A 288,358-nucleotide genomic window follows, 5' to 3' on the forward strand; every position below is an offset into this window, starting at 1 on the left:
GCGAATCGCCTGCAAATGGGGTAGAGGGAGAGCTCACAAATTCAAAGACTGGCTGCAAGATCTTATATATCACATATTCCACAGGGCCGCCCCTGCCATTGCACCCGAACTAGGATGGATCATCCACACTTCCTTCAGGTCAGGCACCTTCCCAGACGACTGGAAGCAGGCGGAGATTAAACCCCTCCTCAAGAAACCATTGCCCGACCCAACGGACATGAAAAACTACCAGCCCATCTCTCTCCTCCCCCTTCGCTGCCAAAGTCACAGAGAGACTCGTAAACAATCAACTGACTGTCTTCATCGAAGAGAACTCCATCCTGGACTCCTCCCAGTCCGGATTCTGCAGCAACCACAGCACAGAGAACGCCCTCCTTGCAGCTACTCGACTAGGGACACACAGCAGGTCTCATCCTCCTGGACCAGCCTTCAACACAGTTTCACATCGCACTCTCACAGCCAGACTTCACGGAGCGGGGATACAATGAACCACCATCGACTGGATACAATCCTTCCTCTCCGGCCAAACACAGAGGATCAGACTCCCTCCCTTCTTCTCCGAACTCACAGATACCAACTGCTGAGTTCCCCAAGGATCATCGCTCAGCCCCACGCTCTTCAACATTGACATGGCACCCCTCGCCGCCATCGTCAGACAGCATGGGTTCAGCATTGTATCCTATGCTGATGACACCCAGCTCATCCTCTCACTCACGAAGAAGTCCGAAGGCACCAGACTCTGTTTTCAGGAAGAAATGAAGAATATGGCAGCCTGGATGAAAGACAGCTGTTTGAAGCTCAACTCTGAGAAGACCGAAGTCCTCATTCTCAGACCCCGCACCTCTGCCTCAGACAACACCTGGTGACCCACCGCCCTCTGGATCCCGCTCAACCCCACAGACCACGCACAAAACCTCTGCATCATCTTCGACTCCTCCCTCTCCATGAACCGCCAGACCAACGCCGTCGCCTCCACCAGTTTCAAATGCCTATGCATCCTCCGAAAGATTTTCAAATGGATCCCCCCCGACTGCAGGAAAACTGCCACCCACGCACTCATGACCAGCAGACTGGACTAAAGCAACACGCTATACGCCGGTATCAGCAGAACCCTTCTACACAAACTCCAAACCATCAAGAACGCCGCAGCCAGACTCATCCTCAGGGCACCACGTCACGAACACATGACCCAACACCTACAAGACCTCCACTGGCTCGAGAAGAGGATCACCTTCAAACTCCTCACCCACCCCTACAATTCACTCAACAACATCGGACCCAAATACCTCAACGAAAGATTATCCTTACATGCACCCAAGAGGAACCTCCGAGTCAACAACATCGGACCCAAATACCTCAACTAAAGATTATCCTTACATGCACCCAAGAGGAACCTCCGAGCCGCAGACCTAGCCCTGGGAGAGGTTCCCTGCATCTGCAGAAACAGAACAGGTGAGAGAGCCTTCTCTCACATCACAGCCAAGACCTGGAATGAACTCTTTGTGAACATCAGACGCTCTCCAACCCGACACACGTTCAGGAAAGGTCTCAAGACCTGGCTCTTCAACTGATCCGGAGCTGCCGCTCCCCCCCAGTGCCTTGAGACCCTCACGGGTTAGTAGCCCGCTATATAAAACCCTGATTGATTGATTGATTTATTAATTGATTAATTTATTGCCAAGACCAATTACACATTTATGCGGCGTTCTTGCCACCTTCCTCCCGCCCGCCCGTGCAACATATGGTCTTTTCCTCCAAACATATCTCCTGGAGCAGACTGATACCGACGACGCAAACTCCGAACCTCGGCCTGGGGGCAAAGCACTTAACACACAAGATGTGACTTGTAACATGTAAGGCCTCAATCTGACTGGGGGACAAGAACAAGGGCAACAGTCTAAGTTGGGATTGTGTACGTTTCACTCATGGTGCTCATAGTACTTTCACGCTGTCTGAAAGGTCAGCTTCTAATGTCAATGATACCAAGTAGTCATGTTTATCTCTTAATGCTTGTGTTTTATGCTCAAAACTCAATAAAGAAATTTAAAAAAGGGAAAAAAAATACCTGGCTGGTACGCTTGGTCTTTTCCACTCTGTAGGTGCTCACTATTGAAACCGGGGGAAAATATGCATTGGAAGCTCAAAAAAGCCCAGATGGGGGAATGTTGAACTCTTCCATATTTATTTCCACAGAACTTGAGAAATGATTGCAAGGCAGGTGGTATAAGTATATAAACCTTTTATCAGCATGCATTAACATTTTTGTCTAGTATATGACATTAGGAGTGGAACCAGGCAATTACAATAGTAGTGATTTCCCTAGGTCCTGAAGAATAGCCAGTAGGGGTATGGCTAGAAACATGTCTACCTTTTAGAAATTAGGAACATCACCCCTTCTTTCCTAATAAATTCCCCCCTGCTTTTAATTATACTGACTAGAGGTCAGAATAAAAAAACAATCCTACTAGCCAGGTATTTTTAAAAAGTTTTACCATCCACCCCACCACTCTTCTCTCCAAATCCATCTTCTTTTGTCATTGCATAGTCACTCAAAGTGTCCTGCGTAATCCGTAGGTCGCATCACGCCCCTTTCTGCCGCGGAACAGATTGACCCAATGATGAAGCATGCCACCAAGTGGTAACCCTGATGCGGAGGGTTTTAAGAAAAATCTCATGTTTTTTCCTAGGAAAGGGTTATAGTCTTCAGAATTGCTGGGTGCTTGTTTTGCATTATAAATCTGTTTTAGAGGATGCACTCAGCTCATTCTCTCCTTCCTCTCACTCCTCTCACTCCCTCTTTAAATTTTGTTACATGAAATGAAGGTGTCATGCTTCTGTCTGTGTTTGGCCCTTCCCCAGAGCATAGACCAAGTACTTGAGTCCATCCACTGCGCCACTGCTCCTGTTTTAGGAACTACTTTTTTCTTTGTCTTGGAGCACTCCATACACGTGTTCGTGTTTCACTTGCTCCGTCTCCTGTGTTTTTTTTTTAACCGAAGTTTAATGTAGTGCGAACACCACCTGAAGGTATTATTGGAACGCTTTACATGACTACCAGTTACTTTACAAAAGGACACATCAAAGCATCCTTCTAAGTCTATATGGACACATATGGTTATCATATCAGAGCAGGCCAAAGGGATACATAGAACTGACCCTGGTTTATTGCTTGTGTTTCTTTTTGTAAAATGCAGTTTTATATGGTGCAAACACCACCCGGAGATATTATTGGAGCGCTTTACATGAGCAGCAGTTACTTTACACAAGGACTCTTTCCTTTTTGTAGGCACAGAGAGATCAGAGATTTGCCCAGGATCACAGGATTTGAGCCAATGCTGAGACTTGTACCTGGTTTCCCAGCTCCATAGTCGGCAGCACTGGCCATAATGCCATCCCTGTCCTCCTTTTGCTTAGAAGTGGCCTGAACCTCCGACAGCAAGTGCCATTAATGGTTCCATTAAACCCCTCTGTTCATGCTCGCAGCATTTAGAAGAAGGAGGAAACAGAAAATATTGAGATTATTAGTCCTGGCCCCTTGATATACCACCATAAAAAAAATATATATATTTTTGATTTGTATTTTTGTATTGGTCGAGAAGTAATTTAGCTTGGTTAAACATTGCAATTTCGGCCGAATTTTTATGGATGGCATTTGTAAAAATGGGGGATGTGTTGCAGTGATGATGTAATATTTCAGGAAACATGAGACCCCTATATACGTTATTTTGGTGTCAAAACATAGGTTTTGGGAGTCAATTAGTCATATAAAGAAAGCAGATAACTCATCAAAGCAACTCTTCTGACATTTTCCAAAGTGGCAGCTCCATAATGATGTGTTTTAACCATCTTACTGGTAACCTATTTTAATATTTTTTTTCCAGGTTTTCTGTTGATTCAAATTGGGAAACATGAGCAAAGTAGGTGGTAGCAGAGGATCTTTACCTCCTGAGTGTTGCTAACTACAAAATCTGAGTACTTCAACAAAAAAAATGTGCCTAATGCCAAACTAATCCAAAAAAAGAGCTAACAACAACTGCGGCTAGACATAAAAGCGTTTGAGATGCACTAGTAATATGGCAAAATAAAGTTGACAAAAGATTGAACCTAATGGGTGAAGAGGATCAAATATTTTATCATGTAATAACAAGTGCTACAAGTTGTATACAGAGGAAAAAATCCTGAAAAAAATCAAAAATAGCAGAAACCAGTGAATTACAACATGAATCCACATTTTCTGAGAAATGTCTCAAATGGCAGACATGTTTTTATCTGCAACTCGTTTCTTCCAACATGAAGTTTACAGCCAAGTAGCTTTTGTAAACTGCAAGGTGAATGCATTTGTAGCGGATTTGTATGCCCACCCGAACTGCATACGTGCATACATTTGAAAAAATGAATGTACAATATAGCCACCAGCCTCTTGAGTTCTGGCTAGGGGTTCACACTCAGTGAGATCCGAGAAATAATGGTCAACATCGATGAAACTGTATTGATCGATAATAATGAAATGAAGATTGTTCTGTTAAAAATGTACAATGACAGAATTCGTTTTTGTCAGTCTAACAAAAAGAATGAGCCACTTATGGTGTTCTCAGCTGATTTGACTCTGGAGTTCTTGTTGCCAAAATTAGATCACAGGATGCAGTAAATTTATCAAGAACCATTTTAAGAAGCGCCCTGTAAGATTCAGATTTTAGGATTAATTACAAATTTTGTGATGCCCCGGAGCTCCACAAATCATGGGAGTCAACAAGAAGACCTGATGTTACCATGTCATTTTTCCATCATTGTTTAATATCAGAAAAGCAAAACTGTTACAAACTAAAGCTCTTGAGTTAAGAACAGATGCCAACAACATTCTGAAAGCTTTGAAGACATAAGCGAAGAAGTGGAGGAAAATTCAGTGAATCGACCGGCTTATGCTGTACAAATGTACTGTCTTTTCCAAATCATGTTTGATTAATTACATCAAGGCAAAAACAAGACTCCGCTACACATGATGACTGCCCTCTCAGTCTATGGCAAGTGCAAAAGTATAGAGCTAATTACTTGCATGAATATGATTGATGTATCAACAAGTTATAATTACATTGTATGGAGGAGGAACTTGTTAGCAGCTCCTACTGTAAAATCTTGTGAATCCGACAGCACACAACTTTGAAGTCACTTTACTAGGAAAGGATTTACAATTGCTTCTCTTGATCATTTTGATTTTGAAGACAGCTCTTCTTTGTATGGAACATCCAGAACACATGATACTGCCATGGTGCTTTTTCAAGACTGTACCAATGAAGTAGCTGCTGGAAAACAAGCTTTTTCAACTGTATATATAAACAAACGCAGCTGTAAAATTATTTCTCAACTGCCTTGCCAACATGTTGCAAAATCACTACAAGCCATCAACATGTCCCAGTCTACCAGAAAGTTTCAAAGTGTCCTAAAGACATGGATCTTCTTCTACTGGTGCTGCGGTCAGCAAAGCCGATCTAACTGAATTTATCATAGTGCTTATTCAGGCTGACGGATGAAAAAAAGCCAGTTCCTCTGTGGGTTGGAATTCATGCTCTTACCCTCCCACTGAATAAGGTTGAGGTTTTGCCAATAAACCCATCTCCAGTCCAAAACTATGTAACAGTATACACAGCTCTAAAAAAGTTCCAGAATTTGTGTTCTCAGTTGAAGACCAGCCAATCCTGTCAATTTTCTAAGATTAAGGTGTTTTCCATATTGTAGCAGAAATGAGTAATCCATTAGAATTTGATGATCTTTATACAACGATAGGTGTTTTGCACATGACAAAAGTTGCGTTGTGGTGTTCAGGAAGTTATTTCAGTGAATGTGGCATAGACAATAAACTTATTGAGGCTGAAATCTTTGGAAGCAAAACAGTCCAGTTAGTATTGAGTGGAACTCATTATGTTCATTTGTTCCAAGGTATGCTCATCATATCTGAGGCTATGAAAACATTGTGTTGGAATGCTTTCTAGAACAAGAATGGCAAATTAGGTTTTGCATATCTTATCTCAGAAGTGAACAAGGCCCAGGGTGCACTTCTTTAAGACAGTCAATTATCAATACACTCAGTTCAAATCTGGAATACCGGAAAGCCAAGTTCATAGAGTGTGTCAAAGAATGTGAAGAAAAATCAGAACTTTGCAAGTAGGGGAAATGTTTTACACATGATAGCTCTCGTGAAAAACTTTGTATATGGTCATTGGGAGCTGCACATGAAGACTGGGGAGTCACTGATTACTGTGTGTTTTGCAAATTCTATTGCATATACTTCCTGAGATATGGGTCTTGGTATTTGGAAAGAGTGAAGAAGCTAGAGGTGGAAAAACCATACCTCTATAGAAAATGCATCCAAAGACAGTTTGTGGTGAAAGACAGAGAGGTGAGGTTCAGTGTGGTGGCTCCAGATATGAAACTGGAACATACGATCTTAAGATCACAGAAAAGCTCCAAGAGAATTGTTGGTTAGACACGTAAAAGTGAATATGTTGCTCAATGGCAGCTAGTTTACCACAAAGTCCTTTCTATTTGAAGTGTTTTCAGAGAGATGACAAATTCAAAATTAATAGACCATCATGAAACTGTTCCTCACCATGAAATTGTGGGAAAGAGAGGAGAACATTTCAATGAACATGTGACAGCCTTCTACATTTCTTGCAGCATCAAGAAAACCCCCTTGAAATGACAGAGCCTGTGCGACTACACTACTTTATGACCAAGCAATATGTGAATAATGATATAAAGACACGTCTACTAGAAGCAGGAGAGATTTGTATTGAAAGAGAAAAAGCTGTTTGACATAATCACTGAAGCTAAACTTCCACACTTGAATTGCCATAATAAGAGTTTTGTCCAACCAGCCACTACAAAACAGTTTACAAAAAAACAACTTTCGCAAGCACATAGAGAGATGGACTTAGCAAAAGAAAGGTGGTGAATTTATCAAGGACATTCTTTCACTTAACCTTCCAACAAAAGCATTATTTGATGGAGATTGTGCAACCAAACCAGTGAAGCCCTGACTCATACAAGAGCTCGAAAAAAAACTTTTATCTGAAGAATTTCGATTCTATAATGTGTCCTCATTGAAAACTTCTGTTGTTGTGGACAATATGTCACAATTGTGAATGTTCAAGTTTTCATTCATACAAAACTTCGGAGAAGTCATTCAGACTGTTCTATAGATGTCAAAGTCAGTGTGTACCTTTCAAGGACTGCACATTGTCTTTGACAGTTATCTTGAACTATCTGCCAAATATTGTGAGTGAATCAGACAAATGTCTACAAGTGGAACAATTGACCTTGCCTTCATCAAAAATTCAACACCTATACCAGTGCAATTTGATACATTCTGATCATCAACATCGAGCAAGATGAACTTAGAGATGTTTACTCACCAAAACATTGCTGATGCTTCAGTGAACACTGAATTTCCAATTATTGCAAGTGGAATGATTGCCAATGAGGAGTTGTTGCCTGCAGAGATACATTCAAAAGGTACAGGCTATATTGTTCAAGAACGTTAACAGCAAATTGGAAGAAGCTGACCTTCATATTGTGCCACATGTTGAGTGGACTATTCGAAATAGTTCCAATCGAGTCATTGTACTGTCACAATAAAGCAATAGAGGTAGTGGTGGTTTAGACTGTCGCACTTTCCAATCCTATATTAAGTGTTTTCATTAGAACGGATTATATCAACGCAAATTGTTTCTTATATGAATAACGGTGCCCCTCAAGGTAACATTGACATCCCACTACCACAGATGTCGGCTTCCACTCAAATCCCAAACGGGATCAGTTGTGAGAGACTATTGTAAAAATGGATCGTACCTCGGCACTCAGATGCTTGTTTATCATAGAAGCAAGTGCTTCTAAGGGAGTTTATTCCCTGTCCTGACCTGTTTAAAGAGTCATGACTGCCAATTGCTCATGTACACAGCACCAATATTTAACCATATAGAGAGAACATCCGAAACATGAAATTCCTTTGATGTTTTAATATCTTGTTTTACACAGTTAATATCTGTACAGTCCTTTGTAATGGTACATGATACAAAAGTTGTTGCTGAAAGTTCTCCTATATTGAAATCCCAAAAAGAAAACGGATGAAACAGGCAGCCGACATGTGTTTCGTTACTGAAAAGTAACTTCCTCAAGGCTTATAAGTTTCGTAGTTGGGAAGTGTCAAACCAGTCTAGAATTTTCAATGGTGAATGGATTATAATTGTAATTGTAATTGTAAAGGTTTTTCTATAGCGCACGGCTACTCGGAAGCATCCCAGCACTTGATATTAAACAGAGGAAAATAGATATTAGAAACCTAAAAGTACAGAGGACCTACTTGTCTAAATCTTAGGGAACAGTACTGTTTTTAACTTTTTGCGGAATGCGAGCAAGTTAGGTTCTTGGCGTAGTGGTAAAGGGAGAGCATTCCACAACTTGGCCGCATTTCGCGAAAAGAGACGGCCCCCTGTTCGGGCCCTGTTGGTCCTGGGGATTATTAGAAGGTTTTGCTGGTTTGAACGAAGATCCCTAGATGGTTTATATGGTCTGACCATGTCATTTAGAATGGGAGGGCCCTTCCCATAGAGAGTTTTATGGACCAGACAGAGGGTCTTAAAGTGGACCCGTTCTTTTACTGGAAGCCAATGCAGGGTCCTTAGCGAGGGTGCAGCTGATGCACGGCGGCTGGTACCAGTAAGTAACCTTGCTGAGGAGTTCTGGGCAATCTGGAGTTGTCGAATGACTGATTGCGACACCTTGATTTTAAAAGGTGGATTGCCTCCCAATCCTGTGAGTAAACCTGCTGTACCCCCAAGCGTAATAAAATGTGGATCTGGAAAAACAACGGCGTGTGCAAACAAATGTTTCTGATATTTAGAATTCCAAACAATCCTATGTGCAAGTACGACGATAGAGTGCTGCGCTGGGTGTCTCAATATGTATATCCTTCGGCAAGGCGAGGGGAACTCTAATAGGTCCCTAAAAAGTTTTGATAGTGAGTCTTTTGCCGAGGCAATGGGGACTACAGTACACCCGATAGACCGTCTTTCGTTATGACAGTGGGAGCTATAATAGGCCCTTTGGAAGCCGTCTGGGGTGTTCCGGAACACCCCAGAATCCCGTGCCGCGAGACGGCTTCCGAAGGGCCTATTATAGCCTTTACGGCCAGCATTTAATCCTCGCTCTGGGAGTGGCTCCCACACAGCTGGGAGAGAGCCGGCGCTTTTAAGCGCAAGGCAACGCCTCCTGTTTCAGTCACGGCAGGTGTGGTGTAGCAGTGCACCCTGGGTGATGTAGTCCTGGCCCCAGGTGCAGTCGCAGTAGGTAGCATTCTTGAGTGCGCAGGCATCCCGCTTCAAAGAAAGAGCACTCTCGGGCACTCAAGCAGCCCGTATTCGACGATAGCTCCCAAACAAATAGAATTCTCGGGCCAAAGAAAACAGCCCGTTTTCGACCAGCAATTAATCCTCGCTCTCGAAGTGGTTAAATAGTGGTGCTGTGTATATGAGCAATTGGCAGTCGTGACACCTTAAACAGGTCAGGACAGGGAATAAACTCCCTCATTGTACTGTGACATTACGCAGATATTGTTGTGCTACTTAGATTCATTGCAATGTTCATAAGTCAAGGATTGTTAGAGTTATGAATACTTTATAAAACAGACGAGGAAAAACACTTATTACCACTTCATATTCTGTTCAAGAAACTTGACCCAGAGATGCCAATTCTTCTTATCAAGGCACATATTCTTACAGGTGATGACACTATGAGTAGAATTGGTACAAAGCTTGGAGCTTGAACTTCTGAACCTGTGAAGCATCTAAAAGGATTTGCTGAGACAGAAGAAGAATGTGACTTTAAAGACGTAGAAAAGTACCTTCTGCGTGTATGGAAAACGAGTTTTGACTGTCACATATTTGACGATCTTCGGTACAGTGAGTTCAAGAGATCATTCCCGCTAAGTGACCTTACACCGATTTCATATTCTGTATGTGGACACAATAAAAGAGAGTTCTTCTTGATCAGTGGATGTGTAAATGTTTTGGATCATGCATATGTAGAGAAAGATCTGTGTGAATTTGGTTGGGAAGATATTGATGGGGTTCTAAAATCTTTACTAATAGAACTTATTATTACATGTGCTTGTAAAACCAGTGCTACAAAAAGATGTCCCTGTTGATATACTCTTCTCAAATGTTCAACATTCTGCAGATGTATCACAAGCTATTGCCAAAACAAATAAATAAAGTGAACTATGAAAATCTGTCTAAAACAGGAGTGATCAACATACATTTGTTCATAATCAGATCATGAACATTGTTTGGTGCATACATAAACGGATTAAGAACGTTTTTATATGTTTCATTTCTATATTTGTCTCTTCCTCCTTTATTATAGCCACCATTTTGGAGAAGTTTTGCTTTGAGGAGTTATTTTCTGTCTCTATAAGACCAATTGACACCCAAAACCTAAGTTTTGACACCAAAATGAAGTTTATAGGTCTCATGGTTCCTGAGATACTATATTATCACTACAACACATCTGCCCTTTTTTTTAAAATGTCGTCCAGAAAAATTTGCCATGGATCAGTATTGTCTACCTAAGCTAAATTACTTCTCTAATGATTTAAATATACAAAATGAAAATCTCTGGACTACAATTTTGTTTACGGAGGTATATCAGGGGGCGGGGTTTTATGTAGTTAGGCCAGAATCATTATGTGCTCGAGGGGAGGCTCCGTAATAAAAATGCACCCCATGTATTCAGCATTTTATTCACCCTTAAAGATATTGTGCCAAGCAGGAACAAGTAACAGAACTGTCCCCATGGCCTCCATCAGGTTATATTTTTATTTCTCCAGCAAGTGCATCAACCCACCAGGCTATGTTGTGCCTTATGGTACGAAGGTAAAGTTGCTCTGAGGCTGTAGAGCTTCGGCATTGATTGCACTTCCTGGATACCAAATACAGAATGCGCATTCATGGAGGCGTAGGGCAGGGCTGCCGTAACACTGTTTGTACAAAACAGAAAAAAAAGAGGCAAACCCAGAAAACGAGGATAAATCATAGGTTCCCTGCTTAAATTATGTGCTCTTGGGGCTACACGACTAAAAGACATTAACATTAACAAAGCCATTGGATCTCTTTGCTAGTGTCTTTCTATGTGGAAGCAGTTCAGGACCCCATGCGGGTCCACAAAGCCTACTAAGGCGGTCTGTGACTAATTAGAAAGTAAAATGTAACTAACAGATTAATAAAGTGTATATAAATAAAGAAGCAAATTGTACCACTGAAATGTTAAAACATTCAATTAATGTGAAAACTTTGAAATTGGAGGCTACAAATGAAGTTAATATCCTCTGACTGAATTTTGGGAGCAGTGCTAGTGCATCAAGGAGAATATATAGTTTGCACAATAAATACCATCAAATGAATTTAGAAAACCACCAACCTTCCTTTTAAAAGAAAATTATATTTTTTAAATTTGTGTGTGAATTAAATCAAATATTTCATAATTTGCGTATGTGTTTGATGAATGCTTGTTTCTGTATTTTTTATGTATTGTTTTGCAGTTTAAATTATCAATAATGCGTAGGCCCGGATCCCTGCATTTCAAAAATAACTCTATGGAGGTCCCTGGATTCCAATAATAATTTACTGAAGGTCCCCATATTCCAGTGTTTATTAAGTGGAGGTCCAGAGGAGTCAAAAGGTTATAAACCGCTGATTTAGACAACTGATTTTAGGATCGATCACACAAATTCTTTTATCTGATTTCTCCTCAAGTTATTGCTCTTTTCCTCGGGTAATACGGCTTGATATCAGTGTGCATGTTTATGCTCTCAATTAGCCTGGTTATCACTGGGTAAACATTACATACCTACTAAAGTTTGACATACTCTTTCAGAAAATACAACAGATCAGCAATCATGCCCTGCCCGGTCACCCATGTGGGTCACACAACAATTAGAAAGCACCTGTTAGATATGAACTGGTGAATGGAAAGGAAGAAAAGCAGAGAGTGGACATCAAAAGGGACTAGAAAAAACTAGAAGAGAGAGAGTAGGGGCACAGGAGCACCGAGTGGGAGGGAGAAGGGACAGGAACATTCCAAACAAAATGAGCACCATGTGTGGCAGATATGACATGTCAACAGGACCAGGAGATAGGTGAAAGGGCATAGAGGTGGGATGGAAAGAGAATGAAAAGAACATAAGGGGGAAAGCTGACTTCCAGGAGGGAAGATAGAGGAGTGAACGTTTAAAGGAGAGTGCACTGGAGAAAGAGAGGAAGGATTTGGATGAAGAAGCTGGAGATAGAGGCACAGCGTAACGTTGGCACAGGTTGGAATTGTGAAGAGGAAAGGGTTGTCTGTTGAGAGAAATTCGAGTGGAAAGGGGGACTGGAGGGGAATGAAAGGGGTAGGTCATTGTATGCGGAAACTGGCTATGCAATTGGGTAAAACAAGATGGCTGTGCAGTTAGCAAAACAGAAATAAAGCTGACACTGGAAACAAAGCTAACAGCTAATGAGCGCTGACCCATTACCACATTTTAGCAATAGACTTGAAGGCATACTCAACCTTTAATTAACATTATATCTAGGCAATGGCAGGAGAAGGCTAAGAGCCTTAATTAGGTTTCCCAGTTTTATGGTATTTATTTTTGCTATTTCTGCCTGTATTTATCCATATTTATGTTTTGCTAATTGTATCTGTATTTATCAATATTTATTTTGGGTTCTGGGAAAAAACAGAAGCTGAAACCAGTTAATTTCTAATTATATTCACCCAATAAATGTACTGTCATCCTTGAATGCCTGACAGGTTTCAAAGATGTGAACACCCACAGATGATACATCAATGCACTCTTGAGAAAACATGCACATATTATTATTAGCCTATTCACATCTACAGCTATTCAAGCTTCATTGAAAATCATCTCTCTTCTAACCCCTTTACTAGACAATCTGCACTTAAATAAAAACACTATTCAGCATCTTACAGAGCAAGCCAACCTCAGGTCCATTGTCATAAAACATAATTACTGAGACTTGACAGACAACTGTTTTATCAGAGGTACCCAGTATAAACAAATAAGCTGAAATGTTTCCATTAACATCTGCTCAGTGAATATCTTTGATTAGAAGTTGAAAATAAAAAAGGTTTCACAAAAAATAACAATCCCAGAGCCCACAGACATGAACAGATGGTCATCAGCTAATGGAACATAACCCTCATGTCCTGTCACCCTGTGCCGAGGGCCTACCAGAAGCTATCCGCAGTCAGAGGAACAACTGGGTGTGCACCCCATAAAACAGCATACAGTGATATCCTGTATGCTGTAATACGGCATACAGGATATCACTCACATTTGTGACGGAGTATCCTATCCTCCAAACTCTAACTCTAAATCAGGCCCTAAATCAAAACCATTTTATCTCTATCTCTAATGAAGCCTTATAGCCCGCCGTAACGGGTTAAACCACCTATTAAAGGCCCGCTCCAGCGTTAAAGGTCTGAGCCGAAGGCGAGGGCCTTTTACTACGGACCAGGACTTTAATAGCCGGTAAAGCCCTGCTACGAAGGGCTATAAGGCTATTAGAACATTCTGCCACTAGAGGGCAGAATGTTTTAACAAGTAAAACAAAGGCCTCTCTGAGCTCAATGGGATTTAAATCCCCTCCAGCTCCAAGAGGCCTTTGTAAAACATTGGAATGTTGCTCTGCGGGCCTATACCGCCCCGTAGAAGCACAGAGCACTCCGTTGTCCTCAATGGAGTGCTCCACATTTCAATGTTCTAATTATGTATTACGGTTTTTGGAAACAGCTGATGCTGTCGTTAAAAAAGACCAAACATATGTCTTTGATTATTCACAAGCAGGCGATTGTGACAGCTAATGAGCTAATTAAGAAAGACCAGTGTCTATTTATAACATACTGATCACCACCACGGATTTCCTTTACCTTTGGTGTTGTTAGACCTGCTCTGTGACTCATGTTATTCCCTTGATCTATAGGTTTTACATTTAATGATGCGTGGAATTGCTGCCATACTTTTGAGTTGTTTTTCTCCCACCCTCACCCAATTGTAGGAGCCCATATTAGTGAGTGGGGAGCTGTGCACAGGGTATACACATTTTTGTGACACTATTTTGGTTGAGCTTTAAGTGGTGTTTTCCTATAAGTTAGGCTTTGGAATAATGGTCCCTCCTCTGTCCTTTCCCTGAAGTCTAGCCGCTTGTGTTTAGTGTGATGGTCGGAAGGAGGAAGCAAGTAGCGCAGCTGGATTGCCTTGGGCTCCAATACAAATCAGCAAAATGGGACCCACCCCGGTTGTCGACTGCAGTGCCTCACATACCCCCACTGAGGCTTTGCATCTGTGCTAACATCTTATTTGTACTGATTGCACGATGACAACACTCACCTAACATAACTCTTTGGAAGCTGATCCGGTAATCTCCTCCACAGAAGTCCTGTAGCATAGAGATTGCATCTTTTCCTCTATTGTTATGAACTTTAAGAATGATGTAACAGAATTCCCTACCCAAAACTCATCTAATATAGTTGAGAATTTACATTGAAGGTACCGAATGGGGAAACAAAAAAATTATATTGGTCTTACACTTTCATTGGTTTGTAGCGCAGCCTCTCCAGGAACTTTCCATGGTCAGACTGCTGACATATTCTTTAGGTTACACTGTCTGAAATGTTTTCCATCATATTAAAATAATTTGTTCATGGCACAGAAGTACAACAATTGGGATGTCAAAACTACTGAAATATATTCTGAAATGTTTGTTATTAGCTTTTTAAATGTGTGTTAGAAACAACCTCATACCCTACAGCCTTTAATTTCACACTTCTACAGCAGGTCAGACAGTTTACTCTGCAAAATCCTGAACCTCTGCAGTTAGAGGAGGAAAAGTAATTGTAAACTGACTTCTGACCTCTGTCCCTATACACAGAGCAAATGTGACAAGGTAAAAACAAGATTTGAATGCATCTTTATTGCTCCTTCACTTTCTGACTTGAACAATACACCAGTTCTTTGTCTGCTTATCACAGTGTACGTGCAGGTCCTAAATATAGCTCGACCTGGTAAAATCTGACTCCCCATGGCCAGTGGGTGAGTAGATTTTTCAAGGCCTGATACTGGGCACAATATATGCAGGACTCAGGCTCATTTGGCAGTCTGAAAATATGAATTTAGTAATGACTCAGCTTATCAATGAGTGAGAGGACCTGGTGAATCTTTGCTCATTGGAGGTGTTTGGGCCTACTGCTGTAACATCTAGCTTTACATATTTCACCTTGGCATTAAGGATATGTTTTCGAGGTCTATACAGAATAAAGCAAGACGCAGTAAGTCATGGTTCGACCAGTCTGCCAATGTTAAGTTGCTCTGGGTACTGAAGCATTCTCTCAGGGATCAGGAGGCAATTAGTGCATTAGAAAAGCTTACAACCTGGCCCTTAAAAAAGTAAATCAGAGCTTAGGGACGAGAATTGGGAAAACCTTGTAGCTACTTATGAAACCAACGGCATTGTGGAAGGCAGACCGTGTGGGTTTCGCCCCAGGAGTCTTCTCAGACAAAGTGAGTACCCATATTGGCCCCGAAAGCTGGATACAACTTTTCTGTGGATGGGGTGTCCAAAGTCATCCTTAATAGCACTTCTAAAAAGGCTCCTGGACTGGACGGGGTACCCCCAGATGGTATACAGTCATAATATGGAATAAAAAATATCAACTGGACAAAATATCGAGTTAAAAATATAGAATGGACACAATATCGAAAGGACAGAATATAGACTACAAAAATATCGAATAGAATAGCATTAATATCGAATCCAAAATATAGAATGGACAAAATATCGAATGGACAGAATATAAACAACAAAAATATTGAATTTGAGGTAAGTAATTTAATATGAATTTTTAAAGTGTTTTTTATGTTACTATATGTGTGAAAAGTGTATATTTATTTTATAATTCATTTTAATTAATTAATTTAATTGTATTTAATTTTTGCGTAATATAATTCTGTAGCAGGTTGTGGGGTTTATAGGGGAATAGGGTGGGAAGTAATTTAAATATAATTAATTAAATATGTTTATTTATTGGTATTTATGTTGAATTAATTGGTAATGAATTATTAATTGGTAATGAATTAAAATATAAATGGTAATTAATTGTAATTAATTGATTAATTGATAATTATGTTAATTAAGTTCATGTATTTTCTGCAGCGGGTTGTGGGGTTTATAGGGGAAGAGGGTGGGAAGTAATTTAAATATAATTAATTAAATATGTTAAGTTATTTATTGGTATTTATTTTGAATTAATTGTTAATTAATTATTAATTGGTAATTATTAAAATATAATTGGTCAATAGTTTTAAATAATTGATTAATTGATAATTATGTTAATTTTATTAATTTCTTTTCAGTAGTGGGTTGTGCGTTTATAGGGGAATAGTGTGGGGAAGAAATTGAAATATAAATAATAAAAATAATTAATTTATTTATAGCTTATTTTTGTTGTAATATTTAATTTTTTATTAATTGTTAAATAATTTAGTGTTAATTAGTAAATAATTTGTATTAGTAGGTAATTTTTTTATTTATTACATTTTATTTGTATTTTTAATTGATTAATTAATATATTATATAAAATTGTTAAATATTTTTATAATATTTGTAATTGGTATTAATATTTAATTTAATTCATATATGAAGTATTTACTTTCCCTACTGTTGCACTCACTGGAGTGGGAATAGTAATTTTTACCCGTACGCTATCCAACGCTTTCTCTACTGTTGCACTCTCTGGAGTGGGAATAGTAATTTGTACCTCTACGCTATCCAACGCTTTCTCTACTGTTGCACTCACTGGAGTGGGAATAGTAATTTTTACCCCTACGCTATCCAACGCTTTCCCTACTGTTGCACTCTCTGGAGTGGGAATAGTCATTTTTACCCGTACGCTATTCAACGCTTTCCCTACTGTTGCCCTCTCTGGAGTGGGAAAAGTAATTTTTACTCTCCCGCTATCCAATGCTTTCCCTACTGTTGCACTCATTGGAGTGGGAATAGTAATTTATACCCTCCCGCTATCCAACGCTTTCCCTACTGTTGCACTCACTGGAGTGGGAATAGTACATTTTATGCCTACGCTATCCAACGCTTTCCCTACTGTTGCACTCTCTGGAGTTGGAATAGTAATTTTTACCTCTACGCTATCCAATGCTTTCCCTATTGTTGCACTCTCTGGAGTGGGATAGTAATGTTTACCCCTACGCTATCCAATGCTTTCCCTACTGTTGCACTCACTGGTGTGGGAATAGTAATTTTTAATCTCCCGCTATCCAACGATTTTCCTACTGTTGGACTCACTGGAGTGGGAATAGTAATATTTACCCCTACACTATCCAATGCTTTCCCTACTGTTGCACTCTCTGGAGTGGGAATAGTAATTTTACCTCTACTGCATCCGATGCTTTCCCTACTGTTGCACTCACCGGAGTGGTAATAGTAAATTTAACCCTCTACGTTGAAAATATTGTATATGTTTTGTTAATAATATGTATGTGTATATATATATATATATATATATATATATATATATATATATATATATATATATATATATATATATATATATATATATATATATATATATATATATATATATATATATGTATTAAAAATATTAAAAAACATTTTTAAGTTACATTAATTATGTATTAATTTTAAGTTTATTAAAGTATTTTAAGTATGTTTAAATTAATTATATTTATTATTATATTAATTTTAGATTACTTTTAAGACATTTAAAAAATTCGATATTTTGACTGTCTATATTTTTTACAACGATATTTTGGAGTCGATATTTTTGTACTTACCTGTTTGAAGATAGGAATTCGATATTCTGGCATTCTATATTTTCTCCACAATATTTTGGCAGGTCGATATTTTGCTCCTCGATATTCTGTCAGTGATCCCCCATGGATATATTCAAGGTAAACTCAGGGTTGTGGCCACCTCTACACAATAATGTCATTAACTCTGCTTGCAAGACTGGTATCCCTCACTCTTGGCGTAAGTACACAATTGTCCCAGTCTTTAAAAAGGGGAATATGCATGATCCCAAGGGCTACCGCCCAGTCTCACTTCTTGACTCTGTTACTAAAATAATTGGGTACATTATACTGGATCGTCTGCTTCTGTGGACTTCTGAGAGAAATATCATCTCCCCAGCACAATCTGGATTCAGGAAAGGCATTGGCATCATTGAACAGTGTCTAAATCTCCATCTTCTTGTTTCCAAATACAAGTTTGCCAAGGGCAGCTCTCTACAGCCTGTGTCTATGGACCTAACAAGCGCCTTTGACTCTTTGATCTAAATTGTGGGACATTTTAACTTCCATGGGCCTTGAGGCGGACCTGGTTGCTTTTTTATGACACCTTCAGTGAGATCTAATGACAATGGAGAGTGCTCTCATATTTTTGGTCAACCAGGGTGTCCGCCGGCGCTGCAACCTTGCCCTGATATTATTTTTGTTATACACAAATGATCTAGATTCTGTTCTTTTGAATGTGATGGCAGATGTTCCCCTGGTAACTGGCTAAGTGCTTGCGAAGCCACTAACCGGAAGCTGCAGTGCGCAGACCAGCATCAAGGTGTGTCAGGATTTGTTGAACTGGGCTGGTTGTCACATCGAGATGTATCATCTTGGGTCAGTGCTTGCGAGGTTGCCAAATTGGAGCTGCGATGCGCGGTTCTGCAGCAAAATGTGACTTGTCTCATCACAGAGGAGCTTTTTATGTCTTTGTAGCTCGGAAGAGGAGGCCAGCTAGCTAGACTTTGGAGACTCTCTAGTGGTTCTAGGTTCAAGTTTGTAAATTCAGACCTTCTTCTTCAGACAACAGGTCAACAGATCTGGCCCATACAGAGGTGTCTGGAATTTCCCTTATCCCTGTCCTGGCCACAGACTGCCTGGGGTCACAATTGACTAGTTTGAAACCCATTTGTGAGTGTGCTGGGGCAGTGTCTCTAAAGTGCAAATGTGGTAGGTAACAGCTTCTCCCATTCATACTGACAGAGATGGCCCATTCTGTCTACAGCCATTCCCCCTATGTCTCACTACCTGAAAAAAATACACGAAGCCCAACTGCCAGGTGCACCTACTCATGTGATCCGCGATACAGGCTACAGGCACCAAATAGTTAGGACAAGAAAATGGCAACTTTTCATTTTCAGAATTGTGACTTAAAATCTGACTTTACTCTTAAAAAGGTCTTAAAACTACAATTGATCAGACACAAAACATAACGTTTCTACCTGGTCCCGAACAAAGGTCATTACGGATTAAATGTAATAAGGTAATTCAGAGTTATCCAATGGTAGAGGTAGGCATTGCAGTAGTAAAAAAACAAATGTAAGAGTTTTTCACTACCAGGACATGCTAATCTTAAATATACATGTCCAACTATGTAAATGTTCTGCACCCTCCCTATGGGCAGTTTGGGGCCTACCCTCAGGATGACTAATATGTACTAAAAAAGGAACGTTTTGGCATCTCCAAATGGCTGTGTAAAACTACACACACAGGCTGCTGTGGCAGGCTTGAGACATGATTCAAAGGCTACTTAAGTGGGTGGCACAAATAGTGCTGCAGGCCCACTAGTAGCATTTAATTTACAGGCCCTGGTTGTATGAATTACCACTTACAAGTAAATCAAATGTGCCACTTGGGTGTAAGGCAATTTCACAGTATTTATGGGAGAGAGCACATGCACTTTGGCACTAGGTAGTAGCAGTAAAGTGCATAAAGTCCTAATACTCAAGAAAAATAGGTTCAGAAAACAGGACGGTGAAGACAAAAGGTTTGTGGAAAGACCACCCTAAGGCTGATAGGTTTAACACTAGGTATAACATATGATATCATAACAAAATGATTGTATCATAGCTGGTAAAGGGGAAATATATATGTTGAATAAGCAGAGAATCTTGTGGTATGCCTCAATTGAGTGAGAACGGTATTGTCTGATAGGGTGTGAGGAACATAATTTGCTGCTTGTTTGAGAAAAAGGATTGTAACCAGTTTATTGCCAAACCACTGAACTCAAATTCCCTCAGTCTGGCTAGTACCACTGTGTGAGACACGGTGTCAAATGGGGTGCATCGATTAAGTAGGACGAGGGTGGCTGCGATGCCTTAGACATCCGCAAGGTGAAAGCCAGGCATCCCACCACGAGGGGCCGTTGTGGAGATTAAGCAGGCTATTGCGCAGAGTGTGAACCCATGAATCGAGGTGGCACCGGAGCGAGAATTGTCGAGTCCATGGACATTTTTGGGACTCAAGGCCGAGCCGGGAATTGAACCCTGGTCCCGGGATGACCTCTGCTTCCAGGTCTGCCTTCTCTAATTAGTGAGCCACACTACTCCACAATATTGATGCTATTAAAGGACAGGAGGACAGGGGGTCCATCGGGGAACTTTGTTTAATATTATGCAAGATCGTTTGAACTGGTTCTTCCCAAAGGGGTAACATTCTTGAAACCTCAAACTAGACTGTATAGACAGACTATTACTCTGGTCGAGTACCTTAGAGTTAGCAGAGCAGAAGGAGAGATTCTTAAGTATGGTTCTAATTTTCTTTAAAGAAAAAGGTACAATTATCACATAGTGACCGAGTCGGAGGTACTGGAATTTTCTGTGTCAAGGTCACTTAGCTGTTTGTCCACAGAGAAAAGTTCTTTAGAAGGTCTGTTAGATTCTACTATTGGGGCAGTATAATATAATGCTATGGCAGTGTTAATAGCTGGTTTAAAGCTTTTTATAGGCTGCCTTGACTGCTATATCATGGTTTTATCACAATTGCCTTTCTAATTTCCTGCAGTTTCTTAAGATCGATAAAATTATCTGTATTCCGGTGGTGCAGATGTGGACTGTATTTTGGAGGTGACTGTTTTTAAAGGGGCAAAGGTGTCTAGGGCCCTCGTGATCCAATTGTTAAAATCTTGTGTGGTGATTTCCATATGATTGGAGTTAGGGAAATAAGGTGGGTGGCCAAGGGCTACTACCACATCTGGTAGCTTTATTTTAGACCATCATCTAGCATTGCGTGTCCGCAATGATTTTCTAACGTAGCTAGCTGGTCGAGGAATTTGCATTTAAAAAGGGATGCCTGTGTGATTGCCATAGGTGTCTTTGGCTGGATTAGGTTATGATTTACAAAAATGAGGTCCAAAATTTACCCTGCCATATAGGTATTTTGAAGCTACAGTGGGTTCTGTTGGGAAGAACAATTTATTTAAGAATACTGTGTATGCCGAATAACTTGAACAAATTAATAAATGATTGACACAAAATACGAGTCTGTAGTTGTCAGTATATATGTAATCATATTCCTAAGGTATGCAATAATATGAGATATAAAGTCTCAAACGAGGTTGTTATACAAAAGGGACATACAAGGGACTCACAGACAAAGTGACACAGTGTGATCATGTGAATCTGACAACAAAAACAAATGACATTATCACAATGTGTGGACAAATGATTTGACAAGATGTCCATATTTCTTTTTAACTTTAGCTCAACAGGCAATACCTATTGTATTATTTGCAGGCATTTCAGGCATGTTGGGCAAGGATACGGAACCTTTAGGGTGAATATCGTCGACGTTTCAACCCTAATGGTATCTGTTTCTATTCAACCCTCACAACAGCCTCCATAGCAAAGGATGTAATGGGTATCAGACTGTATGGTGCGTCTACTGTGTGGAATATCACAGGGGAGTGAAGGAACAACTCACCTGGATACTGAAAGAACAGCATATTGTTTGGTGTTCTGATTAAGCAAATGTAACCCCACTCTACCAGAATAGAGCACAGAAAATCGATCTAGCGTATCCAAATCCTAAATTAAAAACATGTGAAATGAATTAAAAAACGGAGTAAAAAAGGGATAGGGTGTTATATCAGTCACAAAAGATCGCGCTAACGTGAAGCGCTTACCTATCTTGGACCACTGGATTGTGTAACACTATCTCTGGGTTGTAAGAAGATTGCCATAAGTGTAATACTCCTTCAAGCTCCCCTTGAGATGCTCTGTGAAAAGATTTCAAGGACTGTACTATTTTGTACAAATGAGATTTAGATAATTACTGATATATATAAGAGCAATCACTAAAGATTGTCTCCTAAACTATTCATATTGCTGCTGACCTTCCATCTTAGCTGCCAGATATGTCATTCACCAGGGAATGCGGCAGAGGCGATCGGATGGATAAGGACTAGATCAGGACAGCGGCTGCTAAGCGAGCGAGCAGGCTGAAACGGTTGAACTGAGTGCATGCAGTAAGATGGCCTCTCGAGAGGTGACGGCCCAGTCTCAATAAAGCTATGAGGAAGTGCTACATTGTAACGGTGTATGAGCATTGCAAAATCACAGCGTGAGACGTCTGTCTACACATACTCGGAGCACGCTACATTGCTGCAATGTATTGACGTATTGTCAGCGTGTAAAAACAGCTTCGTGTATGTATCAGCATACACCATCCAGCGATCAGCAATTCAAGAATCTGTCCGATAAATAGCACGATCGCCACTAAGAATTAAACATTATTATATTAAAATGTGGTTTGCAAACATTAGACTGTTTCTAAATTACATCCCTCCCCATTACAAAAGAAGGCGACTTGTCAAAACTAGCTGATGAGTAATACATGAAAAGGCGCACATACGCCATACATCTTTAACCCCTTTGGTGCTCATGACGAGCTCAGCTCGTCATGAGGCACAGTGCTCGTGTGCTCATGACGAGCTGAGCTCGTCATGACCACACCCATTTCTATTAGGGCCCAGCACAGGAGAAGAATATCTCAAGCAGCCAAGGTGTTCAAAAAAATGTTTGCATACTTATATAGCGCAAACTCGACCCGAAGGTATTGGAGCGCTTTACATGATCCCCGGTTACTTACATATTCAGGCACGGGCAGATTAAGTGATTTGACCAGAATCACAGGATGTGGATGCAACCCTGAGGCTTGAACCCTGGTTTCCAGCACCAAAGTCTGCAGTCTAGCCAACGGACCACATCCTCTCCCTATTGGTTCACACAAACGTCTAAAGCCTTGTTAACAAGACTCAAATGCAAATGTATAGCCCTGTAATGTAAACAAATGTGTTAAGTAAGGCTGCTTGCCTTGCGATCTCTTCATATTCTTCGAGTTCTTGGTTTACAGTATCAAGTGTATGCATCCATTTACATTCCCTTAAACTCGGGGTGGACAACGCATCTCTTTCTCTAGGATTGCTAATTATTTTTTTTAGGACCCACCACCTCAGACTGTCAGTTTGGTGTTCCAGAGCATGAAAGTGTTTAACCAGGGGACTTCCAGTACCCCACATCTTATTCTGCTACAATGCTGGATGATTGTAGCCTTCGCGTTTTGCGGTGTCTGACTAACAAAGAACTTGTCACAAGAACATGTCATTGTATACACCACCAGGGGCGGCTCCTCCATAATGGAGGAGGAGTGTTGCTCCACTGCCCAGAGACAGCAGATGATAAATAAAATGATAACAACACAATGTTATTATCATTGTATTTATCGCTGTCTGAGCCACACAGTGAGTATATGGCTGGGCCGGGTATGTCAGGAAGGAGAAGTAGTGTGCACCTATAAGAGTGAATGTCAGTTTGGCTGGCCTTCTTAGGCCGGCCAAACAGACGTGTGCACTTATGTTTCTACAACCCAGCTGTGTAGCTCAGCCGGGTTATAGAAAATCCAGTCTCCCAGGCACTGTCTGAGCAGCAAACGAGGCCGCTCAGACCAATCCTGGCGCTGCTCTAATGCTAGGGATAGCATGAGAGCAGAGTCTGGATTGGGTGGGGAGTCTGTGCTTTGAGGCCCATTCACTTCAGGCCGGTGGAGAGGAGAAACAAGGCGGCCGGTAGTGTCAGCAGAAGCTAAGTGGTAGGTAAGTCTTTTTATGTTTATTTTGCCACCTGTAGGTCATATTCTCTCCCCGTTCCACCGCAGCTTGTGCTGTTTGTGTGGAGGGAGCCTGTTACGACCTAGTTCTCCGCTCTCCCTCACTTCCGGTGGCATTCTTAGCGGTAGCCATCTTGGTGGAGTGACGGACTAGTCTTTTCTAGATCCCACGCAAATCATTATAAAAATGGCAATGGCGCCGACGTGCAGCAGAAAAGCTGACATTTGATATTAACACTGTCAGGTGTTAGTGGTGTTCGAGTGTTTTATGTGCTATTTCCTGTTTTTAATCCACATGCAACATATTTGTCTTAATGCTCGTGACTTTGGACAGTGCTGTTTTCTTTTAAAATTTAATTTGCTCCCTTGTTGGTCGCATTCTTTCCCCGTTTCACCGCAGCTTGTGCTGTTAGTGTGGAGGGAGCCTGTTACAACCTAGTTCTCCGCTCTCCCTTATTTCCGGTGGCATACTTAGCGATAGCCATCTTGGTGGAGTGACGAACTAGTCTTTCCTAGATCCCACGCAAATCATTATAAAAATGGCAATGACGCTGACGCGCAGCGGACGCGCTGGCGGCGCGCCAAATTCAAGCCCATCTGCGCACGTCCGGGCTAGTCCGCCAGTATTGCTGCCCCTTTTTACGAAGGACAGTCTAACTTACATGCGAATCGATCTGCTAAAGATTAGGAATGCGGTGAGTGGCTGCAGACAGGTCTATGGGGATGCCGTGGAGGGACCATTCTGTTGCCTACAGTGTGGCTTTGACGCAGCATATATCCTGTCACCACATCGCTACTTCCCCGGGTCCAGGAAGCATATTAGCATGCTTAGTCTTAACTGCCGCTCCTTAGCTAAACACTATGCTGATGTTTATACCCTTTTAGAGCTCGCCTCTCCGGACGCCCTCTTTCTTACTGAGACATGGCTCTCTGAAGTCATGATAGCTGAGCCAAGCCTTGCGCTTCCTGCGGGCTATTGCATCCTCTCTCTTAACAGGGCGTCTAGAGGTGGGGGCATAGCGGTTATTTTTAAATCCTGCTACCCCTGTACCTTCAGAAAACAGGTGGTAACCGGTTGCGAATGTGCATATTTTAAGGTCACACTGAGCCTGAATTATACGATGTCAGGGCTCCTAATATACCGGCCTCCGGGGCCATCCTCAGATTTCACGGAAGCCCTCGTGGAAACGGTCAGCATATTGGCGGTTAACACCACCAATTTTACAGTCATTGGGGATTTGAACCTTCATTTGGACAATCTCGATGATACTGACATAGCAAATTTTGTAGCTGACCTTTCAGCATTCCAGCTGGTGCAACTGGTTTCGGGTCCAACACACATTACTGGGCATCTGTTAGACCCAGTTTTTACTATGGGATAGGATGGAATAGACGGACCACTTCTTGGTCTTGATGTCACTCCAGGGCTTAATCTCCGCTCAGACGGAGGATCAGATAACCTCCCTCAAACGCCCCTGGCACAAATTGAACTGGGAGCAATTTGATGCCTGCCTCTTGGCTACTTGTTAGAGCTTGCCAGAAGATCCCAACAAGGCACATAGGGTGTTCTTTGAGGGGATCAGCCAGCCGTTAGACAGCCTAATCCCTAAGAAATGGTCTGTCAACCGTAAAGCAAAAACGCAACCATGGTACAACAGTGAACTTGCCAATATGCGCAAGGGCTGTAAGAGGCTGGAGCGAATATGGAGAAGGGACTATAGTCCTGCGGCAAAGGATATCTGTCGGGCGGCAATTAGTAGGTATCATAAGGCTGTACCCTTGGCACGAGCAGCATTTTACACCAATCAAATCCGCTAGAGTGATAAACCATCTAAGAGCATTTTCTCAATACTCTCCAGACTGCAATCCCGGCAAACCACCGCTGGGTCGACTATTAAGTATAATGAGAAGTATGAGGACCTCGCAACCTTTTTTGGTAAAAAGGTGGATGACATCTGCAGGTCCTGTCTGACTGCACATAGTAAAGTGCAGGCTGCACGGTGCTGTCAAAAGGCTAATACCCTAGTTACCTTTCCGCCAATCCCGGTTGATCAGTTGCTAGTCCTGTGCAGTAGGATTAAGTCAGGATCCCCTGCAGATCCGCTTAAACCAGACCAAGTCAGGAAAGTACTTCCTGCAATCTTACCCACCCTGAGTCAGGTGATAAACGGGTCCCTTGCCATGGCCACCATGCCTAGGGCATGGACAGGCTAAGGTACTTCCACTGCTTAAAAAAACCTGTGCTCGATCCAGCCAAACCAGAGAACTACTGCACTATTTCTTTGCTCCCTTGAGCGGCAAAGAGGCATATGTGAACTCCCTCCTGTCGGATTTTCTGACCATGAATAACACACTGGACCGCTCCCAGAATGGCTTTCGACGAGGTCGCAGCACGGAGTCTGCCCTCCTGGCCGTGACAGAACATCTCTGGTCTGCACTGGGTGCTGGACGAACGTCGGCACTGATCCTGTTGGATCTGAGTGCCGCGTTTGACACTTTGTCTCATGCCAATCTGCTGAGACGCCTGGAGGAAGTGCCAATTACTGTCTCAGTCCTGGAGTGGCTTGCCTCATTCCTCCATGAGAGGTCATTCATGGTAACAGCCCCTCCGTTTGCCATTGGCGAACACCCTATTAAACAAGGGGTGCCACAGGGTTCCTCCCTTAGCCCCCTGCTATTTAATATCTATGTTCAACCCCTAGCTGCAGTAGCCATGAGCAGGGGCCTGACCATGATCTTCTACGCTGACGATACACAGTTGGTGGTGGCACTCTCGAATAACACAGAGTGGGACACCCTTAAGTTTCAGGGCGACCTTGCTGCGGTCGCCTGGTGGATGACCGCCAACTGTCTCCAGCTGAATTCTAAAAAGTCGGAGGTATTGTTAGTGGGAAAGGACCATGGTCAGTGGAGTGAACGCTGGTGACCAGCTAGCCTCGGCAGGCCCCCTCCCCAAGAAGGTAGTGAAAAATCTGACCTGTTTTGGACTTCTACGGGGGCTCTTTGATGCACCTACACGTCAGGTTATCATTCAGGAGTCTGTATTGTCTAGACTTGATTATGCCTGGTCTTTATATCTGAGGTCCAATGAGGCGGAAGTTCTGAGGCTACAAAGGGCACAGAACGCGGCAATAAGAACCCTTTTAGGCTTGCGCAGGTCCTGTCCGGTGTCCGAAGCCATTCGCCATCTCCACTGGTTGCCTGTGGCCAGGCAAATTGAATTCAAAGTCTTATGTATCTCCTTCAAAGCCTTGAAACTGACCACCCCCACTATTTGGGCTAATCTCTTCTTGCCATATGTCCCTGCACGACATCTCCGCTCACAGGGTCAGCACCTGGTGGTGGTCCCCCGGACACGAAGAGTTCGTGCTGGAGGCCGCTCTTTTCGCAGTAGAGCGTCCATCCTTTGTAACGCACTTCCTGGGCATATCCGTGGCCTTAGTTATTACTTCGAATTCAGGAAGGCCAACAAGACTCACCTTTTCCCTGCATCATAGTCCTTGTCCGGTCCATCTGCTTATGCCAGTCTTTTCTTGGTATCAGTGCCGGGACGCCTCTTTGCCGGGGCAGCTGTAGCACTCTATATGTCTCAGTAACATAACATAATATTTGTCAAACCCCTCTCTCCCTCCCCCCTCTTGGCCTACCTACCACTTCAGGGAGACGACCGCCGCCACTGTACTCCACATCAGTGCTGTTGCAGTTATCAGTGATAGTTGAGTCTGAGACCAGGTGTTCTGGCAGCTACAAACTCTTTATCATGCATATTGCTTTTAGCTGAGTCAGGAAGTAACTAAAATAGACAGCACAGCCAGGGAAAAAGACGAGCAGCAGAGGATGGAAGAATTTCATAGCTGACTAAATGGATGCCACCAACTAGATGGTTTCAGCTTATGCTAACAGAGATCATTTGTGAATTTCCATACATCGTAGTTGAACGTTTGGCCAATATCAATGCCAAGCTAGTAAATTGGTATTGTACCACTTGCTTCTTGCATTTACAGCGCAGCCCCAATATACAGTATGCTGCTGTGTCTCCCCCTTATATATTTGTTACAGCCCTTAGGACCTTTATCACATTTTCCCAGAAAGGCGCTAGTCATGGACAGGCCCATAGCATGTGTAATAAATCAACATTTTGTGTAAAGCAACGGGGACATCGGTCTACGATTTCCGGAAACATCTTGTTTAATCAGTGCTGTGTAAGATAGACCCTATGTAAAATCATATATTGAATACATTTAAATTTGGGGCTGCGGGATACTTTCTTGGGATGTTCCATTATAGATTCCCATTCCTTGTCAGTTATTTCTCTTCCTATATCAGTGTTCCATTTGTCCCTGAGCATCTCAAGTGGAGTTGCCGCATGAGAGCTTATTCCTCTATAAAGCCATCAGGTTAGGTGTCCTACATAAGATATAATGTATGCACTAAATCGTGTGGGGGGGGTTTCACTATAATCTGGCCCCAAAGTACGTTTAATGTGTCTACTAATGCTCAAGTGTAGCATATAAAGGTAATTAGGTACTCATTGCTCCCTGGCAAAGTTTTCATGATCGAATTCCATGCTGTTAGCAAATAGCATCCCGACAGTATTCACTCCCTCGTGTGACCAACTGGCAATGCATCTAGCGTGACTACTCTGGTCAGTGTTGGTATCCCTATTAATGGAACATTAGGGGCATAAGGGAGTAATACACTAGTATTCTGAATTGCTTTCTTCCAGTATAACAGGGCTATTTTTAGCAGAGGAGGAGCCGCTATTGGAGCCCTCCCTTTCTGCAGTAAGAGTATGGTGGACTTCCTTGTTCAGTGTTTGTTGCGTCATCCCTATCTCCTGCAGGTTATGGTCTGCGGTCCAGTATGATAGCCACAGCAGTTGGCTCGCAAAGCAGTATGCCTTAAAGTCAGGGACACCCAATCTCCCCCAAATCCACCCACCCCCTCGGTCAGTGCTCAGTTGGATTTTTTTAGAGACCCATACTCTTTGCTGCCCTTACCCCATATTAATTCTAATAGGAGCGTGTTTAAGGTTTTGAATATGTGTGTCGGTCCACTATGGGTAGATTTGTGAAAAAAGTATAGCAGTCTAGGGAGCATAACCATATTTGAGATGGCTACTCTCCCTGCCACAGAGAGCGGTAGTGTGACCCAAAATGCTATTTGATTTTTAAGTGATTTATTAGCACGTACAAGGTTGCCGTCCAACAATTCCTGTGCTCCCTTATATATTTGTATACCAAGGTATTTGAATGTAGTGGGGGCAGTTGAGAATACCCAGGTGCCAAATTGAATCGGTTCTGTTTGTGCCATATCATTGAAAAAGTAGGCATACGATTTATACTCGTTAATGAATAGGCCTGAGAGGCTTTAAAAATAGGTGAATATGCTGGGGATGGGCTTGGGTCACCTTGAAGGTTGTTGAGATAGAGAATAATATCATCTGCATAAGCAGAGAGGGTGTGGGTGGTATTTCCGATCGTCATACCAATACATGCGGCAACTGTTTGAAGTTTGATAGCTAATGGTTAGAGCGCTAAATACAAAAAGAAGTGGGGAAAGTGGACATCCCTGATGTGTGCCCCGGCCTATCAGGTAGGACTGTCAGGTGTGGGCTCCAGTCCGGGCCTGTGCCATAGGGTCCGTATACAGTAGGCTGACCCACCGCACAAACTCTTGTGGTATACCAAATTGTGAAAGGGCTTTTAACATGTATTTCCAATTCAGCGTAACAAATGCTTGTGTAAGGTCTAGGGAAATGCAGCCAGCTCCCGGCCCTTCGCCGATGTAGAGGTTAATACATGATACAGTCGTCCAATATTGAGGAAGGTGCTACTTCCATGCTCAAAATCGCATTGGTCTATGTGTATCAATTTTGGTAAATGATGAAGTAACTTTATAAATAAAATAAATAAATAAAATATTCTATGGGATAATATTTTTCCTAAAATCTTGTACTCTGTGTTTAGTAATGAAAGAGGCCCGTATCCGGACATGTCTGAAGGGCTCCTTTCATACTTCGATAGGAATGTGAAAAGTGTCTGCTGTGTAGTGGGCGGGAGGGCACCCTGTGTCCAGTGCTGCCTGGTACAAGCACTCTAATTGGGATACCAAGGCTGATGAGAACGTCTCATAAAATTCTATCGGGGGACCCTCAAGTCCCGGGGTTTTGTTCCTTGGGAGATCTTTGATCGTTTCTTTAATTTCGTTTTTCGAAATTGATTCCACTGGGTCTTTTTTATGTGATCCTAGTAATGTAACTGGCGGAATACTAAATCTTTTAAGAATTCCTCTAATACTTTCTCCTCGAAATCTCTAGTTGGTGTGTAGCATTTTCATAGAACTTCCTGAATGCTGTGTTTATTGTCTAATTGCATGTTTGTTGTCCTTCCCTCAAGTGTAACAATCTCCTGAATAGGAGCAGGGCACATCTTTTAAAATCTTGGCCAGGAGGGTACCGGCCCTATCAGGCTCCGCCTGTTGTCTGTGCATATAGAAATGGTAGTTTATAACCCGTAACCGTTTTAGAAATTCAACGTGTGTAATGCGAGATTCTTGCAAAGCCAAATCCTTTGTGGTATCAGCAATTGCTGCCTGCTCTAGTCACCCTAGTTTGTCTTCCAGTTCTCGTAGCTATTTATCAATCATATGACGGGCACCTACTCTTCCACTGATAGCTACCCCTCTAATGAATGTCTTAAAAGCCCCCCATTCTATTTGTCGTGAAGTTGCAGTATCTGCATTTTCAGAGAAATAGTTAGAGATGGTTGTGGCTACGGTGTCGCGAAACACAAAGGGTCATTGTGAGAAAGTGTCATCTTTCTTGCATTGGTATGCCCCCACTTTTTTCTGACTGCTGATGTGCTTTGACTGAGTGTGCCCTGGGCTCCTGCCAACCAGGTACCCAGGGCTTGTGTTCCTTTCCTAAAACTGTGTTGAAACTAAAACTCAATTGGCATCTCTGGCCACCTGTCAGCCCCTAGTAAATGGTACCCTAGGTACCTAGGGCATGGTGACCAGAGAAGACCCTGAGGGCTGCAGTACTTATTGTGCCACCCTTAGGGGCCCTGTACCCTGACACCCACACACTGCCTTTGCAGGCAGAGTGCCTAAGTACAGAACTAAACAAAGCGTCAACATGGCAAATGCCCCTGTGTGCATGCCCACAAACCCACTGCCCTAGCATATATCAGTCACCCCTCTAGCTGGATGCCCTATGCCAGTGGTGTGGGCACAGGTGCATGTGCCCTGTGCCCCTACAGTACCCAGGGCCATTCCTGGGCACTGTAAGTGCAGTAATGCCATTAAGAGTATATGGTGCTGGGGGTCGACATTACGAACTCCACAACACCATAATGGCTACACCGAAGACTGATAAGTTTGGTATCGAACTTCTCAGCACATTAAATCCACACTGATGCCAGCATGGGATTTAATGAAAAAATGCACCACAGAGGGCATCTTAGAGATGTCCCCTGAAACCTAACCACAATCCATGTCTGGACTGAGAGGCTGCCTAGGCTGCCACACAGCAGACATGTTGCTGGACCCCTGGGTGGAGAGCCCCCCGCTCTCCTGGGCCTGCAACAAAGCCCATCCTGGGCGAGGTGTTAGGTCTCCTCCCCCAGTATGGGCAGGGGGAAGCTTCAAAGGCCTGCCGCCTCTGTGAGATTCTCCAGACCATTTGCTGTACCCAGCAACTGACCCCCACCAGTCCTGACCCCCACTCTGGTGGGAAGACTGGCGGGAAAAAGTACGTCAGGAAGGGGGGGGTGCCAGCCAGTGCCAACCCCAACCCTCAGGTGGGGGAGACGAGGTGAAGCACGACCCCGGGCTCCGGCCATTGTGAAGATGGGTAGCCCTGCCCAATCACAGCTAGGCTCCTGCCCGCCTCCCACAGGAGAGGAGCAGGCTAGTGGGTGTACCCACTCCAGGACAGGGACCTATTGGTCCCTGCCTTTTCCCTACCTGTAACGCCCCTAAATTCAGTATTTAGGGGCTCCCTGAACCTTCCTTCCTCCGATCCCGATAAGAAAAAAAGAAAGAAGATCAAGAGGAGGAAGACCCGCCGTGCAGCTGCTAACAACAGGACAACCACAACTGACTTGGCTCCAGCCCTACTGGCCTGTCGATTCTGGAACCTGCTCCTGCCCAAACCCCGGCGACTCCAGAGGACAGCAACCTTGGGACACCCAGAGGACCTGCCTGCCTTGACCCTCTTAAAGACTGGGACTCCCATCAGCAGAGGCTCTGCTGCAACAACACCCCTGGTGCCAGCCAGGAAGCTCTGGACCAGCCCACTCTGCACCCGCCGAGCCCGGCCCCTGCCCAAGTGATCCAAGACCACGAGGACGTCCCCCCTAGCAACTGGGACCCATAGTCCAGTGCCCAAAGACCCTCCTCGGCGAACCAGACGACGCCTGCAGACTCAGAACCAGGGGCCCCTCCAACCGCGACCAGCCGAGGGTAAGCATTCCCGACACCTAAGGACACCCCTGAACCCGGTGCCCTACAGCCCCCTGTGCCTTCCTTTGGGGTACCTACCTGTGCTCCGAGATCCCAACTTACCTCTGAAAGTGGTGGTCGCCCCTGAAGAGTCTCCATCTCCGAGCCTGCAGCCTTTGTTCGCTTGTGACCTTTCCCATTGAACAACATTGAGCCCGACAGCTTAAAAGCACCCTGCACCCAGCCGCCTGAGTGCCACTGGCCGTGCCACCTTTGCCCTATCCTACTTCCCCATTTGCACTGAGCAAGCGACCAGGTGCTCAGCTCCCACAGCCGCGTGGCCTGCTAGCCAGCAGCCACCAACCGGAGGCCCCCTGCCCCTCATTGGATAACATTTGGCCTAACTACCTCTGCACCCGGCCGCCCCTGTTCCGCTGAGGGTTAACCAACTGTAGCTACCTGACCCTGGGAGACCCCTGAGTCTATGCCCAGAACCTTAACTTCACCAACCGAGTACTTAACCTGGAAACCGGTAACTCACTTACCTGCCATTGGATAACATTGACTGGTTTGACTCGAAAAATCTTCTGAGTGCCTACTTTTGAAAACTCAAAATATTCCTGTAAAATAAGCAGAGTAACAAATTCCGAAGTACTCACCTGCGATCAGGAGAGAAGCCAATACTGTACCTTGTAGCCCAGTATTGAACCCCAAAAGTAATCCGAACCGGGTTTACCCATAATCTGTATTTTATCCATAGGAATCCATTGTCTGCTTTTCTATGAAATTTCTTCTGTCTACTTTTGAAAACTCGAAATATTCTTTAAAAATCATGGGAAATACTGAAACGTAATTACTTACCTGTTTTGAGTTGAGACCCCAGTGCTGGACCCAGGAGCCCAGTCCTGGATTTCAAAAGTAACGAGACTGTACTTTACCTGCAACCTGAATTTTCTCCCATTGGATAACATTGCCAGATTTCTGTTGAAAAGTTTCTAAATGTGAACTTTTAAAATAGCTTTATATTCCTGAAAAATCACTGCAACCACAAAACGTTTTTGAGGAATTATTTTTAGCTTAGACCCCAGGACTGAATCTAGGATCCAGTCCTGGAACCACCAAAGTAATCTACAAGGTAATAAACTGTGTTTACATAGAATAACCCACTGAGCTCAATGCTAAATTGGGTGTAGAATTGTGTTGCCTACTGCAACCCGTGTACCTATTGTGTTTACAAAGTCTATTGTCTTTCTGCATAGTACTCATCTGAGACCTCTCATATTGAGAGCAGTATATTTTGATATCGGTTGGTTCTAAAAATAAAACAACTATATCTTTTGATATAAAAACAATTGGCCTGGAGTTCAGTCTTTGAGTGTGTGAAACCCTTTGCTGACTGAGTGTGTACAACAAATGCTTTATACTGTCCTCTGGTACTGCCTTACTGCTCGACCAAGCTACCACTTTAGAGAGTAAGGTCACACCAGGCTTTAACCTCTATTATACCTCTGGGGTTTGTGGACTCTATACACACTGTACCTTGTTCTGGTCCAGTATATATACAGCCACTTTCTCCAAGTCATATGTATAAAGCCCATTTCCCATTCGCAAAAGGGCTGATTCTCAGAATCGGCCCGTTGCGAATGCATTTAAGGAATTGTAAATTGCGATTCCTTAAATGCGATGTAGAAAGCATTCAAGTTGTGCGATTTCTCCTTAAGAAATCGCAAATTACCACCAACTTCAAGTTGGTGGTCATTTGCGACTTCCTTGAAAAATTCGCTTTTTGGCATTTTTCAAAGTGCCATGTGGTGCGCATACATGCCCTTAGGGCATGTATGTGCGCCACATGTGCTCACATGCTCATTTCAGGGGTGCAACAGGGTGTCCTTATGACATCCTTGCACCCTTGAAATTGCATTTGCAATTTGCGAGTACCTAATGGGTACTCGCAAATTGCAAATGTCTTCCCATTCAGTCAGTCAGAAATACTTTTATTTGATTTCAATTAAAAAATCATAAAAGGGTGGGGAACCACCTTAAATAAAAAAATACATTTTAAATTATAAAACAGTGGAATTTAAAACATTAAGACTGTGCCATTGATGAGTATGCTGGAACTAATTAAATTAGTGAATGGTTTCCTTTTTATTCAGCTCTCTTGCTGCCATTTTGAAAAATGTTATTGCCCTACAGGACAGTTGGATTGATGACCCTCCAAGGCATTGGATGACAGCTGCTCTACATGTCCGTATTTCTTCCTTCCTTAAGGCTTCCCGAAGGACCGTTCTTCGGGTAGCTGCCAGGGAGGGGCATATGCATAGCAGGTGTAGAAGGGACTCTTCCTGACCTCCGCATAAGCGACATTCCTTAGACTGCCAGAGGTGTTTCCATTTTGGTGTCAGATCTTTTGATGGAAATCACCCCAGCCGCAGTAACGTTAAGTACTGTTTTCTCTCCTGGGAGAAATGATCAAGTAAATATGATTGAGGTTTCAGCCGCTGATAGCCTTGAATCACGGTCCAGGCGTGTTTTTTTTTTTAAACAGTTCTTTTGTCCATTAATAGGGAGGTCCTTTTAATTGCGTTGTTCACTACGATTTTGAAACTGGAGTAAGTAGGGAGGGTAAGCCAAGCCTCCTCGACTTGCAGTGCTGCGAGAGAGTCTTTCAGAACGCTAAACGTTGAATTACTTAGCCTGGATTGGGTTTCAATTTCCTTCCAGCAGTAGTGTGCTAAGGTGTTATCGTCTGCGTCCTTCATTCTCCAGTAGTATTTTGCTAATGCCCCTTGTCTGTCGGGGATCTGGTTTCTCAAGACGAATTTGGGATGGTGAAATGTGTCGGGGGATTGAGAACAGGGCCTTGAAGAGAGTTGATTGTGCTGAGTTTAAGGAGATGACGTCTTTCATGTTTAGAATTTCCGAGCCGTATGAAATTGAGGGTAAAAATTTTGCTGAAATGGCTTTGAGCAAATGGCCTGTAGAGCACCCCGTAAGTTTTTTCTTTAGGACACTGAAGGCGAACTGCAGTTGTTTAGCTCTGATACGGCCTTGCCCCAGTTGTAAATTGAAGTTGAGGTTACGGTCAATAGTGAAACCTAGATATTTGTAGGAGTCTACTGGGGACAGGGGTTGCCCGTCCAGGTGCCAGGTAAATTTGCGGTGAGCCTTAGAATTAACTCTTTTGGCGAAACACATCACTTTTGTTTTTTGATGGTTGATGGTTAATTGGGCATTGGTGGTATAAGCTCCTAATTTGGTGATGAGTCGCTGCAGGCCTACTGGTGTTAGAGCGAGGAGCACAATGGCGTCCGCGTATTGAAGACTGGGTATAGGGACGTTACCCAGTTTTGGGGGGTCTGATGGGATTGACCGTAGTTGGTTATCTAGGTCGGCGATATAGATGTTGAACAGGCAGGGTGCCAGCACACACCCTTGTTTTAGCCCGTTAAGGGTTTGAATCTTCCCATTCATTCCTATGTGCCTCTATTAACACCTTGGCTGCTAGGTGTTTTCCCCCCCTGTGCTGGAAATTGCTCTTAGTATGTATTCATGACGAGCTCAGCTCGTCATCAGCACAGCTCAACTGTGCATCATGACGAGCTGAGCTCGTCATCAGCATCGAAAGGGTTAAGGTATTCCTCAATTGCGATTCGCAATTTGCGAATTGCAATAAAAGAATGCCAAGGAATCACAAAATATTTGCGAATTTTTATTACATTCCATTTTGCAATTCTCAAATAGCGATTCTCTCAAAATCGCTATTTGAGAATTGCAATAACGGTATTTCATAAATATGGCCCTGAGTCCTCAAGTGTTTGGGGCTGCAGTCTCCATGTTGGTACAGGTGTAGGAATTTTCCCTCAAGAGAGTGTTACCTCCAGGGACTTATGATCTGACAAAATTTTCCCGAGATATGCGGTATGGGCAATTTTTGCAGCCAGGGGTAGAGAGCAGAAAATCCTATCTATTTGTGTATGTAACATGTGGAGGCGAATAAAACGAGTATTCCCGACAATTCGAGTTCTTAATGTGCCACCCATCAAGTAGTGTGCATCCCGCCACCCAACCCATTCAGAAAGGCCACTTGTTTCTTGGTGCTAATTCCCTGTAATGGTGGGTGGGAACAGTCCAGATCTACACCCAATACTGTGTTGAAATCCCCTCCCATGAGCCAGGGGTACTCAACCCAGTTGGCTAGCACCGTATACAGGGGCAGATTAGGATTGCGGTTTTTCCGCATCCTCGGGGCCGGCGGAAGCCACCGCCGGCCCAGAGGATGCGGAAAAACCGCAGCGGACTGACCAAAGACCCACTGTCACATTAGGATGGCTGGTGGGTCCTGGTTTCCGTCTGCAGCTTTTCCGCCGCAGTTGGCTTACAACTTCGGCGGAAAAGCTCTAATATGGTGACGTGTCTGCCATATTAGGATGGGCTGTCAAATATGCTTTTCCGCGGCGAGTTTTCTGCCGTGGAAAAGCATACGGATCTACACTGCGGGGGCCCGTTGCGGGCCCCCTAGGTGAAGGGGGGTGGGGGGTGCACATGGGGGGTACCCATGGTACCCCCCTGCATTTGTATGCAGAAAGCGGCAGGCACCGCGCGGTGCCTGCCTCTTTCTGCATGCAAATGCAATAACTGCATTTTTAACATTGCCGCGGGTGCAGCTTGAAGCCGCACCCGCCGCAATGTTAAAATTAGAGGATGTGACCGCCAGGGTGGCGGTCACATCCTAATCGCACTGGAGGGGACTCCGCAGCCCATTCGGACGTCCCCTCCTCCTCAGTGATCGTGGACAGACGCAAGTCCGTCCGCGATCATAATCGGCCCCTAAGTCTTGTTCAGTATTAGGGCCGTATATACTACGGAGCACTTTCTGTGTGCCATCTAATGTACCATGAATCAATACGTATCTGCCCTTTACATCTATTCTTTGGTCTAGCGCAGTAAAAGGAATGCTTTTTCTGATCCACATAGTTGCACAATAATGGGGTAAACCCAGACACGTCACTAGGTATGTTATGTTATTTATTCTTTTGTATAGCGCACGGCTACTCAAAAAGAGTGTCCCGGCGCTTTTTGGAAAAGAAAGGCTGCAACACAATAACATAACACCATTAAAAAAAGAAGGAGAAAGGCAGAACGAGCAAATACACAAAAGAAACGGGCTACTGGGTAAACAGCCAGGTTTTAAGGCCTTTTCTAAAGGCAAGTAGACTAGTAGCTCCCCGCAAAGTGAGCGGCAGAGAATTCCACAGCTGTGGCGCCAGTAGTCCAAAAGAGCGGCCTCCCAGGCGAGCTCTCTTCACACGTGGGACAGCCGCCAAGAGCAGGGATTCCGACCTCAGAGAGCGTGTCGGATGATAGAAGGCCAGTCTCTTTTGAAGGTACTTTGCTCCCACAGCGTGGAGGGCCTTATAGGCCAGAATCAGAGCCTTAAAGGCAATCCGCTTCCGGATTGGGAGCCAATGCAGGGTTTTCAACAGGCCCGACGCACTGGCCCGTCTATTTAAACCAAAAATTGCTCTCGCGGCAGCGTTCTGCACCACTTGGAGCCGCTGCAGCAGATACTCTGGCAGGCCCAGGTAAAGAATGTTAGAATAATCTAACCTGGACCCGATGAGAGCCTGCACTGTCAGTTTCCTATGCTCCTCCGATAGCAGGGGCAGGAACCTCCGCAGCATCCTTAGGATGCCAAAAGCAAGTGCCCGACACCCCAAGGATCTGGGATTTCATCGTTAATCCCTTATCCATCTTGACCCCCAGGTTCTTGGCAATTTGGGAGGAGCAAGACGGAGGAAACATATTAATGGGCCACCAGGTCTGCCAATCTGGCTACGTGTCACACCCAAAGAAGAGTACCTCGGATTTGTCGGAATTGCACTTGAGGCTGTTCAGTTGGAACCATTGGAAAACAGCCCCAAGGCAATCCCGGATACTCTCCCCATCAAAGTCTCCTCCTCTCTTACACGAGAAGAGGAGCTGGGTGTCGTTGGCATAGGATACGATCTGGGCCCCATACGACTCCGCCAACGCCGCCAACGGGGTCATGAAGATGTTAAAAAGTGTCGGGCTCAGAATCGAGCCCTGTGGGACCCCGACTCCCAAAGGCGGCATAACAGCGGAATCTGGCGAGGCCCAGACCGTTTGCTGGCGGCCGGCTAGAAAGGAAGAAAACCACTCGAGCACCGTCCCCGTAGACCTATCTCATAAAGTCTTACGAGAAGACCATCATGGGGGACGGTGTCGAAAGCCGCCGACAAGTCCAGCATCACCAGTATGGCTTTGCCCCCAGAGTCCAGAACCCCTTTAATGGTTTCTGAGACCTCGAGAAGCGCAGTCTCCGTGCTGAGATGGGGACGAAAACCCGACTGGGTGGCATGCAGGATCTCATTGGTCTCAAGAAAATTGGAAAGCACCACTTGAACGTGCTTTTCCACAATCTTTGTGAGAGCCGGCAACAGAGAGATGGGCCTATAGTTGACCGGGGCCTTTGGATCAAGGCCTGGCTTCTTAAGCAATGGGATCACCATCGCCTGCTAGGACCTGGGTGAAACTTGGTACAACAAGCATGGGCCATGCCAATTGGTTCCGCCATATTAGTGTATTATGAAAATATGTCCTTGGTGCAGTGCAGAGTTGGAAAAGCATTCCAATGACACATGCATGGCTCAGATAGGGCGGGAAGGGAACCCTTGCCCACTTGTAGTTGTCAATGAAACACAATCGGATTTTGTACAACAGGTGCTCTAAACTCACATTTTTTAAAGTGCTTTTATAATGGTTAAATAAAATGTTTGCCTAAAATCACACTATTTAAGCAGGTAAGATGCAATTTATACTGGTTTTCTGGTTTCACTTTGTACAAACCATTTGTCTTTCCTTATGGTTATTTTTTTATCCTTGTGTCTTTTTTTGCAGTATTTATATAGCCAAAGTCGATGGGAAGGTTATGAAGCAATGTTGAGCTGATGCTAGACTTGAACCTGGATTTATAGTAATAATACAGTATGTTCGAGATAGTTGCTTATATTTAAAAGCACAATGCGTCAGATATTAAACATTTAGCTTATGAAGCCATTTGAGTGTTTATGATGCCAGTACGCCAGTATATTTTAAAAATGTAGAACCTGCTCCACCTTTACCACTAACAAAAGGAGAAATAAAATTAAGCAATGTGATTGTGGAGAAAGCGTGCATTAAAGCTGAAACAAAGCACAAATACTGCTGGGAAGTGCAATGTAAATAAAGTAGATAAAGCACTCCGAACGTAAAGTGGGCACCGCGTTAATTATGAAAAAACGCAGTGACCAGAGAAGCTTAAATCCTAAACAAATGTAAAAAACATAAACACAAATATAAAAAAGACAATAAGTGAAAGCTTTTTGCAGTGTAATATACCCACGGAAACACATACATTGTAAGCAGAAGGCCCGTCCGAACCCCTGGTGTTCCTAAACCATGGCGGCTCGTAGCCCCCTGTGCTACTAGCAGATGTACCCTCTCAAGAAGATACTCGCATGTGGTGCTTTTAATACTTCCAACAGCCCCAGTTATACCTCTGATACTCACAAGGCCTTAAGTCTGTATCTTCTATTCAGGGGTCACCGATAACACGTATCAGTTCACACATATTGCCCAGGTTAATATATACATTTCTAACTATACATACCATTAAACTGCAAATGTATTTTTTGTTTTGATTTTGCTGTACCCGAACCACCAGACAATGGAAGTAGTATCTAGATGCAAAATATGCCACGCAGATGAGGGAAAAGGATACGATTTCAGGATATATGTCCAACAGTGCAGTGGTTAATCTGGCTTCTGGTGAGAATGCACAATTGTGTCCCCTATGTATCGAATTCACTTAGATCCTTGCATGCTTTACTTGTAACAAGTACTTTTAATCCTGAACACTGAGCTTGGTGAAATACTCTCTTAGATGCTAAAAGAAAGAAGGTATGTTTGCATTCCAGTGATGTATGGCAGAAAACAGACCAATTCGATCTACATTCCTGCATGAGACAAATATCATGCCTAAAAGAAACCACGAGGGGAATACTTACTATTAGAGGTGTGGCTGATTTTATTTGGCATTCATATATTACACAAGCATTAAATGTGGCACTCTGTAATCCATGATGACTTTCCAAATGGTTATTAAGATTCCATTGCACACTGAATTCTGATTAAGGCTGGTCGAAAACTGCATTATGCTGACTAAATGTTATGTTATTTTGTTAATTTCACTTTACATTTGTTATGCAAAATAATCAAAATTACGCTACTGTGCCATGTCACGTAATTACGTACCATTCACTGTAAAAATGTAACGCACAGGAAGAAGTTTCTCCCGCTCGTTGAAATCTCACAAATAAAGGAGATTTGACAGGCCCAGCTTTAGTGCACTCACTATTCCTAAAATTGGAAGGGAAGGTACTAAACACTACTTTACATTTAGTAAACCGTGGTGGAGACTGAAGTTAAAATCAAAGGTTCTTGCATGCACGTAGGCCACTTCCAATGACTACTACTTGAAGGCAGATAAAAAGCACAGTGTAGTTAGTGACCACGGCTCCGTGCATGCAAGACCCTTTGATTTTAAAATTAGCTGCCTCCTCGCTTTACATCTAGTAAGCTTGCACCGAGCTACTTGCAATGAGCTGCATGTACTCAGCCGCCTTACATCTCTAGTAACCGTGCTTAACATCTAGCAAAGCGTGGTGGGAGCCGATGTTGAAATCAAAGGGCCATCCGTGCATTGAGCCGCTTTCACCGACTGCAGATCTATAGCCTGATCAGTGAAAGCTGCTCAGTGCACAAAAGGCTCTCTGATTTTAACGTCGACTCCCACCACGCTTTACTATGAAAGGCACCCCGTTAAAATCAAGGCCTTGCATGCACGGAGCCACTCTACTAAAAACCGCACTTTACATCTAGAAGGCGCGGTGGCAACCAAAGTTAACAAGCATTTACAATGCAACGGTCTCTCGCCTTTGCAAAAGGTAGAGCTATTGGCATTGTAAGTGACAACATTTTTATTTATGTGTTGATTTTGAAAATAGATAAATAAATGGCATTGTCATTTACAAAGCCAATAGCTTAATCTCTCGCAAATGCGAGACCTATTGCATTTGCACCCACACTGAGCAACACACAGTGCCACATGCACCCACACACAGACAGAACCACACACACAGACAGAACCACACACAGACAGAACCCCACACACACAGACAGAACCCCCCCCCACACACAGACAGAACCCCACACACACACAGACAGAACCCCCCACACACACACACACAGAACCTGTGTGAAAATTGGACTATAATAACAAGACTTGAACCTGCTTCTCCAGCTATAAAGTTAGCAGCTTTGAGAGAGGGAAGGAGGGCGGAGGAGAAGAGACTGCTGGAGTGATAGCATGAGACGAGAGCGGAGGTACGAATGGCTGATGTCAGCAGCAAAGAGTTAAAGAGAGAAGCCGGCTTCAAGAGGGAATGGATGCAACAAGCTCTGAAGACTGAAGACGAGAAAGGTAAGAAGGGTGGAGGAGTAGAGACTGCTGTAGTGACAGCATGAGACGAGAGTGGAGGTATGAGAGGCTGATGACAGCAGCAAGAGGTTAAGGAGAGAAGCCGGCTTCAAAGGAAATGGAAGCAACAAGCTCTGAAGACTGAAAGGGAGAGAGGGAAGAAGGGCAGAGTAAAAGAGATAGCATGAGCCGAGAGCGGAGGTACGAATGGCTGATGTCAGCAGCTAGGAGTTAAGGAGAGAAGCCGGCTTCAAGAGGGAATGGAAGCAACAAGCTCTGAAGACTGAAGGGGAGAGAGGAAATAAAGGCGGAGGAGAAAAGACTGCTCAACAGACAAACACTAGGCAGAAACTAGACAAACACCAGCAAACAAGCTTTGACAAAACCAATAGATCTGGACTTGATGGCTGTTTTTTTTTGTTTAACAGATTTACGGAAGAAGATTTTCTGACCGAAGCCCCTCTAAGTGGATAGATTATGAGGGAAATGTTTAGAGAAAACAAATGTCTTAAAGGCCAGACCGAACAAAAAAAAAACCAGTAGACTGGTGAGGAGAAGACTACGAATTACCATTGAGTGAATAGAATAGCCCTTGTCCTTAGCTGAACTCCTGTGTGTGTGGCTCCTATAATCCTGGCTGGTAAAAAGGCACGAATTATGTGGCATGGGGGTTTAATTATGCCCGTTGTTTACTGTCAGGCATAGTGAATAGTCCCTGAAAGATTTCTTTTAGCCCTGTCTGTTGGGTACCCATTGTCAGAGGCCTCAGAGGTGCATTGTGGGACGTGACACCCATGGTCCACTGTTTTCCGGGGCAGAATCCTGCTGGTCACTTACCTGCATGCCCCTCTAGATCGCCCTCAGGACTCACAGCAGCACAGAAAGGTGGTGGCGCGGTGTTAACTTCAAGAAGCTGCTTCTTCTACAACACTTCCGTTCTGCCACGCCCACCCACACTTCCGGTTTGGGAATGCTATGCTACTCCTGGGAGTGCAGTCAGCAGGTCAGACTCAAATAAAGCAAAAACAACCCCCAATCCAACAGGGCGCTTACCTCGAGTCTTCAGCTCTAAGGTATTAGCCCCGTATTTTAGAACAGTCTTCTTCACTGAAGAGTCTCTGCCGCTGTTTTACGGTCGCATGGTTTGCTTAGAAATTCACCCTGCGGAGATCGGCTCACTTTTAGGAGCCAAGTACCTCGCTCATAATGTGATTCATAAGAACTAAACAATAGGGACACTTTTATCCGTCATTCCTCGGCTCGCCCCTCCGTTGTCTTCTCCCCCAGGATTGCTCTCTCAGGCTTGGGTCGTTTCGGCACATGCAAAGAAGGGAGGACAATGTCAGTGCCTCATACTGTAAGCGGTAGAGGGAAGGTAGTGAGGAAACACCCATCAAGTGCCGCCACAACCCTCCCAAAGCGGCGCTTAACCCGCACCGAGGGCGTTACCTGAAGAGATGAAGCTCTTCATCAGTGCGCAGCTCCAGGAACAGGGGCACTTTGCTCACGTTGGCGCTGCACGGGTGAGGAGCGAGGCAGCCCCTCCCGTCCCAAGCGCGGCTCTTCCTTCAGCTGCAGGCAGGTTCGTGGGTGCGAGGTCGGGTTGCCTGGCGACGCCTCGCACTTACTGGGCTTCAGCGTGTTTCCTATTCCTGACTAGCCCCTCGTTACCGGGCAGGTCCCCTGCAGTTGCACCAATCCCAGCGCAGCCAATTGCTGACATCAGAAGTGCAGAACACAGAGGTCCTGAGGCTCCCGGCCCGGATGTGGTGATTCCTGCAGTGATTGGAGAGAGTGAACATCGATGTGCCCTTGGGACAGCGAGTCAACAGCGTGTCTTGCTCATGCTCCCTGTACACGCCAGTAGGCTCTCTGATTGGCTGACAAGGTCCACCAATCACAAAGCATATTTGGTAGTTGCCAACCAATTAGAGAGCCGACTGGCCCGTGCAGACAGCGTGAGCAAGACACTCCGTAGAGATGAAAGACTTGCCATCTGTTTTCATTCAGCAAAATTAACTCCTGGCGAAGGCACGGACAACGGGAGGGAGGGCGGGGGATAAACAAGGCACAACAACGGCACGATAACTCCTCGGCGAGAGGGAGGGTGTGGGGGCGGGACTTAAAAAAAGACACGGAAATGCCCCCAAATTGCGTTGTGACGGGGGATTGAGTGATTGACAACCAACAAAGAAGGAAACGTAATGAAGAGGTGTCACCTGAACACAACAGGAATGTTTTACATAGCGCAAACAAGATCCTTGCAGATATCAGAGCGCTTTACACATACATGGGATCAGAAAAACAAGAGAGTGATTAACAAAGGTTTTGTGCAAAGAGGAGCAGAAGGTTATCAGTGGAGAGCAAAGTAAGGTCTAAAACACAAGAGCCAAGACTCGCTCAGTTCTCGAAGACGGGGTGTGCCCAGATGGATTACCATGGAATCATGATGTTGGCCCTCCAAGAGCGTTTCTCCATCTCCTTGGTGACTGGGACGTCCAGTGCGTAGCAGAAAAAAGATAATCAGGATACCTGCTATTAGAAACAGGATCAGCAGAAACCCTCCAAAAAAACTTTCAAATACGGAGTGCAAAAAGTTGATAATTACTCTGTGGATTGTCTGAAAGGTGCTTAATAGTCCAGAACCTATGGTCTTAAGTATGTGGACAAAACCCGTCGTATCAGACATCTTAAAGATACATTTACAATTTCTGGTAAATGGAAAGGGCAGTTTGTTCATACTAGTTCCTGTATCTCAACTGAGGACCTTGCAACCTGACGATCATAAGTTTCTCGGGCGGAGGTTGAGGGCATGGTTTGCTATGGAAGCATGGCTTTCATTCCGCTCAGAGTATCAAACTGTATAAAGGAAACATTCAAATAAGGCTATAACGGCACCACCCTGCCTGTATGGGTTGGTGGAAACAAAATCTGCATACAGCAATTAACCCTGGAGCTTCCAGTGACAAGATTTGCGATGCCCGGGTGCATCCCACAACAACCTTGATCAATCAGCATCAAGTAACTCCCATTTGAAAGTAACTTAAACACCGGATTAGCTGGGAATCCTTTCAAGTGACAGGATAAATAAGCAACTGAACAATTACAGGCCCGGTGAAGCATTATATCCTGGCATATGAAAGATCCACTTAAGGAATTCTCGCAGTTGGTACTACTAAGGAACACTTCCATATCCCCATTCCTACATCTAAATCTGTAAGGCAATTTGCAAGATTCCTTGATTACTTCCTTACCCCTTGCTTCATATCTGCCTGCCTGTTGTTGTTCTAGGCATTACTGAAACTGGAAAGTTGTGACCGGTAGTGTTATATGGCCATAGACTAACCATTATGTGGATGGTGACGGTGGCTAAGCACGCAATGGCGGAGGACGCACTAGGGTAGAGCTCCGTGCTAAGCTCCCCTTCCCTGAGCCGTTTCTCCGCCACATTTAACCCTAGCCGCCCGAAACTGCTGGCGGACCTTCCCGGAGCTCTCCTCGGCAATCTGGCCGACTTTTGTCTCGGGGCTCCGACGAGGCTGACCCCGACCTATCCTGCGGACCTCCTGCGGGATCCGCTGACACCTGGCCGGCGGGGCAACTAAGGGAGACCGAGGCTTGGGCCCAGCTCACAGGCCCCAACTGGTAGGCCACACCACACTGTCCACGGCCCCCTGGCCGGCTGCTGCCGCGCTGTGGGCGACCTCCGGTGGCCCGGCGATCGCCTTGATTCGCAGTAGGACCCCAGCGGAGGGCCCGGACCAAGCGGAAAGCGGGACCCCAGCCCCCACATCGCGGCCGCCGCGCGACTGCTGCCATGCGAGTTGGCGGGCTCCTTGGATTTCCTGAAGACACACCTGGGGCACCGGAGAGGCGCCGGTGACGTGGCGGCCCCGACCAGCGGGGGCCCCTCTCCGAGATACTGCGCAGCCATCGGAGCCACCCGGTGAGTCCCTCCTGCGCCCACCAGCATAGAGGAGCCCACACGGAGTGACAGCCCGGGCATTGCAGCCCCAAGGCCCGCAGTACGGCAGACCGCCCCTCCCCTCGCCTGGTCGCCACACCACTGCCGGAGACAGGCTGACCGCCCCCCCCTGAGACGGAGACACGCGACGGTGTGCTCCACGCCGGGCCCACCTGCGGGGCCCCCCCACGGGGACAACTACTGCCTGAAGGTCAGCGAGGCACACGAGAGGCTGTGACCCGGGCCGGAACTGGTGCCCAGACCCGTCCGCGGCGCCTGGACCCCTCGGACTCACACACGGTGCTGCCCCCCCCGGCCCCCGCTACAACTGGGGCGGAGTGGCAGGGCCGTGACCCGCTAGCGCTCCGGAGGGCAACCGGCGCGGCCACAGACTGCCAGGGACGAGCACGGGCGAAGGAGAGGACAGGACCCCCCCGCCTGCGCCGAGGCCCCCACACAAGGCCACCCGCTGGAGGACCCCCCCCCTGGGAGACAACGACGACGGCCTAACCTGAGGGACCAACCAGCACTAGCGGGGCCCCAACCCAGGAGCGCAGCACTTCAGGGGGCACCGTCACTGGAGTAACGCCAGGGGCCGACCCTGCAGGACAGGCGCCACCCGCACATGTCCGGGGGAGTGCGGACCCGCACTGGGACTGGAGGGGCCCCGCCGAAGGGGAAGACGGACAAACAGGTGCACAAAATGGCCGCCGAGCAACTGGCTCCGAGGCTTGACAGCGTGCTGGCAGCGGTGGAACGGATGGAGCAGTCCCTCCAGCAAACTAGAACCTCCCTGGAGTCCAAAATCGATGGGGTCGCTGTGGACCTGACCCTCCTGCGTGATGACCATAGAAAATTGTCCGACCGAACCAAGACCCTGGAAGGCGCAGTGAAGGAGATCGAGCCCAAGGTCACCCAGACAGACAGACACGTGCAGGACCTCCTGAACAGAGTGGAGTTCCTGGAGGACAGGGCTGAGGACGCAGAAGGGAGGGCGAGACGCAACAACATTAGACTTGTGGGGGTTCCGGAGAAATGGGAAGGGGCCCGCCCGGCCGAACATGTGGAAGACTGGCTGCGGACACTTTTGCCCGAAGGCTCGTTGTCACCACACTTCGTCGTGGAGCGCGCACATCGGGTGCCAACGAGGCCCTATACCACCGGCACCAACCCGAGGCCGTTGCTCTTCAGAATACTGAACTATAGGGACAGAGACACGGTGCTGCGAGAGGCACGGCGATTGGGCGAGGTGCGCATAGATAACGCGTCGATCATGTTCTTCCCCGACTACACCATCCAGGTGCAGCGCCAGAGACACGACTTCATGGCAGTGAAGAGGAGACTACGCACCGCGGGCCTCAAGTACTCCCTACTATTCCCTGCCAAGCTGAGAGTGGTGGCGGGAGACAGCACTTACTTCTTCAACACACCCGAGGAGGCCGACGAGTGGCTGGACGGAGGCACGGACACGGCACCGAAGCACTCTCGCGGAGGCGAGACGAGGACCAGGCCGCGAGCACCGCGACGACGCCGCAGGCACAGGACCCAACAGTCCCAACACGCGGAGGAGGGGGCGGGACTCTCCCCCACACTGGACCAGATGCTCCGAGAACAACGTGATGCACTGCGGAAGGTCTCCCAAATAAGCAACTCATCCTCCCATGAGACGGCCCAGGAAGACGGCCAACAGCCGGTACCTAGCGACGACGACGAGGCCATATACGGGATCCCGAACTCACAGATCTCGATGGAACTGCCCATCGTCACGCCGCAAACCTCGGACCTGATCCACTGACCCTACGGGGGATGTCTGCACTGGCCTAGCCATGACGAGGGAAGGGCTGGCAGTGGCCGCCTGGACGATGGTGCGCGATCGGCGCCCGCCACTGCTGGGGCCACATCCCCCCCCCCCCCCCCCCCCCTGCCAGCTGATCGAACTGTGGACACCTGGAACAGTGAGTAATGCCCTTATGGCACTAGTGGTAAGCTGGGAGGGCACTGAAGGGGTGGTCTTTTAGCACGCATCTGTGCCTGGTCGCACACAGGATGGGCAACTTGGAGCACTGGACCGCAGTGGGCGGCCACTATTGTCCTGTATTGTATGGCTCAGGGAAGCGGCCTGCTTCCCCTAAACTGACTATATATCCATCCTGCCGAACTTGTGCTTAGCACACACTGCCCCTTAAACAAAGTAAGAATGTTCCTCTCTCTTGAGAGTATGGACGGTGGCCCGTTCCGCCACTGCCCTTTTGGTATTTTAGTGGGGTTAGCCCGCTGTTGGTTGTTGTTCTTTACTGTTTTTTTTCCCTGTCCTTATGTTTTCCCAAACTTTGCTGAGTGTAATGTGGGGGGTGGGAACGGAAGAGCTGGGGGAGCCACTGCTGGGGCCTTTGGTGATGCCGCTGCTATTGGGAGGGTCAGGGGGGAATGTGTATTGCTGAAATGTCTGCCATAAAAATATGCACGTGGAACATTAGAGGTATGCACACACCCGCGCGCAGGTACCAAATCTACTCCTACTTGAAGAGGCAGAACGTGCAGGTCGCGCTATTGCAGGAAACACACCTGAGTGGGGCGGAGGTGACAGCGCTGAGGCGGAGATGGAGGGGACAACTGTACGCCACTGAATACTCCTCGTACGCCCGCGGGGCACTGCTATGGGTAAAGCCGGGAACCCCCTTCGTAATGTCGGAAGTACACATAGATCCGGAGGGGAGGTATGTCCTGGTGAAGGGGCGCATAGACGGGCAACCAGTGGTCCTGGCGTCCATTTACGCTCCAAACACGGATCAGGGCACCTTCCTGGCGCGTATCTCAGGGAAATTAGCGCCCTGGCACGGCGTCACATGGATCCTGGGGGGCGACTATAACGTGGTACTAGACCCAGTGCTGGACCGTTCGGTCCCGCCGAGGCCAGAGGCGACATCCCAGGGGGCCACGAGGACACTCACACAGTGGGCGACGCAGTGGGGTCTGAAGGATGCATGGCGTGCGCACAATCCGAACGCTAGGGTGTACTCATACTTCTCGGGAGCACATGCATTACATGTTCGCCTCGACAGATACATGGTGTCAGCGGACATGTTGCCCCATATCACTGACTCACAATACCTGGGTAGGACACACTCCGACCACAACCCCCATACACTGCACATGGCCTGGGAACGCCCGCGCCCGCCAATCCCCACGTGGCGACTGCAACCTGCATTACTGCTAGATGCCCCCTTCAGAGATTCCCTGCAGGCCAGCGTAGCGCAATACTTCGAAGACAATTCAGATACAGCATCCTCCCCGAGAGTAGAGTGGGACGCATTCAAGGTGGTGGTACGGGGACATTGCTTGAGCACTCAGGGGAGCATACGGTGGAAGTTGGAGGAGGACTTGCGCAGGGTGGAGGCGGACCTACTCGGCGGGGAGCAGGAGGCGGTGGGGGGTGCAGGTGACCGGCTGCAGGCGGCCCGGGCGGAGCACGAAACGCTACTGGAACGGCTGCGGCACGTCCACTTTGCGGCCCATTCGGCGCGAGTGCACCAGCACAGTGACAAGCCCGGTAGGCTATTGGCCTGGTTAGTCAGGCAGGAGGAACGCACGGAGCCGGTCTCCGTCATCCGCACGGCTGAGGGAGAACTAGTGTACACCCAAAATAGGATACACCAAGCGTTTGTGGGACACTACCGGGCCCTATACAAGTCGCAACTGAGAGTAACTGCGGCCTACATAGCAGAATACCTGTCGGACATCCCGCTGCCCTCCCTTATAGGCTCACAGCAGGACGCCCTGGGGGCGCCATTCTCCGCGGACGAAATACGCGAGGCCATCTTCGCACTGTCCAACGGCAAATCACCTGGCCCGGATGGACTGCCCGCCGAATTTTTTAAGGCGTGTTCAGACACGCTGGTTCCGGAGTTGCTCAAGTTGTACAATACAGCAATAGAAGAATCTGCACTCCCAGACTCGCTTAACGAGGCAAACTTGGTCTCGCTGCTGAAGCCGGGCAGAGATGGCGCACTCATGGGGTCCTATAGGCCGTTGGCCATGCTAAATACTGATCATAAAATTTTCACCTCACTCTTGGCCCGCCGCCTGGCCCTGGAGGCACCAACTCTGGTACACGCCGATCAAAATGGCTTCATGCCGGCGCGGAGCACGTCTCGTAATCTACGCCGCCTCTTCCGGATTCAGGAAGCGGCTCTGACGCATTGGCCTAGATCGGGGGTCCTGGACCTGGAGAAGGCCTTCGATTCAGTAGAATGGCCATACCTGGGGGCCGTGCTGGACAGATTTGAGGTGGGAGAAGCATTTGCTGACATGGTCGGTCTGATCTACCAGAGACCCAGTGTCCGAGTGAGGACGGGAAGGCTGCTGTCGGAGAAGATCGGGGTGCGTAGAGGCACCAGGCAAGGCTGCCCCCTGTCCCCCCTCCTCTTCTCCTTAGCCATTGAGCCACTAGCAGCTCTGCTACGGGACAGAGGAGCGGAATGGGGGATCCCATTGGCTGACGGAACGCACATAGTCTCACTCTACGCAGACGACCTGCTGCTTTATGTGCGGGACCTCACCGCGGTGCCAGCCGAGCTATCGGACGTCTTCCAGACCTTCGCAGAGGTCTCGGGCCTCAGGGTCAACTGGGCCAAGTCCGGGGCATACTCGTTTAGCCGTGATCAGGAGGAATGCGATGTGCATCTTGGAGGGGCCAGGCTCGCTTGGTACCCGACCACGTTTAAATACCTAGGACTGCACATCTATAGAGACCCACAGGACTTACTGGAGGGCAACCTGGTGCGCGCCATTTCTTCTCTGCGAGCTCAGATGTCCTTCTGGAAAACCCTTCCGCTGAACGTGCCCAGCCGCATAGCTCTTACTAAAATGATAGCGCTCCCTAGGCTGCTATACTACTTCGCAAATATCCCCACGTATGTCCCCACGCGGATATTCCGTGATCTGGAATCAATGCTTCGTGGCTTGATCTGGAACACGGGGCGACCGCGAGTGGCGCTGGCTAAACTGTACTCCCCGACCGCGGAGGGAGGATTGGCTGTCCCCAACATGGAGCTGTATTACCTGGCCGCACAGCTCCAATGGGTGACGTACTGGCTCAGCGATGCACATCTGGACGATACGGCCACTGCGGACTACCAGTGGACGCATCCCCAGACCTGCGCCCTGTTTCACCCATTGACCAAGGGACCCCGTCCCCTGCCCATGCATGTGGCCGTGGCCCGCAAATACTTTCTCCGCAGCCTGAAGCTGACGCAAAACACCAGACCATATGCTCCTGCCCTCCCCCTGCTGGGCACCCCCAGGAGGAGCGGGACGGTTACGCAGCGCAATCTGGACCACTGGGTCACGGCTGGAGTGGAGACCATGGGTGACCTGTATGTTGACGGGGCCCTGCTCTCATTTGCGGAGTTATCTGACACCACGGGACTCCCGGCCGGGCAGTTCCTACTCCATGCGTCGGTACTGCGGGCATACACTGACTCCTGGGGTGACATCCAGGATGAACCGCCGATGCACCACCTGGTCCAATATCTACATGTAATGGGCAGAGGCTCGCACATCACGCATTGGTTAGCGCAGGCGCTTCTCATCCACACGCAAAAACCCACGCAGCAGATTAGGGCTAAATGGGCGGCGCACCGTGGGAGGGATTGGACGGACAAGGAGTGGAACCTAGTACTAGCTAGCCCCGTGAACATCCCCCGCAATTCCCGCTTCCGTGTCATCCAACTGTACATATTGCACCAGGCATACCTAACGCCAGATAGAATAAACAGATACTTCGCGATCGACACTGCCGTTTGCCCCAGATGTGACCTGTTAGGCGCAGATATCCTGCACATGCTTTGGCACTGCCCAACCCTGACCACGTACTGGGGGGAGGTGACCTCACTCCTGAATCACAGCACGGGCCCGGGCCTGCCGGACACGTGGGAGGCGTGCATTCTCGGCCTCTACAAAAGAACCAAGCTGAACAAAACGCAGGCACGGTTCTGGGATCTGGGCCTCGTTACGGCCAAACGGCTGATTACGCGACACTGGAAACGGCGGGAACCGCCTACCCCAAAACACTGGTTCGCATCCTTTACAAACTGGGCCGGGGCGGAAGGCACGGCGCTCCACCGGGAAGAAACAGCGGGCCTGCGGCAGTTCCCGATAGCTCAGCTCTGGGATGGCATCCTGGGGTCCCTGAAGGGGGAGGGCACTGTCAGGGGGCTCACGTAGACTGGGTGAAGCCGGAGGTGGGTCACAGAGGCTAATGCTGTATCGCAGGAATCATCGCAAGCGGCGCCCCCCCCCCCTGACACAGACAAGAAACAGCCAGCGCGCAAACCTCGGACACGACCCAACGCCCACGCAGGCGCCCATCAGTGGCCATTGCCTAGCAGCGCGCCCCTAGCACAAAGTTGCTGACATCGCCCCCGCAAGCACACTCCATCCCCCCCCCCCCCCACCCACTATCACATATATGTTTACATGTTTGCAGTATCGGACCCCTGCTCACGGACGGTGGCCTCTTTGACCCCTCGTGTTGAAGTGGGCAGAAGCCGCTGACGACACTACAGATGGCGACTGCTGGCGTAGACGCTGATAGCCACACCGACAGCAAGGCTCCTCCACCTGAATGCCACATGCTCCACTAACAAGGCCGGCGACCAATAACACACCATAGCCCGCAGGGGCCGTCCCACTCCAGGTTCAGGCACACTTGCGCACGCGCACCTCTGACCTCTGGTTGCACTGTAACAGCATCGGCAAACAACACACCGTTCAGAGGTGGCACCTACTAACACCGTGCCAGTGGGACGGACTTCGAGTGGGGAAACCGCGATAGGAACATTGGGACATACCGATACGAACTGTTTTGTTTAGTTTGCCGATTTCATGGCTCAGTTCTAGAAAAAACTGAAAAATAAGGCGTCATTTATGGACTTCTCCTTTCTTGACTTAAGAAAATGTGACTATCTTCTCCAAGTCCTAGCACACCGGGGACACAAGGGACGCAATGACATGCCCTTTTTATGATGGCCCACACCCCCACGATTCACCGTTCATTTGCAGCCGGCCCGCAGGGTTGTAGGCTTCGCTATGTGTACTGCACCTTTGAACATTAATAAACGTCTTAAAAAAAAAAAAAAAAAAAAAAAAAAAAATTATGTGGATGGTGACACTGCCACACTAAAAGGTAAATTGTCCAGTTTTTTAATATGCAGCATTGTGGAGACGAGTCTAGCCGGTGGCAGTGGCTGATTCTTTCCGCTAACGCTGTGTGTAACAAGACCTGCACTGCGAGCGCTGAATACAGAGCGTCTTTTTAAACTTAGCGATCTGCTGCTAATTTTAATTGTAACAGTGTATTTCTTGTGTATAATTTTAAACTGTGCCTCACCTGTGGGCTGACTCAATTTTGCTTGGTGATTCACTCATTAGACTCCCGCCCCGGTCCGCCGCGTCCATTATGGGCGTTTGAAGCGGAGGGTGGAGGAGGAGCCCAGCACTTCCGGGCTCAGGGCTGCAAGGTCAGCGCTCTAGCTGCGCTGTATGAGAGAGTGAATAAAAGACCTGCATTTGCACCCCCACGTGGTGGAGACAAGTCTAGCCGGTGGCAGTGGCTGATTCTTTCCGCTAACGCTGTCAGGGCTCGACAAATCCACTCGCCCGCTCGCATTTGCGAGGGAGAATGGATGAGGACGAGCTATTTTTAGGTCCTACTCGCCCTTTCTGGCGAGTAGGAAGTCAAACTAACTTTTGCCCTCTGTCTTTGAAAACAGAGCAAAAGTGACAAGATAACATGATTTAAAGGCATTTTTATTGCTCATTAAGGGAATGAGCAATAAAGATGCCTTTAAATCTTGTTAACTTGTCACTTTTGCTCCGTTTTCAGAGACGGAGGTCAAGTGGGTTGCAGTCAGGTCGAGGGGATTTTCCATGGTACTAGACCAGCAGGACTAGTACCATTTTTCGGATTTGTCGAGCCCTGGCTGTGTGTAACAAGACCTGCACTGCGAGCGCTGAATACAGAGCGTCTTTTTAAACTTAGCGATCTGCTGCTAATTTTAAATGTAACAGTGTATTTCTTGTGTATAATTTTAAACTGTGCCTCACCTGTGGGCTGACTCAATTTTGCTTGGTGATTCACTCATTAGACTCCCGCCCCGGTCCGCCGCGTCCATTATGGGCGTTTGAAGCGGAGGGTGGAGGAGGAGCCCAGCACTTCCGGGCTCAGGGCTGCAAGGTCAGCGCTCTAGCTGCCCCTACCTCTCCCATAAATGTGCGTGGGACCGCGACCGCGCAGCGGACGCGTGCAGCAGGCGCGCCGGAAGCGCGCCGAAGTCGAGCCAAAGTCAAGCCCGTCTGCGCCCGTCCGCGGCCGGACGGGGATCGGGGCCAGAAATCCTGGTCGTCCAATGTCCCCCTATTTACGGTTTGGTAGACAGGAACTGTTGGATCTTTGTCCCACTTTCACCTTACCCTGTAAACACACTATGGAGGCGATATCGCTGCATAGCTGCTCAGTATGTCCTTTTACACCGGATAAAGTACCGACTAATGAGCCCGCTAAAGGGCAGATAAAGGCGGGACTGATAAACTGCCGATCTCTTAGTAAACATAGCATGCAAATATATCACTTACTTGAGGATGAGGCACTTGACATCCTGTTCTTTACTGAGACCTGGCTAGGAGAATATTCAGACCCTGACATAATAGAGGCCATGCCACCTGGCTACTCCCTCTCCAGACTGGACAGGAAGGACGGCAGAAGTGGAGGGATTGCAATCGCGATTAAAGCTCCTATGGAATGCTCCCTATCACCCCTGACGATCGATCATTGTGAAGCTGGCTCTTTCACTATTATAATAGGGCCTCAACACTCCCTCTCGGGTATTCTTGTATATAGACCCCCAGGTAGGCTGTATGATTTCACGGCTAGCCTGGTGGAAGCTACAGCACACCTAGCCATAAGAAAGAGTAGATTCATGGTGCTTGGAGACATGAATGTTCATTTTGATGATCTCCTCGACAAAGATGCTAAGGACATCAGGTTAGAACTACACTCCCTTCAATTAGACCGTAAAAATCGTGATCCCTCACATAGACTAGGACATTTGTTGGACCCTATCTTCGGGAATTGGACCGGAGTGCAAGTTCAACCTCCGCAACTGGTACCCTGGTCTGATCACTCCTTAATTCCGTTCCACATACGGATATCTGAGACTGACCCAAAAAAAGACTGTGAACACCGCTACCAGTGTCGGAAATGGAAACATTTCTCTCAAGACACTTTTATCAAAAGACTCGAAACAGGAGGACCTCCAGGAGGTTTAGACTGTGAAACAGCTTATAGTCGACTACAGAACCGTATTTTAACCGCCCTAGAAAGCACTGCCCCTATTCGAAACAAGAAAAAATCTAAGAATGTGAAGAAATCCACCCCGTGGTTCACTCCTGAACTTCAGATAGCTAAATCCGCCTGTAAAAAACTAGAACGGGAATGGCGCATCAACTTCTGCCCGACAATTAAAACTCAATATAAAAAAGCGCAAAAGGATTATAATAAAAAGATACGCACCACTAAAGCATTGCATTATAAAATACGCATTGGGGAAGCAGAGAACTCTTCTAAAGAGCTTTTTAAAATCTTTAAGGAAATCTCTGTGCTAACCACTGATAATACGTCCCACACTGACTCTGTGGATACATGCAACAAAATTGCCAAATACTTTTCTGGAAAGATAACAGACATCTATGCCAACTTTTCTGGAAACTTGACATCTGGTAATGATTTTATGGAAAGTGAAGGAGTTAGTCTCATAGAGTCATGCCTACATTGTTTTTCGGTTCCCCCTCCTGAAATACTCACGAACATTTGCAAAAGTATCAAGTCGGGTTCCCCCCGTGACCCAGCTCCTCCTAAGGTACTAGGAGCAAGTTTAACAGTATTGGAACCTTACTTTAGACATGTGCTCCAAGTCTCCTTTGCATCGGCCTGTCTTCCTGAAGAGTGGAAGAAAGCTATTGTACTCCCTATTAAAAAGAAACCCAATGTGAGCCAGGATATCCTGGAAAACGTACGACCCATCTCTCTGCTACCTTACCTAGCGAAAGTGGCGGAGAAAATAGCCAATAAACAACTTATGGCCCATCTGGAATCTAACAATCTCCTTCATAGTTCTCAATCTGGCTTTCGGACGGGCTACTCCACAGAGACAGCTCTCTTGAGAGCGACCGAAACTCTACGAGCAGGAGCAGATGAGGGTCATACTATGGCACTTATTATGCTGGACCTCAGTGCCGCGTTTGACACTGTAGCACACTCCATCCTGCTACAGTGTCTAAACAAAGCCGGGGTCACCAAGGCGGCACTGGGTTGGTTGAAAGCGTTCCTCACCGACCGCTGCTTTCAGGTTCAGAGAGGCACCTACCTCTCAGACAGCATAGCCTTAGAACAGGGGGTGCCTCAGGGCTCTGCCCTGAGCCCCACCCTGTTCAATCTATACATGGCTCCTTTGGCAGATGTGGTTCAATCGTACAGTGTAGAATTAGTCTCCTACACCGACGATACCCAACTGCTTATCTCCCTGTCCCAAGCTCCCACCATAGCAGCTGCCAACTTCAAAACTTGTATGCAGGATCTTGCGGGTTGGATGAACTAACACTGCTTGAAGCTAAATGGCTCTAAAACGGAGGTTCTAGTGATAGGAGGAAATGATGCTAGTTGGACTAAAGAATGGTGGCCACCTTGTCTTGGTCCTTTACCCATTCCTTGTAAGGAAGCAAAGAATTTGGGTATTTGGGTTGATCCCAAACTTTCTTTTGATGGTCATATTCATAAAGTAGTAGGGAAATGCTTCGGGGTTCTGAAGACCCTTAACCGTACTCTGGACCTTCTTCCTTTAGAGGCCAGACGAACCATGACACAAGCCCTAGTGACCTCCCGGATAGACTACGGCAATGTGCTACTTTTAGGAACTACGGAAAAGAACATCAGGAGATTGCAGGTTCTCCAAAACACGGCAGCACAATTAGTCCTTAGACTACCCAAAAGAGCAGCCTCCAAATCTACCCTGGCCGCTCTACACTGGCTTCCAATAAAAAAGAGGATCTTATTCAAAGCGCTCTTAATGTGCTATAGGATTACCTCGCACAAAGCCCCTCCTTACCTGGCGGATTTAGCCATCACCTACGAGCCTAATAGAACACTACGCTCTAGGGGAACTGGTCTACTTAAAATCCCCCGGATAAAAAAAAGCCAGAATGGGAGGCCGCTCCTTTCGTGTGTTAGCAGCCAACAAATGGAACTCTCTTCCTATGTATATCAGGCTAGCGGACACTGAAACTAAATTTAGGAAACTATTAAAGACCTACCTGTATACCCTCTAGTTTCCAGCCTCTCACTCTCGTCGGCATCTCTCTCTACACACACGCGGGGACACGCCGGGATGGCGTCACCATGCGCTTTACAAACCCCTTTATTATTATTATTATTATTATCTCTTCCAATGGCTAGCCTCCATTTATGGAGCTAGCCAATGGAAGAGAGAGGCGGGACAAAGCCCCATACTGTAGATCAAAAGATTTCGCCTGCGCGAGCACTGCTGTGCAGTGCTACGGCCAGGCGAAACCTAAAAAGCAAAGGGCCTTGCGTGCACTTAGCTACTTTCACTGACAGGACATCTAAAGCACGGTTACTAGAGATTTAAAGCAGCTCAGTGCACGCAAGGCCCTTTGCTGTTATTGTCAGCTGCCACTGCACTTTACTATGGATTGCAGGTATAAAGCGCAGTGCCAGTCGACGTTAAAATCAAAGCCGCTTTTAATGGATAGAAGTAAGTAGCCAGGGACTCACTCACCGATCTGCTACTCTGCTCCGCTTAGGATCAAAAGGCAGATTTATAGCGTGGTGCCAGCCTGGAAAAGGCCAGTTGCATGGTTCCTGATTATGCTGGACTTCGGGTAGAACGTCATGTTCTTTAGCTTACCCTGCACCAGCTAAGCTCAGTTCAGTTTGCCAGAGCAGCTGGTTTGGGGGAAGGCGGGCAAACATGATTAACAGGATAACAAACAGAATTACAAACCTAAAAAGGCAATGAATGGCTAATAAATAAATTACGGAGTTACGACTGAAGCCTTAATTATTAGATGCTGGCTGCGAGCTACTTCCAAGGGGGCGGCGGCGACCCCTCCTCTACAACAATAGATGCATAAAAGAAACATAACAGTGCTGATGCTCAGGTCAGCTTTCTTTGGTAAGCTAAATTGATTAATACAAAGGAAAGAACGTTTTCAAACTGAAATGGCATCTCCTTTTTCAGATTCAACTTATCTCTACCTAAATAACTAATCAGGTTCAATTTAGGACATAGGGTAGAAACCGATAGAGAGTGCAGGGAATGGTATAGAGTCCCCTCTCCACCACAACCCAGATATGTACTTTCCTCTTGCTGCTTGATATGTGGGCTACTTCTGCATCACGCTTGGTCTTCGTTGCTGGTGTGGGGGCACATTCGCTTTACTGTATTCCTTGAGGGCGTGACTGCCCCCGGTCGGTGCTGGTGATGCAGCGCTCCTCCGGAAATAATTTCTAAAGACATTTCATCTTTCCCTGAAGCATAATTTCTAACATACTATCAGACAGTGGGGCCCATATCACTGCGAATCACTCCTAAACACTTACATTTTACTTCATGAAATTCAAAGGAAAAGCTTCTGTATCTTAGTGGAATGCCTAAAACTAAACTGCTTATTTATACTATTTACACCTGCAGTTTACATATATTTACCATGGTTTCATAAAACACGACACACCACCATTGAGATCAATAGATCTGCTAGTAGGAAAATTGGGTGTAGGAAAACTCAAGACCAGCTTGATTCTCTATTTATCTAATTTTTATTAATAGCAAATTCAGCATGTCTAAAAATTATTCACTTTTATTTATTTTATTTCAGTAAATTTGACATTTAAAATATAAAGATTCAGATTAAAGACAGTTAAATCATTTATTTAAGGAAAATCAAGAATAGACATTTTCATTATTTTAATAGATCAGATATTAGAAAAAAGACAGATAGTTCCCAAGCATTTACCTATTCTCCTAACCTCCCTATCTAGACTCTCAGATAAAGTGCATTTCCCTGTAAAAGAAAAAACAGAGTTAGGCAGGTTTCTTACATCTCAGGAAAAATCATCAGTCCGGCAGCATCTCGAGAGGAAATTGAAGGAAGCGATACCCTTCAGTACAATCAGCACTTTTTATACCTTTTTCACTAGCTCTATCTAACTAAAAGTGTATCTTTTTACTTAAATGCGAGTTTTGATTGGACAATTTTAGGGTGGATGAGCATTATCTAGTCATCTAAACTTATGTTTGCTTCCGTCCGCAATTTTTCTATCGGCCTATTGTTTTATTAAATGCCCAGCCTAGTCCGGTTCCCTATTCGCAACGTTCGGCCTCTTTCCCACGTTCTGTACCACTGTGCTCATCACTTGGCAGCCATCTGCACTTCCAGGACAGTCTGTCCTTGAACTGTTCTCACTCCAGGCACAAGCAGCCCGCTTTCGAATTTAGTCTTTGACTCGTGCATGCTCAGTTCATTTGTGGCCACAATAATCGAGTGACTCCATTTTCTCTTAGGCCTCATGACTCAGAAATGGGAACTATCATAGAAACAAACACAAACGAACGTTAATTTAAATCCATTAACCCTTCTGTTTACCTTACTAAGGTTTTCCCAATTAGTATTTACCTAGCAAAAAGCTACATTTAAGCGCATTATACTTACTTTATCTTCGCGTTTTTACACAGACACATAGACAAGATCACATATATGTCGCATTCCATTAATTTAAAGCTGCTTATTAATTTAGGACATGACAAAATCCCATAATTAGTTGATTATGATTGCAACACAATCAAGATTAATTTCCCACGTGTATTCATGTAGGTGCATTTCTTATTCTGCGTTGGTTATACATGCACGACGTTTCAATAATACGAGTTATTGTTATTGGAGTATGATTTCACAAGGGGTACACAAAATTTTGTTTCACCACCTTGCTCCATCACAGGCTATGACATATGGAAGATGTACAAAAGATGCAATTGTGCACTGCTGGTGGTTAAATCACACACTGACGTGTATTCCATGCTCCAGAAAATGGCTCCCCGCTCGGGAGTGTATCAAATCAATAAACAAGTAGCACCTATACAGACGTGTAGGTGTCTTCCTGGGCACTGGATTCTAAATGCTGTGGGTCACAGCCAAGTTCAATCGAAAAAGTTCTCAAATATAAATGTGGAAGTATAGGTTTGTATTATTATCGAACATAAATCCTTGTAAAGATGTCAGTATTTCTTGAATCTTCAATCCATGTAACCATTATGGTACTATGGTTTATAGAGAAACCGCTAAAGCCGAGAGGAGACACCTTACTCCACACGCCTCTTCACGGATCGTCCCTGATATCACTGAGACGGATACGATAAGCCACTTGGCGGCAACTCATCAGGCGGAATATCCTCCTGATCCACACTGTCAACCATTCCACACCTGTCTTGATAAAGACCTGCAGCGACCACCGACTGGGGCGCATTAGGGTCGAAACGTCGACGCTTACCTTAGGTCCAGAAACTCCAGGATCCCTCAAAAATCATTAGGACTCCTTGGAGACCAATCAATCCCTGGCCTTTCAATTACTTTTGTATATAGCTGTATTTATTTATCTCACTGTATATATCTTCATGCACTGAGCACTTTTTTCACCAATTGTCACTGAATTTCACTTGTGTTTGACGGTCATATCCTGTATCAATTGTTTATCACTGAATGAGGTAATTCAGTACAAACTTGATTGAATTCTGATATAAAGTTACATGAATTCACCATTTGGCTACATGAATATTTTCCTATTGCCTGAGCATTTATTTCTCATTTGCATACGTGTATCAGAGAGTTCTCATTGATATGATATTTTAATTGCATCTACTAGCATTGTTAAAGTATTGTGTCTTACCCGACAGAACCACTTGTTTGTTTAACCATTATGGTACTATGACATGCATAATCAATATCTATGATGCAAACATCAATTCCCAATGCTTTTCGGCACCAGGGCCTTCATCAGGGGAATATCTATAACGAAAATCAAATGAAAAGACCATAATTTTAAGAGAAAAAAAAACTGGAAATGGCCTCACCAGATTAAAGACACACTCCACAATATTGTGTGTAGAGATTAGGGCAGTTTGGGTGTATGTATAGATGTGATAACTGACAAAAAAAATAAAATTCAAGGTGTTTTGCAAAAGAAATGGTGCCGATGTATTTCGAACAGTGATGTGCACAAGATTACGATAACGGTAGTAAGTGGAGAACCAACCACGGTTGTGAAATTAACCGCGTAGCAAACGTGCATTCTACGAAAATCAATGGCTGTTAATAACAGAGGAACACAAAAACATGATGGCAACATGCTGTAAAAAAGACGCAGTGAACGGAACATGCTTAAACGATTCTCAAATACAAAGATCCAAGCAATGTGCTTACCAGACAAACACTATGTAAGCTCCCAAAGTGTAGGAAGTGATAGGCGGTTTCACGGCCGTCCATGCGAAGTTCAGGTGGGGTGTGACGTATTATCAGTGGATGTGGTTTAAATGCGGAACTGGCGTAACACGTATCCCGGGCTTAAAGGGATAGCTGTTAGTGATACACTATGTGTGTGAAGTGAATGAATAAAAACGAACATGCTGCGTTTTGGGTGCTTAAAGGAGTGCGCAATAAAGTATGTCAAAAAGAAAAAAGTTCCTACACATTACGATATCCCAGATAGCAGGTAACACCAACTCGTACATACTTAATGAACATACTGGTTGAAACAGTTAGGAGCAGTAAAGCAAAGAAACTGAAATAAAAACAGAAATAAAAACAGAAATAGCAGTAAATGTCAGACAATATTAAACACACAACGTGTGTCCGGAGCACGCTGTGGATAAACACTTAAGTATAGACAATAATGAACGCTATCCTGATGGTATAAAATCAAATTACAAGTAACAAGAAAATTCTGTCCTATCATTCATCCCATGAGGCTTCAGGGTGTTAAGATGATAAATTCTAAAATTCTCACACATCAGTAAACATTTTTTTATTGTCTCTTCCTTCTCGGCGTTCGATGATTTCCATTACAAAGCTTTGATTTCACTGATGTGATGATTTGGCTCCAAAAAATGAGTTGCGACAACTGAGTTTAATGCTTTGGTTCTTATGTTACTTTTGTGCTCGTTCAGGCGTATTTTCAATTTGCATTCTGTTTGGTCAAAATACGCCATGCCACACAGGCATTTAAAAAGATATACGATGTTGGAGGTGTCGCAGGTAGCATTAACTCGTAATGGAATTTTATGTCCCTTCATTGGGTGAGAAATAAAGTTACCCTGAAGTATGTTGTGGAAAATATTACAGTTCCAACAGGGAACAGTCCCTTTGTAGATTTGAATTTCTTTATAGTCGCTAGACTGTTTAATCATTTTGCCAACATTTTTTGATCTGCTAAATGCAAACAACAGGTATTCTGAAAGATGTTGTTGAAGTCAGGTTCTGTTTGTAAGAGAGTCCAGTGTTTCCTAATAATTCTCTTATATTGTGAACTGATAGTGGAAAATTTACTCACACATGTAATTCTAGATTTGTTCCTTGTAGTTTGTGCAGACAATAATTGGATCGATTTCTGGTTTTGACTTTCTCTAAGTACTGAGATAAGATTTCTTCCGGATACCCTCTGTCCCGAAAACGTTGAATCATATTCTGAGATTGTTCATCACTCGACGATTCTTTTGACACGGATAAGGTATTGTTGCGAACTGTAGGTTTGACAAATAGGTTAGTTTCAAGTCCAGTTGAAGTTTTGGTAATTGACACATCCAAAAAATTGATCATTTCATGTTGTATATCATGTGTGAATTGTATGCGATCATCAATCAGGATGAGATCCATGACGTTTGCTATCAAGTTCTCTTCTGTGCCTTTCCATAAAATGAAAATGTCGTCTATATATCGCAAATATAGACGTAGGTTGTTCATCCACTTAAAGGAACTGAGAATATGTTGACTTTCATACTTGTGCATTAAAATGTTCGCATAAGTTGGAGCTGCACAATTACCCATCGACGTGCCACTATTTTGAAGGTACCAGTTCTCTTCCCATTTGAAATAGCTGTGCATTAATGTAAATACAAGAAGTTCCATGAGAAACACTTTAATTTGTTCATCATAGTCCATCCCTATGAGAGCTTTTTCCACAGCTTCTATGCCTGACTGGTGAGGTATCGAAGTATATAGGGATTTAACATCGATGCTGCACAAGAGTATGTTTTCATCTTTATCTATTTGTATTCCACCCAGTTTGTTTAGAAAATCAGTTGTGTCTTTAATAAACGATCCCATGCTTTGTACAAATGGTTGAAGGTACCTATCCAACAATTTCCACACAGGTGCATGAATGCTACCACGTGTAGAAACAATAGGACGACCAGGTGGTCTTACAGGGTCCTTATGAATTTTAGGCATCATGTAGAAGCTCGGGCTTTTGGGGTTGTTGGTGGTTAGATAGTTTCTCATTTTGTCACTAATGGTGCCGTTGACCATGGCTTTTTGGATGATGTCTGAAAGAGTATTCTGAATCTCTGATGTAGGGTTAAAGTCAAGTCGCATTTCTTCTCTTAAAGTTATGGTCTTTTCATTTGATTTTCGTTATAGATATTCCCCTGATGAAGGCCCTGGGGCAGAAATGCCTTGGGAATTGATGTTCACATCATAGATATTGATTATGCATGTCATAGTACCATAGTACCATAATGGTTACATGGATTGAAGATTCAAGAAGATTCAAGAAATATTGACATCTTTACATGGATTTATGTTCGATAATAAAAGAATGTACATAAGAAAGAAGGACGTAACAATGACGTTTCAGAGCGGCGACGGGTTCATGTACGAGGATATGAGTGTGCTCAAACGTATGTTCCCTGACGAAGGACCCACAAAGGGTCCGAAATGCATTGGATAAATAAACAAACTGCTTGAATGGAACGATGCATTAGTACGTGTTTTTGGTTGAGAGGTTCGGATGGCCCGCCATTACATGAGAAACCTGGATAATTTGCATTTGCCTTGCATGAGAAGGAGTTCAAGAAAGATGATTGAAAGTAAAATGATCGCGCAGCGCACAACATAAGGAGTAAAACATGAAGAGAAAAAGTTTGAGAAGAAATAATGGAAGCATTGGCATTTTTTTAAAAATGAGGCTGTCGCCGCTGCGGTGGGGTCAAAGAAATACCCCACCATTTTTTGTGGTTTTTTTTGTTTTTTTGCGATAATAAAAGAAACCTATACTTCGACATTTATATTTGAGAACTTTTTCGATTGAACTTGGCTGTGACCCACAGCATTTAGAATCCAGTGACTAGGAAGACACCTACACGTCTGTATAGGTGCTACTTGTTTATATGGGAGATGCATGCCATCCTTTCTGAGGCATAAATATTGTGGTTGACAACCACTTCTGCAAAACCGGTTTACATGAAGCTGTGCTCCCGTGTGTTATATAGGTTTATCCAGGATGGCAGAACGGTCTTTGAGGTAGAAGAGTTGGTGGAAGGCAAGGCCAGTGCACTCTTCTGTGACCCTTGCTCGGCACCTACAGGAACTCTCGCCTAGCAAGCGAGCCAAGTCCAACAGGGTTCTAAAAATAAGACGCATTCCTCAGGAAAAATTGTCAGTGGTTCATCAGCTGAACAATATAAAAGGTGCAAAGAAGAGGGTGTCCAGAAGCTAAAGGCAACTGTCTCTCATCAAACGTGAAATGCTTACGCACCAGACGCCCATAAATCCCAGTTTCTGTAAATCTGAAACTATAAGCAGTAGATTTATAATCACACTATTGCAGTGGCGTCACTAGGGTTGGTGTCACCCAGTGCGGGTAACTCATGGTGTCACCCCCTCACGACTTACCCCATGAATCCATGATGGACCTCCTTGAGGAGATGTATTCATCTGTGCAGCACCCACGGAGTGGGTCCTTCTTCTTCTGGGGCCTTTCCAAGCCCACTCCTCTACACCGGAGTCTAAAGCACCTCATATGTTTTACCCATCCTTTCATAACTCCTCCCCTAGCTCCTTGGAGGCCATGCGTTCTACTCAGAGTATTTCCGTGCTTGCTTTTGTTATTCCCTGCAGTGTTGCCACATTCCTGTCCACCCCAGCTTGCTATCACTACCCTCCCTGCTTCACTTCCGTCTCTCTCGCTTCCCTTCACCTGCCCTCCAGTCTGGCGTGACACCAACCCTAGTAACGCCACTGCTGCTAATTCGAGCCAGAGCTGATGATGTAAAATAGAGGCAATGCGAAGCCTTGTCATAGCACATAAGGTTGAGTTTCAAATTGTGCAGGCACTCAACATTCATGCTTACTTGCACACATCGAACATGTACACATTAATACCGAACACACACCGGCAGGCATACATTTCAGTAAATGCAGCAGATATAAAATCATCCATATGTGCAGGTCAACAAATATAGAGCTGAACAGAGACTAAAAGCTTTTCTTTACAATATGCAGCATGAGTCATAGTGATATGCGTGGAAGGAGACACAAGGTAATGTGAACAGGGACAGACAGGGTGATGTGCAGCAGAAATAGAAAGGACTAGGACTTACCCTCAGATGAGCCCCCTGTTTGATGCACATTACAAGAGCATGGATGCCCCCACTGTTGATGTTGAGCATGAGATCTGCGCTGCCCTGGCTGCTGCACCACACCTCTCCCACTGCACTGAGTGGTCTTTACACGAGGGGCTCAAGACTGCATTCATCATGGAGGCCGATGGCGATATTAATAGAGGAAGCAAGCATGGAAAATCTGTCCACAACTGATAACTCCGCACCCCCCTAGTGACGCCACTGGTTTTGTCTAGAATTTTGACCTTCTGTGCTGAATTTTGACCCTTTGCCCTGAATTTTTACACCTACTGTCCTGAATTTGCACCCATACCAGTTGGTCATCCTATGCGGGAGGTGGGCAGGCTACTTTACGGGGGACCACATTTTCCATCACAAAGGTGAGCACTCAAGTTTTGAAAAATCTTAGTTTTGAGAACCTAATAGTATATTTCATGACATCACAGAAAGTGATGTCACATATTCACTGAAGTCAATGACAACAAAAGTGATGTTAAAATAATCTAAATAAATGTAAACATTAATGACTATAAAGAAGACTCGCGGATTACATAAAGTAGTGAAACAGGACTGCGACTTGCGATTCCTCCCATTAAATTAAGGAATCTGGGGGTGAGGTGCCTGCTGGGACGAGGGTTGCGTATGGTGACCACCTCCTTCCGGGTCATTAGGGACACTGTTTCTAGCCCCGGACTTTTGTGTGACAGCCTAATGCATTCTAATTGTTGTAGCCCTCTTTTGCACCCATTTCACTAATGGGGCTAACACTCTTGAAATTAATGATTTGTATGGCAAATGTTGAGGACTCAGAACGGTGTTCTTGGTGCCTTGGAGTGAGGTGGTACACTGTGGCTGAGTCTTCTCGGGCCTCTACCTAGAGCATCTCTCTTACGTCTACTGGAGGGTACCAACAAAGCAGAATCAACAGAGGATCCGGATGTGAGGCAAACATTGGGTGCGCCTCATGCGGCACGGATTTCCTGTGCTACATTCAGCTCTGCCAAGTGCCATGCATTGCGGGTAACACTAACACTTTTTGTACTTGAGCTCTGCCTCAGCGCACTCAAATATGTCATGCTTATTGTAGCTCCTCTTCCCTTTTGCCCGAGGAGGTGCTTTCTGGTAACTGAGTTCGCGAGTCACGGTATTTGAGCTGCTGGGAAACGGCTGCGCTGCTTTGGTTGCAAAGAAGAGTTTGAGGCAAGGAAAAAATAATTTGCCTAAAAGCCTGGCAATGTAAGGAGGTGGGAAGTATATTTACTGCTCACGATTCAATGAAACGTTGACGTCATTATGGGACAAACCGCAGTCACTATTATGACGAAATAATGAACTTGTCCCAGAAAATATGACAAGTGAGGCTACAGAACCAGAAGTACACAGCGGAATGGGTTATGAGGGACTTTTGGAGAGGGTTGTTCAGGTGTATGTGTGGAAGATTATTTGGACTGTAGGAAGTCTCTGCGGTAGTGCAGTGTTTAAGTATGGATTCAGGCAGGCTGGTGAGTCACTAGTGTCTGAAGGTGACAAGTTAACATGCCTTCGGAAAGCCCCCACGCTCTTACCTGTTATCTCGAATCGAGAGCGAGGAACAGACAACCGGAGCGGAAATTATATTTTTGCAGTAAATAGTGAAAGAGAAAATGCTTATGCTGCTGCATACAATGTAATTGAATGCTCTTGCATGTAGTTTGGAGATGAAAGGATGCTCACTGACTGTCACGGTCACGGTGTCACCCCATGTGATGGTGTCACCTGGTGCAGTCCGCACCCCCCGCACCCTCCTAGTGACGCCACTGCACTGTTGTGTGAAGTGCCCCTCACAAAGACAGCGAATGGTCTGAAACAAGTGAGGTACTATGGTGCACATGAAGGGCACACTGAGAGCGAAACTCAAAGGAACCACTGGGTGGGTGTATAAGATAAGGATTGGGGAATGGGATACAGAGGGGAGAATAACACAACACTAGGGTGTAAAAGTAATAATGAGGTTTATGATTAGGGTTGTAGACTGCGTTGCGGAACACAGCACACTAATTCCAAGACTGCCTCATCCTGTGACTGTCTGTTGTAGTTCCCGCTCTTGACCCTATGGGCTCTACGTTTCAGTCAGTGTGCTCCTCTCCCGTTAACATTTCCTTCTCGCCTCCAATCTTACCACTGGGATACCGTCAAGCACCCATGTCTTGGTTTTGATTTCAGAAAGGGGGCATGAATCAGCTGCAGTTCAGCCTGGGTACTAGATGGAGTGGCTTTACTAGAAGGTGAAGCACCTACAGAGAATGGAGGCCCAGGAAACCCCACCCGAAGACGCAAGTCATAAATGCCAACTTACGAGTGTGCCGCAACAGGAAAAGACAACACGCTCGGAGGAAAACGCTGAATGTGTAAGAAAGCAACACAAACCATAAATTACTCCCAAAAACATGGCTAACTTTTACCTGGTATCGGAGCCGGTACAGCCACAGAAACGGATCTGATTCCTGTTCACCAGAATCCTAGAACACCAGAAAACAATGCCCAACCAAATGCCACTGTATTGCATTTTCAATGTAAGTGTGAACATGAAATGGGAGGGGGTGGAGAGGGTGTGCTGGTCCAAGAAGTAACAGACTACGGGAGGGAATGGGAAAAGGCAGGGGAACCAAACTGTTTTTTAAGTAAAAGGGCCAATAGCCTCGGAAGGAAATACATGACGACATAGCCGTGAGGAGGCGGGAGTAACAATCTAAACACCAATCACATTTCAGAATTCAAGACTGAAGCCAATCAAAAATATTGCTGGAAAGTGGGCGGAGCTTGCCTCGCTATACTGGATATAGAATCTCTCGTCGAGACAGCACATGCGCTGTCTAGGCGAAACATAAAAAAAGAGGGGTGGTCCCAGTGGAAACACAATTTTTACTTCTGCACATTGATGCACTAATTTCCTCTCTTCTCCCCTAAGGGGCACCTATGAACAAACTTTTTTGATGAATATAATGTGTTTTGAACATGATGGATATATGTCAACTTCTATGGAATAATTTCAATATGTATAAATATTGTTTGTAATTGATTGAACAGGTGATGTTGATGTCTATGTAAAATTGTGTTTCCACTGTTTCTGATCCATATGTCAGCCCCTCTCGCAAATGCAGAATATGTTGTGTGATATAACTGCCCCTTCCACTTTTTCCACAACTTGTTGGCCTCTGAGTTGGTAAGGTGCGTCTCCTGCATAAAAACAATGTACATTTTCCTACTATTTAGTTGAGCGTATATTCTGTGTCACGTGTGCATAGATCCCATCCCCCTAACTTTCTAGGTTGTCACTGTGTACTTTCCTGATGTAACAATTCATTTGTAAGTGTTTTGTTTTCGGGCTTGCCGTACATTTGGCACTTTGAGCAGCTGGCGGATTTACCTAGAAGTGAGTCAGCTTTATAATTACCCTTAACGTTTCTCAATACAAGGTCCCCCAGAAAACTACTGAGGACCAAACTATTGAAATGATTTAAATATTAAATAACTTAAAATTTGGTGCAGTTGCATTGGGGAGGTGGGTGTACCATGGTCTATTGTGGGTGAATGGGTGTAACTCTCAAAGCTCTGATACTGCTGGTCGGGCTCAGGCCTTTTATAACACTGTGGGAAACATTGATGAGCCAAATGGGCCTATAATTTGGTGGTTCATCTAACTTAAAATGTTGTGCGAGACCAGTATGAACATAAATCAGGTGTATTATCCCAGATAGTCATTTACTGTCTGTGGGGTAATTGAAGGGAAGAGAGCCATGTTGTTCTCAGAGTCCGAATGCAGGTTATTGTCTTCTGATGATTCAATTGACTCAGCCTTCAAACCTATTTCTTGATCATCTAATGCTGCCGCCGCCATTATTGCTGATTTTTGGCTTTCTATTATTTGTTTCGGAGAAGAGCTTGATTTCTTGTCTATGCAGAACTTTCTCCTTTGGACTGATCTTTCTTTACTTGACGTTTGTGATTTTATTGGTTTCTGTTAGGCGGATTGTGAAGACCTTTGTGAGGAGCCAGGGGATAGTGTGACCTTCACCCACTCCGCAGCTTCTTCTGGATTGTCAAAGAAGAGAGATTTCTGTTTGTGTATAACTTTTAGACGGGCTGGTGGTCTCGTAGGGATTCTATGTGCTCTTTCCACGCTGAAGAATGTAGTTAGTTCCTCTGAGGCGATCGTGTCCCGCAGCCATTGTTCTATAAATTGTGTTGGGTTAGATCAGGGGTCTCCAAACCAGTCCTGGAGCGCCGGATCCATGCCAGATTTTTAAAATTACTACATGTATCTCAATGGGGATGTCCAAAAAATCTGGCATGGATCCAGCCCTCCAAGACCGGTTTGGGGACCCCTGGGTTAGATCCTTTGCTGCGTTCCGGTAGGCCCACTATTCTCACATTATTGCTTCGTCAACGGCCCTCGGCGTCATCCACCCTGTCTTGTGGCCCGGACACCTGGTGGCGTAGTTGTTCAATCTGTTCTGAATGGGCTTTATGCTGTGGTATCATCTCGGTGAGGAGCGATTTATCCTTTTTCACAGTCACTGCTCTTTTATCATGATCAGCTTTTAAGAATGTGAAGCACGTTGTTAATGCAATCATTTGTTGCTTAATCGCCTTCACTGATTCAAGGACTTCTTGTAGGATGAGGTCCAGTTTATCTGGAGGGTTCCCTACAGCCGTCGGCGGAATACAGTCAGGGTCAGGTGTCTGGGCTGTATCATCCTGTTGGCTTTGCTCTGGTCCCCCTGTTGTGAGTGGGTCTGGCTGTTTCCCTCTTGTAAAACTCATTTCTGATTATGTTTGAGCGCAAGAGAAAATTAAATGTGGGCCCCTGACGCTATGCACAGCTGGTCGCTGCGCTTCTAGTTGCACTCTTCTCCTATCCGCTACCACCGATGACCACAGTAAGGGATCTAATGCTCAAGGGGTAATCCTTCGCCCAGCTTCCAGTGTTCCCTTCTTCTCTTCGGCTTATGGGGGACTCCAGTAGATTGGGGTCGACCGTGGGTGTGATATGGTTCCCGGTGCTAAGGAGCAGGCCTCACGCCACGTTCGTAATTGATTAAGGCCTGGTAAAAGCTCGGCTCGGTACAGCCAGTTCAGCCGCTCAAGTTTGTGCTCAGCCTAGTTGGTTGAGGCCTAGTACAACAGATCCCGGCTGACAACTGTGGGCCAACCTCTAGTGGTTCACGCTAGTCGTCTCATCCTGCTTCGTGGCAGATCTGCCAGGGGTCACGCTGAGGTCATCATTAACCCAGTCTAAGTTCAGGACGATTTCCGTGAGTGTGACCGGAGCAACTTAGTCCAGCACTGTATGCGCATTCTGTGTCCAGTGAACCATACTCCGTAACCAAGGGCGTGATTCCCATACCGCTATGGCCGCTCCCACTCCACCCACCACCAACCAGCCCTCCGCGGTGGCAACCTAGCCCAGGCACCAGGACAATGTATTTTCATCACGCAGGTGACTACACATGGATTGGTCGCTGCAGTTTCTTACTTGTTACAGCAGCCGCCGTGTCCGTTGTTGCTGCAGGGCTGTATACTTCGCCTTCATCAGTATTTCCTGAGCACTGGGTGTCATGTCGACTCACTGTCATCAGGGCAAGGCGGGAGGTCTTGGGCAGGTTATGTCGCAGTCCTCTGTATGAGGACCGTGTCGCAGTCAGCGCAGGTCGTGGTCTGGTCCGGCGCACGCCTGGAGGCCCCAGGGACTGCCGCTCCATTTAGTACTGCAGCAGCGGCTCAGTGTCAGTAAGCCCTGCTTGGGAGCCCCCAGTCTAAGGCCGGTCACCACGCCCTTCTCTGCCACCAGAGCGGCCGTCGCAGCAGAGGCAGGGGATCAGCTGGGCTCCTCGGCGGCAGGGCAGCGCACAGCGTATCTTTCCTCTCTCAGTGTGGTCACGGTAGGGTCCGAGGGGTCGCAGCGGCCTCCTCTACCGCAGAGTGTATTATATTGGTAACGTTACTTTGATAAATGCTGCTATACACACCTACACCAGAGTTCTTTCTTCCTGGTCTGTCTGGCCGTGGAATTCAGGTGTCCATCAGTCGGTTTGTAGCCTCTGGATGGCGTGGTAATAGCAAGATTTCTGACAGGATTTAAGGCCTGGCCCTGTTTGACGGTAAGCCACGCCCCCCACATTGTTACGTTCTTAGCCTATGTTTTTTTTTTTGTTTGACCATTTTATTAAAAGTGAAATAGATTCTGTGACAGTATCATGTTTTATATTTAGTGTCAGGGCTAAAGAAAGATATTTAGAACTGGTAGGTTAAGGGTCCCGGAAGGGTACATCAAAGCATGGGAATGGATGAAGTGGAGAATTTATGTTCGGGACAAGGTTTAGATTTATAGGGTTGGAGGGTTAGGTGATAGGTTATAAGTAAGGTTAGGGGTTAGGGTTAATAGTTAGAATTGGGGTACTTCACAGTATTAGCGATAGTGATGAGATAACCGTTAAGGTTAGAGGGTTTAATTTTTAGCCTTTTAAATGTATGAACTCGAACTTTCAACAAAGATTCGTTTTTAGCAGGTTTTATATTTCCTCACTTCCGTAAAGCACCGAAAATAGTTATTGAGATTTAGAACATGTTGCAAAGAAAGCACATGATTAACGTCACTTTTTTTCACTTGGTTTATATAGTTGCCTTAAAGAGAAACGAGCCTAAAATAAGCCAGGAGAGAGAGAGGAGTCAGCGGTTCTCGCATTTGTAAACAGCCCTCCTGCTAAAGGAGCGGCAGGAGTAGGTTTCCTCCGAGTCCACCGCACCTCTCACACGGGTCTAACCCGAAGCATGATCCCTCCTGATGCAAGCGTGCCCTTGAGAAGGAAAGGTTAAACCTATGTTACATCAATAGTTGATAGGTTTGAGGAGGAATGAATTAATCATGTGTGACATGGGGTGTTACTGCCAAATGCGGCTCTTAAATTTAATATGTGGATGGCAGTGCCGTTTTCAAGTATGTGACTTAAATGCACAATATGCTCTATTTTGCAGTGCAAAGCCTTCTCAAAATGTGACCTTGCAGTCATAATATCTTCTAAAAGTGTGCAGTGCTATCCTGTTGTGTATTATTGTGACTGAATAAATCCCACTCAAAGGTTGGCATTTGGGCATTCTAAAGCATGGGTTTGTGTAATATTGTGAGTAAATCCCACTCAAAGGTGGCATTGGTCATTCCAAGGCATGGTTTTGCCTGATATTGTGAGTGAATCCCACTCAAAGGTTGGGATTGGGCATTCTAGGGGGAACATCCATTACCACGCGGTTTTTACACCGCACTACCATTACAACGCAGGCTTTACAACGCAAGTCGTGGTCGCTGGAGGGCGCTCTAGGCTAAGGAATAGTAGATCTACTATTCCAACACCTTCCCTACTGTACGTAGGCTGGTGTTGGAATAGTACATCTTACTATTCCTAAGTCCAGCACCCTACAGCGCAAGTCGTGGTAACAACTTGCGATGTAAAGCCCGCGTTGTAATGGCACGCGGGGTAAAAGCCCGCGTTGTGTTGACATACAACCGCATTCTAGGGCATAATTTGCATGGAAAGCTTGTAAACGCCCACAAACGTGAGTCTGTAGGTATTCTGGAACACTCTCTAGCCCCTTCCCCTTCTAGAAATGGTTGGAGATGTATTGCTGCCAGAGGCAGTAGTGAATACTTTTCCTGAATTTAAGAGGGGAAAGGAACACCTCCCAAAACCGCATGTTCTAAGGGAAGGGTTTTACACTTGGCTAGAAAAATTACCTTACTTAAAAAACTGGTATGTGCCCCTGCAAAAAAGAGATGACATTATTTGAGGCGTAATTACACACCATATACAATTCCCCTGCCCGAAATGTCCACACACAGGTGTAGCCTGTAACTTGAAAAGTATGCTAAGGAGGTCTGACTGGTGCAGTTTGCAATCCATAACCTTGAAAGGTTGTGTACATTTCTCAAGTTTGTACATTAGCACCCAGGTGCGGTTGTCGACCTGCAGTTGTAAACTTACAATGTTTTGTGAATTGGGCCCTGTGGGAGAAGTTTCTATGATGCCTTATCGCGATAGGAACTATTTAGTATCTCAAATAGTAACGTTTTGAAAGAAATGTTGGTAACTGCATGTCGAACTAGAACGGGCCATGTGCTATCCTGACAATAGTGTTGTAAATTGAGGCCTATGGTATCTGTGCCCATTGAAGCACTAGCGCATGTTTACAACTGTGATCAAATTGTATTTGCTCGCAGTTTGTGCGTGCATTAGCAGGTAGATTCATCAAAGACCCGTTTTGCGAGTCTGTAATAGCGAATCATAAGGAATCGCTATTACAGACTCGCAAAATGGGATTCATGTAGGAATCACAAAATTAAATGCGATTCCTACACATTCCTTATTTGCGATTAGCAAATTGCTAATCGCAAATAAGGAATAACTCCCAATTCATTCCTATGGGCTTTTGGCCCATAGGAATGAATGGGGAGTTATTCCTTATTTGCGATTAGCAATTTGCTAATCGCAAATAAGATAGCGATTTAAAGGGTGCCAGGGGTGTCCAAAGGACACCCTGTAGCACCCCTTAAATGCAAATTCAAACAGGTGTTGTGCACACACATGTCCAAAGGACATGTGTGTGTGTAACATGCACAAGAAAAAAATGCACTAAAGTGCTTTTTACTCTATTTTCGCAATTTACCACGAAGTCAGATTTCGTGGTAAATTGCGACCAAATATTGCGAATTCGCAATTTCAAATTGGGTGATGAATTGCATTTAAGGAATCTCTATTAGAGATTCCTTAAATCCAATTCCTCGCAAATATGCGATTTCGCAAATAGCGATTTTTGCATTTGGGATGATGAATCCCAAATGCAAAAATCGCACTCGCAAAGGGCCAGATTCTCAGAATCTGGCCCTTTGCGAGCGCAATTTCGTTTCATGAATCGGGCTGTTACTCTTCACCTGGAGCGCAGTTTGTGAAGAATACAGAAATAACGTGTGCAACATTTGCGAAAATGCCATTTGTTTGTTTCACTCTCCAGTTTTTGCAAATAAAGTAAAAACCAGAATCTCAAAGTTAATATTTTATATTCTTGGAAGTTAGATTACTTGGGTAGATTTCTAGCACATGGAGGAAGGAAGCAGTATCTGAGGCATTTTCTGAAACAATATTTCTTGTGAGCATTCACACACTACTTTCTGTGCTTATTGCGTTTTTTCCTGTGGGTCGTCCTTTGCCAGTTCCGGTTCATGTGGGCACAAGTCTCTAGTCGTGAGCCAGTCTGCTTCCTGCACAGCTCTGCAATTATGCAAATACGTACATGCCAAGAAGCGAATGCCCTGGGCCTGGAGGTAAGCTTTTACACCAGTGGGGCGTGTGCACGGGCACTGGAGCACAAATGTGCCCTTGTGTGACCAGTGTGACTGGACTTACATTGATATATTTACATTATATACAGGTATTAGTTCATGAATATGTGCATCTTAACTTGCAAAAACAGCAGCAAAATGGATACCGTTTGGCTTTGCTAGAAATACCTCTCCAATTGCGAATAGAAAATGTCTGGACAGTGTAGTATCGGTGCTTTTACATTTGTTTGTCTACTGAGGCTGATGTAAAAATGTACTTGACGTCATAGATTGCTCAAGTAATTCGACCCATAACGGCTTAATATGAACAAACATCTACTTTATTCTTGTGCCCTTTAGGTAACCAGTCCACCGGTCAATTTTCAAGAAGGCTGCGGCTCACAAAGACGTCTCAAGTAAATCAAGGTGAGCTGCACTGACGTCGCGAGGCTTGAGCCGGCCGCGCCCTGGCAGGGCCCGGCCTCCTCGGCAGCGGGTCTGACCTCAGAGGCTGAGGAATGAACACGGACGGCGGCGGCAAGAGGGACTACAGACCGGAGCTCGAGAGCGGAGACACTGCAATCGAGCCGAACCCTGCCAGCCTACAAAATGTAGGCCAGAAATAAACAACGCGCCGATTTCTGGACTGGGGCTTGAACAGAAGAGGCTTTTGGAGATTCTTCCGCAAGGACAGCTGTCCTGCCCTGTACGGATGGACAGAGCGCCCGAGCCTGCACACGGCCAGCGCTGTTCTCCGAAAGGAGCCATTTAAATAGGTACAGAGTATGTGCCTGCCAGGCTAGTCATCTTTTAAATGTGAGCTATTTAATTGGGTTTTATGGAACCGACAAGCACCACTACTATGTTGAATCAATTTTAAATCCCAACTTTCAAGGCCTTACTGTGCCATCTGCTCTTCCAAAGCTCCTTCTCACCCGAGAAGAGGGCCATCTTGGCACATTGACCATCTGCCAACGCGACGTGGCCACCCTGACGATCTTCCAACGCCACTTGGCCACACTGACCATCTTCCAACGCGACTTGGCCACGCTGACGATCTTCCAACGCCACTTGGCCACACTGACCATCTTCGATTACATTGACTACAGGGGCCTCAGAACCAAAGGCACCCTGATGTTGTCTATGACCGCAGTGTACATGAATGGAGGGAGCATAGGAAACCAGCGCTATGCCCGGTGGCACAAGCAGGACAGCCTGGAGGACTACGTACGAACGGAGAGCTATGGTGAAGATGAGGAGGGCAAACCGCGCCGGCTGACACCCTTCGAGAAGCTCAACCAGGACATGTCCCAGGATGAAAAGGTGGTAAAGGAGTTAACACTGGGAAAAAGAATTGGATTTTACAGAGTCCGGGGGGAAATAGGAAGTGGTAACTTCTCCCAAGTGAAGCTCGGAATCCATTCTTTGACCAAAGGTAGGTGTGGTGCTTGCCATTGTATTGCTCCTTGTTCTTCATAAAATGTCGTACACTCTGTTGATGAGCTATGTCTACATTAGCTTCATTGTATTTTTATTGGTAAGACATTCCTCAAAATACTACCAGATATGCACATTTTTGATTTATGTTTGTCTCATTATTCCTAACAGGAGATGCATTGTTACGGCGTAGTATGAGCTAATGGCTCAGTGGTGACTACATGAATTTCCCCTCATTGCCAATTGCTCATATCTGTTGGCAAATGTTTGCTCGCTGGCATTCTCTTAATTTAGCTTTATGAAAAATCTGAAACAAGTTTCCAGTGGAGAGGTACCCAAATTACATAAGCGTGCCATTTGATTACCATACCTGCTGTTTGTCTTTTCGGAGAGTCCCAGACTAGATGCCGACTAGATGCATCATGGAATCCGAATTTACCCGATACCCTCCACAGTAGGCTAGTGTGACTGGTTGAAAGTACACTGGAGTTCTAACTACTCTAGAAGACTTAAAGAACCTAAAGTCTGTATCCAGATCCTCATTAACACTAACATGCACACTGAATTAAAAAAAAAATTTTTAAACATATTTATTGTTTTACATTGCAACATTCAGGTAGCTTGCTCTTTATTCTTAAAGCCCACCCCATCCTTCCAGAGTAGCCATAGATTAACATATCAAACAATTGTTTCATCCTGTTCCGGTTCTTATTGCAATTATAGACTTAACATTCCGCCCACAATTGCCATTTACATCCTATTTCTAGTCACATTATACAAACTATCAATTATTCTAACCCCCTACCTAACCCCCCCATTTCCCCCTCCCCCGCCTACTTCTTCCTACCCCTTTCCCCCCCACCCCACCCCCCATCACCGGTGTGTTCGTACTGTCCGCAGATGTATTACTCATAGGGCATATTAATTGATAATCAGGATTCCCTCATTGGGTGTTTCAGTGTCCTTCCTGCGCTTGATCGCTTCGTTCCTGAGCTTCTTTTGATTGTTGGTCGGCCAGGGACTGAACTATTCTTCAACAAAAGTAAATTCTCTCACGGCCTATATACTTTATATACTGAAACATGGTTCATATCATTTTTTATGTCCTTCAAAACACGAAACCAGCAATACTGGTGGTAGAAAGTGAATGTAGGAAGAATACTGACATATGTAAAGACATATTACCAATCTACAATTTGTCATCCACATTTCTCAACAATGAAGAATCCCCCCTTTTGAGTTGTAGTTTATCTTTTGTCCCTTGCACCCCCCTAAACAAATTTAAACTTCATGAGGACCTTTTTGCTTTTTTCAGAAAGGTTAGATTAAAAAAAATATTTTTGGAGAGACCAGTTGAACAGGAGAATGACAATCTATCCAAATGTAAACCCCTTCCACCTTTACTCCCACCTTGGACATGGTTGGGCCCAAAGTCCACATCTTTGAGCAAAAGGTTTTGCAGGATATTGATCGTTTATTGAAAGGCTCCAGAAAACCCCACTTCAATTTATCAAAAAAGGAAAATGTAGCCTTGAAAAAAATCGAAACAAATGCAAACTTGGTGATCAAACCCTGTGACAAGGGTGGGGTTATAACAATCTTCAACAAAATGGAATATGATAGAAAAATGCTGGAAATGCTTGCCATTACAGAGCACTATAGACCAGCCAAGCCCAGGGAGCTCATAAGACTGAATTCATCTATAAGAGAAATAACACAAGAAGCATTGAGGGATGGTTTCATCTGTGATGATAAGTACATATTCCTCAATAAAAGATGTTCTGTAGTCCCGGCGATGTATGGTCTTCCAAAGACACATAAAAGTGAATGTCAGCCTCCTATGCGACCGATCATTTCAACAATAGGCTCAAGTACCGAACCACTCTCAAAATATGTGGACACATTTTTGTGCCCCTTGACACAGAAGTATGAATCTTTCATTCGAGACACCGGAGATATGATTGCGAAGATAGAGGGTACCCCCTTTAATTCGGCTATGGACATCTTAGTAACGCTTGACATTGAGGCGTTGTACACCAACATACCTCAATGTCACTTGCAGTGGCATCCCTCTTAGAGAGATATCCCAGCAATAGACCAGATGACTTCATACTACAATGCTTGGAAGTCGTTCTCCTTAATAATTTCTTTGATTTTAATGGGTCCCTGTTTAAGCAGATAAAGGGTACGAGCATGGGGGCTTCCTGTGCCCCTAGTGTGGCGAACACATACATGGGGGAGTGGGAATTGAAGAATGTTTTTAACGAGGTTGCCGCATTTTTTGAGAATGTTTTTTGTGGAGGAGATTTATTGATGATATTTTTTTTGTTTGGCGAGGTGATGTGATGCAGTTAGAGGATTAGATTATGTGGTTGAACGCAAGTGACAAAAATCTCAAGTTCACCTCAAATTACAATACGAGAAGAGTGGAATTCCTCGACATTACAGTTGATGGGAGTTGTGGTATCTTGCAGGTAAGTCTGTTTAGAAAACCAACTGCCAAGAACACGGTATTACAATTTGGAAGTTTTCATGCTCACTGCCAAAAGGATTCCATTCCCTTTGGGGAATTACTCCGCATTAGACGAAACTGTATGAATTTGGCCGACTTCCATATACATGGCGATGCACTGAAGAAAAGACTCATAAATCAAGGCTATCCACACCGCCTTGTACGACAGGCTTTTAAAAGAGCCAAATATTATGACAGGGATGCCCTACTTAAAGGGACTAAACATGAACCACATGGCAGGATCCCCTGTGTGATCAGCCATTCGTCACTAAATTACATGATTAAAAAAATGTGATCAATAAAAACTGGAGAATCCTAAATGTAGAAGATGAGGAGATTCGGTTTCTGAAACCCTTGATAGTATATAGAAGGAATAGGAACCTCAGGGATCTGTCGGTTCATACCAGAAATTCACCCAAGTTACAGGAAATTCAAACATCCATGACTGGCCTCCCGATTATATTGGGAAACCATAAATGTGGTTCATGCCACGCGTGCGATGCAGCTATGGTAACAGACTCTTTTTGTTTCAACAACATCAATGTGAAGTTTAAATCTCTTACAAATTGTAGGAGTAGTAATATCATCTATGTACTCCTATGCCCTTGCGGCCTGGCCTATATAGGGGAGACAGGTCGGGAGTTTCGTACTCGTTTTAGCTAACATAAATCCGCTATAAGAACGAAAAGAATGACAGCCCCACTAGTACAACACTGTATAGATACTAACCATAAAGAATCTGATCTGAAGTGGTGTATACTGGAAAAGGTTCAAAATAAAATGGGTCAATTAGTAGAGATAACTCGTAAAAAACTAGAGAGTTTTTGGATTTTCCACTTGGATTGCATACGCAAAGGACTAAGGGCCCGATGTAGGTAGGGCGTTACCGATCGGTAACGGCCGAAAATACCGATTTTTGGCCCTTACCGATCGGTAAACAGCCATCGAGATGTAGGGAACGAAAAACATAACGAATCGGAGTGAAAACCGAATCGGAATGAGTACCGAATGGGAAAGAATCCGATACGTACATACCGAAAATCGGATATGTAACGAATCGGAAAAACACCGAATCGGATGCAAAGACCGATTCGGTCCATGTACCGATTCGTTAGTGACACCGAATCGGAAAATCACCGATTCGGTCCATGTACCGATTCGTTAGTGACACCGAATCGGAAAATCACCGATTCGGTCCATGTACCGATTCGTTAGTGACACCGAATCGGAAAATCACCGATTCGGTCCATGTACCAAATCGTTAGTGACACCGAATCGGAAAATCACCGAATCGGTCCATGTACCGAATCGGTAGAAAGACCGATTCGGACATGAGCCGAATCGGAAAACATGCCGATTCGTATGAATCGCCGATCGGGAAATTCCCCGATTCCGACAGTTGGGGAGATGTAGGGAGGCACAGAAACACCGAAATCGGCTCAAAATCGGTAGAATTCACTCGGTATTTACCATGGATTGCAATCAGGTGGTAACCAACTCCAACCCATATAAACAGTCCCAAAATGCATTGCAACTTGCAGGATGGCAGCTTTCTATGTCATTGCGAGGCGGCTACGGCTACAGCAGGAAGGACAGAGGGAATGGCTAAGAAATGAACAGGTCTACAGACAGAGGATAACCCTGTTCATGCTCACAGAGGCAGAGATACTACAGAGATACAGGCTGGACTCTGACACCATACTTGAGCTCATCAGGGATCTCAAGCCATTCTTGGACCACCACACCCCAAGGGCACACGCCATCCCTGCGCACATCCAGGTGCTATGCAGCCTACACCTGCTAGCGTCTGGCAGCTATCAAAGTGGTGTAGCAGCAGCAGGAGGGGTGAGCCAGAGCAGCCTGTCAAGGTTCTTCCACACATTCCTTGACGCCATGATACACAGGATGGACCAATACATCTCTTTCCCTGCAACCCATGCAGAACTGCTACAAACCAAAGCTGACTTCTACTAGATGGCACAATTTCCCCAAATCATCGGTTGCATAGATGGCACGCACATTCCGATTTGCCCACCAGCGGACACCGAATACATATACCGCAATCGCAAGTCTACACACACCATCAACGTGCAGGTGATCTACAATGCAAAGTGCACCATCACAGACCTGGTAGCAAAATTTCCAGGGAGTACCCATGACTCCTATATTTTCCAACAGAGCGGCATATATGCACGGCTGATGGCTGGCGAATTTGGAGAAGGATACCTCCTAGGTGAGACACATCATCAGACCCCCATAACACATAGTAGGTAGGTGGAATACATGTATGCATGTGTCTAATGTGACCCCTTTCTCTTCCAGGCGACAGTGCATATGCCCTCCGCTCATTCATACTCACCCCCTACCTCAACCCCTCCACACCCAGCCAAAGGAGGTATAACCGGGCCCACATACGCACAAGGAATGTTGTCGAACGGACCTTTGGCATCTGGAAAAGTAGATTCAGATGCCTGCACAAGAGTGGAGGTGCAAGGCAGTATACCCCCATCACCTGCTGCAAGATCATAGCTGTATGTGCAATGTTACACAACCTTGCGGTGAAGAAGGGCACTGAGGTGGAGTTGTCTGACTACGAGGACCATGACGACGACGAAGCTGTGCCACTGACACAGCCAGCTGGGGTGTGTACGCCAAGTGATGGCAGATACAGACGTGAGGAGATCACTGAGAACTATTTCTGACTGAGTACAGATGCAAAGACAGCTAAATGTTGATTGGAAAAAACAAATTTTAATAGTGTTGCAACACAGTTACAGCACTGATGTGCAACAAAAAATGGTGTATGGTAAATAAAATAAAGTCCAAGGTTCTGGTTGCCTCACCCGCCCTTGCAAGGCTATTTTTTTGCCCGCTTGCCAGACCCACTGGGGTGTCCCTCAGCCCCCTCTGAATGCCCAGCAGCATCAGCGGAGCGCCTGGTGCTCCTCCGTGGCTCAGACGCAGCGCTGGCCGGGCTGCTGCGGCTGCTGCTGTCCCCAGCATCACCCAGGTCCAGGGCAGGATTGGAGGCGGTGTTTGAAATAATCATGGCCTCCATAGCAGTGGTGATCCGGGCCATCCCCCTAGTAAGCTCAGCCGTATGCTGACTAAGGACAGATTCCTGGTTGGCGCTGCGATGGCACAGTTGTGCCGTCGCCGCTGCAAGGCGGCCCATGGCGCGGTTCAGCACCCGGGCATCCCGCCTGCGCACCAGCTCATGCTCCTCCTGTCTGCTAGATGAGTGGGTGATGGCAGTGGTCAGCCTGCCTAACCCTGCTGCCACCTCCTTGTTCGATTCCACGACGGCCTGGAATCCCTTGACCAACTCTCCCATCTGCATGTTGTGTTGCAGGAGCTGGCGTTGGCAGGCCATAGTGGATCTTGCCTGTTGCCTCTGAATTTTCACCATCTGTCCCTCCAGGCCCAGGAATACACTGCCCTCCCGTGCTGGTGCAGCAGTGGTGGTGATGGTACGGCTCCGGGCACTGCTGCTTCCGGCCTGCTGAGTGGGCTGGGGTGCCACTGGTGGGGGTGTGAAGCTGGCCGGTCCCTGAGCCCCTGCTCCCAGGACAGGTTGAACAGGTGGCAAGGCCACGGTTGTGGCAGGAGCTGGTGTAGGCGGAATGGTGTCCCTTGTAGGGGAGTTCTCTGGGGAGAACTGCAAGGGGGGTGTGCTGGCCATTACTGGGGAGTGCAGTGCATCGAAGTCAATGACCAGGACTCCCTCCATACCTAGCCCTGGGGTGTCTCCTTCCTCCTCCTCCTCCTGGCCAGCCTGGCTGGTGCTCGGCCCTGCGACTGCAGTGTCGGACGGTGCTGCTCCCTCTGATGTCACTGTTGTTCCGCCTGATGGGGCCCCTAGGTACAAAGAAGCATTTGTAAACTGAGTGCCGATGTATTACAGTCAGTACAATTATAGCATTCCACATGTCCTTGCATCTCCTTACACTGTGTCACACTGTTTCCTGTCTTGTGATTCTGCACTGCCATATTTAGCTAACTTCTGCTGACTACATGTACCATGATGCTTGTCTCTTGTATGTTGGTGACAGTACTGTGCTGGGGTTTGCCTATGCATTGTGTCTAATGGGGAGGTGTCTGGTAGGGTGTGTCATGATGCGCATGCTTCTTACCTGTAGCTTTAGCTCTCGCAGAGCTGTCCAGGGTCCCGATTCCACTGACACTCTCCCTCTCAATGGTGCTGGAGACCAGGTCCTCCAGCTCGGTGAGGGCTGGTGCCGGGTTCGTGCCTCCTCCAGTGAGTCCAGCCTGCCTCTGTATCTCAGCCATCTTCCTCTTAGTGAGGCTGCGGATGTCATAGAATCTCTTTTTCAGTTCTTCTACAGACCTGGGGGTGACACCCGCAGCATTCACCTTCTGGGCGATGTCGGCCCAGATTCTCCTCTTGGTGCTGTCTGGCACGTTGAGGGACAGCTTGCCAAACAGCTGGCGGTGCACCCTCACCACCTCCTCGACCAGCACCTGAAGTTCGGTGGTGGTGAACTTCGGCTTCCTCTTCTGGGAGGACTTCTGGCTTTCTGACTGCTCTGCCATGTTCTCCAGTTCAGTTGGCAACCTCCTACTCCCACTGCTGCTAACTGTGAGTGTTGAGCTCAGGCTGGCTCTCCAGAAACTTCTTAATTAGCTGCACCTGCCAGTGTTGCCACTCCCTGTTTGGGTGGGGGAGGGGGAGCCACCTCATTGGCTGAATCGGCTTTTGCCGAATCGGCTTTTACCAATTCGGTAATATCCGATTCGGTAAAATCCGATTCGGTAAAAGCCGAATCGGTTCCTTCAATGCATTCCTATGGGCTTTTTCGCCATGGGTGTGTTTTCATGGCTACGAATCTATGATTGCCGAATCGGCTTTTACCGAATCGGCTTTTACCGAATCGGTATTCGCCGATTCGGGACTATCCGATTCGGTGGTAGCCGAATCGGTAATTTCCGATTCGTTGTTAGCCGATTCGGTACTTTCCAATTCGGACCGAGCCGATTCGGAACGTACCGATTCTCATTACCGATGCCGACCGATTCGGTATTCATTCGCTTTTTTTTCCCTACATCTCGTTTTCCGATTTCAGAATACCGATTCGGCCCGCCTCGGTATTTTGAAATCGGAAAATCGCGTTTACCTACATCGGGCCCTAAATGAGGATATAGCCTGGTATGTAACCAAGAAATCCTAAAAATTCTGCTTCCCTGGGCAGCTTATTTCAGTATCCACAGCTTAGCATACTCACACTGTATATTGATATTATCCACACGCTAAGCTGTGTAAAACATGGTACCCTTATGGTGTCTCTTAGAAAGAGTCACATGGAATTGTAAACAACACTTCATGGAGATATTTTTTTCCATATTGTATGAATCTGAAAAGGAATATGGTGTGCATACACTTGCAAGAATATATGGAGAGACTAGTTCTGTATTGGCCAATTTTGGTCCTAATATTTTACTAAAAAAAATTGTTAGGCCTATAAGGTATATTGATGTTGATATTAGTTGTCGGCATTTATAAGCACAGTGAAATGAAAACTCTTTGACGGTTGACACCGTATGAATTACCAGGCGGTATTACACACGTGGTATTTATCTCTTGGTATTGTAGAAACTCCAATATGGGGCCATATACGCTACGAGGTGTTGACCTACTTTTATTTTCATAATCTCATTGGTCCCTCTATGTGAAACATCTGATGCGCCAAATGAGAGGCGTAATCTCTTTGCTGTCTCCATGTAAAACACCTGATGAGCTAAATGAGAAACGTAAGTTTGTAATTTACATCGATGATAACTGGGGCACTATATGCGTAATAAATTATGCCAGACAGGTCTTAATCGATAATTAGTGTGAATTATGCGAGTGCTCTAAGTGATATTAATGCGCAACGAAAATAGACAAGATACATGTCCCAGTAGAGGTACAAAGGGGGGTGGTGATGGACGGAGCATCTGAATCAATCAAACACTCACACCCAGTCAAAAGATCTGGGTTTGATCCATCAACGTTCTTTAGCCCACTCTGCCACCCCAGTTCAGACATGGCTATATGCAAATCAGTCTGACCCTGTGCCTCATGGGAACAGTCTAGCCCGAACCGCCAAGCCATGTCTTCCCTGGACCGGAAACAAGCTTCCGAGGACCGGTTTCTGACATTCCAGCCGTCTTCAGCCCGGCTTGCTTGAATCCAGTGGCAAAGTGAGCAAGGGACTCACGTCTGAGCATACCCTGCCACACTTATGGCGGCCAAAAGCGGTACAAACGGGGGTGGTGATGGACGGAGCATCTGAATTAATCAAACACTCACACCCAGTCAAAAGATCTGGGTTTGATCCATCAACGTTCTTTAGCCCACTCTGCCACCCCAGTTCAGACATGGCTATATGCAAATCAGTCTGACCCTGTGCCTCATGGGAACAGTCCAGCCCGAACCGCCAAGCCATGTCTTCCCTGGACCGGAAACAAGCTTCCGAGGACCGGTTTCTGGCATTCCAGCCGTCTTCAGCCCGGCTTGCTTGAATCCAGTGGCAAAGTGAGCAAGGGACTCACGTCTGAGCATACCCTGCCACACTTATGGCGGCCAAAAGCGGTACAAAAGGGGGTGGTGATGAACGGAGCATCTGAATCAATCAAACACTCACACCCAGTCAAAAGATCTGGGTTTGATCCATCAACGCTCTTTAGCCCACTCTGCCACCCCAGTTCAGACATGGCTATATGCAAATCAGTCTGATCCTGTGCCTCATGGGAACAGTCCAGCCCGAACTGCCAAGCCATGTCTTCCCTGGACCGGAAACAAGCTTCCGAGGACCGGTTTCTGGCATTCCAGCCGTCTTTAGCCCGGCTTGCTTGAATCCAGTGGCAAAGTGAGCAAGGGACTCACGTCTGAGCACACCCTGCCACACTTATGGCGGCCAAAAGCGGTACAAAAGGGGGTGGTGATGGACGGAGCATCTGAATCAATCAAACACTCACACCCAGTCAAAAGATCTGGGTTTGATCCATCAACGTTCTTTAGCCCACTCTGCCACCCCAGTTCAGACATGGTTATATGCAAATCAGTCTGACCCTGTGCCTCATGGGAACAGTCCAGCCCGAACCGCCAAGCCATGTCTTCCCTGGACCGGAAACAAGCTTCCGAGGACCGATTTCTGGCATTCCAGCCGTCTTCAGCCCGGCTTGCTTGAATCCAGTGGCAAAGTGAGCAAGGGACTCACGTCTGAGCATACCCTGCCACACTTATGGCGGCCAAAAGCGGTACAAAAGGGGGTGGTGATGAACGGAGCATCTGAATCAATAAAACACTCACACCCAGTCAAAAGATCTGGGTTTGATCCATCAACGTTCTTTAGCCCACTCTGCCACCCCAGTTCAGACATGGCTATATGCAAATCAGTCTGACCCTGTGCCTCATGGGAACAGTCCAGCCCGAACCGCCAAGCCATGTCTTCCCTGGACCCATGTCCCAGTAGAACCTAAAATTTTTTTGGGGGGGGTCTCCTGACACTATAATAGATTTTTACATTGGGAGATGCACATTTAAAGATGGCGCCCTTTGTTGTCTATGTAAGCGTGTCAGGCTTCCACTATACACCTTGATTAGTCACCTCCCTCTCCGCAGTCTCACGTGAACGCAAATTCGCTCCACGCAAGCTATTTAAACTTTGGTGTATTTTTCATCTACACCCACATTGTTATTTTGATCAGGCGGAAGGATATCGGAGACTCTGCTGGAGAAAATGGTGAGTTCAGTAGTACGCGGGGGTAACCTTTTTTTGAGAAATATTAACTTGGGGTTTGGGATGCCTGTTACTTCTCCCCTCTGTTGTTAAAAACTAGTATACCTGTACTGTTCTTAAATTCATACCCCTTTTTTTGTACAGGGTCTTAGACCTGGCAATAGTATCGCTCTATTTGTATAAACCACCCAGGCACTACGTCGACTATAAACCTTTAAACGTAATTAGTGGGTGTAAAACTATCGTTGGGGTTGGGAAAATTACCCGAGACCCATAAGGTGCATGATATTTGGTAGTCCTTGTCCACAAAGGTGGACTTTATAGAGCGTTGTCGTGAAATGAATTAAACCTTGTGCACATTTCACGCATGAGCAGATGGCTAGATATAAACAGCAATATACCGATAAGATTAGTGTCTGCTTCGGTAGGCTAATTACAACTGGAGAATACCTCATGCGCCAGCACAAATCTAAGATGTTACCCGGCGTATAAGTTTGTGTGGACGATAAGCTGTGTTTAAATGAGGCCTTGACCCAGGATCAGCTGGCCAAATGCATTTCCCTTTTCTTGTGTACCCTTTTAGGAATTAAAAAAATAAAACCTTTATACTGTTTTTGGCCGTCACAATGGATTTTGTGATTGGTACAAAAAGAAGAATGTAGAAACAACGAAGGTCTATTGATCAGAAAAAGGTTGGTTTTGGGGTATTATATCGGAAACCATAGTTTTTCTGTAGAAATGTGGAATCCTATAGGCTTATGTATCTATATTTACTTTTTTAGAATTCATGAAAAGACAGCGTGTGATTTATCCAAGAAGCTGAGATCTATTTAAAATGACTGCAAAATAATTGTCACTTTATTAGGTAAGGATAAGTCTCGGATCTTTCTGTCCTTTATTGAATTATCACCCAGGGTCCCCCTCTGAGAAATGTTTTTCATGATTATAGGACTAATATCTGAACAAGTTCATCTTTGGACATCGATAGGCTTTTAGGCCTACAACTGTAGTCCTCAGAGGGAGGGAATATTTCCCCCCCTTTTTTTAGTGTGTAAGTAAATAAAAGACATGTCTTAACAGAAATGTCTTGCTTTGTTCTTGTTCTTCCTTTTCTTTTGGTCAAAATTATGGCTTGAACTTTTGCCTTGTCTTTGTTTTTCTCTCTTTCTGGTTAAAATTGTGCTTTGAACTTTTGTCTTCTTTCGGGTGTTCTCTTGGGATGAAAAGGGGGTAGTTCTTTATTTTGTGATTATGAGTGTTGATTGAATCACTCCACGTCTCATACATAATAAGTTGGAGGTATTCGTTGGACGAGTCACTATTTATAATTAATGTGCAACTCCCAGAATTATGGCATTTGTTTGCGCATCAGCTCCAAGGAAATCTTGGTTATAAAAATATTGTCATGTTTAGAAAATTGTCCTTCAATTGTAGTAATTTGGGATATATGCAATAAGTTGTATTTGTAATTACAGATGCCCTGCTTCCACACAAAAAGAAAAGAGCATATCTGTTGAGGTCCTGAGGAAGGTGGTAAAAACCCACCGAAACGCGCGTGGAATCCCACAAAACATGCTGTGGTCCTCATCTAGAAAGAGTTTTTCTCTGCTGAATAGCACATCTTGTGGAGAAGTGTGGCTCAATGGTTAGAGCGGCAGACCCTGATGTAGAGGTCTAGCCTGGGACCAGGGTTCAATTCTCCGCCTCGGCGGGTCTTGGGCTCAAAATTCCATGGACCTGATAATTCTCGCCTCGGTGCCTCTTCCAATCATGGAGTCCCACTCTGCAACTCTGGGCAATAGCTTGCTTAATCTCCACAACGGCCCCCACAACGCTAAGGATGCCTGGCCTCCACCTTGGGGGTGCCCAGGAGTGGACGCCTCACAGGGAAAGCCAGGACGGGTTCCACAGCGGTATTCGTACAAGCGCCTTGAGACCCTTGCGGGTGAGTAGTGCGCTATACAAGTATCAAATTACATTAAAATTACATTACCTTATGCTCAGATTATTTTGATTGGAAGTGATTAGTGTGCAAGTGTAAGTGTGATTAGCGTTGTGGAACCAGGGTTGTCTTACTTTTTCCTTCTTGGAAAAAGGATAATACTTATTGGTATTATATGAAAAATGTGTTGAACTATAAATGTATTTAAATGATGAAAACATGTTTTTATGCTATATCTGTTTAAACTGATCAAAAGAATAGAATAAATTCAAAAAGAGTAATTTATTTAAAAAAATAAGAAAAAAGTTTTGAAGTATAAAAAAGAAATAAACTCTTGAAAATATAAACAAAGAAATTGTTATTGTTGTGTTTTGAAGGACATAAAAAATTATATGAACCATGTTTCAGTATATAAAGTATATAGGCAATGAGGGAATTTACTTTTGTTGCGTTTATACTTTCTTCTCTTTTCCCTGGCTTTAAGTATCTTGAGAGAGGGTCCCCCTGTTTATGTTACTGAACTATTCTTCCCCATGCCTTTGCCGTTTCGAATGCTTTCTCATTATTCAATTGTCGCGCCTGCCTAAGTCGAATGGAGTCTTCCGCTCCGGCCCATTTAAGCAGCTCTGCTCTCCACCTCCCAACACTGGGGCCCTCTCTCGATTTCCAGTGCATTGTTATTTCTCTTTTCGCCAACACCAGCCCCATATCTACAAATTTGCTCGTCACCTTTGTTTTGGGGGTATGTGGGAACCAATGTAATATGCACGTGGCCATGTCATATTCTAAGTCGCTCTCTGTAACTAGCCTTAAAAGACCTCCCACTTTGCTACAATAATCCCCCAGCCTCGGGCGTTCCCACAACATGTGCTCTAATTCTACTCCTGCTCCGGCACACCTAGGACATAGCGCATTATCGATGTTAAAATATCTCATGATCTTACCCGGGGTCAAATATGCTCTATGTTTTATGAAAAAATGCACCACTTGGAATCAGGCGTTTCTGGTGTTTTTCCACGCCCTATGCAAAATTTGTCCCCATACAGTTTCCGGTATAGGTTTCCCAATGCCCTCTTCCCATTTTAGTCGTAGGGTATCTAGTGGGGTCAGTCCTTCATTCAACATTCTCGAATATAGGCATGTAACTGCCTTATATGTGCCTGCCACCATCACCACATACTGACATGCCATCGTCGTCTTAGGTTCCGTCAATCCCCCCTTTCAGTGTTTCTGTAGCGCCCGTACCAGGGCTGCGTGCACCAGGAATCCTCCCCTAGGGAGATCGTATCATTCCTGCAGCGCTTGGTAGGGGAGTAACGTGCCATCCTCATACAAGTCCCCCAGCACCGGAATCCCCGCTTGTTCCCAGTCCTGCAAAGACGACCAGTCTCCACCATGGGGCAATGCTGTAACCATCCCCAGTGGAATTTCCGGGGCATATTGGTGTGAAACACATGCTCTCCGCTGACTCCGATTTCAGCACAACCTCAGCGTTTTCTCGTCCAATGAGAGATCCCTAAGGTCCAGCCGCTGCTCTAGTACGATAAAAGATAGGATATGCCTCAGTATACCTCTACCCCTCAGGTACTCTGGGCCATTAAATTCTTTTGCAACCGATTGTGTGAGGACCTGGAGCTGTGCTGCTATGTAGTAGAGTTCCAAATCGAGGACTGCCAGCCCACCCTCAGCTTTCGGTCTCATCAGTGTCTTTTGCGCCACCCTACGTCTACCTGATCCCCAAAGGAACCCCACTACCATGTACTTCAGAAGCTTGAACAGCGAGCACGGCACCCACACCGGTAACGTTCTAAACAAGTACAACAGCCTAGGAAGTGCCACCATTTTCAACAGGGCTATTCTCCCCATCACGGACAACGGCAGTTTACTCCAGAATGTCATGCTACCTTTCAGAGCCCGGATACATCTCCCTATGTTTCCGTCCAGAATAGCATCGGCCTCATGATATATATGCACAACTAGATATACCAGACAAGATGGTTCCCACCTCTTTGCTCTCGGCATCGCAGAAGCCACCCTCCCCGGCTGCACCGGAAACAAGCATGTCTTAGTCCAATTCACTTTTAGTCCGGAAATGCTTCCAAAGTCTAGAAGCAACCTTATCGCCCCTGCTAGCTCATTCTCCGCGTCCGCCAAAAACATCAACAAATCATCCGCATAGAGCGAAATATATTGTTGCTCCCCCCTGAACGTCAGGCCCGTACCATTGTCCTAGCCGGGCTCGCGCTGCGAGAGGTTCTATAGCCAATGCGAGTAATAGTGGGGACAGTGGACAACCCTGCCAGGTCCCACGAGCCACTCCATACGGGGTGAGATCATTGTTCCCACCTTCACTCTCGCCACTGCCGAAGTGTATAGCACTGTTGTCCATCCCACAAAGGCGTCTCCCAATCAAAAGCCCCTCATTGTTTTATAAAGAAATGGCCATTCTAAACTATCAAAAGCCTTTTCTATGTCTACTGACAGTATCGCTGCCATGGGTGAATCAATGCGGGCCTCCTCTAAGATTTTCACCAACCTCCGTATATTCGTAGTGGTATTTCTAGTCGGGATAAATCCGGCTTGATCCTCATGTATTAAGCTGGTCATATGCTGCAGCAGGCGTGAAGCCAGAATTCGACTGAGGATCTTATAATCCGTGGACAACATTGACAACGGGCGATACGCAGCTGTATCCATACTTTCCTGTCCTGGCTTTAGCAGTGGAATAATGAGTGCCTCTCGCATTGACATCGGCAGATGGCCCAATTCTCAGGCTTCGCTATAGACCTCCAATAGTTTTGGTGCCAGCAAGTCTACGTACTGCAAGTAAAACTCTATTGGCAATCCGTCTACTCCTGGGGTCTTATTACATGCCATATGCTTGACAGCACTCTGAACCTCCTCGATCGTTATATCTCTACCTAGGTGTTTCGCCTGTTCCTCTTCGAGCTGTGGCAATAGCAGGTTCCCCTGAAAGGAGTCAATATCCTCCTCTCCTGCCTCCAACGTACTCTCATACAGCATCTCATAATACTCTTGAAACTGAGTCACAATCTCTTTCTGCGTATGTACTGTGCCACCATCCTCCGTCGCCAGCGCCAGAATCGGGGAACCCCTCGGGTTCGGATTAGCCAGGCATGCCAACAGCGTACTCGCTTTATCTCCTTCCGAGTGGGTCTTCTCAACATAACTCCTATAATCAAAACAGTGTAATCTTTCTACTTCCTGGGCCACTGCTTCCCTAGCTTCCTCCACTTCTACTTGCATTTCCGGTCGCTCAGGTTTGCTAGTTCTGCTGTTCATATTGTAAGTTCTGCCCTGTCTACGTCCTGCAACAGGACCTTCCGCACCCCAGCATATTTGCTAATACAAAGACCCCTTACCACCACCTTAAATGCATCCCACTCCAGTGCTCTGGTAGAAGCCGTACCTGCATTTTTAGTAAAATAATGCGTTATCCCTTCTCCCACTTCTCGCTGGAACACTGGAACCAGTGTCTCAGGTCTCAGTCGCCAAGTCGGGATGTCAGACCTCTCTCTCATCCAGTGCATAGTGACCAACAATGGATTGTGGTCAGACAGTGTCCTCGTAAGGTACTCAGAGTGGGTTATGGCGGACACTACAGTCTTTGAGCATAATATCGCGTCCAGCCGAACATGAAGTTCGTGCAGCGCTGAAAAATAGGAATAGTCCCTTTCCTGCGGATGGTCCGATCTCCACACATCAACCAGGTTCCATCTGGTCTGCCAATCCGATCTATATTTGGATAGCCTGTGTACTGGGGACTCCCGCAAGGGACGGTGTGACTGATCCGAGATGGATCCGCTATTGAATTGAAGTCTCCTCCCAATACTATCAGGCCCGCCAAATAGTGCATTCGATCCTGAAAGCGCGCCTGGTCCACATTCGGTGCGTAAATACTACAGAACGCTACATCCCTGCCATGTAAGCGACCTTCAACTGCCACAAACCTACCTTCAGCGTCTATTGTTTGTCTAGTCACCTGAAATGCTGAATATGATGTCCTGAAAACCTGTCCTCTCCATCTACGCTGCAACGCTAGTCCCTCCGCTTTACTAAGGTGTGTTTCTTGAAGCAATGCTACATGCATACCTCTCCTAACTAAATATGCATGGACCTTGTGGTGCCTTGTCATTGTGTGTAGTCCCCGTACATTCCATGTGATACAACGCAAATCAGGTACTGCCCCCATCACCATACCACAACCATTCCTCCCCTCCTTGCAAAAAGCTGAGCACACCAGTGATTATCAAGTCCCACCCCTTCCCCGAACCTCCTTTATCCCTCCCCCTCCCCAAGAACAGGACCTAGAACAGAACGGCTAGTCCCCATCCAAACCATTCCAACTGGCAACACATACCTAAGCCTAGCAGTAGTCACTGCAGGCATGCCTTATGGGCTGTGCGGGGGTCCCAACGCCAACGGGTGACTGCCTGCGTCCGAATAGTAACTTCACCCCCATCCCCCAAACAATCGCAGCAAACCCCACTGACCCTTGTACCTTATTATTCATCCGCAGGTTACTGCTTATAGTGGTGCTTTCCCACCCCTACTAGGATTCCTAAGAGACTCCACTGGTCCTCCTCCCATCAACCTTCCACAACTGATGCGGGGTCCACAAACAAGTCTCCTCCGCTCAACCCACACCACTATCCATCATTCACTGTAACCTAGATCATCATTCATCCATGAGTCCATCCGCCGTTGCCGGAGTAACCTGCGGCATCTTAACACTCCCCGTTTCCGAAGCCTCTGCATCCGACTGCTCTTTGTCCTTCTCAGAGTCCGTGCTCCCAGGTGACTGCAGCTCTGGTTCAGCTGACAACGCCATTACCACATCCAGCACTTCCTGCCTCTCCAGCTCCGTTTGTGCCTGCAATGCTTTCCGTCTCTCCTGTCTCTTGCATCTAAGGCACTACGATTGGCGCTGGGGAAGGCCTCTTTCAGACTCCCGGAAGCGCTGTTCCATGCTGTCTTCTGGTGTGTCATGGAAATGCGTGCCGCCATCCATCATTATCTTCAAGCTCGCTGGAAATAACAGCGCATACTGAATGCCTTCTGATCGTAGTTCTTTCTTAATTGTCAGGAAGGATGCGCCTCGGCGTTGGATTTCCAACGTATAATCTGGGAATATCGACACTTTGCTATTGTCAACTTGATAAGGCCCATCTGTTCTCGCTTTCTGGACTAATAGATCCCTGTCCCTTTAGTGTAGGAGCCTAGCCACCACTGGGCGGGGGGGTGGGGGGGAGCGTCCCGGCTGCAGTGGCTTAGCTGGCACCCAATGCGGACGTTCCAGAGTGTAGAAGGGTGATAACCCCTCCGCCGCCACCACCGTGCTCAACCAATGTTCCAGGTACCGTACCATGTCCGTTTCCTCCACTTTTTCGGGCAGGCCCACCACTCAAATGTTATTTCTTCTATTCCGGCTCTCCGCATCCTCCGCTCTCTTCTCTAATGCTTGTATACATTCCAGGGCGTTTGTAATTTTGCTGTCTAGCAACATTGTGGGCCGGTGCCACCTCCTGTAATGTAACCTCCATGTGTTTCACCCTGTCCACCAGCTTAGAGTGGTCCGCTCTCAGGAGCCCCAGCCCCGTTGCCACCTGTGCAATGTCTTGTTGTAGGGCGGTGCGCGAGTCCGCTATTGCCGCTAGTATCTTGTCGAACTGCTGTTGCATACCAGGATCTTGAGATGTGCTAGCTTCATCGTGGTCGTCCTGATCTCGTGTCGCTGTCCGGTGGTTGGTTTCCCGCTCCCGGTTTCCCTCGTGGTTTCCCCATGTCCTGGGTCTCTGGAGCGTGGTCGGGTTCGAGTGGACCAACCGCGACGCCCTGACTTCCCGGGGAGTTAGCAATCAATGGCCCTGGCCTTCGCAGGCAAATTCAGATGTCTTGTTTGCCGGAAGAATCTCCTACACGCTTTCAAATTGCCTAATACACCTGTTGTCTGCCTCCGTTGATAGCCCTAACCAGCGACTTCAAACAGGTTCAGGCCCACTGTTCCCCGGTCTCAATCACCAATACATCTCAGTTCTTCCAACTGGCCTCTTTCAGTGCAAGGGAGTGACAAGTCCGATCCCCGCAGGTCGTCAATTCTCTACTTCTTCGCTGCTTTGCGTGTTCCTCCTTACTTGCTCACAGAAGAGTCGCTCCCCTTGTCCTTTTCACCCTCACAGGAGAAAATGCTGCGTTCGTTCTCCCCTCTCCCTGGCGACCCGGAGCCTCCTCTGATCCTATCCACCCAAAGCTGCTCCAGTGCTCAAGCCAGGCTCTCACCGCTCAGTGGCTGCTCTGTTTATTTGCTCTCCGCTCTCCTCCCCTGTGGAGTGTGTGGTCGCGGGGCCAGGTTCGATTCCCCCCAATCCAGTGGGGTGTTCCCCAGTCCAAAGGCACAGCCCAGCTCTACTGTTCAAGCAGTCCTTTCAGCTGGGGCCCCCTCTGTCTACCGGCTCTCTCCCCCCACCCCCACCACAGCTTGCGGGCCACAGCCGCCTCCACAGCCCCACGACCGCCTGCGCGGCCCGGGGCCACAGTGCAGGCCGCCCCCCACTTACCGCGGTAGGATTGGGGTTGCCTCAGTTCCCTCTCGTAGTGCCCAGCTGCCGCTCTCCGCCGTTCGCCGCTTAGCCTCTGCAACGCCACCTTTAGAGATCAGGACTACAGGCCCTGCGCTGACTCCACCCGCCTGCCTCGTCCTGCAGTCTTCGCCCTCTTTGCTCAATACCTCATTTCCGGATCTCCTTGGGCTCCACCACACGAGTTACATCTCGCCTCCCTCGGCCCAGCTGGTCTGAAGTCCTCGCTGCTCCGCCATATGTCGCCCAGCAGCTACTTCTTACTGCTCGCCTCGCTGCTGTAAAGGCGCCGTCTGCAGGGGTCAGGTCTGCAGGCTCCGTTCTCTTTCCGCTCACCTGTCACTCTTTGGGGTCCGCTCTCACACCTTGTCCTTGCGCCGCCGAGCACCTCCTGTCACGATCACGTTTCGCTCCACGACAGGCAGACCTCCCGTCTGTCCCTCCATGTACAAGCGCGCTGGTCCCAGCTGTGACTCTTTCTTCTATCGGGCAGTTCTGTCCGATCTCTGTGGCAGATTCAGTGTTCTTCCATCCGCGTCGCCGCCATTTTAGGTTTCGAGATTGCCAGCGCACTCAAGGCCAAATAATGATTAAAATTCGCATCTCGCAGTTCGTCCGCCGTCTGGCAGAAGTCGGGAAAGGTCCGGACTCCACTGCAAGTCTAAGGTGATATTGGGCATATCAGAGTGCTGATTTAATACAGGATTATGCGGGCATGGGAGCGGAGCTTAGCGCTCACGCAGCCACCTCTATCGGCCTCCAGGCCACGCCCCACATGCACACTGAATTCATGAAAGTATTTTGCGTAGATACATCTGTCGACCATTGACTTCCTTTGAATTATTCCTAATAGCCTAGTCATTATCACTTACATTACAAGCTGTTTTATTTATGGTAATCCGTTGAGTGTTCACAACTCCCCAATGCCTTTTCTGGAAGGGGAGGTGGAGAAACGGAAGGCATTGAGATCATCTCTGACACTAATAGATGTCTACTGCCGTAGGTCATGTGGAACAGTAGTGCCTTCAGAGCCCTTCTGAATTTCAGATTTGGCTCTTATCTAATGTAAAGTAGAAGAAAGTTCTATATGGAGAAGATTTAAAAAATATATTGTTCCCACAGAGTAAATGCTAACTTCTCTGATGGATGGACAATATGTTTGGAAATTTAACCTCAAGTACGTGGGCAGCTGCACTGCTGAAGTGCTCTAAGCATTGTGAGCTATGCAATGTATCTTTATTACAACGTGCTTCTTTATCAGCAACAAATGTATGATGAGGACTTTATTTCTGAGAAGATGAGGTCCAAATAATTTTGGTCAATGAAGTGGTTTTCTGATAGCTGAAATTTCTTAAACATGATAACTGGCAAACCAACCCCTATTTAGTTGCAATAATTGAGACATAATGTAACCGTATGAGCATAGTGGGGGCGGTTGAAGGTGGTAGAAATGTATGTCAGAGTAGATGTGTCAGAAAGATCATCTGACATAAATATTGCTTCCTAAATATTGTCTACAAAAATATTTTCCCACTATTTGTAGATTTTCTATTACCAACTGCTTCAATGTAATGGACGATCCGTTGATGTCCACCACGTTACCCTTGCAGAGCAAAATACATTAACAGGTTTTCCAAGGCATTAACCCCTTCCCTGCTCGCGTCTGCCGTTGGCCGACGCAAGCACTACCTCCCTGGTGCTGCGCATGACCAGCGGCCGACGCAGGCCCGCCCTCTCCGTCGAACAGCCAAACTGCGGCAAACGGGTTAAAGAAGAAAATACTTCTGGTGCTTCCTTTGATGAATTGCTGCATGGTCGGTAAAAAATGAAACATCATTATAAGCTGCAGCTCAATTGCTGGCTCTACGTATAGCGGTTTGTACAACCACCAAACACTGTATATCCTTGTGACCAGAAGGATCTGACACACGTAACAGTATATTTTGTAAATCAGTTCAGATCAGTTGACTGGGGGTGAGTGTTTGTATTGTCAATGCTCCGTCCATCATCCCCTTTGGTTTTTCTCTATTTTGTAAATTGACCATTGGGCAAAAAATTGCACATGAAAAAGGGTCACCATTTTCTTCCTCCTGATTTTCATTACTTTTTATTTCAATGATTAGACAAATTTTGTCTATTTCAGTATCGCTTTCTGGGGCCCCCATTGGTTCTACCCCAAACTGCAAGTAGGTAGAAACAAAAAACAACAAAAATAGTAACAAGCACTGGCGTTGCCAATAGGTCTCGCAGTAGGAAAGTTGGAGCTATTGGTTTTGTAAATGACATTTTATATTTATGTTTTGTGATTTACAATGCCAATACTTTTAACTTTAGCAAATGTGACACTTTTAGCATTTGTAATGCCACATGTTTTGTATTGACGTGACTTAGATGTATTGATATTACAAATAACAATGGCTTTGAATTTTTTTAAATAATTAATACTTAAATAAAAGTGATTGTAATTTATAATGGCAATGGTCCGAAGTAGATAAAATAGTGGCAAAATAGAAAAACTGTGGCACAGAAAACAGGGCAGAAATTCGGAATGGAAAAGGCGAGACCTAAAAACATGTCGCCTATCTCACAGTTTTTTTCACACCCGTTTGCTCCCAGAAGCCATTCATAATTACCCACGTATGTAAAGAGTACAATGGAGGTTTGTGGGGGTAGGGCGATTGAGAGGACGGGTCTCCCCGGTGAAAACAAGTGTCAAAAGATCAAGGGAATCGCAAACACGGCGAACGAGCTTGGACGTCGATGGCCGCGTTTCATGTAGGGCACGGGGAATGCCCACCTTACAAACCCTCTAAAAGAAAATTTGTTCCTTGTGCAGGTTCGTGCGCGTGCGAGTTTCAGAAACGCTGTTGATACACAAGTGCGTACAAACGTGTAAGCACATCCCAGCGCACGAAAGAAGAATGCGAACACAATTAGTAACATTTCCAGTTTTCACATTCGTTTTCCCGTTTACTGTCCCGAATTTACTGCTGCGTTCTCAGCGTTTCGATAGCTGCCACAACCTATAGAAAATATGTCGTATACATTGAACATGCCCATAGCCACCATACTAAATCGGGACATTCGGTGGCTAATGCAGGGCACACACGATAAACTGCTTGCTCTTAGGCGTGGGGCAACTGATCTTGTTTTTTCCGCTTATAGATTTGGCGTTCGATTTTTGTAATGTGCGGATTTGAACAGCAATTCGTAAACAAAGACGATTTTTGTTTGTAATGTATAGCTTTGAACTGCAATTCGTAAAAAGGCGACGAAAAGGCTGTCAATGAATTTATTTAAGTCTTGCTTAGTGAAAAAAACTGGGTTAACCGCCTCGCATAAGTTTGGTTATTCTTTTGAACAAAAAATAGTTATTGCTATCGTTACAATTAACTGGTATGTTGTGTTTTCTTCTTTAAAAACGCGGCAGCTAAATAAATAAAATACGTTCTTTAAATTATAAATTTTTTTACAGTTATTTAAAACAACTAAAAAATGCACTTGTATTCTTCATGTGTTTTACAAAAAGAGTATCCAGTGCTTTGCCTGGAGCGAAATTATATCTTCTATAGCTGTTCCTAAAGATGAAAGGAAACACGTCGTTGTTTGTATGAAAGAAGGGACAGAGAGGAGGAAAGGTGGGAGGGAACACGGCCTGGGGGAAGCTGGCAAGATGAAAGGAAACACGTTGTTGTTTGAATGAAAGAAGGGACAGAGAGGAGGAAAGGTGGGAGGGAACATGGCCTGGGGGAAGCTGGCTGGGGATGGGGAGGAGAAATCCAAGTAAGGCTGTGTGCGGGGAGAGAGAGGGGAGGTGCTGGAGCTGGGGAACAGATGGCCGTGAAAGTTTATGGCCCAAAAGCGCGTGCCTGTGGCCACGTGAACTCGAAGAAAACCGCACCAAAAAACCCTTGGTTTGACGAGTATTTTGAGCACTTGAATTCTCTCCATTTTCCATTCCTTCGGAATGGAAAAGGCAAGACCTAAAAATGGACTACTACCTAGAAAATAAATGAAAAAACTGTGATAAATAATTGGTTTTCTTTTATAACTCTGCATTTTCCTGAAAACTGTGAAGATGAAGCTCTTAGCACAGCAAATCCTTGGTTGGTGCCATTTTAGGGAACCAAAAATACCCTTTCTTGCACAGCACTAAAACTTGTATGTTTGCTATTTTTCGGTTCCCTCCTGGAGAATACACAAACCCTGGGTACTTTAGAATCCCCAAGATGATGAGGGGGTGTGTGGGGGGGGAACGACACAAATGTTGCCTGGGTTCCTTTTGTGGAACAGAAACTTATTAAGGCTTAGGCGCCCCAAAGATGAAAAAAACAGTATTCAGCATTCTGGCAGGAAAAGCTTTAGCAACTAAGGAGTTAACTCCAGTAGGGCAATATTTTTGGAAACAGTTTTTAGGACTTTATATGTTGCTAAAACATATGATATTCCAGTGCAATATCTGCTATAAGGCAGACTTCATGACAACCTTGACTAATAGGAATAATGTCACGTCTGAATCAGAAGTTGATTATATGGTGCAAAAGTGGTATATTGGGGCTACGGATATGTAAATCAGGGCAGAACTGTGGTTAGAAGGCTGAACAGGATTACCTCTATTAAAACAGTAACATTATGCAGTCAGGGGTAGGTTGTAAGTTGATGCCCTCCAACTCCTTCTTATAGCTTGAGGTGAAGGTAATGGTCATTTGTACATGTGTAGCTGGTCTTGTAGCTGCACGATTGAGGCAACGGGGTAACATTGATGAGGCTTTGTGATAAGTTTCATCCTTGGAGCACTCCACATATGAGGGTCGTAGTCAAATACCTGAAGGTTGGAAATTTTTGCAGTTGGAGAAGAAGGAGGCAACCCATTTTTGAGAAGCGCCTATGGGTTTATTGAGGTTACAGAGCGGTGCCACGGAGGACAGTACTGAAGGCTGGGAAGACACTGATCAAGATCAGGAATCGTTAGAGTGCCCAATCTCTGTCATTCAGCATCTCTTCCCTAACAGCTATGAGGTGATTCCATGCCAAATAGGGTATGAAATTCCAATTAGTAATTACTCTGAAGCATTTGATTTTGTGTAGGAAAAGGAGAGTGCTCGGGAGTGGCCTGAGTTGCTGTAACATTTAGAGTATTTACAAGCTACTGAGATGGTGAGGTGGTGGATTGGAAGACTTAACACTTGTAGTTCAAGAATTTTAGAGCTGTCAAATGAGACAGATGTCAGCTAATGTAAAGTGCCAAAGAGTTCTATTGTTGAGTTTTCTGTTGCGTTGATTCACAAATGTTTTTTTCACTGCCTTGCCTCTACACATGGTAGATTTATCATTTCTGTTGTAGGTGCAGCCGGTTGTCAGGTCATTTGTGGACTTCGACATAGTCATCTTTTTTTTAAGTGTTCTATTTAGCAGTGATTTTGACTTTAACCCATGCTTTGGATTCTACTTTCTTTGGCTTAGGCCTGTGACATGGCATGGGATTCAACATTGCCAATAGATTGGCACTCATACTTTTCATGTGAGTTCAGTTCTTCAGTGATCGTTCTTGATAGCAATTTGTGATTCCCTAAGGCAGATACTGGCCCACATGCATCATTGTTACATTTTGCACTTCCTAATTTGCGAAAAATAAGGAATTGCAAATTAAGAAGTGCAAAATGCTATGCATCATTATTTTCGGTATTCATTTGTGATTCGGTAAAAATCGCAATTTTTACCGAATCCCAAATGAATACCGAATTCTTTAGTTACTTTTCGCAATTCCCATTGATTCCTATGGGCCAAAAGGCCCATAGGAGTGAATAGGAAGGCATCAGCAAATTGCGAGTGGCACTTTGAAAATTTCATGGGTGCAGGGGGGGGTCCAAAGGACCCCCCATGCACCCCTGAAATGTATTTTTCGCATCATGTTTCACACACACATGTCCTAAGGACATGTGTGTGTGATACATGAATGTTGAAAAAAAAACATTTTATGCATTTTAAACACTTTTTCCAAATTTACCGAGTGGTTCAACCACTCGGTAAATTTGGCACCCTAATTGCGAATTTGCACTTGTAAAACTAATGATGCATTGCTTTTAAGAAATCGCACATCTGCGACTTCTTAAAAGCACCCGCAATTTTAGAACTCGCAAAAATGTTACGAATTCTAAAATTGCTTCATGCATCCCAAAAAGCACTTTTGCATTCGCAAACGGCCGATTTTAAGGAATCGCACCGTTTGCGACTACAAAAATGCTTGATGCATGTGGGCCAAGAAGCCTTTCCTAAATGCGAAATATGCATTTAGGAAACGCTAATTACCATCAATTTCATGTTGATGGTAATATGTGCATACTTTGAAAAATGCACAAAAATTTATTTTTCAAAGTGCCATGTAGCGCACACATGCCCTTAGGGCATGTGTGTGCTTTACATGTGCACACTTGCATTTGTTTTTGGGGTGCCTCAGGGGGTCTTAGTCCCCCGGGCACCCTTGGCTTTGCATTCTCAATTTGCGATTACCAATTTGGTAATCGCAATTTGCGAATGCATTACCATTAATTCCCATGGCCTGTAGCCGCATAGCAATGAATGGAGTTGTTATCTAATAGCGATTCGCTAGTTACAGAATCGCTATTAGGTAATGTTAAGGGATCGCAATTTAATTTTGCGATTTCTACATGCTTAGGCATTTACGATTACCAAATAGCAATTCCTTAAAAATCGCGATTTGGTAATCGCAAATTCAGATGTTGATGTATGTGCCCCAATGCCTTTTATTTATGTGTTTAGAAAACCTGCAATAATAAAATGCATTGTTATTTAGAATACCAAATTGTCATGTAAAGCACCCTGATTTCTTTGGGTCGAGTTTGTGCTATATAAACCTGCAAAAAAAATGCCTGATTATTATGTTTTTACTCCAATTCTAACACGCAGGTAGCTTTTCGGTAGAAATTTGTGAATAATTGAAGGGTGGCCGACCAACGAAAGAGAGAGTGTGTATCGGTCTGCTCTCTGGTCCAGAACATGGGCTTATGGAATGTAGGACGGAAGATAGAAAGGTTAGTTATAAGTGGACGCATGTTTGTTTAGCCGTTTCCTTTCGGGTCGTGCACATACAAATTTTATGGTTCCTTTACTGGTTCGTTTTAAGGATGTTCGTACCCAGTTAAGAACACCACCCTCGCTTGCAACTTTGCATTGACATAAAGGTCTATGATTGGAGGCGACTCTTGGCCAATGAGTAGATTCTTTTTATTCTACATTTTTCCTCTGTTACTAACAAGTTTCACATACTTAGACACTTTATAGAAGCAAGCTATTGGATGCTATTTTTGTCCAATGAGGGCGCCTCTTTGGTCAACATCATGCCTGGAAGTACGGATGATATGGAGGCTTGCTATTGGAAGGTTTCTTGGCCCAATGAGTACACAGGTCGGGCAGTTTCCTCTGTGGTCGGTGTCTCCTGCTAATGAAGAATGCCGTGGGTTCATGAACATAAAAGGTATATGCTTTAATCACCGGTCCGCACTAATGAATTACGCTCACAACTTTGATTGCAGGTAAACGTTTGTGATTGGAGGCAGTAATGCGTGGGTGAGGTTCTTACATTTTTGCGAAGAAAGTAACAAGTTTTGACATATGCAGACACCTTATTGAGGCAAGCTATGTCATGGTATTTTTTATCCAGTGAGGGTGCCTACGGTAGGGTGTTAAAATATCGATTACAAAAATATAGCTGACATAAATATAGTTGTAAAAATATCGTTTACAAAAATATCGACACCCTATACTTAAACAGGTAAGTACATAAATATCGACTCAAAAATATTGTTGTAATTAATATAGATGTAAAAAATATCGACTTTTTAAATTAATTAAAATTACATTAAATAATAAGTAAATATAAGTACTATTAACAAAATACATTACATTACTTTTATTTTTTAACTATTTAAAACAAATTAACTACACTTTTTCATTATAAACTTAATAAATGTGTACATATACATATATTTAACACATTACTTTATATAACAACAATAATACATACATATAATTAAAATATACAATATATTATTAGTTAAAACATTTGATAGCGTAGGTGTACAAATTACTATTCCCACTCCAGAGGGTGCAACAGTAGGGAAAGCGTTGGATAGCGTAGAGGTAAAAATTACTATTCCCACTCCAGGGGGTGCAACAGTAGGGAAAGCGTTGGATAGCGTAGGGGTAAAAATTAATATTCCCACTCCAGAGGGTGCAACAGTAGGGAAAGCGTTGGATAGCGTAGGGGTAAAAATTACTATTCCCACTCCAGGGGGTGCAACAGTAGGGAAAGCGTTGGATAGCGTAGGAGTAAAAATTACTATTCCCACTCCAGAGGGTGCAACAGTAGGGAAAGCGTTGGATAGCGTAGGGGTAAAAATTACTATTCCCACTCCAGAGGGTGCAACAGTAGGGAAAGCGTTGGATAGCGTAGGGGGAAAAATTACTATTCCCACTCCAGGGGGTGCAACAGTAGGGAAAGCGTTGGATAGCGTAGGAGTAAAAATTACTATTCCCACTCCAGAGGGTGCAACAGTAGGGAAAGCGTTGGATAGCGTAAGGGTAAAAATTACTATTCCCACTCCAGGGGGTGCAACAGTAGGGTAAGCGTTGGATAGCGTAGGGGTAAAAATTACTATTCCCACTCCAGAGGGTGCAACAGTAGGGAAAGCGTTGGATAGCGTAGAGGTAAAAATTACTATTCCCACTCCAGGGGGTGCAACAGTAGGGAAAGCGTTGGATAGCGTAGGGGTAAAAATTAATATTCCCACTCCAGAGGGTGCAACAGTAGGGAAAGCGTTGGATAGCGTAGGGGTAAAAATTACTATTCCCACTCCAGGGGGTGCAACAGTAGGGAAAGCGTTGGATAGCGTAGGAGTAAAAATTACTATTCCCACTCCAGAGGGTGCAACAGTAGGGAAAGCGTTGGATAGCGTAGGGGTAAAAATTACTATTCCCACTCCAGAGGGTGCAACAGTAGGGAAAGCGTTGGATAGCGTAGGGGGAAAAATTACTATTCCCACTCCAGGGGGTGCAACAGTAGGGAAAGCGTTGGATAGCGTAGGAGTAAAAATTACTATTCCCACTCCAGAGGGTGCAACAGTAGGGAAAGCGTTGGATAGCGTAAGGGTAAAAATTACTATTCCCACTCCAGGGGGTGCAACAGTAGGGAAAGCGTTGGATAGCGTAGGGGTAAAAATTACTATTCCCACTCCAGAGGGTGCAACAGTAGGGAAAGCGTTGGATAGCGTAGGGCTAAAAATTACTAAATGTATTTAGTCGTTTATAAAATAACAATTATTTATTTTTATTTATTTAATCATTAATTAAATAATTAATCAATTAAAATGTAATTAATTTACTACATTTTCACTAAAAAAATTCCAGTACACACACCTAAAATTAATAAAAAAATTAACATAATTAATTACATGATTATTAATCAATTAACTAATTGAAATTAATTAACTATTATTTATTACACTATTTATATTCATTTAAAACATTAATTAATCTATTATTTCATTATATTTAAATTACTTCCCATCCTACTCCCCTATAAACCCACAACCCGCTACGGAACTATTAATACTAAATTCAGCATAAAATACATTATTAACTAATAAAATACTACTTTGACTACAAATACTCATTAAAAACACTGCATTACTTATAATTATTTAAAAAACGATATTATTGTAAACTATGTTTTTGTAAACGATATTTATTACAACTATATTAATGTTATCGATATTACTTACCTGTCTGTCGATATTCTGGTCAGACTATATTTTTGTCATCGATATTTCTTCCTGTAGATATTTTTGCAGCGATATTCCCGTTCTGTACCGCCACATCTCCCTATAAATATGTTGGTAGCCCATTCGGATGGAACAAGGAGGCTTCATAGATGCATTGTTGCGCTCTTCTAAATTACTTGTGCAGGTTAGTGGGCTGGAATTGGGGTCTTGAAATGAGGCTCTTGGAAGAAGAAAAATGAGATCAGCTAAAACCTAACGTGTAAGAAAACTGTAATGGGCATGTGCTCCTGGTTTAAAAATGGAAGTGATGTATCGGGAGCAACGGCCAATAAGAAGCTGCGATGGAGTTGTCCGCCAATGGCAAGCAATAGCTGTAAATTCACTCATGTGGAGTGATTACAGCAGGGCTTGCAGACAGCATAGGCGCGCTGATGCTCGACCTAAAAAATGCTTTCTACATCTCTGGGATAGCTGTATGGGAGGAATGCCTCTTCTGAGATGTAAAGTGCTTATAAAATGACCACCCTTTGGTAAAGATCTGACTGGCTATTTGCCTGCTGTGTGAACCCCCATCTACGAAAGCCTGGTTCCAATCCTTAATATGCTGGGCGCAGGCGGAGAGCGTAGCGCTCCGTTGCAAAGCCACTGTAGGACTACATGCATTGCCTTTGGCAACAGCATGGGATGCAATACAAACAGACTTCTGCTGCTCCTGGTTGGAGAGTTCAGCAACACAGGAAGCCCCTCAGGAGTAGATGAGGTGCGAGAGCAAACCAATCGTTCAGAGTGAATTAGACATCGTGAAAAGGGGGTTTCAACCCAGGAAATCTGCAAGGCCTCAGACACTGTGCACCTCATATACATAGCTAACTTAAAACATGATCATTCAAACAGCAATAGTTGGCATTATACAATCTTAATGTGTGCTAAAGGTACAGTTGTGGGGGATGGGTGTGTCTGGGAGGACGGCGTTACACTGCAGCTGTTCTCCTATTATGTTGAATCAATTGGGCTTTACCCTTATATTTCATTTAATAATATTAATACCCTGTTATATTTGGCACTCCAAAATGCTTTGCATAAACAAAAAAACTGACTATGTAATGCTTACATGATAACATCTGCTTTGTAAATTCTTTTATCGATGTCAACATACCAATGGTGCCTGTCTAAATGCATGTAAAGTTTTAAATTAAAAAAACAAATTGAAACAAAAAGAAATCAGTTACAGCTTGAGAATATTGCCCTAGGAACTAATTTGTATTGTTTTAGAGGTTGTAGCAATGCATTTTAATTTGGCTGACAACCATATCCAAAGTACTAATATCCAAAGTACTAATGTGTTATAATGAATGAAATCAGTCAACACCGTTTACTTCTGTTTATATTTTTTGTAGTGATAAGACAGCTACTCTGCAACCCATTGGCCTAAATAAATGCTCACCTCAAGTAGAACACCTCTGTCCCACATGATTATACAACTAAAATTAAGCTGTTTATTGTTATTACAATGTAATATGTTATTACAGCTGAACAAAAACATGCTGCACATGTACAATTGACTCAGTAGGTTATTTAGAGCTTGGCAGGTGAGGGATATCCACCAAATATTAGAGGATGGCCCGTTCATTTATTCGGCCTAGTATTCAGTAAACACAGACCTAACAACTCACACATTATTGTTATGTTATGTGAACTGTGCTTTCCAACGATAATTCCAACCAATTTTTGTTACTGGCATTGTAATTTGAGAATTCCTACTTCTGTGACATCACATGCAAGAAGTAATGGGAAACTTCCACTTACAACATGCCCACTCTAAGGCATAACTGTGCTTTTGCACTATTCCATGCACACAATTCATGTGTCATCAAGACACACATAGGACACCTCAGTTGCCTATCTGTCAAATTATGATGAAACCTGAATACTTCCACTTAGCCAGAGATCAATTAAACTAGTGTTGTGAAAATGATGTTCCTACATGGACAGTCTTAGGGATTAACCTGTTGTTCATGCTGTTTTATGTATGTAAAGTGTGTGATCAAGGAGGAGTGTACATGGGAGATTTTAAAAGAATGCCAAAAATATATATTTAAAATAATGGACACACTTCCTACTAAAAGTGGCTACTATAAGTAAAATGTGTTAAAGTAATGTATACATACATAATTAGATTGTCACAGCCTCTTGTTGGATCTGAATTGGAACACAACTTTATTTATTATTAAAACTCAGAATAATCTATTGTACGTTTTACAAACTAATTCCGAAAGCAAGTTTTGGTGAAGTAAGAAATGCTATACTTTTTCTAGGAGTTAAAATAAAATTAGGTGAGTTGACTCTCCCACCTTGAGACATAATCAGATTCATTGCAATACAATCTACAAGTTTGCATGTCGCACAGACTTGAATTGGAGGCAGAGACTGCGTGCACTTGTCTTTCCATCCCTGTCTAAATTCAGTAAGCCGCAGTGGAAGATAGTCGTAGTAATTTGGTTGAGTGTCATTGTTGAAAGCAGATGCAATCATCAGCATCAAAGGATTACCTGAGGTGGATGAATATGTATGCAAGGAAGGAGAATAGAAAATCATTTTTGAACTAGGTCAGTATATTAAGTAGAGCTTCATAACATCAGGAAGAATTGTCTCAGCAGGCGTGGTTCTATTGTGAATGAGTTCTGAACACTGCTAAGTAGGGTTGGCGAGAGAGGGCTGAAAGAGAGTCTGACAGTGTTCTTTCTACAGCATTTATTTGACAGTGGTGAAGGTCAAGCAAATTAAAATGTGTACAACTCACAGAGCGTAAGCAATATTTTTGCGATTAGAAGTACCGTATGAATAACAGATTTGTAATGGAGCACTTGTGTTAGGATGGTCATCCAAAACACTGTTAAAGCACCAGACCTTTAGTTTCCTGTCTGCAGAATGAGCAGAGCAAGTTGATTTAGGAGTGTGAATTCTAATATAAGAATGATCTTGAATATCAATGAACTCCATCACTAATTGAATCACGTTTTGTGGACATTATTGCAAGAACAACTGCGAAAATGTTAATTTGAGGTCACCATTTCCAGATCGTGGATCTCATGGATAATTTGGAGATTTTTTGTACCAAGGTTTGCCTTAATTACTACTGAAGAACATTAGCTGGTATGATCACCCTAGAACATTGTTCATGTGAGAGTTGTAGCATATTACGTTTGTTTCTGGATAGTCGCAAACCCCAAAGACCTAAACAAATAAAGTTTCATTACTTCACTCCGGAATCAAGAAAGACATTCACATATCACTCTTGTGATTCATGGACAAGAACTATGCCTTGCATAGATCTTCCCTTTCATACTGCTTATTGGATAGCCTTCACCCAGATTCTAATGTATGCCCTTTGGTTCCAGTGTACCATGCATACAATATGATCCAGTGTAGATTGGCATAAAAAGTTCTTCCATTATATAATTTTAATAACAAAAGGAATCCAGCCACAGTTTTTGCTTGCTGCTGTTTATTAAAACAGATTTCAGACCAATGTATATAATCGAAGTTCGTGGCTTTTTTATTTCGCCCTTATTTAGACTTTCTTTTGAGTCATTTCTCTGTTTTAGCAAGCTTGAGCATCAAAAGATACTCTCTTACAATTTGAACAAACATTAAACAATAAACGATATACATTGTGAATAAACATTACATTAATGAAAACAGAAAGTTAATGAAACATCTTTATAGTTTCGATCTTGAAAGGCAGAATCTGGCGGGTTTAGATAATTCTGGCACAATTAAAAAATGTTTTTGATTTATTTGTGGATTGTATTATTTTATTTATGAAGAGGGAGGAATTTGCATGCTTTAACAAGACTTTATAATACTTAAGTGGCTTTTTGAAAATTGCCCTTTTAGTCAGTTTCTGCTCTGCTTGACGTAATTCCTTCTTGGCTAATTTCAAATCTTCCACAAACCAGCTAGCGGAATTATGGTGTTGGGCTACTTTGGATGTACGTGAGGGGGCGTGAGCACTACCCTTGAGTAACCAGAGGACCATTTCCTTTTCCATAGAGTGAACATCTTGGTTCAAGACCAACATGGAGGCTACAAGGGAATCAATCGCAGACATTTTCATGTCCACACAGGACTAATTACAGGAATATTTCATAAACCTTGGTTTACTAGATTGATGGTGTAACTCATCAAGAGTAACTCTGATTAAAAAAATTATCCAACCAGATACAAGGAGAACAGTTATGTTAGTCAGCTGTAAATTAATTGGACCAAACTTGGTCTATTGTGTGGCCCCTTTATGAGTAGGAGTAAACAAATGTTGTTCTAGGTTGGGATCTGTAAACAATTTGTACTGTCCCAAGACTTTTGGCAGTTGCTCTTATCATTGGGTCAGTAAATAAAATGACCTATAACAAGTATTTTCCTTTAATCTAAGAGTCATTAATTCAGAAAAATTATTGAGCTGCTCCTTGCACCACTGCCGCCCAAACGCACAGACTCCCACCTTCAAACTTGTAATTTGTCCCACCTTACGTACCCTCAAACTTACTATCACAAGCTTGAGGCCTTTAAATCCTTTGCCACATTCCTGCTACCTTTCACACTCTGTCACTCATCAGGCGCTGCCCTAGCTCACATCCTTTGTCACATGTCTACAGCATTCATACTATTTTCACAGTCCAGGGACTCTCACGTCCATACCATACCACATAACTAAAAAACATTGCCAAAGTCAATAAACCTCGCATAGGTGAGACCTGTTGACTTTGCAAATGCGCGTCTTTTTTTTACTTTCCCACACCACCAGGATATACTTGGTGCTTGACAGACAGTAAAACAAAGCCATCCAACCCCTCACTCTAAAGGGTGGAGGCTTACCTCCGATGGGCCCTACTCCCTCAGGTAGTAAGAGAAAGGTTGTACATTGTACTCGCTAGCATAAACTTGGCATCTGCCCTCCTCTAAATTGGGTATGCGGACCAACAGTTTGGCTGAGAGAGAGTATTCTGAGCCGTTGCGACAGAGGACCCTCTCCACCAAATTCTAAATCAGCCCCATAGTCTTGAGTGGGTCTTGGTGCCCCCTCTTCTCATGTCACCATGTTATATAGTATATAACGTCTGCATTTGTGGTTCTGTGTGTATTTGCACAGGTATTTAATCATTGATAGAGCCTCTCATTAAATAGGGCATCTGAAAGAGAAGCCATCAAAATCCCCGGATGGTGCAGATTCTCAGCTTGTTTTGTGGCAGCAACAAAATATCAATCCGAGTCAGCCTTTTTATGGGAAAAATATATCTATATGTAACTGTGTCTCAGTTAAGCATTGACTCTGTTTTTGGTGATTGGTGTACAGTTCCACACACAGTTGAAGGCAGTCCTATTTTGTCCTGGCTCCGTAGTCCATTCTCCCCAAACCAGGTTCATTTCAGCCCACATTCCACTCATCGAAATATTTATTTCAAGCAATGCCTTCTTCCATCGATTAAAGAGATGCCAGTAAACATATTCCTGCCAGATAAGAGAGAGCTACAAAAGCGTGAATTTAGAGCCCTAAATTCCAGAAAAGACGTAAACAAGAGGAAATCATGTCCTAAATTTCTCTCATGAGCGGTAGAATCTTGAGTAATACTATCAGGCCATATAGAAGGTTCAACAATGCCAGAACACCATGAATAAACACTATCATACTAAGAGGGCCGGCTGTAGTGCTGATGGCGCCCTGTGCGACAATGTATGTTGCCCCCCCCCCCCCAAAAAAAATGACCACCTCTGCCATGAATTCCCTCACTAGCACCCTTTAACAGTGCCCGTCAAGTCTCCATAACCACTCTCTTTCATATTCATTTAGTTTTATAGCGCCACTCATACCAGTGTAAGGTGTCGGAGTACTTTTCGTCACACACACATTGCACAGAGACAATCATACATGTGTAAATCAGTGTAGAGGAAATGTTACATCAAACAGGACTACAAGGTGTAGTGTAGGAGTGACATGTCATCTATACTGGTAGGCAATATAGTTTGGGTCTTTATTCTAGAAAAGCACACATTTTGAATTTAAAACTTAACATCATTGTTAGGGGTTCTCTTTAATAATACAAATAGTTTTTAACCTAAATTAACCCTTTTCACAAATTTAGGATGATAAAAGACTAGGCAAAAAACACAAGTAGCTCTAATATATACCTTGTAGTTTGCATAAAGCTCTTTGAGGACAGTTAATAACTCTCAATGTTCTATATTAGAATTTTGACTTATACACGACAAGTTACAAAAAGAGCTCTCTTACAGAAGCATTAACACACTGATATATTTATATTGCATGCGCTTTGTTATCTGCATAATACATGTTCTTAGCAGCAGACATTTTAACCCTCTGTGCTACCATAGGATGAGTCAAAACTTCCCCAAGACAAACCTGCGGTCTCTTTCCGGAAAGGCGATTAGTCACCAGAGTTAGCTTGCCATTTTAATTGATGTCTGAAAATTGCTGGAGGACAGGAACACGGCAGAAGGTGCTTCTTGAGTGAAAATATACATTTTCAAACGGATGGCCCCACCCCAAGTCAAAGCCCGGTGCGGTGGCACCGATCGCACCGCCCTTGAGCCTGTGGGTATGGTTTTAATCCTCAAAGTCAAAAAGATAGCCATTCACTGTGCAGAGACTAGTATTTAAAAATTGGATGCTTTCAACCACAAGTGAGTCTAAAACATACTTAAAGATATAAAAATAGGTGCATGGGATATTAACAATACATTTGAAGAGAACACTATTTGAGCCTGGGAGTTAGTTGACTGAGTGGCTCGAAAATATTCGTAAATATTTTTTCACAGAAAGGGTAGTAAATGTTAGTAAATGTGCAGAACATCTCCCTGCAGAAACAGGTGATTGATTTCAAATCATGAATTTAATAGAAAGAGGTCTAATATAGACACTTGGAAACAGTAAAGCAGAGAACTACTTAAGGTATTCAAATGATGAGAAGGGGAGAGTTGGGCAAACTGAATATTTCTGAGTGTTAGTAAACCTTTCTCTGGGGCGATTGTGAAGAAACAGTGCAGGGGAGTTATGTGACAGACCCTGGTGGCCTGCTGTTTAGATATATTTGTTAAAGCAAGTGTCAGGAAGGAGTCCTGAGACATTTGGTCAGAGAGCAGGTTTTCACTGTGACCAGTCCTATTTAACAATACAGTGACAGAGTCCAAGTAATGTGTGACAGTAATGTGTCATGGAGCACCTGTATATCATTATAGGCACAAGTGAAATAGCTTTCTAAGAACATGAAGAATTCCCCACTTCTGATACTTGACTCCAAAGCCTATGGTATGGGCATGATTCACAAAACCTTTTTCTCTGAGCAGTAGTGTCTTGTCCCTGATACAATATTGGCTTATTGTAAATTTTCAGGTGTATAATATGCTTTCTCATGGAGAAAGTATTTATCTAATATGCTAACACTTCATTCAACTCCCACTTTTTGAATGAGACTGCAAGTCAGGAATTATTAAGAGTAGAGTGTTATAACTCCTTGCATTTTGGCACCTGATGTATCCGGACCTCCATTTGAGTCTCCACGATTAAAGTCTACAACACTAGATTGCAGATCAAGTTTGAGTTACTGCCCATTGGGTTGGGACGTTTGAGGGAGACAACGTTTTGTACTTCACACTGTTCAAGGGGACGTCCGCTGCTTAAGTGAATGGATGCCGTGGTATGTAGAGTGGATGGGTTTTGGCACCCTAAGCTGGGAATGTTTGCCCAGAGCCAACACACGGAGATAATGGACGGAGCGCTGAATCTTTTCAGACACTCACCCCAAGTCACAGATCTGGGTTGAATCCATCATCATTCTTTAGCTCACTTCGCAACCTCAGTGCAGACCCAGCTTTTTGCAAATCAGTCTTGACCCTGTGCTTCATGGGAACAGTCCAGCCCGAAATCCAAAGCCAGGTCTTCCCTGAACCGGAAACAAGCATCCTGGGACCGGTTTCTGGGTAACACCCTCATCAGCTAGGCTAGCTTGAATCCAGTGGCGAAGTGCGGTAGGGACCCACTTCTGGGCATACCCTGCCAACTTAGGACGAACAGATCCTTGTGTTTGCTTTGTTCGCCCTATGTTGGCAGGGTATGCCCAGAAGTGGGTCACTAGCTCACCTTGCCACTGGATTCAAGCTAGCCTAGCTGATGAGGGTGTGAGCCAGAAACCTGTCCCAGGATGCTTGTTTCCGGTTTAGGGAAGACCAGGCTTGGCATTTCGGCTTGCACGTTGAGGTGCTGACAGACCCACTGTTTGCGGTTGGGGCGCGGGAGGATATCACTCATTATTTCAGGGAAAACTGGGCCAGCTAAAGCAGCTGGGCCCATGACTGGGATGCAATGAAGGTAGTGCTCAGTAGGGTTTGTCTAAAAACCTCATATAGTGTCCATCAGCATCTAGTCCGAGACCTGACTAGTAGAGAATCCCAACTACTCGACATAAAACAAGCGCTTCCTTCTCATCTCCAAAGACTGGAGGACTGCTGACTCACACGTAGTGAACTATTAGATGACTGGTGCAGGTTGGAAAAACATTCTTACATGGAGCACCGGTAGAGGGGCAGAGGGGTTCAGGGCAGGTGCAATGTTGGTGCGTCTGGTGAGACAGCAGGAGTCCTTGGAACTGATATTGGTGTTACAGGACAGGAAATGCAACTTAGTCAACTCCCAAATGGCAATAAATGAGGTGTTTAGGGCCCACCTTGAGGAGGTGTATCCGAACGACTACGAGGCGGCCTTTCTGGTTACATTAGAACTCCTTAGGTTAGGTGCAGAGGAGAGGGCAGCTATTGAAAAAAAACATTTAAAAAAATACATGTGGCACTGTGGCAGTAGAAATCTTGAAAAATGCCAGAAGGCGATGGCCTACCTGCTGAATTTTAAAACAAATATGCTAAGGTAGTGGTTTATAAACTTCCAGAGGTAAATCAAAAGGTATTCCAGCTCTGACGTGTTTCTGACACCGTGCGTGAGTCCCTCATGGTGCTGGTACCAAAACCGGGAAAGGATCCGGTGAAGGTGTTGGCATACAGGTCACTCTCACTATTAAATGTAGATGTCAAAATTCTGAGTATACTTTTAGCTAGGCCCGTTGACCCATATTTGCAGACGCTGATACATGAAGATCAGTGCGGCTTCATCCAGCAGAGAAGCATTATGTATAATCTGCTCAGACTGTTCCATACTCTGCATGCTAAAAAAATGTCTCTCTATGTTGTCGGTGGACATATGGAAGATCGTGTACCTAGGCCTACCTGATTATCTCATCAGCGTCTACAAGTAGTGCAGAACGCAGTGGCCAGAGTGATCCTTAGACCAAAGCCTAGATTTCCTATGACTCCCATTCTCAAATCTCTGCACTGGCTGCGAATGAAAGTTCAAAGCCATGGTGATATTTTTTAAATCACTTCATGGCCTAGGCGCTAAGTACCTTAAGAAGCGGGGTATTCACTACATTCCAACTAGGACCATGATATCCTCTACAGCAGCCTTGCACGCATCCACAAAATACGCTTAACGCGCATAGGGGGAAGATCCATTGGTTTTCTGAGTGCACAAACATGGAACAGCCTACCCACCTCATTGAGAGCCTCTGCTGACCTGACAACATTCAGAAAACACTGTAAAACCTAGCTTTTCAAGAACTAGTCTTGGCCTAGTATCCTGCCACTATGTCCACTTTAGCATTGATGTTCATCTTAGCGCCAGGATACTCTAGTTGGAGTAGCTATTTTGCGCTATATCAAATATTTGTATTCATTCATTCCATGTTATCCGCATTCCACACTTTTTTTTAAAATATTTTTATTTTCATAAATTGAAGAACAGTGCTGAATGAATGAATAATGAATGAATAAGAACTTATATCGCGCAACTTTGCCCAGAGGCATCAAGGCGCCTATAAAAGAATCATAAAAAGGTCCAGAAAACTAAGGGTAAGCTTTGGCAAAAAGCCATGTCTTCAAGGCCTTTCTAAAAGTTAGCATCGATGGCAGAGACCTAATTTCACAGGGTACAGTATTCCACCATCTAGGGGCAAGGCTGGAAAAGGCTCTGCCTCCCCACTTGGCTCTTCGGACTCGGGGAACTGATAGAAGAAGCTTCTTTGCAGAACGACGGTTTCTGGAAGGAGCATAAGTAACCAACAGATCTTTTATTCCTCCTATCTCTTTTCTGGTCAAGGCCCCATAAACCAAACAGAGAACCTTAAAAGAGATCCTGGCTTCAATTGGAAGCCAGTGCAAGGATTTCCTGGCAACAGTAGCTGATGACCTCCTAGGCAAGTCCAGTACAAACTTTGTCACGACGTTCTGCACAGTTTGTAGTCGCTGTATCAAGCACTTATTTATTCCAGCATATAAGGCATTGCAATAATCAAGCCGAGAGGCTATCAATGCAACCACGATTTGCTTCCGGGCTTGCACAGACAGATAGTGCTTGATCTTGCGCAGGATCTTAATGATGCCCCAGCAAGTGGAGATTGTCCTATTGACTTGATGACCCATCGCAAGAGCCGGATCGATCATGACCCCCAAGTTTCGTGCCAGGGTGGTAGGTACAGGGCAAGTCCCCAGAGATAAGGGCCACGATTCAGTCGACCAGATGTCATCCTTCCCGCCGAACACGAGGATCTCCGTCCTCTCATCATTCAGCCTCAATGAATTGTCAATCATCCATTGAGCAACTGCCTTCATACAGTGTCTAAAATTGGAGGCAGAAAAGCTGACAGACTGGGCGAGAGACAGCAAGATCTGGGTGTCATCGGCGTAGGAGACTACCTCCATCCCGAACGATCTAATGAGCCTGGCCAGTGGGGTCACATAGATGTTTAACAGGGTCGGACTTAGCGCCGACCCCTGTGGGACCCCACACTTCACCGGCAGCGATGGAGATAGGAACTCCCCCAGCTTCACTCTCTGTTCCCTCTGGTCCAGGAAGGAGGCCAACAGACTAAGAGCTGGCCCCTCCATCCCTATCTCCCTCAGTCGAGATGTTAAAACGAAGGGAGACAGGGTATCAAATGCAGCCGTGAGATCTAACAGGATCAGGAGGGTACTCGTGCCCTTATCAACTGTAGTGCGGATGTTATCAAGCACTACAGTAAGGGCCGATTCCGTGCTGTGGACCTTCCGAAATCCGTGCTGCGAATGATCCAAGAGACCAGAGGTTTCCAGAAAGGATGCAAGATGCTGGTTAAGGTGGGTTTCCAGCATCTTTGCAGGAGCTGGGAGCAACGAAATGGGGCGAAAGTTTTTGAGAACCTCCGGGTCTAGGGTAGGCTTTTTCAAGAGGGGTTTGACCACCGCTCTCTTCCACTGAGAGGGAAAAATGCCATCCCGCATTGCCCTGTTCATAATCTCCAGTAAAGTGGGCAGGAGGGTATCCTTACACTGTTTGAGGAGTTTAAGAGGGCAGGGGTCAAGGGGAGAGCCCGACCTAGTCTTAGCCAGGAGTACATCCAATACCTGTAGAGAAAGGGGGGGAAAACTAGACAGATAGACCGGAGTAGAAGGTCTAACAGATACTGGGGAGGGAATAACCTGAGAGGTTGAGGAAGATATTGAGGCCCTTTGTAGCTCTAAGGCCGAAACAATATCAGCAATTTTGGTATGAAAGTAAAGGGCAATATCGTCACAGAGCTGCTGAGTGCAGGTCTGTGGTGGGTATGGGGTCTGCAGGGTGGTCAACGAATCCACGATCTTGAATAACTCTTTCGGCGAGGTAAGGGCGGTGGTAAGATTCGCAAAGTACTCCTGCTTTGCTCTTATGACCTCAGCCTTATATTCCCTCAAGAGAGTTTTATGGGTTTCCCTATCCTGTGTATCCCAGCTGGCCCTCCAGAGTCGTTCCTGCTTCCTGCAGCCCTGTCTTAGATGTCTTAGCGACTCCGAGTACCAGGGGGCCGACAGCCTTTTTCTGGCAGAGTAGCGTAGGGAGGCAGGTGCCAATTCATCCATGGCCACTGTGATGGCGCTTTCTAGCTTACACACCGCTGAGCCCACATCCTCATCCATAGAGATAGCCGTGGTAATAATCCACATTTGTAAAGCGCACAATCACCCGTAAGGGTCTCTAGGCGCTGGGGGCCGTCGGGAAGATTAAGCAAGCTATTGCCCAGAGTCACATGGTGCTGGGCTAATCTGCAGACGGCACCGGGGATCGAACCGTGGTCCCCAGATTCCAGCGTCAGTCGCCCTGGCCGCGGCGCCACACCTCTGGGGATTAGGGAAGCCAATAAGTCATTGGTTATCCTCTTCAAGTTTCGCCTAGATTCCATTTTACTAGGGCCCTTCGGAATGTTGTTTATAGGAGTAATATCCAATTTCAAAGGGACTGCAAAGTGATCTGACCAGGTGAGCGGGATAGGGGCATCGGTGGTCAACCATCTATCATTCGAAAAAACCCCATCCAGCGTATGGCCCGCCTGGTGGGTGGAACCCTTAACTAATTGCTGCAGGCCACAAGCCGATAGGAGAGAGAGGGTTTCATTCGCCTCTAGATTTTCTAGATGGAAATTCATATCTCCCAAAACCGTGACATGCTCACAGCCAAAGTAAGGTTCTAAAATACTGAGCAAATGCTGTCCAAAATCTACTCTGGGCCCAGGAGGTCTGTATATAAGAATGCTCATAAATGGAACAGCATATGATGCATTAATAGAAAAATGTAGAGCCTGAAAGGCATCGTGAGGGGCAGATAGAGGGGTGATGCGACATGAGTGGGAGTCCCTATACAGAATGCCCAGCCCTCCACCTATACGTCCCACTCTGTCCTGCCTAACTAGGGTATAGCCCTCCGGCACTGCCCCTACCAAATCAGGTCCCGAAGATTCTTTAGCCCATGTTTCTGTAATGAAGACCCAAGAGGGTCTTCTGTCCAGAACGAAATCCTTAAAGGACACATTGTTTTTGATCAGGGATCTCGCATTAATCAGAAATCCATGGTCCCTACTTATGCTAGTTTACCTGTAGTGCCTACATTCGAGGATCCAGGAGGTAGCGCAGCTCCGGTGCAGCATGACCTAGAACACCTACAGACGGGCGAGTTTTGGAGAGCCTCGGGGGTAAGCGAGTGGTGGCACGGCAACCGGGAAGGTTTAAATTTCAGCAGGACCTGATGTGAGTACCTGATGCAACCGCGTCCACTCCCAGTAAAGCTGAGCACCCCCTCGTCCAGCTTTTCCTTAGCGCGGACGGGCACAGACGGGCTGGACTCTGGCGTGACTCCGGCGTTACTGCGGCACACACGCCGTGCGCATGCTGATTACACATACCAATTTCCATTGTCATGTTACACTTATCACAGGTCAGTTCCACAGGTAATACATTATATACAGTTGCCTTACTCCATAACATAACATGCATAGGTGTCTGGGTCCCTGATCCCGGGCATGTAGGCGGTTCCCTGATAGTTCATGTGGGTTAGTCGCTTAAATCTGAATCTGATTCCTCCGTTGGAGGGGTACTAATATTTGCGCGTAACAAATTTCATTTGCCCCACACCCGCTCCCACTTGTTTGGACACCCTCTGTGAGCGAATACCGCATTTTCTGCCACCATTGCTCTATCCAGGTCTTGACACCAGTGCTGATGTCAGGGGCAGTAGATGTGCCCCAATGCTGTGTGATATTGCGTTTAGCCCAGGCCTGTGCTGCATGGTTGAGGTCCGTTGGCTCCCAAATATTGAGCAGGCACCTCCTCGCCTCGGGGGGACTTCAAAGCCACAAATCCAGGTAATTGTTGCCATGACTGTCTCCTAATAGTGTGTTATGTTGGGACAGTCCCATAGCATGTGGTAAAACGTGCCCTTTTGCCCACAAACCCGCAGACACAAAGGCGTCCCAGTCCGACCATTATTGTGGAGCTTTGTTCTAGTGTAGTACGTCCTATGTAATATTTTCAATTGCACAAGTTGTAGTCGGGACGGAATTGCCACCTCTCGCGGGGATGCCAATGCCTCCTGCCAGTCCTGGATGTCCATGTCACCCAGTTCAGTCTGCCATTTGTCTCACAAGGTGTGTGTGGGATCTTTCTGATTATTGATTAGTTTGCCATAAGTGAGAGAAATAGCTTTTTTGGTGAGATGGTCTGTAAGGAGGCGATCTTCGAGTGGATATGATTCGGGGAAATCAGCACCTTGGGGTATGGCCTTTGTAAGTGCTTAATTTGTGGATAGCCAAACTGTTCTGAGTCAGCCATTTGATACGTTGTGTGCAGGTGGGCAAAGGTCACTATCTCTCCCTTCTTCCAAAGGTCCCCAACTCTAGAGATACCAATAAGGTCCCATTTAGCAAAACCTTTACTGTAGCGGAGCATACCTAGTTGTGGTGTGTTCCAAAGTGGTGTGAGTTGGGTGAGGATTCTCTCCCAGCCGAGCGCTCGCTGCGCCACAAACAATGTATTTACTGTATGCGCAGTAGGGCCGATCCATGCGTTTTTTTGCTCTTGTAGAGCGCCATCATGAGTTCGAAGGTACCCATAGTGTGCCTGTCAAGCTGGAGTGCTGGTTCCTCCTGTGGGGAGTGGAGCCATTGGTTTATTACTATAAGTTGTGAGGCCCAGTAATATAGTTGTATACTGGGCAGGGCAATTCCACCATCATACCAGCTCTGAGTGAGTTTAGATAGGGCTATGTGGGGGGGGTTTCCGTCCCAGAGGAGCAGTCCCACCGCAGCCTCGATGGCTTTGAAATAGGTGTTGGGGACAGGGGTTGGCGTGTTTTGTAGGGCATACAGGAACCGTGGGAGAGCCATCATTTTGAATAAGGCCGCTCGCCCCAGGAGGGTCAAAGGTAGTGCGTGCCAGTGTTTCACGTCATTTTTAAGTCGCAGGAGAGGGGGCACGAGGTTGCGCTTGTAGAATTGAGTATGGACTGGTGTAATGTGGATGCCCAGGTATTTGAAACCATCCCTCCCAAGTTGTATCGTTACTCCCCTGGGCAAGCGCGGGGGCTATGGTGAACAAGTAGAACCGAATTCGCCCAGTTAATCGTGTATCCTGAATATCTGCACAGATATCTAATAGGCAACTAATTGAGCGGCTGGGGGAGGTAATGTATAATAATATATCATCTGCGTCCAACCTTCCGTCCATCGCAGTCCCTGTATCACCGGGTCGCGAGGGGCTCAAGCACCAGGGCAAATAAGAGCGGGACAGGGGACATCCCTGTCTGGTCCCTCGCCCCATAGAGGGAAGTCCTCAGATATTCGCCCATTGACCACTAAGTGTGCCATGGGTTGTGTATACAATAACTGGACCCAAGCACAAAAGTTGTGGCCAAAACCAAAATGGTTTAGCACTGCGAACATGAAGGACCACTCTACCCGATCAAATGCCATACTGGGGTCTAAGGATAGGATGACCGCCTCTTCTTGGATGGTTGACATTCGTTCAAGTACGCCGTGGAGCCGTCGTAGGTTCATTGCAGTGTTATGGCCTGGCATAAGACCGGATTGATCAGGGTGTATGAGAGATGCAAGGTGCGGTTAGAGCCTGGACACCAGTACTTTCCCTAATATTTTTGCCTCTGCATTGAGGAGTGCAATAGAACGGTAGGAGGTGCAGTCCTGAGGGGGCTTGCCTGGTTTGGGGATCGTCACTAAAGTCTCTATACTCTAGATAAGGGAATACTCCTCAGGGATCAGACTGTCTTCGTACAGTTTTAATAAGTGAGGCCCCAGCCTATCTGCTTCTTGTTTGTAGCGTACCCCGGGAATGCCGTTGGGACCTAATGCTTTGCCCGATTGCAGCTCCTTAAGTGCAGCTGTATTTTCATCCACCGTAAGTGCTCATCCAGTGCGACGGCTTCCTGGGTTGCCAGAGTTGGCAGAAGGATATCCTTAAGAAAGGCCAAATTCTCTTCTACTGTGGCGTCTGAGGTGGGTGTATACACTGCCTCATGGTGTCGCGCGAAGACGGTAATTATGTCCTTTGGATCTGTTATGTCCTACCCAGAAGCCAAATGTAAGTGGGCCATCCAGCGACTACCACGTTCTTTCTTATCTAGCCAGGCCAGCAACTTACCGGCTTTGTCTCCCACCTCATAAACAGTGTGTTGCGTTTTGGTAGCTCTCGCCCTGGCGTCCTCCCATGCATAGTCCCTGTAAGCTTGTCGAGCTAAGGCTAGATTATGTGTTGTCTCGTCAGTCGAGGCTCTTGTGTGTTCATCTTCGGACAGACTAACTGCGCTTTCAAGCTCTTGCACCTGACGGGCCTTGTCCCGTTTGTGCGAAGTTATTGAATATATAGCCTGACCGCGTATCACTGTCTTGTAGGCCTCCCATAGAGTACAAGGAGAAACCACAGAGTGTGTGTTCTCTTGAAATTAGTGCTTCGTGGTTTTGTGGAGTTGTTTCCTAATAGTCGTAACCTTCAAGTATCCCAGGTATATTGGATAAATGCGTCGCCTTCCAGTGTGTGGCGATGTGTAGGTTACCGATATGGGGAAGTGATCAGATATTCCCTTGGGAAGGTGCGTGATTTCCGCGACCGTTGCTAGGCTTGTCAGGGAGGATTAGATATAATCTTTCCTGGACAGACTTGTGGGCTCCTGAGTGATATGTGTATTGTTGGATAACGTGCGCGCCAAGCGTCTACTAGCCCAAGAGTTTTCCATGAAGTCTCGTAAGTGTGTGAAGCGGTTCCCTTGGTCTCTCGGTGGCTACCTATCCCAGGAGGCATCAAGAACGGCGTTAAAGTTGCCTCCTATAACCAGTTCCCCTAGGGGTAAAGTAAGCAGGAACTGTGGAGTGCAGGGGGGATATATACAGAAACCAGGTTGTACGCTCGTCCCTCCCACTAACATGAAAGTGCTGCAAAGCGCCCTTGGTCATCTGTCTGGGTGCTCTGTATTATTAATGGCCAGCTCTTTCGTACCAGTATCCCTACCCCCTAGATCCCGTAGTGAAGTCGGAGTGCACTATAATTTTGAACCCCCATCTATCCAGTGCTTTGGTGGCGGTTCCCACCGAATGAGTTTCCTGTAGGAAGACCACTGACAGAGTCTGTCTCTCAAGATATTGTAGTACCAGCCCTCTTTTAATTTTGTTACCTAGGCCATTAACATTCCAGGATATGAGAGAAAGGGGAGAGCTGGGCTTGTGAGTGTCTTCCAGACGCAAATGTAAGGGGTCAGGAACTACATCTCCCATGACGGTAAGGCGATTTTGGGACATTGGAGTCGTGCGTGCGAGTTGATGGGCTCTCCTTGGAGTAACCCTAAGGTGCACGTTGTCAGCATTAAACAACTAAACATATCCAAAACAAGCATTGGCATAGCCAATAGATCTCGCTCTTGGGACCTTATAAGTATTTAGTTATGATGCACAATATCCTTGGTGCAACAACATCAACTGTTGCATGGCTAAACACTTATAATAAGGTCCCAAAGGCGAGACCTATTGGCTGTGCCAATGCTTGTTAAAGTATCTGGCAGTGATATAATTCAAGGAAATGCCTTTGTGAATTGTCTCGATTTTATTTTTTACAAGTGTGTTTCTTGTTTCCCCACAATATGGCTTTCTCAATGTGCAATTCGCCAAACAACTCATTGTCTGTAAAAATTTTAATTTATAAGCTGTAGTGTTTGTAAATTAAACACACAGCAGACATTTGCAGTGCTACCACCCCTAAAATTGGTAAGAAGCGCTTTGGAAGAGGCTATTAACATATCCTCCAACTGTCAGCTTGTCACTAGAAAATGGCCTGCCTGCCACCACTAGATAGCATGATTCGTACACGCACATTAGGAAAGCCCTGTGGTGCCGGCACCCTGTCTTGGGCTCCTTCTGCACCATTATGTTCCGTGCATGGCTCACACCTTAACAACCGGTTGCAAACACCGACCCAGCGTCTCATCCTTCCGAAGCCAATAAAAAAGTGCTCCATTTAGGTTGCTAGTAGTGTACATTTGAGGTGCTACCAAACCCTAGAACTAATGAGGATGTAGCATAATTTGTGCACGCGTATCGAGAAAACCCTTGGGTGGCTGCACCTTCTTTCAGACTCCTTCCCCAGCAGTACTTTCCATGCATGGCTCACAAGCTCTTTCCCAACTGCTCAGAAGGACCAATCCACCATTTCATCCTTCTTCGGCCGATACAGTAGGAGTTCCATTTAGGAGGCTAACAAGACGTGTCTGAAACTCTACTAAGCCCTTGGGCTTGGCGGTAAGGTCTGTGCAGAAGGAATATCTTGTGGTTTATTTCAGAGTTTAAAAGTTGCTTCCAAAGGTCGAACATTGCGTGAAATCCCTCAGCTGTCAATTAATAATTCTGAAATTTCAGTTGTACTGTGGCCAGTGGCTTTCGGATTTACCTGTCAATCCCAGAAAGAAGCAACAGGGCTTGCAACTTGGATAAGGCCCATGAAAGCAGAGTGCATCTGTTGCACAAACGTGTGAAATGTAAAAGGGCATACACCCGACTCGGAGTCTCATCCTTCCAAGGCCGATAATACGGAGCTCCCTTTAGGTTGCTACTCAGAGTAGTGCACGCAATTAGAGAGGTAGAGGGGGTAGGAAAGTCCCAGTTGCAACAACATAGAATGGGTAAGCAGTAACAAACACATGGGCAAGCTACAGCAACAGTGGGCACCCTGCAACCACAACAGTGCCAAGCAGCTACAGAGAGGGAGGCAAGAGGCAACAGCAAAAAAACTAGATACTGGTTCAGAATATTATTTTAATGCATATATTCTTTCACTCTCCTCTCCTAATCTCTTGCTGTTCTTCATCGCCTCGCCGACACCATTCCTTCTACTTCTAGGTTTCGGTTTCGTTTTCACCCCTCCCTTCTCTGTTGTTGCAGCCCCTGAATCTTTCAGTTTACTCTCTTCTCAGATCTCACTCTCTCCGCTGTCAGCCTCTCCAGTCGCATCTTTCTCAATATAATCTAGTCCGTACCTCTCCTCCAGGTGACGTCTGCAGTCCACGAAAGTTACCACCTCTGGTCTCAGCCTCTGGACAGCTGGGCCCCCCTCTGACGTCAAATGAAGCAACAGTTCCCAGGCAAATTCAAAACCCTGGCGGGACCTGTTTGGGAGATTTAATAAGCAGAATATGAAATTAAACAGTAAACAGTGGCGGGACATTGCAGAGACTGAAATTTGGCTTTAGCTCCCGCTCTGTGTTAGACCCAGAAGGAGATAAGCGAGCAGAGCGTGTGGAAGGGGCTACTGGAACCTGTGTATGCTATGTTGAGTTATGCTGTGGGATTTCGAATCGGGAGGGGCGTGTGCTTAGTCAGCAACCTATGTGTGTTTTTAAAGCACTGGAACAATACAAGGTAAACAAGCATTGACCGCGCCCGAGGTGGGGAGGGGGAGAAGCAGGAGTTGTGTGCGCGCTTGGCCAATGCTTACAAAAACAAGCATTGCGCAGAGGCGTGCGTGAGTGGGGGGGGGGGCGGTTGCGGCCGAGAGCAGGCAGCGTTTCCCTTGCGGGAGCGTGCGACCACATGGCGCTGTGCGCTCCCGCAAGGAAATCGCCAAAACGTGCACGCGCTGCATTGAAAGCAATGCAACACGTGCACGTTTTTGCCTGGAAAGCTGCATAGATCTCAAGAGGTCTCTTTCCTATGCAGCGCACATCCGCACTGTGTAGGCGAGACCTAAAATGAATACAAACGTAAACAGTACCTTAATCAAAACTCCCCCTTCTAACCCCTCCCTGCTAGGCGGATTCCCAACTACCCGCCACCCCAACTGTGCAGAGTGCTTTAGTCCCATAAACAGTACTTGCGTGCGGGGGAGAGGACATCAGGAGCACTCTGAACATTCCTTTGCTCAAAGACGTTGGTGAGGTCAAAGCATTACAGTAAGTATGGTATCGGAATTGGGAAGCGAAATGCAGCAGTAAGTCTCTAGTGGGCCAGTTCCATAACACCCTGGGTGATCCGAGTTGTGGCAGGGCATCATAGCGTGAGGTGAGTGGATATCTCAAGTGTGAGGTCTCGTCATTGCCAAGCCGGCCACCACCATCCCCAGTGGTTCATTTCTCTGTGTCCGTTTGTTGCTGGTCATCTTCTCCTCCTATGTGTCGGCGGCCCTGTGATGCCACCTTCGCAGGATGGCATTGTTGTTGTGCACTGTCTTTTTAGGTTCAGGGACCCGTCGCCAACCCTCTATCCAGTCGTGGGCGTCTTCCGGTGTATCGAAGAACCAGGTTTTTCCGTCTGCTACTTCCCGGACCTTCCCGGGAAAAAGCATAGAATATGCAAGTTCTCTGCGTTTGAGTTCCTTCTTGACCTCGAGGAAGCTCCTTCTTTGCTTGGTGACCGTGTAGTCTGGATTACGACGACATTACGGAATTTTCTATGTGCACCGGTGGAGTCATCCTTGCTGTTTGGAGGATGGTGTTGCGGTCCCTGAAATTGAAAATCCTAGCCAGGATCAGTCGGGGGTGCTCCAGGCTTTGGTTTACCTCCTGGTATCCTGTGCGTCCGTTCCACCGAGAAGAAACTGGAGAGTCCCCTGGGTTGGAGCTGGTTCTTGATGAGGTCCTCTATGGAGAGGTCCATGGCTGGCATCCCCTTGGACTCCGGGACTCCTGTAATACGTACATTGTTGCATCTTGAAATGCCTTCTTGGTCATCCAGTTTAGCTGCCATCTGGCGGTTTTGAGCTTCTAATTGCTGGACCTTTCGCTAGAGGCTTGTAGTGTCGTTCATGAGGGACGCCACCTTGCTTTCAACTTCGGTTACTCTAGAAGCCTTTTTCTGGAAATCCGCTCGGAGGAATGATACATCTGCGGAAATAGTCCCCAATGTTGTTTGGATGTTTGTCAAACCGGATATTATAACCAGCAATGTGACTTCTTGTCAGCCCTGGGGCACGACACCGACCTCCGTGGGCGCCCGTTGGGTGGCTGTGTCCGTTGTGTCTTTGGAGAACTCCTTGTCCAATTTGGCTTGCTGGGTCGCTCGCGGACCCCGACCCCCCATCGGACCCTCTCCGCAGGAATTCTGGTGTTGCGCAGTACTCATCGCCGCCTGCCACGTGACTGCGTGTCACTTCGCGGCCTGTCAGGTTTCCTGCTTGACTATGTGGGGCCCATGATGGCCACTGTTCCCGGTTCAGGCAGAGCGATATCTTAGCACAATGGGTTGAGAGTCGTTAGTCATCAGCAGGGCGTCCAGCGCCCTAATTGAGCTCCACAGGGTGAGGTGATCCACTTGTTATCGCCAATGCTGCAGACTGCTGCTAATGTCAGTGGTTGCCCGAGGCAATGGGCCCCTTGAAGTACGCAGGTCGCGCAGCCCCCTCCACATGCAGCGGGTCCCAGCCCGGCGGTCTTGGCGCGATATCAGTGTGCAGCAGTTAAAAGCGTGGAATTGCAGGGGGGGGGTCGCAGTCCCTCCTACATGGGTCTCCGTGCCCCTTGTCTCTTGCAGGAACCGTGCAAATGGTGATGGCGCTGGTGTGCCAGGTGGTCTTGATTCTTTTTTTTTTTTTTTTTTAAGATCTGTACATTTATTAATTGTAATGCCACACATAGCGTATATATCATGTATTGTGTATGCAGGAAACAGTATGTGGGTTCCACAACCCAAAAACTGAAGAAATGATGGAATGAACATATCAGGGCAATTAAGAACAAATATCCAAAGTATCTTATGGCAGTACATTTTAACACAGAATAGACAATCAATGATCTACATGACATTAGATTTGCGGGTATAGAATTTGTGAAGCCTAATCCAAGAGGAGGTGACAGGGAAAAGCAAGTCAGGATTAGAGAAACTTTTTGGATTAATGACCTTTTGGATTAATGTGAGTTTAAATTTGGATACAGAGCTTTACACACTTCTATAGTGCTGAGTAATCATGTATATCTCAGTTTTATGCTTGGACTGCCGTGCTTGGATGGGGCGGTGATGGGTAGTGGTGACGACATGGTTTGCGTATTGGGAGTTCGGTGATTTTTGAATTAAAATTTCTATTTTTAAACTCTACGAATGATTAGATATATGTAGATGTTTGAGACTTGCCTTGGGTGAGTTTTCTCCCAGTCCAAGGGCTTTCAGTGCGTTTGGTTGTTCTATTGAGTCTGCGGTCTATGTAATTAGATTTTTCGCTGTCTATTCTTACAAAACGTGTATTCTATATGTCACCCAAGTAGACATGTTTCTTTTCTGATGATGGTTACAGCCATTATTTAGAAAAAAGCTTGCTTGAATCTTGGGGTCAGGATGGAACCATGATTAGGAGCAGCGATGACATGTTGCATAGGCTGGGAGTTTGAGTCCTGACCAAGATCATTTTTATAATATATTGTGAAGTTTATTTTTCTACATTTACATTTTTTGTAAATGTTTCTTCTTTTTTTAAAAACTTTATTGTGCATTTAAATATGGTTACACTCACGGGCCTACAACCACAGGGGCCGGCCGCTAGAAAAAGTAGAAGCAATCAGTGTTTACCACAGTTCCGTCGCCGACATCCTAGAGGTCCGGCAGCAATGCAGGATAAGATTCGTAGCAACACAGGATGAAACCAGGATATAATAGTATTTTGTTTTTTATAAAAAAGGAACAAAGAAAAGAAACAAACAAGTCTCAAGGCCTAAGACATTGTATATGAAGTTGTGCTCGTACGGGGGGGACCCTCAATTGCAAGATGAACAAATTAATAAGCGGTGGAGGTGGTCGGGGGGGGGGTCAGTGGGGAAGTCAGAAATTGGGAACGAGAATAGACTAAACATGGAATGTCGGATCAGGGGAAAGGGAGGTGTCTGAATTATCCTCGAACGGGGGTGTACATATGTTCCCTCGATAGGCGTTCCACTGGCTCCAGATTCTAGTCCACGCCCCAGGCTTGCCCCTAGCCAAATACACAGTCTTCTCTCTAAACATACACCAATCCATATTCTCCTTCCATACTGACACGGTGGGCGGCCATCTGGAACCCCACAACTGCGCAATGTCTCTCTTTGCGATCATGTTCCCAAGGGCCGCCCACCGAGTCTGGGCGACGTTGTAATCATTCGGCTCCCACACATTCAACAGACATCTCCGGGCCTCAGGCAGCAGAGCAACCCCGGTGACACACTCCATCACAGCATGCACTCGATTCCAAAACGCGGCCACCTCCTGGCATTCCCAGATCATATGGAGGAAAGTAGCACTCAATCCACAGCCACGCTTACATAACCCATTCGCAGAAAAACCCATGGCGACCAGCCGAGGACCGGTGACATACACACGATGAAGAATCTTAAGCTGGACGAGACGGAGACGGGCGGGAATGGCCACCTCCTTAGGGGAAGACAGTGCAGACTGCCAGTCTTCATCATCCAGTTCCAGCCCATCCCCAGTCCAGGCCTCCCTGAGACACACGAGAAGATCTGCCCGATTGTTGATCAACTTTTTATATATTAGTTAAATAGTACTATCAGGCAGATGACCATCAAGTACACAGTCTTCCAGTGGGGAGGACTCAGGAATATTGGCATCGGCGGCGAAGACCGAGGTCAAGGCATGACAAACCTGTGCATATCTAAAAAACTCCCTTTCACTCAGCTCATATTCATTCTGTAATGTCTCAAAAGTCTTAACAGCACCCTTAACCCAAAGGTCACCCACTCTGCTAATACCAATCATATCCCATTTCTCAAAACCTTTCGTTGTCCAGAGGCATCCCAATCTCTCCGACGCATACAAAGGAGTCGTGCGTGTCAATCGATCCTTCCAACCCATGGCAGCATTTGCATCACACCAGACTCACACGGCAATCTTAGTGGGTCCTGTTAGATTTCTCCCTGCTACTTTAGAGTAGAGCGCCCTGTTGTAATTCCCACCCGGCAACTGATACTTGTCCATCTCAAATGCCGGGTTTGGGCTGGGTGCATACATTGCGTGATTAATCGCGCTCATCTGAGAGGCCCAATAGTACCGCCTGATATCTGGGAGCGCCATGCCCCCGTCATACCGGGGGAGGGTTAGCTTAGCGAGAGCGATTCTTGCACGTCCGTCCCAGATAAGCCGCCTCTGTAAGCTTTCCACCTCCCGGAAGTAACTTGCCGGGATGATGTCGAGTGAATTCTGAAGTGCGTACAGAAAACATGGCAGGGACATCATTTTAAAGAGCGCGGCATGACCGAGCGGCGACAGTGACAATCTACGCCAACGAACCACGTCAAGCTTCAACCTCTGGAGAGGGGGGAGCAAATTGCCCTCATAGCGAGCAACAGGGTCCAATGATATAAAGATCCCCAAATATTTGAATCCCGTCTGCGAAACCTGGATGGGAAATCTACGCGACAATGGGGGGATACCACCCGAAATTACATAGACACAGGATTTAGTCCAATTGATAACCAGACCTGAATTCTTGCCAAACGAGGTGAGAACATCGAACAAGACGTTAAGCGATTTTCGGGGGGAGGTAAGGTATAAAAGGATATCGTCAGCATAAAGCGAGATCCGGTCTTCAAAATCGGGAGTCCACTGAATACCCTTTGTCAAAGGCTCCCATCGGAGCCAGGATGCGAGGGGCTCTAAGGCAAGCGCAAAAAGCAGGGGAGACAGCGGGCACCCCTCTCTCGTACCCATCCCAAGAGTGAAGGAATTGGATACTCGGCCGTTAACGACCACCTGAGCCAGCGGTTCCTTGTATAGAAGTTTCACCCACCCAATAAACTCCGAACCGAAACCAAATTTCGCGAGGGCGGCCCAGAGATAAGGCCATTCTATAGTATCAAAGGCCATCGTGGCGTCCAAGGAAGCCAAGATGGCCGGCTCTTGAAGAGACCCCGCCCTCGCGAGAACACCATGCAAACGCCGCAAGTTGAGTGCGGTGTTACGATGCGGGATAAAACCAGATTGGTCCGGATGGATCAGGTCACCAATCACCGTAATCAACCGATTGGCCAGAACTTTAGCTAGGACTTTAGGTTCAGCGTTCAACGGGGAGATGGGCCTGTACAAGGAGCAGCGAGCCCGAGGCTTGCCCTCCTTAGGAATTACCACAATTGTAGCTAAACGCTGATCACAAGGGAGGGCACCAAGGTCTCGTGACTCCAGGAACATATCTTGGAGATATGGTGCGACTTTTTCGGGGTGCAATTTGTATAATTCGATGTGTAGACCGTTCGGGCGCATGGCATTGCCTGACCGAACGGAACGAATAGTGATCGCAATCTCATCCGCAGACAATGGAGCATCCACTAGGTCTCGGTCCACCTCCGATAGGCATGGCAGTGCAATATCGCGTAGCAACAAATGGGAGTCTTCCTCATCTCTATCAGACACCAGGGAATACACATTACGAAAATAATCCGCAAAACACTCCACAATCTCGCTCGGGTCAGTCACACACTCTTCATTCACATTCTGAATCACGGGGACCACACGATTCGCCCTTTCTTTCTTATCAAGCCACGCAATCGATTTACCCGCCTTTTCCCCGACATCGTACAATCTGCCCTGTTGCTCCCTGTGCATTGTTTTGGCAGCATCCGTGACAAGGGACTTATAGTCCAGCTGCTTCAAACCAAGGGCGTGGGGTTTATCATGGGTAACGCCTAATTCTAAGTCATTCTCCAGTTCGACTATTTCTGCCTCAAGGCGCACAACCTCTTGATTCTTAGTTTTCTTGACTTCAGAAATCAAGGATAAGGCGTGCCCACGAATGACAGTCTTGAAGGCTTCCCATAGTGACACAGAAGAGGACACACACCCCTCGTTTTCGAGGAAGTAGTGATCTAGGGACTTTATCAAACTGGCACGGGTCTTGGGATTATGCAAGTACCAGGGGTTTATGGGAGCGACGCACTACTCACTCCAGTATCCATACAAAGCCACAATGGGAAATGGTCTGAAATGCCCCGGGCAAGGTGTCTAATCTCTCTAACAGAAGGGGACTGGGCAGCAGGCATGAGAACGTAATCGAGTCTGCAGAGACTTCCATGGGCCCCAGAGTGAAAGGTTTACTGACTCTGTGTTGGATGCATCAACCTCCAGCAGTCCACCAAACCAAAAGTGTCCAAAAATCCACCAAGCCATGACTGGGATTTAGGAAGATCCCTGGGGGGTGACGGTCTACAGTACCAGAAACAACAGAATTAAAATCCCCGCCCATAATCAGAGTACCATCAGGGAGTCCCAGCATCACTCGCCCAATATCTGAAAAAGTGGAGGTCTGGAGACCCGGAGGAACATATACAGTGAGCAACGAGATAGTCCTATCCTCCCATCTACCAGTGAGGGCGGCGTAGCGCCCCGTGTCGTCGTCTATCTCCTGGGGGAGAGAGGAACGAACAAGAATGCCCACCCCCCTAGAGCCAGTGGTGAACCCAGAGTGTGCAACAAGGCGATAACCCCACCTATTCATGGCATGGAACATGTTTCCCACCAGATGTGTCTCCTGTAAAAGAACCACATCGGGGGACAGGCGACGCAAGAATTGCAGCACCACTCCCCGTTTTATTCTATCACCCAACCCATTGACATTCCAAGATATTAACCTCTACCCACTACCCCCCATCCCAACAGTGATGCAGAACTCACCCCACAAAGAGCACAACATTCGAATCATGGAGAAAAACAATACGTTGCCTTGAAGAAAAAAAAAAACTCACAAACACCCCCTCACCCCCCAACCGACTCCCGTTACAACTCCCCCTCCCTGCATCCCTGCATTAGACTAGAAAGCCACCCCAACGTGCAGTGTGCCTGTCTCTCTACCATTACCCAATCTACAAAAAGACCCTGGAGGAGGAAAGAGACCCGCCACCCTCGGGCACACAACAATAAAATACAACAATAAGGAAATTATAGAACCCAGCTGCACAAAGTCAAGTGTTCGGAAATCAGGGGCCGAGTCATCATTTCTGTTCTGGCTCACCACCCTTGGCACCACCAGGGTGCTCAGTTCGGTCGTTCCGGGCCAGCAGAGAATCCAGCCAGTCACTCACATTCTCTGGTCGGTCAAAGAAAAATGTCCGGTCCTTGTACTCCACACGAAGTCTGGTAGAAAACAGCATTGTGTATTTCAGGCCCAAGTCACGGAGTCGTCGCTTCACACCCTGAAAACCCATCCTTTGCCTCTGGCCGAGCTGAGTGAAGTCCGGGTAAAAGTTGACTGTAGCATTTTCGAATTTTACCGGGCCGCTCACCCTCGAAGCCTGCAGGATAGCATCCCGGTCTCTGAAGTGAAAGAGCTTGGCGATGATAGGCCTCGGAGGGGTGCCCGGTTTCGGCTTTCCACCCGGAACGCGATGGGCACGCTCCACTGCAAAGAACTTGCTCAGTCCTGTAGGGGCAAGATGGTTCAGGACAAGGTCCTCCACCAGGAGGTCCATCGAATGATTCTCGGGGTTTTCCGGGACACCTATGACGCGGATGTTGTTGCGTCTTGCCCTATTTTCGAAATCCTCCAGCCGATGAGACATGAGATCATTAGTTGATTTCAAATTGCCAATTTCTGTTTGAAGTTCCGACACATCAGCCGTAAGGCTAGAAGTCTTCAAATCCAACGATTTCACCTTCTCGTTAGTTTTAGACAGGTCGGCTCTGATCAAGGTGATATCGATAGCAATCGTGTCGATTTTATGAGCTAGAGCCTCATACTGCTGGCCGATGGTCTCCTTCATGTTAGCAATGGCGCTCATGACGTCTTGAAGAGACGGACCAGTAGGCGCGGTTGAATCCTCCTTGGCGTCCTCAGGGGTACGGCTGGCGCCACCAGGGGATCCTTTAGATTGAGTATACCGATCCATGATATTGGTTTGGATCAGTCCCCCGCGAATGGGCGCCTTAGTTTTCCGTTTCTCGATGTCGGCCCTACCCGCCATACTGGAAGATACGCCCCGGAGGGGCCCGTGAGACCTGGTGAAAATGGCCGCCTGCGGGCAAGTCACCAAAAGTCTTCAAAAGTAGGCTTGTGTGGCCGAGGTAAAGACACAGTTCGACACAACTGCGTAGAGGATAGAAGGCACACTCTGACAAAGCAGAGCCTGGACGGATCTCCGACAGAACGGAACTGTCCCGCAGTCAGACTATGCCAGGACCCAAAAGTGAAACCGAAAGTTGATGCAGGGCTACTGGGGGAAGACCCCTCAGCCGTTGTTGTTCAACTTCGTCCCGGCGTGCCAACTTGCCAAGTCCCCGGCTTACCGCAAGGTGGGCCCCAAAAGTTCGGATCAACGTAACTTCGGTTCCCAAAGTTGAAGGACTGGGTTCTTGAAGACCCAGCGGTGCCAGGGCACAACACCTGAAACCTTCGTGGGTAACCTGCTCCGGCGTACGAATGACAGAGACACGGGACACTTCCTTCGGCGTCAAAGATTCAAGGTTTATTTACTGCAGGGAACACAGAAGTCACGACAAGTACAACACGTGCTACTTGGGGAGACTGCTTCAAATTGGTTCTGTGGATCGCTCCTTTTATACACGATTTTCCCATACGTTTGCATAGCAGACAAAGGGTTACAACCTGGTTCCCACAATTATCCCCCAGAGGGGTCGCTTTGGTCACTTTGATACACACAAGGTCCGGAACATAAGTGCGGAAACATTTGGTGGTTCCCAACTGTAAAAACCCATCTTCCCAATATTAGTGCATTCCAATCGGCAGTAAAACAGATCGAAATAGGAACAAAGACAGGTGCAGAGGAAGATGGAGACAGTGGGGAAATCGGAAAGGGTGTAAAAGGGGAGGTATCGGGAAACACGAGATACAGGCATCAAAGGGACGTGCCTAATGAGATGCACGGCTGAGACAATAAACCGGCACGGCAAGATGAGCCTCGAGCGGGGCCATCTGCCTTACAGTATCATCCCCCTCATCATAAAGACACTTACAAAGGACATGTGTCTTCCGCAAATATCTTGGGAGTCCCAGGGTCGCGAAGCGGACAGCGTCCGTTCGCTGGCTACTTGAGGGCAAGAGACAAAATGGATGTCGTATCTAAGATGGAACCCGTGGGTACAGATGAAAAACCCACATAACAAACGAACGGTTTAAGTTAGCACAGCGAAACTGCGTACACTTACTAAACTCGTCATTTGCGGTTCGTAGATACCAGACTCGACCATATTCGTGCGAGTCGAAAACACCACTTACAATTGTCACGGAACCTCAGACGCTCCTTTTGCCCTCATGTAGGCAAGCACTAGTCGGAATCATATTCGATATTCATCAGACCATCTAGATGTTGCTGTAGCATAGCTCTGTCCAACCGAGTCCCCTTGGTAACAGGTGGCTGTCTCATACACGTTGTAGCACAGAGGCCACATAAGGCAGGACCGCACTGCACACAAAGGCAACACGTGAACAGGAACGCTACAACTACTCCGATGATCATCAGAATCTTCCAACCCCAAGTCGACATCAGGCCCCAAAACCATCCAAGTAGCGTCCAATCCCCTACATCCACGTGTATGGATTCGGAGATCTTATGCAACTTCGAGATGGCTTGATAGACAGTCGGAGCATTATCAGGAATGAAAATACAGCAGCTCGAATGGATCACCTTACATACCCCACCTCGATCTGCTAAGATCACGTCTAAAACCATACGGTTTTGTAACGTCATAAGTCTATCCGCCTGGAGTTCAGTGGTGATATTACCAAGGGCACTGGCAGTAATATTAGCTGTCGATTCTACCACTCGAGTCAACTGTCTCAGGTTCCTACTATTAACCATAGGTCCCCAAAACGGGAGGAAACCCTTGAAAAAGTCTCCTGCCTCTTGACCGGCAGTATCCTCTTCGCTAATTACGCCTCTCACAACTCTAGTCTTGTGATAATCTGCATCTACAGTGAACGTCGGAGGCAACAAGTTTGCGATAAAACATGAGCCCATGAAGTCAGAGGGCAACCATGCATACGCACGATCATGACAGATAAAGTATGTACCCTTGGCAGCCAGAAACACAGGGGATGAGACCATCGGCAGAATGTAATTTTCAGTGCAAGCACTTTCGCCAAGTCGGGCTTTTGATCTTCGGCCACGACCTATTAGACAAAAATTACCAATGTGGGGTACGACCCATATCGGGGGCGAGCTTTTAAGCTGTTTTTCACTAGTGAACACACTATACTCGCCTCTACTCAGGACCCTATAGGATTGTACCTCTTCTTCAGGAATAAGCGAAGGATCATAGATATCGCTATCTAAGTCTTCAATCGCTATAGACAAAGGTTTTTGGTACGAGGTAGGACCAGAGTAGGGGGAACGTGGTTCTCGAATGGGGTGGAAACCCAGTGCGCTTCGAAACATTGTTTGAAATGCTCGAGCAGACCCTTGGGAACTATACGGTAACACCAAATATGGAATTCCCTTATCCGTAGTATGTGGCATCAACCCACACACCCAACAATAAGTAGTGTTAACCACTAACTGATGCTGATGAAGGAGCTGAATAAAGGAATTGTTGCGGAATTCTGCACGTCTAGCCTGCTCGTGTTCAGGTAAGATATGAAAGGAATGAGGAGAAGCAGTGGAGGTAAGTTTAGGGTCAGGGGTAGGAGTAGGTGTAACAGAAGGTAAGAAGTAAGACATCGTGTAATACACCCCACCCGCCAATAATGCAGAAACAGTCAAAAACAATACGAATATTTGGAACATAAAACATTTGGTACGACTGACTTGTTGCAGCTTGAATCTTTGTGCTTGAGCTCCTTCCAAGTCCATCAGCTTCGAAAATGCCATCCCCTACGACCGTCCGCAACGTTTCTTGACGCACTTCGTTCTGTGTAGCAGTAGTCAATCCCTAGGAGTTCCCAGGAACCGACGGTCTTTAACCTAGTGTCAAGACCTACTAACCAGGAGGAAGTACGCGCGCGGCCCTACGGTCTTTATTTCACAAATATATACACGCGAAAACAATGTTTCTCAGCTGTGGAAGCAAAAAGTGTAAGGAACGAAGCTTAATGAATATATACAAAATAATTACAGTGATACAAGTGTTCAAACTGATCGTGGAAAACGGGGTAATGCAATTGTCAAGGGACAGAACAGGATCTTTTATTAGTCTTTAGTGCTGGATCGCAAAAAGTATCGGGTTTTCCCAGGACGTGTCTGTTCGTCAAACAAAGGATCCGTTGGAGGGACAACGTCCTGTTGATCAGCTGAATGTTCTGGTCTTGAGTCCTTTGCTGACAAATGTTCAACGGTGTCTTTTTGCTGCACTGAGGATTCTCCAACTGGTTGCGCGTCGCTAAAAGGTACAAACGCCGGCAATCCTTCGGTTTCAGTTGATGCAATGCCTCTCCTCACCCACAAGTCTGCCGGCAACGGAATAGGGACTTTCTTGGTGTGGGTGGCGTGCACCCAATTCTTCCGTCCCTCAAGACGAACTGCAGTTCTCGTGGCGAGGAGGACCTGGTAGGGTCCAGTGAACCTGGGATCCAAATTGTTCTTGCGCGAAAAGTTTCGCGTTACCACCCAATCTCCGGGCTGGAGCTGATGGCCTGGACCCTCCGTCTGCGTCGGCAGTGCTTCGTGAACCTGTTGGTGAATTAACCTCAGTTTAGCAGTCAAGTCATGAAGATAATCGATCAACATTGGATACTCAAGATCACAGAAAATACCTGGCCTAGGAACCCCCCAAACATTCGCAGGACGACCGAACACTATTTCGTAGGGGCTAAGCCCTACTCGGGAGTGTACAGTCGCCCTAGTTGACAGTAACGCTAAGGGTAAAGCGTCAGGCCACGAGAGACCAGTCGTAGCCTGAATCTTCGCTAGCTTTAGTTTAAGGGTACCGTTATACCCTTCAACCAAACCAGCTGACTGGGGATGGTTGGCACTATGGAATTTCTGATTAATTCCAAGGCCCTTGCATACACTCTTCATCACACTCCCCACAAACTCACTTCCGTTATCGGACCACACAACCCTAGGCATTCCGTACCGAGGAAAGTATTCCTTCAGTAGGATTTTCGCAGTAGACAGAGCAGTATTGTCTTTGAGAGGATAGGCCTCGATCCATCGGGAGAATGCGCAAACCACAACTAAAACGTATTTCAGGTTATTGCATCGCTCCATATGGATGAAGTTCAGTTGGATCACCTCAAAGGGACATGAAGGGGGAGCAAAACTGCCAGGAGGAGTTGGGGTTCCCTTACCAGGATTGTACAACATACATACCATACAGTTCTTGACCAAGCGTTCAGCACATTTCGTAATACCATCATTCTTCCACACAGGGGACAACAATTTACAAATACCTTTCACACTAATATGTGCTAACCCATGCGCCATAGTCACAACAGCCAGCACATACGCATCAGGCAACATCCATCTTTTTTGATCCGATAAGTCAATTCAACAACCATGCGCATCCAACTTTCCCGTACTTTCTTTCCACTTCGTCTTTTCAGTCTCGGTGGCCTCATTCTGAATTGCTTTCACACTCTCGATAGTGTCCTCACACATACTCGATTCTGTAGGCCACCTAACCGAACTCGTCACATACATTCGAGTGCTAAGGTTTCGCGCAGTCTCCTTAGCAGTCTCATCCGCAAACGCATTACCACGACCAACATCATCCGTTACCTTACGATGCGCACTACATTTAACGATCGCCACTTGCTTAGGCAACGTAAGTGCATCCAAAAGATCATTCACAAGCTGGCCATGCTGAATCTTCGTACCATGCGATGTTAGAAAACCACTCTCTCTCCACAACCGTCCAAAACTATGTGCGACGCCAAAGGCATATTGGCTGTCGGTAAACACATTCACACGCTTCCCTTTCGCTAACACACACGCTCTAGCGAGAGCGATCAGCTCTGCGGCTTGGGCAGAATTCTGATTTAATCTCGCAGTCTCAACAACAGTATTCAACGTTACAACAGCATATGCAGTAGTCACATCGCCATTCGGCAACTTAAAACATGAACCATCCACATACAGTGTTCCATCTGGGTCTTCCAATGGGGTGTTTTTAAGGTCCACTCAACCTTTTGTTTCCTCCTCTGTCCTCAAATAACAATCGTGTTCTGTTATTCCATCTGACTCTGAGCTAATTGGTAACAAAGTTGCCGGGTTCAGAACATTACAACGTTTTATTCGAATGTGGCTTGCCAACAGCGTCAACTCGTACCCAGACAACCTCGCACTCGTCAAGTGCTGAGTTTTTGTACGATTCAAAAGAGTGTCAACTGCATGCGGAACCATCACCGTAAGCATATTATCCATGACCAATCCTGCTGATTGTCGGATAGAGACCGCAGCTGCCGCTGTTGCTCTCAAGCAACTCGGCAATGCTCTAGCTACTGGGTCCAAGGTCGAGGAAAAATATGCACATGGACGTTGCTTACCACCAAAAGGTTGCGTTAAGACACTCAACGCACAACCTTCCCTCTCGTGAACATATAATGTAAACGGCTTGCTATAGTCAGGAGTACCTAACACAGGAGCCGAACACAATGAATCACGTAATTCAGAAAAACTTTTCTGACATTCTTCTGTCCATGGTAAAGGAGTCGAAACATCCTTGCACGTAAGAGCTACCAATGGTTTCGCTAGCAATGAAAAATTTGGAATCCATTGCCTGCAGTATGACGTGATACCTAGAAAGGCACGCACATCTCTTTGGGTTGTTGGCACAGCCATTCGCGCAATTGCTGCAATTCTCTCTGGGGTCAACCGTCTTCCCTCCTTTGACAATAAGTGACCTAGATAGGTTACTTCTTGACAACAATATTGGAGTTTAGAAGGTGACACCTTGTGATTTAACTCGCAGAGATGTTGCAGCAGCGACACCGTGGCAATTTTGCAAATGTCCTGAGTATCTGCAGCCACCAATAAGTCATCGACGTATTGGATTAAGGCCGCACCAGCCGGCAACTTAAACGCATCCAGTTGACCCTTCAAGGCTTGACTGTAAATCGATGGACTTTCACAGTAGCCCTGAGGAGCGCGTTTAAACCGGAAGCTGCGTCCACCAAGAGAGAAACCGAAAAGGTCTCTGCTCTCTTCTGCAATCGGGATGCTGAAGAACGCATTCTTCAAATCAATCACCGAAAACCACGATGCAGAAGCTGGAATCAGAGTCAGTAGCGCCGTGATGTCAGGCACAACGGGGAACTGAGGAATCACAATTTTATTCACCTGCCGTAAATCGATAACAAAACGATAAACAGGTGGTTTCGAAGGATCAGTACGTTTTAGAATGGGCAGTACAGGGCTGTTGCACATGTTTCCCCGTGTTTCCTCAATAACGTCTTTCTCGATCAAATCATAGATGATCGCTAACAATGCTCGTTCACCATCAAGAGAGATACGATACTGGGGAATACGTGGCAATCGCACATTGGATTTCAACTGAACAACATAAGGAGAGATGTCAAGCAGGCCCACATCATTGGGACCTGTTGCCCACAAAGATGCAGGAAGAGAACTCAATTCCGGTGGAAGCTTATCGAGAGACAAGTACATGGGAGAGACAACTCTCTCTCCCAACGTAAGCTTTACACCCGCAGGAGAGCAATACAAAGTTGCATACAAACGTTTAAGCAAATCCAGGCCCAAAAGATTTTCACCACAGCCCGTGGTCAAAATCAACGGAGCTTCTAACTCACGATGCCCAATTGTAAGGGGCAAAGGGCGCGAAACTGGATTGCTGACGGGGGCGCCAGAAAATCCCACGGAAACATTAGTTAAGCCAGACAAAGGTGCGCCAGGGAGTTTCGAATGCTTAATGGCACGTTTCGCTGCACCAGTGTCCAACAGAAAAGGCTCAACGACGCCCGATGTAGCAACTGCGACGTAAGGCCCTCTCTGATCAACCGGAACTGATACTACTCCCTCTCCTTGTCTATGGGTGTCCTAGTAATTACTGTCGTCAGTTCCCTGATCGACGTAATAATCGTCTACATTGTACTGCGCAGATCGTCCTTGCGACGATCCACGTTGATCAAAACAATTATCGGAATTTGATGAGTTATCTGAGCGATCATTCTGAGCACCACGACCTCTACCACGTGGTGCCTGCTGTGAACCACCACGACCTCCTCTAGATGAGTTACCACTATTACGTTCGTTTAGAACAGGACAATTGAATTTGATATGACCCTCCTGTCGACAATAGGCACATTGATTGTATCCTAATGAAGATCTTTGGGAAGAGGAGTCATTACGAGTTTGTGATCGGTTCGATTGCGGCTGTGATCTATTTTGTTGCGAAGTATTCTGATTCGAACGTGGAGGATACGCTTGCTGAAGCAACACTTTAGTTTTAAGCTCCTTTGTTTTTTTATCAGCGCGGTCGTTCTCTTCTTTCTCTCTATTCTCATAATATTGTGCCGTGGCCAATATCTGAGCCGAAGTGGAAACGGCCCACGCGCTCTCTGAATTCTTCAATTTATTGCTCAAATCGGGCAATAAGTTCGAAACAAATTTATCCACGAACAACCTTTGACCACCCTCAGTGCTCATATCCTGACCACTATGATCAATGAATGCCTCCTCGAACCTCGTAAAGAAGTCGGAGACACTCTCGTCCTTTTTCTGTTTACAAGCTGACAATTTATCCCAATTCACTCTCATAGCTGGCATAAGAGTTTTCATTAAAGTAATTATTCTTTGAGGGAGATCGGTAATGAGTTGTTCAGGCTTAGCCCCACCAACTTGTCGCGTATCGGCCGCAAGAAGAGCAGCCCAATCGCCACCTAATTCATTGGGATGATTCTCCTGACGAATCTTAGCCCATACCGGTTGCGGTACAACATTGCCAAACAGCATGTCAATATCAGCAAGATTCATTACAGTAGCATCTACAAGCTGCGATAATTCTTTGTAGTACCCTGCAGGATTTTTGCGAGGGTCAGGCAAAGATTGCTTCACTTGTAACACTTCTGATCATTTCCATGGGAGGTGTATCCACACTCTCTGGAAATGCGCCAATGTCGGAGGTTGAGCATTAGGATCAGCTGGCATCCATACTGGTGGAACTTCTCGCATAGGAAACTGACCAGACTCATCTGACTGTCTTTCAACATCCTCAACAAACAAGGCTTGAGGTATAGGAGTGGGACGAAAAGATAGCAACCGTTCAACAGCACGTCGAACATTGGTGTCCACTATCAGTCCAGTCGAGAACTGAAGTTGTAAATCAGACAAGGCGGTCAGCACCTCGTCAGGTGCGTCGGCCGATATCTGATCACGAAGGACCTTACACATTTCCTCGAACACGAATCTTTGGGTTGGTATATTAAATTGACAGAACGTGTCGAGTACAATACGCGGTGGATTTCTAAGTGGATGCGTCATCCAACCCATCGCCATATTGTATAGTGAAACGCGTTCCCTGTTACCAGGAAGCTGACTACGTCTCTGAGGACCATCAGAACCAGCGGACCCAAGAACAGGTCCGAGCGAATGAAAGAAACTAGCCGCAAGAGGAGAATTACGACTACGAGTAGAGGGTGAAGTATAGGACACAGGACTAACAAGCGAAGGAGTAGAGACAGAAACAACAGCAGGAGTTAACAGAGCAGGAGCAGTAGCGGGAGCAGGAGTATGTGGAAGCGGAGGAGCAGTAGGGATAGCAACAGCCAAAGGAGCAGGAACAGTCGGAAGAACGGGTGCAAGTTGAGGAATAGGCAAAGGAAGAAAAGGTGCAGGAACAGGTACAGGGGGAATCACAGGAGCTGCGACACCCTGTACATACGGAGGTGGCGATTTCATAAGATAGGACATTAAAGGATCCTCAACTGCTTCTTCCTTCCTTTCCGACTCCGTAGGCAAAGTAGGATAGCACTTATCTATGGTCATACGCTGTAATCTATCAAACACTTCCTTTTCCTTAACCTCCTTGTCATGCTGAAATTGCTCTGCTTTCTTTACAATGGCAGCAACACTATCTCTCTGATTTCGTTTAGTCTGTCTGATTTCTTTCTGTCGGGCTTCTTTACGCCACAACCGAAAGGCATCAAACATGGCCGGCCTTGACTTCTTCTCGAACAATTTAGCCTCTAGGTTATCTAAAATCGGGGTCTCAAAGCTACCATGAGGTGGCCAACTAAGGACACCGTCCTTCTTTGTATAACAAATCCAATAATCATTGAAAGTAATCGGGCCTAGCCCATGTTTACTGTACAGTTCATAAGTCGGAGTTCCAACCGGAGGTATCGGACACGAGTCCTCCAGTTGGGAATCCACACCACAAGGTCTGAAACAGCTGAACAAAGTACTACGACCAGGCATCTTGCACACTAGTCGAGTTTCACAAACTTCAAGGGTTACGGGATTTACCAAGTCCCAGCAAAGAGCAAAAACCCTCGGTTTTTGGCGGCTGCAGTCGTCAAATAGCACAACAAAGTACGCTAGCAAAGTGTCACCGACAAAAACACTCACACAGCGTCAACAACAAAAACACCCGCTAAAGTGTCAACAACTAAGGACTCTGGGAGCGACCCACAAATACTTAACTCAAAGATCAATGGCGTCACCAGGAAGGCCCGTCAATCGTCTCGCTCTACTAAGGTCTACGCCAGGCGCCAAAACAGGTCTACAGTCAGGGCAGCAGTCCGTCGCAGCCGTCAGGAGGCGGGAATCTTCGCGGGAAAAGTCTTCGGGCCACTTATTTCGACAACAGGATCGATGAAGCGGAGTGCACCTTCCCTCGGAGATTTCACACGAAGTTCCTCACGATCGTCGGGCTTGGACCGGTACCACTGATGCAGCCCAACGTTGGGCGCCAACTGAAGGACTGGGTTCTTGAAGACCCAGCGGTGCCAGGGCACAACACCTGAAACCTTCGTGGGTAACCTGCTCCGGCGTACGAATGACAGAGACACGGGACACTTCCTTTGGCGTCAAAGATTCAAGGTTTATTTACTGCAGGGAACACAGAAGTCACGACAAGTACAACACGTGCTACTTGGGGAGACTGCTTCAAATTGGTTCTGTGGATCGCTCCTTTTATACACGATTTTCCCATACGTTTGCATAGCAGACAAAGGGTTACAACCTGGTTCCCACATTTATCCCCCAGAGGGGTCGCTTTGGTCACTTTGATACACACAAGGTCCGGAACATAAGTGCGGAAACATTTGGTGGTTCCCAACTGTAAAAACCCATCTTCCCAATATTAGTGCATTCCAATCGGCAGTAAAACAGATCGAAATAGGAACAAAGACAGGTGCAGAGGAAGATGGAGACAGTGGGGAAATCGGAAAGGGTGTAAAAGGGGAGGTATCGGGAAACACGAGATACAGGCATCAAAGGGACGTGCCTAATGAGATGCACGGCTGAGACAATAAACCGGCACGGCAAGATGAGCCTTGAGCAGGGCCATCTGCCTTACAGTATCATCCCCCTCATCATAAAGACACTTACAAAGGACATGTGTCTTCCGCAAATATCTTGGGAGTCCCAGGGTCGCGAAGCGGACAGCGTCCGTTCGCTGGCTACTTGAGGGCAAGAGACAAAATGGATGTCGTATCTAAGATGGAACCCGTGGGTACAGATGAAAAACCCACATAACAAACGAACGGTTTAAGTTAGCACAGCGAAACTGCGTACACTTACTAAACTCGTCATTTGCGGTTCGTAGATACCAGACTCGACCATATTCGTGCGAGTCGAAAACACCACTTACAATTGTCACGGAACCTCAAAGTCCAAATCAAAATTTTTAAAGAGCAAAGAGATCAGCTGAGGTTCATCTTCAATAACCCATCTGAAAATTCAGGATAGCGTCAGGATAGGTTGCGAAGAGTGGCAAGGGTCCCGGGAGCTCTGTGCTCGGATGCTCGCGTAGCTCCTCCCGTGGTCTTGATTCTTAGTGGGGAGCTGCCCGTGTCTCCAGCGTGGCGTGGGGTCCCACAGTACCACGGAGAATGCGTGAGATTGCGCCTCTAAGGCCGGACCCTCCGTCTGGGAGTCGTAGCGTGTTACCCTCTATCGCGCTCTGTACGTGTGTGTGGAGCACTGGTCGGGCGGCAATGTAGGTCTTTTGGGGCCTCCGGTGTATCGTGCCTCACTGGCCCCTTTCACACACAGCACCCGGGGGTCACAGGTGTTTGATGCTCAGGCCCCGATAGGACCAAAAGGCGCCACAGGTGTTCGGGATCCGCCGGCATCTTCCCCCGCTAAACCGCGAGGGCCCGCCGGCCGGGGACCATTGAGCGCAGCTGTGCCTCTTCCAGCTGCCTGGGGCTATCGCGCTGTAAGCTGGTCTTGCAGGGGGGCCTCACCAGTGCTGGGTGGCATCGTGCTGATCAGCCGTCTGGGCCCAGTCTCTGCCGCTTGTTCAGTGCCTCTCACCGTTCACCTCTGTGAGGATGGCTCGCTGGGCCGGGTGAGGCCTCAGGCTGTCCGAGTACGATAGTCCGCTGCTCCCTGCGAGGCGGCAGGCCGCTCCTCGTCCCACATCTGCAGAGCGGTGATTCAGTGCCGTTGCTGCTCAAACTCGGTCGGAACGAGCCCTCGGTGCTCCGATGCCGAGAAAATGCCTTATGAGCCAATATTATCACGGATTAGTGAGCGGATTATATGGGGATGTTTGCGTGCTAGCCGGAGCTCAGTTAAGTTGCGGCCATTGCGCTCTGCTGCAAGCCACACCCCCCCCCCCGCCGCACTCAACACTTTTGCGAGGGTACATATGCATTGACATGACTTGATATTGAACAAGCGTTTGATTCGGTCACATGGGAATACCTTTGGTGCGTACTAGAGAAGGTGGGTCTTGGAACAAACTATATAGCATAAATTAAACTGCTCTACGCTCTATCGAATGCTAGGGTTAAGCACACAGTCTAGTGCCTATAACTTTAACTGCATTGCTGTACCAGGCAGGGCAGTACTCTGTCGCCCCTTTTGTTTACTATGTCCGTATAGCTTCTGGCGGTGTTGTAGAGCCCTTGGCTTGAGCCCTGGGGAACCTTGGTGGGCGATGCTGCGCATATTTTGTCTCTGTAGTCAGATGATGCTGTTGCCCAAAGGACTTGGTCATGGTGCTTCTGTGTGCTTTGGAGGCCTTTGGTGAGGTGTTGGGTCTATGTATGAATCCTCACAAATCCCCATTGTTGCCATTGGGTGACCTGAGTGTGGCGAAACCTAGGATTCTCCCAATGGATGGACTGCTGTGGGGTAAAGAGGGGATGCAATATCTGGGCATCAGGATTGCCGATAGGAAACCCCTATTCCTGGATCTTAATATAAGCAGAGTACTGGAGGGTCTACATGCATTAATACGGTTGTGGAGAGACCTCTCTCTCTCGCGGATGGGCAGGACTTCACTAGTTAGGTTGGTGGCACTGTTGCTGTGTTTTTACATTCTACAGGGCACATTGTATGAGATCCCTAGGAGATTATTCAAAGAGTTGGATAGTTTGATCATAGACCTCCAGTGGGCCACTAAAAGAAAGTGGATAGGCCTCACCATGCTGAACCAGAAATGGGAGCGGGGAGATTGTACTTCCCAATTTGGAACTTTATTATTTTGCAGCCCCCCTCCAACATGCGGTCCACTGGCTGGATAAGGGGGACAACAGGGAGAAGAGGCTACTGAAAGGCTGTCATGGAGACTGCACGCTCACTGAGCTGCTTATATGTGGAACACGGGAACTGAAGATGGTGAAGTTCCTGATTAGGCAGGTGCGCCGAACATGAAGCAGGTATTTACGAGGGTACCCCGTTGCATGCCTTTTCGTGTTTGATATGCTGATCTGGGCACTGAAACATTTGCGACCATAGAGGAGGTGATGTCTTCACAGAAGTGGCAGAATGGAGGCTGCGACGTCCAGGGTGATCTCTTTTTAGGTGGCCAGTTTATCAGGTGCGATGATGCGAAAGATTAATTTGCATTAGGATTAGGGCAATACTTGTAGTAGGCCAAGATATCGCTCACAACCCATGAGATTTGGCCTTGTTTTTAGGACGAACCAATACCCTCACAGATGCTGACCAGTCTATTAGAGTTATCCAGAGGTCATAGACTAATATCGCACTTATACCGGGCACTCTGTGAGGCTCTGCCGAATACTGTGCCTAGGATGCTTGGAAAATGGAAGGAAGTGATGGGTGAGCGAGATTGGGAAAACGTGCATATGGGGGTGCAAACTGTGAGCTCAAATATACGCTTTAAGCTGATAAAATATAACTACATGCACCAAGTGTACTTCTCCCTAAAAACACTACACATTTACTCCACAAGGTCTGACAGATATCCACAATGTCGAACTCCTGATGCAGACTTTGGGCATATTTTGTGGCGTTGCTCCCTAATAGTGTCTTACTGGGGAGAAGGCTTACAAAGTTTAAATAAGGCAACGGGGTGGGAGGGCCCGTATAACCCACGGGTGATACTGCTGAGTCTGATCCCTGCCCGTCAAAAATGAAACTTTCCAAGTTCCTAATGCTGGGTTTAGTACTGGCAAAATTACGGTTTTGCTATCAGCTGGATGGGAGCACACCCTCCCATGTACACTGAGTGGTTGTGTGATATGTTCGAATGGGCAGTGGCTGTGAAAGTTAGAATGAAGCATGTGTAACGTGATGAGCGCTTGGAGGATGACTTGGCAGTTTGGACACGGATGTTGGTTGATATCCAGAATGATGTGGCAGCCAAAGGTGGAATTAGCAATGAAACATTAAGGAAAACACACTGTGTGGGTGAAGCGAGTGGTCCACTTTGTAAGGGAACAGTACCATAATGCTCTTGTGGGACAGGAGGCCCACAAACGGAGGATAGGGAAAGTAGATATGCATGTGTAGAATTCCAGTGCGGGGAACGGAATCTACACCACATACTGGTTAATATGTTAACCATCAGCAGCAAAGGTATTTACTGCCTTGTCATATGAGCTTCTAAGGGATGGGGGGAGTTGGGGATAATGCATATATGTGGTATCTCAGTATGATTCTGCTGTATGCTGTAATGCACCAGAAATGAATGTAATGTGAAACTCAATAAAAAGTATATTAAAAAAACACTAGATTGCAGATCATTTAAACATTATATATAGCATACACTGAGTACCATACTACTATCAGATGCTCTGTGGAATGGAATTAAAAAGAGTATGTTAGGCCTGTCAGCCTTAGGGTGGCCTTTACCCAAATGTTTGCATACTCACCTCCGTTTTTGTGCTGAAATTCGTTTTTGTTGGCCCGAGAAGGCTGTCCACTTTAGCACTGCTAATCAATGCTAAAGTGCTTGTGCTCACTCCCCTAAACATGGTCTGATTGGCTTACACCTGATTGTCATATTTAATGTACTTATAAGTCCCTTGTAAAGTGGCATACTGTTAGACCTGGCACCATTGGCATGGGTCTCCCTTCCATTTTTGCTGTTGCCTCCTGTGTTTTTGCTGGTCTAGATGATTTGGGCACTTTGCCACTGCTGTTCAGTGGCAAAGTGCAAGTGTTCCCTTTGTAAATTGTTGTTATGGATTAGTGCTTCCATGATTGGCTGTTTGATTTACTTGTTAGACCCTAGTACAGTGCACCATGTGTGCTCAGGGTCTATAAATCAAATGCTGCTGGTGTGCTCGCAGCACTGATTGTGCCACCCACAAAGCAGCGTGCAAAATGTGTCTCAGATCTGCCATTGCAGAGCCTGTGTGCAGTCTGGGACTGCCATTTCGACTTGGCAAGTGCACACACTTGCCAGTTCCCAAACCTTCTCTTTTCTGCGTGTTAGTCACCCCTAAGGTAGGCCCAGGGTACCCCTGTGGGCAGGGTGCATTGTATGTGAAAGATAGGACATGACCTGATGTGTTTGGCATGTCCTGATAGTGAAATACTGCCAATTTCGTTTTTTCACTATTGCAAGGCTATCTGTTCCCAAAGGCCAGAATGGAGAGTTTCTTTATAACATCTTATAAACATAACTGACCCTGATAACAAGATAGGAAAATAACATTTAGTATACCTTAACTCAGAATGTTAAAGTGCATCTTTTAGTGAGGGTTATTTTTACATTTTGTATTTGAAAATACCACTTTTAGAAAGTGGGTGTTTTCTTGCCTAACCATCCAGTTTGCCTCTGCTAGGTTTGAGTACTACATGTCTGGCTTTTGGATGACAGGGGCTGGAGAAGGGCTGTGGTTCCAAAAGTCAGTTGAGTCAGGCTGGCTGAAAGGGCCTGGGTTGCATTTAGAGAAGGGGGAGGAGTTTTCCTTTCACCTGCCTGGACCTGGTCTGCCTTCAACAATGCTGTCTCCACCTCCTGCAAGGAAGCTGCACCCTTGAGGACAGAACAGGTTTTGGCTGGGTACCGACACTCTCTGCCTTCAGAGAACAAAGGATTTGTGTGTATAAAAAGTGGGGCCCAGACCCCAGACTTTTAGATCAGTTCTGGGAAATCTAGAGGAAACCTTTGCCAAGGAGGAGAGCTGGAGAAGCTGAAGAGGAATACTTCCCCAATGCTACTTGCTGTCTGGGGTTGACCTGCAGTGGCTGCTTGTTGCCAAGGAAAGGAGAAAAAGGACTTATCTGTTTGCTTTGTCACCTGCTTGAAGAAAAGATCTCCAAGGGCTTGAAACTGAGCTTGCCTCCTGTTCTGAATTCACAGTAACGCAAAGACTTCACCCCTTCTGTCTCTCTGCATCTGGAACTGCTGTTTCAGCTGCTACAGAAGGAAATTGCAGCGCCGGCGAGCAATGCCACAACCTGCACCGAAGCCGTGAGCGCTGCACCGACTTGCGACGTAGGCCCGACGCCTGCTGCCATGCCACATCGACTCCGAAGCCGACTTCATCATCATGGAGCAGATCCTCCACATGGGTGATCCCTGAATCCATCGACAACAGTGGTCTCTGCGCCATCGTGACATCATATCCCCAATGCAGGAAGGAACTGTAGTCTCGCCTCCCCTGCGCTGCAGTAAGGAACAGAGGGTGCACCTCCCCTGGGGTCATAAGGAGCCAACGCCGCAGTGCCTACGAAGCCGCACCTCCCCGACGCCGAGAAACTGTCTTTGCTTTCATCAATTCCAAGGTACTGTTCTTTGTGGGTCTGCGCAACTCCAGGCCCGACGCCGTGCATCTCGCGGTCGGCGCCGTACTTTGGGATTTCCAACGGTCACGACGTCGTTATAACGCCAAGTGGAGTTATTCGTTTCAAGCTTCAAGCTTTATTTTTGTGAATGTCCTATTATTGAGGATACCTGTACTGTGGATTTTTGTTGTTTGGTCTTGTTTTGGTTTAGTTAAAGAGTATTTATTTTTCTAAACTGGTGTGGTGTCCATTTGTAGTGTTTTCACTGTGTTACTGTATGTGTTCACAAATGCTTTATTCACTGCCTCTGAGATAAACCTGTCTGCTAGTCCCAAGCTACCAAGTGGGTGAGGAGGGGTTATTTTTGGAATGTATCCCCCTTACCCTGACTAGAAGCAAGGGCCCCTATTTGGACAAAGGTGCCTACCTCTGCCAACTAGAGAACCCCATTTTTAACACAGACCATATACCCAAGGCCTGCAAATTAAATGCTGCCAATGGGTCTGCAGCACTTATTTTGCCACCCACTTACGGAGCACCCGTAAACATGTCCCAGGGCTTCCACTGCAGCCTGGATGCAGTTTTAAACTGCCATGTGGACCTGACATTCAAACCCCCTTGCCAACCCTTAAATCCATTTTTATTACATGTATGTCATCTCTAAGGTAAGCCCAAGGTAGCCCATAGGACAGGGTGCTGTGTAATTAAAAGGATGGACATTTACTTACTTGTCCTTGTATTGAAAAACTTCTAAATTCATTCCTATGGGAGGGCCTATCCCTCCCATAGAATAACAATGGGGATTCCTTATTACATTTAATAAGCTGAAATTTCCAATTGGGGGCAGGTTGCTATATCATGTTTGATATATATGGAACTGTAATGATAAATCCTCTCTAATGGTGAAGTCTGGCTTTCAATTGAAATTTTGAAAATGGCACTTTTAGAAAGTGGCATTTTCCTGCCTTTAGCCCTTCGTGCCTGCAACTTTTCTTTAGTCACATGACTAGGTGTAGTTGACATTTAGACTTTGTGAGTTCATTCCAGACAGTCACACAATAGAGGGATTAGGTGTTCCTCTGCTGACAGGATGGGGAGCAGAGCTGAGCATAGCCCCACTTGCAACTGAATAGGCTGTGCTCAGCCTTCACACAAATAGCCTAACAACACCACATTGTCACTGCAGCCAGCTTGGGGGCAGGGATTTCAAGAAATTCCATGTTCTTCAAATAACCTTTCCAGAAGCTACACCCACCTTCCAGAAAAAGGGCACCAGGATATAAAAATAGAACCTTCAGACCCAATCTTCAGTTCACTACTGACCCTGCGGAAGGACTCTGAGGACTGCTTGCTGCTGTAACCTGCTGTGCACTCTGCCAGACTGCTGCTGTACCTAGAAGGACTGCTTTGCTGGCTGAAGCCTGCCTTGAATCCTCAGAGGCTGATGAACCCTGCATCTTCATCTGCACCTCAGACTAGCAGAAGTGATTTTATGGGCTAGTTTGCTGCCCTCCTGTTCAGAGCCACTGGGACATAAAAGGCTTCCACCATCTTCAGCCCGCACCTGGACACCACCTGAGTGAGCCCTGAACCCCCAAGATGTGCCCCACCAGTTGTTGATTATGGTGCTAAATGTGCCCAGATGGCAATTTTCCAAACTGAGAACTTTTAGACCAAACCTTTAACAAAAAACGTCTCTGAGTACCAGGAGAAGACCAGGACCAACCTGATCCCCTATGAGCCCAATGTGCATCTCAGGTCATATTGACTTTGCAGGTTCTCCTGCTATGTTCTTCTCCAAAGCAGCTGTCTTTTCAGTTGTCATTCACCAAAGGGGTATCCAGCCTTGTGGAACTGTCTTGGGCTACAGCTGGAGATTTTCGACTTCCATTTCAGAGGCTATGTCCAAACATAGAAATCTTCACTGCAGCTTCAACCGAGGGCCATCGGATGATAGCACATTATCCTCAGACACCTCCTGCAGCTTTGCCCCGCTGAGCTTTACCTTCTCAGAGACTTTTTCTCAGAGTTCCTTCTAAGTCCGAAGGTAAGCACTGACGGGGCCCAATCCAGTTCTTGTATCCGAACTGTGCTCTATCGCGATTGGTCATATTCTTGGACTTTAACCTGGTCTCGCGTGACTAGATGTCTGCGGTGTTAGCGCTTTTTTCTTTTAAGCTCTAGTTTTTACTAAAAACTTTAAAAATTCATACCACCGGGTCTACTATTTGGATTTTTGCCACTGTGGTGTTTAGAAGATGTGGTAAAGCAGTGTAGAAATTCTTTTTGGGAGATTTCAGAGAGAAATCAGACGTATAATGTAAGTATGAAAAGGGGCGCTTTCACAGTTTTACAAGTTCCAATTCCTTTTGCTCTGTCTCTCCCTCCTTCCCACAGACACTCAAACAGACATTACTGAAGATTGGATGTTTTCTTACACGCCAGATCCAGCACCCTTATGTTATGTTAATTTCGATTTATATAGCGCCAAATCACCGACAGGTCTCTTAGCACTTGCTTTGGGAACCCGTCCTGGCTTTTCCCTGCGAGATAACCCCTACTGGGCATCCCCAAGGTGAAGACCAGGCATCCCATCGCGTTGGGGCCGTAGTGGAGATTAAGCAAGCTATTGCCCAGAATTGCAGAGTGTGAACCCATGATTCGAGTAGGCACCGAGGCGAGAATTATCGAGTCCGTGGACATTTTGAGCTCAAGACCATGCCGCGTTGTGAATTGAACCCTGGTCCCGGGTCTGACCTCTGCATCAGGGTCTGCCTCCTCTAACCAGTGAGCCACACTTCTCCACTGAATCCGAAGTATACCAGAACTCTAACTGGTATATACATTAACCCTACATCAAACACATTTTATTCTAGGGTAAAAGTAAAATTATATTATTACAGCTAATTTATCAAAAATTAAAACAATATTCATTCAGTATACAAATAAAAATAATATATATCTACAAAGTGTAATTGACATCACTAGGTTTAAAGTCCATATCATTCTAGTTTTATGACATTGTACATTTTGTTTGGAAGTAGATATTAGAAGATTTCTCATCTATCCAGCTCCATTACAATATGTAGTAAGATGTTTGTTGTCCCTATTCAGTTTCATGCAAGTACATCCAGCCTACACGTGTTTCACAGTTAAGACAGCTCCTTTAGGTTTCTAAGAATTTTTTTTAGCAAACAACAGTTTCAACTGTTAAGCCTACCAAGTTTCACAAAACAAGAAGCCATCTCTGTCAGTGGAGACTAATGATTTTTATAATATCAGTGCATAAGCTTGTTGTCGTACTTAGACAGGCCTGTCATTAAGGGACTAATTTCTCATCTCCGAAAACCAAAACTTTTTAAAAACAACCTTACCCCAGTGTTCATTTTAATGGAGATTGATGACCGATAAATCTTCTCATATCTACTTCTAAACAGAAATGCACACTCACACATACCGCCACCGCTCATTTTTTCTGCACTTTTTAGAAAACACTAGTGTCCAGATTTATAACACCTTGCGTCGAGTTTGCATTGCTTTTCTAACTCAAACCTGATGGAAAGTTTTGTGGTGGGATTTACTATCCAAAGGAAATGAAGATTTGCTTTGCATTGTAACACAAAGCTTCTTAATGCGCTGCCTTACCTTACTTTAATTCAAAGGTATGGTCCATGGGTGGTGGAACCACCCATCAGTTTTGACCCAAATCCCTATCTACAAGGATATTGTGGACAGGGATTTGTGCCAGAATACTACACCTCCTAGAGACGGGCGTAATGAAGAGAAATGTATTAATTTCACTTGTTTTTACCACTTTGCATGTGTGTGTCATTGTACAGACATAAACAAAGTAGGAACACCATAAAGCATTGTTTGCTTACTGGAAAAGGACCCCTTCCAACACAAAATCTTTGCTTCCCACAATGCAGGAACCCTTGCACTATGGCACAATGGTGTCTGCAATGTCACATGGCACCCAAAGTGCACCAGTGCAGGGAGAGAGCAGAACTCGCCACATATTAGTACATATGACACTAGTTCTGCTTTCTCCTGTTCACGCAACAGCGAAGGATCTTTACTTGGTGCCCCTTATATATGACTTCTTGTGAACCTAGATCTCAGTTTTGGTGCAGGTGCTCAAAAGAAAACAAAGATAATTACAGTGCAAGACAACAAACATCCTGATAGCTCTTGAAAAAGAATCCATGCTTTAACTCATTAATTATTAAAATAAAATGCTAGTCCAGATGAGGCTGCATTTTATGTACAAAGCAGCACTGGACCTTGTGTCACCTTTATTTGTGTGCACAGGGATGCAGAGTTGCACACATGCTTACTCTGAGCTTGCTTTAGTAACTTCAGCAGAGATTAGCCTTTCTCTGCATGTACTCCTAAGGTTAACTTGACTTAGCTACTGCAAATATGAACATTTTATGCTGAAAGGAAAAATAGAAGAGCTGAACAAAGACCCAGATAATGAGGCCAATGACTCAATGTGAAATGCTGGACAAAAAACTGCCCTATCCAAGGGCTTTATTAGGATCGCGGTTTTCCCGCATCCTCCGGGCAGGCAGAAGCCACCGCCGGCCCAGAGGATGCGGGAAAACCGCTGCGGAGGCACGGAAGACCCACCGCCAAATTTGGATGGCGGTGGGTCTCAAAATCCGTCTGCTGCTTTTCCGCCGCAGTCGCCTTCCGATCGTGGCGGAAAAGCCCTAACATGGCTGGCGGTGTCTGTCAGACACCGCCAGCCATATTAGGATAGCGGAAAACATATGCTTTTCCACGGCGGCTTTTCTGCCGTGGAAAAGCATACGGAGATTGCCTTCGGGGGCCCGTTGCGGGCCCCCTAGGTGACGGGGGTGGGGGGTGCACATGGGGGGTACCTATGGTACCCCCCTGCATTTGCGTGGACAAAGCGGCGGGCACCGCACGGCGCCTGCTGCTTTGTGCGCGCAAATGCCGTGCATGCTTTTTTAACATTGCGGCGGGTGCAGCTTGAAGCTGCACTTGCCGTAATGTTAAAGATTGAGATGTGACCGCCACCCTGGTGGTCACATCCTAATCTGCAGGGAGGGACCTCCGCAGAGCCTGCGGACGGTCCCTCCTACTCTATGGTGGCAGACGGACTCAGGTCCATCCGCCATCATAATCGGCCCCATAATGTTCAAAGATCTACCTTTGAAGTCTTGTAAAAAGATCTGATGAGAAAACATATTTTCCAAGTGGCTTATGGATGCTTGCATAAAGTATTAACTGAGCTAGCTAGCTATATGGTGTGCTAACAACTGCCTTGCAGGCACTTTTCATATATATAATTTGAGATTTTTTTGGGAAGGGATTTACAGGGCGTGAATTTTCCTTAGTGATTTTTACTGTACTCTTTTTGGATCTTGCCTTAGTGTCTCTTGCTAGGCGTTTTGCCATCTTAGGGCTTAGAGGCCACACATTTCTTACCATTGGTTTGAATCATTCTCACTCTTATTTGCTTGCTTCTTATTAGTCAGATTCCTTTGACGTCCTTCCTCTTCATGTGGTTGTCCCACCGCCTCCCCCTGTAATGTAGTTCCTATATTCCCAATAGGCTCTGGAATAATATATCCTGTAGATTAGACATAGGACTGAGGTCGACTAGGTCTCTATCGGATATACTAAACTCAATAGTGAGTGCCAGCTAGCTCAGCGGTCACTAGAAACTTTCTCCAATTCACAAGAAGGGATTAGTTTCTGGCAACCGCATAAACATGACAACTTTGTTTCCCAAGAATAAGAAATATAAGAAATATATCTCTAGAGTCGCGGAAATGATACATAAGTATTTCACTCAGTCAATCGTGCATGCTTCGTTTCAACAGAGTTTGTAGAGAAATAGAAAGACAGCGTTTTCAATAAAAAGGTTTATTGAACAGTCTTTCTCATAGAAGAGAAGTGAACTGCTACAATCGTTAAGCAGACTGCAAAGTATAATGTGTACAGCGAGAATAGTATTATAAAGTAATACTGTAAAAGCATTGTATGGTTTCTAAGCCATGTACAATTGTGGCGTTTCATACGGGTGGAAGTAGCCATGCCTGTATTTGGTCTACATGGGCTATGTCTAAATACAAGATTGATTTCTATGCCTATATAAGGGTAATGTGAATTGTACCTATATAAGGGCATGAATCGGGAAAATTCACTTGGAGCTCTAAACGCCACACAACACCCACTCCACTTTATTATGTACAACATTACTAAGTTCTAAACACATTAAAACATATCTAAATATGATGTGTTAAAACACACCCAAAAATACATACAAAATGCATTCAAATTGGTTGTACACGAAAAGCATTTGTGTGGAGGCATTTAAAGCAATGATTCATTCAAAGCATATAATTTGACATTTTGAAATGTTATCCGAGTGAATAACGAAAATACATTATGAAATTGCTCTTATTTACAGAAGAAAAAAGTCGAGACCATTCCATGGCAGACTATAAAACTGTATGAATGTGGACAAGGTCAAATATTGTCTCTTGGAAGCTTTTCAAAGAATTTCAGTTCTCTATGAATAGTTCTACTATGAGCAGATTACTTTGTGCAAAAAAATAAAAATATAAATTTGGAAAAACAAAAAGGCTTGATCATAGAAAAAATACAGTTCCAAAGTTAGAAACCTTGTTTTGAAAAAATGAAGGCCGAATTCAGAGTTTTTTCAGAACACTGTGTGCCAATTCAAAAGTCAGTGTTATTGTACGGAGAAAACATAAAATCATCTAAGTCTGAAAAGAATTTGTCTACCATCGTAGGTGAAAGTTGAATTACCTTGTTAAGAAGATTAATTGCACAAAGATGCGAAGCATCGCTGTAAGCATTGGTCGCGTTAGCAATGTTCGAATTGGATGGTACCTGTGTGCCGCTTTCCTCTCGTACCTCACCGTCAGCATTTTGCGTCTGTGAGATCTCAATGAATGCCGTCATCAGAATTGGTAGCCACTGGGGACAACTCTGCGCATGGGCTTTTACCGGGTCCAGCAAAGTATCAACATCTGTTTGCATGACTGATGGGAGTGAGAGACAGATGTCTAACACGCATTCTTCTCCACCTAGCAGGCATCGTAGAACAGGTAAGATGCAATCTTGCCAGATTGGTCTGAAAGACATAAACCATGTGGTATTTAATTCTCTTAAACGAGTTAATCCCAAAATTTGGACTATGTGCTCACGACACTTCATCGCCAGAAGAGTGTTTTCCGCTGTGATCTGGGTATCGCTGGTGATTTGGCTTGCCATATCGGAGCAAAAGGAGCAAAAATAGTATCCCTGATGCGAGTCCCAAAACGAGAGGCAGTCTGCCAAACACAAAGTGCACAAAGTTTGGAAAAATTCCTAGGACTGCTTCAAAGGGTGCTAGCAGTCCATAAAAAATAGTCTTAAATACATGTACAATTCCACTCGTATCAGACATGTTTAAGATACGACCTAAGATTTCTGAGAAATGTACAGGGCAGTTTGTAGTTGATAGGGTGTGTATCTCTGCAGAAGTCCTTGCGACTTGCAGATCATAGGTTTCTTTGGCCAAGGTCAATGGCACAGTTTTTTGTAAAAGAATGGCTTTCATTCTGCTCAAAGTATCAATTCGTATAGAAGAGATGTTCAATGAAGGCCATAACGGCGACTCCTGGTCTGTCTTCATTTTTGGAAACAATACTTGCATACAGCAAGTGACCCTGGCTGACACAGTTACGAGATAGGCTAAACCTGGCAACATGCCAGAGCAGCTGTGACAACATAATGTAACTTCCATTAGAAAGCTGTCTAAAAATTGGATCAATCACTGCAGCTGGTGAACCTTGCAGGTGGCAGGATAAATTGTTAGAGGAACCATCGCAGGTACCTTATATGTTTATACCCCGGCATAGGAGAGAACCGCTTAGTGCGTTTTCACAATTATTACCACTAAGAAACACTTCTTTCCCCCCACTCCAACATCCTTTCTCCAGCCAATACGTTTTATCGCTGAAATAACACTCGGGCGCAGATATATATTGACAATATATTCTTAATTTGGCACAACAGCATAGATACACTTAACCAATTTTTACCCTGGCTGAATAACAACTGCTCAGGACTTACATTTACTATCACCACCGACAAGTCATCAATAGCATTTCTAGACCTGACTATTTACCACTCAGAAGGCACTTTACGCACTAAACTTTTTGGGAAACCAACTAAACGCAATACATTACTCAACTACAGTGGCAACCATCCATGTTCTCTCAGGGATTCATTGCCATATTCTCAATTTTTTAAGAATTAGACGTAATTGTTATGCCAAAGAGCACTACTTTCAAGAGGCCACCATTCTTTCTACCAAATTGAGGGTTCGTGGTTACCCTAAAAGGCTTGTGAGTAATGCACTCAAAAGAGCCTGGTATTGTCCAAGGGAGGTATTGCTAAGCCCAAAAATAAGAGACTAGGGTAACTGAATTGCTTGTGTGACCACTTTCTCCCCCATTTCTAACCCACTTCGCAAGTCTATACTCAAACACTGGTCAATATTAAATGTGGGGGCCCTAAACATTGAACGCCCTCTATTCGCATTCCGAAAGAGTTCCAATCTCAAAGACCATCTAGTGAGAGCCGCACTTCCCAACCCTGCAGCGCCCTCAACTCTCAATACCCTTGGGGACTTGCTTCCCTAGTGGGTCATTCTAAATGTGGTGCGTGTAATGTGTGTGAATTCAGCATGGAAGGTAAATCCTTCACCCACAATAATGTGACTGTGAATTATCGTACATTCTCTAACAGCAATACATGTAACGGTATATATTTGGTTCAGTGTCCTTGCCCTCAAGTATACATCAGCCAAACGACGCAGAAAGTAAAGACCCGGATTGGCCAGCATAGGAGCAGAGTCCGGTGCAAAACACCCAATGCCCGACTTGTCGAACATTGCATACAGACTGGTTACACCGAGGATGACCTACAATGGACAGTGTTGAATATACTAAAATTGCCCCTGCGAGGTGGCAGCATGTCTCTTTTGCTGACAGCATCCGAAATGAACTTAATCGCGCAGAAGACTGGACTTCTCTGCTATAATCATGACCAATCCAAATGATGACGTCACACTCTTGCTATTCTGACTTGTGCTCCACAATTCTGTGTTTTCTAACTGTGAATACAAATGCATGTCTAATTACCTAATTGTTCACTAGGTTGTACCCTCTAGTCCACTTGTTCTTCTTTTAATGTTGCTGAAATTTGAATTTTTATACTGTGTTTGTCGGCCGGCCACGCCTTTCTGTTTAAGTATCCAGCACTTACCAAAAATTGTCCAGTGTTCCCCATCACACAATGCAATTGTTTACTTTATTGCTTTCCGATTTGTTTTTTGTATCCGGCTTTTATAAACAAAATCTCTAACCGTGCTGTTCATTCATTTCTCTATACAAGTCTCTAACCCTTTTTTCTACACTCAACTATTTCCTTTATCGGGTAATTTTTCACAACCTCGTTCCATACTCACCTAACACGGCTGCCGTGGCTGTACGCGCTTCACCTTATTGGATATAAGCACGTGGCTACACCCCCTAGTTAGACCACGCTGCTCACGCAATTGCAGAAGCAGCTCACAGCCGCTGTGCAGTCTCATAAGGTAAGCGGCAATTCCCTCGCCTAGTTCCCTCACTGGATCCATGGTTTGTACCAGGAATTAATGCCAATTTTACCTCCCCCAGGCATTGTCCTCCTTCAGAAGGTTGCTCATTGGATTATCACTCCAGCAACCACACTTTTTTGATACTCCCAGAATTATCAGCCCGCAGTCTGGAAGTCTGATCACGCTATTAAGGTAACCAGCTGGCCACCTTCATGCCTACACTATCTTTTCACAATATCCCGGGCTGTTTCTATAATCTGTGCTCTTCCCCATTAGGTAACGATCGTGTTCTTGCCCAGATTTACCTACAGACGTGCGTCGACCACCAAGGTCAGTGTGTACATCTCACTCTGGTTGCCGGATCCCTCGTGTTGCCTTGCTCTTTTCGTTAAGGGAATTGTAGCATCAGCACTGCCCCCACACTCGTCATCCTCAAATCGTTCAGGATCCATACATGCATGTCTTGGCGGACCGCACCTCACAGGTTTTTATCACAATTGCGCCGCAGGCACCATCTGCCATCGATCGGGCACCAGTACCTTAAAATGTTTCGCCATTCTGACAGTTTTTTAGGAACCAATATTACGTTGGAAGTTCTTCTCCGCTCACAACCCTTAGTGCTGCAGACACCATTCGCGACCTCACCCGCAATAGGGCCATGTGAACTAGTTGTCTATCGTTAATTTCGGCCTTACTTTGACACAGCCTTTGCATTTTCTCCGGTCACAAACTATTTTCTTCAATGGAGTTAATTCTTACCAGGAACACTGAGGCCTTCAGTTGCACTCATAGAATCTCATTGTAAAACCGTATTTCTGACTCGCTCCTTCTCACGAACCCATGTTCTATCACAGGCGTCTTTAACATTCTATACCTTTACCACTAGCCATGCACTCCTGCATGGTTCTTAATTAATAAGTGCATGGTCCCTTAAACCATATATAGTTGGTCTTGACAAGCTGTACTCTCATTTTGTCCTCACACTTATGTCTGCCTTCTCATTCCTTTCTTTTCCCACAGGCAGTATTTAAATTCAGGCATGTGATTTCAACAGTCCTGATGATGATCCCATTATACTCCGTAAGGGATCGAAACACCGTCGACCACTTGTATAGTTTCACATAGTCAACCAATGTGTCCTACCAGTGTGTTAACTATCGGGGATAGCTTGTTTATGTATTACCATTGACCTAAGCTTCCCCACTTGTTGCCTGAAAAACTTTTTGTTTGCTCTAACCAATTTTTCTTTTTGTGTGATTTACTTGTAAATCGGATGCAGGATTGTGTCCCACTGTAGTTTGTCTGCTTTTTGATTATTTGTTGCATTTTCCTAACTGATTACATTTGTGTCAAGCTGGACACCAATGAATATAGGACTCATTGAAGGCTATATTTGATCTATATGTTCCTACAGTTCTTTTTAAGGACCACTGTTGGTATAAGTTTTAAGCAATACTGAAAGTGGAAAATTGTAACAGGCAGAGTGATTGTACCGTGTATTATCCATTCAATAGCTGGGTTTTCAGCGACTGTAAATGGCAATCTTTCCAATGCTTAGCACCGTATAGTCTGCTGCCCTCTGTGCCAATTTGATTTGTTTATAAGTGAGATTAAATTCAGAAAACAATGACGTTGTGTTGATTAAACGCCAAGGCACATAGCCAGAACAAAGGTTTTGTAACGTCCAGCCTAATAGCATTATATAACGCAATTGTGACTGACCATGTTGCAACATGACCAAGTTGAAGAACCGGGTTTTAAACCCAGCGGCGTCAGGGGCATGCCCAAAGTCTTCGGATTCACCTGTCTTGGTATACAGAGACACGGAATACTTCTGGGTGGCGTCAAAGACCAAATTTATTAGCTGCAGCTAGTAACAGAAATCCCAGCAATACAACACGGTGTACAACTCAGGAAACTGTTCAATTTTTGTAAGGCGAAACATCCCTTTTTATCCCCAATATTCACATTACAATTGCACATCCACTGCAGAAAGTTCTAGCCAATAAGATAAATTTTCCCACGCAGCATCACATAGCAAAAACCTCAATTTACATTGCCCCAACCCACAAGTTAATTATTAGGAATGTCCCAAATCCAATCTCTACAAGCCGGACAAATCCATAATTGAAAGCACAATGCATGTAATGATGAAACATAGAAAGGAAACAATGACAGATAACGAGCAAGATAAGGCATGTGTAAAGAACCTAAAAGTTAACGATGTCCTGAACATTGATTGGCAATCTCAGACAACGATCAACCAAGGAAATTGGCTAAGCGAGGTCAGTTTCAGGTGAAGGAGTCAGTTTCTTACAGTTCACTCACAAGTCAGAAAAGGTCTAGTTAATAAGTGCATGAACCACGAAGCCCATGCAACTTTGTTTGTTTGGTTACCTCCACGGGCCTACGTGATGGCAACACAAAATGGAGGCACGGACAAAATGGAACCGATATTCGAGATGAAGTCTCTGAATACGTAATGAACTGGCTAGTTATCGCGACAAATTCACTCCATATTAGCCGTACTTACTGAATACGGTACAACATCACCAAAATCGTGACGGAACCATAACCTCACGATACAAGACAGAATTTACAGAACCTCAGACCCTCCTTTTGCTATTACGTAGGCAATAACCCAAACTCATGTTAATCTGAATCTAGGTCTGTATCCATATTCATCAGATCATCAAGGTGTTGCTGGAGCATCATCCTACTACTCTCTACTTCTCTCGAGACAGGTCTCCGCACACACAAGGTAGCACAAAGACTATAAATGGCGGGACCACACTGTATGCAAAGACAGCAAGAGAAAAGGATGGCTAAAACCATACCAAAGAACATCAGAATCTTCCATCCCCATTTGGACAAAAGTCCCCAAAACCATCCAGTCAATGACCAGTCTCCTTCGTCTACATGAATAGACTCAGAAATCTTATGCAGTCTAGAGATGGCTTGGTATACTGTAGGGGCATTGTCTGGTATGAAAACACAGCAACTAGATTGGATCAATTTGCATACCCCTCCTCGATCTGCAAGTATGATGTCTAAAACCATACGGTTTTGTAACGTCATAAGACGATCCGCTTGAAGCTCAGCGGTAACATTACTAAGGGCACCTGCAGTTTCATTTATAGTGGCCTCAACCACTCTCGTAAGTTGTCGTATATTCCTACTATTGGCCATAGGACCCCAAAACGGTAGGAAACCCTTGAAAAAGTCTCCTACTTCCTGTGCTGCGGTATCTTCCTGATCGAAGACACCTCTACCATATCTTGTTCTATGATAGTCCGGAGTAGTAGTGTATGTAGAGGGAAGCAAAAACTCCACATAACAAGTTCCCGAAAATTCAGGCGGCAACCATGTATAGGCTCTGTCGTGACAAACAAAATACGTGCCTTTAGCTGGCACGAACGGAGGAGAAGTCTGAGATGAATAGACATAGGTTTGAACACACACACTCTTATCTAGCTGAGCTCTCGGATTTTGACCACTACCTTGCAAACAAAAGTGGCCTCGATGGGGTACAATCCAAATCGGGGGAGACCTTTTTCGTCTCTCCTTCTCTGTCAAGCTGGTACTATATCCAGTCACATTCCAACCAACATAAGCCTGCACCTAATCATTAGGGATAGTATTATATGCATCAATATCTCGGATCATATCTACTAGTCCCTTTATCAAGGCACTATTACTCGGATTGTCTTTCACGGAGCGCAAGGGATATACCTCATTCGCATAGATGAACATAGTCTGAAAAGCCCATACAGACCCATTGAAAGAAAAAGGCAAAACCAGATAAGGCATACCTCTATCTGTTGTATGAGGCATAAGACCACAAACCCAGCAATTAGTGGTATTTACTACCAACTGATGCTGATGCAACAGCTGTATAAATGAATTGTTGACAAATTCTGACCTCCTTGTCTGTTCATGTTCAGGCAACGTATAAAATTGGTGCAAAGAAACAGTAGTAAAGGAAAGCATACGTTGGGAAGTGGGTGCAGATTTCCGTGGTGTAGCATAAACAATCAAACCCACACAAACTAATGTGATACTTAAAAATATAAAAGAACACAATATGATAAAACATTTGCTACGTATTAATGTACATAATCTTGTCTTAAAATCCATTTTATCAACAACTCTCTCAGTTACAAAAAACTCCATCCTCTAACGGGCTGCTCATGGCAATTTTCCTTCTTAACTTAAGTGTGCGTCCAGGCGTCCTAGACGTCCCTAGAACCGCAGACCTTTTGTCAATACCCCGGTCACCCCTTAAGAACTTATACCGTGACCCTGCAGCTGAGCTCCGATGGTAGCTCAAAAAAGAAAAATAGAACAAAAAAGTTTCTTGTCTGAAAGAGTATAATTCTCAAAAAAATTCAAATTTTATTTGTCCTTTTTAGACCGCAGATTATAGCGTTCTTTACCAGGCACCTTCTGATCCTGGAAAAGCCTCTCTGGTTGCGTAGTGTCAAGTCTCAAATGCAATGGCACATCTTCTTGTAGAACTTCATCATCCGCACGTTCCGACTGAGTCCATTTCAAACATGCATCACTAAAAGTCACAAATCTCGGAAACCTTTCAGTCTCAGAATCAGCAATACCGTCTCTGACCCACTGGTCATATGGTAAGGGCAAGGGTATCCTTTTACAATGGGTGGCGTGAACCAGTTTTTCTTGCCGCAAACCTTTACGGCAGTCTGAGTCGTCAATAACACCTGGTACAGGCCCGTCCACCTCAGTTCCAGATTCTTTGTCCTTTGGAAATTTCTCACGAGAGTCCAATCGCCAGGTTGAATCGAGTGACCTGCATCCACAGAGGCTGAAGGTAAAGTGTCATGCACCTGTTGGTGAAGAACACGCAATTTAGCAGTCAAGTCATGTAAGTAATCAACCAACATAGGATACTCGATGTCGCTATATTCATTCGGCCTCGGCACACCCCAAACATTTGCCGGGCGTCCAAAAACAATCTCGTATGGGCTAAGTCCCACACGAGAATGTACTGTCGTTCTTGTGGACAAAAGTGCCAACGGTAAAGCGTCTGGCCATGCCATATAAGGCCAGTGCTTGCTTGTATCTTGGCCAATTTAAGCTTAAGAGTGCCATTGTAGCACTCAACCAAACCAGCTGACTGAGGGTGAATCGCAGCATGAAATTTCTGTTTGATTCCCAAACCTGCACACACTTTCTTCATAATCTGACCCACAAATTCACTTCCGTTGTCACTTCGTACCATTCTCGGCAAACCATACCTAGGGAAATATTCCTTGAGCAAAACCTTGGCTGTAGATAAAGTAGTATTATCCTTGAGGGGGTAGGCCTCTATCCATCTGGAAAAGGCACAAACAACCACAAGGACATACTTCAGGTTATTGCATCTTTCCATGTGAATAAAGTCTAGCTGAAGCACCTCAAACGGATACGTTGGAGGAGCAAAATGACCCGCTGGAGTTGGGGGTTCCCTTGTCAGGATTATGCATCAAGCAAATCATGCAGTTTTTAACCAGATTCTCAGCACATTTAGGAATTCCAGCATTCTGCCATACCGGAGCCAACAACTTACATATCCCTTTTGAACTGATGTGAGCCAATCCATGAGCCATCGTAACCACTGGGAGCACATACGCATCAGGCAGCAACCATCGCTGGTGCTCCGACAACTCAACCCAACAGCCAGTCGAATCCAACATTCCCGTAGTCTCTCTCCACGCACTCAATTCTTTCTCAGTAGCCTCTGCCTGAATCGATTTCACACTTTCTATTGTGTCTTCACACATTCCTCCTGCCATAACCCATCTAGCACGACCTGCAACATACATACGACTCGTCACATCTTTCGCCGTTTCTCTCGCTACTTCATCCGCAAACACATTGCCACGACCAACATCGTCCGTAACTTTCCTATGTGCACTGCATTTCACAATCGCAACTTGTGTCGGCAAAGTAAGTGACTCAGGAAGTTCATTCACTAATTGTCCATGCTGAATTTTCGTACCATGGGAAGTAAGAAATCCTCTCTCTCTCCACAAACGTCCAAAGCTATGAGCCACGCCAAATGCATATTGGCTATCAGTGTACACATTCACTCTCTTTCCTTTCGACAACACACACTCTCGTCAGTGCAATCAACTCTGCTGCTTGAGCTGAATTCTGTGCAATACGTGCAGTTTCAACAATCATGTGCAAAGTCGTAACCGCATACGCTGCAGTCGTATCGCCATTCGGAAGCTTAAAGCATGAACCATCTACCCATAGGGTACCCTCTGGATTCGAAAGAGGAGTATCTTTCAGATCAACTCTACCCTTCGTTTCCTCCTCTGTCCGGAGAAAACAATCATGCTGTTCCTGAGCATCTGTCTCTACAGAAATCGGCAACAATGTAGCTGGATTCAATGTGTTGCACCGCTTAATGTGCACATGACTAGCTAAAAGCGTCAACTCATAACCTGACAAACGCGCACTAGTAAGGTGCTGAGTCCTTGTTCTATTCAATAAGGTATCCACTGCATGTGGGACCATCACAATCAATGTATTATCCAATACCAAACCAGCAGACTGTCGGATAGAAACAGCCGCTGCCGCTGTAGCTCTCAAACAACTAGGCAACACCCTAGCTACCGGATCTAAAGTAGCTGAAAAATACGCACATGGGCGCTGCTTGTCTCTAAATTGTTGCGTCAACACGGACAACGCACAACCTTCTCTCTCGTGTACGTAGAGTGTTAAAGGCTTACTGTAGTCAGGAGTACCCAACACCGGAGCAGAACACAATGCATCACGCAACTCAGAAAAACTCTTCTGACATTCGTCAAACCAAGGAAGACGGTTTGGTGTGTCCTTAAGAGTAAGTGCCAACAAAGGTTTCACTAACAAAGAAAAATTTGGAATCCACTGTCTACAATACGAGGTGATACCCAAAAAGGCACGCACCTCTCTCTGTGTGGATGGCACAGTCATTTGAGCAATCGCTTGTATACGCTCTGGGGTCAATCGTCTTCGCTCCTTCGACAAGAGAAGACCTAAGTAGGTCACTTCTTGGAGGCAATACTGCAACTTCGAAGGTGATACTTTATGGTGAAGGTCAGACAAATGTCGCAACAAAGAAAGCGTAACTGCTTTACAAATCTCTTCATCATCAGCAGCAACCAACAGATCATCAACATACTGAACAAGAGTCGCACCAGGAGGCAAGACAAAAGCATCAAGCTGAGTTTTCAAAGCCTGACTATAGATGGAGGGACTTTCACAATAACCTTGAGGAGCGCGCTTAAACCGGAAACTTCGGCCTCCTAAAGAGAAGCCAAAAATATCCCTACTTTCTTCAGCAATTGGAATACTATTTATTTATTTATTTATTATTGCAATTTATAAAGCGCATACGTATACCTGTGGGAGTCTTGGCGCTAAGATTTCAATTAGAGTCTCTGAGAAGTGGCAGCCTGTCATTAAGAGGGAGAAAACTAAAGAAAGCATTCTTCAGATCGATAACAGAAAACCAAGCAGCTGAAGTAGGGATCATAGTCAGTAAGGCAGTAATGTCCGGAACAACAGGAAACTGTGGCACGACAATTTTATTGACCTCTCGAAGGTCGATCACAAACCGATACACAGGTGGCTGGGAAGAATCAGTACGCTTAAGGACAGGCAGTACAGGACTATTAGACACATTACCTCTCGTTTCTTCAATCACACCTTTCTCAACCAAATCATAGATAATCGCTAAAAGAGCTCTTTCACCATCACTAGAGATCTTGTAATGGGGAATGCGAGGTAGCTTAGCATTCGACTTTAGGGTACCAACATAGGGTGGAATCTGCAAGAGGCCAACATCATTGGGACCTGTAGCCCAGAGAGTATCAGGGAGCGAACGCAATTCCAGTGGAAGCCGATCTTTAGACAAATACATCGGAGAAATCACTCTCTTACCCAACGTAAGATGTACTCCCAAAGGAGAACAATGTAATGTCGCATGCAATCTTTTCAACAAATCCAAACCCAACAGATTCTCACCACAACCTTTCATTAGAATAAGGGGTGCTTCCAATTCACAAGGCCCAATAAAAAGAGGCAAAGGACAAGAGACCAGATTACGAACTGGGGCGCCAGAAAATCCTACCGAAACATTCATCAAGCCAGACAAAGGTGGCCCAGGGAGTTTAGAGTGCATGATAGAACTCTTAGTATCCAGTATCCAAAAGAAAAGGTTCTGCCACACGTGATGTAATTACTTCAACATAAGGTCCACTCTAGTCTACTGGAACTGACACTACTCCCTCCCTTTGTCCATGGCTGTCCTAGCTATCATTAAAACCAGCACTCTCGCTTTCAACATAATAGTCATCAGCGTAGTACTGAGCAGACTGAACAATCGGAACATTCTGTTGATCAAAATAATTCATAGCATTCTGAGGGGGAAAGGAACGTTCATTATGAGGAAACGCACCACGTCCTCTACCCCTAGGTGCTTGTTGAAAACCACCACGACCTCCCTGACCAGACATACCATTCGTACGTTGTAGTAAAACCGGGCAACTATTCTTGAAATGACCTTATTCCCTACAGTAAGCACACTGATTAGGGCCTAGGGGAAGTCGTGGAGAAAAAGACTCAGGCTTCTGCAACAATCTCTGAAACTGTGGGGTCTGCTGAAACTGGGAAGATTGCTGACGCTGATTAGAGCGAGGCGGATACGCCTGCTGTAAAAGAACCTTCGTCTTCAATTCTTTAGTCTTCTTCTCTACTTTATCCTTCTCATCTTTATCTCTGTTCTCGTAGTATTGTGTAGTAGCCAATATTGGGCCGAGGAAGAAACAGCCCATGAACTCTCAGAGTCCTTTACCTTATTAGAAAGCTCAGGGAGCAAGTTAAAAACAAACTTATCTACAAACAACCTTTGACCACCTTCTGTACTCATGTCCTGACCACTGTGATCAATGAATGTTTTCTCAAACCTAGTGAAGAAATCAGACACACTCTCGTCTTTCTTTTGTTTGCATGGTGCTAACTTGTCCCAATTCACTCGCATAGGAGGCATCAAGGTTTTCATTAAATTATTAATCCTACCAGGTAATTCTGCAACTAAGGGTTCAGGTTTGGCACCTCCTACCTGCCGACCATCTGCAGCAACAATATTAACCCAAGTATCTCCTAACTCTGCCGCATGATCCTCGTGACGGATCTTCGCCCACAAAGGTTGAGGAACTACATTGTCCAACAACATATCCAGGTCACCTAAATTCATAAAGCACGCATCAACTGTCTGAGACAACTCCTTGTAGTAACCAGCAGGATTTGTACGGCGGTGAGGCAAAGTCTGTTTAAGAGCCAGGACCTCAGGTCTCTTCCAAGGAACATGTACCCACACTCGCTGAAAATGAGCTGGTGCAGCCTGAGCGGCATCAGCCAAAACTGCATCTCTCCATACAGGGGGAACCTCTGTCATTGGGTACTGCTTTACTTTCCTCCTAACAGAAGGATCAGGTTCAAACAACGACTGAGAAGGAAGTCTACACCTAAACACAAGAAGCGTCTCTACCGCTTCCTCAACATCGGGACCCACTATCGTCCCTTTAGCAAATTCAGATTGGACATCAAGCACTTTCTGCGGAATCTGACCCATTCTTCACGAAGGAAAGTACACATTACATCAAAAACATACCTTTGCTTAGGCGGATCCCACTGCAAGAAAACATCCATAACCGCTTGTAAATTATACCTAGAAACATTTAAAACCCATCTACGAGCCAAAAGATCCAACACTGCCCGCTCTTCGGGACCAGGAAGCTGACTACGATTTCTGCTTACGTTCCGAAACCAGGGTCATATTTAGTGACCCAAGAGTGGAGACAAAAGACTGGCAACAGTCTCAGTCATTCGTTTTCGAGCAGAAATAGAAGAAGTTGACATAAGGACAAGAGACAAATTGTTTTGAGGTGACAGAGACGTAGGGTCAGTAGCAAAGGAAGTCGAAGGTAAAGGAGAGGAAGGCAAAGGAGTTTGAGGCAGAACTGGTAGCAAAGTTGGCGGCCCTAAAGGAGGCTGCGCCAATGGAGGAAGAACCACCTGGGGAGGAGCTGGTGGCTGAACAACACCAGGGGGTTGAACAACTGGGGGTCGCGGAGGTGCCGTAGCACTCTGCACATAAGGGGGTGGTAATCTCAACAAATGCGACATGAAAGGATCCTTTTCAGGGTCATTTGTCACATTTGGAAGAAGAGGTGGCAAAGCCGGATAGCCAATTGTCAATGGCCATGCAATGTTGTCTATCTGACACCTCAATCGCACGATCTTCTTCGTTTTCTTTAAACTGCCTAGCAGCTTGTAGTATCGATATATTCTTTTCTTTCCTATCTCTCTTAGCTTGCTTAATTTCTCGCTGTTTGGCTTCCTTACGCCAGAGGCAGAAAGAGTCAAACATCGCCGGCCGGGCTTTCTTCTTAAATAGCGCAACTTCTAGGTTATCTAAAACCTCTGATTCGAACCTACCATGTGGGGCCATCGTAAGACACCATCTTTCTTCGTATAACGGATCCATACTTCATTAAACGTAATTGGACCAATGCCATGCTTTTAATAGAGCTCATAAGTTGGAGTTCCAACCGGAGGTATCGGACACGAGTCCTCCAATCGGGAATCCCTGTTACAACTACAACAAAACCATTTCCTAAATTTGCTAAGACCAGGCATCTTATAGCTCACTAATCTAGCTTCAAACTTCAAAGGGTTATCAAAAAGGATATACTCGCAAATATACGAGCCCCTCGGCTTCGGTAATTGCACTAACCAAATCAAAGAAACCCAAGAAACCAAACAAAGTCGTGGGAGAGTCCCACTTGTACTTAACCAAAATGTCTGTCACGCCACCAGAAGACCGTCTAACGTCTCGCCTTACAAATCATCACAAGAGGATCCAAGACAGGGCGACAGTCAGGGCAGCAGTCCTTCGTAGCCGTCGGAAAGGGGGAAGCCTCGCAGTAAAAACCTTCGGTCCACAGTCGACATGCAGGGGTTGATGAAGTGGGGGCCCTCCTCCAGAATTTCCTCACGAAGCTCCTCACAATCTTCGGGCTTGGACCGGTACCGCTGAAGTCACCCCACGTTGGGCGCCAGTTGAAGAACCGGGTTTTAAACCCAGCGGCGCCAGGGGGACGCCCAAAGTCTTCGGATTCACCTGTCTTGGTATACAGAGACACGGAATACTTCTGGGTGGCGTCAAAGACCAAATTTATTAGCTGCAGCTAGTAACAGAAATCCCAGCAACACAACACGGTGTACAACTCAGGAAACTGTTCCATTTTTGTAAGGCGAAACATCCCTTTTTATCCCCAATATTCACATTACAAATGCACACCCACTGCACAAAGTTGTAGCCAATAAGATACATTTTCCCACGCAGCATCACATAGCAAAAACCTCAATTTACAATGTCCTAAGCCACAAGTTAATTATTAGGAATGTCCCAAATCCAATCTCTACAAGCCGGACAAACCCATAATTGAAAGCACAATGCATGTAATCAAGAAATATAGAAAGGAAACAATGACAGATAACGAGCAAGATAAGGCATGTGTAAAGAACCTAAAAGTTAACGATGTCCTGAACATTGATTGGCAATCTCAGACAACGATCAACCAAGGAAATTGGCTTAGCGAAGTTAGTTTCAGGTGAAGTCAGAAAAGGCCTAGTTAATAAGTGTATGAACAACGAAGCCCATGCAACTTTGTTCGTTTGGTTACCTCCACGGGCCTTCGTGATGGCAACACAAAATGGAGGCACGGACAAAATGGAACCCATATTCGAGATGAAGTCTCTGAATACGTAATGAACTCGCTAGTTAACACGACGAATTCACTCCATATTAGCCGTACTTACTGAATGCGGTACAACATCACCAAAATCGTGACGAAACGATAACCTCACGGGACAAGACAGAATTTACAGAACCTCAAAGTCCTGTTCCATTATGTCTATGGCAGAGGATACTATGCTGTCCAAAGAATATATTCTGGATGACAGAGTCATTAACCCATTGTCAACTACAGAGAGAGATTTCTCTAAATTAATACGATCAACTTCTCGTATTTGTTCCGCAGTCTCTGCTTGGGTAATCTTCCACGCTTCATTATATAGAGCATAGATACCGGCGTATATAAAATGTTTATGACGCGTTTTTTTTGGTCCTTGTAAGAAGTCCCTCAGGTCAGCGCCATCTTTAAGTAAAGATACGTGTTGTTTTACTTCCTTCAGTGTAGACTTGTGTAGCCACTCAAGGCACAGTTTCCCTACACTGTATGACGTTACTATCCCTGGATGCTGTCTTTGAGCATATCTTGCATCTGGCCTAGTGAATGTGAACCCTTGTGTCTTGTTCAGCAATCTATCTTGACAGGTGTTTGTGTCTGTGGGCCAGATTAAACATTTTTTCCAATCAGGATCTGTTCTGTTGTGAAGAAAAATAGTATGTACGTCGACCACCCCTTCTGAAGTGTTACTGCTATAAGGTGTAGGTGTAGGTATGGACGGTTTGTTTAAATCTTTTATCTTTGCTAACCCAAGACAAGATTTCTGTTGAACAGTGTCATTCAAAAACATTATTTGTTCTGGGATGATGCAGGCTCTAAATAAAGCTTCTAATCTGTGCACTTGCCAGTCTTTTGTGGCCCAGACAGTTTTTGTCTGAACGGTGTCTCTCCAAAAGTCAAAACCTAATGTGGACAGCTGAGCATAAAAGACTGCAGAACAAATTTGCTTTGTATTTGTCAACATACTTTTCATTCCTGTTTTATTAACATTTTTAAAGTAAAATAACTGGATTTTAAACATTATACCCTGAAAAGTATGGAAACTTGCCCAAAAATGTTTTTGAGATACCCTTCGGTGGCGTAAGACAATGTTCCCATTGGTTATAAGTTAATACATTTCTAGGATTTGCAGATTTATGCAAGAAATGATGACCATAGTGATTATAACAATACATTTGTTCATAATCTGATGAACCTTTTAAGTATTCATGATTTGTAAATTTTGCAGATATTTCTAAGTCTGACATCATAGTTTTAACAGTCTCAAAGTCCCAATCATCAGAAAAGGTACTAGATGAAACAAAGTCACTCAAGGAAATCTTGAATTGGTGTGGAATCTTCAACAGCTCTGCCGGACCAAGAATGTCATATTCAGTTCTGTCCCAAGCTATTCCACCTGGCATAGGACCGGCTGTGATGTTCACTGATGACAAGTCTCTTTGTTCACGATGAGATGATTTGTGTGGCTTGAGGAGTAAGTTGATGTTCTTACTTGCTGTGTCCTTTTTAACATATCTTCCATTTATCAGCATTCCCAAAGTAAATACAAGAGTCAACCAAAGTAGAAGAAAAAGTACACCCAACACAATCCAAAGTTCAATCCATGGTGAAACTAGATAAGTCTTTTCCAATTCATGAAAAAGTTCTGTTGCTTGTACTTTGAAAGTTCTTTTAGCTGGCATCGTTTCAGGTTAGCTGGGATCCTCGGAAAGCATATCAAAGTTGATGAAATAGCCAGAGGCAATTCTGTCAATTGTAGGGATTGCTTCAGGATTTGATGAAATCGCTGGAACCACTTGATCGCTTGTTACAATTGTATAGTCAGTTGCTATTTCATTGTAGACAGGCGTTTCTTGACGAACTGTTATTTGGGTCTCAAGAGGTACAAGTTCCATGGCTTTGTTGCATGGTCCTTCTTTTCGCAATAGAGATTCTGAAAAAATGATGAGTCTCTCAGTTTGAACCTCTTGTATAGTAGCCAGATTCGGGCGTCTGCTACATCTTTGGAGTCCACTTGACCTACTACTTACGATTGGCCACATGAAGTGGTTTGACCAGGTCGATGGACACAAACCTGTTCTCCTTTCTTCCAGCAAGGGGCGGCAGTAACACTGATCCGTGGATTACTAGGACAGGTACTGGTTGTCTGTAAGAAGGCCCAAATTCCTTCTTGTCTGCGATCTTTTCTCTGACTAGATCCCCAATCTTTGGAATCCAGACAGGTCTTGCTGGGACGAATGGTTTCTCTTCAGTGGTTGTTGGCTTCTGGAGTGCGTTACTTTGTCTGGATCTTTATTTCATTTAAGTCCTGCAAAACAGCCAAACGATGTTTGATATCAAAGGGTTTTTGTTCCACCACTGAAGTGTGACAATCGAGGTCCTGCACAATCATTTTAGTTCCAAAAAGGATTTTATATGGAGTGATACACCCTACAGAACTTCTTGGCAGATTCTTAAGACTACATTGGACACTTATTAGATGCTTGACCCACCGGTCACCCGAGCCTAGTACCCTAGCTGTTATAGATTGCTTTATGTCCCGTTTTTTTCTCTCCACTACCGAATTGCCCTCAGGATGGAAAAGACTAGAATACCGCAATGCAACGCCCATGTTGGTCATGGCCTCTTTGTAAGCTCAAGAGTTAAACGCAGGACCCTGGTCAGAAAGTAGCGTGCCGACTGCATATGTGCCGATAAAGACTCGCAAATATTTTATAACAGTTCAGGCGTCAGCCGAGCGCTGAGGCCACATTTGTCTTAATATTTATGGGACCGCATCTGTCCATAGGGACTTCTGCGTGTAGAAAGTCTAATGCTTCCTAACAATGGTGTCTGTACTGGGCTGAATACACTGTAGTCAGGTATCTGGTGGCGTTCTCCGCTGCAATCTCTGTTGTAGTCATGGCAATTAATTGTAAATGTGTGAATGTGACCATTCATCCCTGGCCAGTACGTCTCTTTTAATTTTAGTATAGATTTAAAGATCCCCTGATGTATCAGACCCTCTCCCAAATGTGCTTCGTGTATCAAAGCAACTCTACGTTTCCGCTTTGTAATTACTCTATCCCCCACTCCAGGAATTCGAGCAAAAGGAACAGAGTTTGCATCAATTATGTATGAGTATTTGAGTGAATAGGTTTGCGGTAACTCTGAACTGTTGCCTTTGCTTGTTGCATTGACAGCTATCATTATTTTGCTGTCTATTCTCGTTTTTGAACCAGTGATTGCAGCTACGGAAGCCGTTTGCACAGGTGCCCTCGCGGCTTCATCAGCCAATGAATTCCCTGCAACGTGAATGCCATCACGTTGACGACTCAGTATATGAATCACGTGAGCTTTTTGTAGTTCGTGTTGTAACTGAACTACTTGTTCCCATAGCAATTTATGCTTGATTGTGCCACCTTTTGCATCTTTGAAACCGTTTTCAATCCAGTTCTGCAAGTATTCATTATAAGATTGAACGCAATAATAAGAATCGCACACTATAAGTGTGGGGAATTTGCGATCAGTATTTTCAAGCGCCATCTTGAATGCTTGTAGTTCAGCTCGCTGAGCTGTACAATCTCCTAGAGATTGAGTTTTAGTGACCATTGGTCGGAATTTGCCATCTCGTTAGCGACCTTTAACCCCTTCCATGCTCATGACTAGCTCAGCTTTTCAGGAGCCACGGTGGGGGTGTGCTCATGATGAGCTGAGCTCGTAAGAACGGTCAGAACGCTTGCACGCGGGGCTAATTCCCCCGCTGTGCTGAACGTTCTGAAGAAATGGGTTTGGCTGTGACGAGCTCAGCTCACGGCCACACCCGAGCTCAGCACACGGCCACCGTGGCTCATGACGAGCTGAGCTCGTCATGAGCACCGAGGCGCTGTGCGCGCCCCCCAGCACAGCGGGGGAATTAGCCCGCAGGCAAGAGGTTAACGATCACGCACACAGCACTATAAGCTTGTTTACCCCCAATCGCGGACTGTTTTAGAGGCAGAATTTCAGTAGGCAGAGGACATTCATGTTCATATTGTAGAAATTCTTGTGTTTTCAAATAAGGGTCAAAAACGTATTCAACGTCTGTTAAAGCAAGAAAATTAACCCATTGTATCCGTCTTGGATGTAAAGCCTTTGCATCCAGAATGATCGCTTTTGTCACTGCCTCTAAGACAGGTACAGGAGTAACGACCATTATGCGCTTACCCTGTGCGAATTTTTTCCGTCAGAATTGTTTCTGTAGAGGTGAATTTCATATCTGCTTGTCTGTACAAGTGAGATTTGTAAGCTATTTGTACTTTTTCTCCTTCATTAAGGATTAAGTACGTGAATCTGCATCTTCCTGGGATGTTTGCAAATATTTTGTTGCCAACATGTCCGTTTGGACTGAACGCAAAATTTCTGTGTGTTTTTGAGTCCAATTAATTTGTTTGAAATCTGGTTTGATTAATTCGTAGAGAGCTTTAACCCTTTCTGCGTAGTTTAGAATGTAATTTCTTCCGAAATTTAGGAAACCTAGAATCAACTGTAAGTTTTTCAGCGTTTTTGGAGGTTGGAGAAGCGCACATAACTCTAGAAAGTTTGCTCCCAGGCTCTTGCCTTCACTTAATAACTCGAAAAAGGACGTTGAGGTGGGCAATTCTCGATTTCTTGAAATTGAATTTATACCCTCGAGAGGCGAATCCCAAAATAATGGAGTTCATCCTGTTTAAGTGCCTAGCCAAGTCATCGTCTGTTAGATAGATGTCATCGATATATGATAATGCCTTGTCATCATAGGTTTGTAGTAACTCTGTTACTGTGGTTGAAATTAACCCTGGACTATTCTTGAATCCCTGGGTGAGATGACAAAATTGACACTGTGTCCCCATCATTGAGAAAGCTGTCGAGTACCAACTTTCTGGTGCAATGTTTTGACAGACGAAACCATTAGAAATATCTAATGTTATTTTATATTTTTTTACGCACAATGTTATTCATTACTGCTGCACTGTGTGCATTTTGTACTGCAAAAGTTTTGCAACAAGAGTTTAAATGTCTGTATTCCAAAACTAGACGATATGTATTGTCTGATTTGGAGACAGGAAACAAAGGATTGTTCATTGACGAGGTGCATGTTTCAATCACCCATTGGTATTCAAGTTGATCTAATATCTCCCTGATCTGTGTTTTAGCTTCTTGCTTAACTAAATATTGCCTTTGTGCTGTTGGTTGATTTTTTAACTGGATTTTATGTTGAGGAGAATCCTCATCCCATCCTACATGATTCTTATATAATGCAGGAGCCAGGTCTACTGCCCACTTCCTGGCATAGGTATATTTTTTATGAATTGTAATATAGTTGGAGAAAGCTGGCATTATGATGTCTTCGCCATGTGGGCACTCCCTGACAAATTCAGGTGGCCAGTCTTGTTCAGTTAGAAGAATGTCATAACCCTGAGAGAGCTTCTCCCAAAAGAGTGCTCTTATTTTTCTAGTTATGTCCCCCTCCATCTAGAGTGTTACTTCATATAACTTATGGGGGACACTAACCCTGGTATCTGCAGTTTCAACTTGGATGTACTCATTCAAGTCCACAGTCTCCAGATGATCCTTCAAGCTCTTGCGAGCTATGGTGACTTCTGCTGCGCTGTCCAACATCAGAACGGGGAATGGGCTCAGCCTGAGCCCATTCCCCGTTCTTGATTTGTTTCCTCAAGATCCTCGGCATGTCTTTAGACCGGTGACCTTCTTTTTGGTGAATTGAGTTTTCTTATTTTTTGGAACATGCTGGTCTTCTTTGGACTTTACGCGTTCTTCTTTTTGTTCTGATCGTCCTCTTCTTTCCGATTTCTGTGAGGAAGTCTGAAAGGTACGAGAGGAACTTGTATCAGTATCTTGATATCTATCAGGTTTTCTCAAATGATCCATATTCCTGAGGTTGTACCTCTTTTCAGAGGGCTCCTTTTGAGGAGACGTACGTCTGTATTGAGAACGCTTCTCTTTAGAAGTCTGTTTAGTACTCTCCCACTTTTTTCTGGGAGCAGTGAGAGTGTTTTTAATAAAGACCTTTTCAGGACTTTCAGTCAGTTGGGGTTTCACTGGTTTCCCACCCAAACTGTCTCTTCCTAATTCTTCATAGGATTGTTGAATTATTCTGGCTAGTTCCTGAGGTTGCTCAGTTACATCAAATTCTCTTAATTTTTGGCGGATCGCCACAGATGGTGCTTCACCTTTAATATTAGCTAATATTACTGTTGAGACCTGTTTGAAATCTTTCAGTAGTTTAATACCCAGATTTAAAGCAGGTTCTGCCCCGTATTCATTTTGAATCTGTTTCAGGACGTCTGGTATTACCGCCATAGACAGAACACCATGTGTTTTGGTGTAGATTGCAGCAAAGACTGTACCCCAAGTGTCACAGTCCTCCAGGTGTGGTGCGATCCCCATTGGTACACAGATTGTTAGAATCCTATGTTTCTCATGAGGGGTAGTATCAGGAAATACTGCCTTGATTTGAATAATTTTTTGAGCTATCCAGAATGGAATTTGTTCCCGTTTTGTGTGTAATTTACCAATGACTGATTGTATAGTCTGTGGTGTAATTTTATTTATGTTCCCCTGGTAAGGGGTGTGTTGCGGAATCCTTATTTGTGTTTAGACAGTAAAGGTCCGCATGACATATTGAACCAATTGTCTGTGGATTTTAATTAGCTCTTTTAACCCCTTCAGTGCTGATGACAAAGCCAGCTCGTCATGGGCTTTACCTGCCCTGTGCTTATGACGAGCTGGCTTTGTCACAAACAATGGGATCTCGGAGGATCCAGCACCCAGCGGGAAAACCCCTAGCAGCCAAGGTGTTAATTGAACTAGTAGTTTCTCGTCTGACATCCTTTCAATGAGAGGATGAGGTGTATAGCTGGCTAATACCGGCCATGTTGCTCCTGGTCTACCTAGTGGACCGAGCCTGGTATTGTGATGTGTATGTTTTAGGGTGCCTTTGAACCAGAGCGCATGCTCTTGGTATGTCAGTGGAATTTCAACATCCTCGAAAGGAATGTATTTCTCTGGAGGCTCCTCTTCTTTGTAGAAGTGGAACACTTTTGATACTGGATTTGCTTCAAGGAAGATTATCCATGAATAGAATACCTCTGTCTGATAATATTCATGTGCCTCTACCACAAAAACTACCCTACCACCTCTTGCTGATAGGCCATTTCTTATAAGTTTCATAGTGATGGCTTTTCCTAAAGTTTCTGGGATGATTATAGCATCCACATCGTTCTCTTGGAGACCTGTTATGTCAAAAGCTGCTGGATTACTGCAGCTCCACCGGATGCGGTGTTGTCGCCGTTAACCGACATTGTTTAATGAAAGTTGCAGAGCAAGTTTCAAGGAAACAAAGATAAGGTGCACAATATTTTGGAACACTGTATCCTTCAACGTTGAAAAAAACCAAAAACTAATACATAGGATTTTTGTCCTACTCAGTTATGGCGGATATTTTATCCTTTTACCCACTCCAGACGTCTATTGGAGTATTTTACGAGAAAAAGGGGTCTCTGAGAAAAGCACGACTGAGTTACTTTAGTATCTAATATCTAGCATTAAATTAGTGCCTTACCAAACGTTGGGCACCATGTAGTGTAGTTCCTATATTCCCAATAGGCTCTGCGCATTGGGAAAATATATCCTATAGATTAGACGTAGGACTGAGGTTGAATAGGTCTCTATCGGATATGCTAAACATAATATTGAGTGCCAGCTAGCTCAGAGGTCACTAGAAACTTTCTCGAATTTACAAGAAGGGATTAGTTTCTGACAACTGCATAAACATGACAACTTTGTTTCCCAAGAATAAGAAATATATCTCTAGATTCGCGGAAACAATAGATAAGTATTTCACTCAGCCAATCGTGCATGCTTCGTTTCAACAGAGTTTGTAGAGAAATAGAAAGACGGGCATTTTTCAATAAAAAGATTTATTGAACAGTCTTCTTTCTCATAAAAGAGAAGTGAACTGCGACAATCGTTAAGCAGACTGCAAAGTATAATGCGTACAGCGAGAATAGTATTATAAAATAATACTGTAAAAGCATTGTATGGTTTCTAAGCCATATACAAATAAATACATAAATAACATTGACTAAAAATACTCAATTGGTGCTTCTAAGTACGCCTACCCCAATGTACCTAACCTAAGTCTAGTACGCGGGAAAAAGTAAGTATTGTGTAGCATAGGTTTGGTTGTTTTTGCCAAGAATCTACCGAAGGTTTCTCTAGGTTCTAATCAGCTCCATACCTTGGTTTAGAATGAAGGAGGTCTGCTATCTCTGTCTCAGGACTCGATTTCCCAACACCCCGCAAGGGGAGCTTGGAAACACTGGAGCTGGATTCTCAGCGAGAGAGAGACAGCCTCTTGATCAGTGCGTCAGCTGGAGGGTCGGCTTCCTTCGGCACTTGCTGTAGCGAGCTGCGTCAGGCAAGTAGTCGAACTGCTCCGAACCACCGTAGTTGCCATAGCAAGTGAAGGTATATTTATACCTTGAATATGTTTTGGCATGCCATAGATTGACGTAAAGTCGGGCATAATAACGTCAGGAAAGAACCCCTAGCGAATAGTTGTTCTTTGCAAAGTACATGAGTTCTTGGACAAATCAATATTCAAACAAGGGGAAATTCCCTAACTGCTTAAGCCGATTTTCCAAGAAACCGCTGTGACGTTTGATACAGGTGGAAGTAGCCATGCCTGTATTTGGTCTACATGGGCTATGTCTAAATAAGGGATTGATTTCTATGCCTATATAAGGGTAATGTGAATTGTAACTATATAAGGGCATGAATCAGGAAAATTTACTCGGAGCTCTAAACGCAACACAACACCCCAGAGTATGGATGCATTACTTGCGTCCTTCCAATGCACAACTTTGCAGGAGCTACTTTTTTATGCCTCTAAGTGTTTTTACCTGTCTTTCTTGTGTACTTCTCCCCTTCGATGTTCCTCCCTGTCCGACCCACCCTCTGACCCTCCATCATCAAGTTGCTTACCCCCAGCTACTCTTTTCACCCTCTGTTGTCTGTTTGCTTGCCTCTAGCCTCTTCCTCCCAACCTCTGTTGTCTGTCTGCTTACCCCAGTCCCTTCCGACCACGTACCATCGTCCATCTGTTTGCCAATGACCTTCCCTCCCACCTTCAGTTGTCTGTATGCATGCCTTTAGCCCCTCTATCTCACTGTCTATTGTCCATCTGCTTGCCTACAGCCACTTCTGCACACCCTATATTGTCCATGTGCTCCACCACCTACGTCCTTGCCTCTTTGTTGCGTTCCACCATCCCTCGCTGCCTCCCTTCGTGTTGCCTCTTGCCTTACCTCCTCAATCTTATCCTCCATTTTACCTCCTGCCCTCCCTTTCTGTTGCCTTGAGCAGCAATGAAAAAAGTGCTGTGTCATAACCTTGTCTTCCCTGTTGCTTCCCTCCTGCCCTCTCCCTCTATGTTGCCTTGGGGAGTAATAATAAAAAGTACTGTGGCGCAGCCAGCCCTGTCTGCATCATATCGCTTTTTTAATTACTGTTAGCCATGCTACACAGCAGCATGGCTGTACAACATGGTTACAAAACATTGACAAAGCCAATAGCGCTCATATGCAAGACTTTGCCAATGTGTGTTTAATGTGTCATTGCTGAAGAAATATATTTGTTGAGTTAGCAAGGCAGGAGAACCAGTTCTATGGCAATCTTTAGCCTGGGTTCTTAAGGGCTGTAGCTTTCAGTAGCGCTGCAGGTGCAGTGTGTATTGGGGCTCAGGTTTTTTAGGGGGCACAAACCACAAACTTCCTTTTACCTGCCTAGGATAGACAGGGGGGCATTTTACCCTGCTTGCTTATACTAATAGGTCACATCAATAAGGCGGAAACCAACAAGTTGCACATATCCACCCAACTAAATATTTTTTAAAACAAAAGTCAGTTTTGATCGTACATCCTATTTCAGCCAGGATCTGTTGCAGGGATTCTGCTCAGGAACAGAACTATACTTGGGAACATAGAACTTCCGCATTTAGGGACTGAGTCACCATAACACCTCGGTATCAATGAGCCTGAGTGCGACTAGTTATACCATCTGAATTAACCCTCAGAAACTCACTCCCTTCAACTCTTGGATTATTTTGTGCATTGTCTTCAACAATATCCTCCCACACTATTGTACTCTTCCATTATCATTCTTATACACATCCACCTCACCCTTCTGAATTTCAAGTCTTTTAAAGTTCCACACTTGCCGTCAGTTAATTACACTGCGTTGCTAAAACCTTAACAATTCTCATGGGTGCAGAAAATTGACTCTCCCCCTTCCTTACTCTCCAAGGCTTCTTGAATTTTTTTTAAACTTTGTTTATTGAGTTTTATAACAATAACACAATGCAGAAAAAACAGAAAACAAGAATAAATGCACTGGGATTGAAAGAAATACAAAATAGCAATCAGCATTTACACTTCTAAAAATAAGTCATACTAATGAACATGGAAATGAAATAGTTGACCTCAGTGAAAAGATAATATAAAAGAAGGAATATCGCCGGAGGTGCGGTCCCGGCGCTAGCCACCTCAGGACCAGGGACAAGGACCTGATCCCCCATCGTCGGCTTCCTCCTTGATTTACTTGGGCAGCGTCCCTGGTCCCAGCGCAACTCTACGGCGTGCAGTGTCAGACTCGGACCTGTCAGGAGCCCTGTGATCTGTGGCTCTGATGGGGAGACCGGATCGTGAACGATGCTGCCTCTGGCGCTTGGGGCTCCACCCTGGGGTCCCTTACCGCTGCGACCGCCTGTGGCTCCCTGCGCCAGCTCCTGCGGAGCTCATTTGACTGGTTTGGTTGGGAACTCATCGAGGCTGTTATCCGGGGCTATTGCAATCTCACCAAGATGTATATGTTTTAGCTGATAGCATGTCATCTGTACACATGGAGGGGGGTCATGTTCCTCTGTGGTTGCTAACCATTTTAGTTTAGCTATTTCCCTCCCTGGGAGGTGCTAGTGTTTACTTGTTTAGGGCGACAGATGCTTCACTTTGCGAAGTGTAGGGTGGGGGGAGTTGGGAAGCGAGGGTGGGGGTGGAGACCGTTGTCTCCTGGAAGTTTGTTATTTTTGGCTGCCTATGGGCCGCCGTGTTCTGTTCCTCTTGGTTGCACAATGGCTTTCTCTTCTTCCCTGGCTGGCACGCACACTGTTACCTCCTTTACCCTTGTCTTGGGACCTCGGGTCTGGGTGGGGCTTCCTCTTTGGCCCGGCACGACTTTTCTCACACACCTGCAGTACCTGACTTTCCTCTTCATACATGTCCCCGACCCATAACAGACCTCTTCACATTCTCTCCTGGAATGTAAACGGTCTCTTAGACCGCATCAAGCGCACCGCGGTGCTCCGGGGGCCCATCTCCACATGCCCGGCGCCTTACTTCTCCAGGAGACACACCTGCTGGGTTCCCACTGTCATTTCTTGGCCCGGTACGGGTTCGACCGAGTCTGGCACTCCGACATCGCCCGGGGTTCCGGGGGGGGGGGGGGGGGGCCATTCTCCTTAGACGGGGGCTTCCCTTTACCCTGGTTACCGTCGACACCGATGCGCAGGGGACGTATGTGGCCCTGTCGGGACTGATTGAAGGAAACCCCGTGAACCTTCTGTGCACCTATATTCCCCCAGCGCTATTGGTGCCCACTCTTCAGCGCCTGCCGCAGGTGATTTCCTCCCTCCTCCAGGGCCTCACGGTCATCGGGGAAGACTTTAACGCTGTCCTGCAGCCTCCCATGATGTGACGGGTGCTTTGTCGGCGCAGCGGTTGGTCTCCGTGAAGGCCCTAATGAGATGGACCTCGGCTCTAGGTCTCTGCGAAGTTTGGAGGGTGTGGCACCCCCGATTGAAACAGTACACACACACGTCGGCGGCCCATCACACCCACTCCCATATAGATCTTGTCCTAATGCCTGCCACAGACTGTCAACTGGTGTCCGGGCGGTGATCCTCCCTAGGGGAATCTGCGACCATTTCCCCATATCTCTCCACATTGGCTCCCCCACTGTGGGCCCTCGGACGGTTTGGAGGCTGAACGATTGGTTCCTGCAAGATTCCACATTGGTGGAATCCCTTGGTCAGGAACTGCGACACAATTTTTCTGCCAACACGGGTTTGGTCCCAGCACAGGGAACGCTCTGGGAGGCCGGTAAGGCGGTGGTCCGAGGGTGGCCAGAGGACTGGTCCACGCCAAGCGTGCGGACCAGGTTGCCCGATTGGTCCAATTGGAATCCCAGGCTGCACAACTGGAGAGAGCCCAGCTGAATGGTGATACTGACGACGCCTCCAGGCACTTGGCGGTAGTCCGGGATGAGATTCGGCGGATCTCCTTGGAATCGGCCAAAATGCTCTGGCGCTCCTCAGTGGCACGTATCTATGTCTTTTTGATTAATTCTATATCGACTATATAACACTGTTCGTACTACTCTCCCATCCTCTCTGTTGGAGTCTTCGGACTTCCCCTCACGATCCATGGTCATAACGACTCCAGATAATGCCCATTTTACATCTCTTTTATACCACTCCTCTCTCCTGCTGAGACCTGCCGGGGAGGGGGTGGTCTCCAGTCTCCATTTTCATGGGAGAGTGACTTGGGGAGCCCATTAACAGATGCGACATGGTACCATTGCTGTGAACAGATCCATTTAGTAACAATTATCGACATAAATTACTACACTTCAAATACCTGCACCCTGCATACACTACTCATCTCATGGCCAAAATCGACCCCGCTAAACCACAATGATGTCTGAGATGCACTGCAGGACATGCCAATTTCTCACATTTGGCATGGAACTGTGCTCTATAGTTGCCTATTGGGAGGAAGTTTTTCTAATTTTATCACGGATGATTGAGTCTGAACTTATTCCAACCTCATTAATGGCTTTGTTAAACCACTGCCGCAGGAATTTGATGCTAAGCTGCCATTGCACTATTAATGGCTAAACGTCAGGTGTGCTTGCATCAGGGTGCCATATTCGTACCAACAGTGAAGGCGTGGATCTGTGACTTAGTGCACTGCAACAGCACAAATGATACGTATGCTTCATTACAACCACCAACCTCCAGACCCAAAAACATATGGCAACCACTGCAAAACTACTTATTGCTCTTTCTGAATGCAGGGGAGGGGCCTGGACATGGTTACGCATGACTGTAAACGCCCGTTCCCACTTTCTGATGACCCTATTGTCCTTGCGGTTGGGGCAGTAGTCTTGCTCCCTGCTCTTCTTCTTACTACACCTCAAGCTCTCTTTCCCCAATATTCCTTCTTTTTTTTTGGCAATCAATTTTATTGAAAATTTTAAAAACAAACAAGTTCATTGGTAGCAAATCACAGTACGGCATTAAGAAACCCCTCCCACCCTGGCGACAACACAAACAATAAGACCCTCCTGAATTGGTATAAGAGCTTCCATAATTCGAACATGCACAGTAGGGCTAGGGCCCTCATGGAGGCAATAAGCCAAACCACTTACCCCACACCCTGCTAAACATTTCCAGGCAACCCCGGGCTTCAAAAAGGAAGTCTTCCTGCACCCCACACCAGTCCACACCCCTCCTCCATTTCCGCAGCGACAGGGATGCGGTTTGGGACCATGCGGCTGCTATGTCCCGCTTCGCCACCGCCGTCCCCAGGAAGCGCTTATCAGCCGTAGAGCCATGCAAGACAGGAAATATCCCCAGCAGCCGGTGCCTCGGGTCACGGGGAACCTCCCACCCCAAAGCATCCGTAAGCTCACGCACCACCCCGCTCCAGAACGGCTCCAAGGCCGGGCAGAGCCACACCCCATGGTAGAAGTCTGCCGGGGCAGAATCGCAGCGTGCACAAGCCGGGGAAGGTCTCAAACCAGCTCGGAAGAGGCGTATTGGGGTAAGGTAGGTCGTATGGAGATAGTAAAGTTGGACCAGGCGTAACTTGGACGATGTAGTCAAAGTTTTTGGGGCCATAAGGGCGTCTCGCCAGTCCGCATCGTTCAAGGGACCAACCCATTCCACCCAACGCTCCCGAAGCCGTGCCAGGGACGTGGTGCGATTGTTTACCAGGGCGCGGTAGATACGGGACACCCCTCCCCTCCCCAGGTCCCCCATCATTACCTGCACCTCGAGAGGGCTGAATTCTGGGAGGGTGGTGGGTACCGGGAGATGTGTGTGTAGCTCGTGGCGGAGTTGCAGGTATTTGTAGAACTGGGAGTGGGATAGGGCATGTCTATTCTGTAAGTCCGAGAAGGAGCCCATGTGGTCTCCCACCCATACATCCCCCAGGAGCGAAATACCCACCAGATCCCAGCGGCGGAAACCTCCCAAGGATGAGACCTCCCTCAACCAGGCTCCATGCCAGAGCGGCGTCTGCCGGGTCAGCGTCCGGTCCCATCTCACAAGTCTCAGGGCAGCACGCCAAGCAATGAGCACCGTCCTAGTGATTGGAGGCAAGGTTTGTGGCTCCGGACAGCCGTAAAGGAATCCCTGTAGCTGCGAAAAGTCCAGGGTGGTGAGTTCCACCCGATAAGCCGGGTCAGACCAGCCGCCCGCGAACCAGTCGGGAATCACGATGAGCCTCGTGGCCAAATAATAAAGGTGGAGATTGGTGACCCCCATGCCCCCGTCGAAGGGGGGAACCCAGCATTGAGACAGAGACAGTCGCGAACGCCCACCTCCCCACAGGAATCGGGTGAGGGAGCTGTCTAGTTGCCGAAACCAGCCACTGGAAAGGTGGACCATGGTGTTCTGCAGGATGTAAAGGAAGCGGGGAAGTACCATCATTTTAAAAAGAGCGCTCCTGCCCAGCGGATTAAGAGGAAGGGACTGCCAGTTCCTGAGGTCAGCCTTCATCTGAGCGACCAGGGGGGTGATATTGAGGACCCATTCCAGCTCTGGGAGGAGGGTCACCCATACACCCAGGTATTTGAAGGATTGCCTCCGGAGGGGGATCGACGCCTGCCAGTCAAAGCACTCCCGAGAGGGCTGGAGGGGGACCAGGGTGGACTTCGCCGGGTTAAGGCGAAGCCCCAAGACCTGCTCAAACGCCGCAAGGGCCTCTAAAGCTCTAGGGCCGGAGTGCTCTGGATCCGCCAGGTAAAGCAGAACATCGTCCGCATTTAGAGCGATTTCGTCCACCTGGCTCCGATCCCAGACCCAGCCCTGAATGAGGGAGTTCTGTCAGATTAACGCCGCCTGGGGCTCCATCACCAGGGCAAATAAGAGCAGCGAAAGAGGGCAACCCTGACGGATGTCTCTTCGGATCGGGAATGGATCCGACAGCTCTCCGTTAATGAGGACACGGGCTCTAGGGCTGTGGTAAAGAACCCTGATCAGGCGGCGGAAGGGAAGGCCGAACCCCATCCTCTCCAGACATCATCCAGGTACCCCCAGTCCACCGTGTCAGAGGATTTCTCGTAATCCACGAGAAGCAACGCCAAGTATGGGGACAGGCGGTGACCGTGGGCTAACGCCAGATGGAGGCGGCGGATACAATGGCGGGTGCCCCTGGCAGGCATAAAGCCACACTGGTCGGGATGGACTAGGTTCTGCAGCAAAGGCCGGAGGCGTTGGGCTATCGCGGTAGCGTAGATTTTAATATCAGTGTTAATCAGCGATATCGGACGGTAGTCTGAGCATTCCAGCGAGGGCGGCTGTGTTATGGGGATGACCACAATGGTAGCCACATCAGATTCGGATGGAAAGGACCCCTCCTCAACCACCTGGCGGAAAAGTTCTGTCAAGTGGGGAACCAGGTTGTCCCGGAAAATGGCGTAATACTCTTGGGGGAACCTGTCGGGACCGGGCGTCTTGCCGAAATGCAGCAGGGAGATGGCCACGTGTATTTCCTCCTGGGTGAGGGGACCATCCAGAGCCTCGGTGGTCTCTCGGGAGAGGCAGGGCAGTTGGGTCCCGGAGTCCTCCATCAGTCCCGCTAAGGAGGAACCGGGGGGCGTGGCGTATAGGGTCGCATAGTAGTGTGCAAAGGTTTGCGCGATGGCTGACAACGCCACCTGACGGGTCCCCGCAATCGACCGGATCTCCGGGATAATACGGTTGGCTCTTGGTAGGACACCAGGTTATGAAGGATAGATGTCTTTCCTGGACCGGAATCAAGCATCCTAGGACCGGTTTCTGGCTATCAGCCGTCTTCAGCGAGGATAGCTTGACTCCAGTGGTGTGGAGAGCATGGGACTCGCGTTTGAACATACCTATCTTGGAGTCAAGCTATCCTGGCTGAAGACGGCTGATAGCCAGAAACCGGTCCTAGGATGCTTGATTCAGGTCCAGGAAAGACATGGCTTGGCAGTTCGGGCTGGCCTGTTCCAATGAGGCACAGGGTCAAGGCAGATTTTCATATGGCCATGTCTGAACTGGGGTGGTGTGGAGTGCAAAAAAACGATGGATTTAGGCCCAGATCTCTGTACTGGGGTGAATGTATGACATTGTTCTGCATTCTGTCCATCAACTGTTATTTTTGCATTTGTCACCCCGAGTGGGATGGGTATGCTCAGACGTGAGTCCCATGCTCTCCACACCACTGGAGTCAAGCTATCTTAGCTGAAGACGGCTGATAGCCAGAAACCGGTCCTAGGATGCTTGATTCCGGTCCAGGAAAGACATGGCTTGGCAGTTCGAGCTGGACTGTTCCCATGAGGCACAGGATCAAGATTTGCATATGGTCATGTCTGAACTGGGGTGGTGTCGAGTGCAAAAAACGATGGATTTAGGCCCAGATCTCTGTACTGGGGTGAATGTATGACATTGTGCTGCATTCTGTCCATCAACTGTTGTTTTTGCAAGTGCCAAAAGCTTACGCCTCCCCAGGGGAGGCGTAAGGGAAGCGCAACGGGGAGAAATATCTTTATTTCGCCTCGTTTTTCCTTTTACTATGTGTGCTGCATTCTGCAGCACACATAGAAAGAGGAAAAGCCTCTTGTGATTTTTTTTGTACAGAAAGGTATTCCCTTCCTGTACAAAAGTAGTCATCCCCGCAACGCAGGCATCCTTGCACCATTGTGCAAAGATGCCTGCGTTGGCGCAGGCAGCCTATTGTGCGCCGTCGCAGGGGAAAAGGACAGGAATGCGCCGTATCTTTTGCCGTAGGGAAGCACAGCAGGAAGGCCTGCTGCGCTTCCCTATGGCAAAACCTCATAAATGAGGCCCTCAGTACCAAGAGCTTCTAAACAGAGGAGCCCCTTTACAAAAAAACAGATGCAAAGCTCGAATACACAAATAAAGTAAAAACATGCTGTGCGCAGTGGCTCTGATATGTACCCTTTGCAGCCGTTCACACCGTATTATCGAACGGCCCTCCACAACCACTTCCTTCTTCAATGTTTTTGAATGGTTGTCTCTTGGTTCCATACAGCGTCATAAAAGCCTCAGAGGGATTTTCTGTGTTCTATTCCCTGTGATATCTTTTACATTTTCTTGGTCCTCTTCCTCGCCTGTGTTGCGCCATGAACAAATGTAGCATTCTTGACACAGACTGTGATTTTGTTAAGATGTGACTTTTTTTCTGGGCAGACGCTTATAAGCAGCATGGAAAATAAGCAATAGAATTTTGCAATGCAATAGGTCTCACATTACTGAAAGTTTGAGCTATTGGCGTTGCAACGCCAATAGCTCAAACTTTTAGTAATGCGACAATTATTGCATTGCAAATGCTTGTTCGCAGTGCTTTGAGGCTTAGATGAGAAAGACAAACAGTGCGATACTGACTGGTATAGTGTTACATTTGATTTACGGCTAAGAACAGATCCTCTACTTACAATGGCATTAGAGTGAAGATGACATTGTGTGCACTTATGCTGACAACTCAAATTCTGCTGCTTTAATCGTTTGCATAGCCACCTTGGCTTTCTGACAATAGCCTGGTGCTATGCCTTTCTAGCTCCCTGAAGCAGCTGGGTGTCATATGCAACACTGTAATTTATACCCAATAAGAATAACAATTGTCCCATTATGAAGAATTATATTTATAGGCATGGTACTTTCATTCAGTTGCTTTCTGTAAGAGAACATGCCATTTTTAAATCCAAAATTATCTCCAGGTGCAGGTCTATACCACCCATCGTAGAAGCTATCTTGGTGCAGTTTAAGCCCCAATAATTTCATATTGCTAGCTTATCTTCAGTCGTCATCAAACATGATGCTACTCTATAATTATTCTGACTGGAGTGCTTAATTACGTACCAGAGTATTTTGCAGCATAATGACCAAAGCAGAGCAAAAATGCGAATATTTAAAAATAACATTTGATATACACATGAACTGGTAACTTTCATTCCGTTGTCATGCTTTCCGAATCACAAAAAATTGTCAGCACTTAGGTGAGAATCCTCCTGACGTTAGGTGATGTTAGGGAACATTGCCACTGGCTCCAGGCTGCTGCTCCTATTCTGTCCCTTGTCGAAAGCTAGCGATTTTGGCGGTGAGCCAAAGTGGGCGCCATACTACATCAAGCGCGGCGCCCGTGCATATTAAATTTCAGTGGGTGCCGTGATCATGTGTGGCACCCTTGCACATTAATCGGGCACCATGCACGAATGGCGGATAGGACCCAACGACAACCATAAACAGGACAAGGCAAGGACGCAACGACAACCAGAGACAGTACAAGGCACAGACATACTGAATACAACCCTAAGAATCATTCCAGACAGCTGTGTGAGCTATGATCCCATCTCACGACATGTTGAGCAGCACAGACCTCCACCATGGCCATCTAATGTGATAATCAAGCAGACCGTGTGCATCATGCATCCTTTTATGTAGCGCAGTCTAGATATACAGAGTATATTCTACCTACTTCGTCAGCAATTTTTTTTACAGATTTTACAAATATCCCACTAACATTTGGACATTTTCAAAATTTCACATTTTATTGGACATCTATATCATTCTAAGATATATGAGGAATTAATATATCTTAATAAGAACGTAGGGTGGGGGGAGGGGCACCGACCCTGGCATCAGGACCAAGAGGCTGTGGAGAGATGTGAGGAGCGGTACTGACTGACGTCACTCTGGGGAGCGGGAAGGGGGCATTAAGACACAATGTTTACACATTCAGCAAGTTCACTTCCTAAACATTCAGAAAAGTTCATAATCGACTCTGCAAAGACATTTAGATGCTTTGCGCATGTCTGACACTAACTTGAGAAACAACCCGGTTTCTGCAGAGCTAGTTTTACCTTCCGAGTTTACCTTTTCCCCGCACATCGTAGTTCATCAACATCACATTTCCTCACATTTTTGCGCTGCTTTGATCTGCTGCTGTAGTGAGGACTCGCATACCTGAGAGATTGCAGCAGAGAAGGAATGCAGCTCCCCCCGGGGCTCAGGTTGCAGCACTGCCTCGAATCTGCAGCTTACTGCGGGGTTTCAGAGCCAGCCGAGGGCCCCTCGCCTCCCTCCCTCCCCACGGGTATCACTGGGGTCACCACAAATGTGCAAGCCTCAAGTTAAGAAAAAAACAGTGGTGTGCGTGTAACACAGAGGAGCGGGGGCAGGAATCGAAACCAGTGGTGTGCGCGCACCACAGAGGAGCGGGGCTGAGGGAGCGCCGCAGCAAAGCGAACGCGCGCTAATTAGAAACACATGTTTATTATTAGGCCTCAGATGCCTCTGCTGCGCGTAACAGACACCAATAGGACATGAGCAGTTACATTTCTAAAGAAGCTGGGACATGCAAACGCCTTTCACCATTGGCATTCTGCCTTTTTTACAGAGATGCACGCAAAAGCCAATAGCTGCTGACGAAAACAAAACCGCACGCACAAGCGTGTGGTCTGCTTTCTGAAGCCCCTCCATGACGTCTGTCGCTGCGTGAGCACTGCTGCACACTGCAACACTATGCGAGACCTAAAAAGGCATGCTTATAAGCAATAGAACTTAAAAAGGCAAGGACCGGAGGGAAGCGAATGAATATATCGAGAGCAAAAAACAAAGCAAAATGGAACTTGTGTGTGTGTGTGTGTGTGTGTGTGTGTGTTTGGGTGTGTGTGTGCGCACACCCGTGTACCAATCCTTTATCATTTACTTCTTGACAAATGTTGGACTTCACTATGTCTGTTCAGGTATGGTGAGAACAAAAAGTCATTACATGTAGTTGAAAAACATTGTCTTTGTAATGATAAAACACCTTCATTGGCAAACTTGGCCTCGTTCCTGGCTCACCTTAAAACTGTACAAGATTTGTTTTGGTCATTGACATGTTTGGGGTAAGGCAGGTTTTATTTTAATATCCTTCATTCATTTTACTAAGCCAAGTGTTGAAAAACAGTATCTCCCTTGGAAAAAACACAATTTCAGACAAATGTTATACATCTTATATGCATGTGGCTTTTATATTTTTAGAGACAACCAACATAGTATCACTAGTGTTTTTTTCTCATGCACATATTAGAGAGGAACGAGTACATTGTGGTGGACTAGAATCATGTTGCCTTGGGTAGGGAGCTCACCTGCAGTTTCGTTGGTGTTAGATTAAGTGAGAGATATGTCTGCATCTGCCAAAGCGTAGATTCAAGCACGTTCTTGCACAAAGGGGAACATTGCAGTGCATTCCCCAGGGGTTGCAACAACCATTGTATCACGGTTTTGGTGGGTCTTTTCCAGGTGCTGTTTGTGAAAGTCAGGTTACCAGGGCGTTGAGTCCTCTATGTTGTTACTGACTAAAAAAAATGCTTTTGTGCTACATTATTAGGTCGCGCCTAGACAGCGCTCATGCACTGTCTGGAAGACCTGGTGTAATCGCTATTGGTAATTCCTCATTCTTAGTCTTCTCCACTATGGTAATTACTCATTCCTAGTCCTCTAGCCAGTGCTTCAGCTGCGACTCTGGTCAGAGTGGTAATTTCTCATTCTAAGTCCTCTAGACAGTGGTATAGCTGCTTCTCTGGTCCCAGAGGTAATTCCTCATTATTAGTCCTCTAGGCAGTGCTGCAGCTGCATCTCTGTTCCCAGTGGTAGTTCCTCATTCTTAATCCTCTAGACAGTGCAGCCAGCTGCTACTCTGGTCCTGTTGGTTATTCCTCATTCTACATCCTCTCAGCAGGGCTGCAGCTGTGTCTCTGGTCACAGTGGTAATTCCTCATTCTAAGTCTTCTAGATAATGCGGCCAGTGCTAACTCCTCATTGTAAATACTCTAAGCAGTGCTGCTAGCTGCTACTCTGTTCCCATTGATAATTCCACATTCTAAGTCCTCTAGTCAGTGCTGCAGCTGTATCTCTGTTCCCAGTGGAAATGACTCACTCTTAGTACTCTAGCCAGGGGTGCTAGCTACTTCTATGGTCTCGTCAGTATTTCCTCATTCTAAGTCCTCTAGGCAGTGCTACTAGCTGCTTCTCTAGTCCCAGTAGTAATTCCTCATTCTAATTTCTCAAGACAGTGCTGTTAGCTGCTACTCTGGCCCCATCAATAATTCCTCATTCTAAGTCTTTCAGACTGTGCTGCTGGCTGCTACTCTTGTCTCGTTTGTAATTCCTTCTAAGTCTTCCAGACAGTACTATTAGCTGCTGCTCTGGTCCTGTCAGAATTCCCACATTTAAAGTCCTCTAGGAAGTGCTGCAGCTGTGTCTCTGGTCCCGGTGGTATTTCCTCATTCTTAGTTCTCTAGGCCATTCTGCAGCTGTGTCTCTGTTCATACATCCACTAGACTCCAAACTAAAACACATTGATAAAATGCATTGTCATTTACAATACCAATAGCTCTAACTCTGACTATGCAAGACCTATTGCATTGCAAATTCTTGTTTTTAATAAGGTATCAACATTATTCATTTCTGTCACTACAGGCCTTCTAGAAAACGTGTCAATAAGGGCGATGATTAACTTAGAACCCACACAAATAGGGCCCATAGTATCAAATGCTACTGTTCCCAAGGTTTTTTTAGAAATAAATGGCTCAAATGTGTTTGTTTTCAAAGTAGATAAGGTCTTATCAGCATTTGCACATACAACACAATTCCTTACAAACCTTTTTATGCAGATATCTATACCAGGCCACCAATTCCATCTTTTTACATCATGCTTAGTTTTAGCAATACCATAATGTCCCTCATGAAACGATTTGATGGCATTCAATTTTAAAGTGTGAGGCTGTACCACTTCATCCTCTCTTTGCAACCATTCACCGTCTACTGTCAGTTTGTTTCAAACTTCCCACACCTGTCTCAAAAAATTATCAAGGCCCCACTTATTCGGCCAACCGTTCATCACAAACTTCTTAGCCTGTTGCAATACATTATCTTAAATGCACTCCTCTTTCCATTTGCGTTAATTAAATGCAGGCATTCCATGATCATGTCTTAAAGCAATTTGACAATCATCCCAATTATTTTCTGTAGTTTCCTTAATATCTATAGGCATTCTAGACAGAAAATCAGCTGTGATATTTTTTTCCCCAAGGCATAATTCACACTATAGATAAAATCTTGCAATCTCATGAACATTCTTGCAATTCTAGATGATGCTCTACTCATACCTTCAGTGTTTAATAGCTTGATAAAATGTTTGCGATCAGTTCGTAAAATAAACCGTTTGCCCCAATATAAATGGCTGGAAATGTTCCAACACCCATATACAAATCACGGTCTCCTTTTCAATTACTGAATACGTTCCTTTGGTTGGGGTCAATGTACAGGTAGCTAAAACTATGGTGAGTTTAACTCCTTCCTAATCCTTCTACATTAGAACTCCCCCAGACCTTTTGTTACTGGCTTCTGTTACCGCAATACTCAGCCACTCAGGATCAAAGCTTTTTAAAGCAACAGCCTGAACAATATAATTCTCAACATCATCAAAATCACTTTGACATTCTTTGCCCCAGAAAAATGTTGATCTATTCTTTTATAATTGCATCATTTGAATGTTTTATGTGCAAAAAGGTTTACATATTTAGCATAATATTCAACCAATTCTAGGAAAGATCTAATTTCATCCTTGTTAGTATGTGCAGAAGCGTTAAGTATAGCTTCCACCAAAATAGGTTTCGGTTTGATGCCAACCTCACATAACACATGGCTTAGCTTATATACGTAACTGACTGGACAGCAAATTTACATTTAGAATAATCTGTTAGGCCTTGACCATCTAAAATGCTCAAATCTTTCTGTAACACTTCATGCTCATTGTTATCCTTCCTGTATATTGCTGTATGTGATATTAATATGTCATCTTGAAAACAATTGACATTCTTCATTTTCCATACATTTGATGCATCAATCTTTGAAAAACAGCAGCAGCCAATGCAAGACCAAATGGCATCCTTTTATACTGAGAACACCCAAATGGTGTGATAAAGGCTATGAACTGTTTAGAGTCATTGTGCAAAGCAATTTGGTGATAAGCAGCGTAGAGAACTAAGGTTGAAAACCACTTTACACTGTTCACCAAGTCAAATAAATCAGAAATCTTGGGAAAAGGGAATTGGTCTACTAAAATGTTGTACAAATAGAGAAAGTCTATTCATAAACGGTGAAGCAACCACCACAGGTGAAATCCATTCAGATTACTCTAATGCCTCCATAATATCAGCCTTAATTATTTTTTCTATTTCCTTCTCAACTTCTTCTCTCAAAATAATGGAAATATTCCTGGCTTGGACTTTGGGCAACGTGTATTCCTTTAAGACTATTTTGTGTTGAAAATTTGACAAATTGCCAACTTTGCCTTTAAAAGCTTTGAGGAATTTACTTAGAATGTAGTTAGGTGTACATTCACTTTCGTCCACAGTCATAGTAGGTTCAAGATTATTGGGGTTCAAAATAATATGTACATTTTCTTGGTCAAATCATGCTAGGACCGAAGGACCCTTTTTTTCAACGTATAATGTTTCAATTGTTTTGAGATTTTTTAATCTAAAGACTAATGGTCTGTAGCCCAACAGCTCTATCTTTTCTCCATTGAAGCCCTCAGGACTATTGTCCGGTTCATTAAGTGTCTCAATTAATTTATGTATGAACGTACCAAAACAAACCTCTTCATTAAAAATTGTATACAGAGACCCTGAACCTGCATACAATTATCACTTGGAGGCTCTCTCCGAATTGGATACAGTCACGCTCTTCGATACGATGAATAGTGCAGACCTCCGGCACCAGGTCATAGGCCTCACTCATGTGGCTGGACATACCCTGGATGGTATTTTTACAAACCATCCAGGTCTCCAGTTCACTGGGTTATTGCCTCTCATTTGGACCCACCATGCGGCTGTTCAGTTTGAGATAGCCCTCAGGGACCAGCGCACAGGTGAGGCGCGTATTAAGAAGCAGATTGATTTTAGACCTTGGAATAAAATGGACAGGAATGCGCTACAGGAACTTCCCACCTTAACGGCAAGCCAAATGCATTTGGGTGTGGTGGAAGGGACAATTGCATAAACCAAATGGGTGGAGAATGCCTGCTGTACACTAGCTGCAGCTGTTAGTATTGTTCCTAAGAGATCACCTCCTTCTGCTCCATGGTTTACAGAAGAATTGAAAAATGAAAAACTCAAGTGTAAACGTCTCAAGCGCACTTGGAGAAAAGAATATAAGGAAACAGAAAAGAAGGCCTATAAAAATAGCCTACTGAACTATAAGCAACTTCGGATTACCACTAAACAAAAATTCTTCGCCAGTAAGTTTTGCCTAAAAACTCGGCCAAAGAACTGTTCAGAACAGTTTCACATTTGGCGTCTCCGCACCCAGCTACAGTTCAGTCCAGTCAGGAACTTTGCAAAAATATTGCCAATTTCTTCTTGAACAAAGTGGAAGTTATCTTCTCTGCGCTTAATGGCTCTAGTGTAGTTGGAAGTATCATAGGGAAGGAGGACCGTAAGCTCCCCAAAGTCCCCCTGCATCCTTGACAGATTTTAGGCCTTATCCACGGAACAAACGCACAGCCTTCTCATAGCGGCTAGGTCAGGGTCACTGTATGACCCTTGCCCGGTGGCCTGGACAAATTAGCGGTGGAACTTATCACCCTAGCACTCACGTCCATTTTCAATGATATGATCAATACTGGACATTTTCCCAAGCTTTTAAAGGTGGCATTGATTTTACACCTACTCAAAAAAACCTAATCTAGAACCGAATGACCCCAACAGTTTCCGCCCGATTTCACAGCTCCCTCTACCAGCAAAATTGATATGAAAAGCATTAAACACACAACTTAGCGCCTTTCTTCAACAGACCCAAGCTCTGGATCCGACTCAATATGGCTTCAGAGGAGGTCATAGTACGGAATTAGCTCTTATAAAAACAACAGATGAGATTAGGAAAGTAGTTGACCAAGGCGGAAAGGCTGCTATTGGATTTATCTGCTGCTTTCATAATCTTTTGATGGACCGATTAAGGTCATACGGACTCCAGGACAAGGCATAGAAACTCTTGCAATCCTTCCATTCCGATAGAGTGCAAGTGGTATCCCTGGGCAAATATTAATCAAAACCCTTTGCTCTGCCCTGCGGTGTTTTGCAGGGGTCGTCATTGAGCCCTACTTTGTTCAATGTTTATGTTTCTTCCCTGGCCCCTATTATTAACACCTTTGGCTTTGATCTTACCTCCTATGTGGATGACACCCAAATTATGGTGTCTCTGCTGCCAGGACATGAGGTGGGCATGGACAATCGTTTCTATGACTGCATGGAAGAAGAGGGCGGTTGGATGGCGGAAAACTGCCTAAAGCTTAATTAAGGCAAAACAGAAGTTATATTATTCCGGAATGGTCCCAACTTCTGAAACCCAAGCTGGGGGCCGTCAACAATGGGATCACTTCCTGTTCCCATGAAGAAAGTAAAAAACCTTGGAGTATTAAGACGACAAACTAAACTTGGACGACCAAGTCAATGCAGCCTCATCCTCAACCGCCTTTATTCTTAAAACGGTGAAAAAAATACTGCCGTTCTTGCCAGCTGGGAGCCGGCAAATGGTGGTCAACGCAGTTGTTTTGTCGAGGCTTGACTACAGCAACAGCCTTTACTTAAACATTCAAGAATGTTTTATGAATAAACTCGAAAGGATACAAAACGCGGCCGCCAGATTACTCACTGGAACGCCCAATTTTACGGCGATCTCCAACGAAACTAAAAAACTACATTGACTCCTTGTGAGGAATCAAGTGCTTTTCAAATCTCTGTGTGCTGTATTTAAAGGACTCCAAGGTACTGGACCTGATTACTTACAGAAACAGTTTAATTGGTACATACCCAAAAGAAATCTGCGCTCATCAGGAGCCAAAGTGATCATAGTCCCTTCCACAAAAAAAGTATAATGGGGAGGATGAAGATTTGTCTACGGAGCTGCTAAGGCCTGGAATGACCTCCCAGCCAATCTCAGAAATGCCACGGATCTTCTGGCTTTCAGAGGGGCCTTGAAAACATGGCTGTTTAATAAGTAATTTTTTTCCGTTGGTGATAGCTGAAAGGACAGGTAACTAGTGCCAGGACACCCTTGGGTAACCGTTGTTCTCTAGAAATAATCTTAACATAACATGCATATTGACATTGATGACCCAAATCCTTATAGCACATAAAGCTTTCTTTCTCGTAATATGTTGTCCAGATATGTTCAGCACCAATGACTCCTTACTGTCAGCAGTATTATTTATCTGACTGAAATGTTCTACCCTTATTAGAACTGCCACTACCCATGCATTTCATTTTGTTTCTATTTTTCTTTCTGCACACTTTAGAAAAATGTTCTAACACACCACAAAAAGAAAAAGGAATGTAAGCAGGGATGAGACATTCCTATAGCCCAACGTCCAGGACATATTGTTGGGGGTCAAGGACAACATGTTTTCATGTTTATTTTGTCCTTGGGACAAGTGGTCCCAACCCCCATGCAGCACAGACCCTTTGTCTGCCAGATTACAATACTACGTTATGAATCAGGGAAGGGCATTGTCTGAACTACTGTGTAATTTTAGGTACCTTTCTTTGAAGCATCATTTATTAAAATGTGTTGATCCATGCTAGTATTTCCCAAAAATATTTATAATGGTAAAACAGTGAAAACCATTGTGTAACCTACATACAGTCAAAGCCCTCTATGGAGAGACTCCCCAGGCCCCCGACCATCCACACACACGGCAATTACTTTTAACACCCACATGGGTCTAAGTCCCACCTTGGCGAGCCACCATATTGTCATGTACAGGATGCACATTTCCATTCCCAGTCATGCAGTCTATTCTATTTGTTCTTTTTCGATGGCAGTTTCTTTACTATATTGTTAGATTTTTACAGATTAGATAATGTATGTCTTATTGGCACATTCCTTTATCCTCTTCTCTTTTTCTTTTGCACAATCCCCTCACTGAAGTGCTTAAACAACCATGCATTAATATCGACCTGTGTGCGCTAATGCCATGTGCGCCAGGTACCAATGGATTGGTTACAACAGAATGTGTTATCATATGGCACAGGTGATTTTATGTAAAGATTGGGAAATGCAGTGTAGTAGTGCAAACAGGGTGTAGCACAAAACGATTTACCAGTAAATACCTTCTCGAAAAACATGTATGCATCACTGTATATTGTAAATCTACCTCTGTAACACATTGATATACACAGTGTTCCTATTGTGTTGTTTTGTATAGGTCTAGATTATGTCTCAGATACTCCCGTATTGTTATGCAACATAAGAAAAGGAAAAATAAGCAAAGACCAATAAAGATATTTAATCCCAAAAAATTGAAAAACAGTGAAACCAATTTCAACAAATTATCTGAAACATGAAAATAAACAAGCATCGGCAAAGCAAATAGTTATGACTTTGGTGGTCAGCCTTTTGGTTTTGTCAATGCGTGTTTTGGTAAAACGTTATTGCTGTGGGAGCTGCCAGGCCCTCATCATTACAACAAAATTGGCAAAAGTAAAATATCTTTTGGTCTCAAAAATGTCACATTATCACAGTAGTCAGTTCCTTGCACTGAACAAAACTATTTGGCGTGCCGATATGCTCCTTGTGAAAGAGCAAAATGCTTTCAATCACAGTGAAACCAGCCCTTAGATGGAGAGAGAGAGAATTATAATAAAGACAAAATGTCTTGGTTAACGCCAAACCTAAATAGGGGCCCAATTCTTCACAAAAGTGCACCCTTGGCACATGTCCTTGCATTAATGTAGATGTAAAGTTTTCATGAATTCACAAGAATTTACAGAAATAGATAAGACAATCGCATTCCTAGAAAATATTTGTGAACTGCATTTTAGCACTAGCAAATATGCATTAGTAGATTTGCTCATGCGGAAATCTGTGGAACGGTAACAACTTCACACTCCCATCAATCACTTTTTCCCCAGCCCTGCAAGAAGTTTTACTACTGCCCTTGTCAGGAGTACATTTCAAACCTTTCGCTGTATGGGAAAATATTACAGACGAACTGATAATAACCCATAAAACATGCAAGTTAGCAGGTTTGCATAGACTCAAAAGGGCATTCCAACAATGGGGAACTATTGCTTAGGGCTACCTCCAGCTCCAGTATGTAGATCTGTGAAAATACTTATATATCATGACCTGTTCTAGTGAAACTTTGTTAAGAAAACAAACAAATTTCTTCATTCACTTAGGAAAGATCAATATCTTCGTTTTCTGCACGTTTACCATAAGCCTATTAGAATCACAACAGTTAACATCGTGCCTCGATGTGCAGGGAAGAGACATTAATAATAATTAAAAAATATTGTATGACTTTATTAGATTTGCATCTACCGTGGTTTGTATCCAGGAATCGCAAGATCACATCCTACACTAAACATTTGAAGTGGGTCCTGCTGAGGCATTCTACTGACAGTATAGTTAGGTATGGTAAAAAGATCTTAACTTACATTGAAAAAACATCTGATATACTGAAAAAAACAAAGGTTAAAGTGATGTTATAGTTGAAAAAGGTAATAAGACTTTAGCTTGTGTTAAAACCTAGAAATTCACTGGAAATGTTAAGGTGATGTTAAATATAGATGTACAAATACTACAAAAAGTAATCTTTAAAAAACAAACACTCAAATTCCCCAGTTGCAGTTTACTGAGCTAATTATAACTTGCGCCCCGCAAGGCACTACTTGGAAACCTCACATATTACATCACATTTCATGTTTTCTTTTAAACAACCCAGCTAATAACCTTAGTGCTACCTCTAGAGTCAGCTTATGCTATGTGGGTTTCACTCTGAAAGGCCAATTGACAATGTAAGCTCATACCTTGTTTGGGACAGGGTATGAGCTTACAGTTTGGGATTAATGCTTGATAATGTTTAATATCCACTTACGTTAACAAAATGATTATTATGTGTGTTTTCTAACAATTGAATCATAATGTGCTGTTGTTTTATGTTTTTGTTAGAGAAAGTAGCAATTAAAATACTGGACAAGACGAAGTTGGACTCAAAGACTCAACGGCTGCTGTCTCGCGAGATTTCTAGCATGGAGAAACTGCATCATCCAAATGTCATTAGACTCTATGAAGTTGTTGAGACACTCTCCAAACTGCACCTTGTGATGGAATATGCGGCCGGCGGGGAGCTCTTTGCCAAAATTAGCACCGATGGAAAGCTATCAGAAGCAGAAAGTAAACTTATCTTCTCACAGATTGTTTCTGCTGTCAAACATATGGTATGTTTTTGTACAACTTTGGGGAAATGGCCAGTCACCAAGTTGCAAATCCCAAGCAGAATCTATGCTAAACACTGTTTTTGATAACACAGACGGCAAAAAATGCTTTATTAGCAGGGCTAAAGACAAAGTATTCATAAACCAGAGTTGCACATGGTACCTACTTTGCTTAAGCACCTCTCACCCACAGTGATCTGTGTAAATTATGACACTTTTTTCTGCTCCAGGCGATTAGGATAGAGTAACCATTCTAGCAGTGAAAATTGTATAAATGTAAAAACTGTGCTACAGTCTCATTCCTCTCAGGCTGCCAGTGTCCTCTCAGTCCATTGTTAGCCTCTTTCTTAAAAGAGTAGGATTCCCCTTTCTGACCAGAATTGCATTTCCCTTACTCATCTTAAGAGAGCTGTATTTCCCGTAACTATCCTAACAGTCCCACCTTACCAGAAGCTTCCTCCTTCTGGAAAACTCAAAATGGCTGCATGTAGTAAGATGGATTGCATTACTTGTTTAGTTCTCTACTTCATAACAGCACTTTCCCTTGTAGGGTGTGTGTTGTTGTCACTCTTTGTGTAGCACGTGGACTTGCATAATGCTTTTGTCTTACATTTCTTTTTCCTATTTATACTGTTGCTTCTGACAACTGAACAAGTACTTTACTCCAACATTGGTATTTGCTCATGCTGTCGGATAGAGCGAGTTCCATGTTCCCCTGGGTTTAATCTACCTCGAAACATCACTTAAGTGAATTACATTATATAAACAAAATTGAGAAGCTTTTGGCAGCACTCCAAGATATAGTCCACTTATTTTTGTTTTCTTCAATCTTTATTCTTTTAATTCCAAAAAACAGGTATTCCCAGCAAAATTAGACATCACCAACACGTGTTTCGCGCTGCAGAGACCGTTCGGTTGAGGATATGTGATAGCCTGATTTATGCTTATCAACTTATCATGGTTGTTAACTTTACTTCTGCTACAACTCCGGTCTGCCCTCGAGTGTTCGTTTACTAGAACCTGACATTCACATAACGGGCTTCCACTGATGATATAATTGTGTAGCTAGCGTACGAGCTGGGTCATATTTGACCATTGCGATTGTTACTTTGGACCGGAAGACTCTCATACTGTACATTTCTACCCGTACTCCTCACCGTGTTACTTACACATTGGACAACTAGCCCTTTCAACAATATCGGTCTTCTTTGCCTATATATGATGCCCATCTCACACCTCAGTTCGCTTTCTTCATGCCTTGAAAAAGTCCTTGTGCAGGACGAAACACGTGTTGGTGATGTCTAATTTTGCTGGGAATACCTGTTTTTTGGAATTAAAAGAATAAAGATGGAAGAAAACAAAAATAAGTGGACTATATCTTGGAACTCTATGTCTGAATAATTGCCATTGAATGTTATCTTGTCAAGTGTTTTTTTGCTTACTCTATAATTAGTAGAGTCTGATTCATTGGGGGCTTTTTACTTATGCCCTAATTGTTATAATCACTGGCCTACAGGAGTGCTGCCAAAAGCTTCTCAATTTTGTTTGAATTCATGTGACACACTTTCAGTGTGTACTAACGGCATCTTTAGGTGGTAGGTGCCCTGAGTTTCTATAGCACCCTATTGATTACCTTTTTTCCTTACAAGAAATAAGACTATTTTGATGTGTACTTAATTTAGAAAAACCAAGTGTTTTTGTAGAGTATGTGCGGACGTTTCCCATTGGGAACACTACCACCTTTCTCCCTCTTTGTGAATTACATTATATGTTTGAGGCATATGTTCTGCAGATTGCACACTGTGCATAGATCACCACCTAGTGTTGGGCATGGATGTTCGCAGTTTGTTGTTGTCCTGCAAGTTCTTTGGAAGTCACGAGATAGATGACTCCTCCTTTGGACCACTTTGCGCATAGGCATCGGCTCCATCTCTCGATTGTTTTTTTTACGCCATCGGGCTCGGATGTGTTTCCTGCGCTCCGGTTAGGAACCGAATTTCCTTAGGCGCGCAATCCTCACCCAGTTCGACAGTATTGTTTCGATCGCGCTCTACATCGATGCAATTCTTCACCTTTGAAGTCTTCAATTCCGGTTGTCGACGAAGGCCTTCGGGTTTCCTAGGCCTTACTTCTGGCTCATGAAAAGGACGCCATTCAAGAAGTGTCCTCGATGTGGGTCAAAGTTTCCCCACACCGACCTACATGAGGTGCGCAACCTTTGACTCTCAACGGAGCACGAGGCTAAAGACTGTTCTGCTTGTGCCTCGTTCCGCTCCAAGAAGACGATCCGGGAGCGACGAGCTTGAAGAACAATGGCCCGCTCGTCAGCTTTGATCCCCGACGACATCTTCGAAGAGGGCGTCGATGTGCCAGAACACCAGCACGCCGAAGAGAGTACCAACTCCACAGACGCCGAAGACTCCGACGTCGAGGATGTCACTCCAGCTCAACGGGTCATAAGTAAGATCGTCGACCCCAACCCTTCCTCGACACCCTCTAAAAAGGCTTCGGGCACACCCTCACCTTGGGCCCGGTGCACACCGAGAGACTGCTTCCCACGCCCCACCTTCGGGCCCGGCAAAGACGCCCATTAAGCCTTCAGGCAGCTCGGGCTCGAGCCAGCCTATCCACGGTGCCGATTCTACACCGACACCAAAGAAAAAGCCATGTTCGTCAACCACGCCATCCGTTGCTCCGACACCGAAGCACACAGCACGGAAGACTGGCAGTGGCTCACTGATGCCGAAACCACATTCGGAGCCAACTAAAAAAACGCTTAAAGCTCCAGATTCACACGCTTCGGAACCGAAAAAACACCCGGAACCGAAGAAACCAGTTCCGGTAAAGGACACTTCAGAAGGGCACACTTCTAAACCAAAATCAGCTACCGACTCGGTGCCGAAAAAACCTACGGAGCCGAAAACCTTGACACCCAAGGATCTGCCCTGTTTAGAGGAACTTTTCACAGCTGATCCTAACCAAAAAACTCTTGTCAAGGATCCTAAGACTGGTCAATTGACTCTCAGTTTCAAAAAGAGACCACTTGATGCGCCAGCACCTCCTCCTCCTCCAAAGAAGAGAGGAGGAGGTGCTGGCATCTCCATTAAGGGTGCCTTCTCCTCCAACTCCCCATACTGCCCTCTCCTCCACCTCCCCATACTGTTCCCCCTCCTACACCTACTCCCCCTCACCATTCACCTACACCATCCCCTGATCCACAAGATGATGTAGACACCGACTCTGATGACACAGATGGAGGTGCACATGACCCAGCAGGGACCAATAGTCCCCCTCAGTCACCTAATCCATGGGATGATTACAACACCCCTGATGTGCCTTATGTCCCACAAGACGACATATACACTTCTAGACCATCCCCACCAGAGGGCACTATAGGTTTTAACCTACTAGTCCAAAGAGATGCCCAATATCATGGGGTAGACTTACACACAGATGTGGTGGAGGAAGATTTACTACTAGACACTTTTGAAGACACACAAAGGTCTACTGCCATTTTACCAATGCTTAAGGGTGTAATCAAACATACAGCAAAGGTTTTTATAGACCCCATCAGGGCTAGGGCCCTCAATCCTCAAATGGAGAAAAAATATAAAGCTACCCCTACAGATCCAGTCTATATTAAAGGTCCAGCACCATTAGACTCTTTAGTAGTGTCAAATGCATGTAAATGTGCTAATTCTCAGACATCAGGCGAGGCCTCACCACCAGACAAGGAATCCAAGCTACTTGACGCCTCAGGTAAAAGAACAGCGTTTCAAGCAGCTAATATCTGGCGCATCGCCAACACCCAAGCGTTGCTGGCCAGATATGACAGAGCTCATTATGATGAACTAGAGTCCATAATGCAGCATCTACCTGACAAATACAAAAATAGGGCCAATGAACCTATACAGGAAGGTAAACATATTACCAACACTTCCAATCGCTGTGCCCTAGATACGGCAGATACCGCCTCAAGAGCAATTAATACCAGCACCCTCCTATGTAGACATGCTTGGCTACATATCTCAGGTTTTAAACCTGAGGTACAAAATTCCATCCTTAATCAGCCATTTGATGAGAAACATTTATTTGGCCCAAATGTTGGCGTGTCTTTAGAAAAGATGAAAAAAGACACCGATTCGGCAAAATCTATGGAAGCCTTGCAACAGCAAGCTTCCAGACGTTCTTTTCGGCGCTAATCATACAGAGGCAGCACTAGAGGCTACTCCTCCGAAAGTCCCTCCACCTCTTACAAAACCCCTAGCCAATCCACATTCACTAAGGGCTACCAAACAGGGGGTTATAGGGGTAACAACAACAAAGGCAGAGGCAAAACCAACAATTTCCGCTCTGCCTCTACCCTTACCCAATGACTTTCCTCCCCTTCTCCCCAACATTCCACTCCTGTGGGGGGAAGACTGTAACAATTCCTTCCTGCCTGGACCAACATCACATCAGACAGGTGAGTGCGACAAATTATTCAATCAGGTTACTGTCTAGAAATAACATCTACCCCCCAAACATACCACCCAAACAGCGTCCAATGTCACAAGAACATCTAGCACTGTTAAAGCAAGAAGTAGAATCCCTTCTACAAAAAAGTGCAATAGAATCAGTTCCTCTGCACCAGCAAAACAAAGGGGTTTACTCTCTATACTTTATGATTCCAAAAAAGGGCAGCTCTCTAAGGCCTATTGTAGACCTCAGACCGACAAACATATACATACAGTCAGACTATTTTCACATGGTCAGACTGCAAGAAGTCTCTCCATTGCGCCGATAGAAAATTGTGTTGTTTCTCCCCTTGCCCTTTGCATGCCTATCTACACGACATGGCGGGCTCCTGTTGATCTGAAAAGACCCAGTTGTTGACTACTATTAATTGTGTTGCCCAGTAGTAGAACATCTGGGACCTCGATCCCACATTCATACATTCCCCTTTACGCAGTGCAATCCTAGGGATGGAGCCCTGCCAGAGTAGCATACAGATGTCCTGGCCTATTTTCTGAAATATCGTGATCGAGACACAAAATGTAGTGTTCTACCAAATATCCAATAATTGCAGAAGGGTCATCATTTTATAAAGAGACGCCCTCCCAATCAGTGTAAGGGATAAGTGTCGCCAGTGGGCCGTGTCACCCCACAGACTCTTCAACTGGAGGAGCACATTAGGACATATAAATTCTTGTGAATCGTGGTTGATGTTGATGCCCAAGAACTTGAACTCATCCTGCACAACTGGGGCCTCACAATCTGTTGGGAGTTGGGGTATTCCCCCTGCCAGCAGGAAGACCACCAATTTTGACCAGTTTATACAATAACCTGAATGTTTGCTGAACTCCTCAGATAATTGTAACAATCTGCTGACGGATCAATACGGTTGTGTCACATAGAAGTAAATATAGTCTGTATAAGCGATATGCGCCCTTCCTAGCCACCGATCATTGACAATCTTCTTATCAGTGGGTCCTGGTGCATCCACGCCACCAACGGTTCAAGGTGCAGCTCAAAAATCATTGACGACGTGGACAGCCCTGGTCCATCCCCTTGTTAAGGGGAAACACCTGGGAGTCCACTCCATTGACTCTGACTCGTGCTAGGACTGATCCGGGTGTATTAATGGTGTAACCACTCCTCATAGTCTATTCGTAAAGTGCCCTAGCAAGCACCTTTGCCTCTACATTGAGAAGGGAGATTGGTCTATAGGAGCTACACTGTGATGGTGGATTGCCTGCCTTAAGGAAAACAATAATAGTGACAAGTCACTGGTCTCTCAGCAAGCATCCCTCTTCTCGGGCCTTTCGAAACATGTTCAACAGTGGCTTAGCCACCCCAGCTGCTCAGATTTTATATAGTTACACAGGCAGGCCTTTGGGGCCCTCCGCTTTCCCAGACTGCATTCCCCGAAAGGCTGCTACCACCTCCTCCTCAGTCAGTTTCACCTCCACTCCATTTCTATCTTCCTGTGTAAGTACCTGTAAATCGCTATCCTGCAAGTAAATGGTGTTGTCTAAGTCACCCCTGGTTGGTTTGGGTAAATATAGTAACTCGTAATAGACCGCGAATCCCGCCGCTTTTGCCGCATTGGTTCTCTGTATCACCCCAATATTGTTGAGCACCTCAAGTACCTGGATCCTGTTTCTGTCTCTCCTGTCCAGCCAGGCCAACAGCCTGCTAGGCTTGTCGCCTATGTAGTAAAGGCACTGCAGTGTCGCCAAGGCATAGCTGCGGGCCCTGTTCTTGGCAAGGGGACAAAGAGCATCTTGTTTCAACCTAAGCTGATGACCCAAACTTTCTGACCTATCTGTTATGACTTTTTCCACGAGCACTAACACTTCCTGCTCAGTGTCAGATTCCATTTTTTGGTCTTTCATTTTCCCTCCTATTTGGCCAATACCTTATGCCAGGGCACTGTCTTATAGGCTTTCCAGAGGGTGCAAGGGGAGGCCACTGAGTCCTGGTTTTCTTGAAAGTAAAGAGTTGTCCTTTGTCTAATTTTATCTTTAATTCCCTGATCCTGAATACTAGGCATCAATTCTGGGGAACAGTGGGGCAATCCTTGAAGGGCCCTGCACGTATACCCCAATGGGAGAATGGTCAGAGATACCTCTCGCATAAATTGTTGATTTCCAAAATAATACAGCATTCAGGCGTGGGTAAAAGATAATCAAGTCTGTGTATACGAAGGAAAAATACGTGTATTCACTATATGAGGAGTTATGCTGTCTCCACAGGTCTATGAGCCCTCCACAAAAGAGGACAGTGGGCCCCCTTTCCCATCCAACAGCTCTCCACTAACCCGGTCATGGGTAGGATTCATGATCTCATTGACATCTCCACCCAGTACCAACTTTCAAAACCGGTAGGGCCAGAAGAAAAGCACCTACTATGGCAGGGTGCCTGTGTGAGGACGCAGTGGGATCTAAAAAGTGCAGAGATTTATTGGCCCAACTTCCCACATCCCTATAACCGCCACATATCTACCTTGCGTGTCAATTCAATTCAATTCTGGTTTGAGAATTACAACCATAAAAACATTCTAAAAAAGAGTTCTCATATAAGGAAGTCGAGTAGTCAATACCATTATATAACACATACACAGGAAAGGAGATTTGTCTTAAAAACAATATAAATCACTTAAAATAATACATTGATTATACAGTACATATGATAGGTTACGTTGCAATATCTCATGAGAGTTTTGGAGGGAGTCGATAATGATTACTAGATTGATTTGCAACTAATAATAAATTAATGGTTCTTAAATTTTTACATTATGGTCTAAGAGTATTTACAGTGAAGTGCATCAGTCTATATTAAATCCTATGTTTTTTTCATACGTTACTTTACTAAGTCCTGTATTTTTTTATACGTTAAAACCTCAAGTGGGAATTATCTTTTCTTTTTTTGATCGCTATTTGTATAAAAACAACTACTGCATTACATACTTTTTCATTTTCTAGACTACAGATGTAATTAAAAGCTGGTTTGTAAAAATACCAGTTTACTGTCAATAAATAAAGGTCGTAAAAAACACTTCCTAATATCTCTATAAAAATTACAGATCATTCCATGATCAATGCACTGTGAAGGGGACAGACTTTTTGAGCAATATACCCACTCCTTGTGAATCTGTGGTGTAACCTGAATGCGCTATTAATATGTAGCCAAATCCATCGGACCTTATAGCATGTGCCTTTAAGATGTGTCTCTTGAAGTAAAAAATAAAATAAATGTCTGGAGCCTGTCGCCGTAAGTACAGAAGAACCAGGCTGAACTTGATCTTGTGGCCCAGGCTATTAACATTCCACATCCATTCATTTCTTTATGAGTGCATTGGGAAATATGTAATGCAAAAACTAAAACCTGCCCTAGCATAAGCCTCCTGGTGCTGATCAGGACAACCAGAGCTCCAAAGCACCAGTGCCTGTCTCCCGTACCACCCCTCGGTAACTGTCTGTATTGATGCCTTTGAAGACAATCAAAAGAAAAAAATAGTATAATAAACACCCTATCTACCTCCTCCATGCTACCCTACCTCGCGAGCCAGAACATGCCCACCATCCCAACTTGCAGAGTGTCTGTCGCCCATTACATAAAATAGGTAAATAGGGTAGATGAGCACTTGCCAATTTGAAACACATATGAGTTAACAGGAATATATGGTAATCCCTTTTCATAAGACCTTACTAGGTGAACTGATGATTAGTGGCAATTTTGGAAATCAGTCCTGCAAGGACACTACAGAGATTGCCAACTTAAGCCGCACAAAACTCACATGTGAGATGGATACCAAGTGGTCAATGAATTTATTAAGTCACAGATTACATTTCAGCATATACAAGCCCATATAGGCTATGCTCATGTGTCCACAATACAATCTGGTGATCAACGCTTTTCAGGGGAGTCATGTTGTTGTAGGACAGTCTCAGGCCACAAGTAACAAGTCCCTCTAGCCCTGTTCTCAATCCGAAGTGCAGGAGTGGTGAAGTGCCACGTCTTGCCTTCCTCAATGCCACTTAGCTTGGCTGGGTGCAGCATCAAATATTTGATGTTCTTGTTGTGTAGGGCTTTCTTCACTGCCTCAAAGCTTCTTCTTTGTCTCTGTACCTGCAAAAAAATGCAGGAAAAATCTGATTGTCGATACAGAGATCTCAGTGTGATTGTTCTACCTAAAGAATTGCATTCCGATCTATGTCGTTAAAAATCCTGGTAGTTATTATTATTGGTGGGATGCCTAGTTTTGGTCACGGGCCCATTGGTATATGCACCTGTTCGATAGAGAAAAATGTAGACAGTCTTTACGGGCAGTGCATGTTGAGAATCAAATCTTCAAGGATCTGGTAAACAATGGGTCCCTCAGTTCCTTCAGGGACCCCAACCACCCTGATATTGTTCTGTCGAGATCTGCATTCCTGATAATTTATTTTGGCAATAAGCATTGCGTTATTTTTGGTGCGGGTCTGGATCTGCTCCTCTAGGTTCTTTGTCGTGGACTGGAGGCCGTTGATTTGGGATTCTGCTGTCAGCCATTTTCCTGACATCTGCCCGTAGTAGGTTTACGTCTGTTGTGACTGGATCCAATTTAGGCTCCAGAGATCGCCGGCAATATTTCTCACGGATTGAATGGCTCTTCATCATGTTGAGGGAGGGCATGCTCCATCTTCGGTATATTTAAACGTTTTACCCTGGGTAGCCATGAACCCTGTGTATTTGTTTAGCTTGTTGGACTGTGTTAATTTTAGCCCCACAATTCCTGACCATTGCAAGAGAGTTGACTTGGCCCCAGTCCTGAGGTCCACTGCAGATCCTGCACCAACTAAGACAGTATCTGCTGCTCCATAACACCCAGGCCCTTCAGCATGGGTCCCCAGCCTTCAGCAGTCTCAACAGGCTCTGGCAGCACCCAGCACTAGATCCATTTCGCCTTCAGGGCCCAGGCGGCAGCAATCACACCCACCATGTATCAGGCTCACGGGAGAGGGGGGATCTTTTGCACAGTGTAACCACAGGGGCCAACCTCCAACCGTCAGAGCCCGTGTATCTACGGAAAACCCACGGGACTCATGCACCGCTCACCTCAGGGGGCCACAGAACCCCAGGACTTCTGTCAATTTCAGTGCTGTGGCGATGGGTCCCACACCCAAGGAGGCATATGAGTGTGCATCGTCAGGCCTCCAGAACGTCTTTGTGAGCTCTCGCCATAGGGTGCCTGCCTCCAGTTATCATGTGGCTGGATCCAGGCCCAGGAGCCACGCTGCCATCTCCAAGAACAAAACAGCTCCCACCCGGCAGTCCACTCTCCCAGTCTCTGGCGGGAACAGGCACAGCCCGGCGTGCTAGCCACACCACCTTGGCACGAGCTGCCAGTAGCGGAAGAGGGCATGGGGCGGAGGGCCCACCAGAGACTCCAAAAGGGGCCACACGCACAATCGGGTCTCACCAGCAGCCTGCTCCAGGCCTCCCACGGCTGACCGCCAGTTCAGACTTCCCCGTCCTCCGGGCAAGCACAGGGTTGCCCGATCACCGAATCCTTGCCATCATCATCTAAGGGGACACTTTGTTCAGTTCTCAACCTACAATGGGCTGTGACCACCGCTTCCCCCGTCCTTGGTCCCCGAGGCGACGTGGAGCATGTTTCTTCCACCACCTGGTCCCAGGGACAGGGGCTCTTCCTCCTCTCCTCAGGGGACCGTAGTAGCCGGAACGTCACCAATCCAGTCCTAGGGATATAAATAGACGCTGTTGGTTTCTCCGCAACTAACGCCTGACAGATTCTGTCGGATTATGGGGGATCAAATCAATGGCTACTGCAGAGCTAGCTCTGTGTGCGGACATCTTGGTTGGGGTTTGGCCAGACCCTCCCCATATTGTGCACACTTTGGTCAGAGCCTATTTAAACCCTCCCCCCCCCAGCACCCTTATGTGGTGTGACACGGTATTAACCCCAGGTCCACCGTAGCAATTCTTATAACTCATACCAGACAGTTATAGGGAGTGCCCTAGATAACAACGATATCCAAAATATGTACGTAGAAAGAGGTGTAACAGTTTTAAGCAGCAACATAGGCTGTGGCCATGCAGCTAAAACCAACATCAAGCGTAGTGTTCTTCTGGCAAGAAATTAACGTGTAAAGCAACTCTGCTAGCCAGTGTCCGGAGACTGTCACTCCCACACACACCCTCACTCCGCACCGATGCACGGTGCAACAAATATCGGGCAGGTCCGTACGAAGCGCAGTCACACATACGCATTCAGCACCATAATGCGGTGCAACTGATAACCAAAAGGTCAATTGATGGCACTATGCAGACCCCGTAGCCCAAGCCTCCTTCCACCCTCCAGCTCACCCCAACTGTCCTATGCCCACAGATGAAAGATAACCAGCCCTCCCTTCATCGGATAATAGGCTGCACATGGCCAAAGTCACACTTAGTAAAGATCCCAGGGAAGCAGGTGGCGGTAGGTATCAGGACTAATTAGGAGGCAGTCGTCAAAGGAGGGCTTGGCAGCTACTCTGGAAGTTCACCCACAGCATGTGGAGCAGAAGCAGGCTCTTGACCCGCTTTCGATCGCTCTCGGAAGCATTCCTCCTGCCCAGTCAATCAGTCTCATTACCCAATCCCGAGCCGGGAAATACTACTTGGCTACACTATGTCATCAGGGCCAGGTGAGGATAAGGCAGTTGATACTCCACACTGAGGGCCAAAAAGGGAACAATCGATGAATTGAGAATGAAGCAGGGGAGCCTCTCAGAAGGAGGAGGTACCCCGTCAGGTACACATTCAGTCGCACCTAGGCAATCTAGGCACAACATATGATGCATGTTCATACGGGTTGCACCAGACCGTTTCGGTCACACACAACAAAGAGTTGCAAATTCCGTGGCTCTTTGGAAATGAGGCACAAAGTCCGCTGCTCGTTGTTATGGTTCTCACCAGACAATTCCAATCACACACACAAGCCAAGTTTAGCACGAGGTAGAATGAGACACTACTGCAGTTACGCACATGGCAATCTGGTCTCCAGGCATAATTCCTAATTTCACGCTTATGTCGTACTACTAGTTAGGATCCAGCAGATAATGTGCGCACTTAGGAAGGCTCCGCTCTCCAAGTGTCACAATTAGAAGGAGTGGGTCCCTCATATGAGATCTTTGATGTCCCTGGGACCCCGGAAAAATCAGGGGGCAAGCCAACAAGCCCTTGGCGAGCACACTTCAGGGTGCTACACTGCAACGGGGAGTCAGCCCAGGCCAGCAACTATTCAGGAAAGTTGCACGTCGTTTTCAATGGCAGTAATCCTCCTCGTACACAACAGATTCCTTTGGCAGTATGGTCCACGCAGTTCCATGCTCTCCGGTCTAAAGTCCCCACAAGTGTATCTCTGCCCTGCTGCAGTATTGCACCAGTAGTTATACTGCAGTGTGCCTTTGAAGTGGCATTTAAAGTGGGGACGGTTCAAAGGGTCTCCCTTTGAACCACAGATGTCTCCCCTAAATTTCAGTCCTGTTTGCCATGAGGCCATGGAATGCACATCTTAACCTTTAGTGGGGGCCATTATCTGGCTCCAGAGGCCAAGTGTCACAACCTCTTCCACCATTCTCTGTAGCCAGGCCCTCAAATGTCAGAGGTCTGTCGTTCCAGGTCCATGCCCAGTGTTTTATAGCTGCCGTTGGGGAGTGCCCAGATGTGCTCCCCCAGCATCCAGTATGGACTTGAAGCACATAAAAAATGCACATAAGGAGTTTTGTATTTTAGAAGAATTCATACAGAAAAGAGCATACATAATTAACACAAACTCCAATACATACAAAACACCCTAATTTACATCAAGAATTAATAGCAGAACAAATCACAGTTCTCACATTTTTCACTATTTCTAGAAATGGCATTTCTTAGCTAGTAAAGACAAAACCACCTTCACCACTGGAAATGGGTTGTCATTGCGAATCCATTGATAGGAAACATTATGAGGCTGCTCAACTGCAATCCACTTTTGCAGCCTGAAGTAATTCTAACATTTCCCCATGTTGGCCTTTGGGAATAAAAAACCTCATAGGCAGTGAAAACACACATGAGTATTCCTCACTACCTGGGTGGAATACACATGTGTACCTGCCTTGCCTTTCACCTACCATTTGCTTCACACCTTAAGAGGGACCCCCGAGGTGCTTTAGTGGCAGGTGATAGGTCCTCCCCAGATAACTAGGGATTTAGAAACGCCAGCCTGGGTAGAAACGTAATTGTGCACACAGAGACCTGCAATGGCAGGCGGAACACATGTTTACAAACAACATGGGCCATATTATGGAAGTGCCCTGGGAGAGCAACAGGCGATGCGCCCGCTTTGCGCTCCCCGGGACACTTTGGTATTACAGAAGGGGCTGCAGACGATTGTGTGACCCCCTTTTGCAATACCAATAGCTCTGGCGCAAATAAAGTTCCAGCTCTATCTTCAGAGGGCGTTCCCTCATTTGCATTAAGACGTGGCCCATGCATATGATGGAATCTGTTTGCCTTTACACCCACGCCGTATTATAGATGCGGGCACAGAGACAAGGAAGCTGTCGGGTGCACTGAGGGTGCCCACCTAAAAGGTGACACACTGTTAGTGCTTCCCCTGAATGCAGACCTCTGGAGAGGGGCACACGCAGGTGTACCTGCCCCGCCACTCACCTACCCCGAGCTTCACCCCTCAAGACTTACCCTATGACCATTCTGGTGGATGTGAAAGGCCCCCTCAGGGTTGGCTAATGAGTGAGAAAGGCCAACCTGAGCATGATACATGTTTAACAGGCTATTCCAGTGGGTGACACAATCAGTGCTACATCCAAATGCTAGTCAGTGCAGTGGCCGCCCTGGGTATGTGGTGTTCCTTTTTACAGGGCACTCACAGGTACGACAACTGAACCAATCAAATAAGCACACTTTCCTGGCATTTGCAGGAAGGGTGCTTGCACTTTTCCGCTGCAGTACAGTGGGAATATGGCCATAGTCCTAAGATCATGAAAAGAGAGACAGCAAAAACCAGAAGGACAAAACGTTTTAGGGAAGTCCCCCTAAGAAGGGCCATGTCCAACACCCACTTTCGGTAGCATGTTCCTGTGTTGTTTTTCTTGGCTTCTAGCCAATACTGCGGCCTTATTATGACTCTCAACCGCTTTGATAAATAAAGACTTGGTCAAATACATAAATTCCGAGTAGGAGATCCTTAGACTGCAGCCCCATTTTAACGATTGTATTTAAATGAGAGTGGTACTTTAATGAAACACAGGGTAAATCGCAGACTTAAAACATGTTTTCATCATAAATAGAGACACTCAAGGATGTGCACTAGAAATCTTTTGAATTTGTTTTCTTTTAAAGTTCAAACTCTACATTCTATAAACAAACAATATAACAATACAGTGGCAGCAATTGTAATTATTAAACAGAATAACAACAAAAAATGCAACATGATTCCAGATTTCAATAGGGGTTTGTGACGATCTGCTATAACCCCTCCTTCCTTGTCTTTAGCTAAATTATCTCTAGTGCGAAAAGAACAGTTGATGGACGGAGTGCTGAAACAATGTGAAACATTCACCCCAAGAGATCTGGGCATAAATCCATCATGTTTTTACACACCAGGCAATTACAGTTCAGACCCAGCCATATGCAAATCAGTCTTGACCCTGCTCCCCATGGGAACAGTCTTGTCTGCGCATACCCTTTCCACTTAGGGCGACAAATGCAAAAAAGAAAAGCTGATGGACGTAAAGCTGAAACAATGTCAAACATTAACTGCCCATAGAGAGATCTGGGCCTATATCCATAGTTTGTTGTACACCATGCCATTCCAGTTTAGACCCAGTCATATGGAAATGAACCTTGATCCTGCTCTCCATGTGAACAGTCCAGCCCGACCTGCCAGTTCAGGTCCTCCATGGACAGGAAACAATCCTGGTTTCAGGGTATCACCAGTCATCAGTCATTTGTGGAAGAGGTGTGATTTTTGTCTTATGTCCTGTGTTGTGACAATTGACGAATGACAGACCCAACACCTGAGTAATATACTTATTTGTAATCATACCACTGGCACCCAAAATAAAGGGAAACTGGGGTGAATACTAGGTATCTGTAATGTTTATACACCCCATCAGGATTAGAATATTAGCCACAGTGCTCCCTGGAAAATGTTTGAGCCCACTCTTTTTTTGAGACCAGTGTGTGACCTGATGATCAAGCAAGACACCAATGGAGTGTGTGATGGTCCACAAATAAAAATACTTGATACTCGTTCAGGAAGGCAAGAGAACAAGGCCATTATTTCATAATCATTTACAGGGTGGTATGATACCCTTCATGAAGTGAGTGCTTTATAAATTACCAACATTGCATGCTGCAGTGCTAATGTTTTCTGTTGGGATGCTGGTCTAGAATAAACTGATCAAAACCACAGTCATGCAAATATAGAAGATTTCAGTCTTAGACCATCAAACAGGTATCCCAGCAGTTATAATGAAATTGATTGTGAGCATCATGATGATGGGTGTGATTTCAGCCGTTAAAGTTAGCATTATTGAAATTTCACCACCTGCTTTTGGGGGAAGGAGGGAATATTTTATGGGATAACTCTACTAGTGTTAGGTGTTGCTCTTCAACTTTAAATGTATTGGATTTCATGCCCAGGGATTTACCACATATGCGGTCATGCCTGACTGAACTTCTTTCTTGTTGACTAATATGCTCTCTGGGGACCCACAGACCAGAAAGCATTAATTTTAGAACTCAGGTTACTGCAGAGGATCAAAATTACCTTTTTGTTCACACAACCATTGTGCCCTTCATTATACCCTAATTAAAGTGCTGGTTGTCCAACATTTGAGCTTTGTTAATTAACATCCTGCACACTATGCAAGCCACTGTTTGTGTATGGAAGGTTTGACTTCCAGTGGTATTGAATGGAGCTAATGTACGTAAAAAACATCTGCGCATATGTAGGCTGGTGGATTTCAGTGGTGTTTTACAAGTGTTTTCTAAACCTTTTAACAGTGTTAATTAGCATTTATTCCACTACATAACCCCTCAAACAGGATAAAAAACTTGCAGCGATTCTTATTAGTCAGCCGTTTCACCAAACAGAGTAGTAATTAAAAACATCCAATAGATCAAGTATGATTTGATATTCTCACATTCTCTACAGTGTATGAAATAATTGGTTCTGACCTAAAAAACAATGATAAACCCTGCACCTTTAATTCAAGCTCAAAAAACCGCAAGAAAAAAAAGGAGGAAGAAAAACTAAAATCAAGCAGAATAATCTTACACCAGTCTTCCTTGCATCTACTTTGTATAAAAGGCTGCATTGTGTTTGCCCCTTTAGTAAGAAATAAAAATGGTTCATTCTCTCTCTCACTTTCTTTTCTTTGAATTGCATTTTACTTTGTAGTTGTGCAGGTGTTAATGATTGTTTATATGTCTTCACTGATGATGGCTGTTTCCCTTTCAGTGTGTTTGTATCAATTATTATAGGTTTAAACCTAAAACAGGATAGCCTACAAATATTGAAACATTTACAGACTTTTGTAATGTTTCCTCAACATTCACTTTGTGTAGTACGGGTTATGCTAGTTAGTGTGTCTATCAAGGTAGGAATGCAACCCTGAGAGCTTCCAGCCTGCAGACCAAGAGGATTATTAATTAGTTCTGGATTTCTAAGTATTAGGGGTTTTGTGTGTGAATAATTTGAGAGCAACAAATGTTGATTATTTTAGTAGAATAATACTTAGCATGTTCCTAGGGCTAGCTTGAGAATCATCAGATATTTGCAGTAATCAGGACTATCAACCCCAATGCTTCACTTTGAGCTACTCCCTCACCTCGATCAAGCACATTTTTGAGAATAATGATGTGATGGAAAACCTACTCACTTGCACGATCCTCAGTTGTGGAACATAAACTTGCTGTCTCTGGTGCAAAGGCATTAATGACTACCTACTCTGCTACCTCGCCTTCTTAGCATTTTGAAATGACTTCAAAGTGTTCTATACAAAATGCTAATAAATAAATGGACACACGTTTACAGTGTACTCTCAGGTAACAGAGATTTTGCTTCCATGCCATTTTGAATAATTTTTAATAAGTCACAATACTAGTATAGATCCTTGAGAACAAAGCCAAAGTTGTGTAATCCAGATCAACACTAATCACAACCAATCTGCCAATTTACTTTGTATTTTGGGGGTAATTTTGGTCTCCTTCTGATTGGCCAACAATTGAATTATTGTATTAACAGCCTCCAATTTTTCTGAGTGAAGGAATACGATTTGCATATGGTAACACTGTCTTCTCTTTGCTTTTTTCCTCTTTCTCATAGCATGATAACCAAATAATTCACAGAGACCTAAAAGCAGAAAATGTCTTCTACACCAGTAACACCTGTGTGAAGGTCGGTGACTTTGGCTTCAGCACCATAAGTAAGAAAGATGAAACTCTGAACACTTTTTGTGGCTCCCCTCCATACGCTGCTCCCGAGCTCTTCAGAGATGAGCACTATGTTGGCATTTATGTGGATTTATGGGCACTGGGCATCCTTCTCTACTTCATGATGACAGGGAGCATGCCTTTCAAGGCAGACACGGTTGCCAAACTGAAGAAGAGCATCCTTGATGGGGCTTACAACATCCCTTCATACGTTTCAGAGACTTGTCAGAAACTGATCCGTGGGATGCTCCAGGCAATACCAACTGAACGATGCAGTGTTGTCTACATAATGAAAAGCGAATGGATGAAAGGCATTGAATATCCCAAGCCCTTGGAGCCCTTTCAACTGGACCCAAAGCACTTATCTGATACTGGTTCTCTGAAAGATGAAGACATTGAAGTTAAGAGCACCTTGGAAAATCTAGGGATCACAGAGGAACACATCCGAAACAACCATGGCAAAGACTCTCGAAGCTCCATCACTGGCATCTATAGGATAGTACTACACAAAGTCCAGAGAAGGAGGGCAGTTGAGATTGTCCCAATCCTAACAAGCTCAGAAAGCAAGGAAAAGCTCTCAAAGAAAAATCACAGATCCTGTCGACAGATAAGACATACCTCAAAGTTCTGCTCAATTTTATGAACTTTATTAAGGTCCTTTTTTAACTTTTTACCATATTGTTAGTGTACATTTTGTATTTTTTTAAATAAAGCTTGAAGTATGCCTTTGAGTATGTCCAATTGATTATTATTCAAATTAATTTTCTTCAATGCACTGCATTCTATGTAACGTGGATGTTTTGTAAAGAGTTACTTTATATAATTGTCAGACAAGTTTTCTGATAAAAGACAGAATAGTGCTTGAAATGTCCTACCTCACCGCTTTAGGATTAAGGAGGTTGGTTTGTAATCCTTTTGCATGTGAGGATGTTTCCGTGCAGGTTTCACTGAGTAACTGCAAAGGGAGGAGGAATCGGTTTCAAAAATGTATCCCAAGTCCTAGCAATAACTTCTCATTAAATCTATCCAAACTATTAAGCAAGTACTCTGAGTGACAGACTGAATACTAAGGTTTTCCATTTTACAGAGGCAGTTTGAGCCTAAGAAAATATTAGTCTTGGCAGACATTACCACACCGCTGAAGCCACTGTCTTTCTATCTGTTAAGTCATTAGAATTGGCTTAAAGCATGTCTAAGTGTAATTGCTCTTCTTCTCTTTCTTCTGGAAAAGGGATCATGTGATATTAATATTCACAGATGTGTCTTGTGTCGAAACCTTATGATAATGGTATTGAAATACATTGTATAGTATTTGGTATTTATGCGTGTAGCTGTGATGCAGTATACAATGGCTCAGGAACGTTTGCTGCTTGCCATGTCATTCTACTTGTCATTCTGCTTACAGAAATGTTCAAGATGATACAATACTTTGTAGTTCAATACAGATTGTAAAAGGTTGTACTATGCACTTTATTTGTAAAAAGTATAATAGTAGCTAGCGTAATACAACATATTTTTACACAGTACTATGGTTGTTCTCTAATTTTTGTTCAAATGGTTATGTATTTTATTTTTAAGCATAAATAAAGGTTACAGTCTATTTTATAATCCAAATGAATTAAACTATGTTCATGTTTCTGTGTGTGCCTTTTATGTGTAGAACATACTAAAAACTGAATTATTTCTAGGCTTTGTGTGTGAATTTATTGCTTTCGAGCCATGGCAGATGCTACATGAATACAATGAAAAACAAATCCACCTACAACGGAGAAATCTTGGCTAATCAACTAATACCCTCCTGGCTGTAATATTGGGGAAAGGTGTTTCTAATAAACTGACCAGTTACCCACCTCTAGACAATTTTAACAGGTTTCAGGGTGAAATATTGAGTGACAGCATTAGTTCACACACTTTGAGTGTGCTATAATAAATGGTTGCAACAACACAGATAGGAGGGGTACCTGAATCAGTCATCAACGCCATACACCACAATCATTACTAAAAACCTATATATCTCTGACGTGACAAAAGCTGATGCCTATCCACATGAAATACCTCCAGAGAGCAAGACCCTATGGTTAAGCCAGCCTCATACCACCAGTCAGGATCTGTCCTCTTTAAATAACTTTCTTTCTTTCATAGCACAGAGCATATATTCCATCATGGACAAACGCCGTACCTGATCTGATATAATCACTAGAGGCTGATATACCTTTTGGGATGTTCATTTATGCAGGAATGGAGTGTATGAGCTTCTTTCAATTTGTCCTCTTGCTCTGCAAACTCTAATCATAAGAATCTCTCTAATTACATCGCTCTATAAAAGGTGGCTCAATCGGTTGTGTAACTTGTGCAGGAAATTTAGACTTGGGCCCCCTTAAGTATAATATAGATTTATCAAAACCTAGAACATTTTGGGCTGTTTCATTACTTAATTGATTTCAGGAGCTAATTTGTTATTAGTTTTGTTTGTGAAATAAAAATTAATTGAGATAGGAGGCTTTCCTGTTTCTATGCAGTTAGATCTATGCAGGGGTTACAGAGGAACAGCTGTGAAACATATGGGTGAATATAGGAGACTGATGGCACAATACAGTTGAAGTTTCCAGGATTTAAAGTAATGTGAATACTCACATGTCCTTGGTTAGATCTACATAAGATGCCAATAGGCTTCTAGTCAAAATAACAACAGAAGAGACGGTAAGGAGCAAGTAAGCCTCAGGAGTAAGTGTACAACAGAAATTGTAAGATGTGGGTGTTAATAAAATATTTGGAGTGGAAATGGCATTTAAGTAGGAAGTAATTTAATTAAAGTTGAGTGGTGACTGAGGCAGTATTATGGAGGGCATGAGTATAAAAGATAAGAGAGAAATCAATGTATATGTATATATTTGTTTTAAACATAAATTATATGCCCTCAATTTGCAAATGTAGTATTGCTCCTCTATTCTTTCTTCTATAATTAATGTAAAGGATTTATAGACTTATAAAAATAGTATAGAACATAGATATAGAATAATTGGGTGGTAGAATGGTTTGGATACTAATTTAAATGTAGCCGAGACTAAGAGGGAATAATTAGGGTGGAAAATAGAATAAAATAAAAAGGAGAGGGAAATCTATAACAAAAATAAAAAAACTTACAATCTTTTGATAGAGGGCAGCACCTCAAGCCTTCCTGCTCTGCTGCCCTATGTAAAAAGAATAGGGCTGAAATACACCGTTTCTATCAGATATGGCGCATTCCTGTCCTTTCTCCCCACGCTGGTGTACAAATGGCTGCCATACACCACTGCAGGCACCCTTCTGCCATGATGCAAGTGTGTCTGCGTTTTAGTGGTGTTTTTGTGCAGAAAGTAACCCCTTCCTGAACAAAAACAATCAATGATGGCAATTTCCTCTTTCTTGTAAATAAGGCCCAAAGTTTTCCCACCCCAAATTTCAGATTTTGTTTTCTTTGTCTATTGTCCCTTTTTTGTATATATTTTGTAGGGATTTATTTATTAACAGAAACTATATAACAGGGATCTAGTATAACTGGGGTTGTGTATTTTTATGATTAAGTACAGTAGCTGTGGTTGTTAGGTCTCGGGGAGCTCAAAGAGGCCTGAGGGAATTTTGCCTAGAGATTGGAGGCCTAGGGCATGAGGAGAGAGTCCGGGCTCAGGAGGGCAGTTGAAGGAAATGATTTGCACTCAGGAAATCTAGGTAATATAGTCTCGAGGTGGTGGTGGAATGGAAGGCATCTGTTGATCAAGTGGAATGACATTCCATATCAGAAATTATGAAAATGAGAAACCAAGGTGTTTGTCATGCAGCTATAAATTACCAGAGACAAAACAAGAGAAGAGCTAAGATTGTGTTTATAACTCTACATATCATGAGACAACATTTGTGCAGGGAATGCACTCAGAATTAATGGTGGCTCAAAACCTCCATTCGACTACTGTGATTCCCCTAAGGTTCAAAACATTGCTCAAAGTTAACAGGTTGATCTGGGCATCTGAAAACTGACAGAGTGAATATGGATTAGGTGGCAAATGGCTCAAAATATATCACATCAACAGCAAATTATGTTATTATGATGCTGACTTGTTCGGCACTTCTATTCCTCTTGGAATTGGTTTGGCTGCAAGTCTGGATCTTATTGAAGGTGGTTCTGAGTTTAACCTTAGTGATAACTGGGCTTACTGAAAACTATGCCATTAGATGTAATTATAAGACACAATTGATATTTTGTATTATGTTCTTAAGTACAAAGAGTATTTGCAGGCTGTAGTTTAAGTACAGGCTCTCCACATTCACAGCCTTATGGAGGAGGTTATAAGATCTTTAGATTTTGAGATCTGAATTGAGCGGAGGGGACACCTTTGTCCTAATTGAGATCATATTTAGCAGTGAGAAGCACAGATCTAATAATTAAATCATCCCTCGGCAGTCCTTTTCCTTGTGTTACCCATTGAACAACTTTCCATACAGCGAGAAAGCCAGAAGTGTCACTCCAGGTAGAGCTTCTGTGTAAAACTATTAGGTTTGAATGAGGACCAAAAGTAGAATTGAAGGGTTGGTAGACAAAAACCTGGTGCCCAACAAATGTGCTCTAAAATACGCCTCTGATCCAGACTGAAAGGAGTATGATGGAGAAACTGTAGACAAATGGGCTGTAGTTATCTGAACAATTTTAGGTGATAAACAAATCCTTTTTTAGCGTAACCATCTCAATATATGCCTCACTTTTGCATATTTACTTGATACTGCTGGGAACAGAGAGGGTACATCTTTAGCTGGGAGTTAGGGAGATGGCAGATTGGGTAGAGTTGGTTAAAGGAGTTCAGTTGGATATGGTCAAAAATCCTGGTCACTGAGTCAGCGTCCACTAAGACATCACTAGTAGGGACACCAATGCAAGGCTCTAGAATGGGAATTTGCTGGGAGATGCACCTTCATAGAGGGCCAAGTATGGATCCTGAAAAACAACTCCTCACAGCAAGGGTTCTGGTTCGGAATGACCCCTACATGATGTGCATTTGTGTTTCCCTGCCCTGATTGCCTAACTTCGTATACCTGGTATCATCATGTTTTTATTTGTCCCTAGCCTCACACTGATGTAGGGTGTTCGCGGAGCCCTATGCCTGTCCCTTGATGTGTGAGGTCTTAGTCTTGTCCTGTGACATGAAGAGGCGAACTAATCGTGCCCTATATCTTCTTGATAGTGAACTACAGCTTCCGTCATCGGTTTAGTATATAGGGTGGAGGTGTCATGAGCCCCAATATAGGCCTAGGTAGCTGCACAACCTTTTACCTACATTTTCCTACCTTGCTCTATCTACATAACGGCTCTGGTGCTGACCTTTTACCTAGTTAGGTGCTGAATAATGTGCAGTTTTCTAGCCTCATTTATTATGCATGACGATTTCTTAGTATCATAACTTAATCCCCTGCCTGTAGGATAACCATCTTCTGTATAATAACTATGTACAAAAGTCACCGCTACCGTAATCCTTGGATGACAGGCCCACGGTACAATTACACATCTAGGTAGAATCCCTGAGGGTATCTTTCGAGTATAAAAGAATCACATCTTCTCTGGGCAACCAGAGGAGATGCCTCCATGCTGACACATGACGCTGAGAGTCCTGCACGCAGAAACTCCAGCTCGCAGTGGTCTGACATTCCTTGTGGAGTATCCAACTCGATACCAAGACGGGGTTCTTTGTTCTCTCCCATCAGGTAATGGGGTTGGCTCTTTCCTAGGGGATTCCTGACTTTACACCTACATACATGCTAGGTGTACTTAGGTACACTTAGCTAGGGGTTGCATCTTAGGAGTATGCTTGATTACTGCCATGTATCTATATGTCTGCATATATTCACTGTGTTAGCACCATGGTACACTTTTGCCTTTATTTACTCAGTTGGTGCTCGTAATAGTATATATCTGTTTCTCTCTAATGGTTATTGCAGCACATGTATTTTATACTAGAATGACGCTCGTTCAATAAAATGCTTATTGAAAACATCCCCATTGTTTATTATGTGTATCTCTCTGAGAAGAAGTGCGCACGAGTGACTGAGCGAAAAGTAATGTACTGTTTCCACAATCTCTGAAGGATCAAGGGTTGTCATGTTCAATAGTTGCCAGAAACTATTCGCTCCTTGGTAAGGTTAGGGAGCTTATAGTGGCACTGTGAACTAGCTGGTCTAAAGGCTAACAAATCCTTTGGGGTTGTCTGGAATCATTCTGGACACCAATCCCTTAATTTATGCTGTCTAAAAGCGCAGATCCTATATAGATTTGTAGAAACTACACGACATGGGGCTGCTAACGTTCGTTTTGGTTCTTATTTAACAGTCAAATCTGAGTAGTTCCGTTGCTGTGCGGTTTGTGCTAACACGGAGGAGCATCACTGGGAAATATGGATTGGGGTTGACTCGCAAACCCCCCCTGAGGAATTGACAAGTAAACAGGCAGCTTCTCGCGTTTCCCGCTTTGCGGGAAACGCTCGCACCCGACAACAACTAGGGGAGAAGCTTGGATAAAGACTACGACTCCCAAAAGACATTGCGGAGCAGTTACATCCACCGGCCATGCCCAGCCGCCCAGAGCTGACCAGGTGAATACAATCATCACCGGACCCGTGCACCGTGGGACGCGCGCGGGACGAGCCGGGCAAAGGGCAGGCCCTCTTAGGCCCTCAGAGGCCGAAGGAGGCCGGGCTGGGCCCATTCACTTTGCATTGGCATACTGATGTCCATGATTGCACAAGGACTTCCACTACATATCACTGAGTAAGCAGACCCACTTAAAAAACAGTAAATGGTTCATTGGACTAAAATGTTTTACTAGAGATTGGTTTGAGATCATTGTAAGAGTTGAAGTGTGTCTTAAGTAGGCCTTTCTAGCCACTATTTGACTGTAATAATGTCATCCCTCCTAAAGGAAAAACCACATTTGCCTGGAGGAACCAATCGAGGTACGCTCGATAATTACATTTTTAGGGTTGGCAATGAGTTTGACAGGGAAACAATGCTTGCAGAGCGACGTGCCGAGAGACGCCGCTCAGTGGAGCTCAATAAGAACAAGTGTTCGTCTCTGGGCACGTTGCAGCTGGCTGTTTCCCCTGTCCTTAGTCTCACTTGTGAAAAGGAGGGCTGTGCTGAATCCCCTGAATCCCCTGATGATAGTATACGATTACTTTTCCAGGATAGATCCCCTACACTAGCTGAATTTAGTCACCCGACAATAAACGTCTCAACACCCTCTTCTAGCCCGATCAGAGAGGTCGAAGTACTGTTAGATACCCCACTACCAAACACTAAGTCAATTCAAAAAAGGAAAAAGACCCATGAATCCACTTAAGTCTTGGGTCCGCCCCTGAAAAAAAGAAGAAAGAGGGGCAGCGGTCAAAATAAAAATAAGACCACCCACACTAATTCTGGGAACACCAAAAGCTCTGTAGATAAATTATCACTAACACCTGTAGCAGCTACACCACCACATGTACCATTAAAAGAGTCATCTTCCACTGACCTAGTGAGCAATATGGAACACCTAATTAGATCTCTCATATTGCCAGTAGCAGAGAGGCTGAAAAGAATAGCCCTGCAATTGGGAACTGTGGAACAAGTTATCGGGGAAATCAAAGAGGCCACTAAGGACCTACAAAAGCTTACACAGCTCCCCCAATGCCTGTCCCAGCCCCAAATATTACAATCCAAAAAGAAACAAAAACTGTGAATCCATCTAAAACAAAAGCGACAAAATTAATCCCCCCTAAAACAACAGAGCCAAATATAAATATAAAACGGAAAGACAAGGAGGCCTTAGTAAGTGGGAAATTGAACCCTCCTCGAAGTGTTACCAAAGTGAATGACCATAAAAAGGCTGTGAGGGAAATTCCATCTAAAAGGCTCACAGTGGAATTGCCGCCGGAAGCAGTTCCATACGTGGTGGTTCTTACTGGCGTGCCACCCTTAGAGGAGGAGAGTACTGAAGCTGAATACCAACTAAGGAATAAAGTCATATTTTGGCTAAGACAGAATCGCCCACTCCCTCCAAATATAAATGGCAAAATTTTGTATGTCAGACGTCTTCCCTGGCTAGGACAAAGAAAAAAAAATAAAGGGAGATATAATAGTAATACATTTTAGAGACGAAAGAGCTGTTGGTCACATCATTAACTGGATTCCCCAAAATGACAGCAATGCTATTACTGCACGTGATCTGACATATTTCTACCCCAGAATTCCAATGGCCCTGGTAAGCAATGTTAGGCCCCTGTTCCATCCCCAGAGAAATTACACAGAGCCCCCTTTTCGAAACCAGAATGACTGGTTTAGGTATCCAACCTTAAATTTGGAAGGCTGTCCCAGGTCCTTTTCCCATCAGCAATTTAACTATCCCATTCTAGTGTACAACCGTTATGCCGTTTTTTCAGGCATGGAGGGAGTTGACTGACTTGATACAGGGATTTTACCTAATAATACTTCTGACAGTCCACAAAAGGCACCATCTACGACTATAGAACAACACTTCCCTAATGGCATCTCATTCACCCAATGTCCAAAGCAAACCTGTTCGCAGGATATAGTGATCGATCCCGCAATTCTGATCGAGGGCCAAAACCAATCTTCCGTAGTTTCCACCTCTGAACAGGACCGAAACCCTAAAATCACTAATAGACTGAAATTAGACAATGAGGGACATAAAGGGGCTGAGAAAAAAACATTGTGGCTCAGTTTTATTTTGGAATGTGGCAGGGCAGCGGGCCAAAGTGACAAATGATAAATGGGTAGACTTCATTCCTAAATTTGACATCATAGCATTACAGGAGACCTGCGTATGCGATGTGATACATATGGAGGGATTTAAGACTTATTTCTCACCTGCCCAACCTTCTACTTCAGGCAGAGTGAAAGAAGGTTTAACAATTTATGTTGCACACCTCCTTAACACAACTAAAGTTGAGCCCATTAAACTAGATCCAAATTTCCAGATTTTAAGGCTATGCTTCAATAACAAGGATAATTTCCTTGTAATAAATTTCTATAACAACCTGACAGATCTAGAAGCACTGAATGTGGGATCTTTGATTCGTTCTATACTACTAGTTTGTAAGAGAAAGGCTGTCAAGGAGGAGTTAATTATTTGGGGGGGACTTCAACCTGGGTCCATGTATTTCTAAAGGAAGTGACATTTGTGATATCCTAGATGAAGCCTGCAACCAAATCACACACTTTAGGTACTGCACCTTAGGTAATCTCCTTAATGAAGTAATGTTTGAATTAGATTTAGTTGTAGCAAATAATGCTAACAAGGAAGACTTGTCACTCATTCCAACATTTCACGGGAGGGGACACCAAACAGTTATAAATTACATATTGGTCTCAAATGGCGAAATGGCGGTAGGTGCAGTGTTCACCTCACATAAAATTGCATTAAGTGATCACACCCAAATTAGCATCTCCATGCCATTGTCCCAGAATCCAAGGAGCGGTTATAGCTCCATTTTAGCACAAAACAATTTGGCCTTAAATAGAATAAATGGTTATGCTTTGAAATGGGGGAATATAGACCCCACCGAAATAACAAAGCAAGTGGTAGTAAGGGCTTTCCCTTATCTCACAAAATGTCTTAGCCTGGATGTAACAGATCAAGAAATCATCACCAACTTTGAGGCAGTTACAAAAGTAATTAATGAGGCGTTGTGGATCGAATTAAAACAAAAATCCAGACAGAAAAAGGGCTGGTTTAACCACACTTGTACGGTTGCCTACTCTAATTTAAAAACTGCCCTGAGGAAATCAGTTAGGATCCCACAAGAGGTAAAAGATCTACGAAGAAATACAATTCAGCATTAAAAAACCAACTTTGGGACCAATTGCACGAAAGCTGCACTTATAAGAATTCGGCTGCTTTTTGGCAAGTGGTCAAATCCCCTTTTTTAAATGACAACAACAAGTTCCCAAAAATAGAGGTAGCTATAGAGGAGAAAGACTGGGTTCAACACTTCTCTAAAAAAAAAATTTTTTTAATCCGGATTCTCAAAACCCACAGGACCCCAGACCCAATGATCCATCCAGTTCATATCCTATTGACCTACAGTTTACACCAACGCAAATTGCACAGGGTCTGAAAGTTAGCAAAAATGGGAAGGCGCCAGGTCCTAATGGCGTCCCAATTGATCTGTTTAAAGCCCAAATGGATCTTTGGACCCCGCTTCTAACCAGAGTCCTGAATGCAACTTGCAACGTTGGTCTATTTGAATCCTGGTCGAGGTCCGTGTTAGTTCCCATATTCAAAAAAGGGGACAGAGGGTCTGTCTCTTGCGATCGCCCAATCTCACTTTTAGATTCCCTTGGTAAAGTGGCTGGTCGAGTCATTCTAGAACTATTACAAGATTGGGCAGAGGATGGCAGAATTATTTCAGACCTACAATATGGGTTTCGTCAAGGCTTAGGGACTATTGACCAGGCCCTAAACCTCTCCCTCCTGATTGATAAATATGTTTCCATCAAAGGCGGAGACCTGTATATGGTCTATGTGGACTTATCATCCGCGTTCGATTGCGTCTCCAACTCCAAACTTTGGTCTTTGTTGATCGACATGGGGGCGCCATCGAACGAAGTAAAATTCCTAAGAGAACTTTACTCAAACGCCACAGCAAAAGTCCGCTACGGGATGGGGGGGGGGGGAGAGTTGAGGGCGGAGTTTCCAGTGGAAAGAGGGGTGAGGCAAGGGTGTGTCCTGGCACCCTTCCTCTTTACTGTGTACACGAATGGGCTGGAAAGAGAGATGTTGAAGGAGTGCGAGGACCTTCCAATGGCGAAAAATCGCCCAATTCCCGCACTCCTCTATGCGGACGACACAGTCATATTAGCCCGCACCCCCCTCGAACTTCAAAAGAATCTGGATAGATACTCCACGTTTATGGCAGGTCTGGATCTGAAAATAAATATCAGTAAAACCTTTGTTATGAGGGTGGGATCAAGTCGTAAAAACAAAATGAGGGGGATCTACCTCAACAAGGAAAAAATAGCGATTACTGATAAATACTCTTACTTGGGTATAACAATAGACCACAAACTTTCGTGGACAGCAGCCGTGGAAACACGTAAACTGCACTTTTTAAGAACCACAGCTGCCCTAACTAATTTCACCAGAAAGTTGGGAAAGAGAGCTCCCCCCAGAAATTATCACGATATACAAAGCCAAATGTTTATCTGTGGGCCTGTATAGGGCTGGTCTTTGGGGTTTTGTTGCCCTTGATAGCATCCGAAGGGTAGAAAACTCATTTTTAAGGTTTCTTCTTGGAGTGCCTGGCAGTTCGGGCACTTTTGCCTGTCACACCGAGCTAGGTCTTCCATATGTAACGGACCTAGCAAAAACTGAACCTTTGTTACTGTGGCATAGGATTTGGACCTCAGACAAGGCAACACTTACCCAACCTATTCTTTCTGACTGCTTGAAAATGGATAATGCTAATAACTCAAGGTGGTTGCGGTATATAGCGAGGTTTTTCCATGATTTGGGATGGGAGCAATATTACTTAAACCCCTCCCTAATTCGTGAGGTACAGAGAAAGGTTTTAAAAAAGAAATGCTTGGCTCATCTAGAGGATTTGAGATTGATGAGTGAGATTACCAAACCTTCTGTTACTCATGCCTAGCTTATACAAGCGGAACCCACTATACAGCCGTACCTCACCTATAACACCACGAGTTATGAGCGTCATCTGCTAGTAAGGTTCAGAATGAATTCTTTTTATAGATTGGTTGCATTTCCCTCCAGGAACAATTGGGCAAAAGTGCTCCCCCCCTGTCCTTGTGACGGTGTTTCGTCCCAATCCACTGCTCACATCTTTTTTTTCTGCGTTTTTTATCATAATCTCAGGAAAAAATGGCTTATACCTCTCCTAATGAGCACTGGCTTTAGACAATATCGTCCAGCATTGCTTTTTTTACAATTACTACAGGGTGAGCGGTTGTTTTTTTTAGTGGCTAGCTTTCTCCAATGTCTTGTTGGCCACCGCTTGACTCTAGATTGTACTCAAATCTGAATTTTAACACTGTAACAAGCAACGCCAAGTCTTTTACTTGAATTCAATTTGCAGGTTGCCAATTGTCCAACATTTTATTCGGTAAATATTGTATTTTAAAAACTGTATTATAAATGGTTATTTGATTGTATTTATTCATGCATATATATATGTTAATCTTTTTCTTTAGTATGCTTTTATGATTTGCAACCAAAATCGAAATAAAGCAATATTGAATTGAATATCAAGAACCATAGGAGTGGGTAGGGAAAATCTGCCACAGCTGAGTAGGTATACCTTATGTATTAGCTGTAGGTTTATTCAAGCTTGAAGAATTATAGCTCCCCACATTGTGCAAAACCTTATCTCTTTCTCTAAAATGCTTCCTCCCAGAATGTTTCAAGCCGCAGACGCTGCTACGAATGGTGCTAGTGGGAAGGAAGCTGAGCAGGAAGGTGCTCTAAACATTTCAGAAAATTGCAGAAATGCACTTACTATAAAATAAGCAGATTATGGTCTCACCATTAGGTGGGACCATTACCTTCATGATTGAGGCACACAAGGCTTACATGACATAGGTGTTCTATTCTTGGATTAAATTCCCACCTTAAGTTGCATGCACACATGTATTTCATAGTTACATTCCAGATTAGCCATCTAATCTGGATTTCCCATCCCACAGAAAAAGTGAGACTCGGTTCGCTTAGCAGAGATGGAGCAACTTGGCTGGTCCTAGCTGCGTACGCACTGCATCCAGAGATTGATACATTGCCAGCAGCAGACTTAAGTCCATTTTACAAAGAAATAATAAAGCTATACAGAACTCTTACACAGTTCGTACTGTGAACACTAACAATTCAACCTACAAGGGTTACTTAAGCTGGTCAACTACAAGGGACCACAACAAAAATCACCTCACAAACACTGAACGTGATTATGGTAAGAATGCCCACTAAATGTGAGCAAATTGTGTTCTATATAGAACAGAAAATAACACAGCTTGAATTTGTTTTTCCACACACAGGCCTGCATGAAAAACACAGAATACTGAAAATGTGCTTACCATTGGAAATAGCACCTACGATAGAGGACTGTACCACTTGGGGTACATTCTTTGCTGCCGTTTATACCAGGACTCAAGGTACCTCCTCAATAAGAGTCATAACAGAGGTATGTAAACAAATATAGAAAGAGTGCGGGGCAGAACCTGCCCTGAACTTGGTGATGAATTGATAGGTAATTTTGCCCAGGTATCAACAATTATGTTAGCCAACATAAAAGGGGAGTCACTGGGTAGAGATCATTTGGGAGCTAGACCTGTGAAACCACAATTAACGAGTAATCCTGGAAAGGATAGCCAAAGGCAAGCGCCTAATTCTTCCAAAAAGAAATAGGATAATAAACAAGCAGAATACATCTGGATCATGGGGTGGATCGCCCCAACAGGATCCCTCTGACAGAAAATATAACCTTAAAAATGGATACTGTTCCTCTCGTTCCTTTCAGGGTTCATAAAAAAAACTCAGAGAGGGAAGTACTTTCAAAACGCAGATCCGAAGAGAGAGTCAAGCCAAGAGACACACATCCCACTCCGGACTACATTATCAAACAAGAATATAAACCAAAATCTAAATCTCAATTTAAAAAGAAGACGGTAGCTGGCTTTAAAATAAGAAATGCCCAGGCTACTGAGGACACAACTATTGAACAGAGAATGGGCTTTTACGATGCTAGAACAGCGCAGCAGAAGTAACAATAGCTCGCCAGAATTTCAGGTGATAGCAGCGTTGAATTAACATTGCAGTGGAAACACCTGATACAAGGGTAAGTGTCCCACATCCTTCATACAAATTAACACTCCAAATGGAGGGGGACATTCCCAGGAAAGTGAAAGGTCCCTTTTGGGAGAACTTGACATATGGATACGATATCCCTTTGGCTGAAAAAGATTGGCCACCTGAATTCATTATGGACTGCCAGAAAGGAGAAGCTATAATATACCAGCCTTCTCCGACCTCGTTCCAGAATCACTTAAACATTCATATGCGCAGGAGTGGGTGGTAGCACTACCTCTTGCATTATACCGCAATCATGCAGGGTGGGATGCTGAGTCACCTCACCATGAATTCCCAGTAAAAAAAACGACTCCAACTCCACAGACTGTACCCAATAAAACAATACACAAAAAAGCAAGTCAGGGAGGTCTTAGATCAACTTGAATATCAAGGTGTTATTAAGAACTGCACCACTTCCATGAATAATCCTTTGTTTCTTGTAATGAAACCCGAAAATTCATACTGTCTAGTTTTTTACTACAGGCATTCGAACACATGCATAAAAACATTTGCTGTACATATTGCATGCAGTGTTACAATAATGAATAACATTATGCGGAAGAATTACCAAACAACACTAGATATCTCAAATAGATTTTTTTTGTCAAAATATAGCTCCTGAAAGCAAAACTCTGACAGCATTTTCAGCCCTAGGCCTTTAATGCCAATTCTGTACACTGCCCCAAGGGTATTAGAATAGCTCCGGGTTGTTCTCAGCAAGAGTATCAGAGCTACTTCAAAATTTTGATGAGGAGGCCTTGTCCTATGTAGATGATATTTATATGACAGGACAGATAATAAATTAATGTATCATTTTCAGTTCGACATTAGACACAGGAACACACAGAAATTCTCTGTTCCTTACAAGCTGACATGATAGCTTCTAAACACTTATATACACATGTATATACTAAACATTTGGTGATTCGTGTAGTCGCGGGTCCATCTGGATGCACTTACCTCACCTTCAATGAAGGCAAAACGGTATCCATTGCAAATAAATCTCATTTGTACACAAAAGATGAAATGCGTTTTGCATCCACAGAAAATATACCGACAGCAGTACAGACTGCAGTAGTGAGCTCAGGGGAAACAAATAATTCATTTTTAAAAATATTTTTATTTTTGAGAGTTTATTACACAATTGCTCATATACAAAAATAAATTGCTTATGATATTTAATTTAGATTGACATATCATTTAATAAATATAATCATTAAAAATGTATTTAAGATTTACCGCTGAGGGTATTGCTTAAAACACATAAAACACGTATCGCACGTTTCCCCTTGGTAGCTTAAAATGATCTCTTGGCTAACTACCTATGGACCTCCAGCGCAACTCGAATTTTTTAAACAAACCTGATCTTAAGGCATAACGTCTCCATTTCTCTAACTTTATGCAGTTTACTCTGCCAACTAAAGAAAGTAGGTATGTTCTTGCTGCACCAATTCTGAAGAATTAGGGATCTGACCACTAAGGCCTGCATATAGACCTTCGTGTGTGTTACTCTCATTTATATTTGGGGAACACCCGAGGGTTTCAATGTACCTATAAATGGCAGTCATGTGTCCTAACTTATATCTACAGTACTTTGTTGCTTCTATTCCAGACCGCCCTTTAAATCTGAAGGCCTTCTTTCATTTGCCATTTATCTTGAGCTTTCATACACCTTCGAAATCTTGTGCTCATAGAGAATTTGTACCCAGCTACTTATTGATCCCCTTGTAGTTGTTTCTAATTAGACCTCACTAAGTTCTATTTTTGTACTAAGTGTGGTCGGGTCTATATCTTCTAAAAAGGGCCTAATTTGAATAAAGGACCGTTTTTAAGTATACCTTTAGAATGGCTCAGACCATACTCTATCTCTGTCCATCGTTTCCAAGTGTCAATATAGAGAAATCACCCACATGTAAGGTCTTCCAATGGTTTTTAAAACAAAAAGCCCAACTGTTTAAGCATTACAAAATACCTCGGATAAATGGTTCCACATGTTTGGCCGACACTCTCATCAGGGAACAACAGCTGATCCAATCCAATGTATTAAGGAAATGGGAGAATGGATATAAACAAGTGGGTGATTGTCTCAGTATTGATACTTGGAAAAGAGGGAAACAAATAATTATCGTAACTCCAGTACCAACCTTAGAGACTGTTACGAAAGCAAGCAATGCAAATGCGAAAGCACTACATCCACGATGGACACAATGGGCGAATTATCTCGCTGTAAGAAATGTAGACTACAAATATGATTCTATATTAAAACCCTGCAGTATGAACAAGAATATCCTCTCCCGCATGAAATAATGCCTCTGGTGTAAATGATGTATTCATACTGATCTAGAGGTCTTCAATCTGTGGGGCCCCCCTGGGGCGCTACCCCCAGGGGAGCCATGGAGTCATGGGTAGGTGGTCCCGCTCTTCCTTTGCTAAAAGAAAAAGTTCCAGACAGGGTCGTTAAAATGCCTTCCCTGGGAAATGGATGCCTGTCAGACAGTTAACGACACACATTTCTACCAGTGTGTTGCTGGCCTGAAAGAAATGCAAATGTGCACAGCAAGTTAATCTGCAAATGTAAAGGATTTGCAGATTAACTCGTTGTGCACATTTGCATTTCTTTCAGGCCAGCAGCACACAGACAGAAAGGTGTGTGTTACTGTCTGCCTGGCTTTGATTTCTGAGGAAAGGAGAGTGCTGTTGCAGTTAATTTATTGAATCACTTGCAACTTTTTGAGTGGTAGTGCACAGAGTTAACTGAGCTGTGAAGTGCTTGCTCTTAATTGTCATTGTATTTACATAGCTCTTACTATCCCTGAGAATGTGTTAAAGGGACAGTTATGTAAAAAGAATGCATTACATAGGGTCTAGATTTGAGTCCGTATGCAAACGTATTCCGAAATATCGAACCGAGTCCGGTGTCCATTGAATGGGATACTCCGGATCGATCCGTCTAGTGGCTGGAGTAAGGGGGAACAATATTGTCTTGCTCCAATTCACATGGATACCCGAGAGTGAGCTAAAGAGTACCACCTCACGTAAAACCGTCGAGAGATTGCCGTCCGGCTTCCTGATGTACAGCAAGGTATCGTCCGCATATGTGGACACTATTAGATTGTACGTGGGAAAGCGGATACCACGATGGCCACGATATTCTCTCAAGGCGCAAGCCAAGGGCTCCGCCACCAGTGCATACAGGAGGGGCGAAAGAGGGCATCCCTGCCTGGTGCCGCGGCCCACAAGAAAGGGCTCCGTCGTCAAAGATCCAATCCGGACCCGCGCAGTGGGCGAGGCATATAGTGTATTAACTAGTTGTATGAAAAGTTCTCCCACACCCATGCGAGCGAGCACCTGTCGAAGAAAAGGCCATTCAACGGAGTCGAAAGCCTTTTCCATATCTAAAAATACTGCAATGGCTGGTACGTCCTGGCGTGTATGTTGAAACGCCGCAAACACTGTACGCAAGTTGTAGGTTCCAATGTATTCCAATGTTGATAACAGCATACTAAGAGCCTTCACAGGATGTTTCAGCTCCTGTCAGAACAGACACTAGCTTTACAACCAGCACACAGGCTTCAAGTATTTCCTCAGCGGCTGCTGCGGGATCTGAAGATGATCACCTTTGCTCCATTGACCTAATACAAGAGGTGTTACAGGGACCGTCATCTGCGAATGCGAGCGACAGTGATGTTGCATCTCCCACACAAGACATATAAATATTTGTCTCTCCAGGTGATGGGAACAATTTGGCTTATTTCCCAAACAAACCAAATTGGAATTCGAAAACATAATTTTTGTTTTATTTTTCTCTCCTGCTCTCACTGGGCATCATGGCTTTTGGAGTGATCAGTTGGTTTAACAGTATATTGACTACTAATAGGACTTGAGAGCTTTTTTAACTTTTGCATAATTTTTTCACATGTACCATGTTCTAGATGTTTTTATACTTATTTTTATAACTATGTTTTTATGCTTTTACAATAGGCATATTTTAGCACTGGTTAATGTTATTGTCCTTTGATGAGGAGTGGGTGTTATGAGCCCCAATGTAACCTAATCAGGAGCGGTTTCTTTCTGAGGGCATCGGAGCTCTGGCCCGTTACATTTGACAGTAAGCAATGGCAATGCTCATATTTGTTTTAAATAAAAAAATGATCCCCTTTATTGTAGTCTACTTATTACTAGGACACAGGCACTGTCTGCCCCACTTACCGACACTGCCGCCATTGTCCAGTGACCATTGTGGACAAGGCCATGTGGCTGGTCCAAATAAGCCTGTGATGTCATCAGCTTGGCAAAGACCTAGCTTCAAGACCCAGTCTCCATCCCCTGATGGTATGGAGGTAAAGTTAGCCACAGGCATTTTAAGTCCAAGTCCTGTATGGCTAACCCTCCACGTCAATATGAGAGCGGAGAGCTTGTCAACCCACCCTTTTCTAACTCATTACAGGGCTTGGTGGGACCCATCCTGTGAAGAGTTGGAAAAGAGGGGGCCAGACTGGAAGCCAAGGAATCGAGCCGGCACAGACTCGACCTGAGACTGCTTCCTGCATGTGTGCCTATGGTGGCAATCGGAGAGGATGGAAGCCATTTTACACTGTGACTCAAGTTGGACTGCGTTTTTGTTGGAGCCGAGGCAGTGTATGAATCGGATTAACATTACTGCAGAGCTGGCAGCAGCTAGTCCAATGGTAGCTTGCCTCTACGCACAGCACTGCAAGTTGCTGTTCGGAGTAGGACATTAGGACAGGACTTAGGAACTCAGGAGTCGGGCAGTTCACCAGGTAATGCCCAGGCAGGCATTTTAACTTTTATACGCCCGCTTAGGGCCTTGCCCCATGGATGGATGTTGGGTTTGGAAGGGGGGCAGACACACAGTGCATTGCTAAGGTCTGTGCTTAGTGAATTTGAGTCTGTGTGTGAAAGTAGCGCTAAATTCTGCTTTAGGATAAATGTGGATCTGGAGCAACAGTCTAGGATTTTTAGGAATGTCGCACTTGCACTTGCGTGTGTTACTATCAATTCTGCAAAATAGAAATATAGGTTCCGATCTAAGAAGAAGTTGGTTTCACTGCACATTAAAAACTGTGACTTAGGCCAGGAGCCACAAGGATTGCCACACTCACAGTTACTCAGAGGATGGGCTTCAGCCACATCAATTGGCCCCTCCCAAGTTCCCACTGCTTAAAAGAATTAAATAATCACATCTCAATTATAATATAGCAGCAAATGTTATTTAAGGTGCAATTACGTAGCTTATGGCATTTCAAAACAGAAACACTATTGTTATCAATTAAATTATCCGGATGCTGTGTTTCTAATAGCCATTTGGTCAGAGATTAGTCCATTAACGCCCTTATCTTTTAAAAAATCACGCTCTGGTGCTGAGAGCTTCACTACCTTCAGTGAAGACAGGATAGGGGTTAGGACACAGTGAACCGGCAGGCAGCATTCCAGGTGTAATGATTCGCACAGGTGCGAAGTGCGCGCGTGCTTTACCAACATACATTTTATACAGCTTTGGGAAGTTCCTGTCCAGAGTACAGAACTTCAGTTAATAGGAGCAATGCAGATTGTGAAAGCTAAACTGAAAGGCTGTTGCACACTTGATTTAATTTTGAACTCAGTGTATGCATGATGACGCAATTGTGTGCCATTAATCTTCATTAAGCCCTACTCTTAGTTATCTAAATCCTAAACTATCAGGTGACCCACCACGGGATTTAAGCCGTTTACATTGCTAACTAAATAAAATATGGATACAAACTCCTGCCCTAATCTGGGAAAGGAGTGCTTAATTTGTTAATAAGCAGGGCTTTATGTGGGCCGGGTCTCAAGGGGTCTGAGCACCGGCAGTTTTTTAAAGGGGGCCTCGAAACGGGTCTCTATCGGGCTCTGTTTTGAGCCCTGGCACAGGCGCTCTGTTTTTTTCCGGACTGCAGTGACCGCAGTTTGCTGTCAGTGCAGTCCAGAAAAAAAGTGCCAGGGCGCACAGAGCCTGATAGAGACCCGTTTCAAGACAGCAGGCACATCGGTGTGTACTTGCTCACATTGCTCACCTCTCACTAGGGGAAGAAGTTACGGCATGACGTCATGCCGGGTGAGCGGTGTAGGGGAAGGGAAATCATTTAAAGAGTCATTTTCTTTCTGGATATCCCTTCTATTTCTGAAACGCAGCATTGCGGTAGGGTCACCAGGGCTTTAATTGGAAGCTTTTTCAATGTTCTATGTAACAAGCCATAGTTGCAGCGTATTTATCTTAAGCAACTAATAACCATTAACACAGCCTATACTCCTTACTTGTTGTAGGTGTAATGTGACTTGTTGTCTCACATATTTGGATGCAATGACAGGAACAGCAAAATACAAGTCGGGCGGCATACTATGCTAAACACAGATTTTTAGCGTAAGTGTGTTAAAGCCACGCCCCTAATTACATTGACCACGCCACTTTGAGAGGCCCCCCAGTTTTTTCATCCCACTTAAAGCCCTGTTAATAAGTAATTGATGTACGGGACAACATGAGGCAATAGGAAAATGATAGGATCTAGAATGTGTTGTGGGTGGGAGCTCGTGGGTTCAGGGCAGTTCCTTCTTAGAACGTGGATTGTGGGTCTAGCGGCAGTTGCTGCTGGGGGTTGAATACCAGATGGAACCATTGGTGAACCTACCTTGTTGTTTTCTCTTCACCTGCGACAAGTTATCTGCTACCTTCTTCATCCCTTCTGTGGAGTTTCCGAACTGCATTGCTTCTGGAAGTTTCATGCTGTTTGAACGATTTTCTCGTGCCTGGTTCGCGGAGCATCGTTGTCGGTGTGTGGGCGTGGAGCCACCGGCGTAGCTAGGGGGGGGGCGAGGGGGGCGAGGGGGGCGGACCGCCCCAGGCGGCACTATTTCGGGGGCGGTAGCACGACCCTAGTGGTTCTTTTCTATTTTATTATTTCGATAGAGTAAGAGTTTATTTTATTTGCTGTCCCCTGCTTCATTCAGTCGTCCCGGAATTACCATTATTTAGACAGACGGGTCCGAGTCTGTTCTCGCTTTGGAGCATTTTTTTGCTCTGATAGAGATCTGACCGTAGTCTGTTGTTTATGGCCAACACGTAGGTTACTCTTTTATGCAGCACGTTTATTTTCGCGTTACTGGCGCCAGTCTCCACGGATGTCGAGGTAATGCAGCCTTTGAATTAATCTCCCAGGCTGGTAAGCATCATTTTGTGTGTTTTCACAGATAGAAGGCGGGCCGGTTTAACTCTGACCTCCCCAGTTTATTCAGTTTCCCTTTTCAGATAACCCAGTTCGGAATAATTTAAATTAACACGGGGAGCAAGTACATTTTCCATGCTTGTGATTAGTGGAGCAATTAAAATGGGCCAGCCAGTGAATGTTTTCACTCGGGCCAAGTGAAGGGGTTTTTCCCTTGTTTTAAAATAAGTAGGAATATGCGGAGGTTATGAAAGAACCTTTATGCTTTACATTTCTTTCGTTTTAAATTACTTTTGCCTATGCCTTCATGAGTTGCCTTTATTGCTTTTCAGAAGAACACCTCTCTAGTTGTGTCGTGCCCTGGAACCTTCCTGTATTTGCATACTCTAACAGTGCCATCAGCGATTTTTAGAGGTAGCTACATACAGAAGTACTCTGTATTTCAACTTGCTCTTTTATTTCACCCTAATGATTTTAGAACCACTTTATTTCGGCAAGAGTTGTAGTACTTATGAATTTCAAGGTCTTAATCTCACTCTTTCTTTGAATCTTTTTTATTCTTTGGGCCTTTCCAACTAGGTTAGTCCGACATGGCGATATATAAGTTAATAGAATATCAGCCTGTCTTTATACACGCTCTGCACATTTTCATGCTCTGTGTTGCCCACAGGAGTATTTTCAGTGGTATGAATTTTCTGCTGGTCAGTTTTTGTGATTAGGGGGGGCGTGGCTTACGCGCCGGCGTGTTATGGCGCTGCCCGGCTGAGCTCCGTGACAACGCGGGACTCTTTCCAGGCTTCCTGCCGATATACCGCCTACGGACACCGGGAAAAGCTGGTCTTGCACGGCGGAACATGGTCCCCGTGCATTGCGAGTGGAGGCGGCGGTTGAATTTGGTGCTTTGACATCTTTTTGGGCTGCAGCTTCTACTCCGTGTTCAGGGACGCGAGCGGCCGCCATTTTGTGCCGTCGCGCTCGCGTCCCGTTTTCTGGTGATTTCGGCACTGTCCATGCCCATATATTGCTGCTACAGGTCGCACTCTGCAAAGGTATGTCATAGCTACTGCAAATTATGTCTTTGCTGCACTTTTTGTGACACTTGGCGCCAGACTCCACCTCAGCTCCTCTACTGCTACTAGCATTACTTATCGGCGGCCATTTTGAGGAGTTACCTGCGCATTTGATATTTTCCTCCATCTCTGTCACCATTTGCCCTCAGCTGCCTATCGCATACACCACATGGTTTCCATTCCCCATGGACGCTATGCTGCTTTTTCCTACACTTCCGTCCTGGTTGGCTTTTAAGATGTGACCTTTGGATTTTTGTTGCCTCTTGACACCTGTCACATAGATTGAAGTTGGTGCTTCTCCAGTGTCACCTGATAGCTCGCCCAGGACATATCTCAACAAGTACTCTTTGCATATATACCTTTAGGGTCTCACAGCTTTTTCTATTTGAATTGACTTCCATTCCTGCGGTCCTCCTAGTCTGCCCCTATATTGGCACCATGTCTCAGGACGCAGGTCATGTGAGAGCGTCTGTCACCGGTACAAAACCAAAACGCCTCAAGAATGACCCTCCGTCCCCAATTCGTACCTCTCAAAACCCAGTGCTGGACTCTATTTTAGAAGAGGTTCGTGGCTTACAACCTTTTATGGTGGCAACAAATGAGAAGCTTAAGCAGATTGAAGACAGATGGGTTGTCATGGAAAACAAAGTCCTACAACTGGAACAACGTATTAGTGATGTCCAAGATGTATCCACAAAAATTCCTATTCTCGAAAAGGAGATACAACAGCTGAAACTTCACACTGAGGACCTTGAAAACCGTAACAGGCGGAACAACCTCCGTATTTATGGTGTACCGGAGTCTCATGGGGAGGGAGACATGGTGACCTTCGTCCGCAAACTCCTATACGAGCTTTTGGGTCTCCAACCAGAATCTGTTCCATTGAACATTCAGCGTGCACACCGTCTGGGTCGTCCAACGTCCAACCCGACCAAACCCAGAGGTATCATCCTGTTGTTTCTGGAATTCACCGAATTGATGACTGTTCTCAAGGCTGCAAGAGCAAAACGTCGCCTCATATGGTCGGGTCACACCATCTACATATCCCAGGACCTCTCGAATGCTACAAATGCTCGTCGCAAAGAATTCCTTAATCTGCGTCCTCGCATGAGGGATCTCAACATCCAATATGGAATTCTTCATCCTTGCCTCTGCAAAATAACCCACAATGGCCGTTCCCGTACCTTTGATGATCCTCAGAAGCTCCGTGATTATCTTCTCACCGTCTCTCCACCAACGATGGACACCAATGGCTGAAACTAACTTTCTTCTAATTGTTGCAATCATTTTTCTAATGTCTTGACGACTGTTGTGGCCTTGTCCCGGTTTCTTTCCTGTCATGTCTTGTTAAATTTTCCCTTTTTATTGAATATATCTTGCCTATTTTCCCGCGTTTTCCTTGCTCTGCTGGCTAGGCGCCCGCGTTGGCGTCTCCATGCTTCCTTTACTTGGTTCTTCTCTTACTTCTCAGGTCTGGTGTTCTTGCCTTGATCTGTTTCTTAGCTGTTTCCTTCTCTTTTCCTCCTTTCTCTTTATTTTCCTTTTCACAGGCCATTGTTGCATATTCCTTGCTCATTCATGTTCAGTTATCTTCTTTGTCTCCCCTCTTGTCTTTCTTCCTGTAGTCTCTAGTTTTCCTCATGGTTATTCTTATCTCGCTATATCAAAGGTGTTGTTCCTTCATATTTTGTCTTCCCATTTGTTTCCGATTTGTATTGCTAACATGTTTGTCTTTCTTGTCTCTCCCATCAGTTCCCTACCTGCAGTGTATTGGACCCAACTGTTACCCTCATCCCATACCTCCCATCATGTGTAACTTCGTAACGTGGAATGTTCGTGGTCTTGGCAACCCAGTTAAGCGTCAAAAGGTATTGTCTCACCTGTCCAAATTGAATGCTCAGATTGCTTTTCTCCAAGAAACACACTGTACAGATGTCGAATCGCTGAAACTTAAAAGGGCTTGGGTGGGTCAGGTGGTGTTTTCTCCTGCGATTGATAAGAAAGGGGGTGTTGCTATTTTATTCCGTAAAGGTCTCGATGTTCAGATTTTGTCCTCTAAATCGGACGATGAGGGTCGTTGGGTTATGTCAAAAGTGTCTATACAAAACAAAACTATGGTGCTCCTCAATATTTATGGTCCTGACCCTAAATTTTGGAATGATATTAAAATCCTCATTTCATCTTTCGATTGCCCTAATATTATCATAGCCGGTGACTTTAACCAATGGTTGGACCCATTCTCGGATAGACTATCCTCCTCCAAATTCCAGCCGGACAAGACTCATAAGGCTTTCCAGTCTGCAATTGCCTCCCGCCCTCTGTTTGATGTGTGGAAAACATGTAATCCTGAATCACTCGAATATACATTCTACTCTAGTGTACACCATACCAGGTCCAGAATTGATTATATTATGGCCAGTAAATCTCTTCTCCCTGCTATTCAAAATTCTGAAATTGGTTCTATTTTCCTTTCGGACCATGCACCTGTGTATGCCACTTTTGACCTTTCCCATACTACCACCTCTTTTAATCGCTGGAAATTTAACACTTTCCTTCTCTCTGATTCGGATTTCATGTCTAAAGTAAAGAGTTTCATTTCTGAGTACTTCTCCCTCAACTTACCCCAAGACACATCAGTCTCAAACAACTGGGATGCTTTTAAAGCTGCACTGCGAGGGTTTACAATTTCCTATGTATCTAGGAAGAAGAAACTCAACAGGGCCAAATACACTACCCAACTCGCCAACATTAAGACACTAGAACATTCTTACTTCTCTTCCAAGAACCCTGACACCCTCCGTCTCCTTATTAAAGCCAAATCTGAACTTAATCAAATTGCCACAGTTGAAGCTTGCAACACCCTTTTACAGATCAAATCCAAATTTCATGGGGGTCAGAATAAAGCGGGGAAAATGTTGGCAAATTACCTTAAAATCAAATCTGAACGCAAATCAATTGGCTCTATTCTTAATGAAGACACTAATACGAAGGTATCCTCTGATGAGGATATTGCACAGGTTTTCCATAATTATTATAAACTCTTATATACAGATGACACACGGCCTGGAGATGAGGATCTCTCTCGTTTCTTTGCAGGCCTTCCCCCTCCTCCATCACTTCCTACTGAATTTCTGCAATTAGAAGCTGACATTACCCCTCAGGAAATTCTCAAGGCTATTACCTCCCTTAAGAAAGCAAAAGCTCCTGGTCCAGATGGTCTCCCTATCGAATTTTATGCCAACTTGCATTCCATTTTTGTTCCTCACCTTTTGCAACTTTTTAATTCCTTTATTGCAAATGCCAAAGCGTCGGGTTCATTTTTGGATGCCCTTATAATCATCATTCCCAAACCGGACAAGGACCATTCCCTTTGCAAAAATTACCGCCCCATATCCCTTATTAATTACGACTGTAAAATTTTTGCCAAAATCTTAGCTGCCCGTCTAGAATCCCTTATACCTCTGTTAATCACGACCGATCAAGTTGGCTTCGTGAAAGGCAGACTTGCTGCAGACAATGCCCGTGTTTTTACCAATATTATTTCCCACAGTAACCGTTTCAAGGCCCCTCTAGCTGCCCTTTCACTAGACGCAGAGAAAGCGTTTGATCAAATTAATTGGAAATTCATGTTTAAGGCGTTACAATGGTTTGGTTTTGGCCCCCACTTCATTTCCTTGGTTAGACTCCTTTACTCTGCTCCCCGTGCCAGTGTTTTTGTCAATAATCAATTCTCTAAGTTTTTCCCCCTATCTCGAGGGACAAGACAAGGCTGTCCTCTCTCCCCGTTACTCTTTATTCTGTGTCTTGAACCCTTCCTTATTAAAATCCGCTCCAACCCCCTCATCCAGGGATTCAAACAGTCCTCGATTGAGACAAAAATCTCGGCATATGCTGATGATGTCTTGGTCTACATGGCCAACCCTGTCTCATCCCTTCCCCCATTCTTAGAAGAGGTCCACCTTTATTCATCTGTCTCTGGCTATAAACTTAATCTCTCCAAAACGGAAGTACTACCCCTTAACTCATCCTGTTATCAATATATGTTTGAATCTACCGATTTTGCATGGTGTCCCTCCAAGATCAAATATCTGGGCATCTGGTTTTCCTCCACCCTGCGTGACACACTCAAATTGACCTTTACCTCCCTTACTCAAAAACTTCACTCACTCCTTCAAACATGGTCTCCTCTTTTCCTTTCATGGTGGGGTCGTTTAGACACCATCAAAATGATGATCTCTCCACACATACTATATACTGTTTCCATGCTTCCTATAAAAATTCCTAAATTGTACTTCAATAGACTAAACTCCATCTGCTCTAAATTTCTATGGAACAATAAGCGACCCCGAATTTCCTTACCAAAACTTCTACGCCCTAAATCTGAAGGGGGGGTTCGCTTCCCTGACTTCCAATCATACCATTCGGCCTTCTTACTAAAACAAGCCTTTTCATTGGCGTTTGATTTTACTGATACCCCATTACCCAGATGGATTGCAGTTGAGAGATCTCTGTTGAAGGATTTCAATTTTCAACAATCCCTTTTTATGTCCAACTGCTCCTTTTTGACGCATTATCCTGTGCTGAAATACTCCCATACACTGCTACACAATATTTTTTCAAAAGACTTATCGCCTTTACAAATTTTCCTTTCCTCCAGTATTTGGTACAACAAATATCTTAAATACAAGGGTAAATCTTTCTACTTCAAGTATTGGAAAGAAAAGGATATTATGTTTGTTTACCAATTCTTTTCAGGTTCATCCATTATTTCATTTGATGAAATGCTAACTAAGTTTGATTTATCTGTACAACACCGTAATGAATTTGATATTATTACTAATGCCATTGTGTCTCACCTATCTACCCTCCCTACGTTTGATATCCTTCCCTCTCTTACTCCTTCCACCCCGCTTTACCCGTTGTTCACTCAGCAAATACCCAAAGCTGCTTTGATTTATAAATTGTTATTGGAGAATGTTGGTCCTAGACCTAAAACTGTTATGGAAGTTGCTTGGGAAACTGATTTCTCTTTATCGTTATCCGTTGATACTTGGGATCGATTATGGTCCAAACTGTTTAAGACTTCGGTTTCGGCCCGTATTACTCAATCACTTTTTTTCATTTACCATAGAGCTTTGTTTACCCCTATAAGCATTACCAAATTCTCCCCTTCCTCCTCTCCCCTTTGTTGGTCCTGTTCATCTCACCCAGGCACACTTAAACACCTTTTATTTGATTGCCCACGAGTTATCACCTTTTGGGAATCAGTTTGGAAATACTGTATGCGTATTTTTCATTTTTCTGAACCATTTTCATCATTGCATATTTTTTTAGGTTCTATATCTGATGTTTTGGACTTACATTCTTATAATGCAAAACTGTTTGACCTATTCGTTGCAACTGCATACAAAGTAATCCTGTCTTGTTGGAAGGATAACTCCAAATTGTCTGTGCAGACATGGTGGAATTTTGTGTGTGATGAGCATAGAATTGCTATTGCTTCTTCTTCTTCTGTCACCTTAAAAATTAAGTCTGATCTTACCTGGCTACCTTTCTCCACCTTCTTATCCTCTTCTCCCCACCCTTAACCCCCCTTCCTTAATTTCTCTTCCTCTTTTTCTCTTTTCTTCTTTTTTCTTTTCTTTCTTCTTCTTTATACGGTTCGCTCCCATTACATGATTTTACTTTACTGTTTCTCTTTCTCTATTTCTCAAAAAATGTCTTTTCATGATTATATCCTATTGACTTTGCGTTATCTTATGTTGTGATATTATGATGTAACATTTTTTTTTTCTGCTCAATAAAACTTTCTTAAACTGAAAAAAAAAAAGTTTTTGTGATTAGCTATATCTCCTACGAGAATCAATTCATATAGATTTGTATATAAGTGTATATATGTAAATATGAAGATCTGTACCTTATTGTGTTTTAAGTTTCCTTTCCTCCCCAAGTCCTGATGAGGCCCAGATGAAAAGGGCTGACACACGTCAACATTATCATAAAAGAGAAGCCCATTGAGATTAAATTGTTCAGTAATTGAGAAATACAGTACCCTGCGATAGTGTATAGGGCGCCAGATTAATTATGCGCTCCATTGGTACTGTACTAAGGGCTCTCTCTTTATAATGGGTTGCAAACCATAATTTATGAAAAGAAAGTGTTCCCTCGCAATCCCTTAAGAAGTTAGGGCTACAAGGATTCTTTGTTTGTTTATGTTCATGTGATCTTGTGTCTACGTATGTTAAATGTATCTATCGATGTATGACAAAAAACATTTGTTTGCATTATGTTGCGGTTTGTGCATTCAGATAATTGGTTTTCTGTTGACAAATATACTGATTTATAACTAGTTCATTGACTGGTGTGTGTTCGTCCATACTAAGAATACATGTTTTTTTGGGGAGAAATTTTCTCTTTTGAGGATTAATTAAGGTTTCCTTTATTGTTAAAACGATTGTCCCTGATCGATTTCGAAGCATCCAAATTGTTTCTTTGCCCTAGTGGCACGTGGCGGCAGTGTTTATTATTTGGGGACACTGACACACACGTCACCGACTCACCAAAGTCTGTCGCTGAGGAGCCCTGTCTGCACATGTGACGTGCAGTTATGTAACTGCAAGCGCACTGGCTGCAGGGCACCCATGCACCACCAAGCATAGTGGTGGTGGTGCGGTGCGCGGCGTAACCTTGCATGTGGTTCCCAGGGCCGTCAATCATGTAGCACGCCAACGCTACCAATGACGGCCCTGGACATAACTTTGGCCAGCCCTCGCGCAGACTAGAACGTAGCAGTGACGTGTCACATGCTCCACCACTATGCGCTCTCATGAGGAGTCTGTGGCAATGGCAGTGCTACGGGATTTGCTGCTGCAGCAGAAGAGAACCAACCCCTATACAGAGACCCTGGCTGCCATCACTGTGGAGTACTGGAGACTGAGTGAGGTAAGAGGGAGCTTAAACGGGTTTCGGAGCGGAGGAAAGGATCTTTGGTGAGTGGCAGTTCACAAGTCCTATAAAAAGAAGTGGGGGGGGTCAGAACTTATTTTCAAGGGCAGGATTCAGGCAGTCAAGTGAAAGATGTTCTTTCTTCCCTGTGCCGTGCAGAGGATCCCAGCATACCTGCTTCACTTGCATGAAAAGTATTACAAACCTTTCAACTCCAAAGTGTTCAATGGCTAGAGCTAGAACAGTACTCTGCCTAGAATCAAAGTATTTGTTGGAAACTATTTCTAAATATCCTCTGTTTTATGCTTGAGTCACTTTCAAGCAATTCTGTCTATTTCAGAGGGGATGAACACACAGATGATGAAGAAAAGTATTGAGGTGCAGCGCAGATTTCAGTAGAAAACACTGTCCCTCGTTAGGTTATTTTGAACACCGCATCCTTCTTTGTCCCATGCTATGTCTAATTTTGCTTCCACATCCCAAGTGTCCCTCAGGCACAGTTGGGGAACATCAGAGCTTGTTATACTCTCAAACTCTTTTTCAAATAATTATCTATTGCAGATGATGGTGTGTCGGCAAAACAGAACACCCCCGTGAGGAGCTTGATACCCTCCCTGCTCCTCCTCTTACTTACTACCACAGGCCTCACTGCCCCAGAGCAGAAGCCTCCACTGTTCCTCTTTGGGGGTGGCTGCCTATGGGGGTGGTGAGCAGAGACTTAACAGACAGAACAACAGACAGGGACATAAACAGTGCCACAACAGGTCAGAATGCTTCCAAAGATCTCAGTGCTCTCTCAGTGGAATTTACCTCTTCGGTAAAGCTTGCATAGAGAGTGAGGCAATGATATTATTTACTGGCACTGACTAAATGGTGCCAGAGGCAGGGCCATCCTTCGATAGAAATTCAAAGATTCTACAGGTTAAGTTCTTTTTTTGTAAGAAAATGTTATTGGCATTTCGCTTGACAAGTCCATACAATAAAAAGGACAACATCTACTCCACAAACAGCAGAATAAAACCATGTCAGGCTTATAAGGCGTCTCCCACTCCTCCCCACTTATGACAGAATAACAAAGCAGCTAAGTTGCTATTCGATGGATAGTGAAGACTAAAGTATACCTTAGTGTACCCACTTTGCTTAGCACTTGTGTTTTAGGAAGGCAACAGTGCTTTAAATGGGCAGGTACTGAGTACCAGAACTTTTTTATTTTGAGACGGAGAGTACATGCACTTCTCAAGAGTAACGTAATACGGTTAATTGGAGAGTAGCAGCACTTCTCAAGAGTGACGTAATACGTTTATTTGGAGAGTACCGGCACTTCTCAAGAGTGACGTAGTACGTTTAATTACAGAGTACCGGCACTTCTCAGAAACAAGCAGGTACTCTGGTACAGGGGGCCTGTTCTTCAAGTTTCCATTTCTAGCTTTGGAAGGCATAGGTAGGTAACATGCCTCAAGCTACAGTACATTTTTCAAGGGCGAGCACAGGATGTGATTAGTTTTTGCTTGTTTCGTTCACACCCAATTCTAGAGCTCAGCTTAGCAGTGGGCTGCCTGTGGAGGAGAAGTCGTGAGCTTCACCTGACTATTAGTGGCGATACTACATGTCTCTCGGACCTCTTTCAGGTGCTCGCCGTCCTTTTTCCCCAGCACCCCGTCCAGGGGGCGGCAATCTGAAGGGTAGCCCCGGGCGCCACAAGCTCTAGCTACGCCTCTGCGTGGAGCACCGTGTCTCTCTTGACCCTGATCGCTGTTGGGGGTCTTGTTCAGTTTTGCGAGGCCCGCACGCGTGAGCGGTGCCTCTGTTGCTGTCTTGAGGTTATGCGATGGCGCATGCAGGTGCAGGCACTGATTGTTTCCTAGGCACAGACCGCTATTGTCTCATGTCATGTCACAAATTCCACAACCTGCTCAGCCTGCGTTCACGTCAGAAACATGCATACACGTCTGATGCACCGACAGCCATCTTGGTTTGGGCCTCAAGGAGTTGAAGGGCGATTCCTGTCCTACGTTGCGTGCTCTGTGATGCGCACACAACATTATCTCATTTTCAATCCAGTCTGGCCAAAGTTGCGCATTTGGTGATGTGCACACCACAAGTACAGCATTTGAAGTTCGGCCTCATTCCTATTGTATTTGCGCACTCTGTGATGCGCACACCTAACTGGTAATTTTCTTCTTCTTTAATCTTGCATGCCATCTGACAGTCATTGTTAGCAAGCAGTCTACCTACGCATCAGTGCATGCGGTGATGCACACACCTTTTTTTTCTGAAATTAACTGTATGAAGTAAACCTTATTATTTTCAGGGAAGAACATTTACCTTTTCTTACTTTCAGCATGTGCACATTTGGGCATAATGGCCCACATGCATCATTGTGACATTTTGCACTTCCTAATTTGCGAAAAATAAGGAATCGCAAATTAAGAAGTGCAAAATGCTATGCATCATTATTTTCGGTATTCATTTGTGATTCGGTAAAAATCGCAATTTTTACCGAATCCCAAATGAATACCGAATTCTTAAGTTAATTTTCGCAATTCCCATTGATTCCTATGGGCCAAAAGGCCCAAGGAGTCAACGGGAATTGCGAGTGGCACTTTGAAAATTTCATGGGGGCAGGGGGGGGGGGGTATTTTTCGCATCATGTTTCACACACACATGTCCTAAGGACATGTGTGTGTGAAACATGAATGTTGAAAAAAAAACATTTTAAACACTTTTTCCAAATTTTCCGAGTGGTTCAACCACTCGGTAAATTTGGCACCCTAATTGCGAATTTACAGTTTTAAATTTAATGATGCATTGCTTTTAAGAAATCGCACATCTGCGACTTCTTAAAAGCACCCGCAATTTTAGAACTCGCAAACATGTTACGAATTCTAAAATTGCTTCATGCATCCCAAAAAGCACTTTTGCATTCGCAAACGGCCGATTTTAAGGAATCGCACCGTTTGCGACTACAAAAATGCTTGATGCATGTGGGCCAATGTGTTCACAACCGATACAGCACCCTTATAAGCTAAATGGTCATTTATATAGTGTTGTTAAACTGTCATTTATGCTGAATTGTTACATCTGTGATGGGCAGCAACTCACCCACGCACGGCCATGGATTGTGTTTTGGCACCGCCACCTTTTTTGCAAATAGCTGGTACTCCACCATTGCAGTGGCAGCAATGTAAAGGCACCTTCGATGCCTACCTGGAGGCTATTGATGGAGATACTTTTACTTCCAAGAAGAAAAAAGCTTTGTTGATTAATAACTTAGGTTCTGAGGGCAGAAACCTATTAAAAACGTTACCTTTTTAATTGGTAAGCACCCAAGTGAGTAGTGGTGATGAAGGGGACTTAATAATAGTTAATGACTATGCTTCTATTGTTAAAACATTGGATAAAAGATTCAATCCCAAAAGGAATGTCGTACTCAATCCTCACAAATTTTTACAACGCGCTCAGATCCTCGGCGAGGTCATTGATGACTTTGTGGCCACTCTTAGAGAACTCTAGCAGTCACCTGCAACTACAGGGAGATTAGGAAAGAAATGATCCCGGATCAATTGAAAGAACGTGTAACAGGAAAATTCAAGAGAAAGTATTGTCTTCTGATGACCTCGATCTAGAGACTGCCCTTTCCTTAGCTAGAAGATTTGAACACTCTCAGTTTTGTGTGAAAGAAATGTGTAGTACCACTTCACCTGAGGAGGTTAAATTGTTGAATGCCAAACCCAATTTTAAACCTTTGAAGGGGCCCATTACCAGTTCTGTGCGTCCTATTACACATTCAAAAACCAAAATTGAGCAAGGAGAAATTATATGTTTCTGTTGTGGAAGCAAATCACATTTGGGGAATGCCAAGTTTTGTTTTGCTTTAAACCAAACGTGTTTCAAATGTGACAAAAAGGGTCATTCCGCTCAAATGTGTAAAGCTGCTACCTTGAAAGGTCATGCATAGATGGTAAAAAGCATTGTAGAAGATATGGCTGATTCTGATGATGAGAGTTATGAGTTATTGATGTTATCCTCTTCGTCTTCACAAGCTAAAGGCATTGTTGAAATATCTTCCATTTGCAGGGTCCCACAAGAGGAAATCTCCCGCATATAAGGTTAAGGTCAGTGGAAAGTGTATCATTTTTTTTAGCTGATTCTGATTTCCCTTTCACACTCATCAATACAAAGGATTTTGAGGGGTTGGACAGCATCCAAATGCAGCAACCCAACATCAGAATCTTCGCTTATGGGTGTAAAAGAGTAGACGTTCTAATGAAGTTTATGGCAGACCTTGCTTTTGGTGAGGATTTGGCTACTGGAACAGTGTATGTGGTGAAGGAATGGTCAAATGTGTTGGGGTGGGATGAGCAGGTCTCCCTTGGCATCATACTGGACCACAATCATCCTGACATGGTGGTGTCCAGGAGTTCAGGCAATCAATTCTATAGCTTGCCTCCACCTAGTTCAACCAGTGTGTGTGTGGTTCCCCAGGTGTCAAGCAACAAGTGGTTACAAAATTTGCCTGAGGTGTTCAATGGGGATCTTGGAAAGTTAAAGCATTGGCGGCGAGGTAGGAGAAGGATCTGCCGCCGGCGGTGGCTTTCCGGATACGAGGAACTGTGGCGAGGGCGAGGTTGGCTGAACGGAACGCACCTATTCCACCATATATGTAGTATTTAGTTCTTATGTACATTAAAGTACTTTTGTTCTTGCAAGTCAAGCACTTGGCTCGACAATCATTTATTATATTAATATGTGCTTGTGAGTGCTGAGTAAAGGCACCCATCTGCTACCTCCCTGAGAAGCCTGTGACTGCTTGCCATCATGCCACTGAGAATCAAAGGGGTTTTACTTGGACCAGTTTGAAAACCCATGGTATGATGGGCCTTGGGACACAAGAGGCAAACAAGATCAACACCCACAGTTAAGACCCAGTAGTCCCTGTTTGCCATGTAGCCCCATCTGACAACTGGTGGTAAGCGGTGTGAGATCCTGAAAAAGCTTGATCCACCTTTCAGCAGTAGTTTATTAAGTCCAGCCTGTCCACAGTAGAAGCTGCACCTAGCAATGTCAGATGCAAGGTGAGTGGGTATAGTCCTTGACATCCTATCATTAGATCAGTTTAGGGATCTGTTTTTGGATAGACGGTTGGAAGACTCTCAGGAACAACATATGAATTACTTGTGAGATCAGGTAGAGAAACGGGTGGGGAAGAACGAAATAGTGAGGTCTCTGGGGAGGTGCCATGCTAGGAAGGAAGGGAGGGAGTGTCCAGGATGTAGGTAGCTACATGCTGGCCTTCAGAAGCCATATTGCCAAGTTATGAAAGAAATCTTCAGACAACTTGGAGACCAGCCAGGAAGTGCTGAAGCAGTGGTACAACCAGATGACTGCCCTTGTGGAATTGCAACATGGGCAGAAAATGTGGGTAATAGAACCTGAGGCACTCCAAGACTGTTGGACGGGGCCCCAGGGATCGTTGACAGGATAGGGGAAGCCCACCTCCCTGGTGGGCCTCAACACACCCAGACACCCATTCAGGGTTCTCCACCTCAACCGTCTTAAACCCCACTTTGAGAGGTTTGAGGTCACCATGTTGTTGGTGACAGATGAAGGGGAGGAAGAGGAGAGTGAACATCTTCCTCACCTCTTAGCCTCCAAAGAGAAGAATGAGTCAGTCAGTGGAAGGTGTGAATCTTTTCCCTACCCTAACTTCTTAACAGCAGAGAGAAAGGCACTAGTTCCTGGGATAATTATCCTCTCAGTTTTCCCTCACTCCTGGGATTACACACTTGTGTACCTATGACATTGATACAGGAGACAGCCTCCCTGTCAAGATCAAAACCTATAGGCTGTCAGACAAAGTGAGGGCCAACATTAAGAAAAACGTTTCCTAAATTCTGGGATTAGGGGTGATTGAACCTTTCAGTAGCCCCTGGCACAGCTCTGTGGTGCTGGTACCAAAAGCTGCCTCAAAGAGCACTACACCTAAACTCATGTTCTGTGTAGATTACAGGTGGTTCAATTCAATCACCAAGACTGATGCGTATCCCATTCCACAGGTGGATGAACTGATTTGACAGATTAGGGGCTGCCCAGTTCCTAAGTACATTTGACTTTACTTCAGGAAACTGGCAGATCGCCCTAATTGATGACGCCAAGGAGAGGTTAGCCTTCTCCACTTCAGGGGGTCACTATCGGTTTAGGGGGAGGCCCTTTGGATGAAAGAATGCCCCTGTCACCTTCCAGAGGTTGGTGAACCAGGTGGGGTGGAGACCTTCAGTGCTGCTTACTGACGCAACTGTCTTCAGCAGCAGCTGGAAGGACCACCTCTTCCAATCAAGGAAGTACTTCAGGCCTTGAAGGTTGCAGATCTAACTATCAAGGCCAGTAAATGCCGGATAAGACAAGAGTCTATTGTGTACTTGGGACACCTGGTGGGCGGGGAGTAAGGCGCAGCCCCTCCAGGCAAAAATAGGCCTGGAAGCCCTCGAAGACTCAGACAAAGGTGAGAGCCTTCATAGACATCACAGAATATTACAGGAAGTTTGTCAAAGGGTTTAGCACCATTGTTGCCCCCTTGACTGCTCTGACATCAAAGAAGCACCCCAGAAATGTGATCTGGACCGAGGCATGCCAAAAAGCATTTGACTCCCTAAAGCAGGCCACATGCAAAGCCCTGTGCTCAAGGACCCTGAATTTTACAAAGAATTCGAAGTACCGCGGCCAGCGCCAGCCATGCTGCCCGTTTGCGGAAAAACTAGTTAACTCAATGGTCTAGAGCGGATCTCCTGGCCCTTAATGTTACTACCTGCCCCAAGCCTCACGGCTGTGACCTGACGACAGATACAACTTTAAGCTTGTGCACTGATAGCAACTGGGCGCCAGGAGTCCCAGGCTTAAGGGATGTTAAGAGAGAGCAGAGTGAGTCGATTGAACAGATTAGGGCATGCTTAATAAATTGTAGATCCTTATCAAAGCATGCAGAGGAGCTGTGGTTGTTACTAGTAGGAAATGAGTATGAGGTCATGTTTTTAACTGAAACATGGCTGAAGGATGATACCCTTGCAGCAGTAGCATTAGCTATGCCTTCTGGGTTTAAAATATGCTGCGCAAACAGGGAATGAGGAAGAAAAAAGAGGAGGGGGTAGCGATCATCTTCAAGGACTCTTGAGACATAGCTTCCTTAGTATTACTGAATAGGGGCATGGTCGAGGGCCTACATTTTTGCATCAAGACTAGCCCTACAACCTCTTTCTCAGGCCTGTTGGCATATAGGCCTCCAGACTGCCTACCCAACATATACCTATGCAATTATATTGCACAGAAATGCCTCTTATCCTCAAATTTTACTGCATTAGGGGATTTAAATCTGCATGTAAAGGATCCCACTTGTGTTCAGGCAATGCAGATGGTCTCCTCGCTGGAAGGCGCAAATTTGCCCCAACTTGTTAAATTCCCTACCCATAGAGCAGGGCATACCCTTCACCTGAACTTTTCTAATATATCGTCCTTGAAAACGGAAGTGCCAAACCAGGTGGTCTGGCACTTCCGGACCATTTTCTTATTCCTTTCTCTTTTAACTTGGCAAAACCTGACTTGCTTGAGAGTGCTAGATACTTTTTAAAGGGAAACTGGAAGAAGTTGACAGCTGAATGCTTAGACCCAGTTTTGTTGGCTAGCCATCCGCCTCTATCTCTAGACCCTAATGCATATACTTTGGCCCGACATAATTGGATTGCCCCGCGGTAAAATCTACGGTGCCAGCCAGAGTTACTAAATCCATAGGGAAATTGCCCTCAGCTCCATGGTTCTCCGAGTCGCTTAGGGCAATGAAAAGCAAGTGCAAGCGCTTGGAACGACAGTGGAGGGTGGATTGTGATGCTTCTGCTAAAATGACATATAAGAACTCCTTCAAGAAAATGCACAAATTCATGAAGGAGGCAAGGAAAGATCACATTGCCAAGTGTATTGATAATTCTGATAGTCCTGGCAAGGCAATTTTCAAGGTGGTCAACTCCTTCCTTAAGCCCCGTGAGCTGGTAATCGACACCCAGCCCTCTCTGGCGCTTTGTGAGCGAATATCGATTTTTGTCGATGATAAAATCAGCAAGGTGTTGTAGTGAGGGCTGGGCCTTGTGGCACACATTGCTGTGTTAGCATAGGCTTATTAGAAGTTTAAACGCCATTTTACCTTTTGCTGATTTTTGCACACAACACTGCATACAGTTGTTGTTGTAAGTTAGGCTGCGTGAATTCCTTCACATGAGAAAGACTTGTTTTTGGCATCCCTAGACTTACATCGCAAACTCAGTCTGCACAGTGAGTGCTAAAGCCTCCAAGGTTATCATAACAAGGTAGATGTTGTTCGGGATGATCGGGTCACGTTTTAGACATACCATACATGCAGCTGCAAGCCGACGCAGATTCTGGCGCCTTTAATATTGCACTGTAGGCATGATTTGGGGCACGTGGAAGAATTCCGTTTTCCAGAAAGACAGAGAGCTTTTGCAGATCCTGATGTGATTCCCTTCTGCTGATCTTGGAGGTATGGGGTCCCCCGCACAAGCCTAAGAGACGTGCTATATTTTGTAAAACATACAGCCTGATTCATCAAAGACCCGTTTTGCGAGTCTATAATAGCGATTCATAAGGAATCGCTATTACAGACTCGCAAAACGGGTTCATGTAGGAATCGCAAAAAGAATTGCCATTCCTACACATTCCTTATTTGCGATTAGCAAATTGCTAATCGCAAATAAGGAATAACTCCCCATTCATTCCTATGGGCCAAAAGGCCCATAGGAATGAATGAGGTGTATTCCTTATTTGCGATTAGCAATTAGCTAATCGCAAATAAGATAGCGATTTAAAGGGTGCGCTGGGTGTCCAAAGGACATGTGTGTGTGCAACATGCAACTTAGAAAAATGCTTTTAAAAGCATTTTTCTAAGTTTTCGCTATTTACCACGAGGTTTGACCTCGCGGTAAATAGCGGGCCGAAATTGCGAATTCGCAATTTTTAAATGGATGATGAATTGCATTTAAGGAATCTCAAATAGAGATTCCTTAGATGTAATTCCTCGCAAAATAGCGAAATCGCTATTACCGATTTTTGCATTTGGGATGATGAATCCCAAATGCAAAAATAGCGCTCGCAAAGGGCCAGATTCTGAGAATCTGGCCCTTTGCGAGCAGATTTCGGCTTGATGAATAAGGCTGATAGTTCTTAGCTAGGGAGGGTGTTACACTAGCCACTATAAGACCTGTTTTCACCATCATTGTAATATGATTTCTCCTTTTGTGTTTTATAGAGTTGTAACAATGCTGATCATATTATTTCTAATCATATGTCTGCTTATGTTAGCAAAGATATTGCATCTTAGAGCACGTCGTTAAAATAAATATTTTAACCTTTCCCGTGTCTCTTTTTACTCCTGTTGTGGACTGGTATGAGAATATAACGAAAGAGTGTTCTTGCTTCCCACCATGCCTGAGTATAACCTAAGTCGCATGTTCTGGGTTGTCTAATCATTGGTTCCTTTGCTATAGGACGAAGAGCTAATGTGACACTGATGCTAGTCGGTTAGGGTTTCTAGGTACTGAGGTGAGTTTTTTGGTCCATCACAATTCACTGAGGTCCTGGGTCTCTGTGCACAGTTCTGTGTAGGAGCAGAATCCCTGCAACAGTGTACAATTCCTTTTCTGCTGCAACTGCTACGGTTAAATCTGATGTGATAGTTAGGAAAGCACCCATGCCTCTCCTCTCTAAATTTACTCCTATCTCTCAGAAGGAAGCACTGGCTGTGATCCAGATCTGCAAGTAAGGCTCGCCGGAAGACCTGTGCCCTCCTAAACTGTGGAAAGAGTTGGCAAATTCCACTAGCGATGTGCTGTCCAAAATATGGAACACCTCCCTTTCCTCTGGCATCTTCCCTGATCTATGGAAGCACGCTACTCTACTTCCCCTTAAGAAGAAACCTAATGTGGATTCAGGGGAATTGAACAATTACTGTTGCCAGCCCCAGCAAAAATGCTGGAAAAGGTAGTGCAGCTGCAATTGACCTATTTCATGGAGAGGTACAATATACTGCATGACACCCAATCTGGTTTGCGAGCTGGGTTCAGCACAGAGACAGCGCTATTAGAGGTATCAGACTCAATTAGAATGGTATTGGATTTAGGTGCATCAGCTATGCTGGTGCTCCTGTATCTCTCAGCAGGATTCGATACTGTTGACCATTCTATACTGACTCAACGTCTCCTGGACAGCAGGGTTAATGGCACAGCCCTGGCCTGGCTGAAGTCTTTCCTCCATTTGCACACTCAAAGGGTGGCCCTACAACCACATCAGTCCACTCGCAAGCATTTATGGTGTGGGGTGCCACAGGTGTCGGCGATAAGCCCACTGCTGTTCAACTTATATCTAGCTCTTCTATTCACTTTGATAGCCAACTGGGGTGTGAAGGAGATTTCTTTCGCCGACGACACCCAGCTGGTTTTTCCTTTTAAGTATCAGTCCGAAGACTCTTTTAAGTGCTTTAAAGGCTGCTTAAAAGATATTGCAGGCTGGATGAACAACAACAAACTTAAATTGAATGCCGACAAAACTGAAGTGATGTTCTTTGGCAAAACCCAGCACCCAGCGGAAATGAGCTCACCACCCGCACCAGCTGTCTATGCAGAAAATCTGGGAGTTAAATCGCAGGCTGATTTATCCTTCTCTGCCCAAATTCAGCAGGTTACAGCCGCCTGCTTCAGTAGCTTGAGAAACCAGCGTAAATGTATACACCTGCTGCCTGAGAGCTGTCGCCGGATAATAGTCCATGCCACAGTAACTGCCTGGCTGGACTACGCAAACGGCCTCTATATTGGCTTACCGTCTTATCTTGTTAGGAAACTCCAAATGGTCCAAAATGCGGCTGCGAGATTGATCAAACGTGTTCCTTTTCGGCAAAATATCTCTCCGCAAATTAGAGAACTGCATTGGCTTCCGGTAGCCAGGAGAATCAAATTTAAGACCTTAACCCTTGCTTTTCGGGCATTTCATGGAATGTGCCCTTGCTATCTGAAACAGAGGCTGGGTGTCTACACGCAGACGCTTGCTTTGAGATCCAATTCACAGAAATTACTTTGCACACCACTAGTGAAGAGAACCTGACTGGGTGGCAGATCTTTTATGTTTGGGGCGTCCAAATTATGGAATTCCCTCCCTAATTCCTTGCATCAGATCTCTTCTGAAACACAATTTAGGAAGGCAGTAAAAACATGGCTTCTTAACCTAGCTTAAAGATTTTGCTTCCATGCCATTTTGAATAATATCAATAAGTCACAATACTAGTATAGATCCTTGAGAACAAAGCCAAAGTTGTGTAATCCAGATCAACACTAATCACAACCAATCTGCCAATTTACTTTGTATTTTGGGGGTCATTTTGGTCTCTTTCTGATTGGCCAACAATTGAATTATTGAATTAACAGACTCCAATTTTTCTGAGTGAAGGAATACAATTTGCATATGGTAACACTGTCTTCTCTTTGCTTTTTTCCTCTTTCTCATAGCATGATAACCAAATAATTCACAGAGACCTAAAAGCAGAAAATGTCTTCTACACCAGTAACACCTGTGTGAAGGTCGGTGACTTTGGCTTCAGCACCATAAGTAAGAAAGATGAAACTCTGAACACTTTTTGTGGCTCCCCTCCATACGCTGCTCCCGAGCTCTTCAGAGATGAGCACTATGTTGGCATTTATGTGGATTTATGGGCACTGGGCATCCTTCTCTACTTCATGATGACAGGGAGCATGCCTTTCAAGGCAGACACGGTTGCCAAACTGAAGAAGAGCATCCTTGATGGGGCTTACAACATCCCTTCATACGTTTCAGAGACTTGTCAGAAACGGATCCGTGGGATGCTCCAGCCAATACCAACTGAACGATGCAGTGTTGTCTACATAATGAAAAGCGAATGGATGAAAGGCATTGAATATCCCAAGTCCTTGGAGCCCTTTAAACTGGACCCAAAGCACTTATCTGATACTGGTTCTCTGAAAGATGAAGACATTGAAGTTAAGAGCACCTTGGAAAATCTAGGGATCACAGAGGAACACATCCGAAACAACCATGGCAAAGACTCTCGAAGCTCCGTCACTGGCATCTATAGGATAGTACTACACAAAGTCCAGAGAAGGAGGGCAGTTGAGATTGTCCCAATCCTAACAAGCTCAGAAAGCAAGGAAAAGCTCTCAAAGAAAAATCACAGATCCTGTCGACAGATAAGACATACCTCAAAGTTCTGCACAATTTTATGAACTTTATTAAGGTCCTTTCTTAACTTTTTACCATATTGTTAGTGTACATTTTGTATTTTTTTAAATAAAGCTTGAAGTATGCCTTTGAGTATGTCCAATTGATTATTATTCAAATTAATTTTCTTCAATGCACTGCATTCTATGTAACGTGGATGTTTTGTAAAGAGTTACTTTATATAATTGTCAGACAAGTTTTCTGATAAAAGACAGAATAGTGCTTGAAATGTCCTACCTCACCGCTTTAGGATTAAGGAGGTTGGTTTGTAATCCTTTTGCATGTGAGGATGTTTCCGTGCAGGTTTCACTGAGTAACTGCAAAGGGAGGAGGAATCGGTTTAAAAAATGTATCCCAAGTCCTAGCAATAACTTCTCATTAAATCTATCCAAACTATTAAGCAAGTACTCTGAGTGACAGACTGAATACTAAGGTTTTCCATTTTACAGAGGCAGTTTGAGCCTAAGAAAATATTAGTCTTGGCAGACATTACCACACCGCGGAAGCCACTGTCTTTCTATCTGTTAAGTCATTAGAATTGGCTTAAAGCATGTCTAAGTGTAATTGCTCTTCTTCTCTTTCTTCTGGAAAAGGGATCATGTGATATTAATATTCACAGATGTGTCTTGTGTCGAAACCTTATGATAATGGTATTGAAATACATTGTATAGTATTTGGTATTTATGCGTGTAGCTGTGATGCAGTATACAATGGCTCAGGAACGTTTGCTGCTTGCCATGTCATTCTACTTGTCATTCTGCTTACAGAAATGTTCAAGATGATACAATACTTTGTAGTTCAATACAGATTGTAAAAGGTTGTACTATGCACTTTATTTGTAAAACGTATAATAGTATCCAGCGTAATACAACATATTTTTACACAAGTAACATGGCTGTTCTCTAATTTTTGTTCAAATGGTTATGTATTTTATTTTTAGGCATAAATAAAGGTTACAGTCTATTTTATAATCCAAATGAATTAAACTATGTTCATGTTTCTGTGTGTGCCTTTTATGTGTAGAACATACTAAAAACTTAATTATTTCTAGGCTTTGTGTGTGAATTTATTGCTTTCGAGCCATGGCAGATGCTACATGAATACAATGAAAAACAAATCCACCTACAACGGAGAAATCTTGGCTAATCAACTAATACCCTCCTGGCTGTAATATTGGGGAAAGGTGTTTCTAATAAACTGACCAGTTACCCACCTCTAGACAATTTTAACAGGTTTCAGGGTGAAATATTGAGTGACAGCATTAGTTCACACACTTTGAGTGTGCTATAATAAATGGTTGCAACAACACAGATAGGAGGGGTACCTGAATCAGTCATCAACGCCATACACCACAATCATTACTAAAAACCTATAAATCTCTGACGTGACAAAAGCTGATGCCTATCCACATGAAATACCTCCAGAGAGCAAGACCCTATGGTTAAGCCAGCCTCATACCACCAGTCAGGATCTGTCCTCTTTAAATAACTTTCTTTCTTTCATAGCACAGAGCATATATTCCATCATGGACAAACGCCGTACCTGATCTGATATAATCACTAAAGGGTTAATATACCTTTTGGGATGTTCATTTATGCAGGAATGGAGTGTATGAGATTCTTTCAATTTGTCCTCTTGCTCTGCAAACTCTATTAATAAGAATTTCTCTAATTACATCAGCTCTATTAAAATATTGGAAACTGGAAATTTAGGCTTGGGCCCCCTTAAGTATAATCTAGATTCATCCAAACCTAGAAAATGTTGGGCTGTTTCATTACTTAATTGATTTCAGGAGCTAATTTGTTATTAGGTTTGTTTGAGAAATAAAAATTAATTGAGATAGGAGGCTTTCCAGTCTCTATGCAGTTAGATCTATGAAGGGGTACAGAGGAACAGCTGTGAAACATGGGTCTTAATATGGGTGAATATAGGAGACTGATGGCACAATACAGTTGAAGTTTCCAGGATTTAAAGTAATGTGAATACTCACATGTCCTTGGTTAGATCTACATAAGATGCCAATAGACTTCTGAGTTTGAGTTTAAAATATTTATAGAGCGCACGTTCACCTGGCGGTTTCATGACGCTATAGAGTACTGAACCCAAAAGGACAGGAAGATCAAGAGGAGGCAGAGAAAGCGGTTATGATGAAAAGGCTTGGGAGAAAAGAAACGTTTTAAGCGCCTTTCGGAAGAGTGTATTTTGGGTGGAAGATCTGAGGTGAACGAAGAGAGAGTTCCAAAAAGCAGGGGCAAGTGTAGAAAATGTCGTGCCTCCCCACTTTTTGCGCTTGAAGCGGGGAACTGTCAACAGTTGTCGAGAGGATGAATGCAGTTCCCTGGCAGGGGCGTAGGCTTTGATTTCCGAAGAGATGAAGGCAGGGGCTGCGCCAACCCGGGCCTGAAAAGTAATGCAGCCCATCTTGAACTGAGCTCGTTCTCGTATAGGGAGCCAATGTAAGGATTTGAGGAGGGGAGTGACGTGGTGGGATTTGGCCAAGTTGTAAACCAGCTGTAATCGTTGCATTCTATAAGCGGGCATGCCACAGTAAAGGGCGTTGCCATAGTCTAGGCGAGAGATTACCATCACCAGGACTATGAGCTTGAGGGCAGACGGGGGAAAAAACGAGAAACTTTGTGGATGGTGCGGAGTGAGAGGAAAGAAGAGGACACCACTAGACTGACTTGGGAGTGCAGAGTGAGTTGGTCATTCAACTTAACCCCAAGAGTTTTTACAGAGGAAGATGGAGAAGGGGGGGGCCTAGGAAGGGGGGACAGAAGAGAGAGGCCCAGGGACTGGAGCAACCACCTGTCAGAACCAGCTCCGTTTTGTCTGAGTTTAACTTCAGGTGGTTGTAATTCATCCAGTCCCGGATAAAGGTCATAACAGACTGGAAGTTGATCATGGACTCAGGGGATGGGGATAAGGAAAAAATAAGCTGAAGGTCATCCGCATAGTTATAGACGGAGACCTCCATTTGTTGAAGGGCGAAAATGAGAGGGGCAATGTACAAATTAAATAGAAGAGGGGAAAGGGAAGAGCCCTGGGGAACCCCGTATTGTACTTCGCGGAAGTCCACCGAGAAGTCGCCCAGGCGCACTGCCTGGGTGCGGTCCCTCAGGAAGGAGGACAGCCAGACCAAGGCCGAACCTCCAATCCCCGCCGCCCTGACATGGGAGAGTAAGATGGAGTAGTCAACCGTGTCAAAGGCGGCGGAGAGGTCGAGGAGGACCAGGGCCTGGGGGTGGTTAGTGTACATGCCCTCTCTGAGGTTGTCGAGGACCGATAGCACCACGGACTCCGTGGAGTGTGCGGGGCGGAAACCAGCCTGACGGGGGCTAACACCCTGTTCTCCTCCAAAAAGGTACTGAGTGCTCTGGTCACATGGCGCTCCAGTACCTGCCCCAGGAAGGGCAACAATGAGATGGGGCGGTAGTTGACAAGAGCGGAGGGGTCAGCGCCAGGTTTTTTAAGGATAGGAACGATGATGGCCGATTTGAGGGGTGGAATAACAATGCCCTGGGACAGTGAGCTATTGAGAAATTTAAAAGGGGGCTGCACACAAGCTGAATAGATGTGCTTAAGGATGTGGGCAGGACAGGGGTCCAAAGGGGAGCCTGATTTGACCATAGGCAGGAGGGAAAGAAAGGACTCTTCTGTCAGAAGGGGGAAGGAGTCAAGGCGTGCCCCGACTGACGGACACTGGGGGTCGACAAAAGAAGGAGGGGGAAGGGAAGTTTGCTTTGATATTAGGGATTTTATCCAGAAAAAAAGTGTTGAGGGAATCGCATAAGTCCTGGGAAGGGGAGGGTTTGAGGGTAGCTCTGTCAGAGTAGGCGAGGTCATGCACAATGGGGAAGATTTCTCTAGGCTGATTCTCGGCAGCCAGAATTTTTGAAGATAAGTAAGCATTCTTGGTCGCCAAAATAGCTGTTTTGTACAGAGACAGGAGGGTGATATTCTGATTTTTAAGGTTGGCGCAATAACCTCGCCTCCAGGTTCGTTCAGCTCGGCGCACAGTGAGTTTTAAGGCCTTCAATTCCTCATTGAACCAACGGTTTGCATCGTTCGAGCGCCTGGAGGACACCCGCTAGGGGGGCGACGGAGTCACAACCTGATCGAAGCCAGGAGTTGATGGAGTCGGCTTGTGCGGAGGACGACAAACCGTGAAGGTCCGGACTGGATGCGGAGAGTGTGGCGGACAGAGAGGCCACATCCACATGGTTCCAGGAGCTCGCCCAGGTGTTTTTGGGAAGAGAGGGCTTGGGGACTGAGCTAAGGTGTAGGGAAAAAGACATCAAGAAGTGATCGGACCAAGTGCAGGGGGAGATGGACAGGGAGGCTACTGGGCAATTAAGGGACCAGATCTGATCAAGGATGTGGCCCTGGACGTGAGTGGGGGAGTGGACGTGGGAGTCGAAATTGAGGGAGCGAAGGGTATCCGAGAATTCTTTAGAGGTAGGGCATTCAGCAGGGTCTGGGGGCCAAAAGTTAAAGTCTCCTAATACCAAGATGGAGGAGTTGTTGACCGTTAGGGGGGCCACCAAATCTTGGAAGCAAGATAGAAAAAGTTGAGAGGGTTGGGGGGGGGGGGGGCGGTACATAAGTAAGCAGGTAAGCGGGATACTAAAAGAGAGTGAGCGGACGACTAAAAAGTCTGATGAGCCAATGGGAGAGAAGGCTAAAGACTGAAAGGAAATTTCTCTACGGGAGATCAAAGCGACGACGACGCCTGATTTGCCAGAGGGTCTAGTCAAAATAACAACAGAAGAGACAGTAAGGAGCAAGTAAGCCTCATGAGTAAGTGTACAGCAGAAATTGTAAGATGTGGGTGTTAATAAAATATTTGGAGTGGAAATGGCATTTAAGATGTAATGATAAGGTAGGAAGTAATTTAATTAAAGTTGAGTGGTGACTGAGGCAGTATTATGGAGGGCATGAGTATAAAACATAAGAGAGAAATCTATGTATATGCATATATTTTTTTAAACCTAAATTATATGCCCTCAATTTCCAAATGTAGTATTGCTCCTCTATTCTTTCTTCTATAATTAATGTAAAGGATTTATAGACTCATAGAAATAGTATAGAACATAGATATACAATAATTGGGTGGTAGAATGGTTTGGATACTAATTTAAATGTAGCCTAGACTAAGAGGGAATAATTAGGGTGGAACATAGAATAAAATAAAAAGGAGAGGGAAATCTATAACAAAAATGAAAAAACTTACAATCTTTTGAAATAGGGCAGCACCTCAAGCCTTCCTGCTCTGCTGCCCTATGTCAAAAGAATAGGGCAGAAATACACCGTCTCTATCAGATATGGCGCATTCCTGTCCTTTCTCCCTGCGCTGGTGTACAAATGGCTGCCATACACCACTGCAGGCACCCTTCTGCCATGATGCAAGTGTGTCTGCGTTTTAGTGGTGTTTTTGTGCAGAAAAGAACCCCTTCCTGAACAAAAACAATCAATGATGGCAATTTCCTCTTTCTTGTAAATAAGGCCCAAAGTTTTCCCACCCCAAATTTCTGATTTTGTTTTCTTTGTCTATTGTCCCTTTTTTGTATATATTTTGGAGGGATTTATTTATTAACAGAAACTATATAACAGGGATCTAGTATAACTGGGTTTGTGTATTTTTATGATTGAGTACAGTAGCTGTGGTTGTTAGGTCTCGGGGAGCTCAAAGAGGCCTGAGGGAATTTTGCCTTGAGATTGGAGGCCTAGGGCATGAGGAGAGAGTCTGGGCTCAGGAGGTCAGTTGAAGGAGATGATTAACACTCTGAATTATCAGGAAATCTAGGTAATATAGTCTCAAGGTGATGAGATGGAAGGCATCTGTTGATCAAGTGGAATGACATTCCATATCAGAAATTATGAAAATGAGAAACCAAGGTGTTTGTCATGCAACTATAAAGTACCAGAGACAAAACAAGAGAAGAGCTAAGATTGTGTTTATAACTCTACATATCATGAGGCAACATTTGTGCAGGGAATGCACTCAGAATTAATGGTGGCTCAAAACCTCCATTCGACTACTGTGATTCCCCTAAGGTTCAAAACATTGCTCAAAGTCAACAGGTTGATCTGGGCATCTGAAAAGCTGACAGAGTGAATATGGATTAGATGGCAAATGGCTCAAAATATATCACATCAACAGCAAATGATGTTATTATGATGCTGACTTGTCCGACACTTCTATTCCTCTTGGAATTTGTTTGGCTGCAAGTCTGGATCTTATTGAAGGTGGTTCTGAGTTTAACCTTAGTGATAACTGGGCTTACTGAAAACTATGCCATTAGATGTAATTATAAGACACAATTGATATTTTGTTTTATGTTCTTAAGTACAATGAGTATTTGCAGGCTGTAGTTTAAGTACAGGCTCTCCAAATTCACAGCCTTATGGAGGAAGTTATAAGATCTTTAGATTTTGAGATCTGAATTGAGCGGAGGGGACACATTTGTCCTAATTGAGATCATATTTAGCAGTGAGAAGCACAGATCTAATAATTAAATCATCCCTCAGCAGTCCTTTTCCTTGTGTTACCCATTGAACAACTTTCCATACAGCGAGAAAGCCAGAAGTGTCACTCCAGGTAGAGGTTCTGTGTAAAACTATTAGGTGTGTATGAGGACCAAAAGTAGAATTGAAAGGTTGGTAGACAAAAACCTGGTGCCCAACAGATGTGCTCTAAAATACGCCTCTGATCCAGACTGAAAGGAGTATGATGGAGAAACTATAGACAAATGGGCTGTAGTTATCTGAACAATTTTAGGTGATAAACAAATCCTTTTTTAGCGTAACCATCTCAATATATGCCTCACGTTTGCATATTTACTTGATACTGCTGGGAACAGAGAGTCTTTAGCTGGGAGTTAGGGAGATGGCAGATTGGGTAGAGTTGGATAAAGGAGTTCAGCTGGATATGGTCAAAAATCCTGGTCACTGAGTCAGCGTCCACTAAGACATCACTAGTAGGGACACCAATACAAGGCTCTAGAATGGGAATTTGCTGGGAGATGCACTTTCATAGAGGGCTAAGTATGGATCCTGAAAAATCAACTCCTCACAGCAAGGGTTCTGGTTCGGAATGACCCCTACATGATGTACATTTGTGTTTCCCTGCCCTGATTGCCTAACTTCTTATACCTGGTATCATCATGTTTTTATTTGGCCCTAGCATCACACTGATGTAGGGTGTTCGCTGAGCCCTATGCCTGTCCCTTGATGTGTGAGGTCTTAGTCTTGTCCTGTGACATGAAGAGGCGCACAAATCGTGCCCTATATCTTCTTGATAGTGAACTACAGCTTCCGTCATCGGTTTAGTATATAGAGTGGAGGTGTTATGAGCCCCAATGTACCCAATATAGGCCTAGGTAGCTGCACAACCTTTTACCTACATTTTCCTACCTTGCTCTATCTACATAACGGCTCTGGTGCTGACCTTTTACCTAGTTAGGTGCTGAATATTGTGCAGTTTTCTTCTAAAACTAGCCTCATTTATTATGCATGACGATTTCTTAGTATCATAACTTAATCCCCTGCCTGTAGGATAACCATCTTCTGTATAATAACTATGTACAAAAGTCACCGCTACCGTAATCCTTGGACGACAGGCCCACGGTACAATTACACATCTAGGGAGAATCCCTGAGGGTATCTTTCAGGTATAAAAGAATCACATCTTCTCTGGGCAACCAGAGGAGATGCCTCCATGCTGACACATGACGCTGAGAGTCCTGCACGCAGAAACTCCAGCTCGCAGTGGTCTGACATTCCTTGTGGAGTATCCAACTCGATACCAAGACGGGGTTCTTTGTTCTCTCCCATCAGGTAATGGAGTTGGCTCTTTCCTAGGGGATTCCTGGCTTTACACCTACATACATGCTAGGTGTACTTAGGTACACTTAGCTAGGGGTTGCATCTTAGGAGTATGCTTGATTACTGCCATGTATCTATATGCCTACATATATTCACTGTGTTAGCACCATGGTACACTTTTGCCTTAATTTACTCTGTTGGTGCTCGTAATAGTGTATATCTGTTTTTCTCTAATGGTTATTGCAGCACATGTATTTTATACTAGAATGACGCTCGTTCAATAAAATGCTTATTGAAAACATCCCCATTGTTTATTATGTGTATCTCTCTGAGAAGAAGTGAGCACGAGTGACTGAGCGAAAAGTAATGTACTGTTTCCACAATCCCTGAAGGATCAAGGGTTATCATGTTCAATAGTTGCCAGAAACTATTCGCTCCTTGGTAAGGTTAGGGAGCTTATAGTGGCACTGTGAACGAGCTGGTCTAAAGGCTAACAAATCCTTTGAGGGTGTCTGGAATCATTCTGGACACCAATCCCTTAATTTATGCTGTCTAAAAGCGCAGATCCTATATAGATTTGTAGAAACTACAGGACATGGGGCTGCTAACGTTCGTTTTGGTTCTTATTTAACAGTCAAATCTGAGCAGTTCAGTCGTGCTTTATCAGAGAACCCTACTTACATTTATCCAGAACCATGAGGTAGGGAAAATCTGCCACAGCTGAGTAGGTATACCTTATGTATTAGCTGTAGGTTTATTCAAACTTGAAGAATTTTAGCTCCCCACATTGTGCAAAACCTTATCTCTTTCTCTAAAATGCTTCCTCCCAGAATGTCTCAAGCCGCAGACGCTGCTACGAATGGTGCTAGTGGGAAGGAAGCTGAGCAGGAAGGTGCTCTAAACATTTCAGAAAATTGCAGAAATGCACTTACTATAAAATAAGCAGATTATGGTCTCACCATTAGGTGGGACCATTACCTTCATGATTGAGGCACACAAGGCATAGAGGACATAGAATTCCTGTTAATGTACCAAAACATATACATTGGTTTAAAGATGCCCTCCCCATCCCACAGAAAAAGTGAGACTCGCTCAGCAGAGATGGAGCAACTTAGCTGGTCCTAGCTGCGTACGCACTGCCTCCAGAGATTGATACATTGCCAGCAACAGACTTAAGTCCATTTTACATAGAAATAATAAAGCTATACAGAACTCTTACACAGTTCGTACTGTGAACACTAACAATTCAACCTACAAGGGTTACTTAAGCTGGTCAACTACAAGAGACCAAAACAAAAATTACCTCACAAACACTGAACATGATTATGGGAAGAATGCCCACTAAATGTGAGCAAATGGTGTTCTATATAGAACAGAAAATAACACAGCTTGAATTTGTTTTTCCACACACAGGCCTGCATGAAAAACACAGAAAACTGACAATTTGCTTACCATTGGGAATAGCACCTACGATAGAGGACTGTACCACTTGGGGTACATCCTTTGCTGCCGTTTATACCAGGACTCAAGGTACCCCCTCAATAAGAGTCATACCAGAGGTATGGAAACAAATATAGAAAGAGTGCGAGGCAGAACCTGCCCTGAACTTGGGGATGGATTGATAGGTAATTTTGCCCAGCTATCAACAATTATGTTAGCCAACATAAAAGGGGAGTCACTGGGTAGAGATCATTTGGGAGCTAGACCTGTGAAACCACAATGAACGAGTAATCCTGGAAAGGACAACCAAAGGCAAGCGCCTAATTCTTCCAAAAAGAAATGGGATAATAAACAAGCAGAATACATCTGGATCATGGGGTGGATCGCCCCAACAGGATCCCTCTGACAGAAAATATAACCTTAAAAACGGATACTGTTCTTCTCGTTCCTTTCAGGGTTCATAAAAAAAACTCAGAGAGGGAAGGACTTTCAAAACGCAGATCCGAAGAGAGAGTCAAGCCAAGAGACACACATCCCACTCCGGACTACATTATCAAACAAGAAGATAAACCAAAATTGAAATCTCAATTTAAAAAGAAGACGGTAGCTGGCTTTAAAATAAGAAATGCCCAGGCTACTGAGGACTCAACTATTGAATGGGGAATGGGCTTTTACAATGCTAGAACAGCGCAGCAGAAGTAACAATAGCTCGCCAGAATTTCAGGTGATAGCAGCGTTGAATTAACATATCACAGTGGAAACACCTGATACAAGGGTAAGTGTCCCACATCCTTTATACAAATTAACACTCCAAATGGAGGGGGACATTCCAAGGAAAGTGAAAGGTCTCTTTTGGGAGAACTTGACATATGGATACGATATCCCTTTGGCTGAAAAAGATTGGCCACCTGAATTCATTATGGACTGCCAGAAAGGAGAAGCTATAATATTACCAGCCTTCTCCGACCTCGTTCCAAAATCACTTAAACATTCATATGCGCAGGAGTGGGTGGTAGCACTACCTCTTGCATTATACCGCAATCATGCAGGGTGGGATGCTGAGTCACCTCACCATGAATTCCCAGTAAAAAAAACGACTCCAACTCCACAGAGACATAACCCAATAAAACAATACACAAAAAAGCAAGTCAGGAAAGGTCTTAGATCAACTTGAATATCAAGGTGTTATTAAGAACTGCACCACTTCCATGAATAATCCTTTGTTTCTTGTAATGAAACCCGAAAATTTATACTGTCTAGTTTTTTACTATAGGCATTCGAACACATGCATAAAAACATTTGCTGTACAAATTGCATGTAGTGTTACAATAATGAATAACATTATGCAGAAGAAATACCAAACAACACTAGATATCTCAAATGGATTTTTTTTGTCAAAATATAGCTCCTGAAAGCAAAAATCTGACAGCATTTTCAGCCCTAGGCCCTTAATGCCAATTCTGTACACTGCCACAAGGGTATAAGAATAGCTTTGGTTATTCTCAGCAAGTGTATCAGAGCTACTTCAAAATTGTGATGAGGAGGCCTTGTCCTATGTAGATGATATTTATATGACAAATAATGAATTAATGGATCATTTTCAGTTCAAAATTAGACACAGGAACACAGAAATTCTCTGTTCCTTACAAGCTGACATGATAGCTTCTAAACACTTATATACACATGTATATACTAAACATTTGGTGATTCGTGTAGTCGCGGGTCCATCTGGGTGCACTTACCTCACCTTCAATAAAGGCAAAACGGTACCCATTGCAAATAAATCTCATTTGTACACAAAAGCTGAAATGCGTTTTACATCCACAGAAAAGATACTGACAGCAGTACAGACTGCAGTAGTGAGTGAAAGAGCACTAGCTCAGGGGAAACAAATAATTCATTTTTTTAAATATTTTTATTTTTGAGAGTTTATTACACAATTGCTCATATACAAAAATAAAGTGCTTATGATATTTAATTTAGATTGACACATCATTCAATAAATATAATCATTAAAAATGTATTTAAGATGTACCGCTGAGGGTATTGCTTAAAACATAAAACAAATATCGCACGTTTCCCCTTGGTAGCTTAAAATGATCTCTTTGCTAACTACCTATGGACCTCCAGCGCTACTCTAATTTTTTAAACAAACCTGATCTTAAGGCACAACGTCTCCATTTCTCTAACTTTATGCAGTTTAGTCTGCCAACTAAAGAAAGTAGGTATGTTCTTGCTGTACCAATTCTGAAGAATTAGGGATCTGACCACTAAGGTCTGCATATAGACCTTTGTGTGTGTTACTCTCATTTATATTTGGGGAACACCCGAGGGTTCCAATGTACCTATCAATGGCAGTCATGTGTCCTAACTTATATCTAAAGTACTTTGTTGCTTCTATTCCAGACAGCCCTTTAAATCTGAAGGCCTTCTTTCATTTGCCATTTATCTTGAGCTTTCATACACCTTTGAAATCTTGTGCTCATAGAGAATTTGTACCCAGCTACTTATTGATCCCCTTGTAGTTGTTTCTAATTAGACCTCACTAAGTTCTATTTTTGTACTAAGTGTGGTCGGGTCTGAATTTGAATAGAGGACCGTTTTTAAGTATACCTTTAGAATGGCTCAGACCATACTCTATCTCTGTTCATTGTTTCCAAGTGTCAATATTGAGAAATCACCCACATGTAAGGTCTTCCAATGGTTTTTAAAACAAAAAGCCCAACTGTTTAAGCATTACAAAATACCTTGGATAAATGGTTCCACATGTTTGGCCGACACTTTCATCAGGGAACAACAGCTGATCCAATCCAATGTATTAAGGAAATGGGAGAATGGATATAAACAAGTGGGTGATTTTCTCAATATTGATACTTGGAAAAGAGGGAAACCAATAATAATTGTAACTCCAGTACCAACCTTAGAGACTGTTACGAAAGCAAGCAATGCAAATGCGAAATCACTACATCCACGATGGACACAATGGGCTAATTATCTCACTGTAAGAAATGTAGACTACAAATATGATTCTATATTAAAACCCTGCAGTATGAACAAGAATATCCTCTCCTGAACGTAATAATGCCTCTGGTGTAAATGATGTATTCATACTGATCTAGAGTTCTTCAATCTGTGGGGGACAGTTATGTAAAAAGAATGCATTACATAGGGTCTAGATATGACTAAAATCGATATGCCTCATTTACAATAAAATGGTGTAGGGCAGCTCTGCAAGTAGTTTTGGTGCACTGCCCTATGGCAATTCAAAAGGGAAGGATTAGACTGTATTTATAAGATACAGTGCTTTCCTGTCCTTTCTGCGAGCACACAATTTGGTGCCTAGCGCCAATGCAGGCACCCTTGCACCATGGTGCAAGGGTGTCTGAATTGTTTGCAGGATTGTTTTTGTTGCCTTTCTGCGCAAAAACAACCCATGGAAGCCCTTTTGTCTTTCTCTGTGTGTTACACATAGAAAGAGGAAACAATTGAGAAATAAAGATATTTATCCTCGTTACGCAACCCCTGAGGCAGCGTACAGTTATGCCGCATCCTCAGGTTTACAGATGCTTGTAAATCTTGGAATGTGTCAAAACCCATGGAAAAACCCACTGCACGCCCATGGAATGTCCAGCGCCCTGACGCAGTGTAAGGCAACTCATTAACTTGTGCAGCGTTGCTGTTAGATTTGGGGGTCTCTAGTTGGCACAGGGAGGTACTTGTGACAAATAGGGACCCTTGCCTCTAGTAAGGGTAAGGGGGTACACTCCTTAAAGAACCCCTGCTCACCCCCTTGGTAGCTTGGCACGAGCAGACAGGCTTATCACAGAGGTGGTGTGTAAAGCATTTGTGAACACATACAGTAATCCAGTGACAAAACTACAGATGGACCTCACACAAGTTTTATACTAAAAATAAGTATTCTTTATATAGATTTAACCCAAGACCACAAACGACAAAAATCCACAATACTGTACTTAAAATTGTAGAATTAGATTAGTTCTCTTCAGATCTTAAAATGCAACACTTTTAGTCAATGTACCCTAAGATGCGTAACGCTTCTACAACGGAAGTGTTGAAGGGATGGTGATGCAGTAGTTCCTTACACGCAAAGATGGTGATGCATCGAAGATCCGGTGCAAAGAATCAAAGATGGTGCCTTCTTCTTGATGCGACACGCTCCTCTGATGTTGCGAGATGTCTCGACGCGACAGCTGCAGCGGCAACAACTTTGTTCAGTGATGCGACGAGAGCGGCTTCGGCGGCGACACTTCTCCGACAATGCGAGACGCTTCGGCACCCTTGTTCAGTGATGCAACGACATCGACTGCGCCGGAGGCACACTTCTCTGATGATGCGAGGTGCTGATGCGATGCGACAGCTACAATGGCAACACCCTTGTTGGTATGCAGCGTTTAGAACGCAAGCATTACCACGGAATACCTTTACAACGCGGCCGTAACAACGAAAGTTGTTACCACGCATTGCACTGGGGGGCGCTCAAGGATAGTAAATGATTTAATTTACTATCCCAACACCTTCCCAACTATCCACGGGGACTGGTGTTGGAATAGTAAATTAAATTAATCAATTTTGCGCCCCCAGCGCAATGCGTGGTAACAACTTTCGTTGTTACGAACGCGTTGTAAAGGTACGCGTTGTCAATGTATGCGTTCTAACGTCATACATCCCCCTTGTTCGGTGATGCGACGGCTGCGGCGGTGACACGTGTCTTCAATGTTGCGAGACGTATCTTGTGATACGGTGCAATGCGACATCTACAGCGGCGACACCCTTGTTTAATGATGCGGTGGCTGCAACACTCTTCTTCTTCGTGAGTCGCGCTTCTAGCTCCTTGCGACACGCAGTCTCTCAGAAGGCCCAAAACAGCTGCAGGCACTTCCAAAGGACTCTTGGGGAGATGGTGGTTGAAGTCTGCTGTCCCTGAGTCTTCAGCAGGAAGCAAGTTCTTCTCTCAGGCCCTTGGAGAGCCTTACAAGTTGAGGAAACTACACAAAGTTCCTCTCTCCCTCCTTTGACAGTCAGGCAACCACTGCAGGCCAATCCCCCAAGCAGCACTTCAGCTTAGGGATAGTCTCTCCTCAGTCTCTCTGGCTTCTTGTTGTCCAAAAGTCATCTAAAGTTCTGGGGTTTGGGTTCCCTCTTTAATACAAAGTTTCTCTTTGTTCTCGGTCTGGTCCAAACCAGTTCTGGTCAGTCCGGGAGCACTCTGTGTACATGACTCCTTTCCTTTCACAGTGCAGGGCAGGGACATCAGGCGCACCACAGGAGGTGGAGCCAGCATTGTGGAGGGAAGGCACAGCCCTATTCAGGTCCCAGGTGCAACTCCTCCCTCCCATCTAGATGCAGATCTCTCTATTTACCACTGGGCTGACTCACCCTGTCTCCTGGAATCCCCAGCCCCTGTCACTCAAACTCCAGACAAGGAATACACAACCCAGCAGAGGCAGGCTACGATAGTTAGACAAGAAAATACTTACTTTCTAATAGTGGTATTTTCAAACACAGAATGTTAAAACCACCTTCACTAAAAGATGTATTTTATCATTCTGAGTTCACGCATACTAGACTCGAATCTCAGTTCCCCGAGTCAGTTAGAATTATAAAATGTAATAATCTAACTGCCCATTCTGGCCAATGGGGAATAGGTAGCCTTGCAATAGTGAAAAACGAAAAGCGCTGTAATTCACTATTAGGACATGCCACACACATCAGGGCATTACCTACCTTATACTTACAATGTACCCTGTCATTGGGCCTACCATAGGGGTGTTTGATATGAAGAAAAGAGAATGTCTAAGGACTGGCAAGTGGGTGCACTTGCCCAGTCAGCATGGCAGTACCAGACTGCACACAAGCTCTGCAATGGCAGACCTGAGACACACTTTTATAGGCTGCTTCTGTGGATGGCACAACCAGTGCTTCTAGCCCACCAGCAGCATTTGGTTTACAACCCCTAGGTACACTCAGTGCACTTTACTAGGGTCTGACAAGTAAACCAAATCAGCCAATTATGGAGTCACTAATCCATACATCAATTTACAATAGGGAGAGCATATGCATTTTAGCACTGATCAGCATTGGTAAAGTGCCCAGAATCATAAAACCAAAAAAAACAGGTCAGACAAAATAAAGTAGGAAGGCAAAAAGTTCAGGGCCAAGTCCAACAGTTGCCTTACACTATATCTAGGAGGCCTTGAAATACCACACACAGTGACTTTGCGTGGCCTCTTAGATATGGGCAACCGGAACATCATAAAAATTGATGCAGTGCAAGGGGCTTATTTAAGCCCCTATATTTTGAAAGCAGCCCGTATATTTTGGAAGCACCATTTTATCGTAAAACATTTTGTACATTTTGTAGCAGTCTATGTTATACTATGTGTAATGCAGTAAAAAATAAAAACTTATATTTGCAGTGTTGTAACAGGCTGTGAACTCAAAGCACTAAAAATACACATGTCACTGCACCAACCACAATTTAATTATGTGGCTCACTGGTTTTATACAGACCTTTGCAGTGCATTAATTAATAGAGTTTTAAAAATGTATTATAGTGCATATCCCACTGAGTAAGCAACTTTTTAAAATGTATTTATCATTCATTGAAGTTGCCTGTTATTTTATATGCAGCTCCCGGACGATGAAAGACCTAAAAAATGTATGTTTGTTTTAATTATGATGAATGATGTTCAGCTACCTCCAGTTACATATGGCTGTAAATGCCTAGCTGTCAGCATCCCATGAAATATAATATAGTTTTCCTCTAATGCCTGCAATAAAGTTGCAGCCCATGCATTACAGCTATTATACCAAGGGCCACTGGAATTATGTGATTGTGCGGCTGCAGCGATTTTAGCATAATTATAGATTTGCCGAATTTGCCACATAATCCATCATCTGCCGCATAATCTGCTGGTTTTAACCCAAAAAAATGTATTTATTCAAAAGGTTCACAAAGTTACTAAAAAACAGCAACAGGTGTTGACGCTTAGTAGAAGGTCATTTGTAAAGCTCTGATGGTCACCTTTTTGTTGCTTATTGCTATATTTGGGTGTTAAACTGGTACTAATGAGGTGCAACCACATATTGACGGTTTCTCTGAAGAACATTTAGGATGTCGCCTTCACCTCGGCTCAAGAGACTTTTGATCTCCTGGTTGCAAGGTCTTCGACTGAGATACAGACACTAGTCCGAACGAACATCCCGCTCCATTTCGGAGAAATGGTACATCGTATCCTTAACATGTCTGATACGAGTGGTATAGAACACCTATTTAAGAGCATAGGTTCCGGACTATTGAGCACCTTTCAGACAATCTTCGGAGTTATTCCATCAATTATACACTCCATATTGGGAAGCGTTTTTGAAGGACTTTAGCTGGTCCTACTACTTTTCTTTTTTTTATTAATGAGATTTTATTGGCATTTCAGATAAAAACCACAAATAAGGAACAGCAAGAAAATAGGTTATCATATACATTGCAATGAGGTCAGTAGCAATCCGCAGTACTTACACAGCAAGTCTAGAGTCATAATAAAGTTCTTCAAGACAATCAGCAATGTCATCATATGTATAAACAACATTCCCCTCCATTCGCATTGCAGCCGGTCATTCCTCTATGATTCCTGGCTCACCAGTAGCAGCTTTAATCTGGGTGTGGAGTAACTGTAGTCTCTGTGTCGTGTGTCGTCTGATCCTCCTGCGTGCCCCCCATCTCAGTCGTTGCCTGCGTATTGCTTCGGTCATCTACACTCTGTGCCGATCTCCTCTCCAGATACAGTGCCCAGTAATTTTTTGGACGATTCCTCGGAGGGAGCAGGTCGCTATATAGTTCCATTTGCGTACAGCAGAATAACATATTGTTCGACCATTTGGACAATGTCGGGCCGGGCCCCGCCTCCAGTGGGATGCTACGCACCTCTTCGCTACCAAGAAGGCCATATCTACCAGTCTCCGCTTCGCAGGTTCTATGTCCATAGAGTATCCCAATATGGCCAGCAGTGGCGATGGAGTCAGAGATAAGTCAGTGGTTGCGTTCACTTCCCTGTAAACCGCGCACCAGAAGGACGCTATCTGTGAGCACCACCAAGCCAGATGTAAAAAATCTGCTGTTAGTTCCCCGCATCGCTCACAGCTCGAGTTCTCCCGTAGGCCATATCGACACAAGCGTTCTGGAGTGAAATAGACTCTATTAAAAAATGTGAAGTGCGTCAGGCGATGGCGCCCATTCATAGATATCTTCTTTACATTGGCGCAGCAGTATCTCCAGTCGTCCTTGGTAACGTCCACACTCAAGTCCGTCTGCCACGCCAGTCTGGGTTTAGTATAATCCATTGTCCGTTCCGATAGGGTGATGGGATATAGATTGGTGACTAATTTATTCGGTGTTTTAGCCGTCACGACATACTCATATGCTGTCACAGTCTGAGGCTCAGACATGTCATCACCCAGACGGTTTCGCAAGGCCTGTCGGAGTCTGTGGAACTGAAAGCGCGGCAGGAGGGGAGCGCCTGTCTCACCGTCCAAGACCACATTGTCCCAGGTGCGGGCCCTGCCATTCTTAAACAAGTCCCCCATCTCAGCAATTTTAAACTGGAGTAGCAACTTTATCACGCCTCTGTCCGTGCAAGGGGGAGCCACGAACACCACGCTAGGCTTGCCATTGGTGTATATAACAGAGAGCAAGCCTGAGCATCCATCAAGTGGTGCCAGGCATGTGTCACAACATTTAATGAGTCAAGGATTCCGGTACGCCTATCCCTGGGTCGAGACATCAAGGCCGGCAGCGGGGTGGGAGCCGCCACTATCGCCTCAATCCTCAAGTGTGGAGCATCCTTTGGACCATAAATCCAGCCGTATGCATGTGCCCCTTGAGCAGCTCGGTAATATAATTCAAGATCCGGAGCATGCAAGCCGCCCTCCTCATAGGGCCGAATGAGTATATTTATTTATTTATTTATTTCATTTGTATAGCGCTACAGCTACCCAACAAAGGGTTTCCCGGCGCTGATGATCCAGTGCATTGAATAGTTCAGGTTCTAGATGTTAAACAGCCAGGTTTTTAAGGCCTTCCTGGATTTCATGTGGTTGGTTTCCTGCCTAAGTGTCACCGGAAGAGTGTTCCAAAGAGAAGGTCCGAGATATGATATATATGGTATATGCCATGCAACTCTGGGTTGTTTCTCAGCCCATGCCAGCCTGAGCACTAGCGACTGGAGCAGATGGAAAAAGGCCCCCGACAGGACTATCGGAATGTTGGTGAAGAGAAATAGGAAGCGGGCAACACTATCATTTTCAATAGGGATATACGGCCCATAAGGGACAAAGGTAGTTTAATCGATCTCTCCACATCATCTTCCAGCTTGGAGACAGCCACCCCGTAACTCTCCCTAAGCACCACTTCAGAGTCCGTATGCAAACGTATTCCGAGATATCGAACCGAGTCCGTGGTCCATTGAATGGGATACTCCGGATCGATCCGTCTAGTGGCTGGAGTAAGGGGGAACATTATTGTCTTGCTCCAATTCACATGGATACCCGAGAGCGAGCTAAAGAGTACCGCCTCACGTAAAACCGTCGAGAGATTGTCGTCCAGCTTCCTGATGTACATCAAGGTATCGTCCGCATATGTGGACACTATTAGATTGTACGTGGGAAAGCGGATACCACAATATTCTCTCAAGGCGCAAGCCAAGGGCTCCGCCACCAGTGCATACAGGAGGGGCGAAAGAGGGCATCCCTGCCTGGTGCCGCGGCCCACAAGAAAGGGCTCCGTGTCAAAGATCCAATCCGGACCCACGCAGTGGGGGAGGCATATAGTGTATTAACTAGTTGGATGAAAAGTTCTCCCACACCCATGCGAGCGAGCACCTGTCGAAGAAAAGGCCATTCAACTGAGTCGAAAGCCTTTTCCAAATCTAAAAATACTGCAATGGCTGGTACGTCCTGGCGTGTATGTTGAAACGTCGCAAACACCGTACGCAAGTTGTAGGTAAGGTTGCGATTAGGCACGAAACCCGCTTGTTCCGGGGCTACTAGAGTAGTGATGAAGGGGCTCAATCGATTCGCTATAATTTTTGCAAAGATCTTTGCGTCCACATTCAGTAGAGACAGTGGTCTATAAGAGGCGCATTCCTCAGGGGTCTTCCCGGGCTTGAGAATAGCAACTATAATAGCTTCCCTCATCATGGGGGGCATTACTCCCGTTTCCGCAATCAGCTGCACAAGCGTCAGCAGACGGGGTATCAGCAGATCCGAATAGGTTTTGTAAAAGGAGGCTGGAAAGCCATCACTGCCTGGGGCACTGCCCACTTTTCTGAATCATTTTTGGCCACTATAGGTGTGGCAGGGTATACTCAGACATGAGTCCCTTTCTCACTGCACCATCAGAATTCAAGCAAGCCGGGCCGACGATGGCTGAAATGCCAGAAACCGGTCCCCGGTAGCTTGTCTCCTTTCTGGTGAAGAATTGGCTTGGTAGTTTAGTCTGCCCTGTTCCCATGATGCACTGGGCCAGGGACAGACTGATTTGCATATAGCCAGGTTCTGAACTGGGATGGTGCAGTGAGATAAATAACAGTGATGGATCAAGCCCTGATCTTTGGACTGGGTAAGAGTGGTCTGCTTAATTCAGACACTCTGTTCATCACCACCCCCTTTTCTGAATCGTTTTTGGCCACAATAGGTGTGGCAGGGTATACTCAGACATGAGTCCCTTTCTCACTGCACCATCAGGATTCAAGCAAACCGGGCAGACGACGGCTGAAATGCCAGAAACCGGTCCCCGGTAGCTTGTCTCCTTTCTGGTGAAGAATTGGCTTGGTAGTTTAGTCTGCCCTGTTCCCATGATGCACTGGGCCAGGGAAAGACTGATTTGTTTATAGCCAGGTTCTGAACTGGGATGGTACAGTGAGATAAATAACGGTGATGGATCAAGCCCTGATCTTTGGACTGGGTAAGAGTGGTCTGCTTAATTCAGACACTCTGTCATCACCACCCCCTTTTCTGAATCGATTTTGGCCACTATAGGTGTGGCAGGGTATACTCAGACATGAGTCCCTTTCTCACTGCACCATCAGGATTCAAGCAAGCCGGGCCGACGACGGCTGAAATGCCAGAAACCGGTCCCCGGTAGCTTGTCTCCTTTCTGGTGAAGAATTGGCTTGGTAGTTTAGTCTGCCCTGTTCCCATGATGCACTGGGCCAGGGACAGACTGATTTGCATATAGCCAGGTTCTGAACTGGGATGGTGCAGTGAGATAAATAACGGTGATGGATCAAGCCCTGATCTTTGGACTGGGTAAGAGTGGTCTGCTTAATTCAGACACTCTGTTCATCACCACCCTCTTTTCTGAATCGTTTTTGGCCACTATAGGTGTGGCAGGGTATACTCAGACATGAGTCCCTTTCTCACTGCACCATCAGGATTCAAGCAAGCCGGGCCGACGACGGCTGAAATGCCAGAAACCGGTCCCCGGTAGCTTGTCTCCTTTCTGGTGAAGAATTGGCTTTGTAGTTTAGTCTGCCCTGTTCCCATGATGCACTGGGCCAGGGACAGACTGATTTGCATATAGCCAGGTTCTGAACTGGGATGGTGCAGTGAGATAAATAACGGTGATGGATCAAACCCTGATCTTTGGACTGGGTAAGAGTGGTCTGCTTAATTCAGACACTCTGTTCATCACCACCCCCTTTTCTGAATCGTTTTTGGCCACTATAGGTGTGGACTCTTCCATCGGTTGTGCCACCGGACGTTGATGTACTATAGGACCCCTTAAGGGTCAACGTGTTACAGTGTCTTCAGCATATTCCAATGTTGATAACAGCATACTAAGAGCCTTCACAGGATGTTTCAGCTCCTGTCAGAACGGACACTGGCTTTACAACCAGCAAACAGGCTTCAAGTATTTCCTCAGCGGCTGCTGCGGGAACTGAAGATGCTCACCTTTGCTCCATTGACCTAATACAAGAGGTGTTACAGGGACCGTCGTCTGCGAATGCGAGCGACAGTGATGTTGCATCTCCCACACAGGACATATAAATATTTGTCTCTCCATGTGATGGGAACAATTTGGCTTATTTCCCAAACAAACCAAATTGGAATTCGAAAACATAATTTTTGTTTTATTTTTCTCTCCTGCTCTCACTGGGCATCATGGCTTTTGGAGTGATCAGTTGGTTTAACAGTATATTGACTACTAATAGGACTTAGAGAGCTTTTTTAACTTTTGCATCATTTTTTCACATGTACCATGTTTTAGATGTTTTTATACTTATTTTTATAACAATGTTTTTATGCTTTTACAATAGGCATATTTAGCACTGGTTAATGTTATTGTCCTTCGATGAGGAGTGGGTGTTATGAGCCCCAATGTAACCTAATCAGGAGCGGTTTCTCTCTGAGGGCATCGGGGCTCTGCCCCGTTACATTTGACAGTAAGCAATGGCAATGCTCATATTTGTTTTAAATAAAAAAATTATCCCCTTAATTGTAGTCTACTTATTACTAAGACACAGGCCCTGTCTGCCCCACTTACCGACACTGCCGCCATTGTCCAGTGACCATTGTGGAGAAGGTCATGTGACTGGTCCAAATAAGCCTGTGATGTCATCAGCTTGGCAAAGACCTAGCTTCAAGACCCAGTCTCCATCCCCTGATGGTATGGAGGTAAAGTTAGCCACAGGCATTTTAAGTCCAAGTCCTGTATGGCTAACCCTCCATGTCAATATGAGAGCGGAGAGCTTGTCACCCCACCCTTTTCTAACTCATTACAGGGCTTGGTGGGACCCAGCCTGTGAAGAGTTGGAAAAGAGGGGGCCAGACTGGAAGCCAAGGAAACGAGCCGGCACAGACTCGACCTGAGACTGCTTCCTGCATGTGTGCCTGTGGTGGCAATCTGAGTGGATGGAAGCCATTTTACACTGTGACTCAAGTAGGACTGCGTGTTTGTTGGAGCCGAGGCAGTGTATGAATCGGATTAACATTACTGCAGTGCTGGCAGCAGCTAGTCCAGTGGTAGCTTGCCGCTACGCACAGCACTGCAAGTTGCTGTCCGGAGTAGGACATTAGGACAGGACTTAGGAACTCAGGAGTCGGGCAGTTCACCAGGTAATGCCCAGGCAGGCCTTTTAACTTTTATACGCCCGCTTAGGGCCTTGTCCCATGGATGGATGTTGGGTTTGGAAGGTCTGTGCTTAGTGAATTTGAGTCTGTGTGTGAAAGTAGCGCTAAATTCTGCTTTAGGATAAATGTGGATCTGGAGCAACAGTCTAGGATTTTTAGGAATGTCGCACTTGCACTTGAGTGTGTTACTATCAATTCTGCAAAATAGAAATATAGGTTCCGATCTAAGAAGAAGTTGGTTCCACTGCACATTAAAAACTGTGACTAGGGCCAGGAGCCACAAGGCGTGCCACACTCACAATTACTCAGAGGATTGGCTTTAGCCACATCAATTGGCCCCTCCCAAGTTCCCACTGCTTAAAGGAATTAAATAATCAAATCTCAAATATAATATAGCAGCAAATTTTATTTAAGGTGCAATTACGTAGCTTATGGCATTTCAAAACAGAAACACTATTGTTATCAATTAAATGATCCGGATGCTGTGTTTCTAATAACCATTTGGTCAGAGATTAGTCCATTAATGCCCTTATCTTTTAAGAAATCGCGCTCTGGTGCTGAGAGCTTCACTAACCTTCAGTGAAGACAGGATAGGGGTTAGGACACAGTGAACCGGCGGGCAGCATTCCAGGTGTAATGATTCGCACAGGTGCGAAGTGCGCGCGTGCTTTACCAACATCCATTTTATACAGCTTTGGGAAGTTCCTGTCCAGAGTACAGAACTTCGGTTAATAGGAGCAATGCAGATTGTTAAATCTAAACTGAAAGGCTGTTGCACACTTGATTTAATTTTGAACTCAGTGTATGCATGATGACGCAATTGTGTGCCATTAATCTTCATTAAGTCCTACTCTTAGTTATCTAAGTCCTAAACTATCCGGTGACCCACCACTGGCTGTAAGCCGTTTACATTGCTAACTAAATAAATATGGATTCAAACTCCTGCCCTAATCCGGGAAAGCAGTGCTTAATTTGTTAATAAGTAATTGATGTATGGAACAACATGAGGAAATAGGAAAATTATAGGATCTAGAATGTGTTGTGGGTGGGCGCTTGTGGGTTCAGGGCAGTTCCTTCTTAGAACGTGGAGTGTGGGTCTAGCGGCAGTTGCTGCTGGGGATTGAAGGATACCAGACGGAAATAAAGACGTTGATGAACCTACCTTGTTGTTTTCTCTTCACTTGCGACAAGTTATCTGCTACCTTCTTCATCCCTTCTGTGGAGTTTCCGAACTGCCTTGCTTCTGGAGGTATCATGCTGTTTGAACGATTTTCTCTTGCCTGGTTCGCGGAGCATCGTTGTCGGTGTGTGGGCGTGGAGCACCGTGTCTCTCTAGGACCCTAATCGCTGTTGGAGGTCGTGTTCAGTTTTGCGAGGCCCGCACGCGTGAGCGGTGCCTCTGTTGCTGTCTTGAGGTTTTGCGGTGGCGCATGCAGGTGCAGGCACTGATTGTTTCCTAGGCACAGACCGCTATTGTCACAAGTCGTGCCACAAATTCCACAACCTGCTCAGCCTGCGTTCACGTCAGAAGCATGCATACACTTCTGATGCACCGACGGCCATCTTGGATTGGACCTGATGGAGCGGACTTTCAGAATTATTTCTGAATAATAGTTTGTGACAAATGAAACTCTCATGATTTTTATTTTTACTAATGAGTGTTGCATGATATGCACGTTTATACTAAATCAACCTAGAATAGTATGTACCAACACGCGTGTTTAATTATTTGTTCTCACGTCATGTTTGTCATTCTGCTTTGAATAATACATTCATCTTGTCTTTTGTGTTGTCATATATTAACTGCGGCTGTTTTTAAAATAATGGCATGTGCTTTCTTTTAAATGTGCTTCTGTTTATGTTTGTCGTCTCATGTGTTGTGTTTGTTTATTTGTTTGTATGCAAAACTAGGTAACATAGTTAATGGGTTAATTTTAGTAAAGGGGGTGGGTAACAGAATAATTATCATTTCTCGAATTAATTATTGTCTTGTGTTTCTTTGCATGCTAGACTCACGCTAAAAAGGCCTGTGTCCTACTTCTAAAATGGATGTCCGAAAAGCTTTACCAAGAGTGGGCCTTGCACAGCTACGATGGAATGTGGAAATGTGTTTATTCTACATTAATTCTTGGAGAATGGCTCGCAAACAAGGCTGTGTGGAAGCTTAGGACATTTGGTTCGGATTTCTTCATGGTCAAGGTCGTGCTTGACGTTCATCAGCGGAAAAAGCTTGAGCGGACGAAGGAAGTAGTATTGGCTTTTGTCAAATGTAACCACCTTTGGAAGCCACTAGTGACATTCAATAATGAACAATGCTGCTCTTGAGAGAACGTGACTTTGGCTATGTGAGAGTCGGATGACCGCATCAGGAGACATCCTTTGACAAATCAAATTTTGTTTTGCTCGAATATTTGTATTCTTTTAGTTAGTTTTAGATAGGAAAATACTATAAGAATTGCCCCCTTGCTAAGAGCACCGTTCGTTCGTTCCTGTGCTCCAGAGACGCTGCCAGATTTTCCTTTCACGTAAGAACTTTAGAGACTTTACTTTTTCCTTTCAGGTTTCCTTTAGCTAAGTTAGGGAAATAGGGAAATAGGCTATGGAGAAATAATTGTGTTTGAGCATTTTACTCATGCTGATTTTGGTTCGAACTTGCTAAGACTAATGTGCCTATGATGAATTAAACTGCTAAAATAAAAAATTGTTAAAAAAAGAGTTTTTCTTAAAATGCATTTGCTTTAATATAAAGTTATTAAATAGATTTTGAAATGACAAGCTGGTCTTGTTTGTTTCCTTGAGTTGCCATTAGTTAATCCATTGCCTATATTTATGACTTAATTAAAGTGATTTGCTATGTTTGATTAATTAGGTAATAAGATTCAGATGGTCAAAATTCATGTCTCAGTCATTTATGGGCCTAGTGATAAATTTATAAATAATGGTGAGTAATGTGGTGTAGAGTTGTACATATGAGACTGAATTTCTCTTGACCCGCTGGATCAAATTCCTGGTAGCAGAGTTCGGTTACTATGGTAACATACATGTTACATGGTAATTACATAGGATACATGTTTAACACATGTTAAGTTTTGTCTAAATGTTATACGTTGTTGTTAGGTTTTTTCCAGCAGTGTGAAAAGCCTATGTGCCGGCAGAGTAGTGTGACAAGTGAAGTTACACAGTTCATTTGTTCTGTTTCAAATTAGTGGTACAGAAATATCACTAAGTGTTGTGGTCGTACAACACAAGTTTAGGGATTTAGGTATGTATGATAGTTTCCATGAATAGTGAGGATTGACTATGAAATTGTAACTTCGAGTATAGGGACTAGGAGCCTGTTTTAAAACTCGCTGTGAAAAGAGTAGTAGGATTTTTCCGAACTTGTGTGAAGGGTGAGATAGCATTTGTCTATTCTTACTAGCGTAACAGGAATTCTATTGGTTTGTTAAAGTCCTACCGAAGAATTCATGTTTGTATGGATAGGTTTCTCTTGTATGAAAGCTGAAAATTATTTTTGTGAAAATAGCGTCGTCTATTTCACGTGAGTGAAATCTTGAATGTTTGATAAAACTATCACTTTGTTTAGCGAAACGGACAAATGGTTTGTTTTTCTGTAGTTCTTAACTAAAAACTCGTTGAAAAGAATTGTTTAAAATGGCGCTGTGAAAATACTTTGTGAAGGAGGGGTGAGTTTACGGAGTGACACTGACACACGCTGCAGCGGCAGTATACGTGACAGGGTTCGCGCTGTGATTGGTTGACATACGTAACAGCAAGTACGCTGATTGGTTCACGTGATCAAACCGAGCTGTTAGCTGATTGGTCATTTCTGAAAACTGTTTTCTCATTGGTTGAGCAGGGTGGTGACGTAGCTTAACCTGATTGGCTTGTTGGTGAGTTTCGCGCACGGATTGGTTAGAGTAGCGGAACAACGGAAGAATATTTACAATCTTTCTAAATTTTACGATTTGATTTTAAAACATGAGTTATTGGAATAAAGAAGAGAATAGGCCTTCATGGTTTCAGAAAATTAAACATTTATTTAATCCTGACAAGAAAATTAAAGCACGTGGTGGAAAATTACTTCATAAGTATAAAACATCCGCAGCATATATGGAAGGAGAATACGGTTATCATACTGTTCTCTGGTTTGAAAATTGGATGCAATACACTAGGGGAGATGGTGTATTAGCCTGGCCGGAGGGTGGGTCATTTAATGTCAAAGTTCTATGAAACTTAAGAGATAAAATGATGGCTCTTTCACCAAGACCCAGACCCACTCAATTTGAAGCCTTAGTTGAATGGGAAATTGAAATGATGGAGCTTGAGCGAGAAAATTGGGGAACACCAAGAAGTTTATATAAAGAAACTCATCAGGATAAAGTACGCCGTTGGAGAAAAGGTGACATGCAGGAAGGATTATATCCAGTATTAGAAATGGTTATAGAAAAAGGTCAAAAGAATTCTGAGGAAAAAGGTGAATTAGATCAAGAATTTGATGCAGTTTTAGAGGATATGTTAAACAGTCCTCCGCCGTACCAACCAGGTTGTTCACATTCTACCCCAAGAAGTTTTTCAGGTGTTTCTGCTTCTGCACCTAGGGAAGTTGAGGATTCACCCAGGTTTATGAGGCTACCTGATAGAGAGAGATCAAGAAGTAAAATAAAGTCCCCTAGAGAAAATTCTAATTCAAGAAATAATTTCCCGAAAAATGATAAAAAGACATTGCCTGATATTCCAAATATAACAGATTATTTTAAAGCAAAGGGAGAATTAATTCAACAATTGACAAAAGGCATGGAAGCAGTGACAGTTCCAGTTACAATTGGTCCTGTTGTACCAGTTTTTTATCAAAGCGAGAACAGGCATTCAGTGATAGCGAACCCTTTGAATGTAAAAATTCAGAAAGTGGCTGAAAATTTTTATTCTGAATTAACAGAGATTCGTAAAGATAAAACAATGCCAAATTTAACTTTAAATCAAGGATTGTCAAATGTCACACCATCAGTTGCAGAATCAGATTCTGGCTCTGTAAATAGAACAGATTTAACACAAGTTCCTGAATCAAGACAGCTTGATGTTGCTAAATTAAAAGCAGATTTAGAAGAATTGATTATTGGCACAATTGGTACTGACTGTTTGAAACAATATCAGGATGATGAACTGCTTTTTATTTGCAAAAGTATTCAGTGGAAAACCAAGAATAAATATGAACAGTTTGAAGAGGTGGCTGCTGAATTGGAAATAGATTTAACTCGCCAGAAGCAAATACAAAAGCATTACAGAGTGGATTTTTTTGAAAAAGACATAGAAAATTTAAATACTACAGGCAGAATAACTCACATCAAAGAATTGATTGTGTTCTTGAAAAGTTTAGGTAATATAAGCAAATGGAGAGTTAAATGGACAAAAAAGAGAGAAGAAGAAAAGAGAGACAGGGGAGAAGTTTTTGGTGAATTTCCGATGAGAGAAATAGCTGGTGGGGGTTATGTTCATGTTCCCTGGACAAGACAGGATATATTACTATTTACGAATGATTTTCCTCGACTCAGAAAAAAGCCAGTAGAATGGTATCGACAGGTTGATAGATTTATTAAGGTTTCTAAAGTTCTGTGGATTGATCTCAATGGTTTCTTTGACATTGTTGTTCCGTCAGATCTTTGGACAGAATGCAAAATTTCTGTGGGTTGGCCGAAGGAGGAACCTCAAAGGCATAAAGTAACAGGTGCTCCTTCAGACATTGTCATGGATTACTATGACAACGTAATTGTTTGGCTGAAAGACAAAATTCCTGCAAAGTAGATTGGGTTAAAATTGACAGAACTAACCAGGAACCAAAAGAATCAGTTAATTCTTATTATGAAAGATTGCTCCTGGTGTTTAAACAATACAGTGGCTATGAAAAATTAAGTGAGAGTGACATGAGCCACTTCATTTACAGATTTGTTTATGGCCTGAGACCTGAAATAGGGGACATGATTAGGACAGGAATTGTAGGTTGGCAAGCACTTTCAGTTGATGACATCCTGAGAAAGGCAAAATATTGCAGTGATGAGCTAGATGCAAAACAAAAGAAACTCAAGGAAAAGACAATGTGGGCGCAAGTGAAGGTAGCTGAGTGGCAGATAGCAGCTTTTGAAAATAAAAAATTTCAGCAGAACCAGAATCCTGGCAAGTTTAAAGGGAATTTTACAAATAAGCCAAAATTTAATATAAATATTGAAGAGTTAAAACAAAAGCTACCCTGTTTTAATTGCGTGGAAATTGGACACTGGAAGCGCGAGTGTAAAAATCCGCCCTGAAATTTAAAGAATTCATCATTAAATCCACAGATGCAGAGTGAGATAAATCAGTAGCAACAGCAACAGCTTCAGCGACAGTTAAATGAAATAAGTCAGCAGTAACAGCTACAGCGTCAGTTAGCGAATCAGCAGAACCAATTGATTCAGCAAAGCCAAATTCCACAGCCACCTTTGCCAAATTGCATGAATACACAGAGATATAATCCAGAAACGGGTTTCTGCGGAGCTGAACAGGTAAAAAGATCACAAAAAGTAAATGTGTCAAATGTCTCTCAACAATTTTGGTTAAAGGAAAACGAGAGCAGTGATTCAGAGGATTACTCATGATGGTGCCTGAGGTGGGAAGAAGAGTGTGTACTTGGAGCCACTCTTGAGGTAGATCAGTCAGGTCCATTTGTAAATGGTAACGTGAATGACAAAGATATTACTTTTCTTGTGGACACTGGTGCTACCCGTTCTACTGTTAGGTCAGTGGAAATTGAAAATCTTCCTCTCTCGGGTGATTCAATCCAGGTAGTTGGTGTAGCTAATCAGCAGATTAAAACGAATTCTACAAAACCTGTAGATGTAGAAATTGGAAATTACAAAGACAAACACAGGTTTGTTGTCTGTAATAGCAGTCCTGTTAACTTATTAGGTCGGGATCTGTTATGTAACATGAAGTGTAAAATGTACTGTTCACCTGAAGGTATTGAGCTTCAAACCTTAGAAGAAGATGGGTTGTACAAATTGACATTATTAATGGTTGATGAAGAAAACAAAATGTTTCCTGCTTTTGATTAAAACAATTTACCAGAAGAACTGAAGGAAACAGTTAATTCAAAAATTTGGGATTTGACAGGTGATAAAATGGGTTTAATGAAACATGTGGACCCAGTAAAAATTACTATGAGACAGGGAATAGATTTTCCAAACGTTCCTCAGTACAAAATGAAACCTGAAACAATTGAGGGTGTAATTCCTGTTATTGAAAAATTCATTAAGCAAGGAGTTTTGAAAGAAATTGAGAGCAGTCCATGTAATTCACCGATTATGGGTATTAAAAAGCCAAATGGAACGTACAGAATAGTTCAGGATGTGAGAAGGGTTAATAAAATAGTTGTTCCTTGTTGTCCAGTTGTACCAAATCCAGCAGTAATTTTATATCAGATTCCCCACGATGCAGAATGGTACACAGTCATT

At 44.7% G+C, this 288,358-nt stretch overlaps 2 protein-coding genes across 2 annotated transcripts; both read left to right on the forward strand.

Annotated features, from left to right (window-relative positions):
* The first annotated feature begins 75,450 nt into the window (after nucleotides 1-75,450).
* Nucleotides 75,451-218,710, forward strand: NIM1K (NIM1 serine/threonine protein kinase). Its single transcript, XM_086962939.1, has 3 exons — nucleotides 75,451-76,498; nucleotides 199,838-200,106; nucleotides 216,968-218,710. Exons 1-3 carry the CDS (start codon nucleotides 76,198-76,200, stop codon nucleotides 217,715-217,717), a joined length of 1,320 nt encoding a protein of 439 aa, XP_086819065.1. The 5' UTR covers nucleotides 75,451-76,197; the 3' UTR covers nucleotides 217,718-218,710.
* Nucleotides 218,711-246,035: 27,325 nt separating this feature from the next.
* Nucleotides 246,036-258,469, forward strand: LOC147726475 (serine/threonine-protein kinase NIM1-like). Its single transcript, XM_086962729.1, has 2 exons — nucleotides 246,036-246,161; nucleotides 257,720-258,469. Exons 1-2 carry the CDS (start codon nucleotides 246,036-246,038, stop codon nucleotides 258,467-258,469), a joined length of 876 nt encoding a protein of 291 aa, XP_086818855.1.
* Nucleotides 258,470-288,358: the final 29,889 nt, after the last annotated feature.

Source organism: Lissotriton vulgaris, chromosome 3_1, assembly GCF_964263255.1.
Source record: "Lissotriton vulgaris chromosome 3_1, aLisVul1.2, whole genome shotgun sequence".
NCBI classification, from domain to species: domain Eukaryota; kingdom Metazoa; phylum Chordata; class Amphibia; order Caudata; family Salamandridae; genus Lissotriton; species Lissotriton vulgaris.

What these genes read in the sequence shown, in the direction of transcription:
- NIM1K (XM_086962939.1), top strand. Translation starts at nt 76,198, where the DNA reads ATGTTGTCTATGACCGCAGTGTACATGAATGGAGGGAGCATAGGAAAC. An exon ending in AATCCATTCTTTGACCAAAG is followed by an intron (nt 76,499 to 199,837) that starts GTAGGTGTGGTG and finishes TGTTTTTGTTAG; the next exon opens with AGAAAGTAGCAATTAAAATA. An exon ending in TTTCTGCTGTCAAACATATG is followed by an intron (nt 200,107 to 216,967) that starts GTATGTTTTTGT and finishes TCTTTCTCATAG; the next exon opens with CATGATAACCAAATAATTCA.
- LOC147726475 (XM_086962729.1), top strand. Translation starts at nt 246,036, where the DNA reads ATGCGCTCTCATGAGGAGTCTGTGGCAATGGCAGTGCTACGGGATTTG. An exon ending in AGTACTGGAGACTGAGTGAG is followed by an intron (nt 246,162 to 257,719) that starts GTAAGAGGGAGC and finishes TCTTTCTCATAG; the next exon opens with CATGATAACCAAATAATTCA.